Source organism: Pleurodeles waltl, chromosome 12 (assembly GCF_031143425.1).
Source record: "Pleurodeles waltl isolate 20211129_DDA chromosome 12, aPleWal1.hap1.20221129, whole genome shotgun sequence".
In the NCBI taxonomy this organism is placed as follows: domain Eukaryota; kingdom Metazoa; phylum Chordata; class Amphibia; order Caudata; family Salamandridae; genus Pleurodeles; species Pleurodeles waltl.
Window position 1 is genome coordinate 355837322 of NC_090451.1, and position 288358 is coordinate 356125679.

General features: G+C 46.6%; 1 protein-coding gene across 5 annotated transcripts; it reads right to left on the reverse strand.

Annotated features, from left to right (window-relative positions):
• Nucleotides 1–6273: 6273 nt before the first annotated feature.
• NUDT19 (nudix hydrolase 19) lies at nucleotides 6274–175108 on the reverse strand. 5 transcript variants are annotated; one of them, XM_069216569.1, is made up of 4 exons: nucleotides 174975–175108; nucleotides 109948–110798; nucleotides 61178–61385; nucleotides 6274–6552 (listed from the first exon to the last, which is right to left on the reverse strand). In XM_069216569.1, exons 2-4 carry the CDS (start codon nucleotides 110680–110682, stop codon nucleotides 6335–6337), a joined length of 1161 nt encoding a protein of 386 aa, XP_069072670.1. In that variant the 5' UTR covers nucleotides 110683–110798; nucleotides 174975–175108; the 3' UTR covers nucleotides 6274–6334. The 5 variants fall into 5 exon arrangements, with proteins under 5 accessions (XP_069072670.1, XP_069072671.1, XP_069072673.1 ...); XM_069216570.1 differs by lacking the exon at nucleotides 174975–175108 and adding an exon at nucleotides 174826–174921; XM_069216572.1 differs by lacking the exon at nucleotides 174975–175108 and adding an exon at nucleotides 174724–174801.
• Between the last annotated feature and the right edge of the window lie 113250 nt (nucleotides 175109–288358).

Here is a 288358-nt window from a genome sequence, read left to right on the forward strand (position 1 = left end):
ACCTTTTCCTACAGTGGGTGCCACACCTACTATACACACCCAGGGTCCGCAAATCCTTGGTGATGGCATTCCACAATCCCTTATTCTGATGGGCGCTGACCTGCAGAGATAATACAGACAGGAGGATACCATTAACCATACAATCCAGCCAGTCACACATATGGCCCAAAATACCATTTTCATCTCCATTGGCACAAACATCATGCGGAGCACTGCATGTACACTACCACCAGACCTACTCCCCAACCAAATTACACACTACCAGCACACACATCTCCATGCAACCTTGTCACATGCATCAGGCCCATGGTGTACTCACCTGTTGGACTGAAAGCCCATACAGCTGTCCATACAGGGGTAGGACCCCATCCACCAGGTGCTATAACTCCTCCAAAGTGAAGGCAGGGGCCCTTCCCCTGTCACGTGGGCCATGGCAGGATACAGACACAGGTCACAGCAGCACACGCAGTGAAGGTGTCCTGTGGAAAGTCAGGAATCAAGTGAAGTTTTAGACAGAAAATGGAGGTCACGTCCGTCACCGCTGCCGGTGATCCCCATTGGACACTGTACTCCATAGACCCCCCATTTTAGCCAATGAGGAATAGCACAGCGGTGCAAGACCGCCTTCTGCCATGACGCCCAACACTGGCTGAGTTACATCACTTCCACCTGTCCATACTTACAGAACAGGCGCTCGCCATTTTATGGTGGTGGACAACATTCATAAATTGGAAACTGCGTCATTGCTATAAATTGCATATACATTGCCTTTCACAAATTTCCGATTACATACATGCTCTATGTACACTGAGGTGGTGGTTCCATTGTTCGGCACCCTACTCACACTTATGTCCCTTAGATACCAACCACTTTGGAGGAATAGGAAAAGGAGACAAGAGATGGTGTACAGACCCCTTGAGGACAGGCACATAATATCACAGAACTGTGTACTCAATTGGAGCCTGATCTGATATCAGTTATCCATCTTCCCACTGGGATCCCCCCTCCTGTGCAAGTTATATCAGTGCTCCATTTCCTGGCAATTGGTTCTTTCCAAGTGACAGTGGGCTTGGAAACAGGAATGTCACAGCCAATGTTCTCAATAGTGCTGGCAAGGGTTTTGTCTGCCTTGGTCAAACACATGTGCAGCTACATCGCTTTCCCCCATGTGGAAGATTTGGCCTCTGTGAAGGCTGGATTCTATGCAATGGGACATATACCAAATATTATTGGTGGTATTGATGGAACACATATTGCATTTGTCTGCCGCTGGCACAATGAACATGTATTCAGGAATCTGAAGAGTTTCCACTCACTCAATGTGCAAATGGTGTGCCTGGCTGACCGGTACATCTCCCTCGTCACTGCCAAGTATCCTGGGTCGGTGCATGACGCTTTCGTCCTGAGGAATAGCAGCATCCCAAATGTGATGGCACAACTACAGAGAAACAGGATGTGGCTAACAGGTGAGCCAGAGTCCCCACCCACTGTATGTCAGTGTTTGCCTTCAGGAGCCATTCCCCATACCATTGTGTAAGGCTAATGTTTGTCCCTTAATATTTGCAGGTGACTCTGGCTACCCAAACCTATCGTGGCTCCTGACCCTGTGAGGAATGGCAGGACAGGGGCTGAGAATTGGTATAATGATGCACATGGGCGAACCAGGCGGATCATAGAAAGTACCTTCGGACTCCTGAAGGCCAGGTTCAGATGCCTCCATCTGAGAGGTGGATCCCTGTGCTACTCCCCTGAGAAGGTTTGCTAGATAGTTGTTGCATGGTGCATGTTGCACAACCTGGTCCTCAGACAACATGTGTCCTATCTGCAGGAAGAGGAGATTGGAAATGCCCCTGTGGCAGCAGTGGACCCTGAGGACAGTGAGGATGAGGAGGCAGAGGATGAGGATGTGGTCAACAGAACATCAGTTATACAGCAATACTTCCAATGACACACAGGTGAGACAGGGGAACTGACGATTCCTCTGATTATTTATCCTTTCAGTGTGGCTGTAGCATGATGGCAGTCACTTCCTTTGCATCTCAACTGACTGACCTATGCCTTCTCATTTTGCAGATGTTGGTGTTATTAATACTGTGTACTGATGTGGTGACTACAGACAGCTACAGGTAATTTTTTATATGCTATCACAGAGTTCAGGTCATTTGTACAAGATGTTACCATAATTGCACATTTTCTTAACATAAAGCACTATCACTCAAGTTGTGTTCAAGGGTGTTTATTGTAGTGAAATCTATAGACAGAATAGTGCAATGGAATGGGGTGATGGTAGAGGTAAGTCCAGGGTATTGATCCAGTCTGTTTGTAGCACAGGTCCAGTGTCCAAGGGGCCATAGGAAGGGGAGCATAGGCAGTTCAAAGTGGACAAGGTGACAGAGTGGGACACATGGGCGACATTCAGGAGGGTCTCATTTCCTGGTGGTGGGCTTGGTCTTGGCAAGTGTCTCTGGCATCTGTCTGGGTCGCAGGGACCGTTTGGGGGTGGTTTACCTTCTGTAGGGGGAGGGGTGCTGGTGGCTAGTGGGTCCTGTGGCAGGGCCTCTTGTCCACTAGCTGCAGCAGATGTGGTGGGCTGTTTAGTTGACTTGCTAGTAGAAGGGGCCTGCCGGTTTGCTGTATATTCCCTCATTATGTTGTTATGTCAGCCAGCAACCCTGCTATGGAGACCATGTTGGTGTTGATGGCCTGCAAATCTTCCCTGATTTCCTAATGGTGTACCTCCTGCAGCCGCTGGTTCTCCTGCATGATGTCAACAATCTGGCCCATCTTCTCCTGGGATTGTTGGTAAGCTCTCAGGACATTAGTGAGTGCCTCCAGGACAGTCGGTACCCTAAGCCTGTCCTCCCCCTGGCACACAGCTGTCCTCCTAGTGTCCCTGTCCCCCTGTGCCTGTGTCCCCTGAACGGTGTGCCCACTGCCACTGACCCTAGGACCCAGATTGTCTTGGCTGTGAGGTGTGGACTGGGGTCCCTGTACAGGTAGGCACACTGCTGACTGACGTGTCCTGCGGACAGAGGTGTGGGGACGTTTGGTGGGTGCTGTGGTGTTGGATACTGGGAGGGAAGGCTCTGTGGTCGACTGGGAATGAAGTGGGGTGGCATACTGACCAGCGGTCCCTGATGGGCAAGGTAGTTCATCAAGATCAAGATGTCCAGAGTTACTGTCATCACTAGGGGCATCTTCTGTTGGGGTTGGATAGCCGTGGCACCTCCTTGCTGTTGGGATTGGCTAGGACACCTGCGGGGAAGTAAGTGATGTATTATGCTTCATGTCTGTGACATATTGTACATCCCTAGCTTCCCCTATTTCGTTGCTGTTGCCCTGCCACCTTTGTTTGTGTGTGGTGATGTATTGTGGGATTGTTAGTTCTCCATGCTGTGCATGCATAGGTGGTGGGTGTACATGTAGGGCGGGAAGGGCTGTACATGCAGTGGGTATGGCATGCAGGGCTTGGCATTGGGGTTAGTCATATGTGTAGGTGCACTGTGTGGGATGGAGTGGAGTGATGGGAGTCAGGGTGAGATGGCATGCGGGTTATGGGGGGTGATAGGTTGTAAATTTTGACTCACCAGTGTCCAGTCCTCTGGCTACTTCAGTGAGTCCCTCAGGATGCAGTATTGTCAAGACTTGCTCCTCCCATGCTGTCAGCTGCGGGGGTCCACAGCCAGTTCTCTGGATGGCGAGCTGGTGCCTTGCTGCCTTGCGGCCATGAAACGTACTTTCCCCCATAGGTCGTTCCACCTCGTCCTGATGTCGTCCCTTGTTCTTGGATGCTGTACTACAGCGTTCATCCGGTCCACAATTCTCAGCCATAGCTCCATCTTCCTTGCAATGGATATTTGCTGTACCTGTGCTCCAAACAGCTATGGCTCTACCCTGACTATTTCCTCCACCATGACCCGCAACTCCTCATCTGTGAAACAGGGGTGCCTTTGTGGGGGCATGGGTGTTGTGTGGTGTGTGTTGTGCAGTGTGTGTTGAATAATGTGGTGGGGTTTGGGGTGCGTGACGGATGGCTGGGTGTTAGTGTGTGTTGTTGTGTCTGTGATTTGCGTGTCTGTCTCGTGGCTATTTTTCATGTTCGTAAAGTGTTGTGGGTAATGTGGGTGTGTGTTTTATAGTGCTCTTGGTGGGTGGGTGGGGCATGTGTATTGGTGTCAGGTGTGTGTTTTTGCTATTGGCCAATGTGTTATTTTGTATTTGGGTGGCCATTCTGACCCCACCGGTGTGTACCGCCTATGGTTTACTGTCGTTGAATGTCCGCCGTGGTGATTCCTGGGTCATAATGTGGAGGGCGTTGTTTTGTTGGCGTGATGGTGTGGGTGTTCGTACTGACAATTTAACACTTACCTTTGATCTGGAGGATATGTGTTTTGTGGCAGTATTCTGTCGGTTTAGTGTGTGTGTGTTTCTTAATATAGCGGACGGATGTTCGCCTCCACGACGGTATGTTGGCGGCCGTCACCGCAGTGGTAAGCGGGATTTACTGCCAATGTCATAATGACCACCTAAATCTGGTAACTCACTCCTATAACGAAATTATTTTGTTAGCTACGTCATAAAGGCCTTCCAGGTTAGGCTAGCAAGGCTCTCTGAAAGCCTGTCAGAGCAGCGCTGCTTGTTTACTTTGACTGAAAGCACAGCTGAAAGAAGGGGGATAAAGGCATTGAAAGGGTTTGGTTCACGATGGCAGGTAAGGTATTTATTTCATAATTGGGCCAGGGAAGAGGGTAATCTTATGTATGGCTCCGCCATTGCTTCTCTTCCCAAGTTTAGCAGTTGAAAGCAGAGACAGATAAATTTGGGGGCCATAACTCAACATGACCGCCCAAGTCACTGCCATCACTGCTTCATGCTTCCATACGCTAAAGATGTTGGGGGGAATTTCTGGAAAACCCTCACAAATGCCCTGATCACAAGCAGGCTGGGAACACCCTTATGCTGGGATCAAGAAAAAACTCACCAGAAGACTGCAGACCATTCAGAACTCAGTGTCCAAACTCACTCACCCTCTCATGCTGCGCTCGCATTCGATCACACCACACCTCAAGGAGTTCCACTGGCTCCTCATTCACAAACACACACAATTGAAACTCCTCACCTAAACCTTCAAGGCATTACGGCGGTCATTATGAACATGCCGGTGTGGCCCGCCATGCCGGCGGTGGTGGGTAAAACCGCCAGCTGGCATGGTGGGCCACACCGTCACATAATTCACCCCATGAGGGCTGCCATCGGCAGCCCTCACTCACGCCAGGCTGCCTTCGTCAGGCAGTCTGGCGGCGGTCGGAAACATTATCCGACAGGGCAGCGGTGCTGCCCCACGGATAATGTTTCCTCAGCCACCAACCTTTCCCTGGAGGGAAAGGCTAGCGGAAGGGGTGCACCGGGGCACCCCTGCACTGTCCATGCACTTGGCATGGGCAGTGCAAGGGCCCCGGTGCAGTACCTCAAGTGATCTGCGCGACGGGTGCAGCTGCACCCGCCACACAGAGGCATTGGCCGTCAATGTCCCGGCTAGGCCTTCCTGTGGGCTGGCAGGCGGAAACAATGTTTCTGCCTGCCGGCCCACAGGAATGTTCCTAATATGGCCGGTGGGGATCCGGGGACGCTGGCGGTCAGTGTTTTGACCGCCAGCATGAACACAGCGGTTTTTACCGTTGTGTTCATAATGAGGGCCTACATAATACTTGCCCAGTATACCTCAACAATTGTATCTGCATTCGCAAAACTTCCAGACACCTCTGCTTGTTCGGACTCCTATGTGCACAAATCCCACACATAAGGACAACCAGAACCGGTGGTCGGGCCTTCTCCTACATTGCTCCTAAAGTATGGATCAACCTGCTGCTACAAATAAGCGCCTACATCTCATTTCTTGAATTCCATTAGAAGCTGAAGATTGGCTTTGTGAGTAGTCCCACTAGGCCCTAGTTGGACCTAAACTCACAACTGCTCAGCAGCAGGATACCCTCCTGAGTGATAGTGAACTATACAAAACTGCATACATAACGTAAAATTATAGATGGGTAAAAAGTGAATTACAGGGATCATTTTCACCTCTGGTTCCTGATTGACATCATAGACACTCTGAGCTTCACTCTCATTGCCTATATGATGTCACTCAGAACCCCTTAGTACAAAAATATCTCTATAGTTCACTGTTACCCATCAATATTTATATATGTTAATAGTACACGTATGAACCTTGTTATGAAACATGGTTATGCACTGGAAAGTAATTTAGACAAAAGATTATCAGAACATGTTATCTTACTTTAATCATTAAGGCTCAGGTAGTCATTGATATGACTGATTATAACTGACTATAGCAGCCTGTACAGTTGTTCAAGTTCACAGTAAGAGGATTGATGTGTTTATATTTTGGCTGAATGTTTACATAGATATTCATAGAATGAAGGTCACGATGTTCTATTCTGTGAAGCCTCCTCACGCTTTTCAGTAAAACATCTGGAGATAGAACAAATTTCTTCTCTCCTGTCAAATCTGGCTCTTCTGGATACAGCTCATCTCCTGTGGAAAACAGTAGAATACAACACTTTAGTCCACCTTTTTTACTTTTTAATTGTAATTGTGATGGATGTACATTTTAATTTCAGGTTGTGTGAGCAAGACAGCGTTATAATTACTCAAATATGTTGCTTGTAAACAACATAACAGAGGACTTTCTATGATGCAGTAATATACATAATTGATTGTTTGCCATTTAACACTTTAAAAATTAAATGCTGATGCTACAATGCTGAAGCCTGTACAAACAGAGTTGTAGCATTCAGAATGCTCAGAAGATGTCAATTTCTGACTCATTTTTGTCCATCCTGAAAAATACCCGAACTGGTTTAAAATTAAGCATTCGATGACCAAGTTGCTGTCCAGGTTTTCTGTGTTTAGTATAGATTTATTAACTGGGGTTTATTTAAGCAATTTAAAATTATGTGAACATGTACCACTTCTTAGTAATGTGTAGATGGTGAAGGGTTATCGTCTTAGCAATGAGGTACTATTAGGAGGTCACTGAGGATCTAGAGCAGGGGATATGAACTTAGGGAAGGAGGTATTTAGTGTAGGCTCCAGAGGACTAGTGAGTGGGCTTGGTTAAGGGATATTCATGCCATTGATTGTGTTTTGCTATTTTGAGGTTATCAGGTACTTATGTACATGGGCTATTTGTGAGTGAAGTATATTTTTAGGGTGTCATAAATGGCATGTGATGTAGGTGCTTGACTGCTGCATGATGTTGATTCCTAGTTTATTTATGAGCTTGATTCCTACTTTTTGTGGGCACATAACTGGTTATTCTAAGCGAATACCAGGGACAGACAAAGATTAAGGTTCACCCATAGTGGCTAAGGTCTAAAAGACTGCTCCTATGTAATACTGTGGTAACTTACAAACCATATACATTATCAGCTCATTATCCAGTACTACTAGGCTTAAAAATCCCCTTAAAGGTGTCCCGGCGGACTACCAAAGATTTTACACTGATGCATTGCCAAATGCTGTATTTAAGAATGAAACACAATCAAACTGTGGTCTGTGGGGTTTTAAAGTGTAAACACAAGGTTTAAGCATCCCCAAACAAGCTGGGGTTCTTAAGTCCTTTAGAAGACAAGCTAGCAGGCCTTGAGAAATAACCACCACCATCTAAGGACAAGACTTTGTTGCAACAGGGTTGTACTCTGCATCATGTACAGCCATGGTCCTCTGCCTTCAGTGCTTGATTGCACATATATGGTTTTCTATTTTTTTATTTTTGGCTGTAGCCCCACATCTAATCTGCTGTATGCGCAGAGGTCTAGGTTTGACATGAGTGAGGTCCTCGGCCTGGCTTATGACTCAAAGGGATGCCCCAAGGATGCCCTCCATGCAGTGACAGTGGACTACAGTCCTTGTCATGAGTTTAGCATACTGTGTTTTGTGATTCCATAACTGTGACCAGACCTTTGTATCTGTGTCATTGGAGTGAAGGCTGCTGTAAAGTTCTCTGTGCTAACACTGATTCTAGCTCTAACTTCCCAAGTTTACTCTGGGCATGTTTATGTGTATGCCCTGCATGTACCTGCATTGTGTATATGAGTGTGCCAGATTTTCGGAGGGCGTTGGAGTTAATATTGGATACCACTCATCTGACCTTGTGCACAAGATGGAGTTATGGTTACTTTCCCTGACATTGGAAGTGTATTTCTGACATTACTGAGGCTGGAGGGAGAGAGAGTTGCCGCCTTCCACAAAAAAACAGTTGGCCATGTCCTCATGTTTTAAGATTCTGTTATGGGTGAGGATGTGATACTTTAAAAGGAATGTGTGTAAAATCCTCTATTTATCTGGCTTTTCTGTCTCTGTGTACTTTAAACAGAGATCATTTAGGAAGCTCCAGATTGCATTTTAATGCATGTTTTTGCATTTGCTGTTTCAACTATTACTTATATTCCCGATATAGAGCTATATGATTACACAGCAAACATAAAACACACCAGAAAAAGAGCATCAGATACAGACAACTTGGCGAAACACCTGCTACAGGGGACATGTGCAGACTGACCTCTGCTAGAACTACTGATGAGGGGCAAGGGTAGAAGGGGAATATCCATATCTCGGGTCTCTGGGAACAATAGTCCTTAAGGTCCTTCAACAGACTCCCTTCTCTAGGGATCTGAGGTATGAGTGTTAAAGCTATTCCAAGATATTAGCAAGAATATGTTGATCACACAATAGAAGACAGTAGGATGTTGGCTAGTGTGGGACCTGTATCCTAGGGAACAATTAATCTCCTATCTGGAAGCACAGGAGATATTATTTGTGGTGGAGGGCTAATACCTACAGTATGAAAAACGAGTACCACCCAACAGACATCTGGACTCAGTTCCTGGAGGCTCCCACCCTCTGCACCGAGACCCTTCAGGCAATTCTTAGTGTGGGATAGGGTGGACACTTGAGCGTCTAAGTAGAGCTGTAGTGGAGGGCAGATCTGGGTAAGCATTGAAAGGTTGACCTGATAAAGATGGTTTCTGGCAATGCAAGATTCAAACTAATAAATTTCAACTATGTACATCATATTCATCTCACTCCGATTAAATTAAGCTGAATTTATGCTGATCGCTCAGAATCTTACCCCAAATGTGGACAGGGACTACTATTCACCTACCCTGGTATTATGATGCAATGTTAGCTTATTGGAGGGAGGTGGTGATGATACTCCGAAGAGCCACAAGGATTACGCTTGGTCTTGCTCTGAGGCAGTGCCTCCTAAGAATCATGAGAATGCCAAAGCATAGAAAGATGCAGTTTAAATTTCACCAGCTAGCCTTGCTATTAACAAAAAGGCGCATAGGCATTGTGTGGCCAATTACATCGCTCTGGGCGAGAAATACCATTAAATAGGCGATGGCAGAGGAAACATATGTTAGAATGTCCTAAAGAGATGAAAAAGTGACTGAAGATCTGGAATCATGGGAAGACACACTAACAGCCTTTGAGCAGGCAGATGGGGGAGGATATGATTTCACCTCTGCCTCGGAATGGGGCAGGAAGTGTTTAGGAATACCCAGAATGTATGGATCAAATAGATGGGAGGGTGAGAAGATGCATATAAGATTACTGGTTGATCCATGGACAAAGGAAAGAATGTGTACAACGTAGGATGATAGGGCTAGGTTTGGGGATTGATATCTGTGATAAAGAACGGAAAGGACACCAATATGCAATCACCTTATATGAATTGTCAGATGGAGGGAGGGGGATAGTTGTTTGTATTGGGTGTATGAAAGTAAATACAATAAAAATCGAATAAAGAAATACGTTAAAATACTAAAAATACTTGTTTTAGGTTGAATTAGCAAGTTACTTACTGTTGGTAATGCTCTTTCTGGTGGATACTCTATTTAACTGAAGATATGTCACCCTGTGAATACCCCAGGGTCTAGAATGGTTCTGGAGATTTTTCTAACTAAGTCCCTTGTGTTTCAGTAGATGGCATTGTGCAGATCTACGTCTGGCCTTTCCCATCCTGGAAAATATGTTGGGGCCACAATATAACCATCACCTCCAAGTGTTAACATCAGTTTCTTTCTAATACTGGTCCATACCATCAGACGTGGAGCCATTAATAACCAAATTGTACTAGTGTGCAGATTTCTGGTTGAAATCTTTTTAGTGTGGGCCAACTGAGTCCATTCCACAAAACAGGGAGAAGGGAGGGTGGTTGAGGGATCTGCAGTTAGAGTATCCACCATAAAGCGAGTTACCAAAAGTACTGATGGATACTTCTAATCCCAGATTCTTCAACTTCTGAATAGTTACCAAAGGAGTGTGTCCACAGGTATTGGGTGTGTGGAATGTTTCAGACAAAGAAACCCTACAGGGCTGAATGGCAAATTGCCCTTCCTATCATATTTGACTAGTCAGGCAGTAGTGCTTCATGAACATGTTAACTGATGTCCACATCGCAGCCTGGCAGATCTCTGAAAACGGCACTCCGCACAGCAACACAGAGGCTATTTCTTAGCCAATACATAAAATATCCTAATACAAAGAACAATCCATCTGGAGATTTGTCTTTTTCTGTACTGGCTTTCCTTTCTTCGTATCAGGGGATCCAATGAAGAGTTGATTGTCCACCTAGTGGTCCCTAGTGCAATCAATGTAGAAGTTCAGAGCTCTATATGGTCTCAGCAATGGAGTCTTCCCTCCTTGGGTGGATGAGGAGGGGGAAAGAAAGTTGGCAGGGTACTAAGTCTGCTCTATGTGGATGGGCGGGATAACATTTAGAAGGAACACTGCCTTAGTCCCTAGCTTAAGCTTGTATGGGAAGAAAGTAGTATACCGTTGTTGGACAGGAAGTACCTGTAGCTTACTCATGCCACATGCTGACATGATCACTATGAGGAGTAATGCCTTCAGGGCAGGCCTCAATGGACAACTGTACATCAGTTTGATTAGGGAGCACATTAGAAATGTTAGATCGAAATTCAGATTGCATTAGGGCATCACAAAAGGTTTTGGTGGAAACGTGGGTCAGCGCTTCTTAGAAACGCATCACAACAGGTGATTTAAAGAGCGATGCCCAATGCCAGAGGGCTCCAAAAGGGCACTAGAAATTCACAACATAGCCTTTTTGAAAAGGCTTGAATTATCTGTGGCGACGCCTATGTCCTTGGGAATTTGTGCTGGATTGAAACTTGTGCTGGAGTCAGTTCCATGTTGGGGGACCAAGATTTAGAGGTACCCTGACACCCGTGTGACCACACCTGATGAGAGTAGCGGGACGAAGGGCAACCATGTTGGACTTCCTGTATTTTTTTTTTTTTTTACTTACCTGAAGTTTTGTAGTGGGATGAAGAGCTCTCTAGCGACCAGCCTTGGGGCGAGGAATGTATTGGCATCCTCGACTTTGATTGGGCCTTTCAAGCCTTCCTTCACTGATCAGCTCTGGAGTTTGGCTTTTCAGTCCTTGATGGCCTTCAGACATTCAAGCGCATTTGTCACACAAGGCTAAGTCGTGCAAGGAGCAGAGACTCCAAAGACAGACCTCGTGGGGATGTATCACTGACATCTGTGGCAATCTTTAGAGTGTAAACCCCGTTGCTTTAGGGGAAGACATGCCCCTTGCACACTGGAAACATTTTATGTAAGAATGTCCTGTCAGTGACAGAATGAATTGAACAAGCTTCGGATCTGCTTCAGAAGGTATGGAAAGAAAGAAACTGATGTCAAGGTGCTAAGTTGGGGGCGTGGCCTGGCCTCCGGGCAAGATGGCCGGCACTTTGTGAGGCTCTGCCGGGCCGCGAGCCGTTTATCCTTTAATTACCCCTAACGGGCGATGATGATGGCGGCGGACTGGGTTGTGAGCCTGTGAGGACCTCGGCGCCACAGCAGCGGTCTGTAGCGGAGGCTGGCACCGGAGATCCTCATTCGAAAGAGGAGGCCCGGCTGCGCAGCGCGGTATTGAAGTGTGCGCGCGCTCCGGCAGTTGGAGCTCCCGAGCTGCGATGCTCAGGGAGTGGGTGGATAATCCGGGGGCCCTTTTGCCCCTGGATAGCGAGGGCCCTCGGCGGCTAGATCGAGCCGCAGCCCACGCGGCTCTTGCGGCCCCTGTGGCCTTCACGCCCCCGCGGTCTGGTGGCGCAGGTGGGTGCGGGCGGAGCTGGGCTTGGGAGCCGGCAGTGGGCTGCCTCTGAGAGGAGGGTGGGCCACCTGGGAGGCCCGGGAGACTTCTGCTGGGCGCCGGTGCCCGCTGTTGGCGCGCAGCTAGGGTATAGGAACCTGGAGGAGCGGCACTGGAGAGCACCTTGAGGAGTGAGGTGCTGTTGGATTTTTTGGCAGGCCTGGGACGGCTGACATGTACGGGGCTGCTTGAGTGCGGCTGGAATAGTCGTGGCGTCTGGGCATTGGAGAGCAGGAGGAGGCGGACTGATCCGGGTGGGTCGGGGCCGGGCCGGCAGTGGCTGATTGGGGGCCTGGAGGGTAGCCCCCGTGCTGCTGTGCTGGTCCTTACTTGGGCCCTGACCCTGTCCAGCGTAAGGAGGAATTACTGCACTGGAGCTGGTGCTGGCGGTGGCTGACGGCGGGGGCTGGTGCAGACTGGACTGCCGTGTGGGGTGCCTAGGCGCTCGTCTGATGCCCTGCGCGTCGTCTGGCAGACCGGTGAGGTGAGACCTGAGTGGCTGCAAAGGGGCTGCTTGTTGGTGGAAGTCCCTTGGACTGGATAACGTTCATTCAATTTTTTGTGTGGAGGAGTCGGTTACAGATTGAGCTGAGATCGTGGGCAAGGCTGATCAGCGTCAGGCAAAGCTCACCTTTGATGGTGGGAAAAAGAGAAGTGGGGCTCCTGTTTCGCTGTCCTGTAGTGACAGAGCCGAGGAGGGAAGCTCGGAGGAGTCAGTGAGGTCCATGTTTTTAGAGCTCAAGAATAGTCTGGCTGGAATTGACGCGAAGCTGGACCATGTGACTGAACAGCTAGACCGCATCAAAGCTTGTGTTCACGATCATGATTCCAGATTTGAGGTTCTGGAGTCGCGAATGTCAGAGATGGAGGACGCAAGTCGGGGGGATAGAGACCAGATTGCGCGAATGGAGCGCATTTTGGAGGTGATCCGGAATAAAAATGAAGACTTAGAGGCGAGGACGCGACGCAATAATATTTGTATCGTTGGGCTGCCGGAGGCCACCGATATGGGCCGCATGGAGGATTTTGTGGAGAGCATGCTGTCGGACCTGTTTGCGGGCGAGCTCTCCCGGATGCTGGTGGTCGAAAGGGCCCACAGGTCTCTGGGGCCTGGGCCTCCGCCGGGTACCCATCCACGACCAATCATAGCGTGACTATTGAACTATCGAGATCGAGATACTGTCCTCCGCCTAGCAAGGGAGAGGAAGCCGCTGGTGTATAAAAACTCTGAACTGAGCTTCTTCCCTGATTATACCCCAGGCGCGCAGGCGTTGCGACGCGCCTTTTTGCCGACCAAGCGATTGCTGAATCAGGCGGGCATCAGATTCTCCCTGCTGTACTCTGCTAAGTTAAGGGTGCGGCATGAAGGAAAGGTACTGTATTTTACGGATCCCAAACAGGCAGCCAAGTTTGTTTGACTCTTGCCTAGGCGGCCGGAGACTGCGGGCCGGATGGCTCCGGATCTGAGAGAGCTACCTTGAGTGACAATGACTAGTCGGTGCGCTGCTGGGCTGGAGGTGCTGGCTGAAGCTGATGGGATGTGAGGATCCGCTTCTGCACATAGGATCACCCATTGTTTAACTTGCTGTTCGGCCCTTGTGCCCCTCTCTCCTAGTTTATACTGGGTGGAGAGCTGATAGGCCGGTTATCGCCCCTAGGATGAGTCCTTATTGTTGTGCTTACGCTTTAAAGGGGTGGTTTCGGGGTTTGGGAGGGTGGGTTTCTGATATGACCCAATTGGGGGGTCTGCGTTGGAGGGGGATGGGGTGGGCTCAGTTGGGCTGTGCGTTGACGTGGAATGTGCATGGGCTAAATGACAGGCGGAAGGCGCGTCTGGTGGCAGCGTATATTAAACAACATGAAATAGATATCTGTATGCTGCAGGAGACCCACCTGGTGGCGTCAACGCTGGGCAGACTGAGGGCAGGGTGGATTGGCGAGACTCACTGCTCGACATATTCGAGTTACGCAAGTGGAGTGGCAATTTTGCTGCGCAAGGGTTTACAGTGGCGCACCCGTAAGGTGGTTGTCGACCCAAACGGCAGATATGTCTTGCTGAGTGGCACGTTGTCGGACAGAGCCTGCCGGCTGGTTGCTGTCTATGATCCAAATGTGCACAACCCAGAGTTTTTCTGAGAGCTGTGGCGTTTGTTGGAGTCGCTGGGTGCCGGTGCAGTGATTTGGGGTGGCGATTTTAATGTGATCCTGGATTCAAGGATGGATCGCGAGAGTGTGGCTAGAGTGCAGCATGTTGCAGCAGCGAAGGCACTGGCGGCGGTGATGCAGAGTTGTGCCTTAGTAGATCTGTGGAGGCAGATGCACGGAGATGTTAGAGAGGGTACGTGTGTGAATTACGCCCACTGTAGCTGGTCCCGTATTGATCGCAGGTTGGGCACGAGAGACGTGGAGGTTTGGACGAGTTCGGTAGATCATCTCCCTCGCACTTTGACGGACCACTCACTGGTCAGGTTAGTATTGGAGATACCCAGCGAGTTGGGCCGGTCGTTCATGTGGAGGTTGCCTTATGGTGCGCTTCGTGATGCAGCCTTTCGTGCGGAGGTGCGCGAGGCGATTGTGCTGTTCTTTGCTGAAAATGGGGTTTAGTGAGGACGGCGGTTACATTATGGGAGGCATTTAAGGTGGTCATTCGGGGGAAATGCCTCTCGAAACAGCATGGAATGTTGAGGACCCTGCGGCGGGAAATGGCTGATCTGGAGGGGAGGATCGCGGAGCTGGAAAAGTGTTTGGCGGTGAGTTGGTCGGGCAAGGTACTGGCGGAACTCCGACGAGAGGTGTCCTTGTATGAGGAGGCCTCCCTCAGAGAAGTCTGTTTTATGGGGAGGCACGCCCGGGCCCGCCATTATGGTGATGGGGAGAGGGCTGGGCGCACACTTGCTGATATGCTGCGCAGGCCCTGGGCCAGTAACTATGTCACTGAGATTGTGGGGGCTGAGGACGAGTGAGTGACTGGGACGAATGGCGTTATGCAAGTTTTTACAGAGTATTTTGTGCAGCTGTATGCTGCTCCGGAGGGTCTAGACGTAGTGGCGGCGCAGGCGTATTTTGCTGATATTGCGTTAGTGTGGTTTGACGAGGCACACCGTTCGTATTTGGATGTTCCGTTCTCCGTGGAGGAGGTGAATGCGCCGATTCGCGGCCTGCCTGGCGATAAATCTCCTGGTACTGATGGTTTGACCCCCCCGTTTTACAAGGAATACATGAATATGCTTGCCCCACACCTCTTGGAGGTAAACGCGGAGTCGTTGGAGACTGGGATCCTTCCTGCCTCGCTCCGGGAAGCTCTGATAGTCACGATTCTCAAACCCAGGAAGGACCTGGCTCGCTGTGACTTGTATCGTCCACTCTCTATGATCAATATTGATAACAAAATCCTGGCTAAAATGATCGCGGCACGTTTGCAGCTGCAGCTTCCTAGACTGGTGCTCCCGGATCAGTCGGGATTTGTACCTGGGAGGTCCACATGTCACAATTTGCGCACATTCTTTGCAGTCGCACTCTTGATGGAGGTGGATGACAGGGCAGCGGCGGTGTTTTTAGATGCCACCAAGGCTTTTGATTCTTTAGCATGGGAGTATATGTTTGCGCTTCTGGCCCGGGTGGGCCTCAGCACGCGCTTTGTGCAGTTTATTAGATTACTGCACACTCTGCCCACTGCTCGGCTGTGGTTAAACGGGTGCGTGTCAGCCCCATTTCCTGCTGCCCGTGGCACGCGTCAGGTTGCCCATTGTCCCCGCTACTCTTTGCGGTGGCGATGGAGCCCCTGGCGGCGGGGCTGCGACAGAAACATAACGATAGAGATTTGCAGTTTCGGCAGAGGCCCGTCTTGGTGTCTATGTATATGTGCGGAATCCTGATTGGAATTTAGACATCTTGCTGGATGAGATTGTGCATTTTGTCACCTTCTCTGGCATCACGATCAATTGGTCGAAGTTGGTGGTCCTGCCTTTGACTCCGAGAGTGGCGAAGTTCGACTCGCGGTACCCCATAGCGTGGGCGGAGGGCCCGGTGCGTTATCTGGGGGTCCAGTTGAGTTGCGATGTTGACACCCTTTGGCTGGCTAATTACGGTGCTGCAATGTCGTGGCTGGAGGAGAAGATCGAGGCTTGGCGTGCCTTACTGCTCTCATTGATTGGGCGGATTGCTATTGTGAAGATGGTGGTTCTTCCCAAATTCTTGTACCTCTTCGTTAACCTCCCGCTTCCACTCATGAGGGGTTTCCTGTGGCGCCTGCGCTCTGCTCTGATCCGTTTGGTATAGGCGGGTAGCCAGCCCAGCATTTCTTGGGAGAGGCTGACGCTGCCGTTCGAGTTGGGTGGGCTTGCTGCTCCAGATTTTGAGTTATACTATAACTGTGCACAAGCGCACTTTGCATACTACTGGTTGCGTCCGAATCGATATTTACTGCATCTGGCACCAGAAAGTGATGCAGTGTGGCTGGATGGGTTGGTGCGAGTGCTTGGGGGCCGGGCTCAGTCTCGACCTAGGGGGGTCGATACGGTGGCATGTACAGCGAGAGCGTGGGGGATGCTGGTGCTGATACACCGTTTGCTCCTTCGCTGCCCATTATGGCGGTTGCCGATGCCCAGATGTTTCGAGACGGTGGCGTGCGCGGATTTCTTCAGGATGCAAGCTTAACGGAGCTGGGAGATTGGTTTGTGGACGGTCGCCTGATTACCCTTTCGGAGGCACACGATGACAGTGGCATAACTGCGCTGCAGCGGATGTACGCTCTCAGGGTTGGCGCTATGCTGCGGGCTCGGTTCCCAGGCTTGCCGGAGGCACCCTCGGAATGCCGTGCTTTGGAGGTGCTGTGCTGCGTGCAATCGCCATGAAAACTAGTTACCAAACTGTATAATTGCATCCAGGAGCAGAGGGGTGGCACTGGAGAGGGAGTTGGTTGAACCTATCACGGAGGCAACGTGGCGGAGCTGCTGCGGCCATATGAGAGTACTATCCCCAAATTATAGGCTGCGGCTGCTGCATTTTAAGTTTCTGCATCGCTTATATCATACACCTAGCGGGCTTCACTCCATCAGTCTGCGTGCGGGTGCATGCTGTGAGCATTGTTGTGCTCCAGACGCGGGTTTTCTGCACCTGGCATGGGACTGCGTGGAGGTTCATGCTTTCTGGGTGGAGGTTTTGCACATAATTGCTGAGGTAACTGGATCAGAGATACCCATCTCCCCCAGGGTTGCGCTGCTTGGGTGTGTGAATGAGATTAATGGACCCCATAGAAGGTTGGTTGGCCTACTTTTGCTGCTAGGTAAGTGCAGAGTCGCCATGTGTTGGGGCAGGGTGCGAGCGCCGCGTGGGTCTGAATGGCTGCGGGACACTGCCTTTTGTCAAGATCAGCTGATGATTTTTTTGGGAGCTTATGCCTGAAGGCTCTCGGCCGAAGGATATTTGGGCTCCTCTGCGTGAATACCTGGCATCCAGAAATGAGCAGGCGGAATGATGTGTGTTTGCTCGCGTTCTGATGCCCTTCCTTGCTCCCTCGGATTGTGTTACGGTCTGTGCACAGCTGAAGCCCGTTGGTGCACCCTGGTTTGCGCGCTCTGCCTGCCTTTCTTGTCTATCTTCTAGTTTGTTTTTCCTTTTCTTGTTGTTATTTTGGCTTCAATATTTGGTATTAGATCCCTCCTGGACTATATACGTGGACTGTTTTGGACGGAAGACCGGTGAGCTGAGCTGGTGATGATGCTATAGGACTTGATGTACATTGCGGGGATTGCTTGGAGTCTTGTCGAGCAGGATAAATCCTGAGGCTGAGGAGGGCTGTACCATGCGCAATTTGTTGCTATAAACGGGGGGCTGTTTGTGTTGTTGTCTGTTCTGTATTCATGCAATAATCAATAAATAAAATAATTTTTAAAAAAAACAACCAAAAAAAAAAAGATGCTAAGGTGGGTGTTATATTGTGGCCCCTACCAGCACAAGAGGAAATTGCTGAGAAAAATCTTAGGTTCCAGTCTGGTGCCTGGGACTATTCACAAGGTGAGGAATTAGCAATAATCAATATTATCCATCATAAAGTAAAATACTTGTCAGGATGACTGAAAAAAAAACTGACAGGTGGCAACCCAAGAAGGAAGTGGCCTAGACAATGGAGTGGGGATAGAGGAGACAAGCGTTCCAGGCCTTTTGCTGAGAAAGGATGTTCATTTTTCTTCATTTTGCTTTGCCATCTGGTAAACGGTGGGGGTGAAGGGCATGACTGCAGTCTCAGTTGTTCATGCTAAATAGCACCCCTTAGATTAGCCCATTTTTGTCCTTTTCCTGATCACTCTTTAGTATGGCTGATGACAGCCAGGAACAGACAGCTCACAGCTCTTTCTGCCTCTGTTGTGGATGCTGCACAAGGGTATCGACTGCCCTGCTGTGAGGGGTTTCATACTACACCAAGGCTAGGTCTGGAGACCAGCCTGGAAAGGACACTTGAATTGACAACCACCCTAAAACGTTCTGAAAGTGCTGACAGAGGATCCACAATTTGTGTCTCCTTTTTATGCAAGGGGACTCACTTGTTCCAATTCCAGGTTTTCTGACTAAAGAAGGGAGAGCCTCACAGTGTACAGGGACTAATGTGTCACCAGAGCCACTTTTGCTTGAGGCATCTAGTACTCTTAGTTGGGACATAGGTGAACCCTAGCACACAGAAGCAGGTGATAAGGTATGGCCGTGTGGGGCCTCCACGACCCCAGGTTATTTGTTTTACTGACTGAGTTTCTGTTTTCTGCTCCCACCACCTCTCTTCAGCCTCAACCACACTGAGCCAGAGGAAGAAGCATCGGAACTGTGGCATGCATACCTTCCCAGAAGTGGGAGAAGGGCTATGTGCTGCTGTCATCTAGCTGCCATTCCACAGCTGAACATCTTCAGAACTTACCATGATGAAGACTGCATAAACTATGACAGATGAATGCTTTGCCGCTTCTCAAGGTGGGGTAATATGCACCTAAGCCTAAATTCACATTATTACCACTATTCCTGCAAAGAGGAGAATCAGCTAGACCAGAAGGGAGGGGAACCCCAGTATGAGGAATAAGATAGCTAACTAAGGCACAACTAGCATAAGGACCAAGTTTACTAAATTGTACCTGACCGTTATTGAATATGTAGTATTTAGTGTAGTATTTAGTTTTGCTGTGTATTAAAGAACCATTTGAAAGTAAAGCAATTGGTTGGACAATCAGTTATTGTGCTGCTCTGGGAATGCTAGTTTCAGAGTTTGAGTCCCTGTACACTAGCTCTCTGAGAAGCCTCTGACTGCTTGAAAACACTACCACGGAGAGTCACGTTCTAAAGGGCTTGTACTTGTCAACGTTTGCAGAGTCCTAGTAGGACATAGCCCAGGACATCAAAGGCAAACAATCCTAGACCTTGTGATTGAGGCCCAGTAGCTTCTGCTTGGCCCTTGCCCCCCCCTTCAAACTGGGTCTGACAACTTTAATGGCAGAATTAGACCAGACACTGCTATCCTTCAGAGGCTTTGCCAACAAGAAAGTTGGATTCTCCAGCAAAAATGCCACAACTAGACTATACGGTGAAGAACAGCACCCCTAGTAAATGTTAGCATGGATGCTCAGGGGCCACAGGGCACACAACATAGTGACAGGAGTTTAAAAGTAATTGGGCAGATTGTGGGAGGCTTAGAGGGAATCCTTACAATGTTCACAGTTGTCTCTAGAAAGTTTACACTGTACACTGTCTAGAGACAACTATGCTAAGTCTCACAAGGTTAATCATACGCAGATAACTAGAGGAAATAACAATTGCATGGTTGGAATTCACATGTAGGCAATATCTATCTGGATATTTAATGGTGGCAGAAATGAAGACTGCCTTAGGTAAAGTGGCAAGGTTCCAGGTGAAGGTGACCTCACTTTATAAAGAGTTTGAAGGTGACTGGCACCACACTTGCTCAAAGTCAGTGACAGGATGTTACCATAGAAGCTGTAATTTCAGTCCTGCTGAAACATTATAAACCATGACTTGCTATGCAAATCCTCCCAACTGTTGTACTTAATTTATTTTGATAACAAAAGTCCTTTTGCTCCCGTCTTGCCCAACTGATGGTGGGACTGGTCTTACCCTCCAAAAATCAGGTTTATACTAGGCAAAGCATTTTCCTGCAACCTTCACTCATTTTTTGCATATTTAATTAACTAAATCCAGAACTGGGTGTAGTCTGTGTCTTTCGTGATGCTATGAAGGCTTCTGTCTTGCTGGAACGGCTGTTGGCTCCTGATGTTTCTGACTCAACAGAGGTGGTTTGGTGTAGGTGAACACTTCATCAAGTTAATTAAATTACTATACTATGGTCCCACAGGTGGAGTTAGGATAAATGGCTGCATCTCTCAGCCAATGCAAAGAGCTAGAGGGAGAAGAAATGGGAGCCTTCTATCCTCATTACTATCCGTGCTAGCCATTTCACCTTTAATGTATTGGCTCAGGGAACACCATGCACACAAAGGGCAAAACCCCTTAGGGGTAAACTACTGTTACCAGTACAGGGAACATATCACTGGTTTTCTACTGCGTTGGTGAGAGGGGACATCTTGACAGAAAGATCCACATGGATTGGGGCATTGTTACTGCTGAAATATACAGCCCAATGCTTGAAAAGTTTGCACACACTGCAGCTGTCTGTGGCTGGCAGGATTGCAATAATAAAAATTATCATACTGCCAAAATGTCTGTATTTGTTTACCAGCACCACAATTATATTGTCTAAAGTTATTTTCTAAAGCTCATCTCCACTCTCATGTCTGGTATGGGCAAGCAGGCAGCCTCCTATATGATGGGTTGCAACAACTCTTCAGTTTGAGAAAGAGGGTTTGATGTCCCAAACTTTTAGATATACTTCTGCATAGCCGAAGCCCAGTTAAAAAAAGACTGGCTTCACCCCATATGTGTCATAATCTGTGGTATAAGGTTCCCTTTCTGTGCTCTGTGGGTACACAAGTGCAGTGCTCCAAAAGTCATGAATGCTTTATTCAGGGGAGAGAAATACTGGCAAGGCTCTCAGAATGTTGGCAGTACTCAGTGAAAGGCTTTTCATCTCCAGAGGATACTCTAAAAATTACATTTCCCATTAAGCCACATGACTCACTATGTTTTGAAATGGTGGTGGCCATTTTGAAGATCTCAACTACATGTTTCCTTGTGGTCTAAAGCAACCTTGCAGGGCAATCTAGATATTTTGTTGCTGAAGCCAGGAACTTGTTGCCAGATATTTTTAAAACCTTGGAGATTTATTGTTTTCTTTTAGGAAGCCTAGTTTGAAGATGAAGCTAAATGAAGTGAAGTATTCTGAGGAGTTTATTCTTATATTGGTAAGAAACTCACATAGTACTGTTTCAAACATAATGTTTGTGAGAATATGAGTTTTTGTTTGGGAGGAGGTAGGAACACTTCTCCTTGTCATGGTGAAGCACAGATATCACTAAACTAACCTGTGCTTAACCCTCAAGTAGCTGAGCACAACAGCAGTCAGGCTTAACTTAAAGGCACTATGTTAAGAATATATGCACCACAGAAAAGGTAACAAAGCGAAAACACAACACAAAAAGACCCCAAACCAAATTAGAAACATACTATGAATTCTAATAAATAAAAAAACCACCAAAACAAATAAAATCAAATATGTAGGACAGTAGTTATGAATTTTTAAAGTTTTAAGAGAAAAATAGCAGATCATTGCGCCAACTGCGGGTATCTAGTAGCTAGTGCAATACTGGGGCAAACTCAAAAGTTAAGGTCAATCCGGTTACACAAGGTGAATTGGGCTCGGGCACGGCTGACCTCTGGACATAGACTTTTTTTTTTAGAAAAGTTCCTATGGAGGTAATGTTTTGCACGGCAAGGCAGCCAGCGGTGTCCGGGTAGAGGACATTGTAGAGGAGCCACCGGATGGTGTTGCGGTGAAAATGTTTACTGTAGGACTTTATCACTTTTTTTTAAGTAAAATATTTTCAGCTGGACAAATCTGCAGGCTGTTGCCGACGAGAGCTCCAAGAGGCTGGATACCTTCACTGAGGGGTCCTGCTGAACAGGATTTGCTGCTGTGAAGATCATAGCAGAAGGTACTGCAGGTTCAGGCAGTCCTACAATGCACCTCAGGCAGATCAGCAGGCAGCTAGGAGCTGGTCTTCTGTCAGTTCTCAGGCCACTGTTTGGTGAAATATTTTCAAAGTCCCAACTTATATGGCTAGTCAGCAGCAGCACCTTCAGCACCACCAAGGCTCCAGGTCTGGAGGGGACCACTTGGGTGGTCAGGACTCACTCCAGTAGGGGCCAAGTGGGTGCATGGTTCAAGGTGTCTCAAGCTTGTTGCTTCTCTGCAGTTCACACAGGAGGCCAGACAACTAACCCTTGGAGTAACTTTGGTAATCCAGGGTTAAAGCAGCAAAGCAGGCCTCACGCAGCAGGGCAGTCCTCAGAGGTGCAAGGCAGTCCTCAAGCAGCAGGGATGTCCTGTAGCCATCCAAGGCAGTCCTTCTGATGTTCTTGGCAGGTCCACAAGTTGGTCTGGGGGGTCCCATATTTATACCTCATGCCAGCCTTTGAAGTAGGGGAATCTGCTAAGCTACCCCACTTCTGGTCCTGGAAAGTTCATTCCTTCCCCTGTCAAGGCTACAAGAAGTCTAGGGTCACAAAAGACTAGTGTTACTTTGTGTGTGTGCTGTAGACAAGCCCCTTTGAAGTGCAAGTGGGACAGGGAACAGCTCCCTTCCCCCAATCCTGCCAGAATGGCCCATACTGCGTGCACCTAAGCCGTACTGCCTCACTGTCTGGGAAAAAACACAAAGCCTAATAGCATGGTCATGTGACCCTGGACTCTGGTAGTAGGCACCAAACGGTTAGGACAAGAAATGCCAACTTTCTTAAAGTAGCATTTTCAGAATTGTCATAAAATCCGACTTTACTATTAAGGAGGGTTTTAAATTACAATTCAGTTGAGGCCAAACATGCAATTTTACTTGCTCCTAGATAAACAATAGCACTTATGAAATACAATAAGGTAAACCAATGCTATCTGATGGAAGAGGTAGACCTTACAGTATTGAAAAATAAAGTTAGGAGTTGGACATGTAAAGCTTGAAAACATGTCCAACGTTTTGAAGACAGTGCATCATGCCCTGTAGGCTGTTTAGAGCCTACCTGAGGGGATACGTATATGTATTAAAAGGAAGGTTTAGGCCTGGCAAAAAGTATAATTTGCCAGGTTGAATTGGCAGTTAAAACTGCACTGCATGCTGCAATGGCAGGCCTGAGACATGTTTTGCAATGCTATGTTAAAAGGTGCAGCAGGTCTGTTTAATTTGTACATGTAGTACAATTTTACTAGGGACATGTAAGTTAATTAAATATGCCAATTGAGTGTTAGACAATTTGACCATGTTTAATGGTATGCACGCTTTAGCACTGTTTAGCAGTGGTAAGGTGCACAGAGTCCTAATGTTAGCAAAAAACTAAATTCAGTAAACAGGAGGGGTGAAGGCAAAACGTTTGGAGGAAGACCGTGCAGAAAGGGTCAAGTCCCCCAACTTTAAAAGAGTATAAATATACATATTTTGTTACACGTTTGAATAATACGTTACTTGATGAACAGGCAGGATCCTCATCACCCTTAATGTCTGTTGATCTTTTCACAACGCACATATTTTATCTAAGTATTTACAGAGAAATGATTCAGTGGTAGCAGTGTGAACTATATAATACCAATGAATGTTTGTTTATATTACAGTTAAAGAAATAACCATCAATTTATATATGGGTACCTGAGAACATGTACTCACAATCATAGAAGGAAGATGCCTTTACGAGAAAAGAAACTGAGAAAGGATTGAGGTTATGTCACAGCTAAAGCAGTAACAATTACATAGACATTTGTTATGTTTTAGTATCAGGAATGGCTGAATTTCAACCATATCTCTGACAGACTGAGGCACAGATATTCTCTGTTACAGCAACAAAGCATTCTATACACAGATTCCGAAGTAAGGATATCAATCTTACCAGCATATATCCTCTACAACCTAGAAGACATCTGTGCCAACAGAATGAAGAGTCTGAATGGTGATGTACAGTGTCTATGTTTTCTCAATTAACTCATTCCCCTCTCCCTGGGTCCACTACTACCAGTGATAGAGAAGCGCACCATAGTCCATTACTCATAATGGAATGCAGGTTAGTGCAGTCCGGCACACTGCCTAGCCCAAGTTATGATCCAACCAGAGTGATGGGTCCAGAAACTACTCTAGCTTAAATGTTTGATATAGTGATATGGATATATTTTTAGTGGCCAGCCTTGTTTGCTGATATAAACTGTAACAAATTAATTCTGCCCATTTAGTCTACTCTACCAGGATTTTTTGCTAATGACTACCTGTTTTTTTAAAAATTTTACAGTGAGTGACTCTCACTACCTGAGTTTCACTTGCGATAAATTCACAGTGCCTGTACTGACTGTGCTATCCACTAGTGCTGCCTTTTACAATAAGGTCACTGCTGCACAGTTAGGGAAAGAGACACTGGGTTGTTTACACAGGAACACATGAGTGCACATGTTTGGGCTGCATGTGTGAGACTACCGTTGTGTGCAGCCTGGTAACTGCATACAGCTTACCTGTAGCAGAAGGCATTCTTAGGGGATTGGTACTGTCCTGGGGTAGGCCGTATAATGTGAGTGGCCATTTATAGTGGAGGTCTATAATGATTACTGAAGATCTGCTGTGTTGTCACTAAACTACCCATTATAGGCAAAGTCTGTCATAAAGTACAGTTTTGCTCAGATGAGGCCTATGGGGTCCAACAAAATACAATTGAGGGGAAATAAATGCACCTCCTTTTTGAATTTGCAGTCCCCAACATCTCACATACACATCTTATAGTACATCAAGGTTTGTCATATTCACCTAGCTCAACTCATCACCAGATTTGAGGTTTTTGTACCCCTTACTGAGCCAAGTTAATTACTGTGCTCCCCAGTGTAATGATAAAAGGACTCCCCACACAATAGGACACATTACAGTGCTTGGCCTATTTCCTGGGAAAGGAAAGGGGTGGGTAGGAAGTCTGCATTTGATAATTTGCATCCCACCCTGCACAGCCCAGGTCCAGAGGAACAAAGGAAACCAGACCTCTGAAGCCAACACAGGAGGGACTTGCCATTGACGTTTTGGTGATGTTTTTGTAGGAAGGGATCAGGAAGCTGTGTCAGCTATGGGTGGAGCAAGGGCTGTGAGAGAAGCTCTTACTAGAGACAACTTGAAATCTCTATTTTGTACTGTCCTATATAATGCTCTTCTAGAGGGTTTGGACCCAAGGGACGATGTGGCATCCTAGGATTGGCCAGAGGGCCCTGGATCCTAAAGCTTTTCTCTCTCACTTAAAATCCCTGCACAAGGGAGAAGACTCTGGGAGTGATGTCTCCCTCCGCATTTGTACCCAGAAAACACAAGAACAGCATGAAGTCCTGATGGTGATCCTGCTATTTTTATTGGGAGAAATACGCCATCAAATTTAAAAACAGATAAACTATATGATTGCTGAGAACTTGCTGTAATTGGCTATGCTGTACCAGTTGATACACTTGTTGATCATGCACCAAACACTTTTGTTTTGTACCAATATTCACTGTGCTGCTATGTGTCTTGAAATTGTTTTCATAAACTCCTTTGAATAAATTATATTTGCCTTCTGGTTCTTTGCATAAAATGTTGTTCTTTGCAACTAATCCATAATCACAAGTACACGAGTACTGCATGTACCACCCAAACCGTCCATTATCCCCAGGAGAATCATTTTGAGATCCAATGGCCTGCTCAGCTCCCCGCACAAAGTTCTACTGATGTTTGTGTGCCAATACAGCAATACAGAAATGTCCCTGCTTTGTCTCCCATTTCGTAGAATCTCCACTGGGTGTTAAACAAGCCCAAGAGAGCAATATCAAGATGCTTCTGTTTCAGAATGACTCTAGCCAGGTCCAAGTTACACTGCTTGGTGCAATTCCAAGTAAGAGTGCTATACCACATATTATGTAGTCTGTAGTCCCATGAATTTTTAAAGGTAGTGGTGTGATCTAAATCTTTTTTGCACTCCTTTTTTCCAGTGCTTTTCCTGTAGTAGAGCGATTTCTGGGTTTACTTCTCCCATATTTGCCTTGTACCTTTCACAGGTTTGCTTGGAAAGCCAAGCTAACATCAAATGTTGCGACTTTGAATGCTGGTCTCTGGAATGTGAGCATTTTCCAGAATGACATCTGTAGGATAATGCCTCTCTTGGCATGGTTACCTCCTAACCTTTTGCCTTTTGTTGATGGTAGTTATGATTGAAAGTGTGCTCGGACCCTGCTAACCAGGCCCCAGAACCAGTGTTCTTTGCCTAAACTGTACCTTTGTCTCCACAACTGGCACAGCCCTGGCACACAGATAAGTCCCCCGTTAAATGGTACCCCTTGCACCAAGGGCCCTGTGGCCAGGGAAGGTCTCTAAGGCCTGCAACATGTATTATGCCACCCTGGGGACCCCACACTCAGCACATGCACACTGCCCCACAGCTTGTGTTTGCTGGTGGGGATTAAGTCGACATGGCACTCCCCTCAGAGTGCCATGCCTACAACCCACTGCCTGTGGCATAGGTAAGTCACCCCTCTAGCAGGCCTTACAGCCCTAAGGCAGGGTGCACTATACCACAGGTGAGGGCATAGTTGCAAGAGCACTATGCCCCTACAGTATCTAAGCCAATTCTTAGACATTGCAAGTGCAGGGAAGCCATAAAGAGTATATGGTCTGGGACCTTGTCAGACGAGAACTCCACAGGTCCATAATGGCTACAATGAATACTGGGAAGTTTGGTATCAAACTTCTCAGCACAATAAATCCACACAGATGCCAGTATGGGATTTATTGAAAAATGCACACAGAGGGCATCTTAGAGATGCCCCCTGTATGTTAGCCCAACTGCTAGTGCATAATAATAAAACAGATAAAAACTGGGTCCAACCCTACCAAGGCAAAAGTCCGGGAGCTCTTGGCATAGATTACTAGGGACCACCCCTCTGAGATGGAAGATACTCCCTCAGATGGGGAAATTAGTGAACAGGAGGATGAACTCCCCCCTCATTCCTAAATAGGGAGGACAGGGCTTCTAGAACCCTGTCCCCACGAATCATAGTCACACAGCCTGGTTCTTCCACAGGGGAGTCCAGTGCCTCTGTAAGCATTGAGGGCAGCCTCAATGAAGAGGACATCCTTTTAGCAAGGATGGCCAAGAGAATGGCTTTGGAGAAGCAGCTCCTAGCCATTTAAAGGGAAAGAACTCCCATAAATGGTAGCAGCAACTTAAATAGGACAGGGGAGGATATTGACATCCTAAAAATCCCCAAAGGGATTGTAACTGAATATGAAGAAGGTGATGACATCACCAAATGGTTCACAGCTTTGGAGAGGGCTTGTGCAACCAGAAAAGTAAGCAGATCTCACTGGGGAGCTCTCCTTTGGGAAATGTTCACTGGAAAGTGTAGGGATAGAATCCTTACACTCTCTGGTAAAGATGCAGAATCCTATGACCTCATAAAGGCTACCCTGATTGAGGGCTTTGGATTCTCAACTGAGGATTACAGTATTAGGTTCAGGGGGCTCACAAATCCTCGAGCCAGACCTGGGTTGATTTTGTAGACTTCTCAATCAAAACACTAGATGGTTGGATAACTGGCAGTGGTGTAAGTGATTATGATGGGCTGTATAATTTATTTATGAAAGAACATCTGTTAAGTAATTGCTTCAATGACAAACTGCATCAACATCTGGTAGACCTAGGTCCTATTTCTCCCCAAGAATTGGGAAAGGCAGACCACAGGGTCAAGACAAGGGTGACCAAGACGTCCACAGGGGGTGACCAAAAGAAAGGGGTCACAAAGCCTCCCCAGGGGAAGGGTGGTGAGACATCCAAGGACAAAACCAAAGAGTCTTCTACAGGACCCCAAACACCTGCTCAGGAGGGTGGACCCTGAGCCTCTTCACAGTCCACAAATGGGTATAAGGGTAAAAACCTAGCTGGACAGACATATCCAGTCACAAATGCTGACAAAGAAACTAAAGTCCATCCCATAGCAATGTTAACTTTAGAATGGGGAGGTGTCTCTGGCCTGAAACAGGTCGTAGTCTCCTCTGCAATTCCAGTAGAGTGTCTGCTAGGGAATTATCTGGAGTCCTCAGCATGAGCTGAGGTAGAGCTCAAGACCCATGCAGCCATGCTGGGCATCCCTGAACTGGTGTGTGTCAAGACTAGAGCACAATGCAGAGCACAGGGTGAAAAAGAAGTGTTGGAGTCTGGAATAATGGCCCAACCTTCCAAGAGGAAAGGAAAAAATACTGTGAGACCAGCTTTTTCAAAGCACAGGATACAGAACCGGTCTTCTCAGGAAGATGTTCTATCCCCTGAGGGAACTGAGTCCATGGAGCTGAAGCCTTATCAGGTAGAGCTCTTGGGCCCAGGGGGGCCCTCAAGGGAACAGCTGTGTGAGGGACAAAATACTTTTCTCACTCTTGAAGGCTTAAGACAGCAGGCAGCTAAGCAAGAAAAAGGTAATGCCAGTGGAACCCCCAGGTTCTATTGGGGAGAAGGACTCCTTTTCACTGAGGCAAGAGATCCCAAGCCTGGTGCCACTAGGAGAGTGGTAGTGTCTCAGGAGTTTAGGGAGTTCCTTCTGACCTTAGCCCATGACATCCCTCTTTCTGGGCATTTGGGACAAACCAGGACTTGGGAGAGATTAGTCAACCATCTCTATTTGCCCAATATGTCCCAGAAGATAAATGAGTTTTGCAGCTCCTGTGTCACCTGTCAAGCCAGTGGTAAGACAGGTGGCCATCCAAAGGCCCCACCTGTTACACTTCCAGTGGTTGGGGTCCCCTCTGAGAGAGTGGGAGTTGACATAGTGGGTCCATTTGAACCTCCCACAGCATCAGGGAACCAATATATACTGGTAGTAGTGGATTATGCTAGCAGGTACCCTAAGGCAATTCCCCTTAGGTCCTGGTCAGACGTTTGGCTCCCGTCTGACCGGCCCTGTGTTGCTGGGTGTTTGGGGTTTGAACCCCCAAAGGTGGGCTACCTATGCCTTAGAGACTGAACCCGTAAGGGTGGTACTTATCTCAGAAATTGTACTTTACTTACCTCCCCCAGCAACTGTTGAAAATTGCACTGTGCCCACTTTTAAAATAGCTTTTTGCCATTTTAAAGGAAACTGTGTACAATATTGATTCTATTCAAAGTCCTAAGTATTTCTAGGCAAAGTACCTTTCATTTGATGTACTTACCTGCTAAATGATTCTTGTGGTTCTAAGAATAAATTAACAAAAGAATATATTTCTATATAAAAACCTATTGGCCTGGAGTTAAGTCATTGAGTGTGTGTTTTCACTTATTGCTTGTGTGTGTGTACAACAAATGCTTAACACTACTCTCTGATAAGCCTAACTGCTCTACCACACTAGCACAAATAGAGCATTAGTATTATCTATTATTGCCTTTGTCAAGCCTCTTGGGGAACCCCTGGATTCTGTGCACACTATATGTCATTTTGATATAGTATATACAGAGCCAGCTTCCTACAGTTGGGGTATTGGAAATTGCCTGGTGCAATATGGATCCTGAGGGTCGCTACCCGTGGCTGAAGGCCGGTGTTCAAGGAACTGGGGAGCACTCCAAGTTCCACTTTTTGTATGTGAAAAGAGCTGATTTGGGAAACAAAATGAAAGAACTATTTTGAAAAAAGAGGGGAGGAGTTGAACTCTGGAATTGGGAGAATAAAGGGAAACTTTGGGCGTGTGTCAGTTGGCCTTGGAGCCTCTTGAATGTATGAAGTGCTTGGTGACAGTGAGCAGGTAAAGGGGGTTGCTTGTGCAGGGAGGACGAGTGGGGGTCGAGGAGAAGGGTAGAAAAGCGTCACCATCATGTTGTAGACACACACCTGTGTAGGGGCATTGTGAGAGAAGTTCATGTATAGTTGGGGAACTAAAAGTTATCACATGAGTAAATGGTGGTGAATTTTTTATGTCTTTGTCAATATACCATGGGTGTGGGGAAGGCTCCACTCCGAGTTATTGGGTGACATTGCAGTTTAGTGGGTTGGGGGTCCTTGAGGGGACTCACCAGCTGCAAGGGCCTTATATTGTAGTAACATTACATTCCATGCTGTTGCGATGGGGCACTGTTGGATATGGTGGGCCTCCTCACAGTACAGTACGGTGCTCTCCATCTCCCCACAACGGGACACTGCTGATTGTAATTAGGTCTGGGACTGGGGTGTGGGGCAATCCAATGCAAAGTGGGGAGACGGCCAATAGGAGAGCCAGATTTGTAAATGAGACTCGTACTTTGTGTTGTTTCCGATGGAATAGCCCAAGTGCTGTGGCTTCCCATGTTTTCGGTGTGGTACATTCTGTGACTGCAGCTAAACTGTATGCATCTCGTCCCAAAAGTTTGTCAATGCAGAGCAGGATCAGAGCATGTGCTGAAGGTCTACTGCTGGGCCAGAGCATCTTGGGCAGGTGAAGTGTGCTGTTAGGAATATTCTGTTATGGCGGGCGGATGTGGGTGAGGTAGGCCCGATGGAGAAGCATATGTTGGATAGTCTTAAAGCGGGCATTACGGGATGCAATCTTTGTGGATTCCAGGGCTCTTGGCCATTCAGAATCATGAAACGGCCTCCCAAGGTCCTCCTCTCCGCTCTGCCTGAGGTGCATCAGGGGCGCGTCAATGTGTGTTCTGACAGCTTTATAAAGCCAAGTAATGAGATGTCGCCCACATCCCATAAGTCATAGTGTATGTACTACATTGTGTCTATGTGGTTCTTTTGTAAGGGGACCCCATAGGGAGTGGATCGAGGCATGGTACATTCTGTGACTGCAGCCAAAGTGTATGCACCTCGTCCCAAAAGTTTGTCAATGCAGAGCAGGACCAGAGTATGTGCTGAAGGTCCACTGCTGGGTCAGAGCATCTTGGGAAGGTGAAGTGCGCTGCTGGGAATATTCTGTTAATGCGAGGCGGATGGGGGTGAGGTAGGCCTGATGGAGAAGCATATATTGGATATTCTTGAAGCGGGCATTACGGGATACAATCTTTGTGGATTACAGGGCTCTTGGCCATTCAAAATCATGAAACGGCCTCTCTAGGTCCTCCTCCCAGCTCTGCCTTAGGTGCATCAGGGGTGTGTCGATGTGTGATCTGACAGCTTTATAAAGACAAGTAATGAGATGTCGCCCATGTCCCATAAGATACAGTGTATGTACAACATTGTGTCTATGTGGTTCTTTTGTAAGGGGACCCCATAGGGAGTGGATCGATGCCAGTAGGCATCCGTAAATGAGAAGCAGGCCGGGGGGATGGCATAGTCTTGGCTGAGCTGATCAAAAGTCAAAAGTTGGCTGTCTCAGAAGAGGTTCCCGACAGTGTCAAACTCACGTGCCTGCCATTTTGCTAGCTGGTCTGTTGTAAATGGGCCCTGCGCGCTGGGGAGGCCCTATAGTGGGATGTTAGGGGGTAGGTAATAGTCTTGTTTTAAGGCGAAAGATTCTGGTTAGACATTTTCGCATCAGCCATCCGAGTAGAGACGAGGTGCGATGTAGCTTAATAGTGGGATGGAGGAGCTGTTGCATTATATATGTGGGGAGCGGGCCACCATCAGTGGTAGTTTCTAATGTATTTTTGCTTGCCAGCAAGCAAGCCACCCACCTGAGTTGAGCCACTAAGCAATAGGATTCAATGGAGGGGGCCCCAAACCTTCCTGACCCACTGCAACTGTAGTTTTTGAAGTGCAACCGTTAGTCTGACATAATTCCAGAGTAGATCCCCCATCAAGTGTTCTAGATTGTGTAAGAAGCGGCATGGAGGGAAGACTAGGGGGAGCTGCTGCGAGGAGCGTACCTAGGAGCACAGGGAGGTATAGGTCAGTTTTAGATTGCCCTCAAATAAGTCTTTTGCGAGAAATAACGTCAGACCCCTCGGTATTGTGGGCTGTGGCTTGCCAATCTGAGGGTGTAGGGCCAATAGTGAGTAGGTGGGTTGGGGTTTCATCTCTGAACAGGAAAGTATATGACTTTCCCCATTAACTCGGAGCCCAGCCGCAGCTTCGAAGTCCTGAAAGGTTGCTGTCAAAGAGGAGGTGTCATTTTGTGTGTCTCAGATTTAGTGTAGAACACAGTCAGGGTAAAGGGACACTGCATGCATGTCACATGTAGCTGATTCACCCAAGCAGGCTCTCCCTCCAGAGGTGGTGTGCCATTGGCTCCATGGCTATGGAAAAGAGAATTGGGGAGGGGACAACCCTGTCATGTGCCACGACCAACAGGAAAGGGAAGCAAGATTAGGCAGCCGACTCGGAGCCTGGAGGAGGGGTTTGTGTATAGTAGTTTGGTGTAGGCTAGGAGGTGTGGACATAGCCCGACCGCCTGTATGGTCACAAACAGGTACTCCTATGGGAGGGAATCAAAAGCTTTTCCAATATCGAGTATCAGACAGGCCGCTCTAGGATACAGTAGGGAAGCCTGATCCATTACGTGAATTAGGCAACGGATATTATAGGATGTGTTCCGGCCCAGCAGAAAGCTGTTTTGGTAAGGGTGGATCAGTTCTGGCACTTTTAGATAGCGATCTGCTAAAACTCTGCCCAGGATCTTATACTTTGTTCCCAAATTGGCTATAAGGTGGTAGGAAGCGAGACTGGTGGGGTCCCTGTCTCGTTTCAAAAGGGAGATGAGTAGGGATTCCTGTAGGGAGCCTATTGTAAGGGACTCGTTATAGACTACAACTAGGTGGGGTCCAGGAGGGCAGCAAAGCGTTTGTAATATTTAATTGAGAGCTGTCCAATCCTGGGGTCTTGTTGCGGGCAAGGTCATGAATCGCCTGCTTCACCTCTTCAATGGTGATGGGTCCATCAAGGCCTTCCCGCTGGGTTGTGATTATGGATGGGAGGGGAAGGTGATGAAGGAAATGTCTAATTGCATCTGCTGCATAAGTCAGAGTAATACATACTGAAGGCTTGTAGGACGGCCATTTTCGAACAGTGTCTGACCTGTGGGGAGGGTGATTTGTGTTACTGTAGGGGCTTGCAACTCCTGTCGAGCCAGCAAGGTTTGTCCCCTAATGAGTGGATTTGGGCCAAGTAGTCCTTAAAGTTATAGAAGCAGAGGCACTCCACCAGATTAACCTGCCGCTTTTTGGCATCTCGGGCTGTCTCACTGTGAAGGGGCTTGTCGTGAAGCTCAGATACCTCTCTGTCTGCTTCTTTGAGAGCCTCAGATAATTCACGTCAGGCTCCGGTTATGGTTTGAAGACAGTGACCCCTGGTAACTACTTTAAAAGTAACCCACTCTATCCCTCTAGTTGTGGCTGTCTTGTGATTTTTTTAAAGTATCTGTTGATGTGAGTGAGATGGGAGTCGGAGAAAGCCGGGTGGTCCAGGACCTCCTTGGGCAACCTCCAAAGGAGGTCCGGGATAAGGAGTATCCTATGTTATGTCTAGAGAATGCGCGGCATGACTTGAGGACCCGGCCTAGATAATCAGTGGCTGTGACTCAGGGAAGCAGGTCTGGGAAACATAGGAAGTGGTCTAGGCAGACATATAGGTAACTGGGGACGGAGTAATGTGAGTAGAGGTGGAGCTGCGGATTATGCACCCTCCATGCGTCATATAATGCCCTCTAGTGGGCCCTAGTTGTGAACAACTGGGAATGCTGGTGGATGGAGGGAGTCAAGAGGGGAGGGTTGGACCCATCAAGTGTGATGTCTAGGACGTTGTTGTAATCTCCCTCTAGTATCTATGGGATGCCCACCCATTGTGCTAGTACCTCCGACAGGGCTGCCCAGAATGATGCTTGTTCTGTGTTGGGTGTGTAAATGCAGCCTAGGAACACATGCTTGCAGTCAAGGTAGCCCTCAGCGAACACATACCTACCCTCTCTTTGCTGATAGCAGTGATGTGCTGCTGAAACGGTGTGCCCTGGAGGGAGTCAGGTCAGGTCCCCTCTTGAAAAGGCAGAATAAGAGGTGCCGATCATGCTGCTTATCCAGCGGTGCCAAAGGTACTGGAGCTCCCTTTCAATGAGGTTGGTCTCCTGTAAAAAGTGTGCATGTGCATTCTGACACGTAAGGTTGGTGGAGGTGGAGTACCTACGGTGGGCTGAATGCATTCCCTTTACATTAAGTGTCAGGAACCATATAGTACGTGGCATGGCCACTGAGATGTGAAGGTGCAGTGGGGGTGGGATGGGGGGGAGAATGGGTCAAAGCTAATTGGCCCCCATGGTATTTCCAGATTGCAGGCGGTGTGGGAGATGTCGCCCTGAAAAAGAAAACATGCAGCAAAATGAAAAAACAACAATTACATAACAAACACTATGGGAGCCTGAAACTAGAGGCCTTCACCCAAACGTCCTCTGGGGGAGCCCATCCAGAAAATAGGGGTGATGGGGGAGTTTCAGTCTGTTACAGATTCAGGAAGGTCAGGGCTGTTAGGCTAGCAATCTGAGGGTTACTATGGTATGGCGCCTTAGGAGGCCCTCGTTAATAGTGTGAAGCTGCATGGTTAAGGAGCCACCTACTGTGATGAAGTAAGATGTGGATGAGGCCCTGGAGGTCTTTAGTTTTTATAGGTTGTCTGCTGATTGCGGGTCACAACCAGCTCCATCAGGAGTTTCATTGACATGTCTTCACTTGGTGGCACATAGTCTTCGCTTCCAGGGGCACTGGAGCTTGAGTGGTGGGATGGAGAAGTCTGGTGTATTGCGAAAGCTGCTTCAATTGTGGACTGTTGGCTTTGGAGTAAAGCGTTGTGAGATGGGCCTCTGTGTGTAGCTCCAGGGTACTAGTGAGCCCTCCCCCCATGATCCCTGTGAGGTCTGGACCGGGGCTGAGTTGCTAGAGTTGGCGGGGGCCACCACACCCCCTCAAAGTGAGTTTCAATCCAGTCGGAGGCAGGTTCTGCAAAGAAAAAATGCATGGTTGTCATGCAGGAGTTTCAGCTTCACTGCAAATAGCAGCAAGTATTGAACAGACGGCTCCCACAGCCTGCATTTGACTGCCAGAAACAACAAGCAATTTAATTGGGTTTGCACCGTATAGTCTGGAAACACAGACATCTGGCTATTCTCATACAGCAGTGGCACCACAAATCTGACAGCCTATAAGACTGCATCTGTCTTTGCAGTGGAGTAATCGGGCTACCATCGGGTATGGGGGCGACCCTGGTGGAGGCCAGAGTTCCGGGACCCGGTGTGCTCTTTCCATGGTGAAATGGGGAGTTAAGGCACCGGTGGGGGGTGAACAATTTTACCCAGTCCTCAAAGAAGTCTATCATTGACTGGGTACCTTCTGCACCCTTCGGGAGACCCATGACACAAATGTTGTTGCGCCGAAGTCTACCCTTGGTGTCCCTAGCACGTGACTTTAACCGCTGCACTCCACCCAGAGGCTTTTCGGTTGTCTGTTCCTGGGTCTTCAGCTGTAGTGCCATCTCTGAGATATGGCATTTTGTGTCAGTGACCCGGTAGGTCAGTTTCAGCTTATTCTCACAAAGGAGACCAAATTCCGCACTTATCTCATCTAGGCGTGCTTCTACTAATGAACAAAAGGATTCAATGGCGAGTAGGATGGCATCCAGTTTTCAGCTGAGTCCTGTGGAGGTCTAGAGGTCCCTGCCCCATGTCTGGGATCCTCCCCATGATGGAGGGTGGGAGAGGATGAACGGGAGTGAGGTTTTGTTGATTTGTGTCTGCCCATGGTGCGCTCCCAATCAGCTGCTGGGCCACTGTATGTGAGATGGCTCCAGCAATTGTCGGTGTGGTAAGAGGCTGTGAGTATCAGTTATGGCTAGAGGCCCTCACCCCCCAGGTGCTGTGCATGCCCAGATACGGTGTGTGGGGTTGGGTCTTCTCAGTCAGCAACTCAATGCCGCACTGTCTTAGTCCCTGACAGTATTTCCAGTCTGCCAGCGTTGGGAACCCCCTTGGGGTGAGCATTGGGTGTAGGAAAGTACCATCTTTCTAGCACAGTTACCCCCACTTTTTGCCTGTCATAAGTATGTTTAGACTGTATTTCACTGCGATCCTACTAACCAGGACCCTCTCGCCAGATTTTAATGACTGTTGTCGTCGGTGTTGACTGTCAGCCCTAATGAAACTTGTCATATAGTTCCTTAGGGTATTCCCCAGCATTCATGCATTTCTGTCTGCTTGTATTGAGGGTTCCTTTGGTTCAGCAAATGCCCAGTCATTCATTGTTAGGAGTTGTGAGGCCAAGTAATACAGATTCAGGTCAGGTAATGCTATGCCCCCCTCATATGGGGATCTTGTCAGTGCGCACAGTGCGATCCTAAGGGTGTCCCCTTCCCATAGTAGTAGCCTTGTTACACTATCCACTTATGAAAAGTAACGTAGGACCACATAAGGCATGTTCTGAAGCAGGTAAAGAGTTTTGTGGAAGGTAAATCATTTTATAGTGTGCTGCCTGGGCCATCATTGATAGTGGCAGCTTTCTCCAGTGGGTGCTGTCTACTTTGTATTCTTCAAGGAACCTATCTAGTTTGTTGCACATGAATATCTTGTGATCTCCAATATTGTATACTGCAAGGTATGTGAACCTCGCTGTTTGCCATTAGAGCTGGCAGCCGTAGATCATAAGGGGCATCAGGGAGTCAGCGGAAATGCCATTGTCAGTGTAGTCACCAAATCTATTAAGCATTTATAGCAACCTGGGGATAGAGCAGCCCGGCCTCTTCACATAGAGAAGGAGATCATCTGCATATAGGGAGATAATGTCTTCCCAGTCTCTTCTCCCATTTAATGCCTCACAGTTGGGCATCACAACTAGTGAGGGGCTCCACCACAAGAGCATATAACAGAATAGAGAGAGGGTATCTCTATCTGGTTCTCTGCCCCAAGGTAAACTCTCAGGAGACCACTCCATTTACCTGCACTTTTGCTCTTGTTGGGCCCTATACAGCAGTCCGACCCAATGCCGGAATTCTGGGCCTATCCCCATAATGCCATTCGAAAGCCAAGAGAAAGTTCCACTCAAGAGTGGAATGCTTTCTCTGCATCGAGGACCAGCTCCTGAATCATATCAATCCTAGTTGGTACCCAATACAGGTGTCTAAGGTTCTGCCTGGTCGGCCTGTGAGGCATGAATCCAGACAGGTCCATATTTACAAGTTTATCGATCACTTGATGTAGGCAGTTGGCTAATACTTTAACCAATATTTTGGGTTCAGAGTTCGGTAGTAATAAAGGTCAATAGGAGGAGCAATCCTCCTGCATTTTACTGGTATTACAGATGATGGTAATATAGGCCGTTCTAAGGTCCCTGGGCAGGGTTTCTCACTCCTTTCCCCATAGGACATCTGTACTAGAGGTTCTGAAGGTATTCCCCATAGGTGTTTGAAACATTTTGTGGGTAGCCCGTTGGGCCCCAGCTTCTTCCCATCGTGCATTTGTTTAATGGCCTCCTGAACCTCCATCACATCTATCTTCTGGTCCGACAGGGCAGCTTCCTCCATTTTTAGAACTGAGATGGGGAGGTTCGGCATAAATGCTGTGTGTGGCAAAGGCATGTGCGATGTCAGTGCCCATCTGCACTATGGTACTGGCTGTCATGAAGACGCGACCCACCCATTTTCAGCCTTCTTTTCTGCTTGCTGACCATGCCAGGAGTTTACCTGCCATATTGTCCAACTCATAGAGCCTGTATTTCTTCTCTTGGTAGAGTGTATTTGCCTCCTTCAACAACTGTCTATATTCTTCCTGTAGTAGTTTGGCCAGAGGGGACAGATCACTGCTTGGGTTTTGGATGTATGTAGATTTCTTTCAGCCCAATCACTGTTCTAGATCTTTCACCACCCTTTCCTTTTCATGCCATTTAACTAACATGGTGCTCATGAGTTGTCCTCCAATGACTGTCTTATATGCTTCTCAGAGTGTCTCCCTGAAGTGCACTGTTCCACAGTTCTCTTTAAAGTAGTCATCTGTGACCAGTTCCACCCTCAACCCTAGCATCCGAGTCTCACAGAACCCATTGATCTGGTCTCCACTTGAATCAGCTCTGCGTGTGTGTAGAATAGAATGTGATTTCTAGTAGAGAGTGGTTGGATGTCCCCTGTGGGAGAAAGTGTGTATTTCCATATCTTCTCCACATTTTGGCGGAATAAAGGGGTAATCAAGTCTAGAAAACGAGTGTCTGTTGGTTGCCACGCAGGAGTATTCTTGGCAGTGGGGTGTGTCCTGCAAGAGGTCCAACAGAACAAAGGCAGTCGTGTGGGCAAGCAGTTAGGCTTATCAGAGGATAGTGCTAAGCATTTATTTTACAAACAGAGCCAGTAAGTGAGACACACACACTCAATTAAAAAATCCAACACCAATTTATAAAAACAACACAAATGTTTACATATATTTAGACACAAAGATCATCATAATCGGGTAAGTACTTTTCAAGTTATCAATTTTTAAGTCACATAAAATATACTGTAGGATCCAAGCGGTCTTGTCATCCTATGTGGACTAAACCAATGCTGTAAAAAAGCAGTTAGCAATGAATTACAGGACCAGTCTTTGTGAGTTAAGGTGAGTATGGGGCAAGGTCTGAGGAAGCACCAAGAGGTCACATCGGAGGCACTGGGGCATCCAGGTGTAGAGGTACCTTACAGGGTTGGGTGTCCCATTTACTTTAATGGTAAATGGTCCTGAGGGGCTCAGGTCCTGAGGGTCTTTGGCATACAGAGATGCCATCAGTCCACTCGAACTCAGGCCGTGAGGCTCATGTGCTGTGGGGCTTTGAGACGCTGGGTCATGCTGCTAGGGAACCTTGAAGGTTCTTGGTTCCTGCAGAAAGAGGCTGCAGGCAGCAACTGGGGGACCAGTCTGGCCAACACAAGGGCCAGATCAGCCCTTGAGGATCTCAGGTGCCCAGCACTGTTGTCTTCCCCAGACTCGGGCTGTGGGGCTCGGGTGTGGAGGTGCTCTGAGGCGTCAGGTTGGGGCAGTTAGAAACTCCTCTGTATCTTGGTTCTGCAAGGGTAAAAACAGGACCTCTGGGCTACTCTCAATGTGGGTCTCGCTGTCCCTCAACGTGCAGGTCAGTTTTCCTTGGGGTTGGTGCCCGGATTGGATCCAACAGGCCTTGGCTGCTGCAACTGCTCATGTAACTAGGGTATTGATGATGGGGGCTTCTGGAGGGGTCAGCGTCTCAGAACTCACTGGAGAGATGTGGACCCAATGATCAGCAACAAGGTGGATCGGACAGCTGCTGGTGGTACCTGCAGATGTAGGGAGTACCTTCTTTACTGCAAAGGAGATCTTGGTTGTTGAGGTGCTGGATAGTACTCCAAGGGTTTTGGGGAGGGTGTCCAGCTTGCCGTTAAGTTCGTCCAGCGACTGTCGAAGCACAAACAGCCTGCCAAGGTTTTGTAACAATCTTGGGTGCTGTTCTTCAGGTCTCACTCTCTTCCTTCCGTCTTCTTTCTTCCTTGGGTTCCCAGTAGTCAAGTCTTGACTTGAACTGTTTTCCTAATATCAAGGAGGGGGGTCACCTAAATTTAGAGATGTTAAGGGGAGTGAAGGGTATTGGTCAATGGGCCACTTACCTTTGGAGCCACTTCACCCCCCAGATGACCACTTCCTGTGGGGGAGTGGGCATCACCCTGTCCCAGAGTTCCTAATTCCACCACACACAAGACAAAAGAATTATCATTTTCTTGTTTACTTTAGGATGCCCATCCTATGGGTGTGTCCAGCCTGTAAGTGCAACACGCCTTCTGACTATCTGATTTCCTGTCTGTCCTGGTGCCAAATGCGTCTCAGGGCAGGGGGGTCGCCTCTCTTAGATCTGGGGGAAGCTGGAGTTGCATATCAGAGGCAGCAGGGATATTGAGGTCCCTGGCCTTGGTATGCAGATTTACTAGCCATCCTGTTGGTGGAGGTTACAACACCTCTTTCCAGAGCCAACATTGTTTCTGACCTCTGAGAGCAGAGCCTCTCAACTCCAGGGGGTCAGAAACTCATCTGTGGTGGCAGGCTGGCCGGTACTGTTCAGCCAGCACACTAGTGGACTCGTAGGTTTTCAATGGGCACCTCTAAGATGCCCTCTGGGTGCTTGTCATAATAAATCGAATACTGACATCAGTACTGATTAATTAAGACAAAGCGTTTGAACACCAATATCTTCTGTGCAGCCATAGTGTAGCTGGGTCACTCATGATGGCCAATGTCCAGTACATGCTCTAAGATGGCTGCCTGGTCACTTGCACTATTTGGTATTAGAATCAGAGGGGCATACCTGATCCCGCAGACATGCTCTCACATGTATTATAATGCACTATGCCTTAGGGCTCACAAGGCCTGATGCATGGGTGACATATATAAAACATGCAGTGACTTTGGCATGGCACACAATTAGTGTGTCATGTTGTGTTTTCACTCAGGGCTTGACACGTAGCCTGCAACAGCAACCTGTGTGTAATTTGTGTATGGGTCCCTTAGGGTGGAATAAGGCATGCAGCAGCCGTTCGGGACCCTCTTTAGTATCCATGCCATATGTACCAGAGACACCAATTACTAGGGTCTTACAGGGGTGCTAATGTCCAGTGCCAATTGCGAAACAATTAGACATACTTTGTTTTTAAGGAAAGAGCCCTGGCACTGAGGTCTGTTTAGCAGGCATCAGTGCACTGTCAGATTTGAAAAACGGCAACTAGTTGTTCTAATGGGGCAAACATTGGGGGGATATCTGCAAAGAAGTCCAATTTTCTACAAAATTTGTCTGTGTTTATTCAGCTTCTACAGCTGGTGAAGAGAATGCGGTCCCAGGCTTGTGACCACTCGAGAAACTGTACATGTCTCCTTGCTTCCCCTTTCTGGCTTCGCTCTGAATCAGTAGACGGACGATGCCTTGATTTCATCAGTGACAGCTCTGCCCTTCCTTCCAGTGTGGTGTGAGATTCCTGTATTTTACGTCTCTCCACATCTCCATGGCCTCCGTATCAGTTATGCCAGTGAAGATTAACTTCCCCATTTCTGCTCACCACAGACTCTGGGCATGGCTTCAAGTGCAAAGCCACAGGCTGTCACAATATCCTGTGACAAGTGTGCTGTACATGGTAGACAGGATAACTTAGGCTAAACCCACTATGTTCTTGGTAGTGAAGAATGCACAGCAAATGTACCAACTGAATTTTGATGCCTGATGAAATTTGATATTTGATTCTCTTAATTATAAGGTTTGTATGATTTTTCATACAAGGATGTATAAATACATATATTGATGATTAATATAATTGGTTGATTTATCCTTCCATGCTTTTCTTAGGTTCAGAACATGGAAGCGGAGATATGTTTTTCTGCATATGTTTGTGTTACGTTTTGTTTTCATTGTTTATTTGAATTTTTGGGGTACATCTTAATATATAAAGTACAGTGACATGGATTGCCTTCATGTGTTGCTAGATTACAACTATATACTTTCCATACTGGCCTTGAGTACTGAAATACCTATTGTAGGAAGCTGGCTCTCTATATGGTGCACTAAAAAGAAGTACACCGTCCACAGTGCCCCGTGGATCCCTAATTACATAGGCAAAAGTGGATAATACTAACGCTCTCTTTGTGGTAGTGTGGGCGAGCAGTTAGGCTTATGAGAGGGCAGTGCTAAGTATTTGTTGTACTCACAGGGGCAACAAATGAGACACACACTCAAAGAATAAACCCAAAACCAAATAAGAAAAATAACACTTCTTTTTATATGTGTTTTGAAAGCAAGAACTTCATTTTCAAGTAAGAACTGTTTTGTTATGAATTTTCACAAGTAAGTAAAATGTTCAAACCTGACCACCTTTGTGCACAATGCAATCTTATGGAAGGAAAAGTCAGAGGTGAATAAATATAGATACAATCAATTTCAGGGGCTCACCTTCAGGGTTTGCAGTTGTAGTGGCCAAGGTCCAATGTACTACCAGCAGTTTTTCGTTAGGTGCCTGGGTTTCACAGGGAGCAGGGTGCTGGTAACGGTGTAGCTGGGCACGCTACGGTGAAGGGGGGCCACCAGGAAACAGGCTGCACAGGGGGACTTGGGGACTAATCTGGGAGCTCCCAAATGAGGGCTTGGTTCATAAGGGGTTTTAGAGTAAGGGAGCACAGCCAGTTCTTCAGCACCTAGGCCTGTGGGTTGGGTGCACAGTACGTAGGGCGGCTGGGCTGGTGCGCAAAGATGCTACTCATGGTTAGGGGACAACAGCTGGCAGGGACAAAATCAATACTCTTGGGCCACTCAAGAAGTAGGTCTCAGTAGTGCTGGCGTCCCTTGACAAGCTGTTGGTCTTGGCGCAGTGGGAATACTGAGTCTCACTGTTGGTGCTTGTTGCAGAGCGGCCGGTACCCCAAGGGTTGGAGCTGCACGGCTCTGTTTGGTCCTGGTTTCTTCACAAATCGTGAGAAGATGACCTGATTCTCCAGAGCACAAGTACCTTCTCCTGGTCATCTGTGGAATCGTTCGGGCCAGGGAGCTGCAAGACGGAGGACCGAACTCTGGTTAGTGCTGCCTGCGGTTTGCAGGGAAGTACCTCCTCTACTCCAAGGAAGACTGGTGGCAATTTTCAAGGTGTTGGCAGACTACCCGAGGCTTTGGTATTTCTCCAACTTGCAAGACGGGTCACTCTGACAGGAATGTCGATAAAATTGCAGGTAGGCATGGTTTCATGCCAAACATCCACAGCTCTTTTGTTGTTCTCGCCAGGCAGTGACTTTTCTTCGTTCTTCTTCTCTTGATCCATTGAATGTAAGTTCTTGGTTTCAGGGGTGCCACCTAAATACTCAATTTAATTCCGTCCAAAACAAGAAGGAGGAATTCGAAAAGTGGTGTCCACATCCCCTAATTCACCTTAGGGGTGGGACTGGCATGATGTGGGCACACCTCCTAATCTTACTAATTTTCCTGCCTGACTTGCCACCAAGACGTGGGGTCAGGACAAGAGGTGGTCATCTCCGCCACCTGGCGAGACCTGGGTCACATAACAAAGGCGGCTTGGCCTTTGAAGCTTCCCGCCCTGGAATGCGCATCCTTCATGGAGGAAGTGTCAACACCTCTGCCCAGAGCAGGCTTTGTTCCTGGTCTCCAAGAGAATAGGCTCTCCCCTTAGGAGGTCAGAATCGTGTCTACGGTAGCCGAACTGGTTAAGATCCATTAGACAATACTATAGCAGTCAGTAGGTTTTTCAGGGGGCACCTCTAAGGTGCCCTCTGGGTGCATGTGTAGAATGAATCCATCACTGAATTCAGTGAAGGTTTATTAATATGAGTTGCTTGATATCAAACATCCCTATGTTCAGAGAAGACATCCTGTAGCTGGGGAACTTGTATTGACTACTGTCTAGCACATGTATTTAAAAGGGCTTCCCTGCACACTTAATATCTCTAAGAATCGATAAGGACATAGTTGGGGGATTGTTTGCTCATGCACATATGCTCTCACTTGTAATATAATGCACCCTGTCTGAGGCTGGAAGGCCTGCTGTAGGGAGTGACTTACATATATTACTAGCAGTGTTTTAGGGGCCATGGCACACAAGTGTGTGCCGTGTTTTCAATTTTGGAAGCACCTTGTCACAGTCTGCGTTGGCAGTCTGCCTGAGTTTGGTGCGGGGTCCTTCAAAGTGGCACACGTTGTGCAGCAGTTCTGAGAGGCCTTCTTCAGTATTCATGTCCTAGGTACCAGAGGTACCATTTCAAAGGGACTTACAGAGGTGCTAAAAGTCCTAGTCACTTGGGGATCAAGTGACCAGGTGTCTTGTATTGGGGAAGGAACACTGGCACTGGGGGCCTGGTTAACAGGAACTAAATGCACTCCAGTCAAAGTTGCATATAAAAACCATGCAAAATGTGTGTGTGTGGTGGATGGGGGGAATGGTACTGCAACTAGAACCCAGCTCCCTACACCTATATTTGGACTTTCTTTTTTTTTCTCTCTCTACCTGCTCGCTATTTCCTTATTCCTTAGAATGCCTTAATGTGTCAATGACAGTGAAATACTTGCATGTGTAATTGGCATCAGCTGCCTTGCAATGTTTGCACTGCTGTGTTTCCTCCTGCTGAGTTTTGAGGTTTGGGGAAGGTGTAAAATGTAATGATGTGTGGCACTTGTGATACTAAAAACAGAATTGAAGGACTATACATTATTTGAATAAAAAGATAATAGTTGTTCCTACCTCAAGATGTGCAATGTGGTACTACAGTACAGCTATTATTCATCGACTTCTGATAGTAAGGTTGCCAAATGTGAATTCCCCCTTTCCCCACCTGTATCTTTCTTAGGGGAACATCTGAATTTCACAACATCATGCTTGTAGACGAAAGGAGAAGTGGCATTCAACACTAGTAATACCTGCTGTGCCCCATCCCCTCTAGCCTTGAAGCAACTATTCAGTATGTTGAAAACGATTAGAGGGGTACAATCCTGTGTTCCACCAATACTTACTGTATACAGAGTCACATTTGTTTTCTTCTGACCTTTGGGGTTACCATTTGTTTAGTTAAATTATCTGTGTGAATATTTATCGGTTACAGAGTATTCTTTTTTATTTATTATTTGGATGCTGATTTCCTTTTAAGATGATACTAGTGTTTGTGAACGGCAGGGAAATCCTATTGAAACTTTTTGGCATAGCTTGTTAAATGCCTCAGCAATGTCATGAAAGATAACTTAGGATACGGGAGCAGAGACAAAATACTGGCATAACATTATCATTGGATTTCCAATGTTGTTTCCGAATGAATTCCCTGTATTACAAATACACTATAAGAGGAGGGGTTGGTACATTGGTTTTCACTGACTATGCAATCAATGATGGTTGACTATTAACATTTATGGTAAAGTGTATTCTACATTTTATCACTGATACAATTAGAGAATTGTATGGTGGAAATGTTGAGTGAAACAGGGCCAGATGTAGGTAAGTTGAGAATTGTGACTTGCAATTTGCGAGTCATAGCGACTCGCAAATTGCAACTCGCAATCCGAGATGCAGAAAGGTGTCTCAGACACCTTCTGCGACTCGCTATGGGGTCGCAAAGACCCACCTCATGAATATTTATGAGGTGGGTCGCAGTTTACGACCCCATAGCGAGTCTAGGCACTCACGGGGATGGTGGCCTGCTGGGGACAGCAGACCACCATGTCTGTGACTGCTTTCTTAATAAAGCAGTTTTTTTTTTCTTTTTGCAGCCCGTTTTCCTTAAGGGAAAACGAGCTGCAAACAGAAAAAATACCGAAACCATTTGTTTCGTTTTTTTCAGAGTAGGCAGTGGTCCATAGGACCACTGCCTGCTCTGAAAAAATATTTTTGTTTGCATTCACAAAGGGGAAGGGGTCCCATGGGGACCCCTTCCCGTTTGCGAATGAGTTACCATCCACTTCAAATGGATGGTAACTGCGAGTTGATTTGCGACCGCTTTTCGCGGTCACAAATCAACTCTACATCGCGATGCGGTCGCATATAGGAAGGGAACACCCCTTCCTATTTGCGAGTCGGAATCACATTTTGCGAGTCGGTACCGACTCGCAAAATGTGACTCTGCATCGCGGAAGGCCTTTTGCGCCTCGCAAACTGCGTTTTTCGCTGTTTGCGAGGCGCAAAAGGCTACCTACATCTGGCCCACAGTCACCAGAGGAAGAGAATTTTTAAAAATTCTGTGCACAAATTTATGTCATGTTTCAAAATACCTTTTTTCTTCCAATGTGATGCGGTTGTGGACAGAGCCTAGACTGGGTTTGCCTGTTTTAGAAATGAAGTGAATGCATTCGCCCCTGGCACCACATCAATCTCAACAAGTTAAAGGTACTCAATGTAGTCCAGGTATGGTTTGAATTGATAACTATTGTGCCCTTGATAAATGATAAGTGAATAAGAACTTATTACTACTGTCAAGACCACATTTAGTTGAAAGGAACTGCCCCATTAAAGGTGATGTTAGATGTCATTCTACTGCTTTTACTGTGAGTCATTTCTCACATGTGGTACAATAGCCTGTGAGATCGGGTGTGTGCAAAGAGGAAGGGATGAGTTGATTGTTTACTGCATACAACAATGAGCTGTTTCCATCCAAGTGTGATTTATTAACACCATTGTTTCAGGATCCCCCTTTATAAGGCTTTGTTTCAGGATTTCTGCAACAATTACAATGAACTAGAGACAAACTGTGGAAAATAACAGTGAGCTATGACTGTGTACAAATACTTGATTTCTTGAATTTTTACACTGGATCAACGTTAGTTTTCAAAGAAATAAAAGGTATGTTGCAAGGGCCTTGAGAGCAAGCAATGTTACACCGTGCTTATCATTCTCCAGCAGTGGGCACAGTAGATTGCAGCAATGGTCTTCTAAAACTGAAATTGGAAAGATTTGTGCATCTGCTGAGCTGCCCTGGAAGGATGCATTACCACTTGATTTATTGTTCAGGAGAAGCAACCCTGACAAAGTGGCCAAACTGAGCCCACACTAAATACTGTTTGGCTGGCCAATGCACATGGCCATTTTTCCACTGTCAGTACCCGATAAATTGTTTTTACAGTCACATTGAGTTACCTTAATCATAAGGTGCTGCAGGCCCTTCCTGACACAGCAACATCAGCTGGACACGATGGCCAACCAGGAGAGTGGGACTGGGTCAAATGTGAAGTGTGAGGGGTTGACTTCCTGGATGCACAGCTCTCACACCAAGAAGGTGTCCCCACCACTGAAGCAGCAAGGACTAGGAGCATCATCAACTTCATCGTCTGCAAATATGGCTGAAAGCACTTGCTAGAACCTCAGTTCTAGAGTACCTGGCATCATTCTATTTTACCTTTTGCCACAAGTACTGGTGACCTCTGATGCAACAAAACCAGTACAAAACAATTGATAATTTTGAAGGTTTCTTTTGAAATGTATTGATACAATGATGTTCAACACCTCTTTAAGGCTCACCAAGAACTAGCTATGGGTACCAGCGGTTTTCTTTGTGCTACTGTTCATAATAACTGTTGATTTCACACAGATGCATTCATTGTACTTCAGAACAGGAACATTGAATTACACTGAGTCTTTTGAACTTTGAAACTCAGAACTTCTTTCCCAGATTGACAATACAACTAAACATCATAGGGATGAGCAAACATGCTTTGTGGGAAAAAAACAATGCTGAACTGAAAGTGAAGTATGATACAAAGGTAAACATATTATGTAATAATTTGATGTCTGTGCACACCTGCAAGCTGACAGCTCTGACACAAACAATATAAAAAAGTTATATGAAGGAAAAATGAAAAGAACAGAAAATAAAAACAAGCAAAAGAGACAATAAGTACATGTTATAATGAGTAAAATATAAACGTCAAACATTGTAAAGATGCAATGGAGCTAATTGTCTACCATGTGACTTTACATTACCAAATCAACAACAAAGAGGAAAGGTACATCCAAATATTGTAAACTGATTTGTTTTAATTTTAACCCAGTGCTGAACAATTCACAAATTATAAGTGGTGCAATTACATAGCAGTAAATTCATTTTACTGATGTTTTTGCTTATTGCTTTTATAATACCCACACCTCATTAATTTACACCAGCAGTGTTGATATGACCAATTATGTCAACGACATCATGTTTTCTCTAAGATGAACTATATTGGGTTAACACAAAATTATCCTGTTATAGAAAAAATGTAAGAAGAGTTTTATTACCATGTCACAAGAGTTTTCGTCCCAGCAGTTTTAAATATATAGTGAGCCTGTTTTAGTTGTTTTGGGTGTCTGATAGAAGGTAGCTATAGCAGAGCAGCTTAGGCTGAACTAGGAGACATGCAAAGCTCCTACTATACCACTCGTGTCATATGCACAATATCATAAGAAAACACAATACACAGATATACTAAAAATAAAGGTACTTTATTTTTATGACAATATGCCAAAAGTATCTCAGTGAGTACCCTCAGTATGAGGATGAGAAATATACACAAGATATATGTACACAATACCAAAAATATGCAGTAATAGCAAAAGGAAGTAATGCAAGCACTGTAAAGTTACAATAGATTGCAATAGGAGCACATAGGTATAGGGGCAACACAAACCATATACTCCAAAAGTGGAATGCGAACCACAAATGGACCCCAAACCTATTAGAGCTTGTAGAAGGTAGCTGGGACTGTAAGAAAACATTGAGGGTTAGAAAAATAGCCACCCCCAAGACCCTGTAAGGTAGGTGTAAAGTGCACCTACAACCCCCAGAGAGCACAGAAGTCGTGATAGGGAGATTCTGCAAGGAAGACCAACACCAGCAATGCAACAACAGTGGATTTCCGGACCTGAGTACCTGTAAGACAAGGGGACCAAGTCCAAGAGTCGCGACAGTGTCGAGAGTGGGCAGGAGCCCAGGAAATGCCAGCTGAGGGTGCAAGGAAGCTGCCACCGGATGGAAGAAGCTTTGTGTTCTGCAAGAACGAAGAGGACTAGGAACTTCTCCTTTGGAGGATGGATGTCCCATGTCGTGAAGAAGCTTGCAGAGGTGTTCCCACGCAGAAAGACCGAAAACAAGCCTTTGGATGCTGCTGTGGCCCAGGAGGGACCAGGATGTCGCCACTTGGATGAGGAGACAGAGGGGGCGCCCAGCAAGTCAGGGAGCCCTCTCAGAAGCAGGCAGCACCCGCAGAAGTACCGGAACAGGCACTTGGAAGAGGAGTGAACCGGAGTCCACCCGAAGTCAGAAAAGGGAGTCCCACGACGCCGGAGGACAACTCAGAAGGTTGTGCACTGCAGGTTAGAGTGTCGGGGACCCAGGCTTGGCTGTGCACAAAGGTAATCCTGGAAGAGTGCACAGGAGCCGGAGCAGCTGCAAATCATGCGGTACCCAGCAATGCAGTCTAGCGTGGGGAGGCAAGGACTTACCTCCACCAAACTTGGACTGAAGAGTCACTGGACTGTGGGAGTCACTTGGAAAGAGTTGCTGAGTTCCAGGGACCACGCTCGTCGTGCTGAGAGGGGACCCAGAGGACCGGTGATGAAGTCTTTTGTTGCCTGCGGTTGCAGGGGGAAGATTCCGTCGACCCACAGGAGATTTCTTCAGAGCTCCTGGTGCAAGAAGGAGGCAGGCTACCCACAGAGCATGCACCACCAGGAAAACAGTCGAGAAAGCTGGCAGGATGAAGCGATACAAGGTTGCAGTAGTCGTCTTTGCTACTTTGTTGCGGTTTTGCAGGCATCCTGAGTAGTCAGCGGTCGATCCTTTGGCAGAAGGTGAAGAGGGAGATGCAGAAGAACTCTGGTGAGCTCTTGCATTCGGTATCTGAAGAATTCCACAAAGCAGAGACCCTAAATAGCCAGAAAAGGAGGTTTGGCTACCTAGGAAGGAGGATAGGCTAGTAAGAAAGGTAAGAGCCAATCAGAAGGAGCCTCTGACGTCACCTGCTAGCCCTGGCCACTCAGAGCAGTCCAGTGTGCCAGCACACCTCTGAATCCAAGATGTCAGAGGTCTGGGGCATGCTGGAGGAGCTCTGGGCACCTCACCAGGGAGGTGCAGGTCAGGGGAGTGGTCACTCCCCTTTCCTTTGTCCAGTTTCGCGCCAGAGCAGGGCTGGGGGATCCCTGAACCAGTGTAGACTGGCTTATGCAGAGATGGGCACCATCTCTGCCCATCAAAGCATTTCCAGAGGCTGGGGGAGGCTACTCTTCCCCAGCCCTGACACCTATTTCCAAAGGGAGAGGGTGTAACACCCTCTCTCTGAGGAAGTCCTTTGTTCTGCCTTCCTGGGCCAGGCCTGGCTGGACCCCAGGAGGGCAGAAACCTGTCTGAGGGGTTGGCAGCAGCAGCAGCTGCAGTGAAAACCCCGGAAAGGCAGTTTGGCAGTACCCGGGTTCTGTGCTAGAGACACGGGGGATCATGGAATTATGGGGGGACAATTCCATGATCCTAGACATATTACATGGCCATGTTCGGAGTTACCATTGTGACGCTGTACATAGGTAGTGACCTATGTGCAGTGCACGTGTGTAATGGTGTCCCCGCAATCACAAAGTCCGGGGAATTTGCCCTGAACGATGTGGGGGCACCTTGGCTAGTGCCAGGGTGCCCTCACACTAAGTAACTTTGCACCCAACCTTCACCAGGTGAAGGTTAGACATATAGGTGACTTATAAGTTAATTAAGTGCAGTGGTAAATGGCTGTGAAATAACGTGGAAGTTATTTCACTTAGGCTGCACTGGCAGGCCTGTGTAAGAATTGTCAGATCTCCCTATGGGTGGCAAAAGAAATACTGCAGCCCATAGGGATCTCCTGGAACCCCAATACCCTGGGTACGTCAGTACCATATACTAGGGAATTATAAGGGTGTTCCAGTATGCCAATGTGAATTGGTGAAATTGGTCACTAGCCTGTTAGTGACAATTTAGAAAGCAGAGAGAGCATAACCACTGAGGTTCTGGTTAGCAGAGCCTCAGTGAGACAGTTAGTCATCACACAGGGAACACATACAGGGCACACTTATGAGCACTGGGGCCCTGCCTGACAGGGTCCCAGTGACACATAGACTAAAACAACATATATACAGTGAAAAATGGGGGTAACATGCCAGGCAAGATGGTACTTTCCTACAACACTCAGTCAAGTCGTCAACATCAGATATCAGGCAAAAACATTTGGGGGGGCATGTCAAAAGGGGCATTTTCCTACAAGTTGTATAACTATTTCTATTTTGCTACAATGGTCACCGGGCCGAATGACAAAAAAACCTTTTTTTATGTTATAAGTTTATTTTTCTTAATGCCACATGCAGTCATAATTGTCTTGGTTAAAGGCAGCATGTCTGTCTATCCACAAGTGAGAAAGGTTCAGGCACCGCAGGATTTTGGGAGGTGAGGGGGAGTGTTTGGGTTCTTCTATTGGAGCTGGCAGCCTTCCTCCAATTGCAGCGCCGTGTTCCGTGCTTGCTATCTGCCTCAGCTGTGTGTGTGTGTTTGTGTATGTGCACGTGTGGGCAACACATTTTGAGTGATCGTTATCTTTGTTGTGGGTGTTATGCTGAATTACTGGTGATACCCTGTTGGGAGGCGTCTGCCCCCTCGATGTTTTGCTACATTGTGCTCGCCTATGTGTAGTGAGTGTGGATTGACACGTTTCAATAAAAGCTGTCTGCAAAACAAATGTGTGATTATCCACAGAACAATCTGTCAGGAAAACAATAGTAATTTAAGTAATGTTCACATTACTAACATTCTTACAACAAAGTGAGGTATGATAGCCCCCAGCGTCTTTTTCGGAGCTCCTTGTGTATTGCAGTTTTATTTCTGACATTTTGTACACTGGCTTTATATCTCTGCATGCTCTTGCTATTGCCATACAGGCAATCATACTATGTGATGGTTTCAAAACAACCACTGCGTTAACCTGTTCCATATTACAACCTTTTAAAGATGCCATTTGATGGTTAAGTGGTGCAAAACGGTTTCTTAAGAGGATAACAAGATAAAATTAAAAATAAAATGTAGTTTATTATTATCTTTTTTTTTTTTTTTTTTTTTTTTTTACAAACATTTTTTGGGGTTTATTATTGATTGAACGAAAAACCCAGAAACATCCTTTTGTGAACATATTATTAGCATGAATCACTAACGTGGGGAGTCCAACATAACACAAGAATTTCTTAGGAAAAGCGAAATCACTCCCAATGCAGAAGTCCACTGTAAATGGCTTCGAGGGAAGAGATGAAGCAGATGGTGGTTGCACCTTATAAAATACATTGTGTGTCAACGTAGATTGATGCATTTGTGCAGTCGATGTTTTCCCTATAAGATTCATTTAGAAGAGTGTATCAATTTTCACCACCCTGTACATATATTCTCAAATATCAACGCAAAGGTACTGTTAGTGAAATTTATTGCCAACATTGTGCTGCCTCTGGCAGTAATCTTATATGAAAAGGCTTCTTTGAAGTTTCTTACATATTGCTTCTGGGAAAAGGAAAAAAGTACACAAGCTTCTGTGCATTTATGGGAATGCTGCACAAACATGTTGCATTACTAACAAGAATATATCTTAACTCTATATTATTATTATATTCATTATTTCATGAGCGGTTTCTCTTACCTTGCAGGCAGTTTTCCCTCTCAGCAGATTTTAGACACCAATGTATTCTTTGCCTTAAAATTATTATTTTCTCACTTAAGATGTTGCATGATTTCAATAAGTAGCAGTTTGCAATGCTCTTATTAATGAATGGACAGTTGGTTTGCTTACGACTGGATGTTAATATTCAGTGTTTGTTTAGCAACTCGTATAGGAGCTTGCTTGTAAGCATTTCTAATTTGGCAACCAGCGGAGATGAAGCACAGAAAGATAAAATGGTTTCCAGACCCCACATAATTTGGTTAAGGTAGACCTTGCTTATGGCTGCACATGTGAACTGCTCTATTTACCCAGTCCTACATCTGTAACCATCACCAACAGTAGACTTCCAGAATATTCCTCTGCTTGATGATGGTTGTTTCGGTTTTGAGGCCAACTGTGACACTATTAACTGGATGACCTCTTTTGGCTTTTGAGTATTTTGACTTATACTGATTACATGAGGTGACATTTTTCACAGGCTGAAAACACAGAAAAAGAAATGTAGAACCCATTATGCTGCATGTGTGACTAGTTCCAACTATGAATGAACCACCATTAAGCTGGGGGTTTTCAGAATTCATCATGGTTTCCTTTCCTTGTCTTAGAACATAATCTTAGTTCATGTGGCCTATAATATTTAATTCGCTGTCCTCCCAGAGTTTTCAGTGTTCACATTTATGCTCATGAAGTTTTAGTAATTTAACATTTTTTTGTACATCCAAGTGTAACATTGCGGGGAGAGTGGAACTACCAACTGGGAATGTAATTTTCTCTATCTAAATGCCAGAATATTCAACAGTAGAGGGAATGTCACAGACATGTTTCAACCTCTTCTGTCAGTAAGCCTTACCTGCATCTCTTTGAGTGAGATGGCATGAATTGAAATATTGTAGGTCATCATAGTTCACCAGCTTGAGGGATTCATTGTTTGATATGCAGTATCTTGCAAAAGATTGTTAGTATTTTGAATGGGACAAAACTTGAAATGCTTTGGAGGCTGGCGGGTCCAATTAATAGACATCTGTTGAAAAGTCACGAATCTTTTTGGGGATTTTTTTTGGGGTTGTCTTTAGATAATTTCAAGAGCAGTATTGATGAAATATGTATTTGCTAATTTTTATTTATTTATTTTACATAAAAAATACTTCCTGTGTACTGTTACACCTGCTTTTTGACAGATAGGTTTCTGTTTGATTGCAAGGTGGGAAATATGTTTTTTATAAATATTTTATTGGGGTTTTCTTTCCATGACCAACATTTGATGCCAAACAACGCATCTGTAAAACTTTATCACATGGGAATGGATAGTTACACATTCAATGATTACAGCGGTACAGTACAGTGTCAAAAATTTCGCAGTGACTTGGTGGGACACAGCCACTGTGTTGCAGCGTAGTTCAAAATCTTTTGAAACACTTATGTGGTCTGGGGAATTATCTCATCATCACCCATATCGATACTATAATAGTTTAACCAGAGACTCCATACCTCATGGAATGTTTTGAGGCACCCTCTCGCTTTGTATGTTACTCTTTCCGGCGCCATGTAAGTGTCCATCCCCAGCTTCCATTCCTGCAGGGTGAGTGCCCTTGGGGCACCCGGGTATCTGGCTATGTCCCTCATGGCCACGACAATGCCCAGGTTACCTAGCAGACGTCCAGCTCGGGCACATCCTCATCTGTGGGGATGCCTAAAAGAATGTTCTTTGGGTCATGTGGCTTGTCTATTCCCAGTATTTTGTTTAGTTCCCCTATTATAATGGCCCGGTATAGCTGAATGCGGGGGCATTCCCATATTGTATGGATTAACGTTCCCTTCTCCATCTCACATCTCAGGCTGTCGGGTGAGGGGGCCCAGTCGAATCTATGAAGATGGGCTCTGTTGTAGTATAACAAAATCCAATCAGTTTAAATCTGAATTTAATTGTGACTTCCCTTGGGTGCATTAATGCCGCTTCCCAGTCAGTATCATCCAGTTCACCTATGTGTTCCATCCACCATACTCTTGGTTTCAACAGAATGTCTGGCCTATTATTATTGAGTGTTTTGTAAGACCAGGACACTGCTTTCCCTTCTATTCTGCCCATGAGCAGCCCCCCTCTAGCGGTGCATAATCCAGCATGTTTCCTATGTCAAGCTCTTCCGCCCTCCAAGCTTGTTTCAGTTGGAGATTTTTATAGTGTTTGGGTCGCTTAGCTGGTATTCTCACTGGGGAGAGCTGAAGGGGAAGAGGGCTCAGTTTTCAAAGTGGGTGACCTCATAGGAGATGCCAAGGGTATCCCATGCCACTTCAGCTTCCTAATTTCTTTCAACTGGGTCCCTGCCCAAAGAGTGATTTCTGGAGTGATCCGTTTACTCCCTTTCATCCACCTTGTTGCCCCTTTCCAGTCATCCAGCATCATCTGGGTTGCAGGTAACAGTTTATTTGATCCTTTCCCTCCCTATAAATAATGGACATATGTGTGAGTGTGGAATTGTGCCCTTTCTAATGCGTATGTCGAGTGATCCCAGGGCAGGTGACCCCATTCATTTATTGCCACTAAATGTGCTGCCTAGAAATAGACCCGGATACCGGGGAGGGAAATGCCCCTTTGTATTGGTTGCGCTGTAGCGTATACAAAGCTGCTCGCAGGAGTCCCCCATTCTATAACAGCTTCCAGACTTCGCCTTCTATTTTACAAAACATTTCTTTTGGTATCTTACGGTATGTGTTCTGGAGAATGTAAAGGAGTTTTGGGAGACTTATCACTTTGTACATGGCCGCCCTTCCTAATAGAGTTAAGGGCAATGATTTCCATCGGTCTTCCTCCCAGTGGAATTCCATCACCACGTGCCTAATGTTGTGGTCTAAACTGCCCTCTCGATTTGTTGTAATCTATATGCCTAGATATCGAAATCCCACTTGGTCTACGTGAAAGTGTCTGGGAAGAGCACCTGCTGTGAAGAGAACACCAACAGGGCATAGGCTGAATTGTCCCAGTTGAACTTATACCTTGCATGGTCCCCATAGTTTTTGAAGACCTGGTGTACTGTGGGAAGGGTGGTGTGTGGGTGTGTTATGTACAGGACGATATCATCTGCATATAATGAAATCGGCTCATCCTCCGTCGCTTCCTCTCGCTCCTGAAAACCAGTAAATTCTGGATGTGAACTGACAATGCATACCAGGGGTTCCAACACCAGGGAAAACAGCAGAGGGGAGAGTGGACAGCCGGGTCTCGTGTCTCTCAATTGGGAACTCTGCTGATTGGTCTCCGGTGACCAGCTTTATGTACAGCAGGTCAATCCAAGCACAAAATCTGGGGCTAAATCCATATCTCAATAAGACCTGCTTCAGGAAGGGACAGTGAACGGTGTCAAAGGCCTTCTCGGCATCTAGGGATAGCAGCATGTGGGGGTTTTCTCTGTGTTTTACTTGTTCTAATCAGTTAGATAACCTGTGGAGGTTATATCTAGTGGACCTCTCAGGCATGAAGCCCGGTTGGTTAGTGTGAATAAAGTAGGTGGCTGCCATCAGTAGTCTTGTGGCTAATATCTTGGTCTATATGTTTAGGAGAGATATCAAATGGTAAGAGCTATATTTTGTCTCAGGCTTCCTGTGTTTGCGGATTACGACTATTGTGGCACTCCGTAGGTCTAATGGGAGAATGCCATTGCTCTTGGCCCCTGTGACTAGATTAAGCAGATGTGGACCCAACAGTCCGGCTTGTTTCTCAAAAAGCTCTGCTGTTATGCATTAGGATCTTCCCACGTTTTTGTTTGCCAATGGCAGTGAGTTTCTCTGCGACGGTGAGGTCTTCTTCTACTGATATGCGATCCTCCGAACTCAAAGTTGGGATCTGCACCTCATCAAGGTATGCAATCCCTCTCACCATGTTGTGTTTGACACCATCTTCTCCAACTATTTCCTGTACCCAGCAGGCTTCCTATTATCTTCTTTTTAATACATGTTTGGTGTAGATATAATTTGGGAGTGCACTATTTGTATTCTAATTAACACCTCTATCCTATAACAAATGAATGTCAATACACATCTAGACTGCAAAAATCATTGCCCATCTTGCATGCATGCATCACACAACATCGAGGCCTAATCTTAGAATGAAAAGATCCCCCGAACTGTTAGCTTATGTTTTATACTTAAGGGTGTATCGAACTTGCAAAATTCAGAAAAAAAATGTTCTTAAGCAAGGGAGAGAGGGTGATGACTTGTCTGATAGACCCAGTATTTGCTCCTTCTAAAAAACGACTGGTTGATGCATTAGGTTTTGAGAGAGTCCAAAATATTAGCACATTTTTCGAGGATTTTGCTGGGCAAGAGGTTTCTAGGATAGAAACTGTCAGACAAGTTTTGCACGATGTTATTATGGTGGCGATTTACATGGGCTGTATAAAGGTTAATACTGGAATGGGCAACTGGGCTTTATTAAAGTCTGTTTGTAGGTTTGGCGTTGGCCAAAACATTATCTTTTTTACTAAAAAGTATACATATAATATACATACAGGCTTTCAGCCATTCCTCGTCACCCACTGATCTACGGTTGTGCCATTTATAATTCTCTCCTACCAACTACATCATATAGCATGGGCCAATGCGCCTTCTGCCACTGTTTTAGTCACTCAGAGTGAGTCTGAGTAAGAGCATTTTACCCCTGCACATGTGTCCACCCACCTAAAAGATAGCACGCTAGCACAATTCAGTGGTCTGAAAATCCTTCTTTTTTAGTAATGTAGAAGTGGAGGCAACGATAGACAAATACATTCACATCCGGCATTCACGCGCCTGGCTCCTCCTCTGCCCCTTCCTCCCTATGATATCAAAAGTGCTGGTTTCTGATGCATTTTTGTGCCACTTGAGCCACCTGGTCCCTTCTCACGTCAAGTTATCCCTATCAGCAAAACAACCAAAGACACATTTTCCCATCCTCTTTACTATGTGGCTGTCTGCAGTTCAGGGCGCACGCCATGCTTTCACAGGAGATAGACCAGTAAACGGGGCATATGCTTTGTAAAAATGCGTAGTCTTTTTTTATTTGCTTTATTTTTATGAAGCATAATTTTGGGGGGAAAGTTACAAAGTTTCTAAAATAATTTAATTTATATTCAGCGGCCAAACGGATACAAATAATTGGAATAAAGTATCTGATTAAACATTGAGGGTATAAGGCAGCTGGTATTTGCGTTTTTTCTCTAAAAAAGATTTACCGAGCTGATTACGTGGTCCCTTCATTTACCTATTACGCAGACCAGTTATTTTTAAAAGCATCCTTCCTGCTTAGGGACAGAGAACCTTTTGTTGGAAAGGCCCTGTTGAGCATGTTTGTAACCATTAGAGTTGAACCTCAGGTCCTTCACAGCAACATGTGGTTTCGCCCAACATGGGCTCCTAAACAAGCCAAATTCCTGTCACCATAAACATGTTAAGGTTTCTCTTTAGATATCGCTCTTATCTTCCTGCAGGACTCTCTGTATGTTAAAACAAATGAGTATTTTGGTATTTTTTTTTTTTGCATTTTCCTTCACTCGGAAAAAAATATTTGCTGCAGTAGTTAAAGCAATAATATCCAGTTTGATAAATCCTTGACCCAAAAGGAGAGGTGGATCCAACCATGAGGCAAATGTGTGCGTATCGGCATTCTAAAGAAAGAAGAGGGTTCAAATATTCGGTCTAGAGATAAACTTTGCAGAATTAAATACATGTTGTGGAATTATGAAAATGGGCTCTGACCAGAAGGGCGTGTGCACTACCGCAGTCCGGTGATAGGGGATATAGAGTAAGTTTAAGGGATGTAAACTGATTTAGGAGGGCTTTTGTGCTGCTAATCTGCATACTTCCACATCTACCGTTTACTTTGGTAAAATAAACAATACATTCACATTTGTTTCAAAATCAGACATTTTGGGTAGTCTGCTCTGTGAAATGATATGTGCCTAGCATTCCTGACTTGTGATTCCGATCGGCCCGTGTTTTTTGCAAATATTTCCTGACCATTTTCTGGCATCTTCAAGGTTCAGAATATTTATTCCTGCATAGCAGTCCGGCTCTATGAACATATCTTTGTCGCCAAATCAGCAAGGAAGTACTAGAGATTTGTTGTCTATTTTGCTCAGGTGGAGTTTACATTGCATACTACGAAATTATCTTTAGGTTGTTTGCCACATGCGATGACACAGAATAGGTTCTAGCGTCCTGAAAAACCATCTGCAGTGCTTGCTTGATACATTGTTCACCAAAATTTGAAAAACGAGCATTAATTAAGTACCCAGAGAATATTTCCATTATGTTGTGATAAACCAAAACATATAGGTCATTGACTTTTCTAATTGTGAATGTTCAGTGGGGCCCTCGTAACAGCACACTGCGCCTGCTTGGAGTTACCATGCTGGTTGAGGGGTTGTATGATGGAACAACGCATGCGCGAACCCTGCATGCCTGAACAACGCGGTCAGAACAACGACCGTGTTGTTTCCACGAAGGCCTTTACAACGGATGCCTCTACAACAATTTTTTGTTGTATAGGCATGCCTAGTAAAGGCATGTGTGGAACCCCATGCATGGTTTTCACATGCCATCCACCCCACCCACCCTAAAAATACAACTACCCTGACCCCCCCCACGCACCATAAAATAAAACCTACCCCGCTCCCCACCCGCCCCTAAAAACTACCCTGATACCCCCCACCCACCCTGAGCCCTAAAACCTACCCGACCCCCCCACCCACCCTAAAAACAAATGACTCCCACCCAAAAAATAAATCTACTCTGACCCTAAAAACAAAATTACCCCGACCCCGCCCTAAAAATAAAACTACATCGACCCACCACCCACAAAATAAAATTACCATGACCCCCTCACCCGCCCCAAAAAGAAAACTACCTGTAGGGAAGTACCTTCTTCCTTGGCATGTTACCCCCAAATTCTACCTATTTGTCAGTGGTGTTTTCCTATACTCCCAGCGCCCTTCTACACACTACACTTGCCTGGAGGGGAATTTGTTATTCGCATTCCAGTATTTTAGTATTTGGTTTGTGTTGCTCCTAGGCCTATTGCAATCTATTGTGTTTTTCACTATTTGCACTATTTTCTTACTGTTTACTTACCTGATTTTGACTACTAGTGTATATATTGTGTATAATATTACTTACCTCCAGAAGGAGTCTTGCCTCTAAGATATTTTTGGCCTTGTGTCACTAAAATAAAGTACCTTTATTTTTGGTAACACTGAGTATTGTCTTTTATTGTGTATAAGTACTGTGTGACTATAGTGGTATTACAAGAGCTTTGCATGTCTCCTAGTTCAGCCTTGGCTGCTCTGTTTCAGCTACTTTTAGACAGCCTAAGCTGCTAGAAGACTGCCTACATTTCAGTAATAAGGGATAACTGGAGCTGGTACAAGGTGTAAGTACCTTAGGTACCCACTAAAAACCAGGCCAGCCTCCTACACTATCCCGACCCCCTACCCGCCCCTAAACAGTACCCCTACACCCCCCACCCACCCTAAGCCCTAAAACCTACCCCAACCACCCACCTGCCCTAAAAACAACCAACCCCACACCCAAAAATAAAACTACCCCACCCCTTAAAACAAAATTACCCTGACCCCCATAAAAACCCACCCTAAATACAAAATTACCCTGAGCCCCCCAACCCACCCCCCACCTGCCCTAAATACAAAATTACACCTAACCCCCACCCCGCCCCAAAAAACAAAATTACCCGACCCTCCACCCCAAAAACAAAACTACCCCCCACTTACCTGACCGCGTCCTGTCCCGATGCTGACTCCCTTTTTCTCTCCCTTAATCACGCATGTGCGTTGTTCAGGACATGCGTGGTTAAGGCAGAGAAAAAGGGAGTCATTCTTAATGCAAGACTGGTTCCGCTCGCGTTAACAACGATGTCGTGGTTCCGGCGTCGTTGTTCAGGATGTTTACCTGGTTGAGGAGCAAAGTACAGTCTTTCACTCAAGCATGGATTTTCCTGGGTGCACGTCTCGATCAAACACAGCCATGATAATTACTGTCTGCCTTTGGTTTCCTCGCCTCTCAAATCACCTTTTCAACCATATATTGATAGTGTTGGTGACCTATGGTATTTCCTGAAGGAACAGTTTTGTCCATTACAGGTCTGGTGTTAGCCAAACCCTAATGATTTTACCAAAATTATATGTAGAATATACTTACCTATAGGGGCTTTCAGACAGTCCTCTTCCACTCGTCTGTTGTTGAAGCATTCATATTTTTCTTCCACCCAGTACAACATACAGGATAAAGAAGTGGGTCAGTCCAATTCAGTCACTGACTAACTTCCGTGTGAGTGACAACATTCTGCTCTTTCATAAGGAGACCATCCTCACACAAAGTAATTCCCTTCAGTGCAATGTGTGCTTTCTGATATCAAATATTTTTGCTTGCAGACCTTTTGTTTTTATATTAGTAAAGACATCCAACAATAAAGTTGTACAATTACGAAAAACATGATAACACAAGCATTGTCAAAGCCAGAGCCAAAGTCTGGCATTGGCTGCCAGCGAACGCGATACCTATTGGCTTTGCCAGTGCTTGTTTGAATATTTGTAGCAGCTAGTACATTAAGATCAACTTTCATTATTACTAATGAAAGTTTTGCAAACCTGATGTCAAAGGCTGTCATATTGTGGACATCAACACTAGAATCCCCAGATCCATTTTCAGATGTTTTAAAAATATCAACCGACATACAGGGTTCAGTATGAACAGAAAATAATTGTTTTTATATATAGGATGTTACTGTACCTGGTAAGATCTGTATGTACTGATCTGGAGTGGCTATGACCAAAGACATCCAACGTTCACATCCTTCCAAAGCACGATCAACACTAAATTGATGCAGTTTAAGCAGTGAAGGTAGACGGGCCATTCTGCTTAATTCATAGAGCTGAGGCGGTGCAATCCATATATTCTGAGACTGGTAATTTGCAATTATTTCAGAAGGTGTTGACCACTGGAAAGAATAAAATTGATAGTAAAAATATAATTTTCCAAATTATTCATATTTACTTAAGTTACGATTATATACTTTAATGGCAGTTACAATAATATTGTATGCAGTAGTGCTATATTGTAATTGGAATTATATAACCTTACTACCCCTGACGAGGAAATGAATCGCTTCACGGCGAGTAGCACGGTACTTCGGAACTCCAAGGTTAGTGGTATGTTTGCCAAATGTGCAAAACTGCCGATATTGGTTTACTCGAATTTTCGTTAACAATTTTATTTTGCATTTTTAGCAAAACAGTAGGACACGCAGTACATTTACGGGTGAAGCGGTGTGAAAAATAAAGTATCGGGAAGACAACCCAGACACTGTTGTTAAATACAACTATTACACATTTAGTACGACCCCGCTCAATAAGTATATAGGAAACCTCTGAGGCCCCTTAACCCCTTCTGTGCCACGGACATAATGGTTATGTCCTGCGGCACAGTGCTTGTGTGCCCAGGACGTAACCATTACGTCCTGGGCACAGGCCCAGAGGGAGCGCTAGTGCTCCCTCTGAGTTCTTCCCTCCCAACCCCCAAAGGCAGGGATGGAAGGGGAAGCCCTTCCCCTTCCACCCCTGACAGCCCCCCAACACCTCCACCCCCCCCCCCTGTGACGTCAGCGCGCAATCGTGCACTGACTATCACAGAGGCCTCCTCTCAGCGCGCTGGAAGCTCAGCTTCCAGCACGATCGGAAGAGAAATGTTCAGCATTTCTCTTCCGATCACGTGGAGGAGGCTTGGGAGGCTTCAAAGGGAAGGAAAGGTATTTTTTTTAGAGGTGGGGAGCGACCCCTTAGGCAAGGGTCGCTCCCCTAGTGGGCAAATTATATTTAGGCCATTTCTGCCCCCATTGGGGGCAGTTTGACCTATTTTTATGAGGCCAATCTGCCCCCAAGGGGGACAGAAACCACTAGACACCAGGGAGTTTTTTTTTCCGTGAATTTCAAGCAAGGGGAGCAAACCCTTAGGCAAGGGGGTGGGGATTTATTTTAGGCCATTTCTGCCCCCCTGGGGGACAGATCAGCCTATTTTAATTAGGCCGATCTGCCCCCACTAGGCACCGGGGATTTTCAGTTGTTGTTTTACAGATGGGGAGCGACCCTTTAGGCAAGGGTCGCTCCCCTGGAGGGGCAAATTGTATTTAGGCCATTTCTACAGATTTTAGGTCAATCTGCCCCCAAGGGGGGCAGAAACCACTAGGCACCGGGGATCTTTTCTTTTTGCGCCAATGTCATGCAAGGGGAGCGACCATGTAGGCAAGGGTCGCTCCCCGAGGGGGTGGGGGGGCAAATTTATTTTAGGCCATTTCTGCCCCCCCTGAGGGCAGATCAGTCTATTGTTATTAGGCCGATCTGCCCCCAGGGGGTGCAGAAGCCTCTAGGCGCCAGGGATACATTTTTATGGGATTTTTTTGTTTTTTAGAGGTGGGGAGCGACCCCTTAGTCAAGGGTCGCTCCCCTGGGGGGCAAATTGTATTTAGACCATTTCTGCCCCACTTAAGGGCAGATCGGCCGATTGTTGTTAGGCAAATCTGCCCCCATGGGGGCAGAAACCACTTAGGCACCAGAGATTGGTGTGTGTGTATGCGTGTGTTTTCTTTAGGGGAGCAGCCCCTTGGGTAAAGGTCGTTCCCCATGGGGACACATTACTGTTGGCCAAATCTGCCCCCAATGGCCCATCTGCCCCCAAGGGGGGGGGGCAGAAAGCCCACCACAGGCCAGGGAAGTTTTTTTTTCAAAAATGAGAGGGTGGGGGTATGGCCATACCCCCACCCTAAATAAATGGGGCCAAAGTTGTTCGGCCCACCAGTGGGCAGATGGAGCAATTACCCCAGATCCACACCCCGGGGGGGGGGGCAGAAAGTCTACTAGATGCCAGGGAATTTAAAAAAAACTAAAAATATTGGGGTGGTGGCTACCAACCAGTATGGGCCTGGTTACGCCCCCACCTCAACTGAAGGGGTAACAGTCTTTCAGCTCTCCCCCGCACTCTAAAACATCTTATCCCACAGCAAGCAAGAAGACATTTGATTATTTTGGGTTTTAGTTTTACATTTGGGCCATGAGAGCTTGGCTTACTCAAAATCGTCCCACTTGGAATGGTGAGGGCTGCACTTTATGGACTTTGGGATGCTGCCATGTAGAAAAATTCACAAGACCTAGACACATCTGAAAACTAAACATCTGGGTGATTCCAGGGTGGTGTGTTTCACATGCACCCGCACCATTTATGTACCCACAATCCCCTGCAAACCTCCAACTTTGCTGGAAATCACACATTTTTCCCACGTTTTTGTGATGGAACCTTCCGGAATCTGCAGGAATCCACAAAATTCCTACCACCCAGCTGCACTTGTCAGCCTAAAAATGTTTTTTTGCAAACTGGCCTATTGGACCCCCTTTGGTTCCCCCTCAATATCGACATGTTTTTGGCTATTCCCTTTCACAAGTACTTGGCCCACCTACACAAAGGAGGTATCATTTTTACCAGGAGACTGAGGGGAACATTGGGTGGTATGAAATGTGTCCAAGTGCAGTGATCACATGCAGAAATGTGGGAAAAATGTGATTTTTTAGCTAAATTGGAGGTTTGCTGAGGATTCTAGGTAAGAAAACATTGGGGGATCCAGGCAAGTCACACCTCACTGGACTCTGTCGGATGTCTAGTGTTCAGAAATGTCTTGGTTTGATAGGTTTCCCTAGAAGGATGCTGAGCCCAGGATCAAAAACGCAGGTGCCCCCGCAAAAACAGGTAGTTTTGTATTTGATAATTTTCATGTGTCCCGATAGTGTTTTGGGGCATTTCCTTTCACGGGCAGTAGGCCCACTTACAAAAGTGAGGTACCTTGTTTATCAGGAGACTTGGGGGAAGGCTGGGTGGAAGGAAATTTGTGGCTCCTCTCGGATTCCAGAACTTTCTGTCACCGAAATGAGAGGAAAAAGTGTTTTTTGGGTCACATTCTGAGGTTTGCAAAGGATTCTGGGTAACAGAACCTGGTCAGAGCCCCACAAGTCACCCCATCTTGGATTCCCCTAGGTGTCTAGTTTTCAAATATGCGCTGGTTTGCTAGGTTTACCCAGTTGCCGGCTGAGCTAGAGGCCACAATCCACAGGTAGGCACTTTGTAAAAAACACCTCAGTTTTCTGTGATAAAATGTGATGTGTCCATGTTGTGTTTTGGGCCATTTCCTTTCGTGGCCGCTAGGCCTACCCACACAAGTGAGGTACCATTTTTATCGGCAGACTTGGGGGAACACTGGGTGGAAGGACATTTGTGGCTCCTCTCAGATGCCAGAACTTTCTGTCACCGATATGAGAGGAAAAGTGTTTTTTTGGCCACATTTTGAGGTTTGCAAAGGATTCTGGGTAACAGAACCTGGTCAGAGCCCCACAAGTCACCCCATCTTGGATTCCTCTAGGTGTCTAGTTTTAAAAAGTGCACTGGTTTGCTAGGTTTCCCCAGGTGCCCGCTGAGCAAGAGGCCAAAATCCACAGGTAGGCACTTTGTAAAAAACACCTCTGTTTTCTGTGAAAAAATGTGATGTGTCCACGTTGTGTTTTGGGCCATTTCCTTTCGTGGGCGCTAGGCCTACCCACACAAGTGAGGTACCATTTGTATCGGGAGACGTGGGGGAACACAGAATAGCAAAACAAGTGTTGTTGCCCTTTGTCTTTCTCTACATTTTTCCTTCCAAATGTAAGGCAGTGTGTAAAAAAGACATCTATTTGAGAAATGCCCTGTAATTCACATTCTAGTATGGGCACCCTGGAATTCAGAGATGTGCAAATAACCACTGCTTCTCAACACCTTATCTTGTGGCCATTTTGGAAATACAAAGGTTTTCTTGATACCTATTTTTCACTTTTTATATTTCAGCAAATGAATTGCTGTATACCCGTCATAGAATAAAAACCCATTGCAAGGTGCAGCTCATTTATTGGCTCTGAGTACCTAAGGTTCTTGATGAGCCTACAAGCCCTATATATCCCCGCAACCAGAAGAGTCCAGCTGACGTAACGGTATATTGCTTTCAAAAATCTGACATTACCGGAAAAAGTTACAGAGTAAAACGTGGAGAAAAATGGCTGTTTTTTTCACCTCAATTTCAATATTTTTTTACCTCAGCTGTTATTTTCTGTAGGAAACACTTGTAGGATCTACACAAATGACCACTTGCTAAATTCAGAATTTTGTCTACTTTTCAGAAATGTTTAGCTTTCTGGGATCCAGCATTGGTTTCTCACCCATTTTAGTCACTAACTGGAAGGAGGCTGAAAGCACAAAAAATAGTAAAAATGGGGTATGTCCCAGTAAAATGTCAAAATTGTATTGAAAAATGGGGTTTTCCAATTCAAGTCTGCCTGTTCCTGAAAGCTGGGAAGAAGGTGATCTTGCCACCGCAAACCCTTTGTTGATGCCATTTTCAGGGAAAAAACCACGAGCCGCCTTCTGCAGCCCTTTTTTCCAATTTTTTGAAAAACTAAAACAAATTTTCACTGTATTTTGGCTAATTTCTTGGTCTCCTTCAGGGGAACCCACAAAGTCTGGGTACCTCTAGAATCCCTAGGATGTTGGAAAAAAAGGACGCAAATTTGGCGTGGGTAGCTTATGTGAACAAAAAGTTATGAGGGCCTAAGCGTGAACTGCCCCAAATAGCCAAAAAAAGGCTCGGCACAGGAGGGGAAAAGGCCTGGCAGCGAATGGGTTAACCAAACCCAATAAGTCTTAGCAATCATTTCGGGCACCTGGCTCCAGATTGTCTGGTCCGAGGGAGACATAACATATATTTCAGATGCCTTCAAAGTCCTGGACATCCTCATTTGGAGACCCCCCCGCCCTTTGTACCCATTGTCTGTAAGTGGTGAATTGGCGCCATGTTGCTTCAAGTTTGGCCACTCGATCACGTACAATAGCTGTTAGTTTTTTTATGGCCTACACAGACCAGATCTTTCCCCACCACATGTTCGACAAAGGTGCCTGCGGCTGTTTCCACACCTGGGCCACACTCAATTGCGCTGCTAGTAATAGACGAGAGAACAGTCGATCCTGAGGAATCGTCGTGGGAAAGAGTCTGCCTCTAGGTCTCCCAGAAGGTTTGTGAGTGGGTCGGGAGGCAGCAAGACATTCGTAATGGCTTGTGTTGTGCAAAGGACTTCATCTGACAGGTGTGAGGTACCAAAGTGGGAGTATTTTATAAGTGTACTTTTTGTATCTGAGACAGATTGAAGATTTAGCAGCTCTCTGCCATATGGTACTCCTCGTCTCGTCTGAAATCTGGTGTCCAACTCTCTCTCCCATTGCCGCAAGTATGCATGTTTTTGAGGGGGAGCAAGGTTCAAGATATATTGGTAGACCTATAATATGCCTCTGCAGTGGATGTTGTTAAGGTATGGGGCTTCGATAGGTGTTTCTTCTGGTTGCATAGCTAAGTGTGCTGCTGATGTCTGCCTGCCGAGTGTAGCGCCTGACTTAGCCTGTAGGTGTCTCGCCTGGTCGCTGCAAATTTATGTTCTAGATCAGTGGTTCCCAACCTTTTGACTTCTGTGGACCCCCACTTTATTATTATTGGAACCCAGGGACCCCCACTGAATCATTATTAGTATCCAGGGCAGTGCTTAATTTCTAAATAAAAACGTGCCTGTGCCCAGAGCCTTCCTCTTAAACATGCAGCTGCTGCATTTAAATGTCAGAGAACCGAATACTGAGGCAGCGTAATCCCGAAACCATCTCCAGCCTCTTTAATCCATTTACAGGCCCCTTCAGCTCAATCGAGCAGCTTTCTGCTTTCTCCCTTTGTGGCGCTTTTTCGCTTTTTCTCTTCCTCCGTCTTTCCCATATGTGTCTTTTGCTTGCAGCATAAGAATAAGCCCCGGCCCTCAAAAATAAGTGCCGGTGCTCAGCAATGGAAACAACAAGCACAAATTAAGCACTGATCCAGGGACCCCTCTAGTGAGTCATTACTGAAAGCTGGGGACCTAATCTGTTAATATTATTTAATTTTCCAAGCAGTCGCGGACCCCCTGAGGAGGCTACGCGGACCCCCATGTGTCCCCGGACCACAGGTTGGGAACCACTGTTCTAGATCCCTCTGTGGCCGTAGAAACCACATTGTCACAGAAACATCGCATGCACAGTGAGTGGGCCTGATTCCAACTAAAGGAGCCAGGGTTCACCATGTCCGGGGGAAAATCAGGATTGTGCGACAAGGGGGTATGCGAGAAAGGGTAAGTCAGAAATGTCCGTCTATGCTGCACCTCTTGCTGATGCGCCAAAAATGTAGAAGTCAACAGCAGGGTCATAGTTACAGTAAAGGGAGGGGTGGAGTTGTGCAACGTGTATGTGTGTGGTGATGTCTGGAAAGCCCAGGCCGTTGTCCACTGTAGGTCGAAAGAGTGAGACCCTTGCTACTCTCAGGGACTTGTCCCCCCCCACAACACAAAGTCAAGCATTTTGGTACAAATCTGCATATGAGTCTCTTTTCGGATTACAAGAAGGAGGGTTTGGAGAACATACAACAGACAGGGCATGAAGTTAATTCTAGCCAGGACATCTCGAGCTTGCCCCACCAGTAGAGGTCCTTGAAAAAGTAAGTGAGAAGAGGAAGGACTCTGTTATAGATGTTGCTTGTGCTTGGGAGGAGTTGAATCCACAAGCAGGTGACCGCTGACGTCTCTCATTGGAAGCTGCCTCTCTGGATGGGGTCTTGGAAGCTATTCAGCAGGTTTGCCACCTCCATGCCCTGTGATTTTGAGAAATTGATTTTAAAGTCTGACGCTTGGGAGAAGTGATCTTGCTCCCTCATCAGTGCCGGGAAGGTAGTATTTAGGTCAGTAATGAAGCAGAGGATGTCATCGGCGAAGGGAGACAATTTGTGCTCTCTGCCATCTATTGTTATTCCATGAATTGAGGGGTCATTTTGAATCCTTGCTTTTAAGGGTTTCATTGTGAGGGTGAAGATTAAGGGGGACGGAATGACACCCTTGCTGTGTTCCCCTAGTGAGCAGAACCGGTAAGGAATATGAGGCATTGATTTGGAGTTTCGTAGCAGGCTTCTTGAAGTTGGCTTGAATAAAGGTTCTCATCTTGGGCCCCAAGTGGATCTTATCTAAAAATATAGGCAGGAATACCTAGTCTTCCCTGTCAAACACCTTCTCTGCATTGAGGGAGAGGAGGGCCATTGGTTGCTTCCGCCTTTCAGCAACCTCCATGAGTGTTGCCGCTAGATGTGTATTGCCTGTCAATTGTGGATGAATCTGGATTGGTGGGGAGCAATGAGACAGGGACATATGTGATGGAGGCAGGCTACAAGGATTTACGCCAAACATTTCAGATTGAATTTCAAGAGCGCAATGGGCCTGAATGAAGAGCAGTGTGTAGCGGGTTTACAAGGCTTTAAGAGGAGCGTAATATGAGATTTCAGCATTTTATCAGTAACCAGTCTGGATTTCAGAAAGGAATTGAACACCTTTGCCACAGGGTTTATTAAAAGGGAGATGTAGGCTTTATAAAAAGTAAGCTGAGTACCTGTCTGGACCCAGCACTTTCCACAACGGGAGGTTACTAATCACTGCCCGGACCTCATCAACCTCGTCTGGGGTAATGCCTTCTTTGAGGAGACGCATCTCCTCATTCCTATTCGGGGTGTAAGTAAGAAGGTGATTATCTTGATGTTGATCACTGAGATGTTGAGCCTGGTATGGAGTGGAATAGTACTGGTGAAAGACATTAATTATGTTGTCTGTTTCATGGTGCAGATGGCCTTCATCATTCTCAAAATTCCTGATGTGATTGCGTGTGGTGAGGATGAACAGTTTGTGAGCCAAAAGCGGATCCCCGTCTTCATAGTAATTTTGGATGATGTAGAGAAGCTTCTTAGATGCTTCCTTCAGCTGGATGTGCTCAAGTCCACCCCTAAGATTTTGCAAATCTTGCAGTGTCCTATGTGTTCCCCTCTCTGTGTGTCTCATCTCAGCTTATTGTATCTGTGGTTCCAATTCTTCTTTGCAGAGTTTGGTCACTCATTCAAAAGTTCCTTTATAGGAGATGAGCTCCCCTCTGAAGACCGCTTTCGTAGCATCCCAAGGATTCGCAGAAGACACCTCACCGGTGTCATTTTCGGGGAAGTAAATGTTCAATTACATCTTTGATGCAGTCATGAAGGGTTGGGTCATGAAGCACAACTTCATTGATGACTCCTGGCCTTGGAAATGGTTGCTGTGGCACAACAAGACTTAATGAAAGCCACACTGGATCGTGATCGGACAGGACTAACATCTATTCCATGGTCTACAAGCCTGGGAAGCAAGGACTGAGAGACTAAGAAATAGTTGAGTCGTAAATATGTCTTACGAATGTTAGAATAAAACGTGTAGTCTCTCTCCTGAGGGTGGTGGTGCAGCTAGGTTTCTACTAAGGCCAGGTCCAATATACCCTGGGTGTGTTAAAGCTGTAGGTGTATGAGGTTCGCCCTGCAAGGGGTGAGAGCGATTGAGTCGTGGGACTAGTGAGACATTGAAGTTTCCACCTATTACAACATCACCCTTTGCAAAGTGGAAGATCCTCATGAAAGCCCAGAATAGAACTACTCTCTGTTCACAATAGGGCCATATATGGAAGCTACGGTCATACCGGTAGAGCGGAACATGCCATGTATCCCTACCTGCCGCCCCTCCAGATCTCTGTATGTACTGTCTAGTTTAAAGGAGAGGTCTTGTCAGACAATACCACCCTTTAGGACTTGCAAGTTTGAGTGGAGTGAAACCGTGTAGGATACCAATAGGAGTGGAGGCGTTTTGCATCGATTCAGGGGAGGTGCAACTCCTGAAGAAGTGCCACATCCACTTCTTTGTGTGGTAGCCAATTCGTCAATGACCTGTGTGGGGTATTCAAGCCTTGTACATTGAGGGAAATGATGTGTAAAGTGGCCATGGAAATTGATATAGGTGGTCACTACTCATGTAGAAGGCATAGTGTATGGAGTGTGCCCCACCCCCCATCAACCTGGAATTGGACGCATCTGATTGTCAATAAAAACAAACAAAAAACAAACAGCAGTAACAATCATAGAATAGGCAGAAAGCCAAGCATCGAATAGTCAACCCAGACACCATCCAACTGTAATGTTTATGGGCCTTCTCACTAGAAGTAATCAAGGTAGGAAACCTTGGAAAACAAAAGTAAAGTTCAGTAAGGTAGGGCAAGGGTCCTGGAAAAAAACATGCCCCCAACCCTCTTAGTACTCACAGAAGATAAAATGAAAGTGAATCATTGTTCAGCAGGAGGTAGAAAACATTACGACTGGTTTGCCACTAAGGCGAGATAGACATCGTCCTGTATTCTTCAAGAAGGAGTTCAGGGCGGAGTGTCTTAATCTGGGAAAGGTGAGCGTCAGTCTCTGTCTGCTTGAAGTTGCTGTTTACGTGCGTTTTTCTTCATCTCTCAGAAAGGTTGGATATGCCACCCCCCATCCACCAATACAAGGTCCCTGGATTCATGGAGATGCTCTGCGTGAGGTGGAAGGCAATCAAAGGGTCTCGCAAGAATACTGTGGCATGAGGGCAGTAATCCACTTGTCCTGGAACGTGAAATGGATACAAAGCGGAAAGCCCCAGCAGTATGGAATCCTGTTGTGTTACAAGTGCTCTGAGATGTCCTTGTATTCTTTACACCGGGCCAAGGTATGGGCAGAGTACGAGTGGGATCACCGGGCTCGTGAAGGCTTGCCGAGCGCGCAATTGCCATTGGGCTGCCATTGCATCCATTATGTCCTCGCTAGGCCCAGATGCCATCAAACGGGGAGGCCCTCCCAGGCTAGCTCCCAAGATCATCTCTTGGACAACAGGTGTTTTGAGGCAGGCCCGATCTCTCTGCAGGGCCTGCCAATGTTGAACTAATTGCGGGCCTCCCAGGGGGTGGGTCATGCACCACTCGCCGCATATTAGAGGACCGCTCGCTTTGCAGGATTCCAGTGGTGCATTGAGACAGGGTACTCCCGCCAAGCCCCATGCTCGAGGTGGAGCTTCATCCCATGCAGGTTTCGCGGCTTGGCCCCAAAATGGCTGCTGCGCCATCCTCAGTCGCTCATAGTGAGCGAGCTCGAGCTTACAAGCAGCTATGCAGGGTTCAGAGGGGCCCTCAACACGCCCCATTACTACGAAGGATGGGGGGAACCATGGGTGAATGCCTCTCCTGCAAGGATTCGCCATTGTGGGGTGGGGGGGAGGGTTTGGGGCCTTACAAGCAGAGCTCACAGGAGACACATTTTGTTGGGTCTCCTTTCTGGCCACTCTCTCTTTACTTTAATTTTGAACAATACCAAAATAGCACTGGGAATGAACGTCTGTCCCCATTCCTCTCGGAAATACACTTTCTAGGCTCTGAAGATCCACTCATCTCTACCGTGTGTCTGATGGTTACTATCCCCTAAATTTTGTGTGGTATGAAATTGCCTTGAAGACCCCCAGCATTCATTGTGGTGTTTGGTGGGAGACCTTCAGGAAAAGTGCAAGTTGGTGTCAGCATATTTATTTGGCTGGTAGGTGCTTGAACTCACAATATACTGACCAAAGGATGTAGCAATCATAATACATCAAATGCTGCCATGTGAAGAACATGCTACACTGGGTTAACATACAGAGCTAGGTGGTCACTTAAAACTGGTGATAGGCAGAGTGTAGTTATGTTTAGATCAGAGTGTCCACTAAAATACTGTTTACCTTTGAAGTCATCTGAAGAATCTGCACACAGAAAAAACACTGAGCCACTTTGGGTGTGGCATGCCAAGTTCCAGGCACGGGGAAAGGGGCTTACATAATGGGGGAGCTACAAAAAGTGGCGTTTCTAATTTTAACTCTGCTAGGAATCTGTTCTCTCTGTAACAGAAAAGAACAGCTAAAGGAAATTCGTCACAGATGGCATACAGCAAGAACCTTACTCAGGGAAGTGCCTTCGCTTGGTTTGGTGTAAAACCGTGTGAGAAATTAGTGTATCATAAATGTGTTAGTAGGGCTTAAAAGATTTGTTTAAAGTTAGAAATATCTGGAATTATATTCCACAAGCAATTGTTGAACCTGGGTCAGCAGACTGTCCGCAGTCCTGAATTTGAAAATAAAATCCCCCACGCATTGGAAGAGAGAACTTTCTGCTCCCATTGTCTTTTAGGTCTGCAGTCCCAAAGTTGAGCACAAAGACTCGAACTCAGATTAGTTGACAGTAACAAAACATTTCTGTTGCAACTGCCATAACAGGGCCTGGGTTTGGTCCCAAAGTACTTTTAAAAAAATAAGAAGGACCAAAAGAGGACAGGCAGGGCATTTGTGCCCCAGTGTCTTATGTGGGGGGGCCCAAAGAGAGACCCCCATTTGTTAAAAAAAAAAGATGTCAGTTGAACGTAGTGTCGCGCCGCGCGGTGCGGCGTGAGCCGAGAGCTCGACTTCTGCCGGGCGTTCGGCTCGGGCCGCGCACCGCGTTATTAAGACGCGGCGCGCCCCCAGCCTCTCCTGCGCGTTTCGAGGCCCCAGATTTGCTTGGGGCCTCGTTCTTCCTTCTGCCTTTCACTGTCCCAGGGGTCTCTGAACCCTCTTACCTGTTTTTCTTCGTTTCTTTGTCCTTTCTTCTTTTTGCAGTCTGTTGTGTGCCTTTCTTTATGTCTTTTCCTCCTTCCCAGATTCCTGTGCTTTCCCAGCATTCCTTGTTCCCTATTCTCTATGGTTCCTCTACTATTCTGTTCTATATATTGTTTCCCTATCTAAGATGGTGTCCTTTTACTTCCTGTGGGTCACTTCCTGTTTTTTGGTATATAAGGGCTGTGTTTTTCCTCTTTCTTTGCGCTGCAACACTTTCTGCTCAGTTGGTGTCTTCGCTCCTGATTTCCTTGCCTTTTGGTTTTGGACTCAGCATTCTGTGTTTTCTGATTTTTGCTCCTTTTGGATTCCTGTTTGTTTGTTCTTGTTTTTCTCCAGGACTTTTCCTGTTTGGAGGTTTTTCCCCTTTGGAAGGGGTTTTTCCCTCTGGCGCTACTTTCTGAAGGGCACGGTCTGTTCTTGGTGTCTCCATTGCCTACAGCACCGTGGCTACCAGAAAGAGTCGCCCCTTTTTGGGCCAAAGCCGAACATTGAAGATTCACGCCACCAGATCTGCAAATTCCAGGCGCAAGCAGCACGTGAGTCGTGACAGATTGCAGCGCCTAACCATTCCGACGTCCTCAAACACCATGGATAATACAGTGGCGGCTGCTGCAGATCCGGAGCAATCTCTGTTAACCACGATTCAGCAACAAGCCCAGGAATTGCAACAACTACGTAATGAAAATGCTGCGTTACGACAGGCTTTGGCCCTCCGCACCAGTGATGTTCCGACAATCTCCGCTTCTACCCCTTGTTTCTCTGGTGAACCAACCAAGCTTCGCGAGTTCTTGGATGCTTTAACGGTGTATTTCGCCTTCCGACCTACTCAATTCTCCCACGACAGGACCAAGGTGGGTTATCTTATCAGTGCCTTATCCGGTCCAGCCTTGGCCTGGGCAACCCCGATGGTGTCCTCCGACGACCCTGTATTGTCAGACTATTCCGCCTTTGTGAGTCGCTTCAAACAAATGTTTAGCCGTCCTGGATTGGAAACCTCCGCTGAAGAAGCCTTGTGCGACATCCAACAAGGCTCCCAAGACGTCCTGCAATATATAACCCGTTTTCGTCAGCTGGCGGCAGAGACCACTTGGGTGGAACGTACTCTGGTAACATTATTTCGTAGAGGACTCAAAGAAGAAATAAAGGATGAACTAGTGCATTCTACCAGAGCGGAAGATCTTCGTGGCCTGATGGATCAAGCACTGTCCATCGAATATCGTCTTCAGGAACGGAGATCGGAAAAGAAAAGGAGTAGAGGGTTTACCCAGCCAAGTAGCTCACGTGCATACCTGCAGCGTTCCGAGGAACCTCGCACTCCTGCTAGAGACATCGAAGGGGAACCCATGCAGGTGGATACTACCCGAGGTCCGCTCTCTGCTAGTGAACGAGAAGACAGACGCAAGAGAGGGTTGTGCCTGTATTGTGGTTCTGCTGGTCACATACTCCGTACCTGTCCAGTACGTCCGTCCAGACCTTCGGGAAACGCCACCTCCCGTCCTCTGTAAGAAGGGAGGGGACGGGATCTACAGCTATACCTTCCATCAGCTCCTTTAATGACAATACAACTGCCTTGTTCATCTTTCCTGTCCTGTTACAACTTCCTGACGGTCGTCAAGAAAAGACTATGGCATTACTAGACTGTGGTGCTAGTGGTATATACATGGACAAGACATGGGCTGCTGCTAACCTAGTTCCTACTCAAGCAAAAGAAGTACCCGAACAGGTACACACTGTGGATGGATCTTTGATATCCTCTGGTCCTGTAGACACCACTACCCTGATGTTAAGTCTACAGGTGGGAAACCATCAAGAACACATCTCCTTCGATCTTATTACGTCCCCTAACCATACCATCATTCTTGGAATTCCGTGGCTCATTAGACATAACCCATATATAAATTGGGTTACCCGGACAGTCTCTTTGTCTTCGCAATTTTGTCATGAGAACTGTTTTACTTCCGACAAGTATTGGTCTCCGAAAAGATCCTTAGCTACTGAAGGTGCCACTGGTATGTCCATTAATACGGTCCAAGGGGTCCCAGACCACTATTTGGAGTTTCAGGATATTTTCCAAAAACCGTCAAAACCTGTGCTACCTCCACATCGAGAATATGATTGTGCAATTCCATTAGAACCCGGCACAATTGTTCCTTTTGGGAGGATGTACTCCCTCACGGAACCCGAAAGGGAAGTTCTAAAGGAGTATCTGGACGAAAATATACAGAGTGGTCTTATTGTTCCATCGTCGTCTCCGGCTGGGGCCCCTCTCTTTTTTGTGCCCAAGAAGACTAAGGATCTTCGTCCGTGCCTGGATTTTCGAGGTCTGAATAAAATCACCATTAAAGATCGTTATCCTTTGCCTCTCATCAGGGACATACTGGAAGCAATCAGAGGGGCCCAACGTTTTACTAAATTGGATTTACGAGGAGCCTACCACCTTTTACGCATAAGAGAAGGCGACGAATGGAAGACAGCATTCAGGACCCCATTTGGCCATTTTGAATATAGGGTTATGCCGTTTGGTCTTACTAACGCCCCCGCAATCTTCCAGAGATTTATGGACTCAGTGTTTTCAGACCTACTTAATCAGACAGTCGTGATCTACCTAGATGACATTCTTATTTATTCTAGAAATCCTGAACTCCATACTTCCCATGTGAAACAAGTTCTTCAAAGACTTCGTGATCATCAACTATTTTGCAAACCAGAGAAATGTGAGTTCGACATAACGGAAGTCAAATATCTGGGCTATCATTTAAGTCCCACCGGCATAGCTATGGATCAAGAAAAGGTACAAGCTATCCTAGAGTGGCCTTCTCCTTCTACCATAAAAGAAACACAATGTTTCCTAGGTTTAGCAAACTTCTATCGACAATTCATTCTAGACTTTGCCAGTCAGACTAGCCACATAACTCACACCTTAAAGAAGGACAATTTAAAGAAGGGGTTTGTCTGGACTGAGGCTGCTGAAGCAGCCTTTCAAAGCTTAAAGAGAGCCTTCACCCAAGCCCCCATCTTAAGACATCCAGATACCACCAAGCAATTTATAGTAGTAACTGATGCTTCTGAGAGAGCCATCGGAGCTGTCTTACTCCAACGACAAGAGGATGATGGCCTTGAACATCCTGTTTTCTATTTGTCTCATATCCTTTCCACAGCTGAACAACATTATTCCGTACTTGAAAGGGAATTATTGGCTCTGAAAACAGCCTGCCTTGAGTGGAGACAGTTTCTGATGGGTTCCAAGGAACCATTTGAGGTGAGGACAGACCACCGTAATTTACAATGTTTAAGAAATTTTGTATGCCAGAATAGTCGTCAGGCCCGCTGGGCCTTTTTCTTCAGTCAGTACGATTTTTATATTACATATATTCCAGGATCTCAAAACATTCTGGCTGATGCTCTGTCTCGCCGATATCCAGAGTGTTCTCCTTCCTCATCCCAGTATCTTCTAGAACCCAGTAAGATCATTGGAGTGGCTCAGTCTTTCCTGGAAGAAGTACAACAAGAATACGCCAACCTATCGGACCATGACATAGAAGAACTAAGACCATTATTGTACAAGAAACAAGGATATTTTTATTACCAAGACCTGATATTCCTCCCTACAAACAAGGTGCAAAAGAAAGCATTACAAATGTGCCATGATTCCCCTGTAGCTGGTCACAGAGGCATCAAAGCCACACAAGAACTACTTTCACGATTTTTTTGGTGGCCTACCTGGAAACTGGATGTGGAAAGATACGTTCAGGCCTGTCCCATATGTGCCCAAGTCAAAATACCTCACACCAGACCGGCAGGATTACTACAACCTTTGCCTGTTCCATCGGCCCCATGGCATACTATCTCTACTGATTTTATGTGTTCGCTCCCACCATCAGCAGGAAACCGGGTTATCATGGTCACAGTGGATTCTTTCACAAAAATGGCTCATTTCACTGGCCTAAAAAAGCTGCCTACTTCCCAAGAACTAGGTCAAATATTCATAGATCATGTCTTCCGTCTCCATGGACTTCCACATACCATAATCTCTGATAGAGGACCTCAGTACATCTCCCGATTTTGGAAGCATTTTTGTAAAACACTGAATATGAATAGAGCCCTGTCTTCAGGGTTCCATCCTCAGACCAACGGACAGACTGAGCGTCTGAACCAAGGACTAGAGCAATATCTTCGATCCTTTTGCAATTCTACCCAAAGTAACTGGAGCACTTACCTCTCTTTAGCTGAATTTTCCTACAATAACTCAGTCCATAGTGCCTCCAAGGTCACTCCCTTTTTCTGTTCCTATGGTTTTCATCCTACCTCTTTCCCTACTTCTCCACAATCCAACTCTCCTCTACCTGCTATTAACTATTTCTCCAAACGCCTTCTCCAACTCCATAAACTAATTCGATCTAATTTGTTACATACCAAGAGGTATATGAAGAAGGCTGCAGACAAGAGACGTACAACCAATCCAAATTATCATCTGCAAGATAAAGTCTGGCTCTCCTCCAAATTCTTGCCCTCACGTCTCTCTCAAAACAAGTTCACACCTCGTTACTATGGGCCTTTCCGTATTCTCCAGTTGGTCAATCCTGTCACTGTCCGTCTTCACTTACCCCATACATGGAAGATCCATCCGGTTTTTCATGTTTCTCAGCTTATACCTTATGTGCCTGATCCTTACTCACGTCAGTTTCCTTGTCCACCTCCTGTCCTTGTGAATGATGCTCCTGAATATGAAGTGCAGGAAATCTGTGACTCTCGTCTTTTTCATAAACGACTTCAGTATCTGATTCATTGGAAGGGTTATCCTCTCAGTGAATGTTCATGGGAAGATGCCTCTTCCGTTCACGCTCCTCTCCTGACTCAACGCTTTCACTGTTTATTCCCTCTTAAACCTGGGCCTTCGGGAGGGGGACCTACTGTCGCGCCGCGCGGTGCGGCGCGAGCCGAGAGCTCGACTTCTGCCGGGCGTTCGGCTCGGGCCGCGCACCGCGTTATTAAGACGCGGCGCGCCCCCAGCCTCTCCTGCGCGTTTCGAGGCCCCAGATTTGCTTGGGGCCTCGTTCTTCCTTCTGCCTTTCACTGTCCCAGGGGTCTCTGAACCCTCTTACCTGTTTTTCTTCGTTTCTTTGTCCTTTCTTCTTTTTGCAGTCTGTTGTGTGCCTTTCTTTATGTCTTTTCCTCCTTCCCAGATTCCTGTGCTTTCCCAGCATTCCTTGTTCCCTATTCTCTATGGTTCCTCTACTATTCTGTTCTATATATTGTTTCCCTATCTAAGATGGTGTCCTTTTACTTCCTGTGGGTCACTTCCTGTTTTTTGGTATATAAGGGCTGTGTTTTTCCTCTTTCTTTGCGCTGCAACACTTTCTGCTCAGTTGGTGTCTTCGCTCCTGATTTCCTTGCCTTTTGGTTTTGGACTCAGCATTCTGTGTTTTCTGATTTTTGCTCATTTTGGATTCCTGTTTGTTTGTTCTTGTTTTTCTCCAGGACTTTTCCTGTTTGGAGGTTTTTCCCCTTTGGAAGGGTTTTTTCCCTCTGGCGCTACTTTCTGAAGGGCACGGTCTGTTCTTGGTGTCTCCATTGCCTACAGCACCGTGGCTACCAGAAAGAGTCGCCCCTTTTTGGGCCAAAGCCGAACATTGAAGATTCACGCCACCAGATCTGCAAATTCCAGGCGCAAGCAGCACGTGAGTCGTGACACGTAGTGATTTGAGGTGATTTTAATACAAAGTTTGTTTTCATCATACTAAGACGGATTACAGCCTTAATACTATTTGTGTGATCAGAGGCGAGAGGAACAGGCAAGGTATCTTGCAATGTGTGATTCTGAAGATATCATGATCTGTGCTGGAACTGGTGAAATTAACCTATCTTTTATCGGACAGGGTGTGCAACACCAAGTGACAATGGCCCTCATTACAACCCTGGAGGTCGGTGTTAAAGCGGCGGTAATACCGAAAACAGGCCGGCGGAAAAAAAATGGGATTATGACCGTGGCAGAAACCGCCAACACAGACAGCCACTTTAACACTCGGACCGCCACAGTGGTAGAAACAAATACTGCGGCGGTAACCGCCAACAGACAGGCGGAAGACAAAGTACCGCCCACTGTATTATGACAGGCCTATCCTCCACCTTTTCCAGGGCGGAACCAATGCTATCATAAGCACGGCGGAAACAGTACATAAAAGGGAAAACACTCACCTGTCGACACCCAACGAGGAACCAGGACGCCATGGAGCCTGAACTTCAGGTGTTACCTATGTTGGTTTACCTCCTCTTCTACTAGGAGTACGAACGGCGGCGACTACGGTGAGTACTGCACCTACCACACAGGGGAGGGGGGAGGAAAGAGAGTGACACTCACACGCAACACCCCCACCCTCACCCTCACACACAACATACACACAAATACATGCATCAACATTACATATACACCCCCCACCCCCTGGAAGAACGCAAGGACAAAAGGAAATGATTGTAACGATTGTAATCATGAAAAATCCATTAGTCAAAAGTCAAAATTTAGTATATACAAATATGTACACCAACTACACAAGTCCAGATAGTGTACCAATCATTGTCCGTGGACTACTGGGCCCAAAATGCATGGGCGAAGCCCACACATGATACCTGACTTGAAATGGAGAGAACACTGCTGGGGCATCAGATCGAAAATACACAGGCACCTCAGAGGGAGGGGGGGCACCTCAGCCTGATGAACGCACAACGCCATTGCTGCATGAGGGGGCTCCAAGCCCACTGCTGTATCCTGGGGAGTGCAAAGCCACAGTCTCTCAAGTCTCTCCAGTGGGTGGTTTGCCCACTGCTTTATCCTGGGGAGTGCAAAGCCACAGTCTCTCAAGTCTCTAAAGTGGGTGGGTTGCCCACTGCTTTATCCTGGGGAGTGCAAAGCCACAGTCTCTCAAGTCTCTCCAGTGGGTGGTTTGCCCACTGCTCTATCCTGGGGAGTGCAAGGCCACAGTCTCTCTAGTGGATGTATCTCTCCATTGGTTCTGGAGGGGGCTTGGTGCCCAGAGTGCTTCATCCTGCCAAGAACTGAGGTAGTGGATGTATCTCTCCACTGGTTCTGGAGGGGGCCTGGTGCCCAGAGTGCTTCATCCTGCCAAGGACTGAGGCAGTGGATGTATCTCTCCACTGGTTCTGGAGGGGGCCTGGTTCCCAGAGTGCTTCATCCTGCCAAGGACTGAGGCGGTGGATGTATCTCTCCAATGGTTCTGGGGGGGGCATGGTGCCCAGAGTGCTTCATCCTGCCAAGGACTGAGGTAGTGGATGTTTCTCTCCACTGGTTCTGGAGGGGGCATGGTGCCCAGAGGGCTCCACGTGCAGTGTGGCCGGTACAATTCCCTCACCTGGGTGTGCGTGCCACGAGGTTGGCGAGGTTCAGGTAGCATGATACGCCATGGAGGCAGCGACATACCCCACACTGCTGCGGCTTAGCCTTCCACCTGCAGGTGCAAACAGTGATGGTAGTCATGCCTCATGGAAGCTGCCCAGGGTCCAGGAACTCTCCTCCAGTCTCGGACGACTGACCACTGGGATGGTAGCCATTTCAGCGGTGGTGCCAGTGTCTGAGGACGCCGCGGGCCGGTGACGGTTCTTGAGGCAGCGGTGCTTGAGGCGGTGTCTGTGGCGGCGGTGCATAGGTCAGCACCTGCTGAGGGACAAAGCAGAACATCTCTTGCAGCCTCGGACGGCTGCCCACTGGGGAAGAGGCTGGGGACTGTCGCTGAGGCTGTAGACGCGCCGGTCGCTGTGCAGGTGGCGGCGCAGGTGGAGGTTGTGGTGGTGGGGCAGCTTACGGTGTTCGCCGCCATACAGGATGGTGTGGTCGTGGACAGAAGGTGTGACACTGGTCCCTCAGTCGGTGCCACCGTGCCCTCTCTTGACCTGCTCTTCTGCTTTTGTCCCTTCCCCACCTTTGATGGTGCTGCAGTTGTCTTGCCACTATCCCCTTTTGTTTTTGCTGAGCCCTTGGTGGCTGGTAGTTTCGGCTTCTTCCTCTGGGATGTGGGCACCTTTTTCACCTTGGCAGGTGGCGGAATGTCCTTGCCCTCGCTACATGGCACACTGGAAGCCCTGATGGGTGGCGCACTCGATGACCCCGCATTTGCTGCCACAACTGTGCCTGGGGATTTGGTGGCTGAGGTCCTGGAAAGCCTGGCCCTAGGGGAAGGACGGGGGGGTTCGAGGTGAAGGGAAGAGGTCAAGGGTTGACAGGAAATGTTTTTTAGACACACTGGGACGGGAAGATGGAGGGGGTTTGGGAGTGGAGGAAGAGGTAGTGGTTGTAGGAGGTGTACGTTTGCTGAATTTGGGTGAAGGTGCATGGGCCGGAGGCTGTTGTGAGGTGGATGGCTGTTGGGTGGGTTTGTGCAAGCGTTTGTGTACTTTGGGAGGAGGGCTCACAGACACACTGGGAGAGGACACAGGGGATGTGTGAATGGTAGTGGGGGTGGTGATTGCACATGAGAGGTGTGTGGTGATGGAGGTAGTGGCTGAGGATGTAGTGCATGTAGGTGTGAGTGGAGACGAGACAGGGAGGGAGGAGGACAACGTGGAGGAGGGGGACACAGTGGAGGCAGTGGATGTTGCTGTGTCTGCATGGGGATGGTGCTTGTGTGAGTGCCTGTGCAATGTGTGGTACTTATGTTTGCCATGTCCACTCTTGTGTGTTGATGAGTGTGCATGCTGGTCTGATGGTGTGCTTGGGATGGGCTGAGGTACAGGGTATTGGGTCTGGGTGGAGGAAGTTGGAAGGGGGAGGCTGGACACAGGGACAATGGCTGCCATCAGTGCTGAGGCCAGAGCCTGAAATGCTCTCTATTGGGCTGCCTGCCCAGAATGAATGCCCTCCAGGTAAGCATTTGTTTTTTGCAAATGCCTCTTTACACCCTGGATGGCATTCACAATGGTAGATTGCCCAACAGTGAGGGATCTCAGGAGGTCAATAGCCTCCTCACTGAGGGCAGCAGCGCTGACTGGGGCAGGGCCTGAGGTGCCTGATGGCCACCCTCTTGGGTAAGCGGGCACGGGAAACACGCTGAGGGGCTGCTGGGAGGGCGGGGCTGGTGGGGGGGTGGCGGCTGTACCTGTTGATGCGGTGGGCACAGAGGCGCTGTCACTGCTGTCTGCTCCTGTCCTGGCTGTCGAGCTCCCCTCGCCCTCCGTCCCACTGGTGGCTTCAGACTCTGTAGCTTCACCCTCCAGGGTCAAGTGAGTTGCAGCTCCCTCCTGCTCCGGTGCCAATGCTCCTCTGCCTGATGATGCTATTGCACACAATAACAGAGAGACCACAAAAGGCGGGGGGGAGACAGAAGAAAGACATGTTCAGTGCAAGCCACCCCACTACCGTTGGCGGACACAACACACATGGAGCAGCCCTCTGCACTACGCCATGCACTGACAGTTCCTAGAAATTTCACCAGGCCATGATGTACGAGGCCTAAGACTAATTGCTGCACACCTGAAAGTCACATGAGCCTGACTAGGTGTAGATGGCTCTTACCACTGGTGGGGTTGGGGTGCCACGTAGCCTGCCTCACAAGGGACCTTGCCTACCAGGTTCGCATTGGCCTAGAGGAACCCACTGCCCACCTCCCCCACCCAGACACCTTGTAATGCATGCAGAGCCAGCTGAATGAGAGCGTGCTCACCCCCTTGTGGCTGCTGTGATGCCCTCAAGCGCCCATCCAACTCCAAATAGGCCACCGCCAGGATCTGGAACATCAGGGGGGTCATGATGCAAAGGGCACCCCTCCCATGTTGGGAGGCCATCCCCAGCTGGGCCTCCGCCGTCTTCTTGTTCCAGGGGCGCAGTTCCTCCCATCTTTTACAGCAGTGGGTGCTCTGTCTGTGATAGACCCCCAGGATCTGGACGTCCTTGGCGATGGCACGCCAAATACCCTTCTTCTGGTGGGCGCTGACCTAGAGGAATGGCACAGGGGAAAGGAAATTACTTACCCATCCGGACCGTCATACTCATTGCCCACCAGTTCCGACCCATGCACTGACGCACATACACTCACCATCCGCACATGCAGGCCTCAGCCCCCCCATGTATCTTCCATCCACACCACTCAAAACAGGTATTGCCCGTGCAACATGCTCACAGTGTACTCACTTGTTTGTCTGGAGGACCATACAGTTGCGTGTACCGGAGGAGGACCCCATCCACTAGTTTCTCCAACTCCTCCGAAGTGAAGGTAGGGGCCCTTTTCACAGACACCGTAGCCATCGTCGCTTCCAGACACAGGTCACAGCAGCACTTGCAGTGTAGGTCCTCTCCTGTTGAAGGTCAGGTATCAAGTGAGGGAACAGACAGGAAATGGCGGTCACGTCCGACGCGGTGCGTACCTTCACCGCCGGCATACATGGTCATTGGCTCCTGGGACCCATAGGGCCCAATGTTAACCAATGCAGAATTGCGCCGCGGTCTTCGACCGCCCACCGCGATGGTGTACAACGCCAGTGCAGTTACCTCATATCCCCTTGTCCCGCCTTACAGGTCAGGCAGCCGCCATTTCAGGAGGCCACCTGGGATGGATGTTAACTGCGTCACACCTATCTAGGCCAGGAATATAGACAGATACCGGCACATTGCGTATTACTAATATTTCTGCAAATAACATATTGTAATACCTCAGTGTTGGATGACTCTCTGCTCACTGTTCTCCTCCATAGGGCACGTCCGCTGGGGCAGGTGATGAGATGGCGGCATCCTCCGGTGTACAGACCCCTGGTGGACCTGTCGACAATGGAAGAGAGACACATCCTAGTCACATACAGACTTGATCGTGCAACAATCCAGGAACTGTGTACCCAGTTGGAGCCAGACCTGATTTCATCTATCCGCCATCCCACAGGAATTCCCCCCTAGTGCAGGTTCTGTCTGTACTCCATTTCCTGGCCAGTGGGTCTTTTCAAACAACAGTGGCCATGGCATCAGGGATGTCCCAACCAATGTTCTCTAAAGTGTTGTCCAGAGTGTTGTCTGCCCTGCTGAAACACATGCACAGCTACATTGTGTTCCCTCAGGTGGAGGATTTGCCCACAGTGAAAGGTGATGTCTATGCCCTGGGACATATCCTCAACATCACTGGTGCCACTGATGGGACACATGTGGCATTAGTACCCCACACAGGAATGAACAGGTATATAGAAACCGGAAGAGCTACCACTCGATGACTGTGCAGATGGTGTGTTTGGCAGACCAGTACATCTCCCATGTCAATGTCAAATATCCTGGCTCTGTGCATGACGCTTACATTTTGAGAAATAGCAGCATCCCTTATGTGATGGGGCAACTCCAGAGGCACCCTGTGTGGCTATTAGGTGAGGCCAAGGTCTCAATACAGTTGACAATGGTGTCTGGTTATGGGGCTGTCCCTAAGGGTTAGTGTGTGTCTAACAGTTGTCCCTCGACATTTGCAGGTGACTCTGGTTACCCCAACCTGTCATGGCTACTGACCCCAGTGAGGAATCCCAGGACAAGGGCAGAGGAACGCTACAATGAGGCACATGGGTGAACTAGGAGGGTGAACGAACGCACCTTCGGCCTCCTGAAGCCCAGATTCCGGTGCCTCCATCTGACAGGTGGCTCCCTATACTACTCACCGAAGAAGGTGTGCCATATAATCGTGGCCTGCTGTATGCTGCACAACCTGGCTTTGCGACGCCAGGTGCCTTTTCTGCAGGAGGATGGGCCAGATGGTGGTCTTGTGGCAGCTGTGGAGCCTGTGGACAGTGAAGAAGAGGAGGCAGAAGAAGAGGATATCGACAACCGAAACATCATCATCATGCAATACTTCCAGTGAGACACAGGTAAGAAGATGTCACTACTTCCCACATCTCATACTATTGTTTGTGCTAGCATAAGTCTGTCATTTTCATTCAGGGTATGGTCCCTGACTTGTCACTTTGACTTTCCATTTCACAGATCTGGGTCCCACTTTGTGCCCTCTGCTATGTTCACTGCTGGCCTACAGCTGTGTAACACTGGTATGTGAACAAGTAAATTGACATTGCTATATGCCATAGTTATTGCATTTACACATTTGTGGAAGCACAGACTGACTCCAGATTGTTTTGTGATTGAAGTGTGTTTCTTCCTGTGCAAATAAGTGGAGGTGGTTGTAAAATTGGCTGGGGTGATGGTGGAGGAATGTCCATGGCAGAGTCCAGTCTATTTGTTTCACAGGTGCATTGTCCGAAGGGGCATAGGAAGTGGAGCAATGGCAGTTTAAGGATGGACAGGGTGACATAGTGGGACAGAAGAGTGACATTCAGGGGGGCTCATTTCCTGGCGGGGGTCTTGGCAATGTTCTGTCTTGTTCCTGGATCTCAGGGAGCGTTTGCGGGGTGGTTCTCCATCTGCAGGGGGTGGGGTGCTGGTGTCCTGTTGTTCCTGTGGCGGTGCCTCTTGTCCACTAGCGCAGGCGGAGGTGGAGGGCTGTTCATCGTCCAGGCTAATGTCAGGGGCCCCTTGTTGTGCCACTGTGTCCCTCCTGGTGTTGAGAAGGTCTACCAGCACCCCTGCAATGGTGACCAGGGTGGTGTTTATGGACTTCAAGTCCTCCCTGATCCCAAGGTAGTGTTCCTCCTGCAGCCGCTGGGTCTCCTGAAACTTGGCAAGTACCGTTGCCATGGTCTCCTGGGAATGATGGTAAGCTCCCATGATGCTGGAGAGTGCCTCGTGGAGAGTGAGTTCCCTGGGCCTGTCCTCCCCATGTCGCACAGCAGTCCTCCCAGCTTCCCTGTTATCCTGTGACTCTGTCCCCTGAACCGTGTGCCCACTGCCACTGCCCCCAGGTCCCTGATCGTCCTGTGTTAGTTGGGTTGCCTGGGTTCCCTGTAGTGGTGGACACACTGCTGATTGACGTGTCCTGGGGACAGAGGGATGGGCCAGCTGGGTGGGTGCTGTGCTGGTGTTTCCTGAGGGAGGAGGCTCTGTGGTGACTTGTGACAGTGGCAGGGGAACCGACTGTCCAGAGATCCCAGATGGGCCGGGCTGGTCATCTTGATCCAGGCGTGCAGAGCTGCTGTGTGCCTCTTCTGTGGGGGGAACTGGATTTGTGTGGCACCTCCTGTCCGGTGACGTTAGGTAAGGGTCCTGTTGGGGTGTAAATGCACAGTTATTGTATCTGTGTGTGCCATCGTGTGCAATGGGTGAGTGACCCTCTACTCCAGTGCTTGCATTATTGGCTTGGTCCTTGTGTGATTGGTGATTTTGGGGCATGAGTGAGTCTCTGTACTGGACATGCTTGGGTGATGGGTGTCCATGCATTGGTGTTACATGCAGGGCTTAGTTTTGGGATGTGTGGGTTGTGTTGGTGGGGTATCTGTAGGTTGTTGGGGTCATGGGTGCGAGGGTAAGGGTGGGAGTATGTGATGGCATGCAGGTGGGGTGGGGGGGATAAGGTAGTAAATATTTGCCTTACCAGAGTCCAATCCTCATGCTACTCCTGCGAGGCCTTCAGGATGCAGTATTGCCAAGACCTGCTCCCCCCATGTTGTTAGTTGTGGGGGAGCAGGTGGGGGTCCACCGCCAGTCCTCTGTACAGCAATCTGGTGTCTGGATACCACGGAACGCACCTTCCCCGTAGGTCGTTCCACCACTTCCTGATGTCATCCCGTGTTCTTGGATGCTGTCCCACTGCGTTTACCCTGTCGACAATTCTGCGCCATAGCTCCATCTTCCTTGCAATGGATGTCTGTTGCACCTGTGATCTGAATAGCTGTGTCTCTACCTGGATGATTTCCTCCACCGTGACCCTGAGCTCCTCCTCCGAGAACCTGGGGTGTCTTTGAGGTGCCATGATGTGGTGTGGGTGATGTGTGAGGTGGTTTCTGTTGTGATGTGTGAGGGGTTGTATTGGTGTGTGTTGTTTGAGGTGTGTGGATGTTGTGTAAGTGATGGTGTTGTGTGTCTTTGGATGCTGGTGTTGTTTTAGGTAGTGTCTCTCTCTGGCCAGCTTTCAAATTTCTGGTAGTAAGGGTTTGTGGGTAATGTGGGTGTGTGTTTTATAGTGGATTGGGTGTGTGGGTGTGGTCTGTGTATGTGTATCAGGTGTGTGTATTTCGAATTGTCCAATGTGGTTGTGTTTTGTAAATGTGTGTGTACCTCCAATAGTTTACCGCGGTTGAAAGACCGTTGCGTTGTTTAGTGGGTCGTGATAGTGTGGGCGTATTCTTGTTGGTGTGACGGTGTCGGTTTTGTTATCGCCAGTTTATCACTGACCTTCGGTGTGGCGGACTTGTGTGGGTGCCTGTATTGTGGCAGATACGGAGCTGTGGGTTGTAATACCTGTAGCGGAATTCCGCGGCTGCAGCAGTATGTTGGCGGTCTTCTGCACGGCGGTAAGCGGGATTTACCGCCAGGGTTGTAATGAGGGCCTATATCTTTGCTTCTTGGCGTTTCTTGCCCTGTGTAACTTAGGGTCGTGTATGTGAAATCAGCTTTAGTGATCACAGTGTGTAAACAAAACTGGTATCCATGCCCTCACACAGGATTCAAGTACAGCAGAATATATCAACCCTACTTTCAGTTCACAACAACGGATAAAGAGTTCATTGGCATATGCACAACCCAAACATGGTTCTGGTAACATTCATACATCGTAATTTTAGTGCCTTCCAAAATTGCCTTTGGGATCACACAGATTCTTCCTATATTCAACATGATTTTGAGGAACTATGTGCATATATCTGGGTGCCTGTTCAAGGAAGTCAGTTAGGAATATTAGGGAGGAGCCGAGATGGTTTGATTTTCATTGCACCCTGGCAAATAGGCAACTTAGGAAAGCAATATGAACCACACAAAGCAGCTTGGGCTTGGTTTCAGTATAAGCTGCAAGTTCATAAACAGAAGGAAAAGCTAAATAATGAAGACTGATGCCTCAAAGCTTAGAGATCAAAATATTTTCAGGTTTACGCTTAACCCTTTCGCTGCTAGGCCTTTTATCCCCTTTTTGGGGTAGTTCACGCTTAGGCCTCCATAACTGTTTGTGCACATTAGCTATCCACGCCAAATCTGTGTCCCAACATCCTGGGTTTGTGGATACCCCTGCTGGGGCTGGGAAAATAGGCAAAACGGAGCAAAGTTTTGCGACGTTTTTTTTTTTTTTTTTTAAATAGGGAAAAAGTGCTACAGATACAATTTGACTGTTTTTTCCCCTAAAACGGCACTCAAAAACGGTTTGCTGTACTAAAGTCACCATCATCCCAACTTTCAGGAACATGCAGAGCTGAATCAAAATACCTAATTTTGTACCACAGTGTTATTATTTTTCTATGAGGTAGCCTATTTTTCCTATTTCTTGTGCTCTCAACCTACTTCCAGTTTGTGGTAGAAGCCAGTGTGAAACCTATGGGTGATCCAGAAAAGCAATAGATGTATGAAAAGTGGACAAAATTCCAAATTCAGCAAGGGGTCATATGGGTAGATCCCTCAAGGTTTTCCCAAGGAAAATAACTGTTGAAAAAAAGACATATTGAAAATGATTAAGAAAAAACTAGCATTTGTGACATTTTCATCTGTAACTTTTTGTCACAATGGCAGACTGACAAAAGCATTGTGCCGTTACATCAGCTAGACCCTTCTGGTTATGGGAATAAATAGGGTTTGTATGTTCTCCAAGAACCCAAGGTACCAAGAGCAAACAACAATGGTTTTTCATTGAGTGCCAAGTATAGACCAATTCTTATAGTGAAAAATGGGTATCAAGCAAACTTATGTATTTCTGAAATGTGCACAAGATATAGAGTTTAGGAGCACTGGTTATTTCTACATCTCTGAATTTGTGGGTACTCGTACTGGCGTATGATTTAGAGGGTATTTTAAAAAAAAGTAATCTTTCTTATACACTGGCTTACATTTGAAAGGCACATATGCAGTGAAATCCAATTGGTAATAACAAATGTTCTACTATTCTATGCTCCTACAAGTCTCTCTATATAATTGGTACCTCACTTGTGTGGGCAGGCCTAGTACCTGTGGCCCAAAATGCAACATGAACGCATTGCATATTTCCACCAATACTGGACTCTCTTTTTCCAAAGTGTGTAGCTCTAGATTTTGGACCCAAGTTCAGCCGACACCTAGGGAAACCTAGTCAACTTGTACATTTTCGAAAACTAGACACCTAGGGGTATCAAGGGTGGACAAACTTCAGTGGCTCTCACCACATTGTTTTGCACAGAATCCCCTGCAAACCTCAAACATTGACTAAAAATAAAACCCACTGTTTCCTCACACTTGTGTGATGGAAAGTTCTGGAACCTGCCCAAACTTCCTTCCACCTGACATTCCCCCAAAGTCTCCTAATAAAAATGGTAACTCACTTGTGTAACTAGACCTAGTGAAATATGTTCTTGCAACAACTTTGCATATTGGATAAAAATAGTACCTTGTGTGAGCAGACCTAGTGCCCGAAATAGGAAACAACCCAAAATGTAAGATGGACGCAGCACATTTTCCACTGAAAACTGACCCTCTTTTTCTTTGATTGGCATATACCTGATTGGAATATACTTAATTCACCTATAAGTCCCTCGTAGAGTGGTATACCATATACCCAGGACCTGTAAATAAAATGCTACCTGCAGCACTAACTGTGCCACTCACTTACGTAGCCCCCCTGAAAACATGTCCCAAGTCTGCCATTTAAGTCTGAATGCAGTGTCACAGTGCCATGTCGACTTGGCATTTAAATATCCTTCCCACACCTTAAACTACCCTTTCATTACATATACGTCATCCTTAAGGTAAAGCCTAGTTAGCCCATAGGGAAGGGTGCTGTGTAATAAAAAAGAATGGACATGTACTTTTAAGTTTTACACGTCCTGGTAGTGAAAAACTCTCAAATTCATTTTTCACTAATGTGAGGTCTACCCCCCCATCCCCGATAGGATGAAACTGTGTATTCCTTATTACATTTAAAAAGCTGTAATTCTAAATTGGGAACTCATAGATATAGCATGTTTGGTACCTATGAAATTGTACTGGTAAACCCTCTTTAATGGTAAAGTCAGATTTTACAATTTGGAAAATACCACTTTTAGAAAGTTGCCATTTTCATGCCCTTGGGTCTTTGCGCCTGCAGCCTGTCTTGGGTCACATAACTGGGTGTAGCTAACAGTTTGCCTTTGTGAATTCCGACCAGTCACACATAGCAGAATTAGGTGTGCCTCAAAGGGCCATCTGCTGGCAGGATGGGGGTCGGAGCTCAGCACAGCCCCACTTACACTTGATTAGCCTGTGTTCTGTCTTCACACAAAGGGCCTAACATCCCTGTATTCTTACTGTAGCCAACTTGAAGCCAGGGCAGGGGAGTCAGGAAATTCCATGGACTTCGAAGAACTGGTCCAGAAGCTTCTCCCACCTTCCAGAAGATGTTCACTACTGGAACTGCAGAAGGACTCTCAGAGGACTGCCTTCTGCAGTTACCTGATGTGCAGTCTGCCAGACTGCTGCTGGATCTAGAAGAAGTGCTTTCCTGCCTGGAGACAACCTTGAACCCTTAGCGGCCAGTCCTGCTATTGAGCCCCGTACCTTCACTTACACCCAGGACTACCAAAAGTGACTCCAAGGGCTAGTTTGCTGGCCACCTGTTTAGAGCTACAGGGACATAAAAGCATTATGCCATCTTGCACACCTAGACCAATCCTGTTTCAGTCCTGAACCCCCATGTGGTGTCCCACCAGTCCTGGACCCTTGGTTCTGGTGCTAAAGGTGCCAAGATGGCCAATTTCTAAAACTGAGGACTTTGACAAAATTTGTCCAAAAAGTGCTAAGAGAACCAGGGGGAGACGTGGACCAACCAGCTCGCCTATCCACCCGAGGTACATTGCCAGTCAGGTTGACTTTGAGGCTTCTCCCGCTGCATTCTTCTCCATAGCAGCGAATCAGTTTCAGCGGTCCTTCACAAAAGGTGTATCCGACCTCATGGAACTGTCTTTGGCTGCAGCCCTCTGCTTTGGCCTGCTGGAGTTTTTTTACTTCCATTTCAGTGACTAAGTCTGAACACAGAAATCTTACCAGCAGCTTCGACTGAAGGCCATCCGTCGACAAAGCTTCCTCATCGGACACCTTCTGCAGCCTTGCCCTGCCTAACTTCACCTTCTCAGACATTCTTCATCAATAATTTTTCTAAGTCTGAAGGTAAGTGCTGACCTGCCCCAATCCACTTCTTGCATCCAAACAGCGCTCCATAGCTGTTGCTCTTAACTTTCTACTTTAACCTGGTCCAGCGCGATTAGATGTTCACTGTTGGCGCTTAGATCTTTTAGGCGCCAGATTTCACTTAAAACTTAAAAAATGCATACCTTCAGTTTTACTGATTGGAATTTTGTTGTTTCTGGTGTTAAACAATTTATTAAAATTTACTCTATTTTTCTAAATTGGTTTGGGATTTTTCTTGTGTTGTGTTTACACATTATTACTGTTTGTGTGGTACATAAATGCTATACACATTGCCTCTAAGTTAAGTCTGACTTTTTTTTGCGACAAGTTTCATAGGGTTAAGCACAGGCTAATTTAGTGACTTTTTGCGATTCAACCTGCAAGGGATTGTGGCTGTTGCTTGACCAGGGCTCACACCCCAGTCAACCAACAACCCAATTTCTTACAAAGAGTTCTAGTTACTTGAGATAACCACAACAGGAGACTTTAGATGGTCTTGGTGATTTCAAACAGTATGCATGTTTTAACTGACATTTTCACTGAACTGTAACGTTCCTTTAACGTTTGTTTTTTTCAGTGACTATATATATATATATATACATATAAAACATTACCCAGAAGCTGGGTATAGTTAGGATTGTATTTCAATAGGAAATGCCATTTTTGCATTGCTAATATTTTTTCTACCATTTGACAAATCTCCTCAAAACTTTCCAAAAGAGTTCTATGTTTTGACTAATTTGTGCATGGAAAGTTTCGGGGAGATCTGTCAAGCACGGGCTGGAAAAAAAGGCGGTGGGGGTGAAGAGGAGTCGTTATCCCCATTTATTTTTTCATATGAACTTTAAACACAACTACAGCCCAAACTGCTGAATGAATTTACACCAAATTTGTCAGTAAGCTAGATCTTGGTCCAGATCATGCTGGGCTGATGAAGACCTCAATGGTTGAAACGCACAGCCTTTGCAGGTCGATAAATTGCTTTCTTTAAACGACTGTAACAGCCTCAAGTGAATAAATAATTCTGTTGTTTGGAGTGCCGTAAATTTGGATCATTTTCCTCGCCGTATAAGATATATATATTATTATTATTTTTTTTCTTTTTTTTTTTTCCACTGAAAAAAACTAAGGTTAAAGGAAAGTTATAGTTAGGTGAAAATGTCAGTATATACTGCTTGAAATTAACAAAACCACCAAAATGTAACAGTTATAGTTATCTCAAGTAACTATAACTTGATGTACAAAAATGGGTTGTTGGTTGACTGGGGTGTGAGCCCTGGTTAAGCAACAGCCACAATCCCTTATATACAGGCAGCAATAGCTAGATAGTTATGCTTAGGTCAGCCCTTCCATTGAAGAGGCATTTTGGTTTGCTAATAAATATGGCACCATTTTACGAATCTGCACAAACTAACCAAGAAAAATGCTAATGCTAATTTAGTAGGGCATGGCAAGTTATGTGTTGAGCCGTCAAGCAAAGCCAAAACACAGAAGGAGGGGGGGAGGGAAGGGTAAAAAAAAGAATTTTCTCATTTTACTTCCTACAAAGAAAGCGGTAGAACTGAGTTACAATAAACTTGCCATGAAAATAGAACTCAAGATAAGTGCCTTTGCAAGATTTGGTGTAAACTGTTCAATAATTAGTTTTTAGAAAAGCATTTTTTGTAGGCCTCAAATTGAGCCAACCTTTTCAACAAAACTTTGGATGATAAAGATATATGGTCCGGTAATCTCCGAATGGGCCACAGAACAAAATTTAAAAAACATAAACAAATCTAATTGGTTAATGGAGCTTTTTCTCCAGTAATCTATTTTGGATCCGCAGACCCAAAAAAGGTTTAAAGACCCTGTGTTGGACCGGTTGATTTGCAACCAACTCCAAGCATTATTAAACTGGTACAAATCAATAAGTATACTCTGTAAGGAGCAATACACATAGCTGATACAGTATAACTTTTAATGAGAACAACAACACAATCACATGTTGGCAATGCTGGCTAAACAGTGGCAGGTTGTTACATATATATATTGCAATGCTAGCTCAACAACAGCAAAACAGTCACAAATACATTGTAATAGAGTAAATAAATAATACTAATATTATGAGTCAAGATAAATTCGGAGAAAAGACCCTATGTCAATGGATAACTTAGCTTTGGCAGCTACCACTGGGAAGCCCTTTCCAAACTCTCTCTCTGGGAATGGTGCAAAAGGGACAGCAGCTGTGGGGAGTGCCAAAATTGCATGCCTCCATCTGTGAGCTTCCCTGAGGGACCCTAATCCCTCTTTTGTATACACTTAAAGCTGGCTTACACAAAATATTGTTCCTTTCCTGTGTCAGTTGTTCATGTAGGGTTATCAGTATTTTCGCTAACCCAGAATACTACCGACTCCTACCAGCTGTATCTCACGCTTCTCTCTCACTAGTACTAATCAATCATCCTCCTAGGATCTTCAAGCTAATCTCAGGCTTGTTTGGGTCAGCATAACCTCAATGTTACGCCTTCCCCGAGCCACATGCATAGGCCCGGTACAGTAAACACAACACCTTGGCAGCACGTATAGTTTTGTCTATTAGAAATGGCAAAAACAAGCATCACACGATCCTCTGCTGTATCAGTGTACTAAATGGGTTTTCTGCATGCATTTTCACTCAACACTTCCTAAGCTAGTAAACCCTTTTGCATCACAATGTCTTCCTCACACTATTCCCTAAATACTACAGAGACCAGAATCTCTCTTTCTGGCTGGCTGGAACTTGAAGAAAAATGTTGCACCACTGTTACAGGATGCAGGAACGCAGGTGCTGGTAACAGGTCTGTAGACCCCTAGGATGGCTAACAATGTACCCTAGCAATGGTACAGTAATTGTTGGTCCACAGACTCCAAAACAGGTTCTGCAAGCCCTTAAAAAATATAACACATAAGAATTACAGGGCCAGGTCCTGTAGCCAACCTAAAGGCCGTGTGAAGCGCGTGCTGGCTACCCATGTTGGGTTGGATATAAGGTTTGGCCTTTCACCTCTGCATAAGATATTTCCCACTTTCTATGTTTTGAGTTTTCTTTATTAATGGAAATGGCTATCAATTACTCCTTTGTTTTAATTGTTTTATGTTTTGTGTTTCATTTTTACATTCATTGCCTTGGCTGCACAGATGTTTGGCTCTCAGGATCCACCATAAGGAATATTATGATTGGGATGAGTTGATTTACCATTAAAAAAATACTATTAGTTGAGTGATTTTCTTCTGTAGTAGACTCTGGAATGCGTCTTTGGCAACTTATGTTTCACAATCTACTAATGTGATACCTGTTTTACTAAATTATGTGGAGAGTTCAGTACTCAAATTGTTCATATTGCGAAGTTTGTGAAAATTCTTAAATCATCTCAAGTAACCATCATAACCATGAACATGTCAAGAGTTGTGTTTGTCACTAGGCATTGCACAACAGTGCAGTAGCCTCGTAAGTGGACAAAGATTCAGCTTCAGAGACATTCCCCTTCACATAGGTGTACAGGACATCCCTTCACCAATGTGAATAATTCCTCTTGTTTCAGTAACTGCTCTTGATGGGTACTGCTGATGTGACCAAATACAATAGACATAGCAGTACCACAATTATGTTTTTATACTAACAGTCATCTTTAATGTTAGAATTTACTATTATAACAATCACAATTAAGGCTTTCTAACCAATAATTTACTGTGGTTTATTCCTTTTTTTCTTTCCTCTCACATGAGAAAGCAAACAAAGCACCTCGCCTAAGAGATCTATAAAATGTTGCCTCTTTCCTGGTGATTAATTAACTTCAATGATTATTTAACTTCACATTGCTGCCTAGAATTAAAGGCCTTAAAGACTTTGAAAGGCCAGCTTGAACCCTGTCTCAGTGACAAAGATGTTAACGTTCCCAGACATTTATCATTGACAACACTTATTTTGCAATTCCTGGCAAACGGACCATGACCTTGTTGTCAAAGTCAGTAGGCAATGGACTGATCAAAGTTGATTCCATTCACAGTAATGGCTGGACCGGAGCAGAGGGTGCCCATTTTAAAAAGAGTAATGAACAATCAGGTTTATAAGAAGGAAGCAAATGTAATACTAACATAGCAATGATAAACAAGTCGGAAAAAAATCCTAATAGGATGCCAACCGTCAGGTCAGCACCTGACTCACAAGGGTCAAGGGGCCTTATTTAGAGTTTGGCAGATGCAAGACAGCAATCAAAGTAGGTGGCACTCTTGGATATATTAGAAGGCTTTGGCAGGCCTGGTGTGATTGAGTGATGGTGGGCCAGGTATCTGCCAAAGAAGATATTGTCCGCAAACAGATGTCCCTGCAACCCTCAACCCTGGCAAAATGGCGGCCAGGGTGGATTGGTATGCAATGTTGGAACAGCCAGTTTACCAAGCTAGGAACTGCTCCCAGAAGCATTTTAAGACCGGGGAAAAACGTTGGGGTTACTATGGGCTAGAGGAACTTATTCAATGAATTAGTCATAAAGTCACAATGTCTTGCTATTTGCTGTAGATTTAAGCCAGAACTGACAGTTTTGTTTATCTGTAATCAGAAATCAATAAAGTTTATTTATCAAAAAAGTAAAGTAAAGATGATCAAGACACTAGTTCAAGTACATTTTTAAATATATGTATATAACAGTGTTACCTGCATTGGAGCAGGGATGCCTGTTTCCACTGCAGCATTCATTCACCACTATCTGTCAAAGGTCCTTTCGGACCATGAGGACTGTGATGGCTGGAGCCACCTCTCCCATTTAGTCTTATTGTCCTACACAAGTCAATATGTTCCCCCAACTCAGCCATGTTGGGTCTCATCACAACCCAAAAACCCAGGGGCATTCCTAAAGCCACCAAATGCTTCCACTTGGGACATGGCCACTGGGCCACTATACTGTGTTGCAACATGCAACACAGTGCAAGAACCCGCTGACTCCCACAGACCAGAGAATGAAAGCTTTGGATACAAGGGGTGTGTCCTGGGCGTTTCAGTCTGCCTTTCTTTTGATGCCCAGGGCTAAGCCAGGAAACCACAAAAGATTGTCTCCCAGACTTGAGCAGGAGAGAGAACAAGAGGATAACGCCACACCAGAGAAACATAATCTGGATCTCCACTGTGCATACCAATATGACAAACGTGTTGATGAACTATGGTGAGCTTCTTTCACTCACAGAGTTGACTAAGTCTCGCAGCCATACAGTGTGGAAGCTTGGGTGAGCTGCCCCATCTAATTTAGTCCTGGGCACAATATGTGGATGCCTTACTGTGTTCCAAAAGAACTGTAATAGTTCTGAAAAAAACAACAATAGCTAAGCTACAATTAGTATCCCAGATCAGGTGGTGTGGGAGGCATCACAGTTAGTCAAGGGCAGGGTGGACTTTCTCTGATGTAAGCACTATTTTGATAGCCCAACAGTTACCTCAAGGAGGTGACAGGTTATAGGATGAGGTTTGTAATAGGGATCAATACCTTGCTGAGAAATCCTTTGGGGAGGGAAGATCAGCTTCTGAGATTCTCTTCTTAGTCAAGTGTCCTTTCCAAGCTACTGCAAGACTGAATGGAGGAAGTATGATAAGGGGCAGTGTCTTGTTAGTCCGCAGGGAGGCTGAGAAGTGCGACATCTGAATAGCAAAGGAAACACTGAGGCTCCAGTAACGTAGCGTTGAGATAATAAATAACTTTATTTTTCATGTGAGGTCGCAAACAAGCCCTATGCCAGCCTACAACTCTGTCCTCTTCTTCAATGGTCCTCGTCTCCCCGTACATTCCAAACTCAGCCGTCTGGATCGCATCACCAGGAACGCGAACCCAGAACACCTACGACGTTGCTTAGACACCACACCACCTCCCCCATACCAACCCTTATGCTTAAACAAACGTTTATAACTAAATACTAAAATATCCTCACAATATCAGACATCTATAATCCTACAACCTTACAAATATACAGAATTTGATTAGTACAGGCAAAAACAATCTTGTTATACACGTAAAGTTGGCATATGCAAAGCTATACATAGTCCTTCAACCGTAGCGGCTTTGTTACACTTCTCTTTGGGCGAGAACTTACAATACCTTGTGCTCTTGAGTTGGATAGAGTGTTTTGAGTGTTTGCATTAGGCTTGACACACTTTGCCACCCTATTTAAATTCCATATCTTGTGATCACTCGTCTTCACTGCATTCCTAAATACTTTTATAACCTCAAATGGACCCCTGAATTTAGACAATTTCTTTTCTCTCCTTTGAGACCTTATTTTTACGTAGTCTCCCACTCGTACCACAGTTTCCTTCACAGCCTTCCGTATATCATACTGTGTCTTCCTTTCATCTTTAATTTCCCTCCCTCCCTCCCTCCCTCTCTCTCTCTCTCTCTCCAACCTTCGATATTATCAACCTGATCATCAACTCCTTTTCTTTTCTCTATTACCCACCTCGGCTCAATTTCGCTACAAGATACCCTACACTTGAACAGTTGAAATGAAGTTACTCCTGTGGTAGAGTGTGGTGTCATTCGATACTCATGCACTTTCTTCCTCAACTCACCTTCCCACTCCGCACCTAGAACCTGTGCTAATTGTAAACTCTCCTTCAGGACTTTTATGAAGCGTTGCACAACCCAATTAGACTCTGGATGATACAGATCCGTTCTTTTGTGCACAATATCTCTTTCTCTTAAGAAAGACTCCATTGATTCAGAGACAAACTGTACTCCACTGTCCGTGAGGATCGAAGAGGGGAAACTCTCCCTCTCGAATAGCTCCTCAAGAAAGTTGATCACATCATTCGACTCGATTGAACTCACAATCTTAACTTCTGGCCATCTCGAATACATATCAATATACACAAAAACATAGCGATCAACAGACTTTAGCCTGACTGGACCCAAAATATCTAATGCAATGTCAACCCAAGGCCCAGACGCTTCTTCTCTTGTGACCATGGGTTGTGTCCTATACTTCAACGCTTTGTCCGATCGCGCACACACATGCCAATTCCTCACTTCCCTCTCCACCATCATATCTATAGCTGGCCACCAGTGCACATTTCTTATTCTTTCCTTCGTTTTAGAGATGCCCATATGGCTTGCGTGAGCCTGCTCTATAAGTTTCTTTCTCAAGCCAAGAGGTGGAACTAATTTGCTGCCTCTCATCAATACTACTCCATCTGTAACCGATAATTAATTCCTAACTTGCCAATAAGCCAACAGTTTTTGATTGTGTTCTTGCCTCGCACCTCATCCATTCATAACCCTGTCTAGTATTTCTCGTAAGGTGACATCCCTTGACATTTCTTCTTTCCACACCGACTCTTGTATCGTTCCATCAGATACCAGGCACACTTTTATATCATCATCAACAACAATGCTGGCAAAACAATCTCCTCCAACCATCTCCTCTTCGTTCCCTGTTTCTTCACACAGTCTTGAAAGACAGTCAGCCGAACATTCAATACCCCAGGCATATAGGATATCACATACTTAAACTCTTGTAAAGCTACTACACACTTCCAGATTCTATGCGAAACCAAATCAATCCCTTTCTTGGTGAGCACTTCAGTGCGCGGCCTGTGGTCAGCTATTATTCCAAATTTGTGTCCCCACAAAAACTTCCTCAGCTTCCTTACAGCGCCAAAATACTCCTAAGGCCTCCTTCTCAACCACTGAGTAGTTATTATTTACCCCTCTCAGACATCTTGATGCAAAAAGTATGGTTCTGTTTTGCCCTTGTGCTCTTTGCATCAGAACAGCACCCAGTCCCTTAGAGCTTGCATCAGTCATAACACAGTCCCATCATTTGTATCAAAACTTCCCAAATCAGCTGCTTTATTTAGACTATTCATGATGTCATGAAACTCCCTTTCACACTGTTGATTCCAACTAAACTCCGAACCCTTCTCTAACAACAACCTCGTTCAACCTGTCCTTTCTGCGAAACTTGGAACAAATTTATTGTAAAACTCTGCCATCCCTAGAAATTTCACCAACTCTTCCTTATTTTGTGGACTAGGCAATTTTGTAATTGTATCAACTAGACCCGCCTTAGGACGAATCCCCATCGCCGAAATCTCATGGCCTAAATACTCAATAGTAGGAATATTGATTTTGCATTTCTCAGATCTTAGCGTTAGTCCATTGATTCGTAACCTCTCCAAGACCTCCCTTAACCTCTCATTATGTTCTTCTAAATCAGCCCCAAAGATCAACAGGTCAACCCGGTATACCTTCACTCCCTTTGCACCCTTCAATATTTTCTCCATGGCTCTCTGAAACACATGAGGAGCTGATATCAAGCCAAACGGCATCCTGAGAAAACTTAAATGTGCCAAATGGAGTTATAAAAGTGGTAAGTTCTTGAGATGAGCTGTGTAAGATTATCTGGTGGTAGGCAGAAGTCAAATCAAGTGTAGAGAAGTGTTTCACGCCATTAAGAGAGCACAACATCTCAGTAATATTTGGGAGAGGATAATGATCTATCACTGACTTATTCAGTTCCCTGAGATCAACACACAGCCTGGCCTCCCCACTGGCCTTCCTTGCCATAATCACCGGTGCCACCCATTCCGAAGCTTCCACTTCCTGAATAATTCCATTCATGATAAGTTTATCAATCTGAACTTTCATCTAGTCTCTAACCATCAATGGAACATTCCTAAACCTTGCTGCCTTGGGTACCACTCGGGGCTTGAGTCTGATTCTATGCACATAATTCTTGAGGCAGCCCAACTCTCTGCTGAACACATCTGGGAATCTATTCACCCAACCACTTACATCTTCTGACACAGCTTGAACCGTGGAGCATCTTTAATTCTAACTGGTGGATCTTCATTTGGGTCTAGCAGGACACGCAGATCACGTTGATAAAACCAACTAATTAAAGAATCTCCCTTCACCGAAATGTATACTTTTGCTGGTATGATGCGTTCTTTAAATTCTATGTTTCCCCAAAAGTAACCTAGCAATTTGATTGGTTCACCACCATAACCTTTCGGTTGCACATCTGGCTTCAACAAGTTGACTTTCCCTTTCAATTGCTGATCATGGAATGACTTCGGTATCAATGTGATCTTTGCCCCAGAATCAAATCGACTTTTGACTGGTTTACCATTAACTATGATTGACTCTATGGGACCATCGAAAGACCTACATCTTGTTTGTAAAATTTGCACATCACCTACTGCCCCTACATCACTTGTGTCATATGCGCACACTGTAGGAGGCTGGCTTATAGTGGGTACCTAGTGGTACTTACACCTTGTACCAGGTCCAGTTATCCCGTATTAGTAGAACAGGGGTGTTCTAACAGCTTAGGCTGATAGAGGTAGCTATAGCAGAGCGGCTTAGGCTGAACTAGGAGACATGCAAAGCTCCTACTATACCACTTATATCATATAGCACTATATCACAAGAAACACAATACTCAGAGTTACTAAAAATAAAGGTACTTTGGGGGTTATTACAACTTTGGAGGAGGTGTTAATCCGTCCCAAAAGTGACGGTAAAGTGACGGATATACCACCAGCCGTATTACGAGTTCCATAGGATATAATGGACTTGTAATACGGCTGGTGGTATATCCGTCACTTTACTGTCACTTTTGGGATGGATTAACACCTCCTCCAAAGTTGTAATAACCCCCTTTATTTTAGTGACAATATGCCAAAAGTATCTCAGAGGATACCCTCCCTTAAGAGGTAAGTAATATACACAAATTATATGTACACAAACCAAAAATCAGGTAAGTAACAGTTAGAAAATTAGTGCAAACAATGTAGAATCACAATAGGATGCAATAGGTAGAAATAGGTCTGGGGCAACACAAACCATATACTCCAAAAGAGGAATGCGAACCACGAATGGACCCCAGGCCTAGTGTAGGTTGTAGAGGGTCGCTGCGACTGTTAGAAAACACTAAGGGTGTCCAAGATACCCCACCCCAAGACCCTGAAAAGTAGGATTAAAGTTACCCTACTACCCCAGAAAGACAGTAAAGTCGAGATAGGGGATTCTGCAAGGACAACAACTGTCAGCAAAACAGTGAAGACGGATTCCTGGACCTGAGGACCTGTAAAGGAAGGGGACCAAGTCCAAGAGTCACACAAGTGTCCAGGGGGGGCAGGAGCCCACTAAACCCCAGATGAAGGTGCAAAAGGGCTGCCTCCGGGTGGAAGAAGCCGAAGATTCTGCAATAACGGAAGGTGCCAGGAACCTCTCCTTTTGTCAGAAGATGTCCCACTGCGTGCTGGAGGATGCAGAGTTGTTTCCACGCAGAAAGACCGCAAACAAGCCTTGTTAGCTGGAAGAGTCGCGGTTGAGGATTTTGGGTGCTGCTGGGGCCCAGGAAGGACCAGGAGGTCGCCCCTTGGTGGAGGAGACAGAGGGGGCGCTCAGCAACTCAGAGAGCACCCACAGAAGCAGGCAGCACCCGCAGAAGTACCGGAACAGGCACTTAGAAGATCTGAGGACAGCAGTCGACTCAGAGTCACAAAGGAGGGTCCCACGACGTTGGAGTCCAACTCAGCGAGTTGGGCAATGCAGGACGGAGTCCTGGGGACCTGCGCTAGGCTGTCCACAAAGGAAGTCTTGCAAAAGTGCACAGAAGCTCGAGCAGCTGCAGATCACGCAGTACACAGGATTACTGTCTGGCGTGGGGAGGCAAGGGCTTACCTCCACCAAATTTGGACAGAAGGGCCACTGGACTGTGGGAGACACTTGGACCCAGCTCCTGTGTTCCAGGGACCATGCTCGTCAGGATGAGAGGGGACCCAGAGGACCGGTGATGCAGAAGTTTGGTGCCTGCGTTAGCAGGGGGAAGATTCCGTCGACCCACTGGAGATTTCTTTTTGGCTTCCAGTGCAGGGTGAAGGCAGACAGCTCTCAGAGCATGCACCACCAGGAAACAATCGAGAAAGCCGTCAGGATGAGGCGCTACAATGTTGCTGGTAGTCGTCTTGCTACTTTGTTGTGGTTTTGCAGGCGTCCTGGAGCAGTCAGCGGATCGATCCTTGGCAGAAGTCGAAGAGGGAAGTGCAGAGGAACTCTGGTGAGCTCTTGCATTCGTTATCTGAGGAATAGCCCAGAGGAGAGACCCTAAATAGCCCATAGAAGAGGATTGGCTACTGTGAAAGGTAAGCACCTATCAGGAGGGTTCTCTGATGCCACCTGCTGGCACAGGCCACTCAGAGCTGTCCATTGTGCCCCAACACCTCTGTATCCAAGATGGCAGATGTCTGGGACACACTGGAGGAGCTCTGGGCACCTCCCCTGGGAGGTGCTGGTCAGGGCAGTGGTCACTCCCCTTTCCTTTGTCCAGTTTCTCGCCAGAGCAGGGCTGAGGGATCCCTGAACCGGTGTAGATTGGCTTATACAGAGAGGGCACCATCTGTGCCCATCAAAGCATTTCCAGAGGCTGGGGGAGGCTACTCCTCCCCAGCCCTTCACACCTATTTCCGAAGGGAGAGGGTGTAACACCCTCTCTCAGAGGAAATTCTTTGTTCTGCCTTCCTGGGACCAGGCTGCCCAGGCCGAGGGGGGCAGAAACCTGTCTGAGGGGTTGGCAGCAGCAGTAGCTGCAGTGGAGACCCCGGAAAGCAAGTTTGGCGGTACCCGGGTTCTGTGCTAGAGACCCGGGGATGCATGGAATTGTCCCCCCAATACCAGAATGGTATAGGTGACTTATAAGTTACTTATGTGCAGTGAAAAATGGCTGTGAAAAAACGTGGACGTTATTTCACTCAGGCTGCACTGGCAGTCCTGTGTAAGAATTGTCTGAACTCCCTATGGGTGGCAAAAGAAATGCTGCAGCCCAAAGGGATCTCCTGGAACCCCAATACCCTGGGTACCTAGGTACCATATACAAGGGAATTATATGGGTGTACCAGTATGCCAATGTGAATTGGTAAATTTAGTCACTAGCCTGCAGTGACAATTTTAGAAAGCAGAGAGAGCATAAACACTGAGGTTCTGGTTAGCAGAGCCTCAGTGATACAGTTAGGCACCACACAGGGAACACATACAGGGCATACATTATGAGCACTGGGTCCTGACTAGCAGGATCCCAGTGACACATAGGCAAAAACAAACATACATATAGTAAAAATGGGGGTAACATGCCAGGCAAGATGGTACTTTCCTACACACACCACCTCCCTTACTTTCTTAGTATTACTCTTTGTCCTACAACACTTTGCAGGATGACCAGTTTTGCCACAACATTTGCAAATTATCCTCCAAGCGGGACACTCTTTGTTGTTGGCCATGTGACCAACACCCCCACACCTGAAACCTTTCCCCACAAAGGTTGTTTTCAATTTCATACATTCACTACTACTTCGACTGTCATCATACATCATTGTGCTGCTCTGTACTGCTTTTACAGTAATACCTTCTTCCTTTCCAATTGTGTCAGTGCTAGCACTGTCTTTACAAAGTACTTCAACACATTTTCTCGAGTGCTCGCATGCTTTTCCTACAACCAAAATTTCTTCTAGAGATGGATTGTCCTTATGCCACATGCTCTCTTTTGCCTTCTCTAACGAGAAGCCTAACATAAACTGATCCCTCAATTGTTCTTTGTAGGAGTTCCTGAACATGCAAATCGAAGCAGGTTTCTGTAGCTCTGTTATATACCTATCTGCTGTTTCACCTTGACGTTGCATCCTTTTCCCAAATTGGTACCGTTCGAGAAGAGTGCTCACTTTGGGCAAGAAGGGCAAGTCAAGTTTTTTTATACATATTACAAATTCATTGAGACCTGTTGAATCTCCATCCGATAGATCTGGCAAATTTTCAAGGACCTCCTGGTCTTCTGTGCCCAGATATTGCATTAATAAAGAGGTTTTCCTTTCCACGCTGAGAGAAGTTCAACATACTCTGGCATAATTGTTAAAAGCTTTTTTCCACTTCTGCCAAGGTATTGGCGGATCACCAGGAGATGATAGAAAAAATGGGGCAGCAGACACATTTTGCATTTTGACACCACCAAGCGTAAATAGTCCCCAGATAAAGTTTCTTTATGAGATGTACACTGGTGATAATTAATATTTACCAAAGTAAAAAATTCACAGTGAGCCAGAGATGGATATCGGAAAATAACACTGTTGGTGTGCGTATCACCGTATGAAACGCACAGTAAAACGTTTTTCCACACAACTGTTACTTTGGTGTACGTATCACTGCAAGACACGAACCGTAGATTGTCTCATCTAGACATCCGATTCTCGAGCATCGGGTACTGTTTGTTGACCTCCTGTCGTCAAGGAGACCAATTGTATGCAACGTGCAGCCGCTCCGGTGTCACATACTGTTTGTTGACCTCCCATTGTCAATGAGAACAAGCGTATGCGAAACGCAGCCGTTTGAGGCTTAAACACACAATGTGATGACGCCAGAAGGTGCGTGTGACCCTGGAGCAATCTTGCACAACGTGATGAGGCCAGATGGTGCTCGTGCCCCTGGAGCAATCTCGTGCACAAACCGTTTTCTGGAGAGCGTTCTCTGGCACAGAGTAGCCCCGTTTAAAGGTAAAAGACACAAAGTACCTTTTAAATATACAAAGCGTTTCTCCAGGCATTCTGCTCTTCAGAATAGCGATCTGTCGTAGAGGTATGTTGTGTTGTTAGGGCTTTTCCTTTGCTCATGCCGTCTGCAAGTCGCTCGTCGCCAATGAGAATTGTGACATCTGAATAGCAAAGGAAACACTCAGGCTCCAGTAGCTTTGAGATAATACATATGTTTATTCTTCATGTGAGATCGCAAACAAGCCCTATGCCAGCCTCCAACTCTGTCCCCTTCTTCAACGGTCCTCATCTCCCCGTACATTCCAAACTCAGCGTTCTGGATCGCATCCCCAGTGAACCCAGAACACCTACAACGTTGCTTAGATACCACAGAGGCACTTACCCCAGCACATCTATCCAGCTAGGAAATGTATGTAAGGATGCAAAGACTTGATGCTTGATGATATTCTTTATTATAACCAAGTTGCCTCTAGCTTTGCTGAGTTCTCTGTGACCACTATTCCTTCCCTTATTTCATATCGACACATTCCATCCTTACATTCCACATTCCCTTCTGCCACTGCATTGTTAACACTCGATCCACTCTACAAATCTCTCTCCTTTACATAAACGAAATAAAACACTGCACTGCTAACATGCTATCCACTCTACATATATTCCTCCTTTACATAAACAAAATAAACAACCTAAATGAAATAGTCTAGATAAACATACATTAAGACTACAACAGTACATAGGAATTCATATAACATTAACAAAAATGCCAGAAGGGATAACCAATATCAATGCAGAATTTATATGGGTACTGTTGTGTCTTACCCAGCTTAGTTAACCACCAATGACTGTCACACACAGAGCTGTACGTCACATGTGTTTATTCTTCTGCGTGTACCTATGAACTCCAACATTCTAAACCTAGCTTTCATTGCATTCTATTCTAGAGATTACGTCACACTGATATGGTGTTCGTTAGAGGCCAGAAAGTTTCTGTCCTAAAACATGCAAGACACTACAGGTACAAAAGAGTCTTCACCTGTCCTGATCACACATAACATATCCAGCTCTGATCAACTCCCTCTGGACACTGTTCCTTCCCTCATTTCATATTAACATATTCAATCCTTACATTCCACATTCTCCTCTGTAATTGCACTGCTAACATTATATCCATTCTACAATCTGTTTTCCTAGCTGCCTGAAAACCTAGTGCCTATTAGTCCACAGATCAACCAGCTTGTCAACAGATACTGCTTAAACAAGCTTGAAAGACCTTGTGGGCCATTTAGACCTAGAAAAACTTTGCCAGGTGAGATGGTCACTAGTTATTTTAGAATCGAAATAATGGTACAGCATTCAGTTTAAAATGTACTTATGGGCTACTCTTGATTAGTCTTCTGCTTGCAATCATAGCTTTTCTTCTACTGTAAGTTGACTGCTGGGGTTAAGACTATTTTCCCTGAGTTATCAAAGGGCAGCAAGCTACTTCTGGGGTGACTGGGCCTCCACATTTACAATATAAAGCCACCTTATCAGTCCCAAAACTAGTATCTTTTGATGAAACTTACAGTCGCAGTACTCAGCCTACTCCAACCTCTTCCTCATCAACATTCAAGGAGTAGGGGTTAACTCCATCTTTCCCTCTACAAATGCAGGCTTTTCCTTTGAATAAAGGACTGACTGGCCATCCCTGCATTCTGTTTCGTGACATGTATCCTACTGCATGGTCTGCTTTCATGCAGCCAACACTTTGGTCACTAACTTCATCTGCACCGTTACACAACTGTGCCACCATACTTATGCATTTTGATGCTTTTTAGTTCTCATTCTGTGCAAAGGCTTACTGGGTCTGTTTCCTAGTAACTTTTTGTTGGACCAAGTGACACACAGATTCCTAGACAAGGCCAGTCTGTATATCAGAATATTTGTTTCCTAACCTAATTTCCCCCCAGTAAGTCGAGTAATACAGATTTGCTCTTTATAATCTACTGTTATAACTATTAATGCTGTGGCATTGAAAATATATTTGAGCCAATAAGAGGTGGTATTTAGAGTCTGGCCTCTGCTGGGTGATTTCGCATTACTGCACAAATGTTAAACTTTGAATTCTGGTTTTGGTTAAATACTTTTTATTAAAACAAGGGGCCTGATTACAACTTTGGAGGAGGTGTTAATCCGTCCCAAAAGTGACGGTAAAGTGACGGATATACCACCAGCCGCATTACGAGTCCATTATATCCTATAGAACTCGTTATACGGCTGGTGGTCTATCTGTCACATTTGGGACGGATTAACACCTCCTCCAAAGTTGTAATCAGGCCCAAAGACTTGTGAAAAAAAATGTAATTAACACTATTTACTGATGCGCAGAGAGTAATATGCTATTTATTGTCGTTATTGAAGGAGGTGATAATCATCATGACCTACTCGAGGCTTCACCTCTCGAGTCATAGTGCTTCCGCACACTGAATAATTGTATGACATAGCATGTTATACTATGTACATCTGATATTCTACTATTTATTTAAAGAAGTTGCTATAATTCCTTTATTCTGTGTAATTGTTTGTGTTATTTAGGATAAAAGGCACAATGACCTATGGTTGTTCACCTGCAGACCTCCTGCCCACAGCCTTGTAATTGTTTAGCCCACGTTCAATCAAGGTAGTCTGCAGCACTTTGATGTGGCACACCCACCGCCCTACGGACCCCAAGGCCAAGTAGCCCTATTTCCTGTGCTCCCTGAGGCACCTTGCTTCTGTATGCCAATTCCAAACTCTAATGCAGACCCCTACAGTGGAAAGGGGTCTTGCCACCAACAAGGTTAATTTTCTACATACTAATTATATAAAACTGATAAAAATGTCATGAAGGTCAAACCTAGATGTATAGGACGTTATCCAACTTTCTATGCTTTTCACACTTCAAGGAAGCATGATTTAATTATGATGTTAAGAGTTTGCTTGAAACTTGGAAACGGCACATAAAGCTAGATTAAAACGTCACATGTAATTTGGCATTTGTTTATCACCTTTTTTGTTTGCAATGTGCTTGCTATTTATGCCACATAAAGAATCTGAGGCACAGTAAATGAATTATCCTAAAGTAATTTTAGAAAAGACGTTCCTTCCACAAAGTTACTTTCACACATATCTGTTTTTTTGTGGCTAGGGTGACCAACTTTTTGCAGAACGTGCCTATTAATAAGGACTGTGTCATATGTCCGCTAGTGAACTGGAATTTAACAGTAGCCCTGAAAAAAAAATGTTTTTCCAGCACCATAATGTAGGGAGTGATGGTAACGAGTGAGCCCGACCGTCTCAATGAGGATTTGAGGAGCAAATAATATAGCTGTCAACAAGAAAATGATGTTTGTTCCTTTAGAGTTGACAGTTTGGCTGTTGTCTGATGATTTCTCCTTCACCCCTGAAATCGACCACTTGGTCCTCAGCCTACCAGGGGATTACCCTAAACCCCATATAGTCAGCAAAGCCCCACCTACGTCCAAATCCTGCTGATATGGAATGCGGGAAACTGCCCATTCCGCTGTTCTTGTGCTAACATGGAGCCTCTGCAGTTACAAAGACCCTGGCTCCTCAGTCTTCTGCTGCTGGGTGCCGAACAGTGTACAGCTGTTATTCGCCAAAAGAAAGATTACTTTCATTTAGGCCAAGAAAAATCTCCCCGAGTGGCTGATGCTGAATTGGGATATAAAAATAAGCACAAGCGCTTGTCAAAAGATGATCAGCAATAGCTCCACTAGGTGAACATGTAAAGAGTTCTTGTCCGTTTTATATGTATGTTGAAAAGCATTTACCCATATGAAAAAGTAACATTCCACCTTATGTATGGCAGACGTTGGAACTGAAAGAGATGGAGAGATGGGGCGATTGAAAGTGTTGGAAAGGAAGGGGAGAAATAGAGGGATACAAAAAAGGATATTGTGGCAGTCAGAGGCGGATATTGGAAAAGTGTGTAGAAAGTGAACGGATGGCTCAATAAGTTGAATGTATGTTGCCGAAACATGCGGTGATCAACAATCAAAAGTCTGAATCCCAGACAAAACTGTCTCAGCCTTCCTTTTTCCGAAGGTCTTTAAATTGATATGATTAAATTGCATAGTAGTACCACCTGCTACTTGGCATAAGTGTGGCATAAAGTGCTATAGGAAAGCCACTTTATTTACTTTTAGTAAGAAAAAATTAAAGAGAGAGACCAATGTATATAGAGCCATGGAGACAAGAAGGGAGATGAAAATATGGAGAGACGGTAAGGTGACCAGGTACCCTAAATTGCCGTGACAGTCGCGTTTTTCTATCATCTGCCCTGGCAAAATTAACTAAAATCACAACATATCCTGGTTTTTACAGACGGCCGGCTAAAAACGGAGATTGGCAAGCTTTTATGTGTGTCCCAACGCAGGATTAGTTATCAGTTTTATCAGAAATCAATGTAACTAACCAATATGATACTTTATGTAAAAGCTGCATTTGACTGATTCCCCTTAGTGCCTTGTTGTCGTTGTTTTCTATATTGGCGATTGTTGTCGTTTACGTCATTCTGGGCCCTTCGGTTGTTGTGAAACTGTAGTCCTATATCTACGTTTGTGAAACTACCTGGTTTTTGTTTTTCAGAATCTGGTAACCCTAAAACAGAAAGGAAGGAAGATAATATGTGAGGGACTGGGAAAGAGAGAGGAAAGAAAACTGATTTATAGGAGGCAGGAGAAAGAGACAAGTATGGGATCGATTAGGAAAAGAATGTCTGAAATGACAACCGGTCACAGTAGGAAGAGGAAGACTTCAAGGAGTAAGAAGAGGACAGTAGAGACTGAGAGTAAGAACAGTGGGAGACATGGACAATATCCAACACACATTAACTTATTGGAGTAAGAACGTTACTGACCTGATGTGCTTTACTGGGCACCATTTGACGCAAATGTTAAAAAAAAATTGCTTGAGGGAAATGGAGTATCTAGATAGGACCCACAATGTAATTTTCCTGGGTTTCTGAATGCCCGAATGCTTTGTTGCAAACTGTGTGCAGATTCTGCCAAACTGTATTGAAAATTGTCCATCCTATTTAAGGATGCTACAGATAGAAGATGTGGCATTCAAACTGCTTCTGAAAGACAGTTACTAATAAGTAGGAAAGAACATTTACCTGAAAGGAAGTAACTTCTTTCTGATCATCAAGTGTGTACGGCCGGTCTTGCAGACAGCACATAAAGAAGGCGGTGTCATATCTCCTGGTCATCACACTTCTTCCAGAAACGGGGGTTAGCCAGTTGGACCACTCATGCAAAGCCCAGATGTTCGGCATGCAATGCAGCTCATGACACATCTGTATAAATTGGGAAGGATTTTCTTGAATCCTCAGTCTCCATGTACTGATTTTATCGTCATCGAGATGCACCGCCCTTGTCACTTCCTGAGTGGGAGTTATCTCACTGTCTTTAGGAAGAACAAGCAAAATACCGGATTCTTCAAAGGTTTCCCGAATTGCACAGATGCGGAAAGCTACCTCTCCTGGAATCGGCGACCCAAATTTTGTTCTGTCTGTGGCAAATATTGGAGCTCTTGTACTGGGATGCTGCTTAACCAAACCCAGTCCAAAGTTTGGGCTCTTCTTGTAATTACTAAAGACTTCAATCCATTCACTGGAAAAATCGGAAGAGTCTATAAGGCCACCTGGAAATACGTGAGCATTGGGCATGAAACTGCTTGTCTTGCTTCTCTTAAGTAGAAGCACTTCATAATCATAGGCACTTCTCAGAGGCCAGCTGGGACCCTTCTCCTCTAGGTGGCGCAAGGGAGTCTTTTTTAAAGCTGTATTTCCATTTCTAGCAGCTAAAATCAGCGTCGCAGCTTCTCTCCAGTGCTTTAATGCTTGGTTCATTGTGGGTGGAGTAATATTCAATAAGCCAACAGATCTCAGCTTGCATATACGATTATATTTCTTTCCGTTACTGGTCCTGATTCATGACTTGGTTTGTTTGCAGCACAGGATGCTTTCTGCAGATATACACAAACAAAGAAAAAAGATGATATTATTTGTCATACATGGTCATTTATCATGTCACACTCACTATTGTAAAAAGATATGTTCAGGGATTTCTCATTAGGGAGAGTAGTAGTAGACAAAAGTTTATTAAGACGTTTGCCAGTAAACCTAAATATCCACACCGTTAAAAGCATATAGCAATCATATAAACCATCATCCTAACATAACATCATTAAAGACTAACCTGTGATGTTTAATCAGTATTAGAAAACATGTAATGCTTACTGCAACATCAAAAATGCATACTTGCCAAAATTGCAATTGCTTTGTACCTTGACCAAATCTGAAATTTAAAACAAACTGGTTTTCAAAATGTTCTATAAGCGAAAAAATAATAAGGGCAATCAAAAAGGACGAGGGCAATAAAAAAACATTTTTTGAAAAACATTTTTACATTCCAATATTATCCTTAGTTCTACTATATCATTTCCAGTGGAGAAAATAATTGAGTTACAACTATGGCGCATTTTTGGTTGGAATCTGTCAAATAGGAAAAAACCTCGGTCTGACCGAGGGTGTTGATAGTAAACATTATGGAGGGTTTCTTAGAAAGATATTAGGTAGGCTGAGCATGCGCTTTTACACTACACTCTCTACAGCCTCCCAGAGGTTCCTGGCTTCTAGCACCAAATCCTCTGCTCCATACAGGCCAGTGGCAGGATTTTACTTTAGAAATCTTTCATAAGAGGAGCTAATAAGAAACACCTATATATATGGCTGAATTTCACTAAACGCCCTGTTTGTAACAGGGTCTTGCCTTTGTTCTTTTCATATAGTCGACCCATTTCTGTTTTTTTACAAAACAGCAAGCATAGGTATTTATATGAAGTAACCACCTCAATTTGCTTTTCATCCGAAAACATTTTGGCTTAGTTACCTTAATGAGAGTAAACACAGTTTAAGTACACACCCAAGTTGGCCTCTGTCTCAAATAAATACTCCTTTTGACACTGGATATTTATCTCCACAATATGATCTACGATTTCTCTTACACAGGGGGTAAGGGAGGACGTGTGGTTCGACAATACACATTTTCACGAGAAAATACCCTTCTACTGCTGATCATGAACAATCCTGCTAAATCGGTAACTCAGATACACTTCAGATTCCACACTGTAGTATCAGCCCACTCAACGAATACCTTGGTGGCAATGCCAGACTCTGATCTGGAGACTAAGCACAGGCTTCAGCTATAGTTATCAACAAATCCCTGGATCTTTCCTCCATTCGCACAGTAAAGTGCGCAACAGAATCATAAGTGCTCACCTTGAGTGGGCAGCACAGTAGCCACATCAAGACATTACAGTGCAGATCAGAGTATTCATTCCCACAATTTGTACAGTTTATATATACAAAGGTTGAATTCCATGCAGATTCAGGTTAAGGTCTCCGTGCCACGGAGTCTAGAAAACATGCGCCCAAACGTGGCGTTTCTGGTGAAAGACAGGGTGCAAATTACAAAGAACACATTTCCGAGATAGGAGTAAACATTACTTTATATTTTCCAGTTACAAGAAAACAATTCATACATTCAGATGTATGCAGAGTTACCAAAAGAGTGCTAGTGGAATGTGCCACTAAACTGTCCAGGTCCAGCAAGTCCCGAAGCTGAACAGGACAGCTCAGAGATAACAGTACTCATGGGGCCCCGGTTATGATCTACATAGCTCTCAAGTTGAATCTGTCAGATAAACAGGAATGACCTTTAAACTAAAATGCAACTATCAAGTCTCTTGGCAGAGTCTAAAGTCTCACCCCATCTTCTGCTAGTAGGAACTGGCACACTCTTGAAGTCAATCATTTGCACAAAACATGGAACAGGTGCTGCAGCAAGGCAAAGACTAAATGAGACCATGCCAAATGTACCAGCCTGATGAGTAAATAAGTAAAAACAAGAGCAGTATTTTGGCTCGACCCATATATAGGTCACTGTTATAATGGAGCATTACTTTTCTGCACATACTCACTCCGGCTGTGAACAAATGTCCACAATCTTTCATGCTGACATGGATTACCATGCCTATAACACCTTCACCGACCCATTACATCACTCTAGACAATCTATTCCAACATGTTATTTCTTTGTATCTTTCCAAGACAGTAGTTACTTTCTCTACCATATGAGCAAACAAGGGCATAGCCTGTTTATACGCCTTGATCGCGTAATGTGTTCACGGTCCCTTGCACCAAATATCCAGGCTGCAGGCTACTTAGGCCTGGTGATCTCAGATCATGATGCGCACACTGTGGACATTTCCTGGGGAGCTTCAAACCCCTCCCCCTCAGTCCGTACATGGCGCTTATCCCGCGACTGCCTAGACGACCCAGCTTTCTGCGAATCTCAAAGAACTCATATCCGTCACTATTTCGCAGAGAACTGCCTCAAACAGACTACTCGAATAGGACGCCTTCAAGGTCATCACTCGAGAAATATGCATTCAAGAGGTCGTGGGAGAAATCCGCACCCTAGAAAGGAAACTCGTTGCAGTGGAGAAGCATTTGCTGGAGCGTCAGGCAAAACAAGACATTTCTTGGTGCCCAGCATCGGCAGAGATCAAACGCAACCATGCCTCCCTTTTAGAATGTCTACACTGTGTTAACCTTACAGCATACATATCCAGGTCGCATCTGGAGGGAGATAAATCTGGGAGGCTCCAACACGGGCCAAATCCTTAATGCCCACAATGCTATACTAGCTGAGTTTCGAAACTTTTATTCCATCATTTACAAGGCGCCTCACTACGACAGACCAGGGACTATGAACCAATTCTTTTCACACCTTGAAATACCTAGTGTCGATGCCACCACGCCCCAGACTTTAGACGCAATTATCAAGCCTGGGGATTTGAAACAGGCAATCCAAGACATAGCCAGGGGTAAAAATCCAGGTCTAGATGGCCTCACAGTTGAATATTACAGCTCTTTCGCAGACACTAGCACCACGACTAGCGACCCTTATGACAAAGCGCTGAAGGAGGGTGTTCTCCCTCTCTCGATGCAGGAATTGCACCTAGTACCCCTCCTTAAGCCCCACTGAGATAGGACAGAGGCAGCTTCTTTTCACCCCATAGTCATACTGGGGACGGACTACAAGATTTTGGAGAAAATACTCTCGATGTGCTATGCCCAGGTCCTGCCAGATCTTATCCATCCTGACCAGAATGGGTTTGTCCCCCGACTAGTACCTTCCACAACTTTAGACAACTTTTTCATGTACAGGATCAGGTGCAGGGAGTTTATCCCCATGTGGCCAGCCTGGTGCTGGATGTCGAAAGGGCGTTTAAATGTCGATTGGACCTATCTCTTCACTGAGCTTGAACGCATGGGCATAGGGAAACAATTATTGGCCTATACAAAATTATTATACCAACAACCCACATCCTCAGTCAGGATGGGACGCTTTATCTCTGATCTCTTCCTGGTAAGCATGGCACCTGCCAGGGGTGCCCATTTTCACCCCTCTTATTTGCAATGGCAATGGAACCCCTCGCCTTTAGACTCCATCACGAGGGCTCAGGCTGGGGTATTCCCCTTGAAGATGCAACCCATGTCATTTCCTTATATGTAGATAATGTTTTATTATATATCTGTGACATGAGGCTCCACCTCGATTCCATTCAAACCAAACTAAGGCAATTTGCAGATATCTTCAGACTGAGAGTGAACCTGAAGAAGTCCTCCATTTACCTGCTCCATGACAACTTACCCCTTTACAGTTACAATAGACGGCCCCTCCCTAAGCACTGGCCTATCCCCACATAGTTTCTAAAAATGAGAGATTTAAAAACATCCAGTTCCACATCCTACACCAGACCTATCTCCCTCCTGCATAACTCAACAAACATTTTACTACGGCCCATTTAGTCTGTCCTAGATGCCAAGCAGCCGCTGCACATTTGCAACATATGTTGTGGTCATGCCCTACACTTCAGGGATAGTGGAGCGGTGTCTATTCCACTCTGCAAGAGGTCACAGAACTCAATGACCTTCAGTTTTGGGAGGCCTGTGTGCTCAGCATCTTTAAGCAGAGAAAACAACATGCTGTATGTGTACGGTTTCCAATCTAGCCATCCTCCTTGCTGAAAGGACTCTTACACTACACTGGAAGGACCCACTGGTTCAACCCCCATGGGCTTGGGAGGGTGCAGTTAAAACAAGCATTTGCAATGCAATATGTCTCGCATTTACGAGAGTTAGAGCTACTGGCGTTGTAAATGCATAAATGGACTTTTCTTGCCACATAAATTGATCAACTCTGCAACTAACAAGCATTGACAAAGCCAATAGTCCTGACTTGTGTAGGTGTAATGTTATTTACTGTATTATATCCCTGGATGCAACGACAGAAAGAAGCAGCAAAAAATACCAGCCGGGCGGCACAATATGCTAAGCAGAGATTTGTAACTTAAGTGTTTTTAAACCAGGTCCATAATTCTATCGGCCTCCCCTTTTTGAGACACTCCCAGTTTTTTAATCCCACTTCATGCCCTTGGGATGGGAACACAGTTTGGTGCGATCGAGGTTAGGAAACCTGATGCGGTCTCAGTGATGGGCAAGCAAGGACGGGGGTAGAGGGTGAGGGGAAGTGGACAGCACAGGGAGAAATAGCGAGTGGGAGGGCAAAGCCCTAACAGGAAAAACAAGTGGGCATGATTGGCGAGCTTTACTTAAATCACGAGTGGGCGTTCACTCCGGAATAGCGCTTGCCTGCTCGCCTAATTCTTTGGCTGGAGTGAGGGCACCGGTATCGATCGATCACAGAAGCTGCTGGCAGTGTGAACATGGTGAGAGAGGAGTGCTGGGGGCGGGAAGGAGGAGGGACGAGGGAGAGGGGGCCGTACCGTGTGTAGGAATGGCAAGGGAAGGCAGAAATTCCTCATATTGCTGCATTGTACCCCAAGCCCTGCTCTCTGGTAAACGTTTCTTAACTGATGTGACATGGGCATGGTTTGAAGCCCAAAGAGAAATTACAGCATGGACGGAGCACTCTGTGCTCGCCCATAAAAAAACTGAAAGCACCATATTTCTCACATTGCAAGATGAAAAAAAAGAAAACACGATTGGCCGAATGTGTAAGACACGAGAGTGGTCATTTTAAGAACTCTAAAGGATGTTCCTTTGAGATTCGAAACTGTTCGGAAAGTTTTTAGACAGATTGCTGCAGCAAGGACAAACCCTTTGTGCTATCTTAACACACTACTGACCCCTTGTATTCTTACATCCGTGTTTCTGCAAGATAGAGCCTGATACTCCGTGCAGCTGAACAGAAAAAAATAACCCTGCCACTTCTGCCAGGCTTTGTCTGTCTGCGTTAATAGGGACATCACCCGACCTCCTCCCCTGCTGCCTCCACCTGAGAACGCTTTCAACACGATAAATAGACTGAGGTATAAGAATGCGCCACTCCCTTGTGCTTCGAGAACCAGGGTTGTGTACTATGGCAGTGAGAAAAGGCTAAGCCCCAGCCTGCAGCATTGTAACACCCAGCTAGTCAGAGCTGCCAAGTTGGGTCTAGCGATGGCTCACACACTCAGGCATTGGCTGGGCCCTGGCTCCTGAAACACAAACGAGCAGCTACATAGCAAAGGCCTTTCCGCCACCCAACCCTCCTGTCCCCGTGATCGTGCGCGATGCACCGTCGGCCTCGTAAAAACACGCTGCGTCCGGTATGTTTTCTCGTTTCCCAAGGTGCGGAATTTCTCGCTCGCTATTTAGTTCTAATTTATTAGTTCAAGGAATGTAAACAGAAGCTGAGGCGGGTCGCCCGAGTGAGCTGGAGATACGCGTGATACAAGCACCAAACAGGAAAGACAAGGGAGACGCTTGGCAGTAATTAAAGATGCAAAAGGAGCCAAATCAACTTAGCAATGTCTCCGTATAATGTTTAGACGAGAGAATGCTATGGATGTTTCTGTAAAGAAAAGAAAACAAGCATTTGGAATGCAATGGTCTCTTGTTTGCTCGAGTTAGAGCTCTTAGCGTTGTAAATTACTGACTGACTTTTCTTGCCACACACACTAAAAATAACAAGAGGAAGAGAGCAAGAGCAAGCTGGCCCTGGAAAAGCCCCCCACTGCTGTTGGTTTATGTTTACAGAGGGAGCTGGCGGGGAGGAGGGGCTGATTATACACCCACAGTGTAAGACAAACAGGCCAATACTGAAAGAAAAAGTCCCAGTCAGAAGAGATAAACAGGACACAGCGAAATTAGACAGTAGTTTGTGCTGCTCCGAAATAGAAAAAATTAGGACAAAGATGCAGACCACTAGCAAACAAGGATTTTTGAAGGACATTGCAACTAACAAATCAAATAGCTTTGTACCACAGTATAAGTATACTAAAAGTATACAACACGTCGAACGCTAACGCTCAACCTAAAAAGGGGATCTGCAGAGGGCACAGCTTTTCGATTTGAAAAGGCCAGATGTATCCGTAGATGTCTCACCTCGCCTGAGTAGAACACCATGTTGCAGGAATGTATCCAGCTTACCACACCAGAGGACTAGCCCTCCGGACACTCCTGCACTAACACCCACCACCTGATTCACCAAGTGCTCTATCCAACCCTCTCCACACACCTGACCTTTTTCACACGTCTGATCAGCCCCAGCGACTATTCCCCTCCCTTGACTGTTTGGCAAATACTTGGAAAACAGAAATTATTGGGGAAATATGATGCATAAATTGACTTTCTGTGTGGTTGTTCCCTTTGATTTTGCCTATCTTCTTTGCACTCTCTTGCAGGACAATGCTGTCCACTACTGTACGATTCTGATTTGTCTTTATAAAAAAAAGAAAAATCCAATAAACACAATCTTAAAAAATAATTAGTGAACAAGGGCAACATTTTAGGCACGACACATTAGCTATGCAGCTGAGCCTGTACTAAACACTGACTATGGATCTTTGCAGCTATCCATTGGGTTTGACAGTGCACAAATAACTAACGTTCATTAGTACTTACAGGTGTAATTCCCAGTCTTTCATTTAGCTATTATATAAGAGCACATTTACAGTCTTAGACCCTGTCCGCCATTACTATTATCTAGGGATCCGATTCAATGATAAACTATACCTGGCTGAGCAGGTGGTGAAAAGTGAAAGTGAAAACATCATGGGCCAGTATGCTGGTGCAGTCATACATTTTTCTGACAGATGTGGCAGAAGACTGATTGAGCCTGCTCTCACAAACAAGCATTTGCAATGCAGTGGGTCTTGCGTTTGCTCGATTTAGAGATATAAGCGTTGTAAAGTCCTAGCCGGACTTTTCTTGCTACAAAAATTGAAAATGAAAAGTAATACAGTTTCACATAAGCGAGTGGATCCAGTGCCACGCCATGAGCGTGAAGGAGAGACACAAAAGGAAAAAGAAGTTCCCTCACCGTCAAAAGTATAGGCTAAAGTGCAATTATCCATGTAACAGGGTCGATGGCCAAGGTGGTAACCAAACCGTCCCAAGGAGGGACAAACGTATGAACGAGTGATAGTGATGGGTGTGAGGTGGGTGTGGTTAAAAGCCAAAATAGATAACAAAATGTTGGAAAAAAAGCAGCACGTGCACACTGCTATGCTCAACTTAATGAAAGCCCTGGCTCGTATGGGGCTGAGCTTTGGCGGCACAGAAAGGCATCGGAGATGTAAAAAGTTTAGAACCTATTCCTTCAGCTCCTGCTAATACTTGAAGCCTTATTAGCCCAAAACATGTATTATAATTTATTTGCATGTGGACCAATCCTAAGTTGGGCATCTATTTAAAAGCCTTCAGTGATGTCTAGCACAGCAAAGCACTGTATAAACATCTTTGGCTCAATCACATTACAAAAACCCTAAATGAGCTGGGCTGTGCAAAGCATCGGTCTAATCCCCAGATTAACAGATTAAATTTACAACTAATCAAAAGATAATTTTGGGCCAACTGTCAAATAAATTATGCAACATAAGGTGGCAAACTATGGGCACAGTTTTGAAAATCAAAGCCAGCGTCTCGTATGAAACATACATTGACTGCTTATCCCCAGAGGCAAAAAGATCACCGTTCAGGCTAAGAACACTGCCTGTCTTGGCCATGTACAAAATGAGGGTCCAGCATCAAATCATTATGTTCTCAGGAGTCTGCAATTGTATTTGAGGGAGGAAGCTTATCTGCATTTAAGGCTCCTTATACAAAACCATTGCCGGCAAGGAAAGTTTATCTTCGTCCTCTTTATAAAACATACCATCAGACACAACAGAGATGTAATTTCTTTATGCTACGGGTTGGATTCTGAAGAAGCCTTATACATTTTTGCAGCATGGAAGGTGTAGGAAAGGTTAACCCCACTTTTAGCCTCCTGTCAGTGTGTTTTGACTGTGTTCGCTGGGAACCTGCAAAACCAGGAGCCCAGTGACTGTGCTCCCCCTCTATAAATTTAGTTGCGTAGGACTTAGCACACCCCACAATTGGCATACTGGTGCCCCCATGAAAGTCCCTAGTATATGGTACTTGGGTACCAAGGGCAATGGGGCACCAGGGGTTCCCCAAGGGCAGCCACATGTATTGTGCCACCCATGGGAGCCCATGCCAAATGTGTCTGCACGCCTGCCATTGCAGCCTGAGCGAAAAGGTGCATGCACCCTTTATTCACAGATCACAGCACCAGGTCACTGTAAGTCACCCCTATGGCACCCTCTTATCCCAGAGGGTAGGTTGCAAGTACCTGTGTGCGAGGACACCCCTGCATGAGCAGAGATGCCCTGACGAACTCCAGCTCCATTTTCCTGGACTTCGTGAGTGCGAAATGCCATTTTACCAGTGTACTGGATACAAGTCACTCTGTGTACAGCTACATAATGGTAACTCCGAACCTGGGCATGTTTGATATCAAACATGTTAAAATCATACCCAAATACTGGTGCCAGTATTGGCTGAATGATTCCATGCACTCTGGGGGCTCCTAAGAGGACCCCCAACATTGCTCCTACCAGTTTTCTGGGGTTTTCTGGGCAGCCTGCACTGTTGTCACCCCACAGACAGGTTTCTGTCCTCCTGCTGCTTGGCCAGCTCAAGCACAGGAAGGCAGAATTAATGATTTCCTTTGGGAGAGGGAGGGAAAAACCCTCTCCCTTTCGAAATAGGTGTTACATGGCTTGGGAGGGATAGCTTCCCCAAGCCACCAGTATTCTTTAAAGGGCACATTTAGTGCCCTCTTTGCATAAACTGGTTTGCACCAGTCCAGGGACCTCCGGTACCTGCTCTGGTGCGAAACTGGACAATGGAAAGGGGAGTAACTACTTCCCTGTCCATCACCATCCCATGGGTGGTGCGCAGAGCTCCTACAGGTGGCCACTTGACTCTGCCATCTTGATTCCATGGTGGGCAGAGATACCCTGGGAGCAGCTGAGTGGACAGGTCAGGCAGGTGATGTCACAGCCCACTCCTGACAGGTGGTCACCCTGCTAGGTGACAAATCCCCCTTCCTGGGCTATAAAGGATCTCCTTCCAGTGTGGGTCTTCATATTCAATGTGCAAGAGTTCAGGAGAACTCCTCTGCATCATTTACTTCATCTTATGGCCACTGGAACTGCAACTGGACCCTCCATGAACGCACAATCTGCAACTCCAGCGACGACTCCGCTCTGCAACATTGTTTCTCTGGCTCCTTCCAGCAACTGCAACATTTCCCTGGCTGTGCACAAGAAGCAAGAAGGAATCTCCCTTGGAGTGAAGGAGTCCCTCCCCTGCATCTGCAGGCACCAACTGCAATGACGTCCGGCTGCGTGGATCTTCTTTCCTGCAAAACTGTGTGGATCCTGCAATGCAGGTGGTGTTCTGGAGCGGTCCCCTCGGTCCAAACTACCAGCTGTCCAACTTGGGAGACGGTGAAACCTTGCCTCTCCTTGCAGGACAGTACCCCTGTGCACAGCGACTCTTGCAGCTACCAAGGGTTGTTGGCTCTCCTTCCAAAGGATCTTCAGGCTCCGTGTAGCCCCGGCCCCAGCACTCTTCCCTGCAAAGCACAGTCTCCAGCCTGCTGCTCCATTGACGTGGGAGTCTTCTCCAGGTGTGGTGAGTGGGCCTCACTGTAACTCCTGTGCCTGCTGCCTGTGAATTGCCTGTGGTGGCTGCATCCTCGTCTTCCAAATCTCCTCACTGCCGAGTGTACCTGGGACTACCCTCTTTGGGTTGAGTCCCCCTGGACCTTGTTAGTCCTGGGCAGCTCTGCAAATCTTCATGTGCGACTTTTGCCTTTGTCAAGGCTTGTTGGTGGTTTTCCAACACCACTGACTGACTGCAACTCTTCTTCCATCATGGGGCATCGCCTGCATCACTTCTGGAACTCTTCTCCTGCTACGGTGCTGCACAGCTGACTCCCTGTTTCCATCATCGACTAGGTCCTGCATCCAGAAGGGTGGGTAGTGGCTCCTGCCCCAACTGGACACTACATCTCTAACTGGACTTGGTCCCCTTCTTTTACAGCTCCTCTTCTGTTAGGAACCACCTTTGGTTTATACCAGTCTTGCACAGTCCTTTTCCAAAGTTCACCTGAGTGTTTGGGGAAAAAAAACAGGTATTTATCTCCTCTCTCCTGGTCGCTGGGGGCACCCTGGTATTTACCTTTTGGGGTTCCTAGTTCCTCCAGCTCCCCTCTACAGATTCACCTTCCTTGGGTGGGGGACTGCCTTCTGCATCCCATTTACTTAGTATATGGTTTGGTCTCCTCCTAGGGCCTCCACTATTTTTTATTGTTTTACTGTTTGCTATTTGCTTTCTATGCTAATCTCTGACTTCTAATGGGTATATAATAGTGTGTTTACTCACCTGCTAGTACAGTATTTTAGCATTTGTGTTACCATAATAAAGTACCTTTATTTTTGTAACACTGTGTGGTTCACTCATGTGTGTAAGTGCTGTGTGACTACAGTGGTATAGCATAAGCTTTGCATGTCTCCTAGATAAGTCTTGGCTGATCGTCAACAGCTACCTCTAGAGAGATGTGGCTTTCTAGACACTGTCTACACCTCACTAAAGAAGGTTCCCTGGATCTGGTATAAGGTAATAACACCATAGATGCTCACCACACACCAGGCCAGCTTCCTACAGAAGGCCACTAGACTTGGGGCCTGATTCTAACTTTGGAGGACGGTGTTAAACCGTCCCAAAAGTGGCGGATATACCACCTACCGTATTACGAGTCCATTATATCCTATGGAACTCGTAATACGGTAGGTGGTATATCCGCCACTTTTGGGACGGTTTAACACCGTCCTCCAAAGTTAGAATCAGGCCCTTGGTTTCCGATAGGCACAGACCAGTGCTTGGGAATTGAGTAATGCAGAGACTTTGCTACAACAATCATGACTATTTTTGTAAACTGTTCTAAATGTAGTTGTTTGCCCACAGCACAATTTGAATATGATAATGATTACCTTGAATTTTAGCAACCTACGTTTATTGTCTATAGGAAATGGGGTTTTAATTCTAAGGCTTTTTGTAAGCTGAAACAAATATATAAATTCATTGGCTATAATTTAATTGAAACAATGACACTCTTGTCTACTCTTAAGCTTTGGAAATCATAGGCTTGCTTTCACATTTGGTGTGAACAAGTGTTCAAAGTCTGGAAAATAATTTGCAGTATGCATGAGCATTTAGCACATGCTTCACCACCTTTGAGAATTCATCAGATGTCAGAAATTCTAGCCATACTACCTTCAGTGTTTGTATCTAGAAATAGTGTTAATATTCCAAGTGCACCGTCACCCACTTCCTCCCGAAATAGTTTGGTGGGCAATTCTTAAGCTTGAAGAGGACACCAAGTATAGATCCAACACCATTGAATCTGGTAGTGAAGCATATTGTGTGCTGCTTTCTACAGGATATAAGTCCTCTGTTTTCTTGGTTACAGGGTGCAACTCGGGAACATAAAACACCACATGGGCAGCATTAAAGACTTCTCAACATACATGAGATAAACTAGACTTGGGCTAGGACCCTTCTTAAACCAACTGTGGGCAAAGTTATTCGGCAGTAAGCACCCACATTAGGTACTGAGAGAGTAGGCTAGATGCCTGGCTCCCAGATACGAATTTGAAAATGATTGTCTTCAACTGTTCCAAAACATCTAAGATTGGGCCAGAAAGCGATTGAAAGAGGAGGAAATATTTAGGCCAATCTGGTATTTGTATTAATGTCACTGTTCCCCGCAATTGACAGTGAAAAAGGTGAACCAATGGTTTACCCTTTTTCTGCACATTTGTTTATTGGAAACCTACAAAATAAACCATTATAAATACGGTATCGGAATTCAGCAGATATTCTCTTCACCAGATTCTACAGTGCTCATTGAACCCCATTTCTAATGTACACACTTTGAACCCTCACAACTTTTAAGTGGCCTTTATTATCCACTATCTTGTATCATTCAGCTGAAACAGACCCATAGTGGAGAAGAGATGAACTGTGGATCCCCTCAGCTACATATTAAAGTTCTGTGTGAGCTACAGGGACATTAGAAGCTCCAGAGCTCCCAGGAGCTGCCAAGCTGACCTGCTGCAACTTGACCTGCCTGAGTCCTTGATGCTGATCCCCTAGATGTACTCCCCAATCCTGGAAACGTGGCTGGCAGCAGTCTGAGCTTCTCACAAGAAGAAAAGGTGAAATTCTGAGGTTTGGGCTCTTCGTAACTGCGAATAGGCTATTTGTGCCAAGACTCTGCTGCCCGCTAAGCTTTAATGAGACCTGCTCATCATGCAGCAGTGACTGCCAGCAACCACCTGCAGCACGAGATCTGCACTCCATGCTACAGCAATAACAGCCTGCGTGACCCTCATTGCAAAGCTCCAGCAACAATCCTGTGCAATGCCCAACCAGATCTTCACACTACAGCAAAGACTGTTCAAGATGCCAGCCCTGCTTTCCTGCTACAGTGACAACCATTCACAGTGCTCTCCCAGTTCCTCGCAGCCTCTTCCGCTGCAAAGGGCACTCCTAGTGCCAGACGAGTGAGAAGATATTCTCTTCCGTGGGACAAACCTGGTTCCCATATCAGACCAGTACTCTATCATGGCCGGCCTGCACTTGTGACTTTCCCCAGTTCCAACACAGCTAGATGACCACAAGTAGCGCTAAACTTTAAAAACTGTATTTGTACGGTTCCAGTTACCAGATTTTTGTTGTTCTGGTATCATTTTATTTATTAAAATTTGCCATTTTGTTCTGGTGTAGGATTTTGCTTGTGCTGTGTTTTCACTTTTTACCATTTCTGTGCTTCATAAATACATTACACATTGCTTCTAACTTAAGCCTGACTGTTTTAGTGGCAAACTACCAGAGGGTTAAGTCCATGTTAATTTAGTGACTGTTGAGGTTTGCCCTGACAAGGATTGTGGTTGTTGACTCAGTGGGTCTTCACCCCCACCCCTTCACCTCCGCCAAACCCCGAAAGCAAAAACCTGATTTCTTACATATCTGTATGCAGGATGTTTAATATATATGGTGCCTACTTTACACTTGCAGGCCCAATGGTGCTCAGCTTCTCCTACTGAATCCAATGCCTCCTAATATGTTCGTTTTTTTTTTACTGCATATTATGTTTATCCTAGAGTTCCACTTTATTAGTTTTCTTTCTTTTCATTAATCAGTTGAAGTTTTTTTGACTATCCCCAACCCCTTCTCCATGGTGCCTGCTTTACTCTTACAGACACTATGGCACTTGAATTTCCTTTATTTAACAGGAGCCCCAAATTTGTTTTTTTTCTGTACTAGACAGCACACTGACTACTACACAAACTTGTTTAACTGTCCTTAATATTTAACAATTGCTGTCGCTTTGTTTTTCCATATTTCCTTCACATTTCAACATGGAGACAATTTGAAGATCAAGGACACCACAACACACAATCTTCTCCATAGTCTCGTCCTTCAGATCTGGCGCAAACTAACGTTTCTCAGGCTCTGTACTACACAGCACATCCACTACCAGGTAACTCCCAATATTTTCAGTTTTCATTATTCCACTTTATATATGACAATCCATTAGAATGCATTTAAAATATCTCATCTACACAGATAAAGTACAATTATATTTTGTAGGGCTATTTCTATACCCCGGTCCTGCTACCATTACCTTTGTACTGGCACCTCTGGCAATAACTCCGACAATTTTATAAAGAACTACAGTGCATATTTGGTTTAACTTCTACTGAGCACCACCCTTTTGTTCGTTTCTTTAAATTATTGTTTTATCACCATTTTACTGAGATTTACCCAGTCCACCAACCGATACATTACTCTCTGCTATCTGTTGCTCTTCTAATTCATTATACCCTTTTAACAGGTTGTCACTAATCACACAACGTATATTAGCTTTCGTGCTTGGGGCTTCAGTAAACTCACCTTAACACACACAGAAAGAGTAAATCTCATCATCAAAGCCAGATGTGGAAGTCTTCACGCTTTGGAAGAGATCTTCCAAAGCCTCAAAAATACAAAAAATACAAAAGTTAGGACAGCTGAATCCATTATATCAGGTCATAGGTGATAGGGCATTTCTACCACTGATAGTTCATTAAACAAACATACCACATACTACAAGCCCCACAAAGACCAAGTTCTACCCTTCCTGAGATTCAGCATCACTGTTGTCCGAAATCCACCTCAAGCTCTAACCATGCCAAGCCTCAACACTGCTGTTGAACTCAATCTGTCAAAAGCGCAGAGCCCCAGCTTGAAAATAGGCCAAACTAAGAACCTATCAGTCCTCAGGCCCTACCAAGACAACCACAACCTTCTGGTTGAATATAACGGTCACTTAGTTGGCATCACAGATGCATGCTTGGTAATAAAGCAAGCATCACTCTAGATGACCTCATTCCCATGGCTATAATCTCCTGCTGAAAAACAAAGAAGGTATGGAAAGGGGTAGTACTAGGCTACACAATAAAGTTACCTTATCCATAATACCCTAAACCACTGTTTCTCAAACTTAGTCAGCCAAACAACAAAGGTGTCTTTAAATTCTGTATTTATCTTATCACATTTGCTGCACTTTGAAGACATTAGTCAAATGTCAGGCTTTGTCCTCTGACAAACTAATGCTTTAATTTTTTTATTGTAGGGACTGGTGTTTAGAAACTCCTCCAACTTTGAAGTCAGAAAAAGAAAAGTAAAGTGTATAATGTGACAATCTTGCTAGGCTACCGGGAGTGGGAAAGGAAAGGCTGTAGGATGCTATTTTCTGTAATACACACCAAAATATAAGTACCTGTAAATGAGTTGTACACATTCAGAAGTCAGAAAAGCAAAACCGAAGCACAGTTTTTTGTAATTCTGGAGAGATGAAAAAAAAAGATTTTATGAGGATCACAAATGAAGATAATTTACTTGGTGATGCACAAATGTTAAATATTCACAGAAACACGATTTCCGCACATTATCATTGTGTACAATATAGTCTTATCAGTGAAACTGTATGCCAATTTAGTGGCCTTTTCAATGGAAAGTGTGCTGTCTGTAAATGACAGTGTACTACTACACAATGCATTAGTTACATTACAAAAATCACCCGCCTCATGTCAGGTAAAGCTAGGTGGGTCACAAAAGTCTGTTGTTCTAACAAATGGGGCTGTGGTTCAAAAAGGTTTGGGAAGCACTGCCCTAAACCACATCCTGAAGCCCTGAGCGCCTAAAGGACAAACGCCTTATCAACCCAAACAACTCATTTAACTCATTAGTAGTCTATAGCCCCAAAGATAAAACCAAGGTTTCCTAGATGGGCCCTTTGAGCTCATTCTCTTCCTACAGACTAAAAGCAACAACACTATGATTATGGAAGATTATAACTAGTAAATTAACTGTCCAGATGCCAACCCTACCTCAGACTTCATTTACAACTTGCGACCCTTAAAGTTGAAAAAAGTAGTGCATGGCTGATTATATTTAGTAGGGCACACAGTAGACCTCATTTTCCCATACATAGTCACAGATATGGTCTGACCACATATTCAATTCCAGAAATTCTCACAAATCTACCACGGAAACAATGAGGTGTCTGAGTCTTTGAATATAGTGCCCAAAAATCAATCATCCTGCAACAAACAAACTCAGTGATCTCTTCAACAACCTCTACCATAATTTAGCACCTGACCTGGACTATCTAGCTCCTGCTAAACCCAGAATTCCAAATCCAATCCAAAGGTGAGTATTAAATCCACAAACAAGTTATTCACTAAGAGACTTGGTGAGCTGAAACATGCCAAACAAATCCTACACCAACTATGGTGTCCATCTCAGACTGAAAAACTGCTATAAAAGAAACAGGGGAAGCCACAGAAAGACCACAAACGGAGAAGAAAAGGCTTACTGTGCCAAACACACCCAAATGAACCAGGGAAGTCTTTAACATCTATCAGGAATTAACAAATCCTGAAGCTTTAAAAAACGCAACATGTATATATATCGCAGAAACACTGCAAAGACCTTGCTTGCGTTGAATACAAAACTTCACAAATTCACAAATTCATTAATAATGCACCGGAAATGTTTCACTTTCCCGCACCTCAACTCTGCACCTACAATCTGCTTTCATGTAATTCTAATCCCTGTAATCCACTGAGGTCCTCAACCTGGCCCTCTGGACAAAAGTTTACAAAGCACCTTCAGCACCATCCATGTCTCAGACAGCTCTTTCTACTCTGGCAATTGACATAACTGTCTTGATCAACACTTTCCTCCTTACAGAAACTTTTCCCAGCCCTCTGAAACATTTCTTCATCCCCCCACTAATGAAAACCCCAACTGCTGACCTGAAAGTACTGTCCAACTAATGGCCTATTTCCAACCTCCCTCAGGATAATCACGCAGAGAAAAGTGATAAAGCGCAATCAAGAATATGCACTGATTAACTACCTTCTCCAAGGCCACCAATCTAGATTCCAATTATCAGGGTTGCACTCAAAGGTACAAGACATCAAGAGGGAAGTGTTCCTCCTTTCCATGGGTGAGACCAAGGAAACAACTAATCTCAATTCTTCCCATTTTGTCTGTGGGCTGAGATACTGTGGACCATACAATACTTCAGGAAAGGCTTACAATCTGAGCAGTGGTCTATGGACTCACACTGCACTGGGCCAAATCATCCCTTACTTGCTGCAGAAAAAAGCCAAGAATTGGACTATTAAATCATCCCCATGCCAAGTGATGTGCAACATTCCTCAAAGATGATCCTTTCTGTGCCTTCTTTTCAGCATCTATGTACCCTTCCTTCACATACCTCATTGACCAGTAGCAGGTGAACTACCAAAAGTATGCCAACAGTACTCAAATCCACTTGGAAAATGGACTAGAGAAAAGAACTGCCATGTCCGCAAGGCTAGATCTCATGTTACACCGGATGAAGGAGGCCTGCTTGTCAATGAATGGTGCAAAAATCAGAGACCTCAGTAACCAGAAATTTGGTCACTAATGCACCACTGTTACCTTGGCCAATCAACCTTCAAAACGGTGCTCGAAATCACCAGGTGGGAAACTGGGCTTCTTTGCAGTGCCGGCCCACACACATTTTGTCCCCTTTTAAAATTACTAGATGGTGGTTTTCAATCCTGAAAGTGACAGAGGTCTACTAAACAGAGCTCAGTGCTAGTGCTCATTCCCTTAAAACAAGGTATGTCCTATTGTTTACAATTGGCAGAGGACTTTAGCACCTCTGTAAGTACCCAGCAAACAGTATCACTAGTACCTAGGGAATAGGTACAAAAGAGGGTCTACTGGAAATGAGGTCTCTAGTTGGCAGTCGGTTTACATCCTGACCAAGTAGGGACCCTCATTCTAGTTAGGGTAAGGGAGATACACAGCGCAGATAACCCCTGCTCACCTACTTGGTAGCTTGGCACAAGCAGTCAGGCCTATCTCAGGAACAATGTGTAAAGCATTTGGACAGAACACACAGTAATACAGTGAAAACACTACAAAAGGACATCACACCAATTTTAGAAAAATAGCCAATATGTATCAGTGTAAAACAAACACAAAACAAGAAAAATTCAACAAACAGTAATAAATATTTGAATATATGAATTTTGCAAGAATTACTAAAAAATACTGTTTCCTGATGTCGATAGCTCCATCTGGGGCTATCATGGCGTTGTGAACAACAAATCCAACAGGCCAGCTACGGTGTCGGGAAGACCCACAAACAGTACCTTGGAAATGCAGGGCAACGTGATCCTCAAGATGAGATCCGGAGAGCGGCGTTGCTGGTATCGTCAGACGTCGGTTCCAGAGATTGGTACAGGAGTCATCAGGCCCTTGAAGTCACACGCATTGCAGATCAAACTCTGGGCTGATGACAAAGTCAGGAGCGCTGTCGTTGATGGCATCAGGGCTGCAGTGAGACGTGGGACAATGCGACATGCGGTGCCCACAGGTCAAGGTGCAGACAGCGGCTTGGTGACGGTGTTATGCGGCGTCGGTGAGACCAGGGCTGCGGTGTGAAGTGGAGGGGTGCAACGTGCGGTGTCTCTAGGTCGCGGTGCAGGCAACTGCATCCTTATTGCTGAAGCGCTGTCGTCGGTAGGCCCAGGGTGGCGATACGCCACGTGGTGCGCTCCTTGCAGCACCCATGTGTCATGGTGCAGGCAGGGGGACCTGATGACAAAGCTGGAGTTGATGGCCCTGGCTTCAATGGACTGGGGCTGCGGTGCAGGATGGGACGGTGCTTGGTGCACCTCACGTGGGGTGTACTCAGGCCACGGTGCAGGCAGTGGCGTCGGAGTCAGCGTAGAGCATCATTGTCCGGAATACCAAGGCTACGGTATGAGCAAGGGGATGCAGCGTGTGGGGCCCACAGGTCACAATGCAAGCAGTGGCTTGTGATGGCATCAGGTGGTGGCGTCGGTGATGTAGGAATGTGGCTTTCTTCTAGCATGGTTACCCCCATTTTTGGCCTGTTTGTCAGTGTGTTTTTACTGTCTCACTGGGATCCTGCTAGTCAGGACCCCGGGGCTCATAGTTTGTGGCCTATATGTCAGTATGTTTTACTGTGTTGTCAGTATGCTTGACTGTGTTACTGGAGTTCTGCTAACCAGAACTCCAGTGTTTATGCTCTCTCTGTTTACCAAATTTGTCACTATAGTTTATTGACTCCATATCCCACTTCCCAGGAAGGCAGAACAATGCATTTCCTTTAGAAGGGTGTTATACCCTCTCCCATTGGAAATAGGTGTTACAGGCATGGGAGGGGTATCCTCCCAGAGCCTCTGAAAATGCTTTGAGGGGCACAAACAGTGCCCTCCTTGCATAATCCAGTCTACACCAGTTCAGGGACCCCCAGTCCTTTCTCTGGTGTGAAACTGGACAATGGAAAGGGGAGTGACCACTCTCCTGTCCATCACCACCCCAGGGGTGGTGCCCAGAGCTCCTCCAGAGTGTCCCTGGCATTAGCCATCCTGGATTTCAAGGTGTGGGGACCCTCTGAGAGCATCTGAGTGGCCACTGCCAGCAGGTGACGTCAGAGACCCATCCTGATTGGTGCATGTAGGAAGGTGGCTCTGTATATACTATCTGAAAGTAAGAGCTAGTGTGCACAGAGTCCAAGGGTTCTACTTAGAGGTAAGATAGTGGCAAAATTAGATTATTCTAATGCTCTATTTTGTGGGAGTGTGGAGGAGCAGTAAGCTTATCAGAGGGTAGTCCCATTTACAAGGGACTTATCTGAGTGCCAGGGTTGTGCCAATTATGGGAACAAAGGTACAGTTTAGGGAAAGAACACTGGTGCTGGGGCCTGGTTAGCAGGGTCCCAGCACACTTTCAATCATAACTGGCCTCAGCAAAAGGCAAAAAATCAGGGGCTAACCATGCAAAGGAGGCATTTCCTTACAGTGCATACCTGGATATGTAGCCAATCCCCCTCTTAGGGCTATTTAGGGTCTCTCCTCTGGGTGTTTCCTCAGATTCGGTTTGCAAGATTCCTCCAGAATTCCCTGCATCCTCTGCTTCAGCTTCTGACCGTCGGATCAACCGCAGACTGCTCCAGGAACCGCTTTACCTGCAACAAAGTATCCAGGAAGGCTCCTTTGACCTACAACTTCAGCCAGCAATTGCAATAGTTTCCAAGGTGTGCACTCTTTGAGGACTGTCTGTCTTCACCCTGCACCTGAAGAACTGAAGTAATCTCCTATGGAGTGACTGAGTCACTTTCCTGCTTCGGCAGGCACCTCGCTGCGACGACAACCGGTACTCTGGGACTCCTGTCTTGTTGATGAACGTGATCCCTGGAACACAGGTGGTGGACCGAAGTGATCCTGACCGTTCAAAGGTCCAACTGTCCAAATTTGGTGGAGGTAAGAGCTTGCCTCCCCGTGCCAGACAGTAGCCCTGTGCATTGCATCCTCTGCAGCTCCTTGGGCTTCTGTGCACTTCTTCCAAGAGTTCTTCGTGCACAGCGTAGCCCTGGTCCCCAGCACTTCATCCTGTGACGTACAGCTCTCTGAGTTGTTCTCCGGCGGCGTGGGATCCTTCTGTGTAGTGCTGCGACGACTGCACTTTGCAACTCCTTTGTCCCCGTGTCCTGGGACTCCCGTGGGTGCTGTCTGGTCTTTTGAGGGCTCTCTGAAGTGCTGAGAGCCCCCTCTGTCTCCTCAGTCTGAGTTGAGCTCCTCAGGTCCCTCCTGGGTCCAGGCAGCTCCTCTTTGACGCAAACCGCGTACTTGCATGAACCAAGGCTTGTTGGCAGAATCCAGCGATGCAAACAGCCTGCATCCAACAACTCGACAGGGACATCTCTTGCACCAAGCAGGAACCCACAGCTATCTTCTTTGGTGCATTTCTGTACTTTTCTTCCAACCGGAGAATCCACTTTTGCACCTTCTTCCAGGTGGGCAGGGGCTCCTGTTCTTCCTGGACTCTTCTTCGACTTCTGGACTTGGTCTCCTCTCTCCACTGGTCTTCAGGTCCGGGAATCCATCATTGGTTACTTGCAGTCTTGCTTGGTTCTTGCAAAATTCTTCATCACGACTTGTAGTGTGTTCTGAGGAAACTTTCTGTACTTTACTCCTGCTTTCCTGGGGTCTGGGGTGGGGTTCTTTACTTATCTTTGGTGTTTTCCTACACTCCCAGCACCCCTCTATACACTACACTTGCCTAGGGGGGAATTTGACATTCACATTCCACTATTTTAGTATATGGTTTGTGTTGCCCCTAGGCCTATTGCAACCTATTGTATTTTTCTCTGTTTGCACTATTGCCTCTAACATATTTTTGGCCTTGTGTCACTAAAATAAAGTACCTTTATTTTGGGTAACACTGAGTATTGTCTTTTGTTGAGTATAAGTATTGTGTGACTATAGTGGTATTGCAAGAGCTTTGCATGTCTTCTAGTTCAGCCTTAGCTGCTCTGCCACAGCTACCCCTAGACAGCCTAAGCTGCTAGACACTGTCTACATTTCACTAATAAGGGATAACTGGACCTGGCATAAGGTATAAGTACCTTAGGTACCCACTACAAACCAGGCCAGCCTCCTACAGGTGAGACCAGGGTTGCGGTGCGAAGCAGGGCGCGGCTCCATGCGTCGTCGTCCGGTCTTGGTGCAGGCATCGGCGTCATTGATGGCATTGTGATGGTTTTTCGTCTGTTGCAGCATCAAACACACAGTTCCCAGTGCTGTAGGCAGATTAACTTGAAATCTTTGATCTCCCTGAGAGTTCCAACAAGAAGCAAGCTCTACTTCATGACTTTGGAGAAACTTCACAAGCAGGATACTCAGCAAAGTCCAGACTTTGTCCTCTTTACGGCAGAAGCAGCAACTGCAGGCCAACCCAGCAAAGCACACAAAGCAAAGGGGCAGTACTCCTCCTCCAACTCTTCAGCTCTTCTCCTTGGCAGAGTTTCCTCTTGATCCAGAAGTGTTCTGAAAGTCTAGGGTTTCAGAGCCACTACTTATACCCATTTCTGCCTTTGAAGAAGGCAAACTTCAAAATAAAGGTGGTCATTCTGACCCTGGTGGTAAAAACCGCCAGGGCCGTGGTCCGCGGGAGCACCGCCAACAGGCTGGCGGTGCTCCTTTGGGCATTCTGACCGCGGCGGTACAGCCGCGGCCAGAAACGGAAAGTCTGCGGTCTCCCGCCGGCTTTCCGCTGCCCAGGGGAATCCTCCATGGCGGCGCAGCTTGCTGCGCCGCCATGGGGATTCCGACCCCCATACCGCCATCCTGTTCCTGGCGGTTTCGGCCGCCAGGAACAGGATGGCGGTATGGGGTGTCGTGGGGCCCCTGGGGGCCCCTGCAGTGCCCATGGCGGTCGCCCACCAGCCCAGTGGGAAACCCAGAAAGACCGCCGCGGTCTTTTGACCGCGGTACGGTCTTCTGGCGGTTCCCGCTTGGCGGGCGAAGATTTTGCCTTGCCCAGGCCTGGTCCCAGACACACACCAGGGGGTTGGAGACGGCATTGTGTGAGGACAGGCACATCCCTTTCAGGCGCAGCAGTCACCTCCTCCTTACTCTAGTTCAGGAGACTCATCAGGATAAGCAGGACATGCCCCAGCTCCCTTGGTGTCACTATCTATAGGGAATTAACAAACAGCCCAACTGTTTGTCTGGCCCAGATGTGGATTCCACAAGCAGGAAGAGGCACAGAATAGTTAAGCAAGAAAATGCTCACTTTCTGAAAGTGGCATTTTCAAACCACAGGTGTGGAATTTAATAAATATGTACTTGCCCATGGGACAGGTTGCTTCTTAAATCTACTTGTCCTGTAAAAAAATACACTTGTATCTTTGTTGCCATGCAGCGTAGTAACAAATTATGGCAGCAATCTCATTATGTAAGAACTCTGATAATAGCCTCTATGATTATCCCAGGGCTGCAACGACAGTAGGGCTCGAATACTTGCATTTTGTAATCCCTACTATAGCAATTTCCTTATTTAGCCACCTTTCCACAGATCTACATACTGGGGCTGGAGGAAGCAGCAAGCAATTATTCCAGGGCTGGAATGCCTTTGAGTCTGCAAACCTACTAACTTGCATGTTTTAAGGATTTTCACCAACTCTTCTCTAATCTTTTCCCATGATGAGAAAGGTTAGAAATTTACTCCTTACAATGGCAGAAGAAGAAGCTCTTTCAGGGTTGGGAAAAAAGTGGTTGGAGGGAAAGTGAACTTGTAAACACTCGATGGATTTTCACATAAGCATATCTACACCTGCATATTTGTTCATGCTAAAATACAGTTCACAAATATTTTCTAGGAGTACGATTTCCCGGACTACTTCTGTAAATTATTGTGAATTCATGAAACTCACCAATTCAAAGACATATAGCATGGCTTCACTTTTGTAACTTTTTAAAAGAATTTGGTCCCTAATTAGGTCTGGCGTTAACAAAGACATTTTGTTTTTATTAAACCTCTGCATAACAAAACTGGAGGGGGCTCCCCTGCAAAGAACATGGAGGGACCACCCCCCCTTCCAGATTCAATCAGGGCAGGTGTTGTGCTGAAGGGGCCCCCAGAGGGGGGTTGCAGGGACTTTGTTACACCAGTGGTAGCAATGAGTGCTTTTTGAGACCAAAAAGTTTTTTTTCTTTTTGCCAGTATTTGTTACAGTGGTGAGGACCTGCCAGTTTCCACAACAATAAAGTGTTACAAAAGCCATGTCAAAACAAGACACGCATTGACAAAACCAGAAGACTCACAACAAATGTCAGATCGGTTGGCTTTGCCAGTGCTCATTGCAGGAGGCTGGCCTGGTTTGTAGACGGTACCTTGGGTACTTACACCTTATACCAGGTCCAGTTATCCCTTATTAGTGAAATGTAGTAGTGTTCTAGCAGCTTAGGTTGATAGAGGTAGCTATAGCAGATCAGCTTAGGCTGAACTAGGAGACTTGCAAAGCTCATGCAACACCACTTATAGTTACACAGGACTTATACACAATTAAAGACAATACTCAGTGTTACCACAAATAAAAAGGTATTTATTTGGGTGACAGTACCAAAAATATCTTAGAGACAATACTCCTTTTGGAGGTAAGTATTATTCACAATATATACATTAGACACCAAAATTAGACAAGTAAATAGTCATAGAACAATGCAAACAATAGGAAATGCTATTGAATTCCCCCCTAGACAAGTGTAGTGTGTGCAGAATCGCTGCAAGAGTAAGAATACAGTAAAGGCAAGTAAATTACCCCACCCCAGAGCCCAGAAAAGCAGGAGTAAAGTACTGCAGGTTTGCATAGGACACACTACACCTTGTGATTGGGATTTTGCAGCAGCCAACCAAGTCTGCAAAGAACAACTGCTGGATTCCTGGACCTGAAGACCTGCAAAGGAAGGGGACCAAGTCCAGAAGTCGAAAGAAGTTCCAGGAAGGACAGGTGCCCCTGCCAACCCAGAAGAGGGTGCAAAAGAAGAGTCCACGGTTAGTCAAAGACTGCAGAAATGCACCCTAGGAAGATGACAGCGGGTTCCTGCGTGATGCAAAAGATGTCCCATGGCGTGAAGATCGTTGCAGGCGTGATTTCATGTTGGAAGTCACCAACAATCCTTGGCTACGACAAAAGTGCGTTTTGCGTCAAAATGGCACTGGATGGACCCAGGGGGGACCTGGGGACCTCACCTCTGTGTGAGGAGGAAGAGGGGGCTCTCAGCACTTTAGAGAGCCCTCAGGATGCCAGCCAACACCCCCGGAGGTCCCAGGACACGGGGACAAAGGAGGTGCAAAACGCAGTTGATGCAGCACAACAAAGTAAGGTCCTACGCCGCCAGAGAACAACTCAGCGAGTTGAGTGTCGCAGGATGGAGTGCTGGGAACCTGGGCCAGGCTGTGCATGAAGGAATTTGCAAAGAGTGCACAGGGGCCTCAGGAGGTAAAGAAGATGCAGTACAAAGGGGTACCTTCGCTCTCAGGGAAGGCAAGGTCTTACCTCCTCCAAATTGCGTCAGCAGGAGCTCAGGACAGTCTATGTCGATGATGTCCACCCTCTGTGTCCTTAGGAGCACACTTGTCGCTGTGAGAGGAGTCCCAGGGTACCAGTCTTCCTCTTGGAAGGTGCCTGCTTAGAGCAGGGGAGTGACTCCGTCACTCCACGGGAGATTTCTTCGGTCCTTCTGGTGCAGGATTAAGACAGGGAGACCCCAGAGCGTACACACCATGGAAACTGTTGTAGCTGCTGACTTGGAGCTGAGGTTGCTAAAGAAAAGTGTCTCTTGTAGACACTTTGTTGCAGGTACAGCGTTTCTTGGAGCAGGCTGCAGTTGATCCGAGGTCAGAAGAGTCTGGTGGAAACTTGCAAGCAGAATCTGAAGAGAAGCCACAAGAGAGACCATAAATAGCCCTGAGAGGGGGATTAGCTACCTTATCAGCTAAGGACCTATCAGGAGGGGTCTGTGATGTCACCTGCTAGCACTGGCCGCTCAGAGGCCTCCAGAGTGCCCCCACACCTTGCAATGCAGGATGGCTGAAGTCTGGGACACGCTGGAGGAGCTCTGGGCACCTCCCCTGGGGTGGTGATGGACAGGAGAGTGGTCACTCCCCTTTCCTTTGTCCAGTTTCGCGCCAGAGCAGGGGAGAAGGGGTCCCTGAACCGGTGTAGACTGTGCCCTTCAAAGCATTTCCAGAGGCTGGGGGAGGCTACCCCTCCCCAGCCTGTAACACCTATTTCCAAAGCGAGAGGGTGTAACACCCTGCTCTCAGAGGAAATGCTTTGTTCTGCTTTCCTGGGACTGGGCTGCCCAGCCCCCAGGAGGGCAGAACCCTGTCTGTGAGGAGGCATCAGCTGTAGCTGCAGTGCAAGCCTCAGAGAGCTGGTTTGGCAGTACTGTGGGTCCATGGTGGAGCCCCCAGGATGCATAGAACTTTCTCCCCAATACCAGATTTGGAATGGAGGGACAATTCCATGATCTTAGACACATTACATGGCCATATTCGGAGTTACCACTGTGAAGCTACATTTAGGTATTGACTTATATGTAGTGCACGCGTCTAATGGTGTCCCCGCACTCACAAAGTCCGGGGAAATGGCCCTGAACTATGTGGGGCACCTTTGCTAGTGCAAGGGTGCCCTCACACTTAGTAACTTTGCACCTAACCTTCAGCAAGTGAAGGTTAGACATATAGGTGACTTATAAGTTACTTAAGGGCAGTGAAAATGGATGTGAAATAACTTGTGTGTTATTTCACGCAGGCTGCAATGGCAAGCCTGTGCAAGGGTTTGTCTGAGCTCCCTATGGGTGGCAAAAGAAATGCTGCAGCCCATGGATCTCCTGGAACCCCAATGCCCTGGGTACCTAGGTACCATATACTAGGGACTTATAAGGGGGGTCCAGTGTGCCAATCGAAGTTGATAAATGAAGTCACTAGCCTACAGTGACAAATTTAAAAGCAGAGAGAGCATAAGCACTGAGGTTCTGATTAGCAGAGCCTCAGTGACACAGTTAAGCACTACACAGACACACACATTAGGTCATAAACTATGAGCACTGGGGTCCTGACCAGCAGGATCCCAGTGAGACAGGCAAAAACATACTGACATACAGGTAAAAATGGGGGTAACATGCCAAGGAAGATGGTACTTTCCTACACTAATTTGTTTTCATGCTTCCCATAATCTTGCTGAAACTGGTTACACTGATTTTCCATTAGTAATATTATGTGGAAATACTGTCATGCATCAGCAAATTTTACTACATGATGCTTTAGAGAATTAGCACCTAAAATGTCATAGTAGCAAAATGTTTTTTTTCAAATTTGCATTTCTTGTGAGCATTTTGAAAGCAAAGAATCCTCACTCTTGCTTACAAGCTTCTGCAAACATTTGGATCTAATCAGAGAGCATTCTGGGAGCAATATACTTAGCCTCATATTGTTAAATGTTTCAAACATGTGTGTACACTTTTTGTTTTACTGGAACCACTGACAGTAGTGCAGTGTGACCTTAAAACGTTTATTTACATTGTTCATCCAAATAAAGAAGGCTTTTCATTAATGAACCATAAATACAAGTTCGAACAGCATTAACATATGGACACATATATTACCTGAACTGCAGACATAGGGTTTGTTCTGAAGAGGACTGGGCCTACTTGTCCCAAGGACAAGATAAACATGAACACTTGTTGCCCTTGACCCCAAACAATATGTCCCGGGAGTCCGGCGATAGAAATTCCACATCCCTGCAAACTGACACTCAAAAAACCAACTTTCCCAAAAAAATTATTTTTAAATTGTGAGGTCAGAGACCCCAATCTTCAAATCTCTATGTGATCCCAATGGAAAACTGCACTTAAGAGACATTCATTTAAAGGCAGTCTTCATGTTAACCTAGGCCTTGCAATAGTAAAAACTGAATTTGGCACATTTCACTATTAGGACATGTAAAACACACCAGTACATATCCTACCTTTTAAATACACTAAACCCTTCCCATGGGGCTAATTAGGGCCTACCTTAGAGGTGACTTCCAGGTTGTAAAAAGGAAGGTTTGGGCCTGGCAAGTGGGTACACTTGTGAGGTCGAATTGGCAGTGCAAGACTGCACACACACACACACTTCAGTGGCAGGTCTACAACATGTTTACGGCTACTCATGTGGGTGGCACAACCAGTACTGCAGGCCCACTAGTAGCATTTGTTTTACAGGCCCTGGGCACGCATAGTGCACTTTACTAGGGACTTACTAGTAAATCAAATATGTCAATCATGGGTAAACCAACCACTAACACAATTTACAAAGGGAGCACATGCCCTTTAGCACTGATCTGCAGTGGTAAAGTGCGAGAGACGATAAACCAACAAAAATCAAGTCTAGCATACTATAAAAACAGGAGTGCAGAAGGCAAAAGACAGGGGAAACAAGCCAAAAGACGCCAGGTCTAACAGTGTCCCTAGGGGCTGCAGCATAACTTAAGCCACCCACAAATTGCACACAGCCTGCCATTGCAGACTGTATGTCAGGGTGGAAACACTGAGTGAAAACACCGACACGTCACACACATTGTGTGCTGTGGCAAAGCCAGTGCATGCATTGTTTGTACGTCACCCCACAGCAGGCCTTTAGAGCCCTAAGCAGGGTGCTTTATAATACATGTGAGGATATATCTGTATGAGCAGATATGTCTCTTTGATGTCTAGTCCCATTCCTAGACACTGCATGTAACCGGGAAGCCATCTTAAAACATATACTGGATACTGGTGAGCACGAGTGGCCAAGCTACATGATGGCTGAATGGAAAATAGTGGTGTTTGGTATCAAACACCTCATCTTAATAAATCTATACTGATGCCAGTATCAGATTTATTATGACATGCACCCAGAGGGCATCTTAGAGGTGCCCCCTGAAACCTACAAGTCCTCTAGTGTGCTGGCTGAATAGTTTTGACCTACTTGCCACCACAGATGAGTATCAGACCCCCTTCCACCATACACAAGTTTCAGACACCCTGGAGGTGAAAGCCTCTGTTCTCTGAGACCCGAAACAATGCCTGCTCTGGTATCACCTCCGCCAATAGGGCGGCTAGTAAATCTGCATACAAAGGCCACGGACTTCCAAGTCCCTACCGGCTTTGGTATGAACCGCCACACTTCCTGCAGACCTGGGAGGGGCAACCCCCTCCTTTGAGGCCCATTTGGTACCAGGAGTGGTGGGAAAATTAGCTATGCAGGAGGTGTTTTGCACTGTCCGGCTAGACACACCTCTTGGGTGATCAGCCTGAAGTGAACACAAAATTCAGAATTCCACCATCTTGTGTGTGGTGGAATTAGGAATTCTGGGACAGGGTAATGCCCACTTCCCAAAGGAAGTGGACATCTAGGAGGTGCAGTGACCCCCGGGGTAAGTAGCTCATTGGCTACTACCCTTCACTCCCCTAAATTAGTATTTAGGGGACCCCCTGATATCAGGACTTCAGATGCGCTGTACTAAAGAAGAAGGACATGAAAAGCTGTGAAAAGCAATAACTGAGGAGCAGCACCTGACTTGGTCCCAACCCCGCCGGCCTGCCTGCTGTCCTCGACAATTGCGCCAAAGAGGACTCATCCTGCAACTGTTCTTCCCACAAAAACCTGGGAGGACTGCCAGCATCTCGAGAAGTAACCAAGATCTCCTGTGTAGCGGACCTGCACCCATTAAAGAAGACTCACGAGGACTCCAGGCTGCCAAAACCCAACACCAGACAGCACCACTGCAACAGTGCCCCCTAGCCCAAGTTGAAGTGGGCCATTGATTCCATCGTGGTCCCTAGGCACTCCAGAGCCAAAGCTAACCTTGGGTTTGCCAACAGTGGACTTCCTGATCCCGCCTGCAGCCTCTTCCTGTCGGCCCACTCCGATCAGGAGTATCCCCTGCACCGTAACCCAACCCCAAAAGACACCACGGCACCCAAGCAGAAGTGGGCCAACCATGTCCCTATGAGCCTGAAGATCTCAGGTGTCAGGCCCCCTGTGGGTTCCTCTGCACTGGGCCCCAGGTCCCTGCTTGCAGCCCCTTTCTAATCGAAACGCTATCCATTGAAGTGACTGGGACACCCGATGTCGTAACACCTCTGCATCCAGACACCTCAGATCTCCCTGAGGTGACCTATTGGTATGGCCTTGGACCTTGCCCCCTACTCACCTCAAGTCCAGCAGAACAGCCCTGTAAGTCTTTCCAAAGGACCGTGTTATTTTTATAAACTGGAGTTAGAATTCTTTATTGAGTGTGCATCCTGCTTACTAGCACTGTGTGTACAATAAATGCTTAATACTGTCCTTTTACAAGCCAACAGCTCATCCACACTATGACTACCACAAAAGAGAGCTTTTAAGGTTATTATTTTAACCCCTTAAATTGGTGCACTGCTTAGATAGCCATCTTCTCACACACCATAATTGAGGAAATTGGGTATTCTCTTTGAAATAGACTTGATGTTTACTCTCCATGTCAGATCTCTGACAAAAGATGTGCATAAGCATCTCTCCCTTCTCTGAATATAAATTGCTCACTCCTTCCAACTGTACACAGAATCAAGCCCTGTTCCTGGCATTCCTCAGCCATTTTAGCATCATGTAATTTGCAATCCCAAGAAACTCATTATATGCTTCCAGTGACGTCAGAACCAAGCAGCCAGAATATTCCTTAACATCAGAAAATGAGACTATACCAAAACTTGCACTTAAATACATCCAGTGGCTCCCAGTAGATGGCAAGAATAAAAAAGGGGTCCTGGGCACTATTCACAAAGCGTTATTGGGCAAAGATCTCACTTAACTAGAGAAACTGACACTTCACTACATAGCTACCAAAGGTTGGATCTTGTTGCAAGATGACTGCATCAAGCTGGGACATTTCTAAAGACTGAAGCAAGGGAACAGGTCTCCAGGTTTGCAAGGAACACCCTTGACTTCAGCCTAAGTCCCAAATTCAACCACATAAGTTCAGAAAATGAAACGTTTTAGCCTCACCTACAACTGAGGTTGTCTAGAAAGTTCAGAACAGATGCTAACCCACATTTAGTGAAACACACACACCATCATGCTTATGACAACATTGACACTATCTCAGTGCCCACACTTTGGTTAGGAACAGGCCACGTCAATGCCAATGACCCATCTCTGGAAGTCAAAAGTAGGCTGGATAAAAAGTACAGTGAAAACTAGTTAACACTTCTTGAACTTGCCAAATACATCAACAGGACATGGGTTGGGGAAGCAAGGACTACCAGTTAATATCAGAACCAGCAATCACAATTAAAATGGGGTTACAAACATGCATACATAAGACATAAGCTGAGGGCCACAAGACCTATTTCCTCATAGGAGCACTCCCCATTTTGTCTAAATTCCAGATTGGCATCACCGAACAGTCCCTGGGTCCTCAGGGGGTGCACATGCTCTATATAATAAAGCTTGAGGCAAATGTAATTAACACCATTGCTCACAACTCAGAGTTCAACCTTGAACACACCACATTACCACACTACCCACCTCGGGCCACAGCTTATCAGACGATTACACACCATAGTTAAATGTCAACAGGTAAATACATCAGAGCCACCCACACCACACCACACCTAAACAGCTAAAACACAACACACTACCTAAAAACACCACATGACATATCAAGAGGATGTCAGAACCACCACACTGCTTGACAACAACCACCATTGAGATGACTTGGGTTGTTGTTCGAAGGGGGTGTGAGGCATTCTTAAGCAAGAGCCACAATCCTTGTCAGGGTGAAACACAAAAGTCACTAAATCAACCTGTGCTTAACCCTTTGGTAGCCTGACAAAAAAAGCAGTCAAGCTTAACTTAAAGGCAATGTGTACAGTATTTATGCAGCACACAAACAGTAAAAGTGAAAACACAACACAAAAAAGCCCATACCAATTTAGAAAAATAGAGTAAAATATAATACATTTGACACAAAAGTAACAAAAATCCAATCAGTAGAACCAGAGATATGGAATGCATTGGTGGTCACCAAGAGTTGTAGATGGTGTAGTGTGACATGCAGATCGGTCGCTGGCAGCCACTGAAGCGTGAAGAGTCAGGTTCACCCAAGCTTCACATTGGTGGGCTGCAAGACCGCTCGCGTTTGTGAAGAGCCCAAAACTTCAGGATTTCTCCTTTTTCTTTTTGGGTTTACCTCTGTTTTAATAATAGCTTTAAGAATGAATAGGAACATTACAGACATCTCTCACCTACATCCACAAGCCGGTGAGCTAAACATGGGATACACCAAATTAGTGTAGACAGGTAAGACAAGAGGCAAGGGGACAGGTGGTAGAAAGAAGTCAGGGGTTAATCTAGTGGGGCGGGGGAGGGTAGTACACTCAATACTTCTCAATAACCTATGTGTCAATGGATTTGGGTCATGAAGAACAATTTATCATATAGAAGATGGCCATAGTTTCTCTAAAGGGGGTCCCCCTCTTCTCGAGTGAGGTGTAGATATTATGGACAGGTAAATTCCCGGAATTCTTGGGATAGGAAGCACATGCATGGACCCCACTTCTTGTCGAATTGGGGTAATCTATAGCCACCACCACCGTCAGCTTCTCTATACCTAGGAGGTCGCCTCAGTTTGTAAAGCCAGTTCAGTCTTGTCGGAACAGCGTCTGTTTCCCATTTAGCCAAAATGGCTTGTTTTGCAGCACGGAGGGCAAGAGCAATGGTCTTGCCCTTCATCGATCTCAGGGGGTAAGTAATTGCATTAGGGAACCCTACTAAAATGTAGCTTGGAAAGCAGGTTATGTCTGTGTCAAACATCTCACTGAAATTGGTTAGAACCCACGACCAAAAGGTATGTAATTTAGGACAGTGCCACAGTATATGCATGAGGGTCCCCGGCTGCAGACTGTGTCGCCAGCAACTGACACTCAAACCCACCCTCCATTGTGTTGCAGGGTGTAATACAATAAATGAACAATTTTAATTAGGGTTTCTTTACCGTTGGTGCTGCAGGTCAAGGCTTGTGCTCTCTGCAAAATGTCTGCCCATTGCTTTGAGGTAAAAGAGCATTTTACACTCTAATTCCCATCGCTGTTGTGCAGAAGACGGTGTCTTGTGCATTGGTGAGTTAAAAAATGTGTAGATGTCTGAAAGGAGTCTCTTGTCCGTGGTGCGTGTGTGAAGCCATTGTTCGAATGACCTAAGTGGCCGGCTAGCGTGTGGCTTGATATGTGGTTGTGCGACTTAGTGATTGAGAGCTAAATACTTCCAATATTCTGCACGGGAAATGCCATAGTCTGATCGAAGTTGTTTAAACTCCATGAGGCCCTCTAAGTCAAAAAGATCCCCACGCTTTTGCAACTGGCAATCTGTAATTGCATAAATGACTTGTCATGCAGGGCAGAGGGGGAAGTTTGGGTTTACAAGTATCAGTGTTTGGGGTGAGATGCGAAAGGATAATCCCTTTGATAGTTGTACTTTGTCCCAGGTACCCACGGTCACATGGAGGACCGGGGAGATAAAGACTCCCACTTGGTGGTGCAGTTTAGAGATCCAGTGTATTTTCCAGATGTAAATCCCTGCTATTGCTTGGTCGATAAAGCACCAGTGTTTCTCTGTCACTCTCCTGGACTATTCCAAAATGTACCTGAGTAGTGTTGCTTTGTAGAAGTGTGTTAAGTTAGGGATTCCCAATTCACCATCCTTTAAGGGCCAGTAGGTCTGGCGCCATGCCATACGGGCCTTTATGCCTCCCCAGATGTAATGCTCATTAATTAACTGCTGTCATTTCCCTAGAATGTGGGGAGGGGGCTGGCGAGGCAAAGTCTGCATCACATACAGTATTCTGGGAAGGAGGGTCACCTTGATCGCAGCTAGTCTCCCCAGCCAGGAGAGTTAGCCCCCAGTCCAGGACCGCAGGTCTGTTCGGGCTGCTGAGAGAAGCGCCCCGTAGTTGTGCTCTGCAGTTTTCTCCAATGTGGGGTGGATCTGCAGGCTTAGATAAGTGGACCCCTGGGAATCCCATGTAAAGGGAAAGAGGCGACTGATCTGCAGGTGGTCCATGTGAGGGACTGTAAGGCCTAGTATTTGCGTTTTCTGTAGATTAACATTAAACACTCTGCCAAAGGTCTCCAGTTCCGAAATCAGCAGCGGGACGTGAGCAGCTGAGTGAGCAATATCATGACATGGTCCGCATACATTGCCTATTTGCGTTCCCTGCCTCCGATTGGTATGCCCATTATCAGTGGGTTACCCAGTATCCTCTCCGCCAACAGATCAATATTTGAAGAAAATAAGAAGGGAGACAGGTGACAACCCTGCTTTGTACCACGTTCAATATCAAAAGGCCGTACCAATTCCCTATTCACCCTAACTCGCGCCCTCCGGATGGCATAGCTGCACCAGACCCATTTCTGAAACCATTTGCAAGGGCCAATCTTGGCCTGTCCCAAACGAAAGTATATCCAGTGAGCTATTGTAAGCTGATATCGCACTTGAAGAGATCCTGTCTGCTCATGTTCCTCTTTGAGGTCTCTGACTCAACCCTCTAAAAGAAGTCTCTGTGTCGGGCAGATATAGCTATAAACTTGTCCCTGAGCTCTGCTTTTAGAGTGTCCCATAGCACCGTAATTGGCGTCTCCAGGGTGTCATTTAACTCAAGGAACGTGCATAGTGTGGTGTCAATTCCAGTGACAACTGAGTCATATTGCAACAGTTTAGCATTAAGACGGCAAGTACCAGAGTGTGATGGGTATCTGGGGTGCGTACGGTAATGAAACTGGGTGAGTGGTTGGAAAGGGCGGCCAACCACAGTTCCACGCCCGTGACAGCCGTGGTCAGGCATGGGGACACAAGAAAGAGTTCTATGTGAGCACAGGTTTGATGTATCAGGGAGAAGAATGTGTAACCCCTATCCGCTGGGTTTGTGTCTTTTGCCACACGTCCTCAAAGCCAATGTCTCTAAGCCATTGCAGGCCTGCTGCTGTGAAGGCCCCCATTTGGCCTATTTGGCCGGACCGGTCCATGTCTGTGACAGGTACCAGACTGAAGTCACCAACTACCAAACTTCAGTGTCTGAGGTTGGCATCACCCTGCCCAGAGCGTCCCTGAGGAAGGGTTCTTGGTGATCATTGGAGGGGCGTATATTGTGGCTACTGTAAGTATGTAAGATTGTATAGCAATGCGGAGTGCGAAAATTCTGCCTGACACCTCTGCTTGCATTTGTGTTACTCCGCCAGGAAAGTGTGTGGCTAAGAGGATTGCCACCCCAGCCCGCTTCTGTGGGTCTGAAGAGAAAAATTGGCGATCAAACCAGTGAGAGCATATATGGTGGCAGTTTCTCTTGAGGAGATGGGTCTCCAGGAGAAGGCAGACATCACATTTAGTATCCCTGAGAGTAGTCAGAAGAGCTTCACGTTTTACTGGGGCTTTGAGACCTCAGACATGAAGGCAAAGGATTGTGATCACGAGACATGGTGAACACTAATGCCCAACCTATGAGGGGAGGTGAGTATATCAAAGGAAGTGTGTGTGGCGGAAGTATTTACAGTGTGGCTCCAAGAATGCATTGACGCCAAGAGGAACTGCTGAAAGTGAGTACTTGGGGGTTGAGGAGGTACCCCAAAAAACAACAAATAAACAGCATTCCCACTCCTGGGAACCAACAGTTGCAAGTAACAAGGGTCCTTGTCCATAGCGATCTGATATCTCCATAGATGTATGTGGTCGGTCAGTCGGGGGGAGGGTTGGGGAGCTCCGCCACACGATATCGACACAAATGTTCAGCTGTGGCGCCGCTGCTAGGGTCAGGTAAAGGATCCGTAAAGGAACCGCGTTCCATGTGTAGACTGGGAGTGCGCACCAGGTTCATGGGTTGGGTGTGCATATCTAGGGGTCAGTCATTCTCGGGTTTAGGTGCACTCCTCTGTTGTTGGAGTTGATGTAAGAGTGCCTCCTGTTCCTTATGTCTTTTAGATGCAGTGGGTTTCACCATATATCTCTTATCGCCACATGAGTGTCGAGTGAATGGAGCAGTTGAACGAGATTGGGACTGGGTTCCAGGCTGGTGGGTGTCAGCGGTAGGGGCAGTCTCACAGCCCAAGATTGATAGTGCCTTTTCAAGAGTATGGACGGCATGCATTTTCCCATCCCAGACGAAGATTAGGTGGAAAGCGTAGGAAGCTGGCTCTGTATATACTATATGAGATATAGTGTGCACAGAGTCCAGGGGTTCCCCAGAGGCTTGACAAAGTCAATAATAGATAATACTAATTCTTTATTTGTTATTCTTTTATTCGTTGAGCAGTTAGGCTTATCGAAGGGTAGTGTTAAGCATTTGTTGTACACACACAAGCAATAGAAGAAACACACACTCAATGACTTAACTCCAGACCAATAGGTTTTTATATGGAAAAAATATATTTTGTTAATTAATTTCTAGAACCACAAGCTTCAGTTTGCAGGTAAGTACATAAAATGTAAGTTACTTTGCATAGTAATACTTAGAACTTTGAATGACATCAACAATGTATACAGTTTTCTTTAAAATGGCAAAAATCTATTTTAAAAGTAGACAATGCAATTTTCAACAGTTCCGGGGGAAGAAAAGAGTGAATAATGTAACAGGTAAGTACAAGACTTACAGTTCCTATCTCTGGACTTTAGGTAGTCCGTCATTGGGGGTTCAAGTTAACCCCAAACACCCACAAGCAGCAACACGGGCCAGTCTGGTGGAGAGGTCAAAGAGGAACTAAATTAACGTTGGCTCCTATGGAGACAGGGGGGTATGCGGATCTTGGTCAGCCACCAGGTAAATACCTGTGACTCGGAGGGCAGACCAGGGGGTTTAGAAGAACACTGGAGGGGCTCCAAGTAGGCACCAAACACACACCCTCAGCGGCACAGGCGCAGCCGGGTGGAGAGTGCAAACAGGATGTCAAGTTTTCAATAGAGATCAATATGACACCCCGGGGGTCACTCAGATGCTGCAGGCGAGGTCTGGGAGTGTCTCAGGCACACCACTGTCGGATAGGACAGAAGGCCGCATGCTGGTTGATGCTGCACCGGGGGTAAGGTTCTCCAAGGCCTGGGGGCTGCAGGTGCAGTGTGCCCTTTAGGTGTTTGATATCTTCGTCCGGAGCTCACGGTCAGGGGGTCCTCTGGATTCTCTCCACAGGCATCGTCGTGGGGGATTGGAGGGGTCAACCCTGGGTGGGCTCTTGCTCCCAATTGCCCGGAGATCCAATCTTGCTGCGTGGACACCTGGTAGAAAGTTTCTGTGGGACAGAGCCACTGTCCTCTGGAGTTCTTGGTCCTTTTGGGTGCAGGGCAGTCCTCTGGAGTTGGCAGAGGTCGCTGGGCCCGCTGGATACATCACTCTTCTTTTTGCAGGTTCTTTGAGGCAGGTGAAAGCCCGGTAGAGCTGGGGCCAAAGCAGTTGTTGTCTTCCTCCTTCTCTGCTGGGGTTTTAGCTTAGCAGTCCTTCTTCTTTGTAGGTCGCTAGGAATCTAGTGAGCTGGGTTTAGGGAGGCTCTTAAATTCTACATTTAGGGGCGTGTTAGGGTCAGGGGGCAGAAGCCAATGGCTACTGTCCGTGAGGGTGGCTACACCCTCCTTGTGCCCACTCCCTTTGGAAAGGGGGACACATTCCTATCCCTAGTGGTCCCTGGCCTCCAAACCAAGATGGAGGATTCTGCAGGGAGGGGGTCACCTCAGCTCTGGACACCTTAGGAGTGGTCCTGGCTGAGGTGGTCACTCCTCCCTGTTTTTCCTAATTTTCCCAACGGACTTGCCGCCAAAGGTGGGGCTGTGCCCGGGGGGGCGGGCATCTCCACTAGCTGGAGTACCCTGGGGGCACTGTAATCCGAGGCTTGAGAACTTGAGGCTCACCGCCAGGTGTTACAGTTCCTGCAGGGGGATGTGTGAAACACCTCCTCTGGGACAGGTTTTGTTTCTGACCACAGAGTGCACAGAGCAACTCACCCCATGTTGTCAGAAACTCATCTGAAAGTGGCAGGCTAGCACAGACCGGTCAGTCTTACACTAGCAGTTGGGCTAACATACAGGGGGCATCACTAAGATGCCCTCTGTGTGCATTTTTCAATAAATCCCACACTGCCATTAGTGTGGGTTTATTGTGCTGAGAGGTTTGATACCAAACTTCCCGGTATTCAGTGAAGCCATTATGGTGCTGTGGAGTTCGTAACGACAAACTCCCAGAACATATACTTAATATGGCTACACTGCGCTTACAATGTCTAAGAATGACTTAGACACTGTAGGGATATATTTGCTCATGCAGCTATGCCCTCACCTGTGGTCTGGCGCACCCTGCCTTAGGGCTGAAAGGCCTGCTAGAGGGGTGACTTACCTATGCCACTGGTAGTGGTTTGCGGGCATGGCACCCTGAGAGGAGTGCCATGTCGACTTACCCTTTTTCTACCCACCAGCACACACAAGCTGCAAGGTAGTGTGCGTGTGCTGAGTGAGGGGTCCCCAGGGTGGTATAATACATGCTGCAGTCCTTAGAGACCTTCCCTGGCCACAAAGCCCTTAGTACCCTAGGTACCTTTTACAAGGGACTTAACTGTGTGCCAGGGCTGTGCCAGCTGTGGGAACAAAGGTACCATTTTAGGGAAAGAACACTGGTGCTGGTGCCTGGTTAGCAGGGTCCCAGCACACTTTCAATCAAAGTTGGCATCAACACTAAGCAAAAAGTTTGTGGAGGGGTAACCATGCCAACAGTGGCATTTTCCTACAGAAAGGAAGCCCCCATCTGTAGCAGACACCTTTTTCCTGCAGGAAGGCTGTGGCTGGTCAAAGTGTTCTGCAGTGTTGAAGTGTGAGAGGGGAGAGATCCTGGAAGATCCTTACTTTTGTGCCTTCGAAGGTGATGGCGGATCTGCCCCAGAATACTGCCATGATGAGTTCTTACTGCTTCTAGGAGTGGAGGCATGTGAGGATATCTTTGGGTGTGCCAGGTGTCTTCGCTGGTATACCAGCTCTGTGGGTGCAATCCAGGATAATTTCCTTGTCTTTCAGTTCGGGGCTACCTGTCAGAACACGCACACCACATACTTCTCCAGTTTCCCTGAGCCTGCCTTCAATGGAATGCCCTTAATCCAGATGTTGGAGCGGTGCAATCGGTTTTCAAGATCCTCCAGGCTGTAGCATAAGTCTTAATTGCTATCCATTAGCTCCAGCAGCTCTCTTGGGTGCTCATTTAACTACTCCTCAGGACAGTCTCCTGCTTGCTCCAGGATGTCCAGCCTTTGACCCATTTCTCCCAGCTTGTGCTTGAGTTCCTTTATGTTGGCCCCCATATCATTATTAAGGGCTGTGATGTCGACCCTCAGGTCTCCAAAGAGCTGTTCCAGGATCGTGCGGGTCACTTCGGTTGTACGGCCTATGTCTGGGGGGCCTGGAAGGGGGTGGCAGGTGGAGTGTTAAGGCAGCGCTCTGTTTTCTTGGTGGAAGTTTTATTCAGCATTCCTTTGATGATGGCGTCCTTTCAGCAGCGATTCGCAGGCATAGTGCGCCTCGGGCACACTGATCCAACAATAACAAGCCCCTCGTTCAGGTGTGTTCTAGCAGAGATGAATGCGTACGATGTACCACCGATGTCAAGTTCCAGCTGTCGGCCTCCCGGCTACAGTTCCTTCATTGCAGTCTAGGCTGCGTTACAGAAATCGGGGCCTTGTCACCCCTGCTTCCGCTCATCCTGCCACCTGGGTACGGGCTGCAGGGTGGAAGGTGGGGGGGGGAGAGTCACAGCTCAATACACTTCTGCCCTGGATTGTGGAGTGAGGGACCAGAGTGCTCCCAAACAATTCCAAGGCATTGGCTGGCATGAGCTACGGACCACTGGGCCCTCGGAGCGGAAGCAGCCGCGTAGCACTACAGGCCTGGGCCGCACCGTCCATGGTCGATCAGCACAGGCAATTCTTCCTGTGCCCCCAGGCCCGTCTCAGTCGGTGCTGTCCTTAAAGCAGGTGGGTGGACCCTTACCCAATGTCCAGTGTGCCGCCCCTCCTGGATTTGGTGTTAAGGGCACTAGAGAGGAAGGCGGCAAAGGCTCCAGCAGAAATCAAGCGTGAGGCTGCTTTCCAGAGCCGTGCTGCAGCCAATCCTTTACGGAGGCGCTCACCCTACTCGGGCCGGCAGTGCCTGGAAAGGTACATCCGCGTAGCTCTACGAGTGCACCTTAGGTCGCACCATCTCCAGCTCGTTGCCCCAGAGGCTCTGAGGACGTTACTGTGTGGCCACCATTTTTGGTAGCTGGCGGCCGGCGCCATGGTGTCCGCAGTGGCCAGTTCACTGCAGCACCGTTATAGGAGGCAGGTCCAACAGCACCCAACAGTAGTTTAGAGTCACCCCATGACTGATACTGCCCCAGTGGCGCTGCCTCCAGTATTTGCCATGAAGGATGCAGCAGAGTTCCGCAATATTGCTGCTACCGTGCTGTCATCTTGGCCATGCCCCCTCCTTTTTCTTTTTGGAGAAACTCAACAGATGCCACATCGAAGGTGTAGGACCTGAGGGGCACCTCTCGGGCATCAGGAACTCACTCCAGCAGGGGCCAGGAAAGGCTCAAGCATGTCCAGTGGCAGGTCTGCTGTGCAGCTGCAGAAAGACCTCCGAAGCTTGTTGTCCATGTAGCTCAGAGCAGGTGCTCAGTCACCTAACTTTTAGAGCCACTTCAGCCTGGGTTGACAGCAGGATAGGCTTCAATCAGCAGGGTAGTCCTCTGACAGCAGGACAGTCCTTCTTCTGTGTTATACACTGGTCTAGGAGTGTACTGAACATGATTCTGCGAGTCACATTTTTGAATCCAGAGCCCACTTTGAAGTGGGAGAAGCTTGTTGCATTCTCCTCCTACAGAGGTGTCTGGAATTTCTTGCCTCCTGCCCGTGGTCCCAGTCTGTCTGGGGACACAATAGGCATGAGTGACAACCTTTGTGTGGGAGCTGGCCAGTGCCTTTGAAGTGCAGAAATAGTAGGTGACAGTTTTGCCCCATTAAGCCATGATGGCCCATACTACCAACACACAAACCCTCTATTGTGATGCTCTCTGTGAGAAATATACTAAAAGGCAAACTGTCAACTACACCTAGTCATGTATACCAGGAGCAGGCTGCAGTCACCAAATGATTAGGACAATAAAAACAAAGTTTCTAAAAGTGCCATTTTCAGAATGCAAGCTCCCTTTACCATTAAAGATTGTTTTGAATTACTTTTAAAAAGAAAATGTTTTCAAAAGCAGTGTAGGATGCTGACTTTGTTCTAGCATGGTTTCCCCCATGTTTTACCTGTTTGTCAGTGTGTTTTTACTGTCTCACTGGGATTCTGCTAGTCAGGACCCCAGTGCTCATACTTTGTGGCCTATATGTGTTCTCAGTATGCTTGATTGTGTCACTAGAGTTCTGCTAACCAGATCTCCAGTGCTTATGCTCTCTCTGTTTACCAAATTTGTCAATATAGTTTAGGGACTCCATATCCCAATTCAGATTGGCACACTGGCTCCCCCTTATAAGTCTTTAGTATATGGTACCTAGGTACCCAGGGCACTGGGGTTCCAGGAGATCCTTAGGAAAAGCAGCATTTCTTTTGCCACCCATAAGGAGCTCATACAAACACTCCTTCAGGACTGCACAGTATTTCACAGTCATTTTCACTGCACCAGGTAACTTATAAGTCACCTATATGTCTAACCTTCAGTTACTGAAGGCTAGGTGCAAAGTTACTGTGTGTGCACTAGCAAAGGTGCCCCCACGTTGTCCAGGACCAATTTCCCGGACTGCGTGAGTGTGGGGACACCATTATAAGCGTGCACTACATATATGTCAATACATTTATGTAGCTTCACAATGGTAACTCCGAATATGGCCATGTGAGGTGTCTAAGATTGTGAAATTGAACCCCCAATCCACATATGGTATTGGGGGGGCAATTCCATGTACTCCGGGGGCTCCACCATACTGCCAAACCAGCCCTCCAAGGTTTCCACTGCAGCCCCAGCTGCTGCCACCTGATAGACAGGTTTCTGCCCTCCTGGGGATTTAGCAGCTCAATCCCAGGAAGGCAGAACAAAGCATTCCCTTTAGCAGCGGGTGCTACACCTTCTCCCATTGGAAATAGGAGTTACAGGCATGGGAGGGGTATCCTCCCAGAGCCTTTGGAAATGCTTTGAAGGGCACAAACAGTGCCCTCCTTGCATAATCCAGTCTACACCGGCAGGGACTCCAAGTCCCTGCTCTGGTGCGAAACTGGACAAAAGAAAGGGGAGTGACCACTCCCTTGTCCATCACCGCCCCAGGGGTGGTGCCCAGAGCTCCTCCAGAGGGTCCCTGCCGTTAGCCATCTTAGACTTGGAGAGAGAGCATGAGCACCGGTGTTCTGGTTAGCAGAACTTCTGTGACACAGTTAAGCACTACTGACAACACACACATTAGGCTACAAACTATGAGCACTAGGGTCCTGGCTAGCAGGATCCCAGTGAGACAGGCAAAACACACTGACAAATAGGGCTTCCACTATAAGCACTGGGGTCCTGGCTAGCAGGATCCCAGTGAGGCAGTAAAAACACACTGACATACACTCACAAACAGGCCAAAAGTGGGAGTAACCATGCTAGAAAGAGGTTACTTTCTCACACCAGAGTAGCTGTAATACCACTCACTTATCTGGGACGTACAAGTAAATTAAATGTAGCAATAGGGTGTAAGCCAATTTCACCCTGTTTGAATGAGAGAGCACAAGCACTTTAGCAGTGTGCAGAGTCCTAAGACCAACAAAAAGTACTTCAGGTAATCAGGACGAGTGAAGGCAAAAACTTTAGTGGAAGACTACCCTAAGGTTGACAGGTCTAACAACCATGAACTCTGCCATTTCACACTCACAGAACAACATACTTCATGGGATGAAAACATCATGTGTCACTCCTTTATTTACATGCCAACGACCTAGAACACCATAGTCTCCAGCTTCCCAACCCCACTATACTCTTTAAAAATTACCAATCCATGCCCTCCTAGGATGTCTAACTGCATGTCAAAGCTCCCTAGGACTGCATCACACTAAATGTCAGTACTACTCACCCACTAGACTCTTACTGCATCAATCTGAACACAGCATACCTCATTTCACTTGCACATTACTCTCCACCTGCACGCACCAACCCCTACATCATACTGAAACCAAAACTACTCAAGACCCCAGGTTCAGCTCATCGAGAACATGGATAATATCTGGACCGCCTCTTCAGTACAGCAAGCCTCAGAACCCACTATCAACAAGAATCAGGGAAATACCGTCATGAAAGCATCAGGCCTGTTGCGAGGAGGCAGGCATTGGATAGGGAGTCTCAGGACAGAGAGACTAATAACAGTATTACTGAGTTAAAAAACCTCTGAGACAATGCTTGATGGAGAAGGGGTAATACAGGTTTGGGGTTGAGAGAGCGTAGTTTATACAATCTATATTAACATGAAATGTTTATGAACTAATGTATAATAATGACGCATAGAAACTATATTAATATGTTTCGCTAAAACGTGCACTTGAAATGTGACCACGGGGAGTGGCCGCCAATGTATACGGGGACTAATGAAAATGACCAACATTGATAAAATATGATATTAAAGAATAGTTTCATACTAATTATTAATGACTATGATATTAAAGTTTTGTTATTACATCTTGTAGGCCTTAGTTAGCATGAGTCGAGGCCTAGCTGCCTGGCTCTCATGTTAAATGTACAACAAAAAAGGGAAAAAAGCCCATGACACGGGGAGCCTTAGAGTATAGTTAGGGAAATGCTGCTGATTTGATCCAGAAACTTTGTCACTCTGTTTGGTGACTTACTGGTTTTACTTAAACCATCTTTTCCTTAGATTGCCCATTTTACACTTTACCTCCTTATGAGGGAAGTGCCCCTTTTTGCCAGAGAGCTAAGTTTTGACTGATGGCAAATCAACTGATGTCCTGAAGACGAAGACCGAACCTGAGTGCTGACCAAATCCTTGGAGGGTAACTATGACAATGAAATTGTGATTGTCTGTTTGCTTTTCCTTTCTAGGTACCAACTGCTTACTTTTGACAGAGACCATAGCTAGATGTTTTCTAAATTGGCGTTCTAAATTGTTTTGCATGAAGCCCAACATGCTAATGCTAATGCTAATCAGTGGTTAGGACAGGGGTTCACTTAACTGACGCAAATAGACAAATGAGTAAATCTATGCTTTGTTGAACTGACGCGTTAATGTCACTCTGTTGAAATCGATCTATGTTGACGCTGTGTTATGTTCTATTAATTACGTTCCTTGCTTTGATGAAGTCTTATTCGAGTTGCCAAATTATGACAATGTTATTGAGTGTTTTAGTTTTGAGATTAACCTACATGCTTTTAGAATTGTAATAAACAGGGAATAAACATCACTAAATTCATATTAAACTGGTGTGGTTATTCATGACTGCAAAGTCATGGTGGTGTTCTGAGTTGATTAATGTCTTTGACTAAAATAAAATGCATTGTGGTAATAAATATTGATGACATCATTGACGTATTGATTGACATATTGATTAGCTATCTCGTCCTAAGGTGTCTCTCAACTGGGTCAAAAGATTAATTGGCCTAAAACAAGTCCTGATGTGTAATAAGTTATCATAGAGGGACGCGTTAACAGTTCTGGTAGCAGAGGATGATTTGGCCCTTTGGGGCCCTAGGACGGAGACTTATTGTTTAGATTGTTTTTCTGAGATAATGCAAATTGGAGATATGATGTGTTTCTAAATTCCCCATGACTTTCCCGGGATCTCGGAGCCTGTCTAAGTGAGTTGGAAATGTCCTCGACGTTTTAGCATGTGTGGTGTAGAATTTGCGCTTGCTCAGCTTATGCATTTTGCAGGTGATTTGTGAAGATTATGGCCCTCATTCTGACCCTGGCGGTTTGAAACCGCCAGGGCAGAGGGCAGCGGAAGCACCGCCAACAGGCTGGCGGTGCTTCCTGGGCTATTCTGACCGCGGCGGTAAAGCCGCGGTCAGAAAAGGGGAACCGGCGGTTTCCCGCCGGTTTACCCCTGGCCCAGGGAATCCTCCATGGCGGCGCTGCTTGCAGCGCCGCCATGGGGATTCCGAACCCCTTCCCGTCAGCCTGTTTCTGGCGGTTTTCACCGCCAGAACCAGGCTGGCGGGAACGGGTGTCGTGGGGCCCCCCTAACAGGGCCCCACAAAGATTTTCAGTGTCTGCTTTGCAGACACTGAAAATCGGGACGGGTGCCACTGCACCCGTCGCACCCCTGCAAATCCGCCGGCTCCATTCGGAGCCGGCTTCCTCTTTGCAGGGGCTTTCCCGCTGGGCCGGCGGGCGATCTTTTGGAGATCGCCCGCCGGCCCAGCGGGAAAGTTAGAATGACCCCCGCGGTCATTTGACCGCGGTGCGGTCATTGGGTGGTTTCCGCCCGGCGGGCAGCGCCCGTTGGGGTCGGAATGACCCCCTATGTGTGTTTAGGCCAGGTAATGTTGTTTTAGCAGGAGTGGGCGTACTCTGCAGTATGAGAGTAGGGAAGTCGGCATACTTCATGTGAGTGTGGTGCTTTCTGCTAAAACATTATCCATGTGGTTGGTTGGTAATGTACGGACCAGTCGCGATCTAAGACTCCGGAGTATATTGACAAGTGTAGGAGACACTTGGGTTTATGTTGTAATTTGTGCGGTTTAATAGGTCAATCGGGGATGGTTGACAAGTCGAGCCTGAGTCAAATTGTATGTGTGAAACCTTCGATGGAGATTTGGCAAGTTCTATGGTGCACTAGGACAAACCATTGACAAGTCGAGAGTAGGATTTGAGGGTCGAATTCTGCTTGCGTATGCGGGAGCTAAGAAGGAGAGAGTTGCGGCCGAGCCTTCAAGTGAAATCTCTGTAAAGTTCTCAAGCGATTGTGTACCCTTCCTGTAGTAAACCGTCAAATTTGAGTTGTTGTGGTTAAAGGTGCTCGCAGTAATTTTGCATTAGTTTGGTGTGAATCCAGTGTGAGGAGGACAAGCTGCAAGACTTTGTCAGCTGCAGTGTGTGAGTGTGACATCAGTGGTGCCGCGCTGGGATAGGTCAGTTGCCGAGAGGGGTCACGCATGGATTGGCAGCCGTCCGTGAGAGGCAATAGGTCGAGAAAGGTGGGTGATAGTGTCCTAGGAATTAAAGTCACTTCCTGATTAAATACAAAACAAGGTAAAAGACGCAAAAATGAATTTTCTTAAAGCTTTTAGGACGCTCTGAAAGGAGACGTATACATTATGGCGAGTGAAGGGGAGCCTACACCGCCCGAGGGTACTCCAGCTTATATAGTAATGGAGAAGGGAGTCGCGCCTTGATTATGGATGAAACAGTGGCGCAAATTGACAGAGAAGGAGGGATGTTTGCCGTTTCTGGAGCACAGAACGTTCAATACGAGAATTTTAGAGAATTTGAGGTGGATGTTAAGTGTACAAAAGCCACCTCCGAGGCCAGCTCAGTATGAGGCATTAGCAGTCTGGGATTTAATGGCTATTAAACAAAGACAGCAGAAATTCGAGAGGAGAATGAGAAGGGCAGAGAAGACTTTAGCTGAGGCTAGATGGGACAATGAGAGTAAAATGTGGAGAAGGTGAATAGTTGACGGACTCAAATTGTTTCCAGCAATAACACAAGAGGACGAGACACAGGGAAAGAAAGCCACTTGTAAGACAGGTAAAGGCTTTAGTAAGCCAAAAGAGACTAAGAGGTCTTGGATAGAAGAAGACGATTCAGACGATGAAGAGTTTCTTAATCAGTTATTGCACGATCGCCCTCCACCTTATGCAATAAGTGACACTGCCCCAAGCACTAGTGTGGGTCCTGGGAACCAGACGCAGGATAAGGGAGTTACAGATACAGTGTAGACTAGTGATACAGTTTTGACACAAAGTGGTGTCACTGTACCCACTACGCCGGACATGCAGATACAGTTGCAACCTCCGCCGCAGATACAGAGAATTTATCCAGACGTCCCAGTACTAGAGACTACTACAAATCTGATAGTGCCACCTGATCAGATATATACAAAATCGAGGTTAGTACAGATTGAGCCAACTCCGCAATTGCTGCCTCAGCCGCAGCAACAGCTGATTCCGGGTTATAGTCCAGCAGCAGGACCTCCGTTTGTACCTGCACCAGCTACAATGAGCCAAGCTTCAGCAGTTACTGCTCCGCGGGGTTTGGGACCAGGTCAGACGCCAGCTGCCATATCATTACCAATTACAGTTGGTCCACCGGTACCATTGTATGCGCAGGGTAAGCCTGGTATGTGTGATCAGGGAGTGATGACTCAAGAGGCAATAAGAGGAGGGTCCATGGGAACTCCCCAGATCATGGCATCAGGAGAACAATCAGCCGAAGGACCCAGGTCCTTGTTAGACCTTAGTCCGATTGAAGCACCTTTGGAGGCAATGAGACAAGCAGGGCTAGGTGTGCTAACCCCACAAACAATAAGTACAAATGCCTCACAGTCGCCAATGACGCATGCAGGAAATATCTTGTTGCAAGGCTTTTCCGTGCAGCAAGTAAAAGAGTGGCTGGGAAATAACAAAACCTCGCAACCTTCTACAGTGACTGCAGAAAGGTCAGAGAGAGATGAGTACCTAAACTTTGTAAGACTGGGTGTGGAAGCTGCTGAATTAGTGGAAGGGACAATAGGAGTAAACAGACTAGAATCATACACAGAAGCAGAATTAAGGAATCTGTGTCCCAAAATTACTAAAGAAGTGGGCAAAGTGCATCAGAGGTTGGCGAACCTGGCAGACAAATACAATATTGATATGGAAAATACTAAACATTTGAAAAGAAGTTACAGACTAGACTTCGACTCTAAAGATTTTGATCACATGAGGTCGGCCGGAATAAAAGCGCATCTTAAAGAAATATTACAAAGTGCGCAGATTTGGGGAGCTTTAGAAAAGTGTGAAGGCAGATGGGCAAAGAAAAGAGACAAGGAGAAAAGTGACGGTCCGGATTCAAATCAGACTAAAGCTTCACCGGACACAGGGACGGTAAAAATATTACCAATGAGAGAAACAGCTGGAGGGGTTCTAGTCCATGTACCGTGGTCCAGGGGAGACATTCTGTCATTCACAAATGATTACTCCAGGTTGAGGGAGAAGCAGATAGAATGGTACCAGCAGACAGACAGGTTTGTGAAACTTGCGAAGTGTCTCTGGGAGGACTTGAATACCTTGTTTGAGATTATTGTTCCACCCGACTTATGGCTTGAGTGCAAGAGAGGTGTGGATTGGCCGACGCAGGAACCGGCAAGGGATAAGGTGATTGGAGCACCATCTGAGGAAGTGATGAAGTACTATCATAAAGTGATTGAGTTTTTGAAGCAGAAAGTGTCGCCGAAAGTGACTGATTGGCAGAAAATAGATCGGAACTCACAGGAGGTCAAAGAATCGATCCATGCTTATTACGAGAGGTTGTTGAAAGCGTTTAAGCATTACAGTGGCACTGAGACTATTGAGCCGAAAGACATGAACCATCTTGTGTTCAGATTTGTTGAAGGGCTGAGACCAGAGGTTAGCCAAATGATTAAGAATCATTTGATCTGTTGGCAAGCGAAACCAATTGATGAGGTGTTGCAGTATGCCAAATACTTTAGTGATGAGATTGAGTTGAAGCAGAGGAAGTTGAAGGAAAAAGTGATGGTGATGCAGATTAAGGCAGCGCAGGCAGGTATGCAGGGAAATGGAATCCAGCAGATGGCACAGCAGCAACCGCAAGTGAATGGCGTGTTTCAGACGCAACCGAGAGGCCGAGGTCGAGGTTTTGTGAATCGCGGTCCAGACTTGAATACGGTTGTGGTTCAAAATGATGTGCAAGGGATGAAAAGGATGTCACCATGTTACACGTGCGGGGGCGTGGGGCATTGGAAGCGGGAATGCCCAAACGTGGTGCATGATGGTGTCGTTCAACAAAGCACTGATGTCAGTACACTTCAAAATGTGAGGGGTCCAAAATTGAGAGGTCAAAATCAAACTTCCAGAATAACATGGTTCAGATGCAGGGGTTACAGCCCATGCAAGAAATACAAATGCTGCATGTTCAACCAGCACAAATGCAGCAAGTACAATAGGAGGTTCCCATGGTACCTAGACAGCAAATGCAATTACCATTAGCTCCAATGGGACAGCAACAGGTGATGATTCCTCAGCAGGTCACAGGCCAAATGATGAGTCAAAATAACACAGTGCGGCAATTTCCATTGCGTGGTGAGGATGGATTGAATGATGAATGGTCGGATGACAGTTCTGACAGTGAGGAGTGCAGGCTTGCAGCGTCCCTAGAAGTAGATCAGAGGGGACCCTATGTAGAGGGAAAGGTGATGGGTCCCAAGGTTTCATTCTTGGTTGACACAGGATCTACACGCTCTATAGTCAGAAGTGCAGAGGTTCCGAAATTGCCACTTTCACGGCGTACCATAAGAGTGGTAGGAGTAGCAAACCAGTACTTGACAAATCCGATTACCGACCCATTTCAAGTAGAGATTGGCAACCTTCAGGGACTGCATTAGTTTGTAGTCTGCGATTCGAGTCCAGTGTCCCTACTGGGAAGAGATTTACTGTGTAAGACGAAATGTTCGATTACCTGTTCTAATGAAGGGATTGAGGTGCAGACAAACAGTGATGATGAGGGGGATGATGGGCAGTTTTCAGAACTAGAGTCAGAGACACAAATGAAGATTACCCTCTGATAACCTTATTCCCGATGCTTACAGTAACTGACTTGCCAGCTGAGTTGCAGGGAACAGTGACAGAGAAAGTGTGGGTTCTGACCGGAAAAGAATTGGGACGGATAAGAGGAGTAGAACCAGTTAAAGTACAAGTAAAGCCAAATACAGTGTTTCCTCAGGTGCCGTAGTACCACATGGCACAAGATGTCCTTATTCAGGTGTCACAGATAATTGCGGACTTTGTAAAGCAAGGGGTTCTGAAGGAGGTATTGAGCAGCCCATGTAATTCACCAATAATGGGTCTGAAAAAGCCTTGTGGGAAAGTCCGAATTGTGCAGGATTTGAGGAAAATAAACAAGATTGTGGTAAAATGTTGCCCCATAGTGCCGAATCCAGCAGTAATCATGTTCCAGGTTCCATGTGATGCAGAGTGGTTCACAGTTGTGGACCTGTCACAAGCGTTCTTTTCGGTGCCGCTTCATGAGGACAGCCAATTTCTCTTCCGTTTCAAATTCCTGGACAGGGTGTACAGTTGGTGCAGAATTCCTCAAGGGTTTTCTGAGTCACCTTTTATCTTCAATCAGATATTGAAGAAGGGCTTGGAGTCGTTAGAACTGCCTTTCAGTTCGACTCTAGTGCAGTACATTGATGACTTGCTGATTGCGTCCAGAACAAAAGATGACTGCAGGTATGACACAATTCCCTTACTGAACCATTTGGGAAAGAACGGGCATAAAGTGTCCCCAAAGAAGCTGCAGTACTGTCAGAAGGAGGTGAAATACTTAGGGCACTTGATTGAGAAAGGCTCCAGGAGAATATCAAAAGAAAGGGTGACAGCCATACCGCAAATGAACCCCCGACAACAAACAGAAATGTCAGAATATTTTGGGGAATGGTGGGCTACTGTCGTCAGTGGATTCCCAACTTTTGGATTATCTCTAAACCATTGATAAAGCTGACAGGCAAGGAAACTAAGGATGACCCGTATACCATAATTTTGTCCGAGGAAGAGCTTGAGTCATTAATGGAATTGAGAGAGTGCATGTGTAGGGCACCAGCTTTAGGTATGCCTGATTACACGAAGCCTTCTCTACTGTTTTGTAATGAACGTGATGCTTGTTCTTTGTCTGTCTTAACACAGGTCCATGGAGGTGCAAACCGCCCTGTAGCATATTTTTCAGCTACTTTGGACCCCGTCGCAGCAGCCTTACCAGGTTGTTTGCACGCAGTTGGTCAGAACCTCACACAGTGTGAAGGCATAGTGATGGGACATCCCCTAACAGTAATGGTTCCACATTCAGATGAAATTCTGTTGACCCGAACTAAAACCCAGCACATGACAAATGCCCGACTTACCTGCTATGAGACAATTATTCTGGGGTCGCCTAATGTCTCCTTGAAAAGGTGTACTGTATTGAACCCGGCAACTCTACTTCCTGTTGAAAATACTGAGATTAATAATTCGGAGGAAGTGGAGCACGACTGTCTTGAGGTAACAGAACTGTGCCCCAAACCCAGACCTGATATTAAAGATACACAGTTAGAAGAAAATGATTACATTATGTTTGTTGATGGATCATGCTTAAGAGACTCAGTCGGAATACTGAGAGCTAGTTATGCTGTGTGTACAATCACCGGTATCATAGAAGCCTCCTGGCTCGAGAGAGTATATTCCGCACAAGTGACTGAATTATTTGCCCTTACTAAGGCATGCCACGCAGCTGAAAATCTGAAAGTTACTATCTATACTGACAGCAGATACGGATTTGGCATTGTACATGATTTTGGCCAATTATGGTCACAGAGGGGTTTCATGACCTCTTCTGGTTCTCCAGTGAAAAATGGCGAACAGATTAAGGATTTGGTGCATGCGATTCAGTTACCTCTTGAAATTGCCGCGGTGAAATGCAATGCTCATGTTAAGTCACAAGACTTTGTGTCAATGGGAAAGGGCTATGCAGATCAAGTCGCAAGGTTTTGTGCATTGAACTGTATATCGTTCAAGGATCAGTGGGAATTGTTACCGCAAACTGAAAATGAAACATGTTTGAACTTTGCATTAAGGGTGGTTGATACTTTAGATGAGCTAAAATCACTGCAGGGTTGTGCAAGCAGGGAGGAAAAACGCTCCTGGCAGAGAATGCAATGTGTACAGAGAGCAGACGACTTGTGGGTCTCAGAGGAGGGGAAGCTGGTTTTGCCAAACAGCCTTTTGTCACAACTTGCAAGGCTCTATCATGGGCAGGCACACCTTGGGAGAGACTTAATGATCAGATTATTCAAAATCGATTGGTTCAATCCAAAATTCAGACAAGCCGCAGAGGTTACCTGTCACAGGTGTATCATCTGTCAACAGATGAATGCACGAAAAGGGACTGTGGTGACTTTGAGCCACATAGGGAGAGCTGGAGGTCTGTTTAGCAAGATGCAGATGGATTTCATTGAGTCCAGTCCATGTGTGGAGGTTTGAGGTACGTGTTGGTGATTGTGTGTGTTTTCAGTCACTGGATTGAAGCCTATCATACACGTAGAAATGGCAGTCTCACAGTAGCAAAACTGCTACTTAGGGAGTTAATACCACGGTTCGGATTTCCGGTCTCTTTAGAATCAGATAGGGGCAGACACTTCGACAATGAGGTGATAAAGCTCTTGTGTGCTGCATTAGACATTGAACAGAAGCTGCATTGTAGCTACCGCCCAGAAGCATCAGGACTAGTGGAACAGATGAATGGTACCCTGAAATCGAGAATGGCAAAAATGTGCGCGGCTACCAATACGAAATGGCCAGATACATTGCCTTTAGTGCTGATATCAATGAGAAACACACCTGATAAGAAGACAGGACTATCTCCCCATGAGATACTCATGGGCAGAGCTATGAGGTTACCCGTAGTAACTGCAAATGCTCTTGTGAATATCACGGATGATATGGTGTTGGACTACTGCAAGGGTCTGGCTGATGTGGTCCGTTCTTTTTCTCACCAGGTGAAGGCTAACATGTTGCCACTAATCAGTGATCCAGGTCACACCTTGCAAGCCGGTGACTGGGTGGTTGTCAAGAAGCACGTAAGGAAGCTGTGTTTGGAAGGGGCCATATCAAGTAATACTGACGACAACCACTGCTGTGAAGTGTGCAGGAGTTCCAAACTGGATACATGCCAGTCACACAAAGAAGGTGACATGTCCAACTTATGAAGAACTTGAAGTGTCCGAAACGACGACTCCAGAGAAGGAAGTCTCAGGGCCGGAGAATATTCAAAGGGGAACTGAGACCGCAGCAGAGCCCACTGAGGACGGCTTAGTCCATCATACAGTAAACGAGTCCGAGAGAGGTGACGGTGAGCCTATCTCAGTAGAGGCAGCAGGAGAACTGCAACAAGGACGGGTTCTCCCAGAAGTAGAAAGATACAGGTTAGAACTTGAACCCGTTACAGACCCAGAAGACGAGGGGGAGAGAGCAGAAGGAGCTCAAAACACACAGACACCTCCTGAGCCACTTGCAGGTCCGTCAAGAGAAAACACCATAGCACAAGAGGAGGGTGCTGTTCAGCATACTGAGAGGTCAAGCAGGAAGAAAACGCATAGAGGTGATAACTGGCCAAAGAAACAAGCCGCAAAGGAAAGGGTCATTCCAGATGAAATAATAGAGGAAGAAATTGATACAACCCGAACGGAGGATCTTAGTGAAGGAGAATTGCAAAGTGAACACAGGCTAAAAAGAAAGGGAGTCGCAAACAGAAGGTACGCAGGTCCTGAATGGGCATATGCAACAACAACTGAATGGCAACAAGAATTCTTAGCATTTTGCTTTGATCGAGAAGTACTGGGCCAATACTACAGTACCTGAATTCAAACAGAAAAAGAGACTGTGTTAAATATTGAAAGTGAAATTGAAAACTGAAAGCTGAGAAAAGAGACTTATAAATTACCGGATCTGACATTCAAAACCTGAATTGACTCTGAAAAACCGATTATGACAAGCTGCTAACCTGATTTGACAAAAGGGTCCTGGGGTGAGTGAAACGCTGTAAATACACGCAGAAAGAGAGAAAGAGAGACTTTTGCATCAAGAAAAAAAAAAGAGAGTTTTAAATCGTCCTCAAGTTGATTGTTTGTTTTGAGTTATTCTGCTATCTGATTCTTTACAGATCATGGCTTACACTAAGAGTAAGAAAGGTAGGATGTGTAGTTGGTTAAGTGTTATATTAGGTATTGTGTGTGCAATAATAATTGTAGGTGTGATTGTGGGAATGCCATGGTTGGATAAGAAAGTGACTAACAATGCTTCAAAACCTGAGACTGCTACACTAACACCGTGGGAGAAGTTTGAGCAAGATACAAAATATTTGCATGAGGGAACTAATTCAAAGGGGGAACTTTCTACTAATGTCCTCTATCGCTTGCTGAATGAGTATGTTGACACTATGGATGCAAGGAATTGTTATGTGTGTACAAAGATCCCTACCTCAGTACAATAAGGGATCACTTACCATAGCTTGCCACTAACAGATGGGATAAGCTGTAGCTTGCTACTAACAAGATTCTATGACCAGGAACATGTGCAATATTTTTATTCTAATTTGGATGTAGTGTTTTCCTTTGTGCCTGTGATTGAGTTTTTGAACAAATTAGCTAAGGAGCATAGTATAAAATTAGTTAGAGGTTTCTTTTAGCCGACACTGACATTTGGGACAGTTTATGCACACCGCAACAATCTGACCTGCTTATTAACACCTGTGGAGAAAAGCTTTTTAGATCACACTGATGATAGACACAAGGCACTGAAAGAAAGATTAGAAAAGGGATTAGAAAAACGCACATATGCAAATGATTATGCTTACACCGCAATAAAGACGCAGGGCAAACTAGCTATAGATGCATTACATGTAGTTAGGCTTTGTATATATAGGCCAAAATCTGAGCATGACACTTTATTTGTGGGAACGAGTGAATGCAGGCATGTGTTTTTGTTTCAGAGTAAATGAACATTCATGTTAAATGGACAGGATCCAGCGATCCCTGGGATCTATTATATATGTGGGCTTAATGCTTATTACCGTCTCCCTAAGGGATGGTATGGGACATGTTATTTGGGGATAGTTTTCCCAAAGATTTACCAGATGGATGACTTAAAGCAAATACCTAAAATGTCTGAATTACAACATACTAGACAAAAGAGAGAGACAGCGGCTGCTGTTGTAGGTGACATCTTTGGAGCCATAATTCCTTCAGTAGGGGTTATCTTAAACTCCATAAAGATTTGAAAGTTGTCTACTATTGTGGATAACATGCTGACAAACTTCACAGGGGCTATACTCCTGATGGATACTGAACTTGCTGCGGAAAGAGCTATGACTCTTCAAAATCGGCTTGCTTTAGACATTCTTTTAGCAAAGAGCAGCAGAGTCTAGAAGATGCTTAACGAGCGCCATTGTTGCTCGTTTATTCCGGACAATAGCAAAAAGATTAGAGGTATGCTTACTAACCTAACTAGAGATAGTGCAGATTTGAAAGATTTGAAAGAATCTGGAGTTTGGGAGAAAGTTGGGAAGGGAATTTGCCAGAGTAGGGAGCTTGTTTAGCAATATTTGGAACGGGGTTCTTGCAAAAATATTAGGGGGTCTATTAATTGTTTTGATTTGTTTATTGGGTTTATGGGGAGCATGCAAAATTAATGAAAGAATTAGAAGAAATTGGACAAACCTAAATAAAAAAAACGAAGAAAATGAAAGGGAGAAAATGTTGAATGAAATTGGGGAAAGTTCACACAAGGGGCAAGATGTTGAAATGTGCATTATGCGCAAAGTGAAAAATTAAAAGTGAAAGGTTGAAAGGGAAAGGTTTGTGTGATGACGAACGTCATCAGAGGAGGGACTGAGAGAGCGTAGCTTATATAATCTATATTAACATGAAATGTTTATGAACTAATGTATAATAATAACTATATTAATATGTTTTGCTAAAACGTGCACTTGAAATGTGACCACGGGGAGTGGCCGCCAATGTATACAGGGACTAATGAAAATGACCAACATTGATAAAATATGATATTAAAGAATAGTTTCATACTAATTATTAATGACTATGATATTAAAGTTTTGTTATTATATCTTGTAGGCCTTAGTAAGCATGAGTCGAGGCCTAGCTGCCTGGCTCTCATATTAAATGTGTTTTTCTAACGTGCAGTGTGCTGACTTGCAAAAGGACATGAACTCTTGTTTTTTCCTTCAAACTAGAAGCTGAATATAACTATAGTAGATCCGTTCTCATGAAATTCATATTGCTTGTAGAAATGTATTACCAAAATGCAACAGTGTAGATTAGTATAATGTACAAGGTCGTTCAAACCGGTACAGACAATGGAGCTACTGACTGAAGATGTGCAAAGAATTACAGAAGGATGAAATCATACCGGACGAGCTACCTCTGAAGACGTCAATCATATGGACCAATAAAATGCTTGTGAACTGTTGTGGGTGACAAATTTGATGAGCTAATTCAAAGTTAATTGGGTAGAGATAGTGGGGTGCAACCCCTCAGCCAATTAGATTGTAGGGGAATGTACAACAAAAAAGGGATAAAAACCCATGACACGGGGAGCCTTAGAGAATAGTTAGGGAAATGCTGCTGATTTGATCCAGAAACTTTGTCACTCTGTTTGGTGACTTATTGGTTTTACTTAAACCATCTTTTCCTTAGATTGCCCATTTTACATTTACCTCCTTATGAGGGAAGTGCCCCTTTTTGCCCCAGAGCTAAGTTTTGACTGATGGCGAATCAACTGATGTCCTGAAGACGAAGACCGAACCTGAGTGCTGACCAAATCCTTGAGGGTAACTATGACAATGAAATTGTGATTGTCTGTTTGCTTTTCCTTTCTAGGTACCAACTGCTTACTTTTGACAGAGACCATAGCTAGATGTTTTCTAAATTGGTGTTCTAAATTGTTTTGCATGAAGCCCAAAATGCTAATGCTAATCAGTGGTTAGGACAGTGGTTCACTTAACTGACGCAAATAGACAAATGACTTAATCTATGCTTTGTTGAACTGACGCGTTAATGTCACTCTGTTGAAATCGATCTATGTTGACGCGGTGTTATGTTCTATTAATTGCGTTCCTTGCTTTGATGAAGTCTTATTCGAGTTGCCAAATTATGACAATGTTATTGAGTGTTTTAGTTTTGAGATTAACCTACAAGCTTTTAGAATTGTAATCAATAGGGAATAAACATCACTAAATTCATATTAAACTGGTATGGTTTTTCATGACTGCAAAGTCATGGTGGTGTTCTGAGTTGATTAATGTCTTTGACTAAAATAAAATGCATTGTGGTAATAAATATTGATGACATCATTGACGTATTGATTGACATATTGATTAGCTATCTCGTCCTAAGGTGTCTCTCAACTGGGTCAAAAGATTAATTGGCCTAAAACAAGTCCTGATGTGTAATAAGTTATCATAGAGGGACGCGTTAACAGGGTGACACAGAATACAGAAGAACCTCTGTTGTAATGCTTAAGTGAGTCATACTTAGAACCTTGCCGTCCCTGTGTTCCAGGACTTACTTCTGGAGTTGTGAGACGCTAAGGTTCTGAGAGAAAGGCGGTTGGGGAGAGCTGAGGAGTTGTAAGCTGACGGAGCACGGATCCTATCTTGGGTTGTTTTCCTGCAATAAATCCTCGTTTAACTTGCAGTGTTTGTCTTGCCATAACACTGGCGACGATCTACCAACCCTGAACCCACGGACTTGTCGGCCACTTGATTTTTGGATCCGCGTTTCCGCTTATGGTGTTTGAGACTAATTAGTCTACAAACTGAAGATTGCTGGAGGAGTACTTGAGGTACTGTGCCACAACGGAGATTTCAGTCGTATTTTATTTTTTCCTACCTCTTCCCGTGTGGAGACAGCTGTCGAAGCTCGTGCTGTGGCCGTTGTTGTCTATCGTAGCGCGCCCTCTCTCTCGTGCACCCTCGCGCCTCCTTGCGCGCATGTTTATTTGTAGAACGGGACAATCCTGACGTCACGCGTGCCTTGGGAGAGCGGTTCAGGATCTAGACCGCTACTTGCAGAACTTGGCAACCCGTATCTTTGGTGTTTTGTGCAAGCAGTTAAAGATTTCAGGATTGATCTACAGCTAATGAGTTGTGTGCTAAACGTCCAAGCCATAATAGTCTAAATATAGTTGTCTTTCTCTCTATCCATCAGTTTCCACAATTTCAACGAAGGAAAAAAAGGAAAGAGAACTCACATTTTTCTTGTTTTCTTCATTTATTTATTTTTACTTGTGTTTCGATTTAAACTTAATTTTCCTGTGCGCTACTATGGCTACACCTACTATGTCACAACCACCTCCTTTCTTATCTGACAAAGGTGACCCCATTCTTCCATGGAAAAGGTGGAAAAACCTTTTTGATTCTTATTTAATAGCTATTGGTGGAGAAAATTTTTCACCAGCCAGGAAACAAGGGCATTCTTCTACACAACTTGGGAATTGAAGGCAGAAATATATATGACAGTTTGGAACCTTTGGCTATTGGTGGAGCGGATGGTGAACCTAGAGATATTTTTGAGATGTCAGTGGCAATCCTTGCAGCACATTTCGAATCCAAACTTAATGTTGTTTTGGAGAGACATAAATTTTTCGCAAGATCTCAAGGTACCACTGAGAGCGTGGGGAATTTCGTAGCTGCCTTACGTACTCTGGCACGCACCTGTGATTTTGGTGAAATCACAGACTCTCTTATTCGCGACCAAATTGTGCGCTGTACCAATAGTAAAAAGGTTCAGGAAAAACTTTTAATGAAAAACCCCGACTTAAGAGAAGCCATTGCCATTGTTGAAGGAATGGAGAGTACTAGCAACTGGATCAAAGAAATGATTCATACTGAAGGGGACAATATGGCTACTGTGCATTTACCAAAGGTTCAAGAAGAAGTTTCTAGGGTTAGCAAGGACTTTAAAGCACAAGCATCCATTCAAGAGAAGAAAAGAGACATTAAAGGGTTGCGTTGTTATCGTTGTGGTAACGCGGGTCATGCTGCTAACAGTGCCAATTGTTTTGCACGTAACTCCTTATGCAGAAAATGTGGGAGGAAGGGCCATTATGCTAGAGTTTGCAACAACAATAAGAGCAACATTGATTGTGTTACCGATAATATCAATAAGATGGTATTATGTGTGTGTCAAGAGATTGACCATGTTGGGCAGGTTTCGGGCACAATTGATGAGGGTCCCGTGGTCATGCCTGAATGCACTATTAAACTTGATAATAGAACAGTGGTGGTTTTAGCAGACTCTGGTTCTCCCTACACTATGGTTGGTGTTAAGAACTGGCAAGCCATTTTTGGGGAGTCTCTGGACTCTCTCATTGAACCCGACATCAACCCGGTCAGCTATGGGGGAACCAGAATAGAGATAGTAGGATATAGAGTTATGAAGATACAATTCCAAGACAGAGTGACCATAGGAAAGGTTTATGTAGCTAAACGCGGTAATAACTTGTTAGGATGGCGACACCAACGAGACATGGGTATTAAATTAGATCCCAATGCAGACAATCAAGTCATGGTGGTAAACATTGAAGATGATACGTTACAGATTTGTAATGAGTTTCCGAGTGTGTTCAGTGATAGTTTAGGGTGTCTAACAAATTTTGAACACAAGATTATCCTAAAAAAAAATGCTGTGCCAATAGTACATAAAGTTAGAAGAGTACCTAAGTTAATGCTAGAACCTCTCAAAGCAGAACTTAATAAGTTACTTGAAGCGGGAGTTATTGAAGAGATAGAGTCTTCAGAGTGGTTGGCCCCTGTTGTTTTGGCACCCAAGGATAATGGGAAACGCATCCTGATGTGTGTGGACCTCAGGGATCTTAACAAATACATTTGGATAGATCGCCAACCCCTACCCAACATTACAGAGGAATTGTCAAGTTTAGGTGGGTCTAGAGTTTTTAGTGTATTGGATCTTTCCTCGGCTTACCATCAGATTGTCTTGCACCCCGAGTCCAGGCACCTCACCTCCTTCGTTACACCTTTGGGGGCTTACCAATTCTTGAGGATGCCTTTTGGCCTAGCCTCGGCGGCTGCGTGTTTCCAACGCATCATGAAAAAGATCTTGGGGGAGGTCGCAGGCACGTTGTGTTTCCAGGATGATATTCTAGTTCATGGTAAGACGATAGCTGATCATGACAAGGTATTAAGGGTAGTTTTAAGTAAGTTAGCAGAGGCTGGTTTTACTGTTAAGAAGGAAAAATGTAAGTTCAGAGTCACTTCTGTGTCATACCTGGGACACAACATTTCAGGTGAAGGGATCAGACCCAAGTTGGAACTAGTGGATGCTATAATGCGGGCACCTGAACCTAGAGACAAGTATGACGTGAGGTCATTCCTTGGGTTGGCGGAGTATTATTCTAAATTTATTCCCAATTTTTCTAGCGCGACTCAACCCTTGAGAGCCCTTTTAAAGAAGGGGTGTGAGTTCGTCTGGGGGGAAGAATGTATGACTGCTTTCTCTTTTGTCAAGAACTGTATTGGAGTGATGCCCACCTTAGGACATTTCGATGTAGGTGCAAAAACGTTCTTGTACACTGATGCTAGCATCAAGGGTCTTGGTGCTGTTCTTGTGCAGAGAATTGGTCAGGAGGAGAAGGTAGTAGCTTTTGCTTCTCGTTCTCTTAAAGGGGCGGAACAAAACTATTCGGTCATAGAAAGAGAGGCCCTTGCCTGTATGTGGGCGGTTAAACACTTCAGGTTTTATTTGTGGGGCCTACCTTTTGTGGTGAGGACGGATCACAGACCCCTTGTCCAAATCTTTTCTCCTAAGAAAAATGAAGAATTGACCCCGAGAATACGGAGGTGGACGGAAGGATTGTTAGAGTACAATTTTATTGTAGAGTATGTGCCTGGACCGAAGAATGTTGTGGCGGATTTTCTGTCCCGTTTTTCGGTTGACAGAGGTGATGAAGTGGATGATGAGGTCATGGTTGGTTGGGTAAGGGAAACGGCCATCAACGAAGTGGAGTGGAAGTTAGCTGCAGAAAAGGACTTGGACAGACATAAGCTTGGTGAATTTATTATTAGGGGATGGCCAGAGTTTAGGGATATACCTGACTCCTTAAAAGGCTATTGGAATGTGAGAAATGAACTTTCCTTAAATGGGAGTGAGTTGTTTAGGGGAAGCAAATCTATTCCTCCCATGGGGCTGAGAAGTAAAATTTTGAATCTGGCTCACGAGGGGCATCTGGGCAGGAGTTTAACTAAATCCAGACTTAGAACTATCTATTGGTGGCCAGGGCTGGATAGTGAAGCTGAAGCTGTTGTGAAAGATTGCTTGAGTTGTGCACATAATGACAAGAGCAAAGTGGTGGCGAGAGCGCCTCTCTCTCCTGTCGAGGTCCCGGATAAACCCTGGGTGAAACTAGGTCTTGATTTCATGGGACCCTTTCATCTGTTACCACCGAATGAACGATATGTCATGCTCATGGTGGATTATGCATCCAAATGGGTTGTGACTAAATGTGTGAATTCAATTGATACCCGTACTGTGATTGAATTTTTGGAAGAGGAGTTTTCTAAAGAAGGAATACCTAGTCATTTAGTCACAGACAATGGAGTGCAGTTGATTTCACAAGATATGAAGAAATTTCTAGACTCCCTTGCTATTGTGCATTTGAGAACGGCCTTGTACCTGCCACAAGCGAATGGTTTAGCTGAGCGTATGAATAGGATGGTGAAGGCTTGTGTGCAGGAAGCTGTTCAGACTAGGACTCCCTTAGCCATTCTTCTAAGAGATCTGTGGTGGGCACATCGCAACACTCCTAATAGCATCACCAACATAGCCCCTTTTGAGTACATGAGAGGAAGGTTGGGTCGTACTAAGTTATTCCCGGCATGGTTCAGCAACACTCTACATCGGGTTGATTTGGACCCAGACAGGTTTGATAAGGCACCTAGTCTCCGAGATAAGTACCAACACAATTACAAGTTGCGTTTTGATGCTAAGCATTGTGTTGGCAAGGTGAGGTGGAGGGTTGGTGACCTAGTGTTGGTGAAGATTCCGAGTTTTAAAACCAAGGGTAAATCATCCTTCAAGGGCCCTTTCCGCATCAGGGAAGTTAAAGAAAATGTTGTGATCCTGGACAATGGGGATGTGTGGAGCATATCCAGAATAGCAAAATGATCTGGTGTGGAGAACTCCTCTACTGGTGTCGAGAGCTCTTCCACCTTGAATGATTGGAGAGGAAATCTCTCTACAAAAATTTCCATGGAGTCTACTAATATTCCGTCCAGACTACGCTGTAAACCATGCTGGATGAAAGACTGTTTCTTAACGTGTTGTTAGCTGTGGGTTATTTTAATACTGTATTTTTTCCATCGCTTCATTTCTTTGCTTGTTTTTGTTCTGTTTGGGCTCTGGGACATCAATGTATAGGGAGGGCGATGTGTTGTAATTCTTAAGTGAGTCATACTTGGAACCTTGCCGTCCCTGTGTTCCAGGACTTACTTCTGGAGTTGTGAGACGCTAAGGTTCTGAGTGAAAGGAGTTTGGGGAGAGCTGAGGAGTTGTAAGCTGACGGAGCACGGATCCTATCTTGGGTTGTTTTCCTGCAATAAATCCTCGTTTAACTTGCAGTGTTTGTCTTGCCATAACAACCTCACCAAGAGGTACAGCAGTATGGAAACATCAAACCGCAACAGGAATAGTAGTTAAAGCTCAACAGAGCAGGTCAGCCATAGACAGATCACTCCCCTACTTAAGGAGAAATGTTACATTAACAATGTTACATTAACAAATTTGTAAAGGACAAGAAAATCATAAAAGGGTTCCCTGGCAAAAGGAGATTACTACTGGAGAAACCACAGAGTATCAGATAAGGATGTGAGAAAACAGACAGGTTTGGGGGACTTAACATAATTTGAGAGGAACAGCCAAAAGGCGAAGGTAAGCAGGGAGAGTGTTCGATAGTTTGGCGGCTTGAAAACAGAATGGCTTCCAATGCAACAATAGGACATTTGGAAGCAGAATACAGGGCCCTAACAGGAGTACTACGCCTGAATTTAGATTGAGTGCCGAGGGTGCAATACCTGTAAAACTTTCAATGAACTGTACAACTACTTTTGAAGATGATCATTTCTTGAATGGGAATCGAATGGAGAGAAGCCAGATAAAATGAAATATAGGCCTAACATGGTAGGCTACAGATAAAACAAACAGTTTGACCTGAATATCCAGAAAGGCTGACATTAAGATCCAAACAGGCACTGTAAATGACTCGCAGAGGCAACCCATTACATTTTGTAAAAACAGAAGAGTTTGACTGGCCGATAGCAACACTCACACCCTTCTGCACCACCAAATGGGGAAAACCTACACCCCTCTGCACTACCAAATGGGAAACACATACGCTCCAAGCCACAAATCTTACTTCAGTGCTTGAATTGTAAATATGTATAAGTACAAGTCCTCACTGTCTCAGAGGATCTGTGTGATATTGATAAATGCTGGCACTCTCCGATTCAGGGTAATACCACAACCCTGATTTTCTCACTTTCTAATAACAGGAGAGCACGTACTCAGTGTTTTACGATAATATTGCCATTTAAAGAACCAGCTGTGGTTTGGCCAGAGGACGTCGATGCCCACCACTTCCCCCTTCAACTGAGACCCTCGTCAAGGGAAACGAACTGCAGTTCGACAGTTACACATAAAGCACCAATAACCGCATTTGGCGGTGGCTGCGCTATACAAATTCACATATCAAAAATATGTTACTGTACAACAGTGACGAGCAGAAAAAGAGCAGGTTTCTTTAAAAAGTATGGGTTAGTTTACTTAATTACATACTCTTTGTAAGTTGCAGGATATTGGTATGTGGACGACAAGCCCAAACGTCGTAGTATGGGCTGCTTGACTTTCCAATGGCGGCAATAAGTCATGTTTGCACTAATGGGAATACCTTTAACAGCAGTATGTGTTCCGTCTCATTTACTTCTGGGTCTTTTTGATTGATCCTCTAGGAATAACAGGCCTGCCAAAAGTTTGTAAAAGGGAACCCAAGACCGAGAATGTGATATATAGGTGTATGACAGGGAAATAAGAAATCTATAAGAAAACTGGCTCCGTACATGTGGAGTCAAACCCTCAAAGTTGCCATGCATGCGAGTAGAAATATTGAGAATACAAAATTTAGCAGATCAATGATCACTTTCGAAAAACCGAAGAAAAGCAACAGTTAAATATGCCACCATTAAAGCAGAGAAGTCTATTAAAAATTGACAATTAAAACTTCTAACCGAAAATGATCTTAGATCGACCCAAAAATTATAACACACTGCTAAACCACAGCCCTGAACGTGCCTTTTACATAACGCATCGTGCCGAGCTGCACAACTACTGAGGCGCTTTCTATAAGGAGCTTCTGATTGCTGCCCACGTTCAACTTCAGTTCTCTTTACCTCTGTTGCAACCTTCTGTCATCTGTCAGATGGGAATGGGCAATGAAAGAAAAGACAGACGAAGAAGTCGAATTCTTTAGAAATAAAAAGAGGACACAATTCACGTAACTGCAAAAGGAAGCACCGGAAGGATCAGCTCATCCCTTAGCTGTCGAGCAAAAGTTGTGGCCATCATAGAACACTATTTAAATAGTCTACCACAATAGAAGATTGCTCCTCTATGTCCCCTTAATCAAATGTTATGATTGTATGAGTATTCCCGGACGATAGCAATGCTTACCAATTAATTTCATCCTTCCTTTTTGCAATCACCAAAAGTCCCTCTTTAAAAAAATGCTGCCGCTTTGAAGTGAAACAGCCTTCTAATGCCTTGATTACTTACCGGTAAGCCTTCTTACTCTCGGTCTTTCTCATTCTTGACTCAGCCCTAACCAAATGAGTTATTGCCCAATATAAGGCAGGAAATTAAACAGGAAACACTTGCTAGTCCCTCCCACCCTTCAGCTGAGACGTATAAACAACATATCTTACTTTCGCCCTTCCTGTTTTGTTTCTTTTTCTTCGAGGGGGCTTTATAGGAGCGCTGAGATGTCTGCCGGGCTTTTTACCGCTACCTGGTTGCAGAGTATTCCCCTGCAGGGCTCAGGGGACTCCTGGAATTTTACCTCAGTATCTGCAGTTGGCCTTAGATGGAGAGTGGGTGGGGCTAGCGAGCGCTTTCTGTTTCGTTTCCTGTCTTAGTTGAGCAATGACTCTTTTGGTTAGGACTGGGTCGAGGACGAGGGATGTAGGTAATATGACCTAGCCTCTGACTCTTTCTTTTGAACTGTTAATAAAAGTTATTGTGTTGTGGCGTAATGTTTATTATCATATTCTCAAAATCCTTCCCGTTCCACCACGTTCCTGCAACCATACACATAAAATATGACATTTGCTGAGGACTTAGTATTCGATGACATAAGAAACAAATCAGATGTAAAAACGATCTTGATTTTGACTTAGTTGGCATAATATGAGCTTCATAACATATCATAAAACCAGTGAGCTTCTAACTCTGTTGACTGCCTTAGCCTAAAACTCTTAAAACAAGCATTGGCAAAGCCAGCAGGTCTAAGATTAATAACCACATGCAGGGCACAAGTTGTGGGGTATATGCATGAACGTCGTTAATAAGCGCAAGGCACAAGTGGGGGGGTACACGCATGAACGTCAATTAACCAAAATGCTAGGGGTAGCGGAAGTGACATCACACGCTCTTTGACCTTCAATTTCAAACTCAGGCACATTTTTACACATAAACACATTTACGCTTACACACATACGCTCTCACAAAAAGACACAATAAGCTGCAAGCACGCACACAACATACACATTTTTTTTTACTTACCTCATCTACCAGAGAAGGCTATATTCCAGCTAATTTAATGGCAAGACCGGAGGCTCCTATTATGCTTATCTTTTCTTGTTTTATTCAATAGCAGCAGTCAAGACAGAAAAAACTACAAATCCCAATAAGCAAACGAATGTGGCCATTGTGAAAAAACCAGTAGTCCATGCACTAATCACGGGCCAGAGTACCCCTAAATACTCATCTTGACTGTGAACAGCCCTCTTTTCTTGCTGCTTGAAGTCAAGATAAGTATTGAGAAATTTGTCTTTCTTTGCTTCGAATGTGCGTTTAATTTTACTGTCGAATTTCGAGTGCACTGCCCTTCTCGTGCTTTGCCTGCCTTGTTTCCCCCAGAACAGCTTGTAGCTGCACTTTCCAACACACGTTTTGTTGCTCGCGCGCTCCAACAGAGGAATCTCCGATGTTTCTCTCACCGCGGCTGCCATTTTTGGTCAGCAGTTGTGAGAAACATCGAGTCATTAGCCGGTTCTTTCTCCTTTGGCTTACCGCTCCGTTTTCTGGCCGTTTCCAACCTGCCGCCTGCATTTTTCTCCTCGCTTGAGACTGCCTGTGGTTTGTGTGCTTTCCCTCTTTCTTGGCCCTCCCTTTTCTCCGCTCATAGTTGGGCCAAGTTTTTTTTCCTCCGGCTGAGGAAATAATTAACCCTTTCCTAACCACTTCATATTTCGACATAGTTTCCTTTTTTTATGATGGAAATCAATAGTTTTCCTGTTACTAGGGCAATTAATAAAGAGGAGTAGATTATTAATGAACATTTGAATGATTTTATCAAAATTTCTGTGGAGCATGCAGTTTCTGCCTCAATAAATAAACTTTCAAAAAATTTGGAAAATTCTGTCTTAAGCTTGGTATCCAAGACGATTTTGGCCCAGTCTGCGGGGGATAGCAGCAAATGCCTATTATCCAAAAATCTTCCTAAAGTGGCATTGGTTGGTGAGGTTTCTCCACAAAAGACAGAGGACTGGGCTCCTCATAGGCCTCCCTGAAGGGAGGGGTGTTCAAATAAATCTCGTCTCTCAAATGTACCAAAAATTCCAAGCACATTTCTGCACCTATTGTTATTTCAAATATTCCAGATACTGATGATGACATGCAAGATGCTATTTCAGATGCAGACAAATCTGATAATGATAATGGGGATATTGCTTTTTCACCTCCTCCTAAGAAAGCAAGACGTTCGGCACAAGAGGCTTCAAAACCTCTAAAAATCACTGACACAGAAGGGGTTCATATGTTTGACCCAAATGACATACACCGTACGCATTCCACAGAATGATTTCCTGCGGACCATGTTGGAGATTACGTGGCTTCTAGCCTACGCACTCCTCTGGATAAACAAACTAGGGTTAAACTCCACGAGTGTCCTCGCCCTTCCCTGCACTAAAAAATAACCTCTACTCCCTCCATTGACTCTTCCCTTCTTACCAAGTTTGGTAAGGATCCCCGCAAGGGTGTTGATAAGGGAGGGTCCACGTGCCAGGGCACATTTTTGAACGTTGTGGGTCCGTTAACTCGCATTCTTGATTTGGCAGAGGCAGCTCGTTTGGATAATTCTTCTATTAACTCAGTTGATTTGTCCTTATGGGTTCAACGTTCCATATGTCTGTTGGGGTATGCCAACACTGCAATCACACACGAACGTAGAAAAGACCTCCTACTCAAGCTTAACCCCAAACTTGTAAACCTGGCTGTTTCGGACACTGGCATCAAGGCGGAAGGTCTCCTTTTTGGGGATTCTTTTATAAAGGAACTAAGAAAGTACATGGCAACCTTTTCTGCGCTGGACAAAGCCCAGCAATCCCTGAAAAAGATGTTTACTAATCAGGTTTTTGCCAGGGCCGGCAGAGGCAGGGACCGCTTTGCCAGACACTCAGACAGCCCCCAGGGTTCCTGTGGTGCATACAACTCCTCGTACCAAGAATACAGGCCACAGTTCTACCCTCAGAGAGGCAGTGGTTTCCGTAACAAGGGGAACAGAGTCTCCAGATACTCGTCCCAAACCGGTAAGTCCCCCTTCTGGCCTTCCTATTGTAGGAGGTCATCCTTTATTATTTCTACCAAAATGGCAGTCGATTACCGCAGATCCATGGGTGTTAAACACTGCACAAGGTTATATTATCGAGCTTTACTCAAAGCCTGTTCAGTTGGTACTTCCTCTCTCTCCCCTATTCTCTGTAGAAATGACAAACCTAATCTTGACAGAAATCCAGGCTCTTCTACAGAAACACGCAATTGTCCCTTGTCATCTAGACCCTTCAGGTTTCATCAGTTCAGTTTTTCTAGTTCAAAAGAAAAACAGAAAGATGCGTCCAGTCATCAACATGAAGCATTCCAACCATTTCGCCGTTTATCGTCATTTCAAAATGGAGACTATTTTGCATCTCAGGGATTCTGTCCTTCAGGGTGACTGGATGATTCGCTTGGACCTCCAGGATGCATATCTTACCGTTCCCATGCATCCAGATTCCAGGAAATACTTACAATTCCAATGGCTAAGCCAGTCTTATTATTTTTCCTCCCTTACTTTCGGCCTCTCTTCTGCACCTTGGTGTTTCACAAAACTCATGAAGTCGGTGGTAGCCTTTCTCAGAGCTCAAGGAGTCAGGGTAATCATTTATCTGGACGATATTCTCATCATGAACCAAAACCTTTCGTCTCTTCAATCTCATGTCCAGTTAACCTGTTCTCTTCTGTTGGATCTCTTGGCTTTCTCATCAACAACGAAAAGTCTTCTCTGGTTCTGGTTCAACGGATAGAGTTTCTAGATTTTCTCGTGGACTCCGTCTCTGCTACTCTTCATTTTCCTTCTGCAAAAGTAAAATCCATAAAATCCGAAATTCTTCAAACTTTGCGCAAATCGCTCATATCCATAAGAATCTTATCAAGGATAGTAGGTCTTTTTTCTTCTTCAATTCAGGCCATTTTTTCAGGTCCTCTCCATTACAGAGCACTCCAAAGAATTAAAATAAGTCATCTTCAAAAGGGTCTTGCTTACTCAGACAACATTTCTCTAGACCAAGAATCTTGCGCAGAACTACAATGGTGAATAGACCATTTAGATGCCTGGAATGGCAGGACTATTTTTGCATCAGCCCCAGATCTTGTATTAGAATCCGATGCAAGCCGTTCTGGCTGGGGAGCCCGATGTGGTACTATCTCGACTAGGGGGCACATGGTTTCTAGAGGAGTCAAACTTGCACATCAACTGTTTACAGATGCTTGCCGGCTCCTTTGCAATAAAAAGCCTAGCAAAAGACAGGGTTTGTTGTTCAGTACTTCTCAGGATGGACAACATATCGGCGGTCCATTATATCAACCATTTGGGAGGCACAAAATCCAAACTTTTAGCAGAATTACCTAATGGGTTTGGGGAATTCTGCCTCATAAGAAGGATTTTGGTTCAGGCAGAGTACCTGCCGGGCAATCTAAATATGGTAGCAGATTGGCATTCTCGATATCTTCAAGATTCAAGCGATAGGAAACTTCATCCCAAGACTTTCAAGGCTATTTTTTGGAAATGGGGTCCTTTCCCGATAGATCTATTTGCGCCTCGTTTCAATGCTCAACTACCCCAATTCTTCAGTTGGCACCCAGATCCCTTAGCTTTAGCCTTCAATGCCTTCTCTCAGGATTGATCAGTCTCTCTCAACTACGCTTTCCCTCCGTTTATCATGATCAGCAGGCTTTTGGCCCAAGTTAGACGTCAACGGGCAGTGGTGTTTCTCATAGCCCTCTTTTGGCAATCCCAAGTGTGGTTCCCTTCCCTTCTGGAGTTATCAATAGACTTCCCTTTTCTGCGACCGTCCTTTCCAGACCTCCTCTCCAGTCCCCTCGGTCTTCCCCACAACTTGATTCTAGAGAATCTTCTTACCCTCTCAGCATGGAAATTATCAGGGATTCCCAGTCAATCCCTTCTATTTTGGCAGAAGCTTAAATCTTCATAGAACACTCCTTGGCTATAGGTACAAAGAAGGCGTATAGATCAGCATGGTCCTTATGGCATAGCTAGTGCATGGGAAAACATATTGATTCCCTTTCAGTGGATGTAACCTTTATTGGTAATTTCCTTGCGGCAGAGGCTAGCAAAGGTAAGTCTTATCTTACTATCAATATGTACAGGTTAGCTATTTCTTCTTCTCATCCTTACATCAATGGAAAACCAGTTGGTGAACATCCTCTGGTCTGTCGTTTGTTGAAGGGAGTACAGTTTTCCAATCCTCCTCTACCAAAATACAGTTCGTTGTGGGATGTTAATGTTGTTTTCAATCTCTTCTTATCTTGGCCAGATAATACAATGCTCACTTTTAAAAGATTGTCTGCTAAACTTGCTATGTTACTATGCCTTGTTTCTTTTAAACGTTTTTCAGATGTTAGAGCCCTGGATATTACTGCTCGCCATTTTACCCTTTCCGGTGTCTTATTTAATGTTCATAGACGTACTAAAACTAATTTGTCTACGGTTTTTATCCCTACTTTCCTGACCATCCTAAACTTTTGTGTAGGTCAATGTCTAAAGTTATATGAACAAAAGACAGCCGATTTGAGATCTTCCTCAGCATCCCAACTCATGATTTATTTTAGGAAACCATTTAAGCCTGTTTCTTCCCCAACTCTTGCTTGTTGGATTAAGTGGGTTATGTCCTTGGTGGGTACTGACACCTCCTCTTTTGGGGCCCATTCTTCTAGGGGTGCTATGGCTTCAAAAGCCTTTTGGACTGGCTGTCGATTAGAGGACATTCTCAAATTGGCTGACTGGTCTAATGATAAAGTGTTTAGAGTGTTTTATTGAAAACCAGAACAACATGCCTCTTTAACTGTGATTAATTCGCTTTAAACAAGCATAACAGGAACCTCGGGTCTTGCCATAAAATGTAGATTTTTCTAGTAATTTATGAAGGAAAGTCTCAATTTTATTACAGACACGGAGGCGAGTATTATCCCGCCTCAACACCTTTTGATAGTTTGTTTATTTTCCCTCCCTAACAGCATCAACAACTCCATCACAAGCTTCCTCCTAAGCATCTCCTTCCAGTTGGCCAACATTTGAGTCTTCCTGCAGCTCAGGCTCTTCAACACTACCTTCTGCAACTGGACGTCCTCCTTTTCTCCAGATCCAAGTCTCCGTTGCTGAACATTTTTCAAGACCTTTTGGCTGTATTTATGGCAATATGAATTATTTGTTCCATTTTACCTTTGTTTTTTACTTTCTAACCCTCAAACAAGAAAAGAAGGCTGTTCACAGTCAAGATAAGTATTTAGGGGTATTCTGGCCTGTGATTGGTGCATATACATGGACTACACGTTTTTTCCCATTGGCCACAATTGTTTGCCTATTGGGATTTATAGTTTTTTCTGTCTTGACTGCTGCTATTGAATACGACAAGAAAAGATAAGCATAATACTCACCTCCGTGTCCTTAATAAAATGAAGACTTTCCTTCATAAATTACTAGGAAAATCTACATTATACTCCATTTTTGTGACACTAGTAGTGAATAATTTGCTGTTAGTGTAATAAAAACATTGAGCGAAAACAGATGGAGCCCAAATCGACGTCCATAAAGGCGAGCTGCCTCTGTGTTCCTGGCACTGATTTGGCCACCTCTGAGGCCAGAGGTCGTAAAGACAGTGACTAGGGTCGCAAAGGGCAATCCAGGGGTGGCAACTGAGACCGCTAAATGTTGTCCATTAGCACACCTGGGTGGACGGCGTACACCCACTACTTTTAGTGGGTGGACACTGACCACCCTGCCAAGAAGGAGGGACCCACTTTAAAATATGCTGAAGTTGCCACAGTGTAATTTTCGAATATCGGGCACATTCAGCAGCGCCTAGACGTTGTCCGCTTTCGATCCATCTGAGCAACAACATGCAGGCAAGGAGGGGGCTTCTTATTTTAAATTCTAGCTGAACCCATAAGAAATAATTAATTTAAGGGGCCATCATGCCTCCTAAGTATCCTGCCCCAGAACTATCTGGAGCTTAACACCTAAATGTAATTGGGGTGGAAGGGAAACAAAAGCACACAGCTTGTTAGCACTTCACACTTACTTAACCCCTAGGGTGCCCAGGATGAGCTGGTCTCGCACTCGGCAACAGTTGCCCGATGCCGAGGACGAGACCAGCTCGTCTTGCTATGGGCCCTAGCGCTCCCCGGATGGCAAAGCATCCCCCTCCCCTGGGCAGGGATGGAAGGGGAATCGCTTCCCCTTCCACCCCGACCTCCCGTGGCGCATGATGATGTCAGCACGCTAACGCGCACTGACCTCATCAGAGGCCTTCCCCTTTGCGCTGGAAGCTCAGCTTCCTGCGGGAATCGGAGGAGAAATGCAAAAGCATTTCTCCTCCGATCACCTGGAGGGGGCAGAGAGGCATGAAAGGAGAGGAAAGGTCTTTCCTCTCCTTTCATGCCTCTTTGAGCATTTCTGCTGCCTGATCATGATGCGATTGGGCAGCAGGAATGCCACTAGACGCCAGGGAATTTTGTTTTTTTGTGTTTATGAAATAAGGGGAGCTGCCCCTTGGGCAAGGGCCACTCCCCAGGGGGACAATTTATTTTTAGACTATTTCTGGCCCCCCAGGGGGCAGATCGGCCTATTATAATTAGGCTGATTTTTTTGGTTTTTTTTGTATGTGGGGAGCGACCCCTTAGGCAAGGTTTGTTCCCCTGGGGGTCAAATTTGTTTTAGGCCCTTTCTGCCCCCCCCCTTGGGGGCAGATCGGCCTATTGTAATTAGGCCAATCTGCCCCCAAGGGGGTGGGCAGAAACTTCTAGGCACCAGGGATTATTATTTTTTTTTTATATATGTGGGGAACGACCCCTTAGGCAAGGGTCGCTCCCCTGGGGACAAAATTATCTTTAGGCCATTCCTGCCCCCCTTGAAGGCAGATCAGCCTATTTTTATTAGGCCAATCTGCCCCCAAGGGGGACAGAAACCACTAGACACCAAGGATTTTGTCAGTTTCACATGAGGGGAGCGACCTCTTAGGCAAGGGTCGCTCCCCTGTGGGGACAAATTTGTTTTAGGCCATTTGATCGGCCTATTGTTATTAGGCCAATCTGCCCCCAAGGGGGACAGAAACCACTAGACACCAGGGATTTAAAAAATTTTGTGTCAATTTTACGCAAGGGGAGCGACCCATTTAGGCAACGGTCATTCCCCAGGGGGGGAATTTTATTATAGGCCATTTCTGCCCCCCTTGGGGCAGGTCGGCCTATTTTTATTAGGCCGATCTGCCCCCGAGGGTAAGCAGAAACCATTTAGGCACCAGTGATTTGTGTGTGTGTGTGTGTTTTGTTTGGGGGGGGCAGCCCCTTGGGCAAGGGTTGCTCCACATGGGGGCACATTACTATTTTTGGAAGGCCCATCTGCCCCCACGGGGGGCAGAAAGCCACCAGAGACCAGGGAAGATTTTTTTCAAAATAAGAGGGTGGGGGTATGGCCATAACCCCACCCCAAATAAATGGGGCCAAAGTTGTTCTGCCTGGGGGGTGGGGGGGGGGGGCAGAAAGTCTCCTAAATGCCAGTGAATAAAAAAAAAAAATAGTGTGGTTTTGGCTCCCAACCAGTATGGGCATTTCAATTCAAGGGGGTAACAGTCTTTCAGCTCCCACCGCATACTAAAACATCTTATCCCATGGCAAGCAAGTGGACATTTGATCATTTGGGGTTTTGGTTTTACATTTGGGCCATGAGAGGTTGGCTAACTCTCAAAATCGTCCCACTTGGAATGCTGAGGGCTGCACTTTTTAGACTTTGGGACGCTGCCATGTAGAAAAATACACAAGACCTAGACACATCTGAAAACTAAACATCTGGGTGAGTCCAAGTTGGTGTGCTTCACATGCAGCCCGCACCGTTTTCTTACCCACAATGCCCTGCAAACCTCCAACTTTGCTGGAAATCACACTTTTTTCCCCATTTTTGTGATGGAACCTTCCGGAATATGCAGGAATCCACAAAATTCCTACCACCCAGCATTATCTCATCAAAACGGCTAAAAAACCAGCTGCATTTGTCAGCTTAAAAATGTTTGTTTTCAAACTGCCCTTTTGGACCCACTTTGGTTCCCCCTCAATTTCAACATGTTTTTGGCTCTTCCCTGTTACAAGCAATGACCCACCTACACAAGTGAGTTATCATTTTTACCGGGAGACTGAGGGGAAGTTGGGTGGTAGGAAATTCGTTCCTGTGTGGTGATCCCACACAGAAATGAGGGAAACGTGACTTTTTAGCTAAATTTGAGGTTTACTGAGGATTCTGGGTAAGAAAACATTGGGGGATCCACGCAAGTCACACCTCCCTGGACTCCCTCAGGTGTCTAATTTTCAGAAATGTCTGGGTTTGGTAGGTTTCCCTAGGTGGCTGCTGAGCCCAGGACCAACAACGCAGGTGCCCCCCGCAAAAATAGGTAGTTTTGTATTTGATAATTTTGATGTGTCCAGATAGTGTTTTGGGGCTTTTCCTGTTGTGAGCACAAGGCCTGCCCACACAAGTGAGGTACCATTTTTATCGGGAGACTTGGAGGAACGCTGGGTGGAAGGAAATTCGTGGCTCCGCTCAGATTCCAGAACTTTCTGTCACCGAAATGTGAGGAAAAAGTGTTTTTTTAGCCAAGCTTTGAGGTTTGTAAAGGATTCTGGGTAACAGATCCTGGTGCGAGCCCCACAAGTCACCCCATTCTGGATTCCCCTAGGTGTCTAGTTTTAAAAAATGCATAGGTTTGGTAGGTTTCCCTAGGTGCCGACTGAGCTTGAGTCCAAAATCCACAGGTAGGCACTTTGCAAAAAACACCTCTGTTTTGTTTGGGAAAATGTGATGTGCCCACGTTGGGTTTTGGGGCATTTCCTGTTGGGGGCACTAGGCCTACCCACACAAGTGAGGTATCATTTTTATCGGGAGACTTGGGGGAACGCTGGGTGGAAGGAAATTTGTGGCTCTGCTCAGATTCCAGAACTTTCTGTCACGAAAGGTGAGGAAAAAGTGTTTTTTAGCCAAATTTTGAGGTTTGCAAATGATTCTGGGTAACAGAACCTGGTGAGAGCCCCACAAGTCACCCCATCTTGGATTCCCCTAGATCTCTAGTTTTCACAAATGCACAGGTTTGGTAGGTTTCCCTAGGTGCCCACTGAGCTAGAGGCCAAAATCCACAGGTAGGCGCTTTGCAAAAAACACCTCTGTTTTCTTGGGAAAACGTGATGTGTCCATGTTGTGTTTTGGGGCATTTCCTGCTAGGCCTACCCACGCAAGTGAGGTACCATTTTCATCGGGAGACTTGGGGAACATAGAATAGCAAAACAAGTGTTATTGCCCATTGTCTTTCTCTACATTTTTTCCTTCCAAATATAAGACAGTGTGTAAAAAAGACGTCTATTTGAGAAATGCCCTGTAATTCACATGCTATTATGAGCACCCCGGAATTCAGAGATGTGCAAATAACCACTGCTTCTCAACACCTTTTCTTGATACCTATTTTTCACTCTTTATATTTCAACAAATGAATTGCTGTATACCCGGTATAGAATGAAAACCCACTGCAAGGTTCAGCTCATTTATTGGCTCTGGGTACCTAGGGTTCTTGATGAACCTCCAAGCCCTATATATCCTTGCAACCAGAAGAGTCCAGCAGACGTAATGGTACATTGCTTTAAAAAATCTGACATCGCAGGAAAAAGTTACAGAGTAAAATGTAGAGAAAAATGGCTGTTTTTGTCACCTCAATTTCAATATATTTCTATTTCAGTTGTTATTTTCTGTAGGAAACCCTTGTAGGATCTACACAAATTACCCATTGCTGAATTCAGAATTGTGTCTACTTTTCAGAAATGTTTAGGTTTCTGGGATCCAGCATTGGTTTCACACCCATTTCTGTCACTGACTGGAAGGAGGCTGAAAGCACAAAAAATCATAAAAATGGAGTATGTCCCGGTAAAATGTCAAAATTGTGTTGAAAAATTGGGTTTTCCGATTCAAGTCTGCCTGTTCCAGAAAGCTGGGAAGCTGGTGATTTTAGCACCACAAACCCTTTGTTGATGCCATTTTCAGGGAAAAAAACACAAGCCTTCTTCTGCAGACCTTTTTTCCCATTTGTTTAAAAAAAAAAAAAAATTCACTGTATTTTGGCTAATTTCTTGGTCTCCTTCATGGGAACCCACAAAGTCTGGGTACCTCTAGAATCCCTATGATGTTGGAAAAAAAAAGACGCAAATTTGGCGTGGGTGGCTTATGTAGACAAAACGTTATGAGGGCCTAAGCGCGCCCTGCCCCAAATAGCCAAAATAAAGGCCTGGCATCTGAAGGGGAGAAGGCCTGACAGCGAAGGGGTTAAGAGAGGTAGGACTTTGAGTTTGTCCAATCCCTGTATATAAGAGATATGCCTGCTCTGTAAGGATGTCAGATATGTTGCTCTGTGCCAGTTTTTACACAAAATAATTTAGATATGATTTTTTTATTTCTTTTATAGCACTATTCATCCCAATGCAGGGTGTTAGAGCACTTTACATCACACGTACACATTACATTGACAACAAATCCTACACGTTGGTAAATCAATGTATAGGATATGCTAGATAAGGCAGTGAAGGTTACAAGGTGTAAGAGTCACATATTGTTCATAGCCACTATGCTGTATTAAAGGGATTACAACACAGCTGCATGTAACAAAAGGATTGTTGTGTTAAAAACAGTAACCCACTTACCTATGTACATAAAATAAAAAGCTATAGTCTACATTTTACCTGAAGTGCGTTGCAGGAGATTCATTAACCCGCTATTCTAATTTGAGTCAAAACTGGGACTAGACAAAACACAGATCTTGCTGGAGATGCATTAACCACTATAGTTATCGTGCCTTTATTATTATTCCCTTAGATTTACAGGGAACACTAAGATCGGCAGAAGGTGCCTTAACCCCATTAGATATTTTCAAATTCAGACTTTGCAACCAACTAAGCTCAAATTATTTACTGTGATGTTTATCCGTGTTGCCAATTTTTTTATTTGTGGCAGAGTTTTTATAAAATAAATTTATAAGGTGAGACCCAGATTTTTCTTCTGGGTTGTGTCACTTTTCTGGCACAACTCTGATGCAAAATCCATTTTGGAATTTACAGACCCACGCACAAATCTTGTTTGCGTGGCTTTGTAAAGAAAAGAAAATAACAGGCAACACATTGGACTGCCTTACGTTAGCGTGTGTCAGGGAGGCATTACATGGGTGGTTCATGGGCATTCCCATCCATCCATATATTTCTCTCTAGTCCTGCTTCCCTTTCTAAGGATCATGGTTATTCCCCATTTATTTGAGGTGACATTTCAGCTAGGCCCCACTAGTGAGTTCAAGTCTTAGAAGTTCCATGATGGCGTTGGGAAAGTCAAAGTGCCTCCTAGCCATAGCGTGTCAGTCAGAGCAAGTTGTCACAAGGCCTGGAAGTCCAGTATTCAGTATTACCTGCTCCCACTGGAGTGGAGGTTGGGAGTGCCCTGGCACACATCTTCAGCCCAGCAATGAGCAGAAGTCTGAATGCTACAGTAGAGGTGCACCGCTATCTATGCAGTAAGCTGCCCTGAATCCGGTGGCAGGTCTTCAGTCATCCTGGATTGTTGAGTAGTTGAATCGTTGCTCTTCTTCGGTGTATAATGTCTTGCTTCTCCTTCATAGGTGCACAATGCTCCAGGATGACAACACTCCCACTTCATCACTGCCCCCTCCTGGCACATAGTGTTTCTGGACAGTGCACCGAGGAGCTACGGCCCTCTTCAGGTCACAGCATTGCACAGGGCAACAGCCCTATTTTTGTTAGAACAATGTACCAGGGCTACAGCCCTCAATAATCACTGCTCCCACCTGGCATATGGTGTTCATAGGCAGTACACAGGCATCTTGCATTCACTTTGTGCAATTCAGCCACTAAATGGACATCTCTTTATTTCTCCTCTTTCACTTCGAAGGTTAATGATTTATCTTTAATTCTTTGTGCATTAGGGTAGAGCGAGGCCGGCAGGCAGAAGCCAAATGAAAGTCAAGTGTCAAGTGCATCCTATATGTGGCCTAGATTCTTATTATACATGGTGCAACATTACAGCCTTTTAAATCAAACACAAGAGAGCCTAGGATCACACAATTTGGTCAAGCTGGGAAGCCGTGATTGATCCCAGGTTTTCTGCTTTCACATTATTGTTAAATTTATTACAGTTGTACATATGACACATCATACTTGTAATTAGGGCCAAACCCATGTGTGGTTGTGTGCCCTAAGATAGTTTGATTACTTGTGAATTGGTGTACTGTGTAGGTATTCCATATCTGTTATCAGCTTTTGAGATTTTCATTATATTTTACCAAGTAGTTGCCCTGCTGGGGTATGGGTGGTCTTGTTTTATGCGCTTCTCACACCTACCTACTACAGCGATGCTGCACAGTTTGCGATGTACTGCATTATAACACAATAGCTCTGGGAGAATTATGTAATTCAGAGTTATGCTATGTATGAAATGAAAGGTCATGTGTGCTTGTGTAGTTCTAGCTCCTCCAGTTACAGATAAAAACTCTAGTCCACAGGTCAGTGTTAAAGTAGGTCTCCAGTGCAGTGTAATATGTCTAAGATATGTAAATTACTTATTAGTGAGCATACTCAGTGTGGATTCTGATTACTGGCCACAGTTTGTGGTATCTCTTGCTGTTCCTACATATCTCCACTTGGATAGTTTTTCTATGCAAACTAGCAATATTTCCTTCTGAAGGCCAATATTGTCTTGAACGTGCTAGTTGCGACTGAAGTTGCATGTGCCTTTTTCTTGTGAGTTACCTTTGTCACCATTTCCTTCTCATTTTTGGATAACAGGTGGTTTAATTTACTTTGAAATTGATGGGACATTTTTTGTGTGGGTGTTCTGATTGTACTCATTACAGGGTGAGCTATCAGGATTCACTGGTGAATGTGAGGGTGTCTTTAATATAGTTATGCCAGTTATCAGAACAGGAAAAATGTCTTCTGCTAAATGTGGAGGAGCAGTTTTGGGTGCCAGCATGTAATTTATAAAAACAGAGCCCCAAACTTTTTCTTAGGGTCCCATTGCTGAGTGCCTAGGTTACCATAACCTTTTTCTTTCAGTACTCTACACTTGCTTATTCTTGTATGTTCTTTTTTTCACCCTCTTTTCTGCCTTCATCATTGTTTTCCTATCTCTCGTTCTCCTTTCTCCTTTTCTCTCTTTCTATCTTCCCTTGGGTATTAGGCTGTTGGTGAAAAATGAGCCTCAATCTCATAAAATCAGTGCAGGTGCCCATCACAGACACATTAAGTGGTGGGTAGGGATGAGTAAGCATACTTCACATAGGAGAGTGGTCTCACCTCTGGGGAGCTCAGGCAGATACAGCAATTTACATCTACATGGAGGTATGCTGGTGGAGCTGGATGGCGCAGGAGTTAGTTTGTTTAGTCCTTGGGTAAAGGAAGCTTTACATTGACAAAAGGCAACATTGCTTTTTGTGTAGCTTACAAAAGTGTGGGACTTCTGCCTAAATCAGGAGTGTTTGCATGTATACTTGTAAATGTGCTCAAATGTACTCATGATGGACCTGCTAAACATATGTGTGAGGTCTTAAGATCTAATTTCACTTTTGGTGATGCCACTTCCTGTAAAGGTTTTGATTGTGATGTCACTTTGTGTGGTGCCACATGCGATGTCACATGTGTGATGTCACTTGCATACTGCCTAACTTTTTAGTCCCTCCTTTTTTATGTTGAGCATAATCGCACGGCCTCTTGATTAATTTTAAGTATACTTCTTGTCCTTAAAGCCATTTGATTTGCACATTTCAGTGTTATTTAAAAATCCTTCCTTGCTAGTGGTCAGTCATGCCTCTTTGTCCCTCCTTTTTCTCTTTGAGAGCAGGAACCAACTAATGTATAAATAAGCTTTGTCCAATATATCTCTCGTTTTGGGGACTTTTTTTTTACTTTGTTTCCTACTTGCGTTCGCCGAAGCTTCAATTTTCATTTGGAGAGCATTCGTGTAAATCAGGCTGTTATCGCTTCGTCATCTCTCTGCGCTGACTGGGCCTGCATGCGGTCCCGGTGGTGGGAAGGAGGGCAAAGGACCGCTTGTTATTTGTTTTCATGGTGAAAAGCATGAAACCTTTACTAGGCCCATGATATGTTCCAGATGGGAAGGCTGGGCTCCTAACGTACATTGTGAAATACTTATCCCACATTTCTCCGACACCAAATCCATAAATGTTACCTTTCACAGAATTTAGTCTATTAAATCAATTTATAAACTGTACTTGCGCTTAGGGAGTACTGCTAAGAGTGCCACAGTGAGGCCGGTGCATCCCGGGTGGCTTCTGTTAGGGTCATCTGCTAAGAGGCTTAGAAAAACATGTTTAATCGGAGCAAACACGGAAGTAAGAGACGGACCAGACTTGGGCTGTGCTCTGCTCTAGCGGTATGTGCCTGCCCGTATAATCAAGTGTGTATCCCTTCACTGGAAGCTGGCACAATGGAGGGACTTAGCAAAATGTAAGCAACATGTTCATGTTAAAAAAATCTGAAGCTGCCCCATGTTCACAACTTTTGATCTGCCCTCTGATCGCATGGTGCCCATCCGTCGGGATGCATATTAATAAGTAAGTTTTAAATTTGCACACGGCCATTGCACCCAAACTTATTAAAGTGCAGCAATGTCGTAACCTAATTCCTTGTACTGCTGTTAAATGTATTTTTAATGATCATTTCCGTTTTCCTGTGCTAACATTACTGCCTCAAAATATTATGTGACTGCATTCAAAATGATTTCAGTGCAGCTGGCAAATGCGTTCTTGTATAGGCTGGTTAATGCCCCTCGCTGTAGCATAGGAATAATAATAATTTAAAATAACTTGATTAGGTATTACAAAATGAATGGTGCTCAAATTAACGACCTCAGTGGGATCGAAGTTAGAGATTGTCGCTTCCTAGGATTCTACCTTTTGACATTACGTCACAGAGAAGTGCTTTTATGTTTTTAAGGATACGGGTCTCTTCCAAACTTGGCATCCTAATATTAGGTGCCAAGCTGCTATTTCTTTAGTACTGGTTAATAAAGACACTGTAATCAGTCATTTGAGTGCACCCAAATTCCCCTAACAAGGAAAGAAGCTCTAGATGCCCTTCTTTTAAAGCCAATTGTAAAGTTCTCATTAACTTTCAACTCATCTCACTTCTCACTTTCGCAGTAAAACTAGCAGAAAGAAAGTAAACTGACAGCCGCCCGTTATCAAATGTAACTACCAGCTTCAAGCGAGGTTCAGGACTGTCCTTAGTACGGAGGTACTGCTGGTCTTTGGTTTGGACCAGTCGAGAACCATTATGGATCTGTGTAGCTTGATCCGCTCAATGTAACTGGACATTTCATCACCCCCAAAGGTATTGAAGTTCTTTACATGAGCACAGGGCACAAGTCCTGAAAAAGAAGTGAGGGACTAACTAAGCTAAGCAGTATGCAAGTGACGTCATAGCATGTGACATCACAGGACGTGGCATCACAACCCATGACATTTCAAAAGGTGCCAACAAATCTTAACAACTTACATAAATGTTTAGCAGGTCTATTGTGAGTACATTTCAACACATTACAAGATTTAACAAATGAGATTTTGGGTCATGGTTGTGCCATAAAAAAGATATGGAACCTCAACACAAAATCTGGCAAAATCTAGGCCTCAATTTATGCATCAGTTTTTCTCAAATCTCTGCAATATATACATTGGCAGGAAAGAGAAACCTCACAGCAAATCTGTTCTGCTTAATTGTTTGCAAAATCTGCATTTTAGAATATCTTCTAGGGTTGAGGGGCCTGCTGCAGAGATCTCTGTGTGCCCAGTTAATCACAGGGAATAATAATGATAAAAAAACATCTCTGGATATTAAAGCATTTGCTGGAGAGATATGTAATTTGGGTAGTCCTGGTTTTGAACCAAAGAAGCCTCAGGATTAATGTATCTTCTGCACAGCACATCATGTAACATGCAGATGACATATTTTTTTTATTTTATGTAGATAGGTAAATGGTTTACTGCTTTTAACACAGAGATCCTTTTGTTACTTGATATGTTTGGGTGACCCTTCTAGTTTATTTCACTAGTTACCGCTCTGTGGCTGTTGTGTGTCTTTTTTTGGGAATTAGGTTAGCCAGCCAGCAACTCTGATGGTGGGGTGGTGAAAGTGGTATTTTATTGGAATTAGCATGGCAGATTTAAATGAGGATGCTAAATGGCAACATTTTCATTTTTGGCTGCAGGTACAAGGAAGAAGGTAAATGGAAGTTCTTTAGTTATATGCAGGCCCACTGCAATTATGTGGCAGGAAAATACCAAATTATGAGGCAGGGTTGACCAATATATTTGGCAAGAAAAGTCCAGTTATGAATTTACAACGGCAATAGCTCTAACTCAAGCAAGTGTGAGACCCATTGCATTGCAAATGCTTGTATTATTTATGACATGTGCCCTGTATAAGCAATTGTATTTAAATGCAGACCCCTTACTTTTTTGGGCCTATATTTTCAGCTGCAGTTGGGGGTGGGGGCTTTTTAGGCGTTCACCCCCTTTTTCCGGCTCATACGTGCGTCAGCCGCCTGGTCCCTTTTTCCCTGGGGGCCTGTTCGGCAGCCTGCGAGGATGTGAGCTCCGTGGGGTTTAGGAGGCTGACCGCACCAGAGTGCATTTCTTTTTTCCTTTTGTGCCAGGGTGCTTTTTTGAGGCTTGCTGTGACCTGGGGGCTGTGAGGGTTAGGCTTCCTCTCTCCCCCCACCCGTCTGAGTGGCGTGTTTTGGAGGCTGCTTGGGGAGCTATGGCCTGATGCCGAGGATTGGGTTGGGGCCTGATCGGCGGCGGGACTCAAGCCGCATGGCCCTGTGGTGAGGCAGACTGGCGCTCAGGTGGCTGCTGTTGACTCCTGAGACTGTGACCAGTCTGGTGGCTCAGACCCGGGATCATATTGGAGGTCCTGACGCCTGGGTTACTATCTCAAGTTGATCCGGACAGGACAGGTGACTCAGAGCACTTTTCTGTGTGTGGTGTTCTTGGCTGAGGCAGCCTTGCTTGGCGGGCGGCTGGTGAGGTGTGGAGCACTTGATCGTCGCTAATCTGGGGAACTGTACTGAAGATGGGGAAAGCCAACCATAAGCAGCCTAAACTCACCTTTGAAGGAGGTAAAAAGAAAAGAGGTGTTGCCGGTCACTCAGCGGAGGATTCGCCATCTGTGGATGGGCCTTCGGCTTCCTCTGGCTGGTATTGATGTCAAGCTGGACCATTTGACAGAGCAGATGGACCATTTAAAAGAACAGGTTGATGGTCATGATGCTCGTTTTGAGCAGCTGGAATTTTGCACCTCGGTCTGGCTTGGCCGCAACATGTGGAGGCTGCTAAGGCTCTTTTGCATGTGATGTCTGAGGGTGCTTTGGTGGACATATGGAGGGTGAAGCATGGTACTGATAGGGAGGATACCTGTGTCAATTATGCTCATAATAGTTGGACCCACATAGACAGATGACTTGGTACCAGGGATGCTGAGTTTTGGACGAGGTCAGTTGAGCATATGGCACGCACTTTATCGGACCATTTTCCTGTTTTGTTGGAGTTAGCCATACCAGGAGGCCCCTCTCGGGCCTTCATGTGGAGGCTTCCTCATGGTGCTCTTAGAGATCAGGTATTCAAAAGTGAGATCCGGGACGCCGTCCTGCACTATTTTGCTGAGAATCAGGGGTCGGTGGCTTCTGCTGGGACTGTGTGGGAGGCCTTTAAGGTGGTGATTCGTGGCATTTGCATCTCCAAGCAGCATGGTGTTCTGAAGGCACTGAGGAGGGAGCTGACGAAGCTGGAGACCCAGCTTGTGGAGCTGGAAAAACGTTTAACGGTGAATTGGTCGGGTGATACTCTGGCTACCTTGAGAGACAAGATGACACAGTATGAGGAGGCGGCGTTGCGAGAGGTTTGCTTCTTGAGGAGGTATGCTGTGGCGAGGAGATACGGCGAGGGGGAGAGAGCTGGTCATACGCTAGCGGGTATGCTCCGTAAGCCGTGGGCAAGTAATTATATTGTAGAGTTGACGGATCTAGTGTTAACACCAGGACAGTGCGTGCCCTGCGGGCAGAATAATGCAAAATGACAAACATTATGCAATGTAATAATTCATGCATTATGTGTTGATATTGTATATTAACCTTTTGCATTGCAGGTATTTATCTGGAAATGTCATTAATGCTGTTTGTAATGCATTGTTCATTTTCAAGGCTTTGCTGCAGGAATACAGGGTGTGGCTAGGGTGTGGTCCCTATTCTGAGCCTTTCTAGATGCCTTTCCTGCAGCCTGGCTGGGTGTGGCATGTGGGCGGGGCTTGGGGCTATTTAAGGGACCCAGCCCAGTTCCACGTGCTCACTATTCGGAGGTCCCGGTGCAGAGCAACAGCATTTCCCTGAACTCCTGTTCCGGAGGCCTACTTAGGCATTTACCTGGCCCAGTCCTCATTATTTTGCTGATCTTCAAGCAGGGCGGTAAGGCGGAGGCCGGGGTAGGCCCCTGACTCCATTTCTAGAAGCTTTTGAGTTTTGACCATGTGATTTACAGTGTGCGCGATTCATTCTTGGCAATTAACCCTTGCAGTTCGGATCGGCAGAGTGTGCGATCATTTCGAGGCCTTTGAATCTTGATGGTTGAATTGGCAACAATGTGCACGATTTATTCTTGGCAATTAACCCTTGCAGTTCGGATCGGCAGAGTGCGCAATCATTTCGAGGCATTTTAATCTTGATAGTTGAATCGGCAACAGGGTGCGTGATTCATTCTTGGCAATTAACCCTTGCAGTTCAGATCGGCAGAGTGCGCAATCAAGTCAGGTATTTGAGTCTTGATGCGCAGTCAGGCAATAAGGTGCGCAATCATTTCTGGGCAATTGAATCTTGAAACTCAGACCAAACAGAGTGTGATCCTTCTAAACAAAACAAGTTCAGTCAATTTACCTCTTCTACAGTATCATAATGAATCCTATAGCAGTTAATTCTTTGGTAACGAATGTACTCATTGATTCTTGTTATGACGTAATTGCTAGTCTAAGGACTAACTTGAGAGAGTTCAATGTTCAGAGTATATGATTATAAGAAGATGTTATTTTGAAAACGCTCATATGAAAGTCTGCGTAATCCTTCTTTTATTTTCAGGTATCCAGAGTTAAAAAGGTCATGTTATTGAAAAGTTCTTGATCTCTCATGTTATTAGAGTATAGATATTTAAAACAAAGTTCATGAAGATTAATGTTAATTGTGTTCTTAACTCTTGCTTCCAGAGGTCTCCTTCCCTGCTGTTCCCAACCTAAAACCCTACCCCCCACTTGGCCATTCTTTAACTCTGTGCTATGATAGCTAGTAGAGTTTGGAGCTGCCAAGAGGTGGACATATTGGGAACAGGCGCAAACCCCGAGGATCCGGTCTCGCTGACATCTAGTCGGTGAGCGTTGTACTGGCACTGAGGAAATTAAACATGTTCTCACTCACTTTTATGCGGATCTATATGCGGAACCTCCAGGGTCGAACTCAGCGATGTGCCAAGAGGTAGACGTATGGGGAACAGGCGCAAACCCCGAGGATCCGGTCTCGCTGACATCTAGCCGGTGAGCGTCATACTGGCACTGAGGAAATTAAGGCCCTCATTCTGGCAGAGGGCCGCGGAAGCACCGCCAACAGGCTGGCGGTGCTTCATGGGCCATTCTGACCGCGGCGGTAAAGCCGCGGTCAGAAAAGGGCAACCAGCGGTTTCCCGCCGGTTTACCCCTGGCCCAAGGAATCCTCCATGGCGGCGCTGCTTGCAGCACCGCCATGGGGATTCCGACCCCCTTCCCGCCATCCTGGTCCTGGCGGTAAAAACCGACAGGAACAGGATGGCGGGAACGGGTGTCGTGGGGCCCCTGGGGGCCCCTGCACTGCCCATGCCACTAGCATGGGCAGTGCAGGGGCCCCCTCACAGGGCCCCATAATGATTTTCAGTGTCTGCAAAGCAGACACTGAAAATCGCGACGGGTGCCACTGCACCCGTCGCACCCCATCAACTCCGCCGGCTCCATTCGGAGCCGGCTTCATCGTTGCTGGGTCTTTCCCGCTGGGCCGGCGGGCGGCCTTTTGGCAGTCACCCGCCGGCCCAGCGCGAAAGCCAGAATGGCCGCCGCGGTCTTTTGACCGCGGTGCGGTCATTCGACGGTAACCGCATGGCGGGCGGCGGTTGGAATGACCGCCTAAATGTGTTCTCACTCACTTCTATGCGGATCTGTATGTGGAACCTCCAGGGTCGAACTCAGCCATGGCTGTTGATTATTTTGAGGATATCAGCTTGTTGTGGTTTGAAAATTTGCATCGGGCATATCTAGACGTCCCCTTTTCGGTGGGTGACGCGGTACAGGCGATCCGCAGTTTGCCAGGTGATAAAGCACCTGGTTTGGACGGCTTAACAGCGTCCTTTTATAAGGAGTATGCTGATATCCTTGTGCCGTACCTCTTGCAGGTTTATGCGGAGGCGCTGGATGCCGGCGTTCTTCCTGCCTCGCTGCAAGAGGCCCTCATTGTGACTATTTTAAAGCCTGAGAAAGACCCGTGCAGTTGTGACTCCTACTGCCCTCTTTCATTAATCAACATAGATAATAAGATCCTGGCGAAGCTAATAGCTGCACGTTTACAGCCTCTACTCCCGTCCCTGGTGCTGCCGGATCAATCTGGGTTTGTGCCGGGCTGGTCTACCCTGCATAATCTCCGTACCTATTTTGCAGTCTTTAGCACGATCGACTCTGATGACCGCGTGGTGGCGGTGTTCTTGGATGCTACCAAGGCTTTTGACTCTCTTGCGTGGTCGTACATGTTTGTCCTGCTGGCTCGGGTTGGACTGAGTTCCCGGTTCATTCAATTGATATGCTTGCTATATTCGAGGCCTTCGGCCCGGTTGAGAGTGATTGGGACCATTACTGATCCCTTCCCGATAGCTAGAGGCACTCGCTAGGGCTGCCCATTGTCCCCGCTGCTTTTTGCAATAGCAATGAAGCCGCTGGCTGCTCATTTGAGGCAGCATCATAATCATAGAGGATTGGCGTTTTGGCAGCGGCCAATATTAATCTCTATGTACGTGGATGACATTGCCCTGTATGTCCGAGATCCGCAGCGACACCTTGATACTCGCTAGATGAAATTGTGAGCTTTGGATGGTTCTTGGGGATTGGCATCAACTGGTACAAGTCGGTTGTGCTGCCTCTCTCTGCGGCTACGACACAGTTCCCCTCGGAATGTCCCATTGGCTGGGCTGACGGCCTGTTGCGGTATTTGGGCATCTGGCTGACCTGGGATGTCGCTGAGCTTTGGTCAGCGAATTACAGGAGAGCTCTTGCATGGCTGGAGGACAGGGTGGAGATGTGGCGCTCACTGCCACTGTCGTTGACGGGCCGGATTGCGATAGCGAAGATGGTTATCTTGCCTAAGTTTTTATATTTATCAACCGCCCCCTTGTTCTCACTGTGAGTTTTTTGCAAAGACTAGGATCCGTGCTGGTGAAGCTGGCCTGGGCGGGTAGGCAGCCCAGAATTTTGTGGGAGAGATTGACGCTTCTGTTTGAGATGGGCGGTCTGGCCACCCCGGATTTTGAACTTTATTGTTATTGTGCTCAGGCACATTTCACGCATTTCTGGCTGTACCCCTCGCGATATCTACCGCATTTGGCACCTGAAAGTGATGCTGTATGACCTGATCAACTGCCGCAGGTGCTGGCAGGCCCGGCTATGTTCAGACCGCGCAGGATTGATACTGTAGCTTGCACGGCGAGAGCTTGGACTATGCTACTGCGGCGTGTTAATGTGCATGTGCCGTTTGCCCCGGCGATGCCGGTTTTGGATGTTGCGGACGAGTGGCTGTCGGGAGACGCCCGTGTGCATCAGTTTCTCTGTGAGTCCGGCTTGACCACCTTGGGCTCTTGGTTTCCTGATGGGCTGGCCATCTCGGCTGAGGTGGCGCTAGGGGATGAGCGTGACACTGCGATGAATCAACTACATGTGCTTAGAATAGGTGCTATGCTCTGTGCGCGCTACTCCTGTTTTCCTCCGATGCCGCCGGTGTGCCGTGTGCTGGAGCTCCTGCATAGAGCTGCGGTCTCTGCGCAGACTTATCACAAAGCTTTATGCTTGTATGCACAGCAAGTCACCTGAGAATGGGACGAGGGCGAGAGTATATTGGAAGGCGGACATTGGCGAGGCCACCTCTGATGAGATGTGGCGTAGATGCTGTGCGCATATGAGAAAGCTGTCCCCCAATTATAGACTGCGTCATATTCATTTTAAGTACTTGCATCAACTATATCATGCGCCCTGTGGGCTGAGAGGCATGGGTTTGCATGATGACACGCGATGTGAGGCCCCCCGACGCGGACTTTCTGCACCTCGCTTGGAGTTGCGCTGGGGTGCGTGAATACTGGGCAGAGGTGATGCGAATCATTGAGGAGATTACTGATGTCGAGCTGCTGCACTCTCCTAAGCTGGCTCTTTTAGGTTATGTGGAGGAGGTCCCTGCTGCGCATAGACGACTGACAGGACTGCTGCTGGCCAAGTGCAGGGTGGCAATGTGCTGGGGACATGGCAGAACTCCCCATTGTCTTGAGTGGTTGCAGGATGCTTCGTTTTGCCAGGAGCAGCTGATGATATATTGGGAGTTCATGCCTGAGGGCTCACGTCTGAAAGACATATGGGGCCCACTGTTCGCTTTTCTGGAGAATCGAGATTTGGCAGCTTCTAATGACTTGACGCTTCCTGAAGATACTGATAAGGGGTCACCTTCATTCTGCGCTATTGCACAAGGGCTGCAGGAATATTGAAGTATAATTGGCTGCAGGCTTGTTTTGATCTTTTCCCTGCTGTTCTCTCTATATCTTCCTTTACTCTTCATCTCCTCTTATTTCTCAGCTTCAGAGTAGGCCTTGTCTGTTGTTGTATAGTTCACTTGTATTTCGATGTGCTCATCTGGGGTGATCAGACATTGATAACATTGTATTATATTCAGTGAAGCTTGAATCCTGATAGAGCGATACTGTAGTCGGTTGCATGTTATTGTCGATACAATGCTTTACACAGACGCCAGAGTGAGATTCATTGAAAAATGCACACAGAGGGCATCTTAGAGATGCCCTCTGTATGTTAGCCCAACTGCTAGTGTAAGGCTGACTTGTCTGTGCCAGCCTGCCACTTCCAGATGAGTTTCTAACCACTCTGTTCTAACCTTTGTGCACTCTGTGGTCAGAAACAAAGCTTGTCCTGGGTGGAGGTGCTTCACACCTCCCCCTGCAGGAACTGTAACACCTGATGGTGAACCTCAAAGGCTCAAGCCTGTTGTTACAGTGCCCCAGGGCACTTCAACCAGTGGGGATACTCACCCCTTGGATGAGCCCGGCCTTTTTGACAGCAAGTCCATAGGGATAATGAGAAAAGCAACGAGTCACCCCCTCAGCAAAGACCATCCCTAAGGTGTCCAGAGCTGTAGTGACCCCCTCCTTGAGAATTCCTCCATCTTGCTTTGGAGGATTAGGACCAATAGGGATAGGGATGTGCCCCCCTCCCCAGAGGGAGTGGGCACAAGGAGGGTGTAGCCACCTTGAGGAACAGTAGCCATTGGCTACTGCCCTCTGACCCTAACACACCCCTATATTTAGTATTTAGGGGTGACCCTGAACCCAGCTCTGCAGATTCCTGATGACCTCAAGAAAGAAGAAGGACTGCTGAGCTGAAAACCCCACAGAGAAGAGAAGGAGACAACAACTAACTACCGGCCCGTCTCCTGCTTTGAAAAGCTGCAAGAAAAGAAGCAACGCGTACTACAGGACCAGCGACCCCAGAAAAGCCTCCAGGGTCCTGCCTGCATCACCGAGGACCAAGAAACTCCAGTGGACAGCGGACCTGTCCAAAAACAAGACAAAGAAACCATCTTTAAAGGGACTCTCACCTCACTCCAGAAGCCTGAATCCAACTACTCTGCACCCGACGCCCCTGTGCCCATGTCCAGAGAAACCAACTAGCCAGAGAGGATCCCCAGGTGATTCTGACAATGTGTCTATCCTGGGCTCACCTCTCTATACCCCCACAATGACTCCTGCAGAAGGAATCCCGAGGACCCTCTGACCGCGACTGCCCGTGACGAAGATATCCGACGCCTGGAGAAACACTGCAAACACAGCCCCCAGGCAAAAGAGAAACCGACCACCGGTGCAGCAATGACCAGCAGGAGGCCCTCACCCTTTCCCAGGCGTTGGCTTGCCCGAAAGGCCCCCCTGTGCTCTGTCTGCAGTGCCTAAGTGACCCCCAGGTCCCTCCGTAGAGTTCTATTGAGAACCTGATGCCCTGTTGGCACCCTGCAGCCGCCCGCCCGTGCAGCTGAGGGTGCAGCTTTTGAGCCTAATCGGGGCCACTCCAATAGTCCTCCAAAACCCCGTGGTCTGTTCTTCTACAACAGGGGTACTTACCTGCAAGCAGACCGGAACCAGAGTACCCCCTGCCTCCATAGGGGCCCACATAATTTTGGCTCCTGTTTGACCTCTTTACCTAACTAGCCTTATGTTGCTGGTGCCGGGTGTTTGGGGTTATCTTGAACCCCCAAAGGTGGGCCACCTATGCCCAGAAGATTGAACCCGTACGTTTGTTACTTACCTCAAAAACTGTACTTTACTTACCTCCCCCAGGAACTGTTGAAAACTGCATTGTCCACTTTTAAAATAGCTTTTTGCCATTTTATAGAAAACTGTGTTTCTTGTAGATTCCTTTCAAAGCCCTAAGAATTAATGTGTAAAGTACCTTTCATTTAATGTACTAACCTGATAAATGAATCGTGTGGTTCTAGAAATAAATTAACAAAATAATATTTTTCTATTGAAAAACCTATTGGCCTGGAGTTAAGTCCTTGAGTGTGTGTTTTCACTTATTGCTTATGTGTGTACAACAATTGCTTAACACTGCCCTCAAATAAACCTAACTGCTTGACCACACTACCACAAATAGAGCATTAGTATTATTTATTATTGCCTCTGTCAAGCCTCTTGTGGAACCCCTGGACTCTGTGCACACTACTGCCCTCATTATGATATTGGCGGAAAAAAACGCCTACCCCCGCGGTGACGGGTGCCAAAAGACCGTCGCTGTGGCTACCAGCTGTCTGCCGTAGTATGACCAAAGCCGTATTTCCACCAGAAGGATGGCGGAAATCCAGATGTGGCCATGCTGGCGGATTGCAGGAAGGTGGAGCTGCTGCCACCAGCAGCGCCACGCCAGTAGACCGCCGCCAGCGAATCATGACCAATATTACGGCCTGGTGGTGTTCAGCAGGTGGACGCTGCTGGTGGCAGCAGTGCCCCATCCCGTTTACTGCTGGAGGACCCCCTAAACACAGGTAAGTGGGTGATCCGACAGGGGAGGGGGTGGTGGGTGTTGTGTAAGTGTGTGGGTATGTGTGTGAAAGTTTGTGTAGGAGGCTGGCATGGCTTGTAGTGGGTACCAATGGTACTTACACCTTATACCAGGTCCAATTATCCCTTATTAGTTGAGTGTAGTAGTGTTCTAGCAGCTTAGGCTGATAGAGGTAGCTATAGCAGAGCAGCCAAGGCTGAACTAGGAGACATGCAAAGCTCTTGCAATATATATATATATATATATATATATATATATATATATCATATAGGTACTATATCATAAGAAAGACAATACTCATAGTTACTAAAAATAAAGGTACTTTATTTTAGTGACAAATGTGCCAAAAATATCTCAGAGGATATACTCCCTTAGGAGGTAAGTAACATACACAAAATATACACAACTAAACAAATAAGGTAAGTAAAACAGTCATAAAGTAGTGCAAACACTGTAAAACACAATAGGATGCAATAGGCCTAGGGGCAACACAAACCATATACTAAGAAAGAGGAATGCGAACCACGAATGCACTCCTAGGCAAGTGTAATGTGTAGACGGTCACTGGGAGTGTGAGAAAACACTAAGGCCCTCATTCTGACCTTGGCGGTCTTTTCGCAAGACCGCCGAGTTACCGCCGCGGTGAAGACCGCCGACCGCGGCGGTATGCCGCTGTGCGCATTCTGACCGCTGGGAGCGTTCCGCCGGAAAACCGCCAGCAGCCACACTGGCGGTCGGCGGGAAAGTGGAGACTGGTCAACCTCCACCGCCACGCCAGCAGAACACCGCCCACAGAATTACGACCCACATTTCTGTGTGGCGGTCTTCTGTTGGCGGTCTTCTGTTGGCGGTCACCTCCCCATGGCTCCTGTCACCTCCCGGAGGACCAACGCACAAGGTAAGTTGATCGTCCGTGAGGGGAGGGGGTGGGGGGGTGTTGTGTGATGTGTGCGTGCATGGGGGTGTGCGTGTGAGTGTGTAGAGGGGGTGTGTGAGTGCGTGCATGCGGGCGGGGAGTGCTGCTGTGCCTATGGGCAATGTGTTTAGTTCGGCGGGTGCGCATGTCGGCATGTATGTGTGCGGGTATGTGTCCCCGTTGTGTATGTGTGTGTGTAGGGGGTGTGTATATGTGCATGTTGGGGGTGTGTGCATGTCGGGGTGCGTGTATGTGCATGTCGGGGTGGGGGTGGGGAGGGGGTTCGTACCACCTCTGGGGGGTGGCAGGGGGGTGGAGGGTGTGGGGGGAGGACTCGGGGGGGCAGTGGGGGGTGGGGGAGACCCCTATCAGTGCCAGGGAAGGAATTCCCTGGCCCCGATAGTGCCTACCGCCATGGTTCGCATGGCGGTTCCCGGACGCCAGAAACCGCGGCGGTAAGCAGGGTCATGATACCGTTGGCGGTCTTGGGTCGACCGCCGGACCGGAGTGCGCAGACTCCAGCCCGTCGGTCATGACCGCCGTGGCTGTCGGAGTGGGGAAGTGGCGGTCGGTCGCGGCGGTGACCGCCGCGGTCAGAATGCCATTTTTAATACCGCCGGTCTGTTCGCGGTCCGACCGCCGCCTCTCCGCCGACCGCCAAGGTCAGAATGAGGGCCTAAGGGTGTAAAGGAGACCCCACCCCAAGACCCTGGAAAGTAGGAGTAAAGTACTACTATTTCCCCAAAAACACACTAAAGTTGTGATAAAGGACTTTGCAAGGACCACAACAGACTGCAAAGCACTGAAGATGGATTCCTGGACCTGAAGACCTGCAAAGGAACGGAACTGAGTCCAAGAGTCACTAGGGTGTCCGGTGGGGGGCAGGAGCCCACTAAAACCCGGATGAAGGTGCAAAATGGCTGCCTCCGGTTGGAAAAAGCTGCAGGTTTTGCAACAACGAAAGGAGGTAGGAGATACTTCTTTGTGCAGAAGATGTTCTATGGCGTGCTGGAGGATGCAGAGTTGTTTCCTTGGCAAAATACCACAAACAAGCCTTACTACCTGCAAGAGTTTTGATAGGAGAAAAAGGGTGCTGCCCAGGCCCAGGAAGGACCAGGATGTCACCACTTGGGAGAAGAGACAGAGGGGGCCCTCAGCAACATAGAGAGCCCATGGACAGGAAGGAGGCACCCGCAGAAGTCCTTGAACATGGGTCTAAGAAGTCTGAACATGGCGGTCATCTCAACACTGCAAAGAGAGGTCCCACGACACCGGAGGTCAACTCAAAGAGTTGAGCATCGCAGGGCGGAGTGCTGGGGACCTAGGCTCAGCTGTGCATGCAGGATTTCTTGGAAATGTGCACAGAAGCCCTTGTAGCTGCAGATCCCACAGTGCACAGGATTACTGTCTGGGGAGGGGAGGTAAGGACTTACCTCCTCCAAATTCGGACAGTTGGACCACTGGACAGTCTGGGTCACTTGGGGCCACCACCTGTGTTCCAGGGGCCATGCTCGTCAGGATGAGAGGGGACCCAGAGTACCGGTGAAGTTGAAGTTTGGTGCCTGCTGAAGTAGGGGGAAGATTCCGTGGACCCGCTGGAAATTTCTTTGTGGCTTCCAGTGCAGGATGAAGGCAGGCAGCTCCCAGAGCATGCACCATCAGGAAACAGTCAAGAAAGCCGGCAGGATTAGGCTCTACATTGTCGCTGGAAGTCTTCTGGTTAATTTGTTGCAGTTTTGCAGGCGTCCTTGAGCAGTCAGCGATGGATCCTTGGCAGAAGTCGAAGAGAGAAGTGCAGAGGATTCCTGCTGGATTCTTGCAAGTTGTAATCTGAGGAAAAGCCCACTGGAGACACCCTAAATAGCCCTCAGATGAGGATTGGCTACTTAGTCAGGTATGCACCTATCAGGAGGGGTCTCTGACGTCACCTGCTGGCACTGGCCACCCAGAGGCCTCCAGAGTGCCCCCACACCTCTGAAAACAAGATGGCCGAGGTCTGAGACACACTGGAGGAGCTCTGGGCACCACCCCTGGGGTGGTGATGGACAGGGGAGTGGTCACTCCCCTTTCCTTTGTCCAGTTTCGCTCCAGAGCAGGGACTGGGGGCTCCCTAGACTAGTGTAGACTGGCATATGCAAGGAGGGCACCATCTGTTCCCTTCAAAGCATTTCCAGAGGCTGGGAGAGGCTACCCCTCCCCAGCCTTTAACACCTATTGCCAAAGAGAGAGGGTGTAACACCCTGCTCTCAGAGGAAATGCTTTGATCTGCCTTCCTGGGACTGGGCTGCCCAGACCCCAGGAGGGCAGAAGCCTGACTGTGGGGTGGCAGCAACTGTAGCTGCAGAGAAAACCCCAGAGAGCTGATTTGGCAGTACTGGCGGTCCATAGTGGAGCCCCCAGGATGCATGGAATTGATTCCCCAATACCAGATTTGGAATGGGGGGACAATTCCATGATCTTAGACATGTTACATGGCCATATTTGGAGTTACCATTGTGAAGTTACATATAGGTATTGACCTATATGTAGTGCACACATGTAATGGTGTTCCCGCACTCACAAAGTCTGGGGAAATTGCCCTGAACTATGTAGGGACACCTTTGTTAATGCAAGAGTGCCCTCACACTTAGTAACTTTGCACCTAACCTTCAGCAAGTGAAGGTTAGACATATAGGTGATTTATAAATTACTTAAGTGCAGTGAAAATGGCTGTGAAATAACGTGTGCGTTATTTCACGCAGGCTGCAGTGGCAGTCCTGTGTAAGGGTTTGTCTGAGCTCCCTATGGGTGGCAAAAGAAATGCTGCAGCCCATATGGATCTCCTGGAACCTCAATGCCCTGGGTACCTAGCACCATATACTAGGGAATCAGAATTGGTAAATGAAGTCACTAGCCTTTAGTGACAAATTTAAAGGCCAAGAGAGCATGAGCACTGAGGTTCTGATTAGCAGAGCCTCAGTGACACAGTTAGTCACTACACAGGCGTACACATTTAGGCCACAAACTATGAGCACTGGGGTCCTGGCTAGCAGGATCCCAGTGAGACAGGCAAAAACATACTGACATGCATGTAAAATTTGGGGTAACAAGCCAAGAAAGATGGTACTTTCGTACAGTTTGTGCGTGCGTGTATGTATGCGGGTGTGTGTTTTGTGTTGAACGTGTGCATGTATGGAGGTGTGAGTGCGTGTATGTTGTGTTCTGTGAATGCGTGTCTGCGTGTATGTTTGAAAGTGTGTGCGGACATGTGTGTGAATGGATGTATGCATGCGTGGATGCATGTGGGAATGGGTGTGTGTCTGTGTGAAGGGGGCGTGAATGCAGGGGGGTTTGGAGGGGAAGGGGGGCTGGGGATATCTGGAGAGGGGGGTGGGGAAGACCTCTTTCAGTGACAGGGAAGGGATTCCCTGTCACTGATAGTGCCTACCGCCATGGTTTTCGTGGTGGAGAGGAAGCCACGGAAACCGTGGCAGTAGGCGGGGTCATTATCCCGCAGGCGGTACAGTGATGGGTGCCGGGCCGGAGACTGCTATCTCCAGCCCGGCAGTTGTAACTAAACCGCCAATGTCATAATATGGTGGAAGGTACCGTCAGCCTGTTGGCAGTACTTTCTACCATATTACCGCCGACCGCCAGGGTCATAATAAGGGCCTATATCTCATTTTGATATAGTATATACAGAGCCAGTTTCCCACACATGAGTTTTCTAGAAGTTACTTGTAAATCCGTCTGGCCCTTGCACCTTATTTCCATTTAGGGCTTTTATCATATGCTGGATTTTAATGCTTGATAAAAAAAAGGCATCTAGAGTATCTCTGCATTCTAAAGATAGTGTTGGCAGACATGCCTCAGTGATGTAACAGGACTGCAAGTCATGTGCCCTTATCTTTAGAATATAGTAATGTGTAATACATTCAAAATTCCTCAGCCTTTTCTCAGTATCTCCTGTTGTGTTGGCTTTTATTTCCATAATATATTCCCTCTCCCATCTCTTAGCTGTTCTGTCAGACTGAAGCCCACATTATTTCTGTTCATATAAGAGTGCCTCTTCATGTACAGGAGGTTCATATCTGCCTTCTAAATGGACTCTGACATTTGTAGGTTTACAGATGTTGTCAACAGAGGATCTGTCTCTGTGCTCCTTCTCCTTATCTTCTAGTTCCCACTCTAGCTTCTGAATTGTTAGGGCTCCCCATTTATGCAGATGTGCCATTTCACTTGTGTAACTGCTTTGAGGACATCACAAAACCTCAGAGGGAGGGGTGACTTCTGCATTTTTGTTCAGAGGAAAGTATACCTGAATCTGTTTGTCTATTCCTTTCCTGAAAATTGGATCGAAAACAGAAATACGTGCACACTCCAGAATGGAGCACGTTGCTGTTTTAAGTCCAGGTTCTATTCAGCTGTCATAGGAGCATAGTCTGATACCGCTATCAGGCCAATATCAGTGTTTTCAATTAAGGGTACTAGGTCATTGTTTACTAGGATAAAACCAATGCAACAGTGTAAGAAACTGGGGGCCATATGTACAAACACTTTTTCCCATAGACACAGAATGGGTAAAAACCTTTGGTACATCTGGTCCTGGGTTCTTAATTGCAGTACCCCACCACGTTTTGTCCATTTGTTTAGCTACTGGATGCTAGTTTCAGTTCTGATGGGGCAGTGGAGCCTGCTATCTAGACCTCGGTGCCAGTGCTCTTTCCCTTAAAACAAAGTATGACTGATTGTTTTGCAGTTGGCACACAGGCACAGGACTGTAGCACTCCAATAAGCCCCTGGTACCCCACATATCTGGGGCATGGGTACTAAAGAGGGTCTGTAGGAAGCTGGCTCTCTATATGTTACTCTAAAAAGAAGTACACCGTGCAGAGTCCAGTGGATCACCAATTGGTTTACAGAGGCAAAAGTAGATAATACTTATGCTCTCTTTTGTGGTAGTGTGAGCGAGCAGTTAGGGTTTCAGAGGACATTGCTAAGCATTTGTTGTACTCAGAGAGGCAATAAGTGAGACACAAACTCAAAGAATAAATCTTGAGACTAAATTAGAAAAAGAACACTTCTTTTGACATAGCTTTTTGAAGCCAATAACTTTATTAAAGAGTAAGTACTGTTTTTGTTACTTATTTTCACAGGTAAGTAAAATGGTCAAACCTGTGCGCCTTTACGCACTATTAAATCCTATGGAAGCAAAAGTCAGAGATGCATAAAGATAGATACAATCAGTTTCAGGGGTTCACCTTCAGGGTTTGTAGTCATAGTGGGCCAAGGTCCAAAGTACTACCAGCTGTTCTTCGGGAGCCACCTGGATTTCACAGAGAACAGGGTGCTGGTGAGGTTGTAGCTGGGCACGCTATGGTGAAGAGGGGGGTCCACCTGGAAACAGGCTGCATGGGGTACTTGGGAACAAGTCTGGGAGCTTCCAAATGGGGGCCTTGGTCAGAAGGGGTCTTAGAGTAAGGGGCAACAGCTGGTTCTTCGGTACCTTGGCTGGGCTGGTGTGCAAAGATGCTCCTCGCGCTTAGGGGCCAACAGCTGGCAGGGGCAAAATCAAGACTGCTGGGCCACTCACAAAGATGGTCTCAGTGGTGGTGGCGTTCCTTGATGGCTGCTTGGTCCTATTGCAGTGGGAATCCGGAATGGACTCTCACTGTTTAAGTGTGGTGCAGGGTGGTATCCTGGGGGTTGGTGCTGCATGGCTCCGGTTGGTCCTGGTGTCTTCAAACTTGATGGGGAGGCAGATCTGGTTCAGGGCACAAGTGGCTTCTCCTGGTCGTCTACAGCATTGGTTGGGCTGGGGAGCTGCAAGGCGGTGGACCAGAGTCTGCTTGTTGGTGCCTGTGGTCAGCAGGAAAGTAGCTTCTCTACTCCAGGGGAGAGTGGTGATGATTTTTGAAGTGCTGGCAGGCAACCAGAGGCTTTGGTAGTTCTCCAGCTTGCAGAACGAGTCACCCTACCACGATTATCAACAGAGTTACTAGAAGGCAGTGTTTCGCTCCAAAGGTCCACAGCTCTTCTGTTCTCGCCAACAGTGACACTTCAACATTCTTCTCTTGATCAGTCGAATCTGAGTTCTTGAGTTCAGGGGTGCCACCTAAATACTCAACTTAGGGGTGTTACAGGGAATGACAGGTACCAGCCAATGTGTTGCCTACTGTTAGGGTAACTCCATCCTATATATGACCACTTCCGCTGGGAAGTGGGTATAACTCTGACCCTAGAATACTAATTCCATTCAAAACAAGATGGTGGAATTTGAAAAGTGGTGTCCACATCAGCTGGTCCACCTTAGGGGTGGGACTGGCTGGATATGGGCACACCTCCTATTCTTACTAATTTTCCCACCTGTCTTGCCGCCAAGATGTGGGCTTAGGACCGGGAGGTGGTCATTTCCACCATCTAGAAAGACCTGGATTTCATAACAAAGGTAGCTAGGCCTTTGAAGCTTCCCACCCTGGAATACTCATCCTGCATGGGGGAGGTACAGACACCTCCATCCAGAGAAGGCTTTGTTCCTGGCCTATGAAAGCATTAGCTCTCACCTCAGGCGGTCAGAAATCTGTCCAGGGTGGCTGTACTAGTTCAGACCAGTCAGTCAGCACACTAGCAGCCGGTTAGATTTATGACAGCATCTCTAAGGTGCTCTCTGGGTGTATGTATTAATAAATCTATCACTGGAATCAGTGAGGGTTTATTAATACGAGATGTTTGATACCAAACATCCCTAGTTTCAGTGAAGCCATCATGTAGATGGGGAACTCATATTGACCAGTGTCCAGCACATTGTATATAAAATGGCTTCCCTGTCCATTTGCTATGTCTACAAATCAGCAAAGACATAGCAGGGGCATATCTGCTTATGCAGATATGTCCTCATGTGATATAAGGCACCCCGCCTTAGGGCTGGAAGGCCTTCTATAGGGATGACTTACAATATCATATGCATTAGTAGGGGACCTGGCACACGGCGATGTGTGATAGGTCATGTTTTCACTTTTGTCTGCACTAAAACACACAGCCTGCAATGGCAGTGCTGTGTGCATCTGGGGAGGGGTCCCGAGGGTGGCACAAGCCGTTCTGCAGCCCTTAGGGACCTTCTTTAGTACCCCAGGCCTTAGGTACCAGGGGTACCATTTACTAGGTGTAGGAAAGTAGCATCTTTCTGACATAGTACCCCCACTTTTTATCTGGTGTTAGTGTGTTTAGACTGTAGTGCGGTGGGATCCTCCTAATGAGGACCCCAGTGCACTCTCTAGATTTCGTTGTTTGGTAAATATTACACCCCACAATTGGCATACTGGAGCACCCATGTAAGTCCCTAGTATATGGTACTTAGGTACCCAGGGCATTGGTACACCAGGGGTCTCCCATGGGCTGCAACATATATTATGCCACCCATGGAAGTCCATGCAAACTGTGTCTACAGGCCTGCCATTGCAGCCTGTGTGAAATGGTGCATGCACCTTTCACTTTAGATATAAGGATTGCCTTATATAGCGGTCACTGCACTTGGACACAGTAAGTCACCCCTCTGGTAGCCCTTCAGCTCAAGAGCAGGGTGAATGTTCCTAAGTGTGAGGGCAAGCCTGCATGAGCAGAGCTGCCCCTACAAACCCCAGACTCCATTCCCTGGGATTTGTAAGTGCGGGGAAGCCATCTTAAGGTATGTAGTGGCCAGTGGTCAACATGAGTAATCCAACTACATAAAGGCATGTTTGGTATAACAAAATGTTGGAATCATACAATTCCAGGGCTAGTAGCATGATCCCATGAACTCTGGGGGTTCCTTAGAGGATCCCCAGTTCTGCCTGTACAGCCTTGCAGGGTCTGTCTGCCAGCCCACGTTGCTGTCGACCTCAGACACTGTTCTGCCATCCTGCTGCTGAGCATAACTCGAGCAGGGGAAAGCAGAACAAAGGGTTTTCTTTAGGAGGGAGGTGTGACCTCCTCTCTTTTAGAACTATGGAGGGCATTATGACCCCGGCGGTCGGAGATAATGTGGTGGTAGTACCGCCAACAGGCTGGCGGTACTTACCACCACATTATGACATTGGCGGGTTGGCCGAAGCCAACCCGCTAATGTACTACTCCGACCGCCATGGCGGTAGCAGCCATCGGTCTGGAGATAACAATCTCCAGCCCGGCGGCTGCTATTGTGCCGCCGGAGGTATCTTGACCCTGCCCTATCAGTGACAGGGAATTCCTTCCCTGTCACTGATAGGAGGCCCCCTCCTCCCCCAACACTCTCCAGACGCCCTCGACATCCCCTTCATCCACGCTCCCCTTCCCTTCCAAACTCCCCCCCATAGATACGCAGCCACACACTCATTCACACAGACATACACGCATACATACACGCATGCATTCATTCATTCATGCACACATCTGCACACATTTCCACACTTACACGCAGACATGCATTCACATTTCCATTCATACAAGCACTACACACATGCATACACGCACGCAAACAACACTAAACACACACTCGCATTCACGCACACACTCCCACATACATGCAAACACCCACCCCCACACACACACACACACAACACTTGCCACCCTCCTCCCCTGTCGGAAACTCGACTTACCTGTATCCAGTGGGTCTTCCGTCAGGAGATGGGACGCTCGCCAGCAGAACACCACAAGGCCATATTATTTTTCACAATACGGCTGGCGGCGGTCTACTGGCGTGGCGCTGCTGGTGGTAGCAGCACCACCTTACCACCATCCGCCAGTATAGTCACAGCCGGATTTCCGCCATTCTTGTGGGGAAATCCGGCTGTGGTCATAATTTGGCGAATAGATGGTAGCCGCGGCGACGGTCTTTTGGCGGCCGTCGCTGCGGCGGTAGGTGTTTTTTTTCCGCTAAAGACATAATGAGGGCCTATGTGTCTCTGGGCTGAGGGTGGGGTGGCCTCCCAGCACCTCCAGACAGCTTTGAAGGGCACATTTGGGGCCCTCCTTGAATAAACCGGGTTGCACCAGGGTAGGAACCCCCGGTTCGAGGTCTGGTGGGAAACCTCACATAGGACAGGGGAGTGACCTTTCACCTGTCCAGCTCCTCCCCTAGGGAGGTGCACAGAGCTCTGCCAGTTAGCTGGTTGATTCTGCCATCTTGGGAACAAGATGTTCAGAGGTTCCTGGGAGCATCTGACTGGTTAGGTCAGGTGGATGACATCCCCAACCCCCTTTGATAGGTAGGTCACTGCAAATAGTTACCAACCCCCTTTTAGGGTTATTTAAGGGCTCCCCCAAGGTTGGGTCCTCAGATTCGTCCAAGACTCTACAAAGGAACTTTTCTGCTCTGTCCTCCGGAACTGCTGTTGGTCTGCTTTTGGAACTGAAACAAGACTGCGGGGGTCATTACGACCTTGGCGGGCGGCCGCCAATGCAGCCGCACTCCCGCCGCAGCCATCAGGAGAGCCCCGCTGGGCCGGCGGGTGGAAACCTGGTTTCAGGGTTGTGGGGATCTCAGCCGCAACACAGGAGCCGTCTCCAAATAGAGCCGGCGGTGTTGCGGCCGTGCGACAGGTGCAGTTGCACCCGTCGCGCTTTTCACTGTCTCCATAGCAGACAGTGAAAGGCTGCAAGGGGCCATGGCAGGGGGCACCGTGACTCCCCTTTCCGCCAGCCTTTTCATGGCGGTACAAACCGCCATGAAAAGGCTGGCGGGAGGGGGACTCGTAATCCCCTGGGCAGCGCTGCAAGCAGCACTGCCCTTGAGGATTACTCCCGCCGGGACTAAATTGACGGGAAACCGCCGGAACTAAAGTGGCGGGAAACCACCAGTCCCGGCAGTGTGACCGCAGTGCTTCCGCCGCAGTCGTAATACCAGGGATTTCACCGCCAGCCTGCTGGTGCTGAAATCTGCCAAAACAACCCTTTGTAATGACCCCCTGTATCCAGTTGGGAGTGCTCCCATTGCAACATTGCTTCTCCAGCTCAACCAGGATGTCTGCAACATCCATGGGTGTGCATCCTCCAGGGTCACAAGTACTCAGTTTGCATCCAAGAAGCAAGAAAGGATATCCCTTGGAGTGAAGGAGTCACTCTTCTGCATCCGCAGGCACCTTAAGACGACAACGACAGGCTGGTGAATCCTGCTGTCCCCCAGATATTAAAAGGCTCTGCAACACAGGTGCTGGTTCTGTGGTCCTCTCCAGGTCCTACTTGTCTTATGCCCAACTTGGGAGAAAGTGGGCCTTTGCTGCAGCTACTGAAAATGAACCCCTGTGCACCGCAACTGATTCTCTTACCAAGGTTTGTTGTCCAGGAGATCTTCAAGCTCCAAGAATCCCCAGCCTGCAGCACTCTGCAACTCCGACTTCAGCTTCCACTTTGCTACTCCTGCCGCGTGGGACTCCTGTTTTGTTGTGCTGCTGAGGCCTCCCTGCGACTCCCTGTGCCTGCTGCCAGTGGGTCACTCGTGGGGGCTCTGATTCCTGTTGCTGACTTTCCTTCTTGCTGAGGGCCAGCCCTGACTCCCCTCCAAGAGTCGAAGGCATGTGGACCTTGCTGGTCCCCAAAAACCTGCAATCTTCTCTGTAACAACCTTTGCATTTGCCAATCCTTGTTGGTGGTCCTGCTGACCACTGACCCTCCTGCAATCCGGTGACCGACATGGCACAGCTCGTGGTTGATTCCAAGGAGCTTCCTGCATCCCCTGGGCTTCACAGCTGGACGTCATCCTTTAACAAGCAGCATGAACTTAGCCCCTCTCGAGGGTGGACATTGCCTGCCTGCACCGCCTGGACTTCTCCGAGTGGTCTCTGTAGGTGGCTGGCTCTCTAAGTAGTGTGCAAAGCTTAGCACACTGTGCAGGGAGTCCAGAACACAGTATTCATCTTGCAACTCACATACTCAAAAGAATAAATTAAGACCAATTTATAAAAATACTTCAGATTTTTATATACATTTTAAGACCAAGGTCATCAGAATTGGTTAAGTACTTCTTGAGATATGAATTTCTGAAGTTTAATAAAACTAGTCTTTTAGTGTGTAGTTACGGACTCAGTGGAGGATAACCTTTAAAAATGCACATAAAATCATACAGTTTGTTTACCAAATTCTTCTTTTGCACTTTGGTCGAGGCTGTCTGTGACCATGCCGTGCCAGCTGGAGGAGTTCAGGTGGGATCCCAGTTCTGGCAGGAGCATCAGAAAGAGGTCTTTTGAGCTGGTGCAGGGCCATTCCAGGGGACCACTTGGAAAAACACTGCACAGGTAAGTTTAAAGGTGAATCTTGGGGGTCTGCTTGGAGTTGCGAGGTTGCAAGGGGTGGGTGACTCTTAGGGCACAGTTAGTTCTTCGTATAGGATACAGAGTGGCAGGGTGCAGAGCAAATCGGTGAGCCAGGAGCTGTGCACAAGGATGCCCTGAAAAGCAATAGGTAGTCCAGTTCAAGGGTCGTTTGCAGGACAACAGAGGCACTTTGGCAGGAGGTCTGGGTTGCTTCTGGAGATCCTCGACTGGTGCTTCTTGCTGGTCCTTTTACAGTCCTGGTGGGCTGTTTTTCAGGATGTCCGTAATCAGATGACCAATACCCAGGGTATTGGTGTAGTTCAGCGGGCACTGGTGTGAGAAACTGGCATCTTGTTGCAGTACCCCCCAATTTTTGCCTGGTTTCTGAATGCAACTTGGACTGGAGTGCACTGGGGGGGTTCTGCTAACCAGGTTCCCAGTGCCAGTGTTCTTTCCCTAAAACATAGTAAAAGTGATTGGATACACCTTTAGCTACCACTGTAAGTCCCTAGTAAAAGGTACGTAGGTACCCAGAGCATGGGGTGCTATGGGTAGGCTCCTGAGGGCATCAGCACTGACTGTGCAACCCTCTAGGGCCATGCATCCAGATGCACCCAGCACTGCCAGAGCAGGCTTAGTGTCCTGGTGCAAACCTAAAATACAAACTCAACATGGCCCACTCCCTGTGTGCCCTGTCCACCATACACTGCATATGTTATGGGTAGGTCACCCCTCTGGCAGGCCTTCCAGCCCTAAGGCAGAGTGCACACCATACTATATGTGAGGGCATAATTGCATAAGCAATATGCCCCCCACTGTGTCCTTGCAAAACCTGGAACATAGTGAGTTAACAGAGCAGCCATGTTAATATATGTGCTGCACACTGGTCAATACGAGTTTCCCAGCTACATAATGGCTACTTTGAATCCTGGGTTGTTTGATATTAAACAACTCAAGAGTGATAAATCCAAACCGGTACCGGCACTGGATTTATTATAAAAAGTACCCAGGGTCACCTTTGAGGTGCCCCTGAAAAAGCTAACTATTCTGGCATGGTTGCTGACTGGTTCCAGCTTGCCTGCCACATCCAGACAGCCAATACACAAACCCTGGGGAAGAGCCCTATCTCTCTGGTTTGTGAAACAAAGCCCTTCGTGGGTGGAGGAGCTAACACCCCCTCCCTCAGGAATGTGCACTGACCTGGCAGTGAGCTTCAAAGGGCTACCGCCCTTGAAACTCAATCTCCAGGCCTACTGCTAGCAGCAGATGGCCTACCCCTTTGCAAACCCCCACTCTTGGAGGGATCAAAGGCGGGAAACCACAGAAAGGGTAGGAGGAGTGGCCTCACTGAGCATGCACCACCCTAGGGGCTTGCAGGCGGAGTGGCCCATTATTTTCATTTTTCTCCATCTTGGAATGGAGGAAAATAACCAATTAGGTTTAGGGAAGTGACCTTTCCCACAGGAAGTGGTCACTGTAGTGGGTGTACCCACCCAAGCGTAAGTGATCCATTAGACACTACCAGCTTCCCCCTAAAACGCCCACTAAATTCAGTATTTAGACCAAGAAAACAGATTTGCAAAGGATTTGAAGAAACAAAGAAGACCAGCACCAAAGAAGATCCAAAGCAAGAGAACTGTGGACCTGCTGCACAAGAAAAGGTGCCAAACCCTGCCTGCTGCACCTAGGACTCGAAAATCGCCGCTGAAGAGGAGCTGGACACTGAACCGACCCAAAGAAACCCAGGGGACCAACAGGCTTCAAGAATCAACCCAGATCTCCCTTCTGAGTGGAGGCACCACTCAAAAACCAAGCAAGAACTAACAAACTGGTGAGGGTTACTTCACTGAACGGCTGATATCTCAGCGACTGGAAGTCGGAGCCAGACCGGGACGTGACCTATAAGTGTGCCAAGTTTGGTGGCGTTGCGCCTTCTAGTGGTCAAATACGCCAATACCCTGGGTACTGGTCAGCTGACGTCAGACAAGCAGAACACCATCTCCCCCAGAGCTGAAAAAGGATCAGAAGAAAGCCCCAGTAGAGGGACTTCAGGAATACCCCGGACCTCTGACCAGAGTGCCCCCGTTGTCCTATAAGCAGCCCTCAAAGAGACTCACCTCCAGCTCCTAAGGACTCCATTGCGCACAGCTCATGGACCTCCAACTAGCCCTGCACCTGACCGCCCTGGCCCTTGCAGCGCTGGATGTGCTGTGTGCCCCGGGTCCCCAACCCCTTGTGACCTCAACAGCCCAAGAGGACCCCCAGGCACTAACTTTAAACCTTCAAACCAGCTCCTTTTCCAAGTGGCCTATCCAGGTGGCCCTGTGCCTGCGCCAAGAGGTTTTCCAACGCTGCTCCCGCTGAAACCAGGAGCTGCCCGAGGTGTCCACTGACTGCCGCAACCATCCTGCAAAAGAAGAGACTGGTAACTCAACTGTGCGAAAGTTAATACATTTTTTAAAGTGACTGCTTAGTGAAACCTATGGTGTGTAATTACGCACAGAAAGACACACTTTATTAAAATTATAAAAATTCATAACTCAGAACGTACTTAAGGTAGTCTAAAGATTGTGGTCTTAAAATTTGTATGAAAGTCTGAAGTATTTTTATAAAATCTGGTCTCAAGTTATTCATTGAGTGTGTGTGGTGTATAATTGGATTTGTGAGTACAGCAAATACTTAGCACATCTCCTGGATTAGCCTAACTACTCCACTTTAAAAATTGGAGCATTAGGTGGTCTAATTTTTACCTCTGGAAACCAAAGTGTGGTTGCCCAGACCCTCTGCATAGTGTGCTCGATTTTGTACACTACATGGAGGGCTAGCCTCCTACAAGTGGCAGAGTTTGTTATCGTGGTAGTTGATGTGAAGTTTCGTCCGGCTGCAGCATCTGGTTTTGGAGTTAGCGTCCAGTTAATGAAGTAGACTTTACTGGCTTGTTGGTTCCTTTTGGATTTAGAATGGTATCTCCACTCTGAAGGGAGTTCTCTGGCAATCTGCATAGCTTGGAGGTCCTCTGTGGTTCGTTAGGATTGTTCCAGTTGTGTTTTGGGATTGTTCCAAAGTGCCAGTTTCCCACACTCTGGACTCTGTCCCCGTCTTTTCAGGTTTTTCACATCAGGAATCCACCTTTGGGTGCTACAGACCTGGTCCAGGGGTCGCAACAGCAGCTGGGCAACTGAGGCTCCCACTGACTCCAACAAGGGTTTCTGACTTCACTTCACCCCATGCACCTTGGCTCCCTGGTGGAGGCACTCCAATTTTCTGGGTATCCAGGGGTGGGGCACTTTCCAACCTTCTTTGTGCCAACTGGCTTCCATGGGGTCCACTGGGAAGGGTCCTAAATCCTAATAAATCCAACCGCTACTGTTCTGTGTTAGCCTATAGGACACGTGTGGGATTTCCCCCAGCCTTTGGAATTCTAAGACACTTACCCTGGTTTGGCACCTCCATTCTTATACAACTTTTTGGAACCACCCAGTATGGTCCTATGTAGTTCTATGCTTTTCCTGCTTTTTGCTAGGTGTATATTTTGTGTGTAGATATCTCCAAGTGGTGATATACCAACATTAGTATAGTAGTAGTATTGTAATAAAGAATAACTTTATTTTTGCAACACATACTTTGGTTCTTTTTTGTATGACAATCTCGGACTACTGTGGTATTGTAAGTACTTTACAATTGTGAGAATCTGGCCTTGCTTGTAGTGGGTACCAGAGGTACTTACACCTTATACCAGGTCCAGTGATCCACCTTAGTGAAATGTAGGCAGTGTCTAGCAGCTTAGGCTGTCTAGGGGTAGCTGTAGCAGAACAGCCAAGGCTGAACTAGGACACATGCAAAGCTCTTGCAATACCACTATAGTCACACAGTACTGATACACAAGAAAGACAATACTCAGTGTTACCAAAAATAAAGGTACTTTATTTTAGTGACACAAGGCCAAAAATATCTTAGAGGCAATACTCCTACTGGAGGTAAGTATTATACACAATATATACACTAGCAACCAAAATCAGGTAAGTACACAGTCAGAAAATAGTGCAAACAGTGAAAAACAAAATAGATTGCAATGGGCCTAGGGGCAACACAAACCATATACTAAAATAGTGGAATGCGAATGTCGGTTTCCCCCCTAGGCAAGTGTAGTGTGTAGAGGGGTGCTGGGAGTGTGGGAAAACACCATAGGTAAGTAAATTACTGCACCCCAGAGCCCAGGAAAGCAGGAGCAAAGTACAGCAAGTTTCCTTAGAACACACTAGGCGTCATGGTAAAGGATTATGCAAAAACCAAGCAAGACTGCAAGAAATCAACGATGGGTTCCTGGACCTGAAGACCTGCGGAGAGGGGAGACCTCGCCCAGAAGTCGATGAAGAGTCCAGGAAGAACAGGACCCCTGCTAGCCCGGATGGAGGTGCAAAAGTGGATTCTTCAGTTGGATGAAGAAGTCAGAAATGTACCACAGAAGACAGCTGCGGGTTCCTGCTTGGTGGAAGAGATGTCCCACATCGACTTATTGGATGCAGGCTGATTTTCATTGTTGGATTCAGCCAACAAGCCTTGGCTCTCGTAAATGTTGCGGTTGGCGGCAAAAGGCGCTACTTGGGCCCAGGAGGGACCTGGGTGCCTCAACTCGGACTGAGGAGGCAGAGGGATCTCTCAGCACTTTAGAGAGCCCTCAGAAGACCAGGCGGCACCCACAAGAGTCCCAGAACAAGGGTGCTGTGGAATGTGGTCATCGCAGCACTACACAAAGGGATCCCACGCTGCTGGAGAACAACACAGGGAGCTGAGCATTGCAGGAAAGAGTGCTGGGGACCTGGGCTACGCTGTGCACGAAGGACCTTTGGAAGGAGTGCACAGAAGCCCTAGGAGGTGCAGAACATGTGGTGCACAGGGGTACTGTCTGGCACAGGGAGGCAAGCCCCTACCTCCACCAAATTTGGACAGCTGGACCTTTGGAAAGTACGGATCACTTCGGTCCACCGCCTGTGCTCCAGGGATCACGCTCGTTGACAGGAGAGTAGTCCCAGAGTACCGGTTGTCGTTGCAGAGAGCTGCCTGCTGAAGCAGGGAAGTGACTCCGTCACTCCATGGGAGATTCCTTCGGTCCTTCTGGTGCAGAATGAAGACAGGCAGTCCTCAGAGCGTGCACAACCTGGAAACTGTTGCAGTTGCTAGCTGGAGCTGAAGTTGCAGGGTCACAGTAGCCTTTCTGGATACTTTGTTGCAGTTACAGCGGTCCTGGAGCAGTCTGCAGTTGTTCTGACAGTCAGAAGCTGAAGCAGAGGAGTACTGGTGGAGTCTTGCCAACTGAATCTGAGGAAACACCCAGAGGAGAGACCCTAAAGAGCCCTGAGAGGGGGATTGGCTACCTACACAGGTATGTACCTATCAGGAGGGGTCTCTGACGTAACCTGCTGGCACTGGCCACTCAGATGCTCCCAGAAGGTCCCCACACCTTGGAATCCAAGATGGCTAACACCAGGGATACTCTGGAGGAGCTCTGGGCACCACCCCTGGGGTGGTGATGGATAGGGGATTGGTCACTCCTCTTTCCTTTGTCCAGTTTCACGCCAGAGCAGGGACTGGGGTCCCTGAACGGGTGTAGACTGGATTATGCAAGGAGGGCACCGTTTGTGCCCTTCAAAGCATTTCTAGAGGCTCTGGGAGGATACCCCTCCCATGTCTGTAACACCCATTTCCAATGGGAGAGGGTGTAACACCCCTCTCCTAAAGGAAATGCAGTGTTCTGCCTTCCTGGGATTGAGCTGCTCAATCTCCAGGAGGGCAGAAACCTGTCCATGAGGTGGCAGCAGCTGGGGCTTCAGTGGAAACTTCAGAGAGCTAGTTTGGCAGTACTGGGGGTCTATGGTGGAGCCACCAGGGTGCATATAATTGCCCCCCCCAATACCAGAATTGGATCAGCGGTTCAATTTCCCAATCTTAGACACCTTACATGGCCATATTCGGAGTTACTAGTGTGAAGCTACATATATGTATTGATATATATGTAGTGCACGCATATAATGGTGTCCCCGCACTCACGAAGTCCGGGAAATTGGTCCTGGACAACGTGGGGGCACCTTTGCTAGTGCAAGGGTGGCCTCACACACAGTAACTCTGCACCTAGCCTTCAGTAGCTGATGGTTAGACATATAGGTGACTTATAAGTTACCTGGTGCAGTGAAAATGGCTGTGAAATAGTGTATGTACTATTTCACTCAGGCTGCAGTGGCAGTCCTGAAGGAGTGTTTGTATGAATTCCTTATGGGTGGCAAAAGAAATGCTGCAGCCCATAAGGATCTCCTGAACTCCAATGCCCTGGTTACCTAGGTACCATATACTAGGGACTTATAAGAGGGGTCCAGTGTGCCAATCTGAATTGGAATATGGAGTCACTAGACTATAGTGACAAATTTGGTAAGCAGAGAGAGCATAAGTACTGGAGTTCTGGTTAGCAGAACTCCATTGACACAGTCAAGCATATTGACAACACAGTAAAACACACTGACATATAGGCCACAAACTATGAGCACTGAGGTCCTGACTAGCAGGATCCCGGTGAGACAGTAAAAACACACTGACAAACAGGTCACAAATGGGGGTAACCATGCTAGAAGAAAGCCACCTTCCTACAACACTCCCCCTTGATAAGCCTGAGCTGCTCTCCACAGCTACCCCTAGAGAGCTTTGGTTATCTAGGCACCAAAATACTATCACTAATGGATGGTGGGCTTGACTCAGTATAGGGAGCCTCACCATAGGTGTATACCACAAATAGAGACAGCCTCCTACACTAGGGATTTACAGAGGGTGATAAAGGTTTTGCCAATTGAGGAAAACACCTGTACAATTTTGGGAAAGAGATCTGGCATGGGGGACCTGGTTAGCAGAGACCCAGTGCACTTTCAATCGAAATCACATCAGATACCCAGTAAAAAAGTGGGGGCTGACCATGCCAAACAGAGTGCTTTCCTACAGGGTCCCTAAGGGATGCAGCGTGTCTTATGCCACCCCAAGGGACCCACACACAAATTACACACAGACTACGATTGCAGACTGAATATCATGGTGCAAGCCATGAGTGAAAACACAACGTGGCACACACATTGTGTGCAATGCCATAATCGTTGCATCTAATAGAGATGTCACCCCTACGTCGGTCCTGAAGCCCCAAGGCAGGATGCATTATATTTTATCTGAGGGCATAGCTGCATGAGCAGATGTGCCCTGTGATGTCTGGTTCTATTACCAGATATTGCAAGCGACGTGGCAGCCATCTTAGATCATTTTCTCAACACTGGTCATCACAAGTGACCCATCTACATGACGGTTGCACGGAAAATAATGGTGTTTGGTCTCAAACACATCAATCTCATAAATCCACACTGATGCCAGTATTGGATTTATTATGACATGCACCCAGAAGGAACCTTAGATATGCCCCCTGAAAACCTAACAGCCCTCTAGTGTGCTGGCTGACTGGTCTCAGCCAGCCTACCACCACAGACATGTTTTCTACCCCCTGGAGTTGAGAGCCAATGCTCTCAGAGGTCAGAAACAATGCCTGCTCTAACAGGAGGTGTTATCATTTCCTCCAGCAAGATGGCTAGTAAATCTGCATGCCAGCAACTTTAAAGTCCTTGCAGCCGTGAAACCGACTTCCACCAGACCTGGGAGAGGCAACCCCCTGCCCTGATGCCCATTTGGCACCAGGACAGGTGGGAAATTAGTCCGGAGGCGTGTTACACTGTTAGTCACACCCATACGTGGGCTACCTGAAGTGAACATGAGAAGGATAATTCCACCATCTTGTGTGTGGTCAAATTAGGAACTCTTGGACAGAGTTATGCCCATTTCTTGCAGGAAATGGTCATATAGGGGGTGTAGTGACCCCTGAGGTAAGTAGCCTATTGGCTACTACTTTACACTCTCTGTAACACCCCTAAATTTAGTATTTAGGAGGATCCTGACATCAGGAAAGCAGATCAAGTCAAGAGTCGACTACTGGGAAATGAGGAAGAAAGAACAACTGAAGAGAGCATTAACTGAAGACCTGCACCAAAGACTGGCGCAAAACCCTGCCAGACTGGTTTCACTTTGTCCTTTGCTGGGACTCACTTTGCAAAGAACTGACATCCTCCCCAAAACCTTTGGAGAACTGCTGTGCACCTCAACAACCGGGAAAGATCACCCTTGGAGCAGAGGAGGTACTCCCCGGCATCTACAGGCACTGCTTACAAAGTCTGGTACTCTGTCCCATTGGCCATCGGGCCCACCAAGAGATCAACTGGCCAGGACAAGATTGTTTGGAACTCAGGAGGTTAGTCCTGCCACTTCACCGGAGTCCTGAGACGCTGACCCCTCCCGGAGTCTCCCTACACCTATACACAGGGCACTGGACCCTCTGCAGCAACCAAGGCTTGTTGTGGTCCAATCTGGACTCCAATAGCACAAAAGCAGACCTACCATTGAGGGCCATCAAGATCCACAAGGCCAGTCACAAGAGTTGCCCCACTGCCTTGTTTCCCCTATTCAACATGTCAACAAGACACAGAGTGCGTCTCTGACCCAGAGACCCGATGCCTCAGAGCACCTTTACACCCAAGACCCACAGCCTGAGTCTGAGGGAGGTGATGGTGCCAATGGGGTGTTGAGACCCTCAGAAGCTGAGCCCACCCTTGGGTTTGGCCAGAAACGTCCTCCTGTCGCTGCCGGCAGCCTCTTTCTGCAGGGACCAAGACCTGCAAGAGTCTTCAACAGCGCAACCCGACGCCTCAGAGCACCACTGCACAGAGGCCCCTGAGTTTGAGTGGACCAACGGTGTTCTTGCATGTCCAAGACCTCAAGACCTGGGCCCCCTTTTGGGATAAGCCAGACTGGCCCCGCAGGCCCTGTTTGCAGCCTCTTTTCCATAGGACTCTTTCCCATTGAAGTGAATGGGGTACCCAATGTCGAAGCACACGTCTGCAAGCAGATGTCCGAGAGCCGCTTGAGGTGACCTGTCGGTGCTGCCTTGGACCTTGCCCCATACTCACATTCAGCCCAGGAGAACAGTTCTGTAAGTCGTTGCTAACTGACCCTATGCAGTATATGTTTATTCATCATAGGATAACATTACCACTTCATGCCACAGTATAAGTGTATTTTATTGTGACTTAAAAACTGATAACGCATAAAGTACTTACCCATTTACAATGATCATGGTGTCTAAGCTAATATAGAAATCTGTGTTACTTTTATAAATTGGAGTTGGATTTCCTAATTGAGTGCATGCCTCACTTACTGGCTCTGAGTGTGCAATAAATGCTTAACACTATACTCTGACAAGCTCAAATTACTTGCCCAGAGTACCACAAAAGAGAGCTTTTAGGCTTATTTTAACCCCTGTAAGCCATTAAGGATCGCCTGTGTTATCTGCATTGTTTATCCCTACATTGGTACATTACATAGATAGCCAGTTTCCTACATTGGTGGCACAACAGTGGGATACAAGGTTTTTCATTTGCTGTACCACTCTCTCGATGAGTCCACTAAAGAATCCACAATTGACTTTAGTTGCCACAAATATTTTTCGATTTTTCAATTTATTTTTCTCCACATTTCTAATCTGAACTGTTAGGGCCTTGTGTTAAGTTTCCAGTTCTATTGTGTTAGAGATTTAAAAAGTAAATTAGCAAATTAGGCCTTAAAAGTCTGATTGGCTTTTTTTTTTACAAATTCCTAGAAAGGTTCTAACTTTACTAAATATGTCAACCTCAGAGAAAATAGTCCAGGAACTCAACCTGACTGCTTACCTGCAACTTAACTTGAAGCAGCTTGAGGACCTCTGCAGGGCTTGCAAAGTTAAAATTGGACCCAAACCAACTGAGGTACAGCTCCTGGAGTTGTTAGCTGAGTTTGATAGAGTTCATGCGAGTAAACAAAATGCTGACAGTCATGAAGATGACATAGTCAATTAGGTTGAGACTGTAATCAGCACTCATGGGGAAGGCTTTCCTTCAATACCCCGGAAGGTGAAGGGAACAGTAGAAACCTCAGAACTATGAAGGAGCACATATTAGCAAACGGTACATCAGAAAAGTTACATCAGCATCTAGTAGATACATTGCTTTTGAGTCCCAGAGAGCTGGCCACAAAGCTGATGAATGGCTTAAGACTAGGATTCATAAAAAGCATTGGAGGGGTAATCCCAAGAAAGGGGGGGGGTTAGGCCCATAGAAAGTAAAAAAGGAGGTGTTAAGTCCTCCAAAGAAGTTCCTTCAGGGACCAAGGCCCCCCAAAAAAGGGGATAGTACACCCCACCACAACTCTGGTGGTAAACAGAGTAGTGGGGACCCTAATCTTAAAAATACCCTAGATAGTAGGCCCTGCTTTGATTGTCAGCAAGTTGGGCACTACAGAGGGACTCAGCTTGTCCCAAGAAAAAGGTAGGCACTAGGGTTATCATTGTAGCCTTGGAGGATTGCTCCTTAGATGAGGATATCCTTTTAGCCTTTAACCAGGAAGTAGGGCCAGAAGGTGAGTTGGTGATTTCAAACAGAAGCAGACAATTCCGTCATATCCATGTGAATAGAATCCCAGTCATTGCCCTGAGGGATACTTGTGCTAGTCACACCACTGTGCATGACAGGTTGGCATCCCCAGACCAGTATTTACTAGGAGAGACTAGAAGAGTAAGGGTTGTCCAGGGCAAGAGTACGGGTAGGCCTGTAGCTTTAGTACCCTTATAGATAGCTGGGACCCTTAGTTGTCAGAGGTTGGTAGTCAGTCCAGACCTCCTCCTCGATTATCTCCTTGAAAATGACCTTCTGAGCCCAAAGGAGGTACTGACTCAGGGTCACACCTCTCCCAAGGATTCTGAAGGTGCTGTAACTACAGCTAGTAAAAGTAGGTCCCGGAAGCAAGCCAAGACATTTAGGAAAGGTGGGCAACTTTTAGAAGAAGTTCCAGTGTGCCTAGGAGATTCTGCTCCAGTCAGGAAGAACTCCAAAGTTGGCCTTGGTGAAGCCCTGCATGCCCCAACAAAAGCCCTGACTAGTCAGGCAACTGTTCAGCAGGAGGTTGTGGCCCATCAGCTAACAGAAGGGAGAGTGGAAGGAGTGTGTTTGCTACAAGATGTAGTAACCCTCCTGTGGTTGGCCGGGTGTAAGGACGACACAAAGCTCTAGGTTAGATTTCGATTGTGCTTAATTAAGAATATTGTGGAATGACGAATAGATCTTTCTCAGTCTTTCTTGTATTGTGTCCTGGATGGCTTCTATTTCGTTTCCCTGGCTCTTCACCTCTTCTGTGGTATTTTCCTTCTCTTTCAGGGCTCCCAGGAAGCGCATGCGTGGAGAAGAACAAAAGTAGTATTGGTAAGTGTTTTTGTTCTCTGTCTGTCCCTTTTCCTTCCTCCTCTGTCCTTCTTATGTCTTGCTCTCTCTCTTCCTTTCTCTGTTCCAGTTGTCACTGTGTATTCTGTTACTCTCTTTCTATTGTCTCTTTCCTCTTATAGTGTTCTGTGTCTCTTTTTTCTCCACTACTATTTTTCCGCTATACTGTCTTTCCCTTACTTCTCGTAGCCTCTACTTCCCTCTTACTAGACCTCCTTGTCTTTCATGGATTCATTCCTCTTACAGCTCCTTCTCCGTGCTTTGCTGCTGTTCAGTTGGTTTGCTGCTGAGACCCTTCCTCGAGGTGCTGCAACTACTCCGTTGCTTTGTATGGTAACGATTTTATACCCCTGTGTGCTTTTTTAAATACCCTTATTTCCTTTTCCTTTCTGTAATCCCCGCCACCCACTCCCCCTTCGCTTTTATTCCCCCTGCTCCTCCCATCCTCCTGCCACTCTAGTTCCCCTCCGTTTGGTAGGGAAACGCACCTAGGTGTGCCACGCTTCTCCAGAAGCGTGGCGGGGTTTCTCACTCCGCCTCCCGGGCCGCCGCGGTGTTCGGTCTTCGGCTTGCCTCCTCCTTGTCTTCTTCTCTCCTTCGTTGAGGTCTCTGCTCTCCAACAACGCCGCTCTCCTCTTCTTCCTGGTCGGGCGCCTCTCGACTACGAGACGCCGGCTTTTCTACCCTTTCAGGTTCCGCAGTTCTGCTTCCTGGTCCCTGCGTCACGGCCGTCAGCGACATCCGATTGGTTCCTGCCCCAGGTTGTTCCCAAGCACCTGGGGCAGTGTCAGCACCAGTTGGTGTTGTGTGCGGGTTGTCTCTGGTCGGCCCGTCACACCTCCCACTCCAAAACAACAGTAGAACCCCATGAACTCAAAGAAACCTATTTGCTTGCCCATCCGCCTGTCAGTGGAGATCTAAAGTTGTGTTTTTCTGGGTGCTGGCAGCAGTCAGTAGTCTCTGCTAGGTGCTAGGCTTTGTGGCTGCACTGTCTTTGGCATGGTGGTCTGATGCCACGTCAAAGAACAAATTAGGCCCCCTGACCCTGCTGCTCATGGTGAGGTTACTCCAGTTCTTGATAACCTCTTTGAGTAAGGTGGGTGTTGTCCTGGCTAAGATAGGGTTGGCAGAGGTAAATACCTCTGACACAAAGAAAAGAGAATGGGTGAGGAATCCAAAGAAGCAGTCAAAGTGCAGTTTAAACTGGGTTCTATCATTGTTGAGATGGGTCAGCTTCCCAGAAGAATTGGACTGGATAGGAGGATGTGAGGCACAGCAGGCCCTGCAACAATGCAGCCTGTTTCCTTACTCTCTTCCTCCCCTGCCAGACTAGGAAGACTCTCCCAGCTTGTGGATGAGTCTCCTAGGCGTTGGCACTGGGATTAAGGGGTTGTGTAGGAAACTGTGTTTTTGTTGCAGTACCCCACACCTCCAAAGCACACACTTTTTGCCACCCTTTTTTAGCTACTAGAGGCTGGTTTTCAACTTTGAAAGTGCACTAAGGCCTGCTAACCAGACCTCAGTGCCAGTGTCCCTTTCCCTAAAACGAGGTATGATTGATTGTTTTACAGCTGGCAAAGGGATTTAGCACCCCTAGAGTCCCTAGTAAATGGTACCTCTGATACCTAGGGAATTGGTACTAACAAGGGTCCCTAAGGGCTGCAGCATAATTTATGCCACCTTAAGGGACCGCAATGCAAATTGCAAGCAGCCTGCCATTGCAGGCTGTGTGTTAGGGTGCCAGCCCTGAGTCAAAACACAACATGCCACACACAATGTGTGCCATGCCAAAATCACTGCATGCATTATATACAAGTCACCCCTAAGGCAGGCCTTACAGCCCTAAGGCAGGGTGCACTATACCACAGGAGACTTTAAGTGTTGTATTTACCTGTAAACAGATCTAACTTTTCTTCCCCCCAGGAACTGTTTGAAAATTGCAGTGTCCATTTTTAAAATTGCATGTTGCCAATAATTCAAAAACTGTATTACTTACTGTAGGAAAGTACCATCTTTCTTGCAATGCTACCCCGATTTTTACCTGTATATCAGTATGTTTTTGCCTGTCTCACTGGGATCCTGCTGGTCAGGACCCCAGTGCTCATAGTTTATGGCCTAGTGTGTGTGTCTGTATAGTTCTTAACTGTGTCACTGAGGCTCTGCTAATCAGAACCTCAGAGCTTTTGCTCTCTCTGCTTTTAAATTTGTCACTGTAGGCTAGTGAATTCATTTACCAATTTCATTTGGCACACTGAACCCCCCTAGTATATGGTACCTAGGTACCCTGGGCATTGGGGTTCCAGGAGATCCTTATGGGCTGCAGCATTTCTTTTGCCACCCATAAAGAGCTCAGACAAACCCTTTCACAGGACTGCCACTGCAGCCTGCGTGAAATAGTGCACACATTATTTCACAGCCAGTTTCACTGCACTTAAGTAACTTATAAGTCACCTATCTGACTAGCCTTCCTTTAATGAAGGCTAGGTGAAAAGTTACTAAGTGTGAGGGCACCCTTGCACTAGCAAAGGTGCCCCCACATAGTTCAGGGTCAATTCCCGGAACTTTGTGAGTGCGGAGACGACATTACACACATGCACTACATATAGGTCAATACATATATGTAGCTTCACAATGGTAACCCCGAATATGGTCATGTAAGGTGTCTAAGATCATGGAATTGTCCCCCATTCCAAATCCAGTATTGGGGAGCCAATTCCATGCATCCTGGAGACTTAACCATGGACCCCCAGTACTTCCAAACCAGCTCTCTGAGGCTTGCAATGCAGCTACAGCTGCTGCCACCTCACAGACAGGGTTCTGCTGTCCTGGGGCCTCAGCAGCTCAGTTCCAGGAAGGCAGAACAAACCATTTCCTCTGGGTTGGGACCAGGGTGTTACACCCTCTCCCTTTGGAAATAGGTGTTACAGGCTGGGGGAGGGGTAGCCTCCCCAGCCCCTGGAAATGCTTTGAAGGGCACAGATGGTGTCCTCCTTGCATAAGCCAGACTAAACCAGTTTAGATATCTCTTGTCCCTCTTCTGGCATGAAACTGGACAAAGGAAAGGGGAGTGACCATTCCCCTGTCCATCACCACCCCAGGGGTGGTGCACAGAGCTCCTCCAGTGTGTCCCAGACTTCAGCCATCTAGCTTTGCAAGGTGTGGGGACACTCTGGAGGACTCTGAGTGGTCAGTGCCAGCAGGTGACGTCAGAGATCCCTCCTGATAGGTCCATACCTGATAAGGTAGCCAATTCCCCTCTCAGGGCTATTTAGGGTCTCTCCTGTGGGTTCTCTTCAGATTCTACTTGCAAGTTTACAGCAGGAATCCTCTGCAACTACTACTTCATCCTCTGACCTCGGATCAACCACAGACTGTTCCAGGAACCGCTGTAACAGCAACAAAGTATCCAGAAGGGCTACTTTCCCTTTGCAACTTCAGCTCCAGCCAGCAACTGCAATAGTTTCCACAGTGTGTGCACGCTCTGGTGACTCCCTGTCTTTACCCTGCACCAGAAGGAACAAAGAAATCTCCTGTGAAGTGACGGAGTCACTTCCCTGCTCATGCAGGCACCTTCTAAGTCGATGACCGGTTCTTTTGGACTCCTCTACTGGTGACAAGCTTGCTCCTTGGAACACAGAGGGTGGACCCCATTGGCACAGACTGTCCTGAGGTCCTGCTGTCCCATTTTGGAGGAGGTAAGCTCCTGTCTTTCCTGGAACTTCTTTTGACTTCTGGACTTGGTTGCCTTCCCCTGAAGGTCTTCAGGTCCAGGAATCCACCATTTGTTATTTGCAGTCTTGCCTGGTTCTTGCAATAACTCTAATCACGACTTGTGGTGTGTCCTAAGGAAACTTGTAGTACTTTACTCCTGCTTTTCTGGGCTCTGGGGTGGGGTCATTTACTTACCTTTACTGTACTCTTATTCTCCCAGCGATTCTGCACACACTACACTTATCTAGGGGGGGATTCGTGATTCGCATTCCACTTTCTTAGTATGTGGGTTGTGTTGCCCCTAGGCCTACGTTCTCCCATTGCATTCTATAGCATTTCCTATTGTTTGCACTATCCTATGTCTAATTACTTACCTTATTTTGGTGTCTAGTGTATATATTGTGTATAATACTTACCTCCAGGAGGAGTATTGCCTCTGAGAAATTTTTGGTACTGTGTCACCCAAATAAGCTACCTTTATTTTTGGTAACACTGAGTATTGTATTTGCTTGTGTATAAGTACTGTGTGACTATTAGTGGTATTGCAGGAGCTTTGCATGTCTCCTAGTTCAGCCTAAGTTGCTCCGCTATAGCTACCTCTATCAGCCTAAGCTGCTAGAACACTACTACATTTCACTAATAAGGGAAAACTGGACCTGGTGTAAGTACTCAAGGTACCCACTACAAACCAGGCCAACCTCCTACACTTACCTATTTCAAACAAAGTACTGTAGATACCTGTGTGAAATATGAAACTTTTAAGGTACTTACCTGCAACTTGAATCTTGCGGTTCTAAAAATATGTTAAGAAAATACATTTTTGAAATATAAACACCATTGGTCTGGAGTTAAGTCATTCAGTGTGTGCTTCTTCTATTGTCTGCATGTGTACAACAAATGCTTTGCACTACCCTCTGATAAGCCTAACTGCTTGACCACACTACCAGAAAGAGAGCATTAGTATTATCTACTTTGGCCTCTCTTAAGCTTCTGGGGAACCCCTGGACTCCGTGCACACTATATCTCACTTTGATTTAGTATATACAGAGCCAGCTTCCTACATGGGTTACTCCAGTTATGGGTTCCCTCTTTGTGTAAGCTGGGTGTTGCCCTAGCTAAGTTAGGGTTAGCTGAGGTAGATACCTCTATCCCCAAGGAAAGAAGAAAAGATAAAACAGATCTAGTTCAGTTTAAAATCGGTCCTATTACTGTTGGGATAGGTCAACTGACAGGAGCATATGAGGCGGGGTAGGCCCTGCAATAGCGTAGCCAGTTTCCATACTCTTCCTCACCTGATACACTAGAAAAACTCCCCCAGATGTGGACTGATTCTTCCGGGCATGTTGGCTTGGAGGAAGGCAGTTGTATAGGAAACTAAGCTTCTTTGCAGATGCTCTTCCACTTTTTTGCCCCCTTCTGGAATGACTAGATGGTGATTTTAAAATGTGACAGGTTACTGAGGCCTGCTAAACAGACCTCAGTGCCAGTGCTGTTTCCTTAAAAACAAGGTATGTCTAATTGTTTGCAATTGGCACAAGACGTTAGCACCCCTATAAGTCCCTGGTAAATGGTACCCCTGGTATCTAGGGCATGGGTACTAAAGAGGTCCTTAAGGGCTGCAGCATGTCTTATGCCACTCTAAGGTACCCACACACGAATTACACACAGACTGTCATTGCAGACTGTGTGTCATGGTGGAAACCATGAGTGAAAACAAAACATGGGACACACGTGTGCCATGCCAGAATCACTGCATCTAATATATATGTCACTATGTCACCTCTGCAGCAGACCTTGAAGCCCCAAGGCATGGCACATTATATGTTATATGAGGACATATCTGCATGTGCAGATATGTCCCTGTGATGTTTGGTTCTATTACCAGATATTGCAAGTGACCGGGCAACCATATTAGGACATATACTGAACACAGGTCATCACGAGTGACTGAGCTTCATGATGGCTGCAAGGAAAATAATGGTGTTTAGTATCAAACATCTTGTCTTAATAAATCCACACTGATGTCAGTATTGCATTTATTATGAGATGCACCTATAGGGCACCTTAGAAGTGGCCCCTGAAAACCTACCCGCACTCTAGTGTGCTAGCTGGCTGGTCTTGACCAGCCGGCCACCACAGACGGGTTTCTGACACCCTGTAGATAAAAGACTACACCCTCAGAGTCTGGAGGCATGTTACACTGTCAGGCTAGTCACACCCCTAGGTGGGCTTCCTGAAGTGAACACGAAAAGGAGAATTCCACCATCTTGGGTGTGGTGAAATTAGTAACTCTGGGACAGGCTTATGCCCACGTTTGGAAATGGCCTCTCTGCAGTGTCACCCCAAACTTTTTACCTGCCTCCCTCCACTTCTCTGACACTGTTTGTGCTGTTTTTAAGACTCTGCACACTTTACCACTGCTTACCAGGGCTAAAGTACATATGCTCTCTCCCTTAAACATGGTAACATTGGCTCATAACCAATAGGCATATTTACTTTACTTATACGTCCCTGGTAAAGTGCACTACATGTGCCTAGGGTCTGTAAATTAAATGCTACTAGGGGGCCTGCAGTACTGGTTGTGCCACCCACATAAGTAGCCCCTTAACCATGTCTCAGGCCTGCCATTGCAGGACCTGGGTGTGCAATTCCCCTGCCATTTTGACTTGGCATTTAAAAATACTTGCCAAGCCTTAAACTCCCCTTTTTCTACATACAAGTCAACTCTAATTTAGGCCCTAGGTAACCTACAGGGCAGGGTGCTATGTAGGTAAAAGGCAGGGCATGTACATGTGTGTTTTATGTGTTCTTGTAGGGGAAAACTCCCCTAAATCTGTTTTCCACTACAGTGAGGCCTGCTCCTTTCATAGGATAGCATTACAGCTGCCCTCGTATACTGTTTGAGTGATAGATTCGGATCTGAAAGGGGTAACCAGGTCATATTTAATATGGCCAGAATGGTAACAGAAAATCCTGCTCAACGGTGGGGTTGGATTTTATACTACTATTTTAGAAATGCCACCTTTAGAAAGGGAGCAATTCTCTGCACTTAAAATCCATCTGTGCCTTACAGCCTGTCTCCAATCAATGTCTAGGCTGGGCTGGTTGGCAGCTTCCTTGTGCATTTCACCCAGACTACCACAAACTCAGGATACTCAGTCACACCTGCACGCATCTGCTCACTGAATGGGTATTCCCGGGCTGGAAGGGTGGAGGGCCTGACACTTACATTTCAAAGGCTAGAGACCTGCCCTCACACAATGGACTGCCTAACCCCCTACTGGGACCCTAGCAGACAGACCTGTACTGAAAGAGGAACTTGGGCACTTGAAACCACTCTTTGAAGTCTCCCCCACTTCAAAGGCATTTTGGGGTATATTAACTGGGTCCCTGACCCCACCAAATCAGACACTTCTGGACCTGGACCTGTAACCTGTCAAGAGGAACTGCCTGGCTGCCCAATGGACTCATCTGAACGGCTTTGCTGAGAAGGACTGCTGCCCTGCTGTTGCCCTGCTGCCTTGCTGCCCTCTGACTTTGCTGAGAAGTGCTCTCCAAGGGCTTGGATTGAGCTTGCCTCCTGTTTTCGGAAGTATCAGGACCAAAAAGACTTAGGGGGTCATTCTGACCCCGGCCAGGGTCGGCGGGAGCACCGCCGACAGGCCGGCGGTGCCCCGCAGGGCATTCTGACCGTGGCGGTAAAGCCGCGGTCAGACCGGCAACACTGGCGGTCTCCCGCCAGTGTACCGCCGCCCGTTTGAATCCTCCAAGGCGGCGCAGCTAGCTGCGCCGCCGAGGGGATTCCGACCCCCCCTACCGCCATCCAGTTCCCGGCGGTCCGCCCGCCGGGAACCGGATGGCGGTAGGGGGGGTCGCGGGACCCCTGGGGGCCCCTGCAGTGCCCATGCCAATGGCATGGGCACTGCAGGGGCCCCCGTAAGAGGGCCACTACAAGTATTTCACTGTCTGCTTGGCAGACAGTGAAATACGCGACGGGTGCAAATGCACCAGTCGCACCTTCCCACTCCGCCGGCTCGATTACGAGCCGGCATCCTCGTGGGAAGGTCGTTTTCCCCTGGGCTGGCGGGCGGCCTTTTGGCGGCCGCCCGCCAGCCCAGGGGAAAACTTGAAATACCCGCCGCGGTCTTTTGACCGCGGCGCGGTATTTTGGAGGGGGGAATTCTGGCGGGCGGCCTCCGCCGCCCGCCAGAATCAGAATCAGGGCCTTAATCTTATGAAGAATCTCCTTGTGTGCTGAAAATTGACACAGTCTGCCGGAAACAATGCACAGCCTGCCTTGCGACGATAAAATTACCACACAGCCGAACCAGAACAACACAGCCCGCCTTCCCGAGTGAATATTCGACGCAGCGACTACCTTGTGGCTGAAAATTCAGCACACAGCCCTACGGGATCAATAAACAGCCGAACCAAAATGACACAGCCCGACTTCCTGAATGAGGAATCGACACAGCATCATCCGTGCAACAGAAAATTTGACACATTGCCTTCCCGGATCGACGCAACACCTGTGACTTCTTCCAGCGTGGCCAGGATTTCCACACATCGCCCCTGGGCGTCAAAAAGATCCCTGCATCAAAGTGAGGAACCAAGACTGCGTGCCGGAAATCGACATAAAGCACCTTGCAGCATGGAAAGAAACAACACATTGTCTGTGCCGCGCTGGACATCCCGACACACACCCTATTTTTCCATGCATCTCTTCCTCTACGGTCTCCGTGTGTGTTATTTTTGACGCAAACCAGGTACTTTGTGTGATCAAGAGACTATTGTTGATTTCCAAGATTTAAGACTCTTTTTAATCTTGCAAAAGTGATATCTCAACTTGTGCTTATTGAATCTTTATAGTTTTGACTTTAATTTAACCAGAGAAATATCTTATATTTTTCTGAACTTGTGTAGTGTATTTTTGTGGTGTTTTCACTGTGTTATTGTATGATTTCTTGCACAACTACTTTACACATTGCCTTCTAAGTTAAGCCTGACTGCTCAGTGTCAAGCTATCAGATGGTTAGCACAGGATAAATTAGATTGTGTGTTACTTAGCCTGACTAGGATTGTGGTCCCTATTTGGACAAAGGTGAATACCTCTGCCAACTAGAGACCCTATTTCTAACACCCACTTCTAGAAGGAAGTGGTCATATAGGGGATGTAGTGACCCCTGAGGTAAGTAGGCAATTAGCTACTGCCTTACATTCCCTAAATTTAGTATTTAGGGGGGGCCCTGACACAGGAAAGCAGATCAAGTCAAGATTTGACTACTGGGAACTAAGGAAGAAAGAAGAAGGACCGAAGAGAGCGAAAACTGAAGGCCTGCACCAAAGATTAACGTGAAATCCTGCCAGGCTGCTTGCAGTTTGACCTTTGCTGGGACCGACTTTGCAAAGAGCTGGACATCCTCCCCAGATCCCTTGAAGGACTACCAGCATCTCAACAACCAGGAAAGATCTCTCTTAGAGCTGCTCCAGGGCAGTGTGGTAATCTGCCCTGTTGGCCATCGGGCGCACCGAGGAATCAACTAGAGCAAGGAGAAGGTCGTTTGGATCCCCGCCACTTCACTGAAATGCAGAGACGCTGAGGCCCATATTTATACTTTTTTACCGCTGCATTTGTGCCGCTTTTTTGAAGCAAAAGCGGCACAAACTTACTAAATACAATTGTATTTTGTAAGTTTGTGCCTCTTTTGCGTCAAAAAATTATGCAAATGTGGTGCTAAAGAAGTATAAATATGGCCCTGAGTCTCCCAGAGTCTCAAAACCCGGGGTGCTGGACCCCTTGCATCAACCAAGGCTTTCTGGTGGACCAATACGGACTCCAACAGCAGAAAAGCAGATCCTACCATCGAGGGATGTCAGGATCCACAAGGCCAGTCACAAGAATGGCCCCACTGCCTTGGCTTCCCTCTTCACCAGGTCACTAAGACACAGAGTGATTCTCTGACCACTGTGACTCAACGCCTCAAAGCACCACTGCACCTGAGCCCTAAAGCCTGAGTCCGAGGGAGGCAATGGTGCCAACAGGGTCCTGAGACCCTCAGAAGCTGAGCCCACTCTTGGGTTTTGTCAGAGTGGTCCCCGAGTTGCCACCTGCAGCCTCTTTCTGCAAGGACAAACAACCGTGAGAGTCTTGAGCTGAGTGACAAGACGCCTCAGAGCACCACTGCACACAAAACCCCAAGCCCAAGTTGGAGTGGACCGACGATATCCCTGTGTGCCAAGCCCTGAACACCCCCTTTTGGGTTCAGCTGGACTGGTCCCCTAGTTCCCTCCTTGCAGCCTCTTTTCCACAGGACACTTTCCCATTGAAGTGAATGAGGCACCCAAAGCCAAAATGCAACTCTACACCCGGATGCTCCAGTGCAACCCAAGGTGACCTGTCAGTGCTGCCTTGGACCTTGCCCCATACTCACCTTACTTCCAGGAGAACAATCCTGTAAGTCATTGCTAAGTGACCCTATGCAGTATATGTTTATTCCCCACAGGATAACAGTACCGCTTGAAGCCAAAGTATATGTGTATTTTATTTTGATTTCAAAACTGATAACACAAAAAGTACTTGCCCAATTATTATGATCTTGGTGTCTAAATTCATATTTTTATCAATTGGTTTTGGATTTCTTTATTAAGTGTGTGTCTTTCTTACTGGCTCGGTGTGTGCAATAAATGCTTAATACTACCCTCTGATAAGCCTAAATTGTTCTCCCATACTATCACAAAGAGAGCAATAGGGTTATTGATTTAATCCATGTAAGCCAATAAGGTCACCTGTATTATCTGCATAGTGTACCCCTACATAGCCCCCTGTAAACCAATAAGGGTCGCCTGTACTATCTGCAGAGTGTACTCCTACATAGACACAACACCATAGATAGCCAGCTTCCTAAAAACAGTAAGAGCGAAGAACATGCAGGACGTAGGTGTGATCCCTAATGTTTGGTTGTAACTCTGCTGTCATCCTTATTCATCATTTGGATCCGTCTATTTGACCATCCCATACTACATTGAAATCATCAGCAGAATAACATCACCAACAGTGCACTCAGCTAAGGATGACAAAAAGTTCAACAGGACCGTTTCATGCACAGACGTTCGGAATACAGTGAGAGGATGGCCTTTCACAAGAACTCTAAATTAAAATCAATCATCCTTGTCAGATGGTGGAAGAGTAATGTGCTGCCAGGAAGGCTCTATGCATTATATTGTTTTGGTCTTTTCCGGTTAGGTGAGGTGAGCCTCTTGCAAATATAGAATACCAAGAAAAGATCCCTTTATAGCGCTCCATGTTGCCTCATTTTTCAGCGCGGGAACTTAGACCTTCAACATTATAAGAGTAATTTCACTATGGGAAAGCAAGCTCGTTGGTGATTAGAATACAACCAAAATCTCACAGAAGCCAAAAGTTGAGGATACATAAATCTGGAGTCTCAAATGGTTTACTCTGTAGAAATTAATCATCTTAACCATAAGGGGTATTGCCTTAACCCTCCATGCTAACCATTCCCTGCAAAGAAAAAGGAAATATAACTAATCAACCAAGAGGTGTCTGCACTGAGCAGTTTGGCATCAAGCCAGAGTGCCCTGATTTGATCCAAACCATACTTTCCAGGGACTTTGACCACTAGGTTGCACTAGATGGGGTGATCCCTGGTGTGATAGGCCCTCTCACCTACCCTGATAGCATCATCCTTTGCGATTGGGTTGACTGCCATGGCTGCAACTAGGCCTATAAGTACACCCCTCAACAATCCCTATGTCCCTGTCCACCAGGTCAACAAGGGACTTTCAAACTGCCATTATGCCTTTTTAAGTTTCTAAAAGAAAAGGAGGGGAGCAAAGCGCAATAATGATAAAGCACATCATTCAGCAAGGAAGAGGTTGGAGTCAAGGTACAGGATCACCCCTGTCCTTGTTACATCGAAAACAAGGGATATGGGCAGTCCTGCCTTCTCTTAGTAGTTTTGGTTTCTGTCTTTGTCCTATTATGCTCCACATGGGGTTGCCTAAAGGCACTGAGCATAGTGGAGACACTCTCTCCATTCTCACTGTCTGCTAACTCTATTTTCAAAAGCCTTGCTGCTTCTCACCTATCTGCTCTGTGATCCCTGCATATTCAACAGCAATCCCAATCAGATCTGTTTCTAATTGCTAGTTCTAAACGCAGCACATTGTTTGAGGGTGGCTTGGACTAAGGCCCTCATTCCAACATTGACGGGCGGCGGAGGCCGCCCGTCAATGTTGCGCTTCAGGAATACCGCTCCGCGGTCCAGAGACCGCGGAGGGTATTCCAAGTTTTCCCCTGGGCTGGCGGGCGGCCGCCGAAAGGCCGCCCGCCAAGCCCAGGGAAAAACGACCTTCCCACCATGAAGCCGGCTCGTAATCGAGCCGGCGGAGTGGGAAGGTGCGACGGGTGCTACTGCACCCGTCGCGTATTTCACTGTCTGCTATGCAGACAGTGAAATACATTTTGGGGCCCTCTTACGGGGGCCCCTGCAGTGCCCATGCCGTTGGCATGGGCACTGCAGGGGCCCCCAGGGGCCCCGCGACTCCCCCTCCCGCCATCCGGTTCCCGGCGGGAGAACCGCCAGGAACTGGATGGCGGGAGGGGGAGTCGGAATCCCCAAGCCGGCGCAGCAAGCTGCGCCGGCTTGGAGGATTCCTTGGGGGCAGCGGGAAACCGGCGGGAGACCGCCGGTTTCCCTTCTCTGACCGCGGCTAAGCCGCCGCGGTCAGAATGCCCCGCGGGGCACCGCCGGCCTGTCGGCGGTGCCTCCGCGTCCAGCGGCCCTGGCGGTTACAAACCGCCAGGGTCGTAATGAGGGCCTAAGTCTTGAAAAATCATGCAGGAGTAGTTCTTGAAAGAAATCTTGTTTTTTTCATGAGTTCCTAGTTGAGACCATAGAGGTGGAATTTAGCCAAGATCAATCAATCAGTCAATCGTAAGATTTGTAAAGCTTGCCTTATGACCCCGGGGGTATCCAGGAACTGTGGGTTGTCAATGCGAATCAGTAGCTAATCGTCAAAGAGCTATGTCTTGAGCTCCCTCCTGAAGTCCAGGAGTCAAGATGTCAATAGGCCTCTGACCTTGTTGCACCTTCTCAGCCACAGCATAGATGCTCTGTCCAGATGAAATTCAGACATTTGCAATTCCAGGAGGCTGTTGATGTCTTTCTTGAGGTCAACCTCCAACTCCTGAAGGTTTAAAGGCTACTAAACAGATCCCTTATGTAACAGCCATATTAGTGTTTGTAATCTTGGCTGCGAGTTCAGTCTTTTTGGACGTGTCCGCCTGTGCAGCTAGTGGCTATTGCTTGGAGCTTGAAAGATAAGGGATTAGACCCTTTTTGAAGGTTTTAAGGAGGCTTTAAGTCATCTGAATTTTAGCTGCCAGTTTTAAGTTAACGCAACTGTGTCATTCTCATTTACAACACATGAAAAGTAAATTGAATGCTTCCATCTCAGATAGAAGAGGGCTAACTGCATCCGTTGTGCACCGTGTAGTTTTCTGTACAGCAGTAAAATGGCTGCGCTACACCTTCGTAGTCGAGTATTCCCCATTGAGCCCTCTATAATGGAGAAGAGCCAGATACAGGAAGGAAAGAGTACACCAGCGGTCGGTTCCCCAGGCCTTACTTCTCAGGGTGCACGGCGATTGAGTGGAGCTTTTTGTAATCACTCGTGGGGCTAAGGTCATTCATGGCCGATTCAGAGGGTCGGCTCGCATTGACACACAAGGGGTGTACCTCAGACTTACACATTGTGCATTGCCCAGCACACTTGCAGTCGGGACATTACCATGTGTCTCCAAAGGGAAGTCTCATAACAAGGCCATGATGCACATTAGCGTTAGGTCATGAAATAATATAAGCTTCCTTAATATCGTGTTTTCCCAGAATATTTCTCTCTCCCATATAATCCTTGAATTAAGAGGCTTTCATTTTCACATCCCAGGATAGTGGCCTAGGTGAGATTTTGCCTCTCAATTGAGAACAAATGTGAACTTGTTAATGGCCACCATTTTGTAACCTTTAGGATAATAAGACGGGTACTCTGATAATTGCCTTCCATTACCTTACTTGAAAGGAGCTTCTCCTGCGATCATCGTTGGATCAGCGTCTCTGTTCTTCGCTCTACGGTTCGAAGTACTTTCGTCGATGATGGTTTTCACTCAGAAAACTATTTGAAAAAATATGCATGTTTCTACGAGGGCAATTGTGCGTTTCCGAATGCTATTTGAACAATTCTTGTTGAGTTGAACTGCATCGAGTTGCGACATTAACAACTCTTTTCTCCTAAAAGACTGAACTGAGACATAATTGTGTTTATACATCCATGTTGTGGGCTGCATTCGATGCCCTGTTTTACGGTCATGCAGTTTAGGAGGTGACATGGTGTAGATACTGCTTGCATATAACGCTTATACTATTTAAGGGTTTACAATCTACACTAACCATTTTGTTACAGGACAATCAGTTAATCTGCTTAAAGCACACATAGCAGCAGAGGGTTATCTGACACTAAGGGCCAGATGTAGCAACGGTTTTACGCGTCTCAAACAGCGCAAAACCCACATCGCGATGCCCTATTCCTGTTTTGCGAGTCGGTAACCTGCTTACCGACTCGCAAAACGGGACCGCGAGTCACAAATAGGAAGTGGTGTTCCTCTTCCTATTTGCGAGACGCAGCGCGATGCAGGATTGCTTTGTGACCACAAACGCGGTCGCAAAGCAATCGCAGTTACTACCAGTGTCACACTGGTGGAAACCCAGTTGCAAAAGGGAAGGGGGCCCCATGGGAATGGCCTGGAAAACATTTTTTCAGAGCAGGCAGTGGACACGTTTCATTTTTTCATTTTGTAATGCAGCTCGTTTTCCTTTAAGGAAAACGGGCTGCATTACAAAAAAAAAAAAAAAATGCTTTATTTAAAAGCAGTCACAGACATGGTGGTCTGCTGTCTCCAGCAGGCCACCATCCCTGTGAGTGCTGCGAGTTGCGAAGGGGATCGCAAATTGTGACCCACCTCATTATTATTAATGAGGTGGGCCTTTGCAACTCCCTTGCGAGTCGCAGATGGAGTCAGGAACACCATCCTGCATCCTGAATTTGCGAGTCGCAATTCAGGATTTTCTGGCCCAAAATGGTATATCATAATGCACTGTACTAAAGGTAGTTAATCTCATAGGATTTTGGAGTTAATGTTGCCACCGTTTACTTCTTCTAGGACCAGAAATATTTAAACAGCGTGATAAGAAGAATCCATACCACGTTCAGACGAGGGTTCTGCACTGCACTTGTGTGTTTTCCCAATTCCCTCTCCTGCTGTGTCCTCGAGCTTAGTTTATATTAGCCTCCTCCGAGGATAATGTGAGGGCAATGGAGCAGCATCACAGGGCTGACATCCCTGATGTGAAACTGTGAACCTCTTTGATGGGCGTGACCCTTCATCATCGCCCCATACCTGACAGGTACAAGCTCAGGCTGCATCATTGCCAATCCTCCTTGGAAGATGTGAGACTTTAAGTTCAGGCACTGTTGCCACTGCTGCATCCAGTCATGCTGCTATTGCCCCAGCAAAGCTCCACGACCTTCTGGTTGGCCACTCCCTAGCTCTTGTGGCCTCTGGGAAATTCCACTGCATTGGCCCTCTGACCACTGTGCCATTGTCTCAGGGCCTAGCTTCTGTATACCCACAAATTAGTCTGTCGGTGCTAAACATGGGTGTGAGGGAAGTGGTTTATTATATCATTTGGACCTGCGACCTCACTGTATGATAAACCCACAAATCTGTCTCGTATCCAGTCAGGGTGTTGGTAAAACCTTAGCTTAACCATGGGTATCTGTGGCTTTTAGTAGTTAGGTTTTTACAAAGTAACAAGTGCAAAGCATTTACTTTAGAAGCACTAAAACAGCTGAACAAGAAAGAATCATAACACAAATGAAATCTGACACCAATTTAAAAGAAAAATCTTATTTACATACATTTTTAGACACCAAAACAAACAGAATCTACCTTAGGGTTCATAGATATAAGTTGCTAAGCAAATAGTAAATCATTGCTTGTCTGCCAAATCGCATCAAGCGCTGGCAACTTCTCCAGTTAGTGGTTACTTTGAAAACTTTGCAAGTTGTGTTTGGCTACTCTAGCCTGCTTTTGGCGACTAACTCTGACAGGGAGACAGTCACAGGGGTCAATAACGCTTGCCGGGACAGATCCCGTGCAGTAGAAGCAGTCTCCAGTCCATTTCCAGGTTCTATGGAGGAACTGCTTTAGACTTAAATGGAGTGGTCCTGCTGCAAAGGATACAGGATGGTGAAAATGCTGAAGAATGCTATCCTGCGATGGATGTCTTACTGAGGCTACTCCACAGTCCATGGCCATGGTGGGGACACTCTGGCCACTGGGGTTGATATCCACACAAAGTCTGGTTGAAGTCCAGCCTAAAACCAGTTTCCATTGTATACTGGTCTCTGGTTAGAGAGAACCCAGAGCTTTCCTTTAACTGAGGCTAATGCCCCTCTTGGGTGACCAAACTGCACTCTGACAACTCTCCCAGGTCCAGCAGAATAAATTGCACCTTTTAAGCGTTGAGACTTGGTCTCTTGGGCTGCGCTATAATGGGGAGCTGGTCTGAAACAACTCCACCTAAGAGGAGAAAAGAACTAGAACAAAAAAGCAGCCCCTTTTATGTGTGACAACCATTTATCCTTCAAAGATGGCTTCTCTTTTGAAGCTCGCCTTTTGGGCTCACACTCTATTTGGCTTTCCTGGCAGGGAGAGGCAGTACCTTTTGAGTTTTTTCCTGAGAATTGTTCACACTTCCCCCAGGGCAGAAGGTTGTCTTATGGCCAACAGTAAACAGTCACTGGTAAATTTTGGGCAACAGAGTGACAACTTTCTAAAGTTGCCTTTAACTTAAACGTTACATTTTTTATGGATCAAATCTGTTTATTATTTTGAAGATATAAACATACAAAATACAGCTCACCGCGGGACATGAAATAAAATGTTTCAACCCAGCAACAGTTCCAACTCTGCAGGCAAAGATCCCTCCCCTAAATCCAAAAGCCATGCCCAAAGGGACCTCCCAGCCAACCCTCTAGCTGCAGAACCATTAGCCGACTGGCAATGCCCCATAGTCTTTCAGGCTATGAGTCCAACAGATGAGAACCACACAAACGTGTACATAAAAACACACCAACACTGCCTCCCTGTAGGAGGCTGGCATGGCCATTTGTAGTGGTACCAAGGGGTACTTACACTCTGCACCAGGTCCAGTTATCCCTTATTAGTGTAGAAGAGGTCTCTAGCAGCTTAGGCTGATGGAAAAGGTAGCTTAGCAGAGCAGCTTAGGCTGAACTAGGAGACGTGGGAAGCTCCTACTTTACCACTGGTGTCATATGCACAATATCATAAGAAAACACAATACACAGATATACTAAAAATAAAGGTACTTTATTTTTATGACAATATGCCAAAGTATCTCAGTGAGTACCCTCAGTATGAGGATAGCAAATATACACAAGATATATGTACACAATACCAAAAGTATGCAGTAATAGCAATAGAAAACAGTGCAAGCAATGTATAGTCACAATAGATTGCAATGGGAGCACATAGGTATAGGGGCAACACAAACCATATACTCTAGAAGTGGAATGCGAACCACGAATGAACCCCAAACCTATGTGAGCTTGTAGAGGGTCGCTGGGACGGTAAGAAAACAGTGAGGGTTAGAAAAATAGCCCACCCCAAGACCCTGAAAAGTGGGTGCGAAGTGCACCTAAGTTCCCCAGAGAGCACAGAAGTTGTGATAGGGGAATTCTGCAAGGAAGACCAACACCAGCAATGCAACAACGATGGATTCCCAGACGAGAATACCTGTGGAACAAGGGGACCAAGTCCAAGAGTCACGATCAAGTCGGGAGTGGGCAGATGCCCAGGAAATGACAGCTGTTGGTGCAAAGAAGCTGCCACCGGATGGTAGAAGCTGTGGATTCTGCAAGAACGAAGAGGGCTAGAAACTTCCCCTTTGGAGGATGGATGTCCCACGTCGTGAAGAAGCTTGCAGAGGTGTTTCCGTGCAGAAAGACCGCAAACAAGCCTTGCTAGCTGCAAGGGTCGCGGTTAAGGTTTTTGGATGCTGCTGTGACCCAGGAGGGACCAGGATGTCGCTAATTGCGTGAGGAGACAGAGGGGGCGTCCAGCAAGACAAAGAGCCCATTCAGAAGCAAGCAGCACCCGCAGAAGTGCCGGAACAGGCACTACAAAGTGGAGTGAAACGGAGCTCACCCGAAGTCACAAAAGAAGGTCCCACGACGCCGGAGGACAACTCAGGAGGTCATGCACTGCAGGTTAGAGTGTCAGGCTTGGCTGTGCACAAAGGAAATCCTGGAAGAGTGCACAGGAGGCGGAGCAGCTGCAAATCACGCGGTACCCAGCAATGCAGTCTAGCGTGGGGAGGCAAGGACTTACCTCCACCAAACTTGGACTGAAGAGTCACTGGACTGTGGGAGTCACTTGGACAGAGTTGCTGAGTTCCAGGGACCACGCTCGTCGTGCTGAGAGGGGACCCAGAGGAGCGGTGATGCAGTCTTTTGGTGCCTGCGGTTGCAGGGGGAAGATTCCGTCGACCCACGGGAGATTTCTTTGGAGCTTCTAGTGCAGAGAGGAGGCAGACTACCCCCACAGCATGCACCACCAGGAAAACAGTCAAGAAGGCGGCCGGATCAGCGTTACAAGGTCACAGTAGTCGTCTTTGCTACTTTGTTGCAGTTTTGCAGGCGTCCAGAGCAGTCAGCGGTCGATTCCTTGGCAGAAGGTGAAGAGAGAGATGCAGAGTAACTCTGATGAGCTCTTGCATTCGTTATCTAAAGAATTTCCCAAAGCAGAGACCCTAAATAGCCAGAAAAGGAGGTTTGGGTACTTAGGAAGGAGGATAGGCTAGCAACACAGGTAAGAGCCTATCAGAACGAGTCTCTGATGTCACCTGCTGACCCTGGCCACTAAGAGCAGTCCAGTGTGCCAGCTTCACCTCTGTTTCCAAGATGGCAGAGGTCTGGAGCACACTGGAGGAGCTCTGGGCACCTCCCAGGGGAGGTGCAGGTCAGGGGAGTGGTCACTCCCCTTTCCTTTGTCCAGTTTCGCGCCAGAGCAGGGCTGGGGGATCCATGAACCGGTGTAGACTGGCTTATGCAGATATGGGCACCATCTGTGCCCATCAAAGCATTTCCAGAGGCTGGGGGAGGCTACTCCTCCCCAGCCCTGACACCTTTCTCCAAAGGGAGAGGGTGTAACACCCTCTCTCTGAGGAAGTCCTTTGTTCTGCCTTCCTGGGCCAAGCCTGGCTGGACCCCAGGAGGGCAGAAACCTATCTGAGGGGTTGGCAGCAGCAGCAGCTGTAGTGAAACCCCGGGAAAGGTAGTTTGGCAGTACCCGGGTCTGTGCTAGAGACTCGGGGGATCATGGAATTGTCTCCCCAATGACAATTCCATTATCTTAGACATGTTACATGGCCATGTTCGGAGTTACCATTGTGACGCTATACATATGTCGTGACATATGTATAGTGCACGCGTGTAATGGTGTCCCGCACTCACAAAGTCCTGGGAATTTGCCCTGAACGATGTGGGGGCACCGTGGCTAGTGCCAGGGTGCCCACACACTAAGTAACTTAGCACCCAACCTTTACCAGGTAAAGGTTAGACATATAGGTGACTTATAAGTTACTTAAGTGCAGTTGTAAATGGCTGTGAAATAACGTGGACGTTATTTCACTCAGGCTGCAGTGGCAGGCCTGTGTAAGAATTGTCAGAGCTCCCTATGGGTGGCAAAAGAAATGCTGCAGCCCATAGGGATCTCCTGGAACCCCAATACCCTGGGTACCTCAGTACCATATACTAGGGAATTATAAGGGTGTTCCAGTATGCCAATGTAAATTGGTGAAATTGGTCAGTAGCCTGTTAGTGACAATTTGGAAAGAAATGAGAGAGCATAACCACTGAGGTTCTGGTTAGCAGAGCCTCAGTGAGACAGTTAGTCATCACACAGGTAACACATACAGGGAACACTTATGAGCACTGGGGCCCTGGCTGGCAGGGTCCCAGTGACACATACAACTAAAACAACATATATACAGTGAAATATGGGGGTAACATGCCAGGCAAGATGGTATTTTCCTACACAACCCCCCCCCCCCAAACGAAGGACAATAAGACTAGCCATGACCTGATGAGTCTTCCTTGTCTAAGTGGAAATATCTGGAGAGTCCATCTGCATTGGAGTGGGTACTCCCAGGTCTATGTTCTACTGTATAGTCCATTCCCTGTAGAGATATGGACCACCTCAACAATTTAGGGTTTTCACCTTTCATTTGTTTTAGCCAAAGTAGAGGTTTGTGGTCTGTCTGAACAATGAAGTGAGGGCCAAACAGGTATGGCCTCAACTTCTTCAGTGCCCAGACCACAGCAAAGGCCTCCCTCTCTATGGCAGACCAACGCTTTTCTCTAGGGGTCAACCTCCTGCTGATAAAAGCAACAGGTTGATCCTGGCCCTCAGAATTAAGTTGTGATAAGACTGACTCTACCCCTTATTCAGATGCATCAGTTTGGACAATGAATTTTTTGGAGTAACAGGGGCTTTTCAGGACAGGTGCAGAGCACATGGCCTGCTTCAGCTCCTCAAAAGCTTTCTGACAGTTTGCTGTCCATAATACCTTTTTAGGCATTTTCTTTGAAGTGAGGTCATTAAGAGGGGCTGCTATGGAGCCATAGCTCTTTATGAACCTCCTGTAGTACCCAGTGAGGCATAAAAAGGCTCTCACTTGAGTTTGAGTTGTAGGGGGGGCCAATCTATGATCATTTGGTTTGAAAAATGCACCTGACACTTTTCAGAGGTTGGTGAATACAGTCCTGCAAGGGTTGGAGGCTTTTAGTGCAGCATATCTAGATGATATAGCTGTCTTTCGCTCCAGCTGGGATGATCACCTGGTCCACCTATGGAAAGTTTTTGAGGCCCTGCAAAAGGCAGGCCTCACTATCAAGGCTTCAAAGTGCCAGATAGGGCAGGGGAAAGTGGTTTATCTGGGACACCTGGTAGGTGGAGAACAGATTGCACCACTTCAGGGGAAAATCCAAACTATCATAGATTGGGTTCCCCCTACAACTCAAACTCAAGTGAGAGCCTTTTTAGGCCTCACTGGGTACTACAGGAGGTTCATAAAGAACTATGGCTCCATAGCCGCCCCTCTTAATGACCTCACTTCAAAGAAAATGCCTAAAAAGGTATTATGGACAGCAAACTGTCAGAAAGCTTTTGAGGAGTTGAAGCAGGCCATGTGCTCTGCACCTGTCCTGAAAAGCCCCTGTTACTCCAAAAAAATAATTGTCCAAACTGATGCATCTGAATTAGGGGTAGGGGCAATCTTATCACAACTTAAATCTGAGGGCCAGGATCAACCTGTTGCTTTTATCAGCAGGAGGTTAACCCCTAGAGAAAAGCGTTGGTCTGCCATAGAGAGGGAGGCCTTTGCTGTGGTCTGGGCACTGAAGAAGTTGAGGCCATACCTGTTTGGCACTCACTTCATTGTTCAGACAGACCACAAACCTCTACTTTGGCTAAAACAAATGAAAGGTGAGAACCCTATATTGTTGAGGTGGTCCATATCTCTACAGGGAATGGACTATACAGTGGAACATAGACCTGGGAGTACCCACTCCAATGCAGATGGACTCTCCAGATATTTCCACTTAGACAATTAAGACTCATCAGGTCATGGCTAGTCTTATTGTCCTTCGTTTGGGGGGGGGGGGGGGTTGTGTAGGAAAGTACCATCTTGCCTGGCATGTTACCCCCATATTTCACTGTATATATGTTGTTTTAGTATTATGTGTCACTGGGACCCTGCCAGCCAGGGCCCCAGTGCTCATAAGTGTGCCCTGTATGTGTTCCCTGTGTGATGACTAACTGTCTCACTGAGGCTCTGCTAACCAGAACCTCAGTGGTTATGCTCTCTCATTTCTTTCCAAATTGTCACTAACAGGCTAGTGACCAATTTCACCAATTTACATTGGCATACTGGAACACCCTTATAATTCCCTAGTATATGGTACTGAGGTACCCAGGGTATTGGGGTTCCAGGAGATCCCTATGGGCTGCAGCATTTCTTTTGCCACCCATAGGGAGCTCTGACAATTCTTACACAGGCCTGCCACTGCAGCCTGAGTGAAATAACGTCCACGTTATTTCACAGCCATTTACCACTGCACTTAAGTAACTTATAAGTCACTTATATGTCTAATCTTTACCTGGTAAAGGTTGGGTGCTAAGTTACTTAGTGTGTGGGCACCCTGGCACTAGCCAAGGTGCCCCCAAATCGTTCAGGGCAAATTCCCCGGACTTTGTGAGTGCAGGACACCATTACACGCGTGCACTATACATATGTCACGACATATATATAGCGTCACAATGGTAACTCCGAACATGGCCATGTAACATCCCCTTTTTGGGTTCAGCTGGACTGGTCCCCTAGTTCCCTCCTTGTAGCCTCTTTTCCACAGGACACTTTCCCATTGAAGTGAATGAGGCACCCAAAGCCAAAATGCAACTCTAGACCCGGATGCTCCAGTGCAACCCAAGGTGACCTGTCAGTGCTGCCTTGGACCTTGCCCCATACTCACCTTACTTCCAGGAGAACAATCCTGTAAGTCATTGCTAAGTGACCCTATGCAGTATATGTTTATTCCCCACAGGATAACAGTACAGCTTGAAGCCAAAGTATAAGTGTATTTTATTGTGATTTCAAAACTGATAACACAAAAAGTACTTGCCCAATTATTATGATCTTGGTGTCTAAATTCATATTTTTATCAATTGGTTTTGGATTTCTTTATTGAGTGTGTGTCTTTCTTACTGGCTCAGTGTGTGCAATAAATGCTTAATACTACCCTCTGATAAGCCTAAATTGTTCGCCCATACTATCACAAAGAGAGCAATAGGGTTATTGATTTAATCCATGTAAACCAATAAGGGTCACCTGTATTATCTGCATAGTGTACCCCTACATAACCCCCTGTAAACCAATAAGGGTCGCCTGTACTATCTGCAGAGTGTACTCCTACATAGACACAACACCATAGATAGCCAGCTTCCTAAAAACAGTAAGAGCGAAGAACATGCAAGACGTAGGTGTGATCCCTAATGGTTGGTTGTAACTCTGCTGTCATCCTTATTCATCATTTGGATCCGTCTATTTGACCATCCCATACTAAATTGAAATCATCAGCAGAATAACATCACCAACAGTGCACTCAGCTAAGGATGACAAAAAGTTCAACAGGAATGTTTCATACACAGACTTTCGGAATACAGTGAGAGGATGGCCTTTCACAAGAACTCTAAATTAAAATCAATCATCCTTGTCAGATGGCGGAAGAGTAATGTGCTGCCAGGAAGGCTCTATGCATTATATTGTTTTGGTCTTTTCCGGTTAGGTGAGGTGAGCCTCTTGCAAATAGAATAACAAGAAAAGATCCCTTTATAGCGCTCCATGTTGCCTCATTTTTCAGCGCGGGAACTTAGACCTTTAACATTATAAGAGTAATTTCACTATGGGAAAGCAAGCTCATTGGTGATTAGAATACAACCAAAATCTCACAGAAGCCAAAAGTTGAGGATACATAAATCTGGAGTCTCAAATGGTTTACTCTGTAGAAATTAAGCATCTTAACCATAAGGGGTATTGTCTTACCCTCCACGCTAACCATCCCCTGCAAAGAAAAAGGAAATATAACTAATCAACCAAGAGGTGTCTGCATTGAGCAGTTTGGCATCAAGCCAGAGTGCCCTGATTTGATCCAAACCATACTTTCCAGGGACTTTGACCACTAGGTTGCACTAGATGGGGTGATCCCTGGTGTGATAGGCCCTCTCACCTACCCTGATAGCATCATCCTTTGCGATTGGGTTGACTGCCGTGGCTGCAACTAGGCCTATAAGTACACCCCTCAAAAATCCCTATGTCCCTGTCCACCAAGTCAACAAGGGACTTTCAAACTGCCATTATACCTTTTTAAGTTTCTAAAAGAAAAGGAGGGGAGCAAAGCGCAATAATGATAAAGCACATCATTCAGCAAGGAAGAGATTGGAGTCAAGGTACAGGATCACCTCTGTCCTTGTTACATCGAAAACAAGGGATATGGCCACTCCTGCCTTCTCTTAGTAGTTTTAGTTTCTGTCTTTGTCCTATTATGCTCCACAGGGGGTTGCCTAAAGGCTCTGAGCATAGTGGAGACATTCTCTCCATTCTCACTGTCTGCTAACTCTATTTTCAAAAGCCTTGCTGCTTCTCACCTATCTGCTCTGTGGTCCCTGCATATTCAACAGCAATCCCAATCAGATCTGTTTCTAATTGCTAGTTCTAAATGCAGCACATTGTTTGAGGGTGGCTTGGACTAAGGCCCTCATTCCGACCCTGGAGGGGTCAAAGACAGCCAGGGCCGCGGGCAACGGAAGCACCGCCAACAGGCTGGCGGTGCTTCAGTGCCCACAGCCGCGGTCGGAAAACCGGGTCCGGCGGTTTCTCACCGGATTAGCCCCGGCTGGGAGAATCCTCCATTGCGGCGCTGCAAGCAGCGCCGCCATGGGGATTCCGACCCCCTCCCCGCCAGCCTGTTTCTGGCGGTTTTCACCGCCAGAAACAGGATGGCGGGAACGGGTGTCCTGGGGCCCCTGGGGGCCCCTGCACTGCCCATGCCACTGGCATGGGCAGTGCAGGGGCCCCCTAACAGGGCCCCAGTATGCTTTTCACTGTCTGCTTAGCAGACAGTGAATAGCGCGACGGGTGCAACAGCACCCGTCGCACACCTGCAACACCGCCGGCTCCATTCGGAGCCGGCTTCTGTGTTGCAGGCCCTTTCCCGCTGGGCCGGCGGGCGCTCCCTTGGCGGGCGCCCGCCGGCCCAGCAGGAAAGTCAGAATGGCCTCTGCAGTCTTTTGACCGCGGAGCGGCCAATCGGCGGTTTAAGTTTGGCGGGCGGCAACCGCCACCCACCAAACTTGGAATGACCCCCTAAGTCTTGAAAAATCATGCAGGAGTAGTTCTCGAAAGAGATCTTGTTTTTTTCATGAGTTCCTACTTGAGACTGTAGAGGTGGAATTTAGCCAAGATCAATCAATCAGTCAATCATAAGATTTGTAAAGCTTGCCTTATGACCCCGGGGTTATACAGGAACTGTGGGTTGTGATGCGAATCAGTAGCTACTCGTCAAAGAGCTATGTCTTGAGCTTCATCCTGAAGTCCAGGAGTTGAGATGTTAGTAGGCCTCTGACCTTGTTGCACCTTCTCAGCCACAGCATAGATGCTCTGTCCAGATGAAAATCAGCTTGGGCCTGCCCCAGTACCAAGGCAAATAAACCAACAATAAAGGTGATGATGACTGCTCCCTGAGGTCCTTTTTCCAGGCCTATAAAATGGAGATTTTGTCTTCTCAATCTGTTTTTCCAGTTCATCTGCTTTTAGACATGCCTTTTCAAGGCACACCTCCATCGATACAAGCAGTTTCTCAGTGGCTGCTCTGAACAGTTTGTGTCTCTGTTCTGTCCTCAACTTCCAGGACTCTGCGACCTACCGTACTGATACCCTGATGTAAATGAGAGAGTTTGGACCTAAGGGACATTTGAAATTCCAGGAGGCTGTCTTTCTTGAGGTCAGCCTTCAACTCCTGAAGGTTTAAATGCTACTAAACAGATCCCTTATGTAACAGCCATATTAGTGTTTGTAATCTTGGCTGCGAGTTCAGTCTTTTTGGCCGTATCCGCTTGTGCAGCTAGTGGCTATTGCTTGGAGCTTGAAAGATAAGGGATTAGACCCTTTTTGAAGGTTTTAAGGAGGCTTTAAGTCATCTGAATTTTAGCTGCCAGTTTTAAGTTAACGCAACTGTGTCATTCTCATTTACAACACATGAAAAGTAAATTGAATGCTTCCATCTCAGATAGAAGAGGGCTAACTGCATCCGTTGTGCACCGTGTAGTTTTCTGTACAGCAGTAAAATGGCTGCGCTACACCTTCGTAGTCGAGTATTCCCCATTGAGCCCTCTATAATGGAGAAGAGCCAGATACAGGAAGGAAAGAGTACACCAGCGGTCGGTTCCCCAGGCCTTACTTCTCAGGGTGCACGGCGATTGAGTGGAGCTTTTTGTAATCACTCGTGGGGCTAAGGTCATTCATGGCCGATTCAGAGGGTCGGCTCGCATTGACACACAAGGGGTGTACCTCAGACTTACACATTGTGCATTGCCCAGCACACTTGCAGTCGGGACATTACCATGTGTCTCCAAAGGGAAGTCTCATAACAAGGCCATGATGCACATTAGCGTTAGGTCATGAAATAATATAAGCTTCCTTAATATTGTGTTTTCCCAGAATATTTCTCTCTCCCATATAATCCTTGAATTAAGAGGCTTTCATTTTCACATCCCAGGAAAGTGGCCTACTCTATGTGAGATTTTGCCTCTCAATTGAGAACAAATGTGAACTTGTTAATGGCCACCATTTTGTAACCTTTAGGATAATAAGACGGGTACTCTGATAATTGCCTTCCATTACCTTACTTGAAAGGAGCTTCTCCTGCGATCATCGTTGGATCAGCGTCTCTGTTCTTCTCTCTGCGTTCGAAGTACTTTCGTCGATGATGGTTTTCACTCAGAAACTCTTCCCGAGTATGTGAAAAAATACGCATGTTTCTACGAGGGCAATTGTGCGTTTCCGAATGCTATTTGAACAATTCTTGTTGAGTTGAACTGCATCGAGTTGCGACATAAACAACTCTTTTCTCCTAAAAGACTGAACTGAGACATAATTGTGTTTATACATCCATGTTGTGGGCTGCATTCGATGCCCTGTTTTACGGTCATGAAGTTTAGGAGGTGACATGGTGTAGATACTGCATGCATATAACGCTTATACTATTTAAGGGTTTACAATCTACACTAACCATTTTGTTACAGGACAATCAGTTAATCTGCTTAAAGCACACATAGCAGCAGAGGGTTATCTGACAGTAAGGGCCAGATGTAGCAACGGTTTTACGCGTCGCAAACAGCGATTTTCGCTGTTTGAGACGCGCAAAACCCACATCGCGATGGCCTATTCCTGTTTTGCGAGTCAGTAACCTGGTTACCGACTCGCAAAATGGGACTGCGAGTCACAAATAGGAAGTGGTGTTCCCCTTTCTATTTGCGAGACGCAGCGCGATGCAGGATTGCTTTGTGACCACAAACGCGGTTGCAAAGCAATCGCAGTTACTACCAGTGTCACACTGGTGGTAACCCATTCGCAAAAGGGAAAGGGGCCCCATGGGACCCCTTCCCCTTTGTGAATTGCCTGGAAAACATTTTTTCATTTTGTAATGCAGCTCGTTTTCCTTTAAGGAAAACGGGCTGCATTAAAAAAAAAAAAAAAACTGCTTTATTTAAAAGCAGTCACAGACATGGTGGTCTGCTGTCTCCAGAAGGCCACCATCCCTGTGAGTGCTGCGAGTTGCGAGGGGGTCGCAAATTGCGACCCACCTCATTAATATTAATGAGGTGGGCCTTTGCAACTCCCTTGCGAGTCGCAGATCGTGTCAGGATCACCATCCTGCATCCTGAATTTGCGAGTCGCAATTCAGGATTTTCTGGCCCTAAATGGTATATCATAATGCACTGTACTAAAGATAGTTAATCTCATAGGATTTTGGAGTTAATGTTGCCACTGTTTACTTCTTCTAGGACCAGAAATATTTAAACAGCGTGATAAGAAGAATCCATACCACGTTCAGACGAGGGTTCTGCACTGCACTTGTGTGTTTTCCCAATTCCCTCTCCTGCTGTGTCCTCGAGCTTGGTTTATATTAGCCACCTCCGAGGATAATGTGAGGGCAATGGAGCAGCATCACAGGGCTGACATCCCTGATGTGAAACTGTGAACCTCTTTGATGGGCGTGTCCCTTTATCATCGCCCCATACCTGACAGGTACAAGCTCAGGCTGCATCATTGCCAATCCTCCTTGGAAGACGTAAGACTTTAAATTCCGGCACTGTTGCCACTGCTGCATCCAGTCACGCTGCTATTGCCCCAGCAAAGCTCCACGACCTTCTTGTTGGCCACTCCCTAGCTCTTGTGGCCTCTGGGAAATTCCACTGCATTGGACCTCTGACCACTGTGCCATTGTCTCAGGGCCTAGCTTCTGTATTCCCACAAATTAGTCTGCCGGTGCTAAACATGGTTGTTAGGGAAGTGGTTTATTATGTCATTTGGACCTGCGGCCTCACTGTGTGATAAACCCACAAATCAGTCTCGTATCCAGTCAGGGTGTTGGTAAAACCTTAGCTTAACCCTGGGTATCTTTGGCTTTTAGCAGTTAGGTTTTTACAAAGTAACAAGTGCAAAGCATTTAGAAGCACTAAAACAGCTGAACAAGAAAGAAACATAACACAAATGAAATCTGACACCACTTTTTTAAAATAGATCTTATTTACATACATTTTTAGACACCAAAACAAACAGAATCTATCGTAGGGTTCATAGATATAAGTTGCAAAGCAAATAGTAAATCACTGCTTGTCTGCCAAATCGCATCAAGCGTTGGCAACTACTCCGGTTAGCGGTTACTTTGAAAACTTTACAAGTTGTGTTTGGCTACTCTAGCCTGCTTTAGGCAACTAACTCTGACAGGGAGACAGTCACGGGGGTCAATAAGGCTTGCCAGGACAGATCCCGTGCAGTGGAAGCAGTCTCCAGTCCATATCCAGGTTCTAAGGAGGAACTGCCTTAGACTTCAATGGATTGGTCCTGCTGCAAAGGATACAGGATGGTGAAAATGCTGAAGAATGCTAATCCTGTGATGGATGTCTTCCTGGGGCTACTCCACAGTCCATGGCCATGGGGGGGACACTTTGGCCACTGGGTTTGATATCCCCACAAAGTCTGGTTGAAGTCCAGCCTAAAACCAGTTTCCATTGTATACTGGTCTCTGGTTAGAGAGAAACCAGAGCTTTCCTTTAACTGAGGCTAATGCCCGCCTTGGGTGACCAAACTGCACTCCGACAACTCTCCCAGGTCCAGCAGAATAATGTGCACCTTTTGAGCATTGAGATTTGGTCTCTTGAGCTGCGCTATAATGGGGAGCTGGTCTGAAACATCTCCACCTAAGAGGAGAAAAGAACTAGAACAAAAAAGCAGCCCCTTTTATGTGTGACAACCATTTATCCTTCAAAGGTGGCTTCTCTTTTGAAGCTCGCCTTTTGGGCTCACACTCTATTTGGCTTTCCTGGCAGGGAGAGGCAGTACCTTTTGAGTTTTTTCCTGAGAGGTGTTCACACTTCCCCCAGGGCAGAAGGTTGTCTTATGGCCAGCAAGAGTAAACAGTCACTGGTAAACTTTGGGCAAACACGTGCCACATAGTAAGTATATTATGTAGTCTCTCTTCTTTATCATGTAACATTTAGATCATACCACAAGCAATACAGTATTCCTAGGCGAATGGTTGGTAGGAACAAACAAAAGAATGAAACAAAGAACTCTTTTGTGAACCCCTACCCCCCACCCACAACCCGAACTGTAATCTCCAATCTTTATCTCTAAGAACAGTGTTATATTTAAATGGGAATGTCTTTTGTATAGAGATGTCTAGGGAAGCAATACTTTGTTGTGTAATTGAGTCCTTGAAGGTTGGTGTTAGACCTGACAGCCTGTGGGTGGTCTCTACCCAAACCTTTTGCCTGCTTGCCTCCAGTTTTGCTCAATTCCCTTTTGTTGCCCTTAGGACTTTGGCCACTTTACCGCTGCTGACCAGTGCTAAAGTGCTTGCTCCCTAAAACATGGTCTAATTGATTTATGCCTAATTGGCATATTTAATTTCCTTACATGTCCCTAGTAAAGTGCACTACCTGTGCCCAGGGCCTGTAAATTAAATGCTATTACTGGGCCTACAGCACTGTTTGCGCCCCTACTTAAGAAGCACTTTAAAACATGTTCCAGACCCGCCACTGCAGCCTGAATGCAGTGTTACACTGCCCTGTCGACTTGGCATTCAAAACTCCTTGCCAAGCCCTAAACTCCCCTTTTACAACATATGTCACCCCTAAGATGTGCCCAGCTAGCCCATGGGCAAGGTGCTGTGTTAATGAAAGGCCAGACATATACTTTTAGATGTTAGATGTCCTGGCAGTGGAAAAACTCTCAAATTCATTTTTTCACTACTGTGAGGCCTACCCCTCTCATAGATTAACATTGGGTATTCCTTATTACATTTGATAAGTTGTAGTTCTGGATTAGGAGGCAGTAGATCTGTCATGTTTAGTACCTATGGAATTGTAATGCTAACTCCACTTTAATGCTTAACCACCTGTAGTGAGTCTAGAGTCAAGGCAGGAAGGGAAACCCTCTGTGCACTTCAAAGGCCCTTCTGTGAGGTCTCCCTCACTTCAAAAGGCACCACTGGATATAAAAACTAGACCTCAAATCCTACCAACTAAGTACACTTCAGGACCTGTGGATACCCTGCCAGGAACAACTGCTGTGCTGCTGAAGGAATGACACACTGCTGGACTGTTGCTCTGGATGAACCACTTTCTTGCTGTGCTGACCTGCTGCCTGCTGCCCTCCTTGCCTGGGTGAAAAGGGCTTCACCCACATTACTTGAACCCAACACTCAGAGTGACTCTAAGGGCCAGCTGACTGGTCTCCTGTTTTCTGAAGTCTCATGGACATAAAATAACTCCAGCTCACCTGATGTAGCATCTGGACTCTGCCATCTGTGAGTCTGTCCTGTCAAGTGGTACCAACCCAGGCCTGCACCCTTAGAAGTGGGTTTGAAGTACTGCCCCAGAAGAATACTTGCATTGCTCAGAACTGGCGCATCTCCTCCAACATAATTGCATGGCCGCAGTTGCGAGGATCAACTCCGAAGTATCTCCTACTGGCCGTGCATCGACTCCAATCATCGCATCATGGCCGCTGCGCACTGCAGAACTGACACCTTGCCTTCTGTTGTCGACTGACGACCACACATCGCCTCACCTGCACCCCGCATCTCATCTTTGATGACGATGCAACTAAAGTACTTTGCTGGTCCCTGTATCCAACCCACGCTCCATCACGGTCGGCCAGAACTATTGATTTTGTCCCAGATCAGATATCCCAGAGTGGCACTTTTTGCTTCTTAGCGCTATTTTCATAACTGCTATTCTACTAATTGGGTTTTTGTTATTTTGGTCTTGTTTTATTTATTAAATTAAGTTCTATTTTTCTAACCAGATGTGGTATGTTTTTGTGTGGTGTGTTTCAGTTTTACTGTTTGAAGTGTTGCACAAATAATTAACACATTTGAGTGGTCAAGCTACCAGGGAATGAGCACAGGTTAAGTTAGGGGGTGTTTGTGACTTACCCTGGCTAGGATTGTGGTTTCTGTTTGGACAAGGCGCATACCTCTGCCAACCATAAAAGCCAGTTTCTAACAGTCTGGAGTATACAGTGTTTAAATACCATTGTCGTCTGAGGGGCATGGTTCGAAGTACCACCGAGTGTATCCCCAAGCCAGTGTCAGGGCAACGCTAGAGTGCCATTTCTCAACGGGGATGGCGGAGGGGAGGCATTGAAATATGTAATGGTGGTGGTTACTCATTTTCCTGTTGGTTTCCAGTAAATCATCCCAGATCACGCCAATACGTTGTTTAGGCAGATCACAGTATTCTTCTCTGCATAAAGCATAGCTCTCTGCCATGCCCCATCGTATTACCTTCTCTTTCCAGCTCGACACAGGGGGTGCTTTCCAGGCCTTCCAGCGAATTGCTATTTGCTGCTCTGCTAGAAGGAAGGCCAAATCCACAAACTTTGCTATAACTTTACAACCTCTGGGTTTGGGATAGAGGCCCAGTAGACAGTGTTCAAATCTATCCCGGTGGGGAGTGCCTGTCAGCTCAGAAAGTGTGGTACGTATTTGTATCCAATAAGAAAATAATAAGGGGTAAGCCCATAACATATGCAATAGCTCTTTAACATCTGCATGACATCTACGTCAGCTAGGGGAGGCAGCGGGGAACACTGCGTGACATTTCCACAGTGTTAGGCATGCTCTGTGTATAATTGAGAATTGTATAAATATAAAACGCTAATTGTGAGGGATCCTGTTCGGGTATTCCAGGATAAAGCGCCACTCTTTATCATCAGGGCTCAGGCTAAATCCTCCTCCCATTTTATCCGTGGGGCTCCAAAGATGTATTTATATGGGTCTGCAGTCCTCGATATATAGACTTAACCAGGTATGGAACATGGCCCATACTATACACTGTTTGTATCAGTGCATATGTAGCAGGCTCAGTTCCCAGTGGGAAAAGGAAATCCTGGAAAACGTGGAGTTGGTAAATTCCTGATGTGTCATTAGTGCGCCCTCCGTGAAAAGATCCTCCACCGTTGTGATCCCTGCACCCTCCCAGTGCGATAGTCAAGTCACCATGAGCGTGCCCAGAGATGTGAGCAATCCCCTCAGAGTTATATTAGGGGCATAATTAGTGGGTACATTTGTATAACGGAGGGTGCACTTCCAGTATGCTAGTGCAATGCAGAACAGTAGAGGTAGAGGAGTGAGCCATGTCACTCCTGATAGAAGCACTCTAAGAACTTTGCCAATTTAAGCATGTGTTATGGGTAGACAATTTTGCCTAAGTGGTAGTCAACTAACTAGCAGGACAGCCACTGAAGCACGCTAAATAATAAGCTTTAAACTCAGGGGCACCTATTCCTCCCTCCACAGTGGTAATTGCATTTTTAGGAGGCTAACCCTATGCCATCCAGTACCCCACATTAGCTTAATCAGTAAGGAAGTTAGTGTTTTGAAAATCGCCGCAGTGTTAACAACTAGTAAGGTATCAAAGTAGTACATCAAGATGGGCAGCATTACCATCTTAGCCAGGTATCTGGCACGCTATTGGCAGAGGCAGTGTTACCCAGAATGTAATCTGAGTTTCAGCGACATGATGGTTCTCATGAGATTCAAGTTTATTAAGACCTTAGTGCTTCTATAGATGTGAATGCCCAAATACAGGAAAGTGTGGTGTGTCATTTGCATGTTATATGTACCAAAGGGCAGCGTTTCGTAGTCAGTGCTATTCCGGAATGAGTATGCATGGGATTTTCAGTGGTTTACCTGAAGGCCAGACAGGTTGCCAACGGATTGGAGTATCTCAGATATAGGTGTAAAATCTTTTTTGTAATTGATTTATTTTCCCTCAGTGTTATTGATACCTGTTGAGATGTTGTTTGTTACTATAAATCTTTTTCAAAGTCTCAGATATATAAAATCATATCATCCACATACATATGGACAGATTGGATTGTGGGATCCCACAGATGAAGGCCTCCTGTCGGAGGTGTTGCGCCAAGGACTCCATAGCCAAAACAAATAACAGGGGTGATAACGTACATCCTTGTTTGGTGCCATGGAACACTGGGTACTGTGAAGATATGTGTGCCCAGTCTTTGCTCTGGCTATGGGATTAATGTATAATAGCCTGACCCAGCATATGCAGGTAGGAGGAATATTGAATTTTGCCAGGGGTGAGAACATATAGGGCCTCATTATGACCCTGGCGGGCGGCGGAGGCCGCCCGCCAGGATCCCGCCCTCCAAATTACCGCGCCGCGGTCAAAAGACCGCAGCGGGTATTACGAGTTTTCCCCTGGGCTGGCGGGCGGTTCCAGTAAAACCGCCCGCCAGCCCAGGGGAAAACGACCTTCCCACGAGGATGCCGGCTCGTAATCGAGCCGGCGGAGTGGGAAGGTGCGACGGGTGCAGTGGCACCCGTCGCGTATTTCAGTGTCTGCAAGGCAGACACTGAAATACTTTTCGGGGCCCTCTTACGGGGGCCCCTGCCGTGCCCATGCCATTGGCATGGGCACGGCAGGGGCCCCCAGGGGCCCCGCGACCCCCCCTACCGCCATCCTGTTCATGGCGGCTTTCCCGCCATGAACTGGATGGCGGTAGGGGGGGTCAGAATCCTCATGGCTGCGGAGCGCGCTCCGCAGCCATGGAGGATTCCAAAGAGCAGCGGAAAGTCAGCGGGAGACCGCTGACTTTCCGCTTCTGACCGCGGCTGAACCGCCGCGGTCAGAATGCTCATTGGAGCACCGCCAGCCTGTTGGCGGTGCTCCCGTGGTCGGTGGCCCTGGCGGCCACCGGCCGCCAGGGTCAGAATGACCCTCATAATCTCATCCCAACATGTCAAATGCTTATTGCAGGTCTTAGGAGAAGCAGACCACAGCAGGGTAGTGCTTGCGTGCTACATCCATGACCTGATACAGGTGCTGTATATTTAAGGAGGTGTTCCAGTGCGGAACAAATCCACATTGATCAGCATGAATCAGATGCGAAAGCAGAAGGAGAAAATGTCTCGTCAGTTCCTTACTCATTTTTTTGTATTCCATGTTTAGGAGGGATAGAGGAATATAGGATGACTGGTCTTGTGGGTTGCGGCCCGGTTTTAGTAATGATGTAACCAAGGCCTGCCATGATGTGGGTGGCAATGAGCCTGATTCTAAGGATGCATTACAGAGCTGTTCCAATTGTGGAATCAGCCGGGAAGCAAATGTGGCGTAAAATTTGATTGGTTTCCCATCTATCCCTGGTGTCTGATTAACAGCAAGCTCATCAATAGCATACCAGAGTTTGCTTGGTGTCAGAGGACCTTCTAATCCTTGCCTATCCACAGCAGATACCTGAGGCAATTGTATATCGTGAAGAAAGTAATCAATGATGCCAGATTTAGTGACCCTCCTAGCCCAGTACTAACTAAATGACTAGGGCACACATGGAGATGTAAGTCACACATGTTTATTCTTCAGCATGTACCTGTGAACGCCAACATTCTAAACCAAGCTTTCATTACATTCTATTATAGTGATTACGTCACACTGATATGGAGTCGTTGGAGACACAGAAAGATTCAGGTCTAAATCATGCAAGACACTAAGGGCCTGATTCTAACTTTGGAGGACGGTGTTAAACCGTCCCAAAAGTGGCGGATATACCACCTACCGTATTACGAGTCCATTATATCCTATGGAACTCGTAATACGGTAGGTGGTATATCCGCCACTTTTGGGACGGTTTAACACCGTCCTCCAAAGTTAGAATCAGGCCCTAAGGCCCTCATTATGACTTTGGCCGCCTTTTTCCAAGACTGCCAAAGCCGCCACTAGACTGCCAGTGCTGGCGGTCTGCAGACCGCCATATTACGACTGCTGGCAGCTTTCCGCCATTCTTGAGGTGGAAAGTCACCAGCAGTCGTGCTGGAGGTCGGCGGTGCAGAGGCGGGTGCACCACCAGCTCCGCTCCGCCACAAGAACTCTGCCAGCCGTATTACGACCTGTAATATGGCCTGGCGGTGTCCTGATGGCAGGGCGCTTACGGCAGTGGGATTGCCAGGTCCCGTCCCCTCAGGGAGGAGTGCCTCGTCGGACGAGATAAGTGTCCGCCGCAAGGGCGGGGGGGGTGTGAATGGATGAGTGTGAGTGTGTGTATGCGTGTCATGAATGGGGGGTGGAGGGGGAGTGTTTGTGCATGTGGGTCTGTGTGTAAATGTGGTGATGGTGATGCGTGTGTGCACATGACTGTAAGGGTGTTGTGTGTGTGTGTGACTGTAGAGGTGTGTGTGTGCACATGGCTGTAAGGGGGCTGTGTGAGGGAGCGTCAGGGTGTGCATCTCTGTGGGTGTGTGTGGGTGTATGCCTGTATGTGGGGGTTAGTACGGGGATCATGGGGGTGGAGAGGTTACTGGGGGATTCAGGGGGTGGGGGTGGCAATGTTGTAAGGGAGTGGGGTGTGGGCGCATTTGTGTAGATAGTGGGTGGGGCGAGGGGGCTTCTACCTGTGACAGGAATGCAAATTCTTGTCACCAGTTGCCTTTCCACCAGGGATTTCATGGCGGAAAGGGGACTCGTAATACCGCCAGCGGTCTCTGGTGGACCTCCGGGTCGGAGATGCCTATCTCCGGCCCGGTGGTCCGACCACCCTGAGGTATGAATGGCCAAACTGCCACACTTGTAATCTGGCTGTCTTCACTGCCGGGCCGTCAGCAGTTGGACTACCACCGCGAGTCTGGCAGTCAGTAGACCGCCAGACTCGTAATGAGGGCCTATATCTCTCTCTCTGTTAAATAAAAAATTACGCAGTTCTTTTTAGAAAATCATTGGGCATACCCAAATATCTATATATAGATACATTATACAACTATATCTCTTGAATTAATTTTCTTAGAGCTCTAATCAATCACCCCAATCTGGTTACTAAATGCTGTGAACTGTCATTTTCAATGTTCAAAATTGTTAAACATTGTAAGGAATCAGCAAGTCACTGAGTTGTCAGAATCAGTCTTTCTATCACCATCTCGAATTACAGACCAGTGAAATACAGGCCTGAAGTGAACAGCATTTCTGGTAATAGACTTTCCAGGGCACGTGGCAGTCAACATGTGTCCTTTGGTAGAAACTACTTGGAAATTTTCAGCATTGTAAGGAGCATCAGATTTTCTTTTGCATAACTGTTGAGCGACAACCAAATCTTTTCTGAATGAGAGGTCTTTTGCATGTCGTATCTTGTCTGCATAAACTTTCCTTTTCTGTTTGTGAACCAAGTCCCTCACACAAATCATGTTTTCACTTCTGTCACTTTCTATGGTCCACTGAGGTAACTTGATTGCCATCGCTCTTCAAAATATCAACCTCTCAGGACCTTCACCTGCGGTCGAGTGAGGTGTTGAACAATAGGCTTTTAAAGTAGAATTTATTATTGGGCTTCTCAAGAGTTGCGCATTGTACTGCTTTCTTTAGTGTACTCATAAAACACTCATCAAGTCTACTGGCATGTGGCCATAATGGTTTGATCTTTTGATGCTTTCTGTTCAGATGCTCCAGAAAGTCTTTAAATTCTTTACTGTTGACGAGTGGACCAATGTCAGACTTTATAATGGCTGGTGTGCTGAAAAGATGCCATTAAGATTTTTAATTACACAAAGGAAATCATGAATATTCATCTATAATCATCATAAAATGATGTCAATTATCAAGACGACCAAATAAATCGATGGCTATTCTCTCCCAGGCATGTTTAGGGAGTTCCGACATGTTCAGAGTACGTTGAGTAACTTTGGTTGACAGGCAATTGCATATGTGACAGTCCTTGAGTTCCTTTTCAACGCTTTCACCTAAATATGGAAACAAAACTTGGACTCGGAGAGTTCTTTTTGCAGCAACAATACCACAAGGTCCTTCATGAGCCACTTCAATCACCTTTTGTCGTAGATTCTCTGAAATCCGGATCCTCGATCTTCGCAGCATACCTCCTTCCTGAGTTATGGATAATTCATCTTTAACATATTTGTATTTTTGATATTCACCATCACGACTGAGAGGTTGAATGTGTTTATTCCATGACTGATGTTTAATGATATCTTTTAATTTTTGCAAGTCACTATTATGACTCGTGGCAGTGACAATCTGGGCTAATGATACAGCAGCTGGTGTACCAGACTTTACAATGAAATTAATGTAGGCCTTAGCAGTCTTGGATGGAGTACCATGACCTTGGATGGACACTCTTGAAAAAAGTCAGCAGGATTTTGATCCTTTCCTGGTCGATGCTGAACGGTATAATCATTCTCTTAGAATAGCAGTCCCCGTTGTTCAATTCGAGGAAGTATCTTGGCTTTTGGATTGCCCAAGATGGTCAGCAAACCTAGAAGGATGGTCACCAGCATAAAAGGCTTTCTGTACAGGAATACATGGAAATGTTCACAAGCCCATACTACAGCTAAACCTTTCTTCTCAGGCTGTGAATAAGCAAGTTCTGTTTGAAACAGACTTCTACTAGCATAGGCCACAGTATATCATCTATAAGGTGGGCGTCCACTCTGTTGTGCAAGTATAGCGCCTAACTTGGCCAGGCTAGTGATTTCCACAATCTCTGTATGGAACTTTGGATTAAAGTATGCCATTTCCGTAGCATTTCTAATGGCATGTTTGACTTTCTTGAAATTGTTTTTACATTTTCATGACCATTTAAAAGAAACATTTTTCTTTGTTAACTCTTGTAATGGAGCATTAACAGTGGCAAAGCCCTTCATATATCTTGAACAGTAAATATTTCAAGAAAATAAGGTACCATTAAAGCATCTCATGGGGGTTCAGCATTCCTAGAAGCTCGTACTTTTCCATGATCAGGCGTCATACCCCCCATCAGAAAAGATGTTACCAAATAAATGAAATATTGTCTTGTTGAACTCACATTTGTCTTCATTTAAGGTCAATCCTGCTTCACTGAGTAACTGACATACTTGTATGAGGGCTCTATCATGCTCTTTCTGTACAGCTGCAAAAACTAATATATCATCACTACACATAAATGCATTCACAACAGGTTGTATGATGCATGGTATGATGTCTTGGAAACGTTCTGCAGCTGATCACACACCAAAACTAAGGCCCTTGTTACAACCCTGGTGGAAAATCCTGCTTTCCGCCGTGCTGAAGACCGCCAACATACCGTTGCGGCAGCGGAATTCTGCTACAGGTATTACGACCTACAGCTCGGAATCCACCACAATACAGACACCCACACAAGTCCGCCACACCAAAGGTCAGTGATAAACCAATCCATTGCAAGGAAGATGGAGCTATGGCGGAGAATTGTCGACAGGGTCAACGCAGTGGGGCAGCATCCAAGAACACGGGATGACATCAGGAAGAGGTGGAATGACCTACGGGGGAAGGTGCATTCCATGGTATCCAGACACCAGATTGCTGTACAGAGGACTGGGGGTGGACCCCCACCTCCTCCCCCACAACTAACAACATGGGAGGAGAAAGTCTTGGCGATCATGAATCCTGAGGGCCTCGCAGGAGTAGCAGGAGGACTGAACTCTGGTTAGTCAACTCTTTAGCACCATATCCCTCCACCCCACCTGCATGCCATCACATACTCCCACACTTACCCTCACCCCCATCACTCCATCAACACCATATGTTCCACAATCACAACCCACACATCTCAATACCAAGGCTCTGCATGCAACACCTATGCATGGACCACTGTCACCAAAGCATGGCCAGTACAGAAACCCACACAGACCCCAAACCAACTATCACAAAAGGGCTAACACAATTATGCAAGCACAGGAGTAGAGGGTACCGCACCCAATGCACAAGATGGCACACACAGATACTAAAATTATGCATTTACACCCCAACAGGAACCATACCCAACGTCACAGGACAGGAGGTGCCAGACATATCCAGTCCACCCACAGAAGAGGCCCACAGTGATGACAGCAGCTCTGCACGCCTGGACCAAGATGTCCAGCCCGGCCCATCAAGGACCTCGGGACAGTCGGTTCCCCGGACACAGTCACAAACCACCACAGAGCCTCCTCCCTCAGGAAACACCACCACTGCACCCACTCAGCGGGCCCATCCCTCTGTCCCCAGGACATGTCAATCAGCAGTGTGTCCACCACTACAGGGACCCCAGGCAAACCCACCAACCCAAGACAATCAGGGACCTGGGGTCAGTGGAAGTGGGCACATGGTTCAGGGGACAGAGGCACAGGATAACAGGGAAGCTGGGAGGACTGCTGTGCGACAGGGAGAGGACAGGCCCAGGGAACCCACACTCCACAAGGCACTCTCCAACATCAAGGGAGCATACCACCATTCCCAGGTGACCATGGGCACGGTACTGGCCAAGTTTCAGGAGACCCAGCGGCTGCAGGAGGAACACTACCTTGGGATCAGGGAGGACTTGAAGTCCATTAACACCACCCTGGTCACCATTGCAGGGGTGCTGGGAGACCTTGTCAACACAATGAGGGACACAGTGCCACAGAAACGGGCCCCTGACACTAGCCTGGCCGATGAACAGCCCTCCACCGGCGCTAGTGGACAGGAGGCACCGCCACAGGACCAACAGGCCACCAGCACCCCACCCCCTGCAGACGGAGAACCAGCCCACAAACGGTCCCTGAGATCCAGGAACAAGACAGATAACATTGCCATGACCCCCACCAGGAAATAAGACCCTCCTGATTGTCACCACTTTGTCATCCTGTTCACCTTAAACTGCCATTGCTCCACTTCCTATGCCACATTGGACAATGCACCTGTGATACAAATAGACTGGGACTCTGCCATTGACATTCCTCCACCATCACCCCAGCCCACTTCACCCCCCTCCCCTTGATTCACACAACAATCTGGAGTCAGTCTGTGCTTTCACAAATGTGTAATTGCAAAATCTCTGGAATACAGTAATGTCAATGTACTTGTTCACATACCAAGGTTACACAGCTGTAGGCCAGGAGTAAACATAGCAGAGGGCACAAATTGGGAGCCACATCTGTGAAATGTAAAGGCAAAGTGACAAGTCAGGGTCCATACACAGAGTGAAAAAGGCAGAATTATGCTAGCTCCTACAATAGTATGAGATGTGGGAAGCAGTTCTATCTTCTTACCTGTGTCTCACTGGAAGTATTGCATGATGATGTTCTTTCGGTTGTCTACATCTTCTTCTTTTGCCTCCTCTTCTTCACTATCCACAGGCTCCACAGCTGCCCCAAGACCAACATCAGGCCTATCCTCCTGCAGAAAAGGCACCTGGCGTTGCAAAGCCAGGTTGTGCAACATACAGCAGGCCACGATGATCTGGCACACCTTCTTCGGTGAGTAGTATAGGGATCCACCTGTAAGATGGAGGCACCGGAATCTGGCCTTCAGGAGGCCGAAGGTGTGCTCTATAATCCTCCTAGTTCGACCATGTGCCTCATTGTAGCGTTCCTCTGCCCTTGTCCTGGGATTCCTTACTGGGGTCAGTAGCCATGACAGGTTGGGGTAACCAGAGTCTCCTGCAAATATCGACAAAAGTTAGACATCCTCCAAACATTAGGGAATCTCCATACCAAGACACCAAATGGAACTGTGTTGGGACTTTATGCTCACCTATTAGCCACACACAGTGCCTCTGGAGTTGCCCCATCACATAAGGGATGTTGCTATTTCTCAAAATGTAAGTATCATGCACTGAGCCCGGATACTTGGCATTCACATGGGAGATGTACTGGTCTGCCAAACACACCATATGCACATTCATAGAATGGTAGCTTTTGCAGTTTTGCAGTTTCTGTACACCTGTTCATTCCTGCGGAGGGAGCGGGGGGGACAAATGCCACATGTGTACCATCAATGGCACCAATGATGTTGGGGATATGTCCCAGGGCACAGAAGTCACCTTTCACTGTGGGCAAATCCTCCACTTGAGGGAAAACGATGTAGCTGCGCATGTGTTTGAGCAGGGCAGACAACACTCTGGACAACAATTATTGTTTTGCAAAAACGTTACAAATTCACCATGTGCCTTTGTCTGTCCGTATTCCTGGCCTAAATAGGTGTGACACAGTTTTTTTGCCTGCCATGTGGCCCCCTGAAATGGTGGCTGCCTGACCTGTAAGGTGGGACAAGGGGAAATGAGGTAACTGAGCAGGCGTTGTACACCGTCGTGGTAGGCGGTCAAAGACCGCGACGCAATTCAGCATTGGTTATCATTGGGCCCTATGGGTTCCAGGAGCCAATGACGATGTTCGCCGGTGGTGACGGTACGCACCGCCGCGGACGTGGCTGCAATTTTCTAACTATTCACTCACTTGATACCTGACCTTCAACAGGAGAGGACCTACACTGCAAGTGCTGCTGTGACCTGTGTCTGGAAGCGACGATGGCTACAGTGTCTGGGGAAAGTGCCCCTGCCTTCACTTCGGAGGAGTTGGAGAAACTGGTGGATGGGGTCCTCCCCCAGTACACGCAACTGTAGGGTCCTCCAGACAAACAGATGAGAACACTGTGAGCATGGTGGATGGCACATGATTGTATGGAGTGTCGTGGATGGAAGAGGGTGGGTAGGGGGACACGTCAGCATGTGAGGATAGTGTGTGTGTATGTATGTCTGGGCCAGGGTGGGAGGTGTTTAGGCAATGCGTGAGAAGAACTTTACGGGATATCCATTCTAACTTCACTTTTCCTCTATGTCAGCGCCCACCAGAAGAAGGGTATTTTGCGTGCCATCGCCAAGGACGTCCGGACCCTGGGGGTCCACCATAGACAGAGCACCCACTGCCGGAAAAGATGGGAGGACCTGCGCTGCTGGAGCAAGAAGACGGTGGAGGCCCAGCTGGGGATGGCCTCCCAACGTGGAAGGGGTGCCCGTCGCACCTTGACCCCCTGATGTAGCGGATCCTGGCAGTGGCCTATCCGGAGTTGGATGGGCGCTTGAGGGCATCACAGCAGCCACAAGGGGGTGAGTACAGTCTAATTCTGCCGACTCTGCGCGCTTTACGAGGTGTCTGGCTCAGGGAAGTGGGCTGTGGGTTCCCCTAGGCCAGGGCAAACTTGGTAGGGTAGGTCCCTTGTTAGGCAGGCTCTGTGGCACTCCAACCCCAATAGTGGTAATAGCCATCTACACCTAGTCAGGCTCCTGTGGTTTCCAGGTGTGCAGCAAATGGGCTTAGGCATCGTTCAACATGGGCATGTGAATTTCCTAAGAACTGTTAGTGCATGGCTTAGTGCATAAGGCTGCTCCCTGTGCGTTGTGTCCGCCAACGGTAGTGGTGTTGCATGCACTGACCATGTGTATCTTCTGTCTTTCTTCCCCCTTTTTGTTTTGTCACCCTGTTCTTGCGTGCATTAGCATCATCTGGCGGAGGAGCAGTGGCACCGGAGCAGGAGGGAGCTGCATCCCACATGGCCCTGGAGGGTGAAGTAACAGAGTCTGAAGCCACCAGTGGGACAGAGGGCGAGGGGAGCTCCACGACAGGGACCAGAGCATACACCAGCGACAGCGACTCCTCCTCTGATGGGAGCTCCCTTGCGGTTTTGTCACCCTGTTCTTGCGTGCATTAGCATCATCTGGCAGAGGAGCAGTGGCACCGGAGCAGGAGGGAGCTGCATCCCACATGGCCCTGGAGGGTGAAGTAACAGAGTCTGAAGCCACCAGTGGGACAGAGGGCGACGGGAGCTCCACGACTGGGACAGGAGCATACAACAGCAACAGCGACTCCTCCTCTGATGGGAGCTCCCTTGCGGTTTTGTCACCCTGTTCTTGCGTGCATCCCAGCAGTCCCTCAGCGTGTGTCCCGTGCCCGCTCACCCAGGAGGGTGGGCATCTCCTTCGCCCCAGGCACCTTAGCCCCTGCCCCAGTCAGCCCTGCTGCCCTCAGTGAGGAGGCTATTGACCTCCTGAGATCCCTCACTGTTGGGCAATCTACCATTTTGAATGCCATCCAGGGTGTTGAGATGCATTTGCAACAAACAAATGCATACCTTGAGGGCATTCATTCTGGGCAGGCGGCCCAACAGAGAGCATTTCAGGCTCTGGCCTCAGCACTGATGGCAGCCATTGTCCCTGTGTCCAGCCTCCCCCTCCAACTTTCTCCACCCAGACCCAATCCCCTGTACCTCAGCCTACCCCAAGCACACCATCAGACCAGCATGCACACTCATCAACACGCAAGAGTGGACATGGCATACATAAGCACCACACATCCCACAGGCACTGACACAAGCACCATCCCCATGCAGACACAGCAACATCCACTTCCTCCACTGTGTCCCCCTCCTCCTCGTCCTCCTCCTCCCTCCCTGTCTAGTCTCCACTCACACCTGCATGCACTACATCCTCAGCAACTACCTCCATTACCAGCACGCCCATCACCACACACCGCTCGCGTGCAATCACCACCCCCACTACCATTCACACATCCCCTGTGTCCTCTCCCAGTGTGTCTGTGAACCCTCCTCCCAAAGTACACAAATACAGGCACACACCCACCGAACAGGCATCTACCTCACAACAGCTTCCGGCCCATGCACCTTCACCCAAATTCAGCAAACGTACACCTCCTACAACCACTACCTCTTCCTCCACTCCCAAAACCCCCTCCATCTTCCTGTCCCAGTGTGTCTAAGAAATGTTTCCAAGCTAACATTGACCTCTTCCCTACACCTCCCCCGTAGTTTCCCTAGAGCCAGGCTTTCACGGTCCCAGTCCAGTAACTCAGCCACCAAATCCCCAAGCACAGTGGTGCCAGCACCTCCATTCTCATCAGGGCTGCCAGTGTGCCACCGAGCGAGGCCCAGGAGCAGGCCATTCCGCCACCTGCCAAGGTGAAGAACGTGCCCACATCCTGGAGGGAGAAGCCACACTTACCAGCAAGCAAGGGCTCCTCCAAACCAAAAGGGGACAGTGGCAAGTCACCAGCGGCAACATCAAAGGTGGGGAAGGGACACAAGCCGAAGAGCAGGTCAGGACAGGGCACTGTGGCTCCGACTGGGGGACTAGAGTCACCCCTTCTGTCAACCACTACACCAACCTCTACGGCGGTGGACACCGCCACCTGCACCGCCACCAGCACCGCCACCTGCACGTCTGCTGCCTCAGCAACAGTCCCTAGCATCATCCCCAGTGGGCAGCCATCCGAGGCTGCAGGAGACATCCTGCTGTGTCCCTCAACAGGTGCAGACACATGCACCACCGCCAGCACCTCCGCCACAGACACCGCCGCAAGCACCGCCACCAGCCCCGCGACGTGCTCAGACAGTGCCACCACAGCTGACATGGCTATCATCCCCAGTGGGCAGCCGTCCGAGGCTTCAGGAGACATCCTGGACCCTGCCCAGCTTCCATGAGGCATGACTCTCATCACTGTTTGCACCTGCAGGTGGCAGGCGAAGCCGCAGCAGGGTGGGCTATGTCTCTGCCTCCATGGAGTATCATGCTACCTGTTCCCAGGCAATCTCTTGGCACACACACCCATGTGAGGGAATGGAACCAGCCACACTGCATGTGAAGCACTCTGGGCACCAAGCCCCCTCCAGAACAAGTGGAGATTCACATCCACTCACACAGTCCTTGGCAGGATGAAGCACTCTGGGCACCAAGCCCCCTCCAGAACCAGTGGAGATTCACATCCACTTCCTCAGTCCTTGGCAGGATGAAGCACTCTGGGCACCAAGCCCCCTCCAGAACCAGTGGAGATTCACATTCACTCACAGTCCTTGGCAGGATGAAGTACTCTGGGCACCAAGCCCCCTCCAGAACCAGTGGAGACTGTTATCCATTTGTGAGACTGTGGCTTTGCACTCCCCAGGATAGAGAAGTAGGCAAACCACCCACTGGAAAGACTTGTGAGACTGTGGCTTTGCACTCCCCAGGACCAATCAGTGGGCATGGAGCCCCCTCGTTGAGCAGTGGCGTCATGCGTTCATCCGGCTGAGGTGCCCCCGCCCCCCTCCCCCTGAGGTGCCTGTTTCATTTCGATCTGATGCCCCTGCAGTGTTCTCTCCGTTTCGAGTCAGGTATCTTGTGAGGGCTTTGCCCATGCATTTTAGGACACTGATCTACAGATGATGTTTGATTAATATCCGGACTTGTGTAGTTGGTGTACATATTTGTATATAGTGATTTTTGAACTTGCACTATCTGATTTTTATTGATTACAATCATTAAATTTTCTCCCTGCGTTCTTCCAGGGGGGGAGGGGGTGTATATGTAATGTTGCTGCATGTATTTGTGTGTATTGTGTTGTGGGTGGGGGTGGGGGTATTGCATGTTGCATGTGTGTGTCACTCTCTTTTCCCTCCCCACCTCCCCTGTCTTGTAAGTGCAGTACTCACTATGGTCGTCTACAGTGTCTTTCATGCTCCTGAAACAGAAGGAGGAAGACCAGCATGGGCAGGACGTGTAGTTCGGGCTCCATGGTGTCCTGGTTCCTCGTTGGGTGGCGAGAGGTGAGTGGTTACCCTTTCAAGTACTGTTTCCGCCGTGCTTTTGATCGCATTGGTACCGCCCTGGAAAAGGTGGCGGATAGGCCTTTTGTAATAGTGTGGGCGGTACATTGTCTTCCGCCTGTCTGTTGGCGGTTACCGCCGCGGTGTTTGTTTCTACCGCCGTAGCGGTCGGAGTGTTAAAGTGGCTGTCTGTATTGGCAGTTTCCGCCATGGTCGTAATTCCATTTTCTTTTCGCCGGCCTGTTGGCGGTAACACCGCCGCTTTATCACCGACCGCCAGGGTTGTAATGAGGGCCTATATGTCTCTGCACTTTGATGGAACACTACATCATTTCCCTTTTATCAACACTTAATTCAATACGCAATCTTTTAATCTGACAGGTGGTACAATAGCTCTTTTGGTCATTACAGTGCCCTTTGGACTGGTTACAACTGTAGTTGAAGACATGTTAGAAGGGTTACAATTTGCAGCATTTTCATGGTTTGTTCTACACTGTTCACTGTGGTTTGCAGTTTTGCTGTGTTCAGGCAAACTATTATGAACAACTTCATGGTCCCTGCCTGGTTGTGGTAACTTAACGCTGACCACATTCGATCCATTCCACCATTGACCATTATCCAACAAGACAGCTGTGCTCTTAGTTTTAACCACCCGCCTCGGCTCACTGTAGTTGCTCATATTAACTCCTTTCTTCCGATATCTCACTCTCACCAAATCACCAGCACACACATTCATTTCCTTGACTGCATTTCTAGCATTATAGTTGCTACGCATGCGTTCTTGACGTCGGTCAACTAGCTTTCTCTTTTCAATCTCCTTCTCCTTCAAGCTCTTTGTCTCCCGTTTCTTCCATGCCACTGACCAGTATGGCTGCAATTATGTGATGGCTACTTTACCTCTGAGAAACTCGAAGGATGTTCTGCCTGTGGTGTTGTATAGAGTGGTGCGATATGACTACAGTATAGTTCTAAGAGCTGCTTCAATAGGAATGTGAGACCTAAATGCCATTTGAATGGTTTCTTTGACTAAGCGATTGGCCCGCTCAACCAGCCCATTGCTTTGGGGGTGGTATAAGGATGACTGTATGTGCTCTATGTTATTTACTTTCAGGAACATGGTCATTTCTTGTGACAGGAATTGCACTCCGTTGTCTGAGACCAGCTGATGTGGAAAGCCCTCCTTACAAAACACCTCCTCCAGGAGTGTCGTCACCTCAGACGTGGTGGGTTGTGATACAAACTTTGCTTCAATCCATTTACTAAAGTAGTGAATAATAACAATGGCATAACGCATGTTTAGGGGAAGAACATTCATTGGCCCAATAAAATCGATTCCGATTTTTATCCACGGGCCTTCGGGTAACTCAACAGATAACATTGGACAACAGTGAGCACACATGTTTTTTTCCCTTTAGCATTTATGGAACATCGGCTGACAATTATGTCAACGTCACGATTAATTGCTGTCCACCAATACCTTTCCCTAAGTTTTTGTTCAGTTCCTGTCATTCCTACATGACCTTCATGTGCTAGGGCCACCAACCTCCCTCTCAATGACATTGGTGCAATAAGGGTTTCACCTCTGAGGAGGACCTCATCAACAATGGTAATGTCATCTTTAATTTTCCAATACGGTTGCAATGTTTCATTCAATCGCTTTTCAAGCGGCCAGCCTTCCATTATGTACTTTTTCATTTCTGTAAATATATTGTCATTTCTAGTGGCCTCTTCCCATTCTTGTTTTGTAATAGCACTATGGGGCTCTTCATTATTAAACAAACATGCAACCAGAACATCATACTCATACCCGTTTTCTTCACAATCAGTTTCACAAATACATGGTGCACGTGACAAGTAGTTAGCAGTAACATTCGTTTTGCCAGAAATGTGCTCTGTTCTGAATTGGTACTCTTGTAACTTACATACAAGCTTTGCTGTTCTTGGAGTAGGTTTACTTAAACCTTTTCCATCTAGGATGCTGACTAATGGCTTGTGATCTGTACATAAAATGAACTCTTTTCCCCAAAGAAAACGTTTAAACTTTGTAACAGCCCAGACACAGGCTAAAAGCTCACGTACAATTACTGAATACTTTGACTTAGCTTCTCTCAGTTTTCGTGAAGCAAAAGCAATACTTTTCTCCTCTTTAGCCACTTTCTGGCTTAGCACCGCCCCCAACCCAACCTGAGTAGCGTCAGTGGTCACTATGCTCTGTAGTTTTTCACTGAAAGACTGCAAGGAAGGTGCTGGCTGAAGTTCTTTTTTTAATGTTTTTCATGGTTTCTTCACATATCTCATCCTATATGAACTCTGCATTCTTCTTTGTTAGCTTCCGAAGTGGTTCCACTTTTGTTGCATAATTCTGTATGAATTTAGGGCCAGATGTAGGAAACAGTTTGCGACTCGCAAACGGCAAAAATTGCTGTTTGGGAGTCGCAAACCGGTGTTTCCTATGCAGAAATGCATTTTGCGAGTCGGGACCGACTCGCAAAATGCATTTCCGACTCGCAAATAGGAAGGGGTGTTCCCTTCCTATTTGCGACTCGCAGTGGTATGCAATTCCATTTGTGACCGCGTAAGCGTCGCAAATGGAGTCGCAGTTACCATCCACTTGAAGTGGATGGTAACCCACTCGCAAATTGGAAGGGGTCCCCATGGGACCCCTTCCCCTTTGTGAATGGATCCCAAAATATTTTTTCAGGGTAGGTAGTGGTCCAAGGGACCACTACCTGCCCTGAAAAAATTCCGAAACAAAAGGTTTCGGATTATTTTTTACACTTAAAAAAAAAAAACTGCTTTATTGACAAGCAGTCACGAACATGGAGGTATGCTGACTACAGCAGGCCTCCATGTCAGTGAGTGCCCATAGTCGCTATGGGGCCGCAATTTGCGACCCACATTATTAATATTAATGAGATGGGTCTTTGCGACCCCATAGCGACTCGCAGACGGTGTCTGAGACACCGTTCTGCATAGCAAATTGCGACTTGCAATTTGCGAGTCGCTCCGACTCGCAAATTGCAAGTCGCAATTTGCTTGGTACCTACATCTGGCCCTTAGAGTGAAATTCACACATTCCTAAAAATGATGCAAGTTCTTCCTTGTTGCTTTGGGTTGGTGAGTTTGAAATTGCAGATATTAGGGATGGCTTTGGTCGAACAACTTGTTCATCAATTAGGTGCCCAAGGTACTCTACTGTTCCTTTGAAAATTTTACATTTGTCTTTTTGTAGCGTTAGACCACTGTCTTGAATTCTCTGTAATACTTTTTTAAAAATAGACAGGTGTTCTTCCGCTGTTTTACTGTAGATTAGTAAGCTGAAAAAAGTTGATTCATTACTCGTTGGAAGACCGCCGATGCTGAACACAGACCAAAAGGTAATCTACAGAACTGTTAAGCTCCTTCAGGAGTGATGAACGCTGTGTAACTCTTTGAATCTTCCTCCAACTGAACTTGATGGTAAGCTGCACTGAAGTCCAGAGTAATGAAGGATTTTGCTTGGTCCAAAGTCATCACCATCTCATTTATCAGAGGCAATGGTTGACAATCAGCTTCCACGTGATTGTTGAGTTGGCAAAGATCAATGTATAAATAGATTGAGCCATTCCTTTTCTCAGCCAAGACCACGGGCGACAGCCACTCAAACGCATTGATGGGTTCTATTATTCCCTCGTCACACCAATCCTTTAAAATAGCCTTGACCTCAGAGCGGGCAGACAAAGGTATGTTTCTTACACGTTGTTTCACTGGTTGCACGTCTTCCTTCAAAATTATTTTAGGTTTGAAATTCTTTAAGCATCCCAGTTTTCCACTGAATACTTCCTTATATTCCTCAAGAATTTTGTCCAAACTGTCTTCGTGAATACTGAACACGTAGGGTGGTTGACATGGGTTGATCAACATCCTCAGGCTCTGTTGCTCCAACCAACCAAGGATGTTGACATTGTAGTCTACCACAAACACCTTTGAGGATGTACTTTTGTCCTTGAACTTCAGATCAGCGTTAAATACTCCTTCTAGCTTTATTTTGTGACCTCCATAGGATCCTGGAATAATCTTGCTAGCCTGTAGCGATGCTTTACACCCTAAGGTCTCATAAGTGTTCTTTGACAAGATAGTAATTCTGGATCCAGTATCAACTAGCATTTCCACACTCCCCCCATTTATATGAATGTTGCATTTGGGTTGATTATGTAAGTCTTCCTTACTGATGATGGCCACAAGCAATACTAAATCTCCATCATTTCACTGTCGTCTGAGTCTTCATCTGTTTTATATTTTTCCACCTTGAAGACTTTCGTCACATGAGAAGACTTGCAAACTTTAAGGTGTGTCCAACCTTTACAAATCCTTTGCAAGTTTTGCCGATGGCAGGACATCCTCTGCTGGATGCTAAATGGGTACTGGATCCGCAGCGGTAACATGTCATCGTGTTGCTGCTTGAATTTGAACAGTTTTTCCTATTGCTTTTCCTTACTTGACTTGTAGATGATTTACCTTCTTTGCGGATCAGGTTGGCATCCGATGAATGGTTATCAGGTTTGCGCAACAATTTTATTCCCTTTGCAGATCTTTCCATACTTTTAATGGTTGATACCACCTTCTCCAGGCTGGGGTTGCGATGGCACAACAGTTTTTCTTGTGCTCTAATACAAGTGGTGCGCATAACTACCTGATCGCAGATCATTTTATCCATGTCTCTGAATGAGCATGTTGTAGCTAACATCCTCAAGGTTGCGACATGTGACTCAATTGACTCTCCTGGAGCTTGGTAACAGTAACAGAAATTATATCTTTCTATGATAATGCTCATAGTTGTATCAAAGTAGTTTTTCATGCTTGCCTTGGCTTCAGTGAACACATCCCATTCTTGATCTTCCCCCTCCTCTTTCTCAACAGGAGGTATGTGATCAAACAACCTTCTTCTTTCTACCCCCAGACAGTTATACATCATGGCTTGTTTCCTGGCAGGATCATACTTGGTTCCATCGATAGGCTCCAAGTGTTTTTCAAAACATTTGATCCATTGTGTCCAGCTTTCTGCAGGTGGTCCTGGGACATCTAAAAAGGTACTTGGCATTGCCACTGCATTCATTATGCCAGCCATTATAATGTTAATTTTCTGGGGTTTAATTTATAACTTATAGGTAATGAGGTATCAAATTGTTTAACTCCTCAAATTTAGATTGTACAATGCCTTTGTTTAACTATAAATATCACTTTTTAGGATCTGGCTCCCTCCTGTGGCAGTTTCAGGTAAGGCACAGTTAATTCAGGGCATGTAACCTGCCACAGGAGGGAGCCAGATCCTAAAAAGTGATATTTATAGTTAAACAAAGGCATTGTACAATCTAAATTATAAATTAAACCCCATCATCGCCTGCTCTATGCTTCACAATCTTGCTTTGCGACGCCAGGTGCCTTTTCTGCAGGAGGATGGTCCAGATGACGGTGTTGTGGCAGTTGTGGAGCCTGTGGACAGTGATGAGGAGGAAGCAGAGGAAGAAGACATTGACAACAGGGACTCAGTCATACAGCAATATTTACAGCGACACACAGGTGAGAACACTTTCTTTACTAATACACTTACTTTCACACTTCTAACTCTATCCTGTCTCTAAATTTCAAGCAGTATTTGGTAACTGAGTTGTACATTTCCATTACGGTTTCACAGGTGTGGTTACCAACGTGTGTCATCTGCTTGCATCCTTCATGGACTTGTGATGTGTGACATAGGTATGTTGACATTACATTTTTGAACTGATTTTGTCACTGTCATAGCTAATACACATTTTCAAAATCACAGACTGACTCCAGATTGTTTTGTGCTTCAAGGGTGTTTATTGAAGTGCTAATTATTGGAGGGGGTGGTAAAATGGTGATGGGTGATGGTGGAGGAATGTCCATGGCAGAGTGCAGTCTATTAGTCTCACAGGTGCATTGCCTATATGGGCATAGGAAGTGGAGCTGGGGCAGTTCCAATATGGACAGGGTTACAAAGTGGGACGACAATCAGGGTGGTCTCATTTCTTGGCGGGGGTCTTGCCATCGTGGTCTGTCCTGTTCCTGGATCTCAGGGACCACTTGCGGGGTGGTTCTCTGTCTGCAGGGGGTAAGGTGCTGGTGTGGTGGTCCTGTGGCGGGGCATCCTGTCCACTAGTGCTGGCGGAGGTGGTGGGCAGTTCATCGTCCAGGCTAGTGTCAGGGGCCCCTTGGAGTGCCACGGTGTCCCTCATGGTGTTCTGTATGTCCTTCAGCACCCCTACGATGGTTCCCAGGGCGGACCTGATGGTTCTGAGTTCCTCCCTGAACCCCAAATACTGTTCCTCCTGTAGGCGCTGGGTCTCCTGAAACTTGGCCAGGACCGTAGCCATCGTCTCCTGGGAGTGGTGGTATGCTCCCATGATGGAGGAGAGGGCCTCGTGGAGAGTGGGTTCCCTTGGCCTGTCCCCCCCCTGTCGCACAGCAGCCCGCCCAGTTCCCCTGTGTTCCTGTGCCTCCGTCCCCTGGAACATGTGCCCACTACCACTGCCCCCAGGTCCCTGTTGTTGTTGGGGTGGTGGGTTATCCTGGGTTCCCTGTAGTGGTGGACACACAGCTGATTGACGTGTCCTGGGGACAGAGGTATGGGCCGCTGGGTGGGTGCTGTACTGGTGTTTCCAGAGGGTGGAAGGTCAGTGTTGGGCTGTGCCTGTGCGAGGGGAACCGACTTTCCTGAGGCCCACGATGGTCCGGGCTGGTCATCTGGATCCAGTTGGCCAGAGCTGCTGTCATCACTGTGGGCCTCTTCTGTGGGTGGGGTAGAGATGTCTGGACCCTCCTGTCTGGTGACGTTAGGTAGTGGTCCTGCAGGGGTGTAAAAGCATGATTATTGCATCTGTGTGTGTCATGGTGTGCAATGGGTGGGTGACCGTGTACCCCAGTGCTAGCATTCCTGTGTGGGGGATTGTGTGATGATGGTTAGGGGGTGTTATGGGTATGTGCAGTGGGCATGCTTTAGTGATGGGTGTCCATGCTTTGTTGTGTCATGCAGGGCTTGGTGTTGGGATGGGTGGTTTGTGTTATTAGTACATTAGTGAGGAGTTGGAGTGGTAGGGGAGGGGGTGAGGGTGGGGGTGTGTGATAGCATGCAGGTAGGGTGGGGGATATGATAGTTAAGATTTGACTTACCAGTGTCCATTCCTCCACCGACTCCTCCGAGGCCCTCAGGATGCATGATGGTCAAGACCTGCTCCTCCCATGTTGTTCGTTGTGGGGGAGGAGGTGGGGGTCCGCCGCCAGTCCGCTGAACCGCGATGTTGTGCCTGGAGACCACGGAACGCACCTTCCCCCGTAGGTCGTTACACCTCTTCCTGATGTCGTCCCGATTTCTTCGGTGCTGTCCCACTGCGTTGACCCTGTCCACGATTCTTCGCCATAGCTCCATCTTCCTAGCTATAGAGGTGTGCTGCACCTGTGATCCAAATAGCTGTGGCTCTACCCGTATGATTTCCTCCACCATGACCCTGAGCTCCTCCTCCGAAAACCTGGGGTGTCTTTGGCGTGCCATGGGGTGGTGTAGGTGATGTGTGGGGTGGTGTATGTGGTGATGAGTGTGGTGATGTATAGTGGTGTGGGGTGTTTTGTGCGTGGATGTTGTGTGAGTGATGGTGTTGTGTGCCTCTGTGTGGTGGGGTTGTCTATTGCTGTGCTCTCTCTCTCTCGCCTTCGTCTATAATTTTTTGTCGCAGGGGTTTGTGGGTGATGTGGGTGTGTGTTTTATATTGTGTTGGGTGTGTGGGAGTGGTGTTTGTATGTGTATCAGGTGTGTGTATTTCGAATTGTCCAATGTGGCGGTGTTTTGGAGATGTGTGTGTATTTTGAGCGTGGCGGTGTGTACCGCCAATGGAATACCGCGGTTGAAAGACCGCCGCGTGGATTCGTGGGTCCTAATAGCATGGGCGTGTTTCTGTTGGTGTGACGGTGGAGTATTTGTTTTCGCCAGTTTATCACTGACCTTTGGTGTGGCGGACTTGTGTGGGTGTCTGAATTTCGGCGGATTCCGAGATGTGGGTCATAATAGCTGTGGTGGAATTCCGCGGCGGTTTATTGGCGTTTTTCTGCACGGCGGTAAGCGGCTTTTACCGCCAATGTTGTAATGACCCCCTATGTGTCTCTGCATTTTGATGGAACACTACAGTATGCTTTAGGGGGAGTCCTGGGCCTGCGCTGTGCCAAGTAGTCTTTGAGTGCGCCCCATATTTTGCCTGGTCTGGTGGTGGGTGGTAGGGTTTTTGCAAGGATTTCACTGCTGATGTCACAGTTGGCCATACTGGCTAGCCACCAAATCAGTACTTTATAACTATGTTTAACATCCGACATTTGCACAAGGAAAATGTGTTATACCAATATGATCCACTTATCATATATGTTGTGCAACATGAGGCAGAGTCAGAGGATGACAAAGAATAAACATTTCCCCAATACTAGGTCCAACGGAGAACAATTGTTCCACCAAAACCGTAAAACCAATTTAACAGGTTATTGTTGTGCACAACTACTATAGGGGTAGGCCAACAAGGACCTCTAAAAGAAACAAAGATATAATAAACAGTGACAATAAAACACTCCGATTCACATGCCCCAGGAAATCATGTTGTAAGGCATATTATGGATTGGTAGGCCTACAAAGAATATAGAAGATAAATGGAGACAAGTATATAATATCCCTCCCAGGGCAGTTACCCTCCTACGCAGAAGGGAGGGGCCCCAGTGCATTCAGTGGCAAGGTTTGGCAACATGTTCCTAGGGGATAACATGGCTGAGCCAAGCATAGTAACATATATTGTATCAGAGGAGGAGGTGTTCAGGTGAGCACAAGCCCAATAATCAGACCACCCTCCCCTTCCTCCCACCCCAAAAAAACATAGGTCATACGAACCAACCTGGGCTCTTCAGAGAAGGTGTCTCTTGTGAGATTAGGTCAGCCAGGGGGGTCTCACAAGTCTGTGTCAAGTAGGTGCTTTAATAGAGCAATGTTAAGACTAGAGCATTTCCATCCTCAGAAAATATCATCCGCTGTTTGTGGTGTCACTGAAGGGAACAGAGCCACCCTGGTGTTAGAGTCTGAGTCAGAGGTATTGTCTGCCGAGGAGATTGGGTGGAGCAGCAGCTGTTGTGTTCTGATTGAAAACACCGCTGCAATTGTGACGTGTCTGCCCTCCAGAGCCTTCTCTGGGGATGCCATTGCTGCAGATGACACTGAGTGGGCAACCCCACGCAAGTGATGTTGGGGAGGCTGATGAGTCCCTGGAGATGGCAGCCTAGATGAAGGTGGTTGTCGAGTGTGTGGCTAGTGTTGCTACACCTAGTCTCACACGGCTTCGAGAATGTCAAAGTAGAGAGCGCATTGATTATGGATAAGTTTCAACCTGACTGGAAACATAAGTGCATAGGTGAGGTTCTCTGATTGCCACTGTGTTTTTGGTGGCCCGAAAGATGAGCGCCAGTGCTGGACCACCAGCATGCAGTGAGGAAAGAGAGACACAGTTGCGCTATCCACAGTTATAGGTGCGTTTTCCCTGGCTTTTTGTAAGCACCACATCACGGTCCCTGAAATTACGAATTCGGGCTACTACTGATCTTGGAGGTGCGCAAGGGGGTGGACGACGTGTCGGTACCCGATAGGCACACTCTACTGTGAACAGTGCGGACAGTCCTTTTGGGGCCACTTTGGTTTTCAGACAGTTCTCCACAAACAACGTAGCGTTAGAGCCCTCCGTTTTCTCAAGCAGTCCAATAATGTCCACATTTTTGTGGCGTGCTCGTACTTCAGCATCCTCCTCCCTGTCATGTACGATGGTGAGTTGCTTATGGAGATTATCAATAGTGGCGGAGTGCCCCGTTTGTTGGGGAGTCAGCAAGGATAAGGTAGTTTCAGCAGTCACAAACCTATATGATAGCCTAAGATGATAGTCTCTCACCAAGCCCAAATTCGCTGCAAGTGTATCGATTCGGTACTCAATGGCTGCCCTAGAATCCTGTATTTCCTGAAGGATGACATCCACTTTATCGAGGGGAGGTTGGTTTTAGTGAGCAGGATACAGTCCTCCGCTGCCTTAGTTGAGTTTACGTCGGGGTTAGTGTGCTGGGATGGGCTGAGGCCTGGTAGTGTTACCGGTCTGGAAGTTTTAGTGCCGCCCATTCTATAAAGCAACCTCATGGGGGAAGCACATAATTCCTTGCAATCAAACTGGCACCACCACCAATAGGGTCAGGCAGCACCTCTGCGTCATATATGGTTAAGCAGCATTGCCTGAAGGAGTCACCAAGGACTGCTTGTGGCACGGGCCAGGTACTCCCATCTAGGCCTCACATAGTACTGACAGGATATAATTCAAGAGTAATGTATAAAAGGTGTGCCCCAACAAGTAGTTTAGGCCCAGGCCTCCATGGTTATAGGTAAGATCAGGCAGGGTGACTCTAGCAGTCCAGTACTGGTCCCAGAGGCCAAAAAAGATAATAGGGAACCTTAACCACAAAGTATCGCTGTAGGGGAGGTCTTCCCATCGTAAGCAGCAACATGGCTGCATGGTTACTCACTTATTGTTTTGGACCCAGGGCCCCTCCCATGGGATGTTGCAGATTGTCAGCAGGCAGCCATTTTGTCAATGTGGGGGACCAATTAGTACACTTTTTTCAGAGGTCTGCTTGCCTGGGCCCACCTGTTTTACAGGTGTTACCCCAGGCAGACAGTCCGGTCTGAACAGCCACGTGAGGGGTGATGGAAGTGCTCGATGGGCTTGACTCGCAGCTCCCAGCCTCAAGAGAGTTCCCGGTTTAGCTGTCCAAGTCCGCAATCCAAATGTGGCAAGTCCTGGTAGGTCAGCACTGGTAGGCCTCCTCTCTCAGCATGTCCCTCCTTCAATCTGGCCTCAGGTCCGAGCATACGGATGCCCCTGGCTCTGCCAGCCTCAGACCTTGTCTTCCTCGGGTCACGCCCACACAGGGGAGCCAGCATTTTATTTATTTATTTATAACATTTTATATAGAGTGAACATGACCCTTTTGGGTATTAGAGCTTTTTACATGTGATCAGGAGGGAAGAAACAGGTAAAGCAAACAACCAGCATAAAAAAGAACGGTGCAGGATGTAGTAGTTCCTCAGTGAGGTAAGAAACCTCCACAAGGATCATGCCAACAAATCATCAGACAGGATCAAAACTGGCGAGTAATAGACATGGTTGTAGACAATGTTGCAATCAGGGCCAGAAGAGTAGAGTTTGTGGGATCCATATAATAGATTTGTTCATAAATAGCACTTCATCTTCTTTTTTGAATGATGCAGTTAAGGGTTTCAATCTGATTTCAAGGGGCAGGGAGTTCCAAATTCTCAGTGCAAAAGCAGAGAAAGCTCTGTTTTACTTTTTCTTTTTATGAAATTTCTGTGGTTTCAACAATAAGGTGCTGGTGCTTCTAGAGGATCAACCATTAACAGATATATCCAGTTTTTGTACCAGGAACCTTGGTGTGTTGAAGTGTAGAGCTTTGTGGGCCATGCAAGCAATTTTAAGCTGTATCCTTGCCTCATATGGGAGCCAGTTTAGGGATTTCATACCAGGAGTGGTAAAGTTGTTTCTTTTTGTTCCTGTGATGAGCCTTGCTGCACAGTTAAGAGAGGCCCTTATAGGAGCCAACTTAGATCTGGGTAGGCCGCACTACGAAGCCTAAAAACGGAGATGTGACTATGAGGGTCATTCTGACCCTGGCGGGCGGCAGGAGCCGCCCGCCTGGCGGGAACCGCCAAATGGCCGCTCCGCGGGACCGCGGATGCCATTCTGGCTTTCCTGCTGGGCCGGCGGGCGACCGCCAATAGAGCGCCAGCCGGCCCAACGGGAAAGGCCCTGCAACAAGGAAGCCGGCTTCGAATGGAGCTGGCGGAGTTGCAGGGGTGCGACGGGTGCAGTTGCACCCGTCGCGATTTTCACTGTCTGTTAAGCAGACAGTGAAAATCTTTATGGGGCCCTGTTAGGGGGCCCCTGCACTGCCCATGCCAGTGGCATGGGCAGTGCAGGGGCCCCCAGGGGCCCCACGACACCCGTCGCAGCGCCGCCATGGAGATTCAGCCCATGCAGGGGAAATCCAGCGGGAAACCGCCGGATCCCCTTTTCTGACCGCGGCTTTACCGCCGTGGTCAGAATGGGCTGGGAAGCACCGCCAGCCTGTTGGCGGTGCTTCCGTGGTCCCCGGGTCGGAATGACCCCCAATATCTATTAGACAGGGATAAGAGGTGCCTCATGAAGGTACGCCTGGTCATTATATGCCAATAAAATGTGGATCTTCATATATGTATTTGGCTTGAACAATGGCATAAGCACACCAAAAAAAAGAGAGCGCACAGACATGTCCACAAAAAGGCACACATAATTTGAGGATCATTGAACATTTAAAGAGGATGTTGTATGACATGAAACTGCCTCCTAGAACTGCACAATATGAAACACTTAATGCTTGGGATACATAGCTCATCAGAAACAAAAAGAGAGATACCAGACATCTAAATTTACTTGCCAGGCCCAGAACTCCCCTTTTACTACATGTAAGTCACCCCTAAGGTAGGCCCTAGCTAGCCCTGTGGGCAGGGTGCTATGTATGTGGAAGGCAAGACATGTGCCTGGTTGCGTGGCTTGTCCTGGTAGTGAAAACAGCCTTTTTGGTTTCTCACTGCTGAGAGTGCTGCCTTAATCATAGGATTGCATTGGAAATACCTTGCCTTATGTCTAGGGGGTATTGTCTGATCTATAAGAGGTAGCGTAGGCATGCTTGGTATCGTTGTAATGGTAGTGAGAAATGCTGCGTCCTGGTGTTGGTAGATTTTTTATTACCATTACAAAAATGCCACTTCTAGAAAGTGAGCATTTCTCTGTGCTTATGACACTGGTGTTTTGCAGTTTGACTTCAATACACGTCTGGGCAGAGTGAGAGTTGGGCTTTGTGCATACTTTTCAGACAGCCTTTAAACAGGGATGGTAGAAGTGTCACAGAGATGCATCTACATTTTTGTATGGTCTTCCTGGGCTGAGATAAGGGGAGGAGGGGCACACTTGCATCTGTAAAGGCTGTGCCCTGGCCTCACACTAAGGGCTCGTTTATCCCCAACTGATGTCTGAAGCCTGTGCTGGAGGAGCGAGGGGACACTCTTGAAACCAGTTGTAACTGGTTGGAACCTCTTCTCCCCCTCTTTGTTAAACCTTTGCAAAACTGAGTACAAGTGCAGGGGATTTTCCCAATGAAAATGGTACACTAGAGACACACAAGGAACATTTATGGAACTGGACACAGAATATGGCTGGAGGGACTCACTGGGAACCACCTTGGCCACTCCTGGCCCCCATCAGTTTGCGGGGGTGGAACCCTCATCTGAGGCTCCCTGCAGCGCTGGGCCCTCCTCTGTTTATTTCTCTGCTCCACCCGGGAGGGCTGGTCATGGCTCCGGGGGCCCCACAGGGACAGTGGGCATCCCATTCCGGGCCCCAGAAGGAGTCCTCTTATAAGAACAGAGGGGGTGCGTGCCGCCCTCCTCCCCCAATCACCAAGCGGCCCCCTTTTTAGCACCGAGGAGCACTGGGGGCCTTCTTTCCTTCGTGGCACTCGAGGTGCCTTCATCATTGACAGGTACCTTTGGTGGCAACATGTTCATTTGGGGCATTTAGACTGATATGCTCCCCTGACTTGCCATATATTTTTCTGATGTTCCTTTAATGGGCATTCTGGGAGTGTTATGCTAACCTGTTTTTATGACTTGTCTTCTGTTTCCTAATGTTCCTGGTATAGGCATTTATGAGGATCTTGTGATGTCCATTATTGTAGTAATGTTTTTCCTGACTACTGCTTATGTTACAGAATTATTAGTAACCTGTGTGTCATATGTGACTACTGCTGGCTTCTGCAGAGTAACAGTATGGTGTAATGTTCTGACAGCTGCTTGGGTAACAGGGTCTTACTGACATGTTGTGTTTGGTCTAATGATGTAGTGTACAATACAGTTTATTTTTATATAACTTGGTGTTGTGTTTCCTTTGTGCTGGGGATAGTACATCACCTGTGTTGTGTATGTTGTGCAATCGCTTTACATATTCCCTCTGGGATAGGCCTGACTGCTTGTACCAAGCTACCAAAGGGGTGAGCAGGGGTTATCTTGGGTGTGTAACTCCCTCGCCCTGACTAGAGTCGATGAGGTTGGAAACCCCATTTCTAACAGGCCCTGACTTCTCAGCTTACCAAGAGGATTTCCATCCAAACAACAGGCAGACCCTTGCTACTAGGGTTTTGGAGGAACCTCTAGACTAACTAAAAACACACAATATGGTGGAGTTGTTCATCTTCTTCATTTTGACTGTAATGCTGGTTACCTTGCTTTGTTTTATCTGCCTAATCGTCGCAGCACACCCATTTTATACCAGAATGTGACTGCTTCAATAAACACATTGAAATACACTTCACATTTTGTCGTACCTTGGCATGGGTAAGCAACTGAGTGAAAGAGCACAATCGGTTTCCACGACTTCCCTGAGGAGTCAGAGTGTCATGTTGAGGCTGCCGGAATCAACTTTTACCCCAACCGGTTTGCTGGTGTGAGTGAGGCACTGTGAGCTAGCCAGGTGTTACCCCAACAGATACCAAGCAGCATGGGTTGAACTCAGTCTCCCACGTCTGGTGGTGCTACCACCCTAAACACTGTCCTATTACCAAAATGGGAACCACATAACACATGAACAATTGGAAAAATAGTTCAAACTCCAGTAGGGGAAATAACAGCAGATGTGGCTAAATTAAATTAGAATGAAATGAAATGGTACTTGGAACTTTTGACATGTCCCAGTTTGATACCTATCAAGAAAACAAGCTCTTGTTCATATGTAAGAACATCACCGGTGGTGCAGGACAGGCCTATGAAAGGCTGGCTGAATAAGCACATAAATAAGAAATCTATTTGAATAAATCCAAAGTGTTGCAGAAACGTTACTGTTTAAGCTTTAATGACCATGACGTCTCTAACATAAGACCACCAGGAATTAAATTACGGATTAGGAAGCTAATTGACTACATCTGAAAAAATGGAGTGAGTTGGATAGATACGAAGGCAGATGGGTAAAGAAGGAAACAAAGAAAGTAATATTAGAACTGCCTCCAGTTGGAGCAGAGAAGGAAGAGGAGGAAGATAAGCAAATGCTCCCAGTGAGAGACATTCCTGGTGGAGGCTATGTCCATGTGCCCTGGAATAGGAGTGATCTTGCATCATTTACAAGCGATTTTCCAGAACTGAGGGACAAACCAGTGGAACATTATACATAGGTTGACAGGTTTGTGAAAACAGCAAAAGTCCTTTGGATAGATTTGAATACCTTGTTTGAGATTGTTGTTCCGAGTGATTTGAGGATTGAATGCAAAATAGCTGTGGATTGGCCTGAGAAAGAACCTATGATACATCCAGAAATGAAGGGTCTGTCTGCAGTGGTGATGAGAAAGTGTCATCAGGTGATTACATTTGTTAAATGGAATGTGTCTCCTAAGAAAACAACCCAAGAATCCAAAGAGTCAGTACACTCCTATTATGAGAGATTGTTGCAGGCATCTAAATAGTTTAGTGGGACGGAGACTATTGAAACCAAAGACGTGGGGCATTTTGTGTTCAGATTTGTACATGGATTGAAACTTGACATTAGCATGATGATTCAGCAACATTTAGGGGCATATTTATACTCTGTCCACGCCGAATGTGAATCAAAAATTTTGATGCACATTCAGCGCAAACCTTGCCCCATATTTAAACTTTGACGCCCAAGCCCGCGGACCTCCAAATCCCGCCGCGTGTGTAATTTTTTGGAGGCGTCTACCCGCCTTGTGTTAATCATGGGCAAGGTAGGCGTTCCCGTCCAAAAAATGACTTAAACGGCCGTACGTCGTATTTATGCTTTCGGGCAAAAACGCCGCACGGCCTGGGAGGCGGAGCTGGAAAATGACGCACAGCCCGATTTGGTCAAAAATTAACGCCAGGGTCAGGGCAGGCATTAAAATGGGGCAAACACACCTGTATTTAATCAGAATACACAGACGCAACAGCAGAGCAGCAGAGCAGCAAAAGGGAGACATGGAGGTGCTTCTCATCCAGCGTGCACGCAGACGCAGAGCCCAGCGACAACAACAACAGCTACCACAACACCAGCAGGGACCCCAAAGGCAGCGCAGAAGGCAGGAGAGGATATTACGCACCAGAACAACCCTTCATGGCCTCAGGGAACATGACGTCATCCAGAGGCACAGGTTAAACTGGCAGGCCATTCAGCAGCTGCTGCGAAACATTGAGCCACAGTTGGCACCCACCTTGCTGACACCCCGCACCATCCCAACAGAAACCAAGCTACTAGTTGTACTTCACATGCTGGCAAGTGGCTCTTTTCAAACAATTGGTGCCCTGGTTGCCGGAATATCACAGCCATAATTTTCTGCCTTTTTGCCCAAAGTACTGGATGCCATTATTGGACTCACACCCCGCCACATCTGCTTCCATAACACACTGCAGAAGCAGCAGGAAACAAAACAGGGGTTTTACCTCATTAGTGGCTTCCCACGCGTCCTCGGTGCAATCGACTGCACACATGTACGCCTTGTGCCACCTGCTGCAACTGAACACCTCTACTGCAACAGGAAGCGCACACATTCCATCAATGTGCAGGCCATTGTTGATCACCAAGGATTGATCACTAACATAGTGGCAAAGTATCCTGCTAGTGTCCATGACTCATCATCTTCCGTCACTCTACCATCAATCAGCACTTCCAGGATGGACGGTATGGCAATGGACTACTTGTTGGGAAGTACAGAAACCTACTTATATAAACACTGCACAGCAACCCTCTAGGACACACAACACATACACCACAACAGCAACATGTCGTCAGGAACACACTGAGGTCGTGACATCGCTAGCCATGTTTCATAGGTCAACAGTGAACCTGTCACATATCTGAAATTAGTGTACAGTCCAATGTTAAGACGTCAATGATCACAACGTTTGGAGTGGTTTGCCTAATTGTCACCTTGCAAAATGTAAGCGTCTCAATTATGTTTAAATTAATCCATTGCATAAGTCTAAAGGTATGGGATGTCCAGGGTACATAGATGTGAATGTGTTAACAACACTGTCAAAATGAATCTGTGTATGGAACTATCATCTCACCCCCAGTGAAGACATAGGGACACCTGCACCACAAGTCACAATGCTAGGGAGTGCACACTGTACTGCAAATCCCAAAACATACTGCTGACAACCGGTCAGCAGCCAAACACTTGTTCAGCCAAGGAAACAACACAATGCAGATGGTACATCCTAGAAGCCTATGAGGTAACACAATAACACAAAAGAGTCACAGACAACACACAACAACTACTGACATGCAAGGTGATATTAATGGGGCAAGCTACATTCAACATGATCCCAATCATTTTCTCTTTCAGCTGATCAGGGGTATGGGATCCATCCATGGATAATGACACCATTTGGCAACCCAAGCACTGCAGCAGAGCGTACCTACAATGACACACATAGGAGGACACGCAGCATACTCGAGAGGACCTTTGGCATCCTCAAGTCGAGATTCAGGTGCTTTGACATCACTGGTGGTAGCCTCCTAAATTCCACTGAAATGGTCCGTAAGATCATTCTAACATGTGCCATCCTGCACAACATTTGCATAAGAAGGAACATTCCCCTCTTGGAACCAGAGCCACACATGCATGAAGAGGAGGATGGTGGCCTGCAACATGAGGGGGAACAACAAAAAACGGCTGCTGGATTGCGTAGCGCCAACATATTGTGAACAATTTCTTTTAAAAATAATCACCATCACCACTGTATTAATGAATGTAAATAAATACCGACAATAATCAC

Coding starts and splice junctions, on each gene's coding strand:
- NUDT19 (XM_069216569.1), bottom strand. CDS start 110,682: ATGAACCAAGCATTAAAGCACTGGAGAGAAGCTGCGACGCTGATTTTA. Junction 61,386..109,947: donor AAGAAGTTACTTCCTTTCAG/GTAAATGTTCTT, acceptor TATTCTTTCCAG/TGGTCAACACCTTCTGAAAT. Junction 6,553..61,177: donor GTACATACAGATCTTACCAG/GTACAGTAACAT, acceptor TGTTTTCCACAG/GAGATGAGCTGTATCCAGAA.